Source organism: Ursus americanus, chromosome 17 (genome assembly GCF_024610735.1).
Source record: "Ursus americanus isolate L20-20 chromosome 17, mUrsAme1.1.p, whole genome shotgun sequence".
Lineage (NCBI taxonomy): Eukaryota > Metazoa > Chordata > Mammalia > Carnivora > Ursidae > Ursus > Ursus americanus.
The window spans coordinates 10238232-10511462 of record NC_142143.1 but is presented as its reverse complement, the minus strand read 5'-3'; the positions used below and the strand labels follow the sequence as shown (position 1 = coordinate 10511462).

The following is a 273231-nucleotide window of genomic DNA, read 5'->3' as shown; positions in this document are numbered from 1 at the left end:
ACGCATCTCAAGACATTTTACATCATGATCCAACCCCAGCTCCCCCAGATTGCCGAAGCAGACCACCAGCAGCTTGCACACTCCTGGTCCCCAGCGACCTCCCCGAACCTCAAGACAGGTGACCTGTTCCCCTCGCAGATGGCAAAACTCAGGCTAAGGGACAGGCTACGGTTGTGGAGTTGGCAACTGCTGAACTGGGATTTGGACCCTCAGGCCTCAGACCTCTCCTCGCCACCCCCCAGGCAGGTAGAGACCACTCAAGCCCTAGATAAATTGAACACAAACTGAATGAGAGACAAATGAGAGGCAGCTTGTGGCAAGACAGACCCACAGCGGGGAGACCCGTCTAACCCCCATTCCACACCATGCCCAGCACATGCGCCTTTCTCTGCCTGGACAGATCCTCTCGTCTGCCAAGCGCAGCAAGAGCTTCCTCTGACCCTTAGGTGGCCCTGCCCAAGGCCTGGACAATTTTGAATTCTTTCCAAGTGAGGACCAAGGAGAAAGCATCCCACCTGTTTAAAGGCCCTCACCGTCCCCATCCCTCACTCTGGCCACCCCGGGGCTGGCCCTGCCTCCTTCCAGACTCAGGGCCTCCAACCGCATGCCCCTCCCTGCTCAGCCACGAACTTCTCCCTGGTTTCCAGGAACCAGCCCTTCAGATCAGATCAGCCCCTGCTTTGAGCCTCAGTTTACCCGGCTGGAGAATGGGGAGTAGTGGTAGCTGTGACAGTCAAGTGAGATAATGTGAGAAAGAAGAATAAAGAGATGGCAGCGAAGTCAGGCTCTGCTTCTTATCTCAGGGGAAACTGAGGCACCGGAGGCCAGAAGCCAGGGTTGGGCACAGGAAGGGGCACGAGGGAATGACTTCTGTCTCCCCAGGGCCCATAACCATGGGCCTTCTGAGCCACTATCTTTCAATGGATTAGTGCAAGACCTTCAGATCTGTTTTCCTGCCAGGACCGGAATCAGATCAGACCCATACCCACCACCCCTCCCAGCACCTTCTGTGGCTCCCTACTGCCCTCGGGATAAAGGCCAGCCTCCTAAGTGTGGTCGTGAGGGGCCACCCAGCCCCTGTGCCTGATGCAGCCTATCTCACCACTTCCTGCCCCACCCCTTCTCTTAAAGCCAAAGGACTTTCAGTTCCCCAAATGTACCACACACATGCACACCCCTCTGAGCCTTTGCACACACTGTGCCCGTTTCTTGCCTCCTAACTCCTCGTTCAGTCATCACCTCCTCCAGGAAGCCTTCCCTGACACCCCTCCCATGTGCCCCTCAGCCACCTGTTCCTCCTGACGGTAACAGCAGCCCCTCAGTTACGAAAATCTATCCTTCGGTCTCTCCCACCGGACAGTGACATTGTGAAGGGCGCAGGCCTGCTCTGATTTACCTCCCTGTCCCAGCAGCTGCCTCACCTGCGAGAGGCTTGAGCACCACCCACCTTCTGAGCCCCCCTCCCTGGGGTGTGTCTCCCCCCTTCCGATTTAGCTAACACTGGAGGTCCCTGGATATGGCTTAGAAAGCGTGGGCGGCCCGACACTGGCCATCTTCTCGGTCTCACAGCTTTCAGCACCGTCAAGAAGCCATCAAACCCCACGGCAGCCACAACTTCTCCCCAGGGGGCCTAGCGGGTGCCTCAGACTCAGTGCCCCAGCTCCCCCCCCAGACCTGTGCTCCTCTGGGCGCTCCCCATCTTGCTGGGACCCAACACCTTGGGGTCACCATGCCTCCTCTCTTTCTTTCACACCCCACACCCACCCAACCTTCAAACCACTGAGGATGTGACCTCTTCACAGCAGCGTCCATGGCCACCGGTGGCCCAGCCCCTCCCTGGTCATCTCCTGCCGGCTTGGCTGTAGTCACCTTTGCCCTGGTCTCCCTGCGCTGTCCTGCCCCCACCCCAAGCCTGTTTTCAACACAGCTCCCAAGGAGCCAGGGAAATAAATCAGGCCTTTCTTGCCCTGCTCCCTGGCAAACGTTGGCCACCAAACAGCCACCAGAGAGTGGACCTCTCTGAAATTTGGAGCATGGGCCAAATGGGCCAGGGCATGTTTGCTGATGGAGGAATAAGCCCGAGTCAGTGGGGGAAGGGGGAAGAAGGGGGTCCCGCAGCAGGGCTGGGGGCTGGGCGGGGCACATGGGGCTGGTGTTCCCGTCCCTGGGAACCCTGAGATTGGCACAGAGCAGTGGGCAGAGTTTCCTCTGAGCCAAGGGTTGCATTTAATTTGTTTAAGGAGGAGACTCTGACAATGGTTAAAACCTCACAGGAGAACAAAAGGACGGGCAGCCCGCTGGGGTCAGGGGAGGGGGGCTGGGGCCCATCTGCTGAAGAGGAGGGAAGATGTGGGGCGGGTACTGCTGCCCCTACCCCCCACCCACCAACTTCGAGGGGCCTGTGGGGAAGGAAAAGCCTCCCCCACGGATCACAAAAATGGGCCTCCCCCAGCCCGCCCCCTCTGCCTGGGACAAAGGCCACGCGAGCCCCAGCCTGCCGCCACAAAGGCCCACCTGCCACCCGGCCGCCCTTAACCAGCTGGGGCGGGCGCCCAGCCCTGGAGTTAACCAGCTCAGGCCCGCTCCTGATGGCAGAGCTGAGAGAGGCTCCGAGAGCCTCCTGTCCTGTGCAGATGGGGAAACTGAGGGCTGAAAGGGGGAGGGCCTTGGCCAAGGTCACAGAGAGAGATGGGCCACAGGGTAGAGACTAAGGGGCCCCAGACGCAGTGTGGTAAGAATGTGTCTCCCTGCCTCCCCTCCTCTTCCTCAGTGTGAGCACCCTTCTTTTTCTCAACTGTGCAGTAAGGACCAGGCTTCTCGACTCCACCGCTCGTGCTGGGGGTGCAGGGGTGTTGCGCAATGGAGCGAATTCATCTCCTACGGCCGCTTCACGGAGCTCGGTTTCCGCGCCTGTAAAACAGGACTATCGCTACGTCCCACTGGGGGCTGTTGTGCGGGTTAAACGGAGTGAGGCATCCAATGGGCACCCCTGGGTGCTGGCAGCTGGCGGCTGCTCCCTCTGACTGCCTCGCTGGCCTGGGGGGCTGGGGGATTGGGCTCGAGGCACGGAGTGTGTGGCTGTTTCCTCTCCTTTGCTGACCTGGTCCTGCCAGGCCCACCCAGGCTGGAGGCCCGAAGACCCTCTCCTGTAGCCCAGCGACGAGGTAGCTCTGGGATCCTGGGTCTCGGCAGAGAAAGAAGGGCCCTAGCTGGGAGGAGGGGACTGGGTCCCACAGGGCTCTGCGCCCCAGGCCTTCGGGGTGCCGCTGACATGCACTTCCTCCCTCTGGCCTCAGTTTCCTCATCCGGGGCAAGGGCACCGCCACAGTGATCAAGACAAGGCAGGAAGGGGCCTCAGACCACGTGAGGCCAGCTCCCGGGTACAGACGCAGCACCATAAACAGGAAGGTCTGCGGGAAGGGCCAGGCTCGGCAGCTTCCGCAGGAGGAACCAAAATCTCCCCAAGAGGAGAAGCTAAGGGGGTGGCCCCAGGGAAGGACCTGGGTGCTGGGGTCCCCCTGGAGAAAGGGTTAAATAGGGTGCTAGGACCTCATGGTCAGGAAACCGGGGGCTGGGGGTGCCCTCTCTCCAGAAGGCCCTGGGCTCCTGCAGGCATCACCGCCCTGCTCTTCAGTCTCCCAGGAGCCCCCAACCCCCTCCAAAGGCTGTTACTTCCTCCCACTGAGCCAGTTGCCACAATAGGGAGTGTGTGTGTGTGTGTGTGTGTGTGTGTGTGTGTGTGTGTGTGTAAACTTGCCCCTTCACCTCCCCCAGAGATGGTTCCTAACACTCCGAAATCACTGACTTTGCTTGGGGAGGGCACTGGGTCTGGGGAGGGCAAGAACCAGAGGGACTCAGCTTGTCCCCAGAAAGACATAAGCCACACACCCCTGTCATGCACCCACCTCTTGTCATAGTCTGTCTAACACGGACATTTTGGCTCCATGCGGGCGCACCCACGTGTGCGCACACACACGCACACACGCACATACACACGATCCCACATGCTGGGCAGACCTCTACCCTAACCTCTCCCCGCCATCGTGCAGCCACCACCCTCACTGCCTTCCTCCCCCGCTCCGTCCCAAACTGCCCCACAGGAAAGGAGCACAGGAGATGAGGGGCCGCCGCCCTGGGCCTGCCCTGGGTTGCAGCCACACAGGGGCAGGGGCTGTCAGGAATTCTGAAAGGATGCCCCCTGCCCCACCCCCCTCCCCCAAACAGCCCCCCCCCAAGACCTTCCCGTCCTCAGCGGCTCAACCCGTGTTCTCCGCCCTCACAGCCAGGGCAGTGGGACAGTAGCCGGGGCCTGGGCTGGGGGCAGCCTGGCCTGAGCACACGTCCAAGTCAGGACCTCTCAGAGGCCTTCACCCCAGCTGCCCGGCATCCCCCCCCCCCCGAGTCCCCATGGCCAGGCTGGGCAAAAGTGGGCAGAAGCAAAGCCTGTGCTAGAACAGCCAGGGATGAGAGGAACCCCCAGAAGGGACTGGGAGCCTGGGGCAGGGGCTTGGCCTGGCCCCTGAAAGCCATGGAGCAGGGGGCCTGAGGAGCACCTGGCTGCGGGGCCAGTGAGGGGCTCAGGCAGGGCCGTAGGAGCCCCTGGTCCCGGGAGGAAGGAGGAGTGGGAAGACAAGCCCAGATTGGGCAGGTGGGCGGGCAGCTTCTCCCTGGAGGCCGCCAGGGACCCCTGCCCAACAGAAAGGCCTCTGTGAGTCCCTCAGGCCGGGGCCCACTCCTGGGGCCCACAGTTGCCCACTTGTCACCTGTTCCCTGGTCCTGGAGACCCACGTGTCGAGCAGCAGCTCCAGGCGGGAGCGGTGGAAGGCTCGGGTCGTCTTGACTGCAATGAAGACATCGTGCAGCCGCAGCTCAGGGGACAGAGGGCTTGCCGGGCTCAGCCCGGGGGTCTCCCGCACGCCCCGTGGGTACAGGCTCGAGTGGTACCGTAGGGAGAGGAGCCCCATGCACAGAAGGGTGAGGAGGGCTCCGGCCAGGCCCCGGAGGAGGCGGCACTGCATTGGCCCTGGGACCCCAGACAGCTCAGCCCCCGAAGCCCAGCCGGACAGGGAGGGGAGGCTGGTTCCGCGGGGGCCCTGGCCAAGGCACAAGTCTGGTAGGCATCGGGGGCAGGCGAGGAGGGGAGAGATGGGAGCTGGTGCTCAGGCCACGGAGGCCGAGCCCCAGCAGCCTCGCCGCCGCCAGCCCTCCACCTGCTCCCGCCGCGCTCGGCCGGGCTCTGGGGCGCCTGGCCCCGCCCCTGCCTCCAGCGCAGCCCAAGGGGCGGAGCCGGCCCCAGGGAGCCCCAGAGGTGGCTGGAACAGGCTCTGCTGAAGGGACAGCCCCTGCCCAGGCCGGCCAGCTGCTGCAGTGGGGGTGGGGACAACAACAAACCCTCCGTGCCCCATGGAAGGAAGGGGCCTTCCACCTCCCGACTCCCCAGAGACTGTCAGCTCAGCATTCAACACCCATTGTTTTATGGTGTCCTGCTCTCCAGCCTCCCAGCTTTTGCTCACGCTGTATGTCCTCCTGGATGCCCTCCCCCATCCTCCCCATCGGCACCCATGTTCCTTTCACCCAGCTTCATCCTACTTGGACGTTAGGCTCAGCTCAAGGGTTCCCCCCTCCAGAAAGCCTTTCCTGATGCCCCCTCCCAGCCTCCAGGGCGCCCACAATAGTTTGCCCAGCTCCTTGATGCTTCACAACAGCGCCAGGATTGCTAGTCGCAGTTGATAGCTGAGCATATAAGGCCTAGAACGATCGAAGATGACCCAGCAGCTCAGCCACAGAGCCAGAGGAACCCAGATCTCTGGGCCTCATCTGGCCCACAGGAGGCCCCAAAGAGCGCCTGTCCTGCTGTAGCCCACTGCACCCCGTCTCACTCAGCAGTCTTTATTGCTGCCTCTCTCCCAGCCAGGCCGGGGACAGGGGGCATTCTCCAGCCACTGCCTCCATCTGGTTGGACACAAGGTCACTCACATCTCATCCTTCCTCTGCTAGAACGCTGCATCTCCCATCTCCCTCCAAACAAAAGCCCAAGATCATAGAGCAACCAAGAGATCCTGTGTGAACTGGCTCCCCGTTCCCTCCAACCCCGCCTCCTACTACTCTCCCCTTGCTCCCTCCATTCCAGACCCACTGGGCTTCTGGCCAGTCCAGGCACACACCCACATCAGGACCTTTGCACATGCTGTTCCTGCCTGGGCCTTTCAAACCTCAAGGTCTACACGTCTCACTCCCTCAGCTCCTTCAGACCTACACAATTGTCATGTTCTCCACAAGGACTTCCCAGGCCACTTTTTAAAAGTTGCAGTATCTTCTCCCACCCCCTCCCTCCTAGCCACCCCAGGCCTGTCCTTTCCAGGCCCCTTTTTCCATTGTGTTCTCTCCATAGCACTTTTTATCTTCCAACACTCTGTATGTTTTATTTATCTATTGTCTGTCTTATATATCGGAGTAGGGAGTTCTTTTTTATTCACTGAATCCCCACTGCCTAGAACAGTGCCTGGCACATAGTAGGAGCTCAAGAAATATTCATTAAACGCAAGAAAGTAACAGATGACTGGGGGATTGAACTCAGCCTGCTGTGGCCCAAGACTGCACTAGGCCTGCAGAGGGAGAGGAAAGGAGAACCAACTCTTTTGAATCCCCCTCCTGTGGGCCAGCCCTGTGCCAAGCCCCTTCATGGCCCATCCTCTCAGAATGGCATCTCCAAGAGACGATCCCAGGCTTCATGCCATGAAGACCAGGGTTCAAATCCTGACTGGGCTACTTACTAGCTGTGTGGCTCTGGGCAAGTTACTTCACCTCTCTGAATTTTAATTTCATCGTTTGACAAATGGAGACAAAATTAAGACATGGTGAGGATTAAGGGGTTAGTGGGCTTCTCTGCCACAGTAAAAGGACAGCTAACATGGGACCAGATAAAGGCAGCTGCCTCACTGAGGTCCCGCAGTGTCACCCAGACTCATATGTACATAGACCAAGCACTGGGCCAGGCACGCAGCGAGAAAGTGGGGACGTTTGTTTACCCAAATGAGCATTAACACCTCCACACCCAGGGAGCCCACAGCCACCTTCAGAGACCCACCATCCTGCCACAAGGCAGCCCATGGCATGGCTGAGAAGTCCCAAGGCCTGGCAGAATCAAGCAGGCTTCCTGGAGATGGTGTCTCAGCCAGACCTCAAAAGACACTAAGATATACGCAGCCCCCACCCCTGAACTTGGGACTTCCCAGTCTCATTTCCTACCACTCCCCAGGTGGCCAAATTCAACCCATTTTCTGAGACTTCGCTCTGGGGATTCCCTCCACCTAGTAACCCACTCCCCCCAAACCTCCAGGGGCTGACCCAAGTTCATCACTGTGACAGAAGGCAGTCATAGGATGACCAAGGACAGCACTTAGGCACATAGGTCCAATAAATACTTCTTGAAGGCATCCCAGACCCTAAGCGGAAGCAGCAGCCCCTGTAGTAATCCCGCCCGGACCATCCTCTCACTGGTGGAACGGTCTCACACCCTGATTGTGCGCAGAGGGTTTGCTCTTGGTCTCCAGGACTCAGCAGCCGAGCTCCTTAAGCCAAGACCATACCCTGCTAGCCTCAGTGTCCCCTCTCCAGGGGACGCTCCTTTGAGGATCAGACGCAGGCAGGGCTGAGCGTGGAGGTGGCCTGTCTGTGGGGCCCTTTTTCGGTCATTGGGGGACAGGTAAGGTGATGCCAGCACAGATGGCCGGCGGCTCTGAGATGAGTCAGGAACGAAATCTGACCCTTCCCATGGGCAAGCAGGGGCCTGAGAGGTGGTATCAGCCTGATCTGGGGGTGGGGACAAGTGGGGGAAGTGGAGAGGGGGCCCCGGGCCAGGGAGGCCAGCAAGCAAAAGGCCACCAGCTTCTATGACAGTTTAATGTTCCATAATGTGCAGATTCTGAGTGAAAAAGGCCCGTTAAAAATCAACGAGCCATACATTCTGGTGACGGAGCAGCCGGCCTTCTCCCCGCTGTCCCTCTGAGAGGCGGGTCACTGCAGGGAGATGGCGCTGTGAGAACATGGTCCTCGGTGCGCTCCCGGCAACGAGTGTTAGAGCCCAAGTGTCAGGGGGCGGGGCATGACATTTACACAGGAGAGAACCACAGATACAGACGTGACGAGAAGACGCGAGGGGCACACTGGGCCAGGGAAGCCACGGTGCCCACACGGGAGGTATACACAAGAAATGTGAGCGGGCTGGGGGGGAGGGGCATGCGGGCCGGGCTCGGGGTTCCTTCAACAGAAGGGAATGAGAACCCAGGAGACCTCATGTGCCTGCCGTGAGAACCTGGGTGTGTAAACCAGAGCACAGAAGTGAGCGCTCAGATGCTCCTGGGGGGGCAAGAAGGACAAGGACACAGACATGTGTGTGAGGCCCGTGAGTGGAATCACGGAGACACTGGGGGGGGGGGGGCACAGAAGGCCCAGAGCAGCAAGTACAGGGGCGGTGGGAGCTCCGCCCCGAGGGCTCCCGGAAATTCGCTCCGGGGAGAGCCCAGAGCCGGGGGGGGGGGGGGGCACGTCTGGGAGTCCAAGGGTCTAGGAAGGCTCAGGATGGGGAGGACCCAGCTCCCCTGCAGACACCGGGGTCCCCGTCGGTGGCTTCGTAGGTGTGTGAGGAGGCCGCAGGCATCAGAGGGAGCCCTCAGGCCTCGCTGCTGCCACCGCCGCTCCCACCGCTACCGCGTTCCACCCACACGAGGCGGGCCTGCTCCTGCAGGATGCGGCCGCGCACCACCTTGGCCAGCTCCTCCGAGTGGCCCCACGCATGCGCCGGCACCTGCACCCAGGAGCAGGGCAGCCCCCAGAGCACCTGCTCCGAGCGGTGGCACTGCCGCAGCAGCTCCGAGTCCCGGCAGCCGGGCCGGCCCAGCAGACCCCTGCCGAGAGAGAGCGGGCGGGCAGTGGTCAGAGCAGGGGATGGGCACGGACAGGGACACAGAGACGCGCCAGGATACGGAGAGCCAGAGACAGGACACACAGACGCAGAGAGCCCAAAAGAGACAGATGACAAAGAGACAGAGACGTCCAAAGGGGAGGAAAGGCTGGTCCCACCCACCCCCGCCCTTCCTCACCTGACTTCCCGCACGTTCTTCTCTGTCACCTCCACGTGGATGACAATGGGGTAGATCTCGTTCTGGACCAGCTCCCGCACGCCCCGTGCGCCCAGCTCCAGCAGGCAGTGCTTCTTCTCAGGAGACCAAGGCTACATTTTACTCCGGCCCAGAGACATGAACCTCCCTGCCCCCCCACCGGGCCCCCTGGCACAGCCCCCCACAGGGGCTTGCATCCCCCTCCAGAAGGGCCTGGGCAACAAGGAAAGAGCCGCAAGGGAAGGCGGGAAGCCTGGGGAAGTAAGTCACATCCCCACTCTGGACCTGAGCCTCGTCATCAAGAGGATGGAGCAAACCCCTCCGCCACCGCTCCCGAGCCTGGCAGCCCCTAGCCAGCCCCCAGGGGAGCAGCGAATCTGAGACGCAAACCCCTCCAAGGTGACCCACGTTTGGCTGGCCCAGCCCTCCCATTTGCAGGTGCAGAAACAGGCCCGTGGAAGGGCAGGGACTTGCCCAGCGCCTTTGCACGTGAGCAGCACTGGCCTGCACTCAGACTCTAGCCCCCCGGCCCGGAGAGGCAGCCACCCCGCCCCCAGCACCTACCTTCCCGACAGACTCCTGGATGGCGCGGAGCCTCCTGCCCAGCCCAGGCGTGGCGGGCTGCGCCTTGGGGGCTCCGGGTGCTGAGGATGAGCACTGCTCCTCCCCAGACAGGCTTTCTGCAGGGCAGCGAGAAGCAGGGAGGAAGGGCCAGTGGGCCCGGCCGCCCCGGGATGCCCGGCAGCCCTCCGCACCCCCTCCCCCCGGGCTCAGGCTCACCCGCGGGGCACACTTGGAAGTCCAGCCGGGAGTTGGGCAGGTCGAGCAGGTCGCGGATGAGCCGGGGTGCCAGGCACTCGGGCAGGAGCACCACGGGCCGCAGGGCGGACACCAGCAGGGGCCGCACCAGGCTGTAGGGTTTGAGGCTTCGCTCGGGCTCTGCGGGCGGGTGGGGTACAGCGGAGATGAGGGTGCAGGCGGAGTCCCCAGCTCCTCCTTCTGAATGTGGCCAGCCGCCTCGATACTCAAAACCCCATCACCTCTTCTCAAGCCCCCGTCTCTTTTCCCTTCCTAAGTCCTGCTGTTGCTTCTCCTGTGTGTACACACAAACAAACACACACACACACACACACACACACACACACACACACACGGGGCTAAGCTGCCCTCTCCTGGCTGACACCACAACAGTAGCCTCGAGCCCCAAACCCCTCCTCACCCTTGCCTGCCCCAGACCATTCTCCTCTCAGCAGCCAGAGACAGGCTTTCAAATGAAAGTCAGATCGCGTAACTCCCCTGCTTTCAATCTGCCGGTGACTTCCCATGACCCTCGGGAAGAAGGCCACATCCTCCACACGGGTGGGTGACCCAGCCCCGCCAGAGCCTAGAGAGGCGGCGAGTCCCATGCCCCAACACGTGGATCAACTGTCTCCAATCACAGGGTCTCTGCACAACTTGGGGGGGGGCCAAGCCGCACCCCAGCATCTCCTGGCCCACAGAACCCCGACTCTCCCTTCGGAGCCCAGGTTATACCTTCCCTGCTCCCCAGCCGTGCAGAGCCTCCGGCATGAGCCCCAAGGCACCCGGGTCTCCTCTAGGACACATGCCGCACTTCATGATCACATTCACAGGAAGGATTAGCTGACCGGCAGGCAGCTGCACACACACCCCCCGCCCCCACTAGGCAGTACGCTCCAAGGGGAGGTGCCATGGTGGCCCCTGGACCAAGCACAGGTCATGACAGAGCTGGTGTCTGATACGCACTTGCTGTACTCAATGGCCTGCACACACATCACACGCAGCCAAACCTCAGTGCCTTTGCACGGCTGTGCCTTGTACCTGGAATAAACTCCTCTTCATCCCTGAAAACCCTACCTCAAACAATTCCCCTTCCAGGAAGCCTTCCCGAACCACCATCTTCTTGCCTCTCGGAATGGCTACTCCCTCATCTGGGCTCCCCCAAGCCCTTCTCCCTGATCTGACCCCAGGCCTGCCCTAGTGCCTTCAGAAACCCACTCTGGGGTCTTCGTGGCACCTGCCAGCACACACGTGTGAGACACACAGCTACACCCGCTCCGCGTGACAAGAACAGAGCTGTGCTCGTGTGTGCCCCAAAGTCATACAGACCCACAATCACACTTGCACACACGTGCCTCCTCCGACTGGCTCTCTTCACCCTGGTGGCCCACCTCCCCCCACGGGGAGCCTCTCAGGCCCCTGGACGCCCTGCTCCCCACTAGAGGAGTCAAAGGGACCACCCAGGCCCCAGGCTCCCCAGACATGCCACTCGCGGACACCGTGAGCTGCCAGGGGATGAGCCTCGGCCCCGGGGTGCCCACCTGAGCAGGGCTCCAGCAGCAGCTGCTCTGAAGAATCCCCCGCGGGGCTTCCCCCGTGTTTGGGCTTCACCAGCCGGAGTTGGTCCAGGGCTCGCTTCTTCAGCTGGGGAGGGGACAGAGAAAGAAGAGCCCCTGAGAGCCAGCTCCAGCCCACCCTCAGGGAGGAGAGGATGGACGGGACCCCCGGCAGAGGAGGCCGGGCTGCCCCTGCTGTTCAGGCTCTGTGGAAGGGCTTGGGGTCAGCAGGAGAGACCCTTCCCCACCAGGCCATCTCCTGCCCCCACCCAGCCCAGCCCAGCATAGGCAGGTGAGGGCAACCATCCCTATGGGCCCAGGGAAGCAAGCTTGTCAGGACCAGTTAGAGCTAGAGGCGCCTGAGGTCTACCCCCCGACTCTACAGATGGGGAAACCGAGGCCCAGGGACCCGAGGAAGCTAATGTCACATAAGAGACACACTTTGGGACCTCTTCCAATGAATTAGCAATGTGACGTTGTGTAAGAAGAAAAAGAACATCAGTAATGACAGCGCCAATCACACCAGAAGCCTCCAGATGTCAACTGGCTATAACGTGACAGACACTCGCTAAGCCCCAGATGTCATGAGCTCACTGAAGCCTGTGAGGCAGGCAACGTAGCTCCCTCCCTTTCACAGACAGGTGCTGGTCCAAGGGGACGCGGCTGGCATGTGGCAGAGCTGGGATTCGGCCCAGGCAAGCCGGCTCCAGAGCCTGAGTTCTCAGCCGCTCAAGCACTGTGGCCTCTTGAGTAATTTTTACTTCTCTGAGCCCCACTCCTCTGCCCGTGTGGATGCGGGGAGGCTCCCCCAGCCCGGCCCCATCCGGGGACTGGATACAGGGGTGTGCCGGCTTCTCTGTCAAGTGCTTCCGGTGGCCGGGCCGGCTTCTGAGCACCGGGCACCCGCTCCCTCCTTCAATCCTCTCACCACCGCCCCCCCACCCCCCCCACCCCCCCCACCCCCGCCAGTGAGCCCTGCAGTTGTTCCGTTTGCCCAGCGTGCAGCAGACCATCAACCACGTCCAGAGGAAGGAGCGAGGTGGGGGCCTCCCCGCCCACTGCAGGGCTGCCAGAGAATGGAAACCCGCCTCTCCCTCAGAGCCCACCCCTGGCAGCCCCTCGCCCCAGGCCCTTGCCAGCAGGCCCGGTACCGCTTACATTACTCCGGGACCCTCGGTGGCGGCTGGAGGGCAGGCCTTTCTCCTGAACTTCCAGGAGCTGCTGGGCTCTGTGGGGTAGAGGTGGGGGGCACAACGCATCATGCATGTGTAGGGAGAAAGGGAGCCCCTCCCCTCCAGCCCCCTCATCCCGTCCCAGAGGATTGCGGGGGGTTTGCAGGAAGAGGGAAAAAGTCTCCCAGCCCGGTCCTGGCTCCCTGTGGGACCTGTGCCCAGACTCCCAGGTCCACATCACCTCTGGTAATTGGGCACAGTGCCCCGGTCCAGGTCCCGCAGCGTCAGGGGGTCGACCCGGGTGCAGAACCACTCCTGCCGCCGCTTGTACGCCGGGTCCACCAGACGCAGGATCTCCTGGGCTTTCACACACAGGGCATGAGGGTCTGCTCGCTCGGGCAGGGTGAGGTTGGCTCGAATATAGAAGGGCTCGGTGCTCAGCCCCTTTGTCCAGGCATCTAGGGCCTCGTGGAAGGACTGAGAGGCTGAACGTGAGCAGGGCAGGGGCAGCAGGGAGGGCAAGAGGAGGATAAAGTCAGGGAACAGCCTCGGGCCACAGACACGCCCCTTTCAAGGCCTGAGCTGCCCAAACCCTACCTTCCCCTTCTTACAGTCAGAGTCTGAGGCCCAGAGAGGGCAAGGCCCTGCCCAAGGCCACCAAGCCCACTAGGAACAGAACCACGACTTGAACCCAGGTCTCTGGACTCCTGTCTAGTGCTCCTTTCACGGTAAGCTCCTTACTGAAGAGGAGATGGGCAACTAGCAAGGGGACAGCAGTGCGGAAGGGAAGGGCACTGCCAAGAGTCAGGTAGCAAAGTGACTCTCCCCCCACCCCTCGTGCCTTGGTTGTCCCACCTACATAATGGGCTGAACAAGCCCTCTCTTGGGCTCTCAGATCCATCCTTCTAGGACCCAGACTTTCCAGGTCCTCCCTGCCCCGGACCAGACTTACCCTTGAAGTCCATCAGGAAGGGGAGCGTGGACACCTGATTCCAGGGCAAGGTTCTCTGCTGGACCTCACCTTCCAGGCCTGCCCCCTCCAGGCCAGCAGCCTCAGCCCTTGGCTAGGGGAAAACCCGGGCATTCAGTGAAAGAAGTGAGCTTCCCAGAGTTCCCCGGGAGCTGCAGGAAGGCTGGGGTGGGGATGACATGTCCCATAATTCAGACGCCCCCACCTCCCAGGATGCCTAGCCAATCAGACCCTTCTCCCATCAACAGGACTCCCTACCCAGGCTGGCACATCCTGGTCTCTCGCCCATGTTTAAGGGTGGAGATCTGTCCAGGTGGGTCCGTTTGCCCCACCTCCTAGCCCCTGCCCAATCAGATTTAATTTACGGCTGGTTGAGGTAGGGCAACCCCCGTGTCATCTCTGAGCCTGCCTCTGCTTTGGTCAACCCCCAGAAACTCCGCCCAGTGACCCAGATCTACCAATCAGAGGGCTCCAGCCCCAGCTAACCCATTGGCTCCACCCCCAACTCAGAGGGGCAGGATCTCACCTCTCTGGACTCCACCCTGGCGGACCCTGGTCCAGAGAGCACCCTCCGCACGACAGCCCCGGACCAGCTGTCCCCAAGGAACGACAGGCCATCTGGGCCCTTGTCCTGGGACTCAGGGCCCCCTGGGGGGCTCCGGCAAGACACCCGGATGGCCAGGGACCTGAGAAGAGAAAAGGGAGAGGGGAATTAGAGTTCAGTATTTCCACTCAGTTCAACCTTCTTGGGAGAACCATCACAGCAATCCCCAAGTGTGCCATGACTCCCACCCCGGGGCCATTGCACCTGCCGCACCGCTGGAACGCCCTTCCCCCTCTTCTCTGCCTGGTAAATTCCATTCATCCTGCAAAGCTCAGTTCCTAAGCCACCTCTCCCTCCCAGACCCCTGCACATGGTGAGGCACAGCTTTTCCCGCAGGACCGCCACCATCTGCCCCTGGCCACGGAAACCCCCCTGGGAACCAGCCTGCTATCATGCTCAGCTCTGGGTCCCGAGCACCAAACACAGTGTCTGGCACACAGCAGATGACTAATAAAAGCTTGTTATGCTCACAGTTGAGGGAGGAAGGTCACCATTAGAACACAACACAGACCAGAGATGGTTACAGCCGGCCGTGGGAGCACAGAGGGGAGCAGCTTCCCAGAGGAAGAGGCCACGGGGCTACACCGTGCTGGAGAAGAGAGGCGCTTCGGGGATAGACAGAGAGGAGGTGGTGTTCCACGCTGAAGGGCTGGCAGGGGCAGAGGCGTGGAGGACAGAATACAGGATGTGGGGAAGGGTTCAGTAACAACAGTAATAATAGCAGTAGCGAACACTTACTGAGAGCTCCCCATGTGCCAGACGCCATGCTAAGCTCCCTGTCCTAATTAACTAATTTAACATCATGGGAAACGGCTCCCAGAAAAGGCTAGCTGGAGCCAGCCTGCGGAGGGCACAGAATGAAGGCGTCTGGCCTTCCCCCTGTGGGCAGTGGCAACCACTGACAGTTAAGACAAAGAGTCACCCAGATCCCCATCATAGCAGCACTCTTCCTGCCCCTGGAGAGAACTGGTAAGGCCCAGTGGCCAGCTCTGAGACAACTGCCTGGAATTCCCTTCCCTGACCCTCCTCCCCTTCCCCCACCCTGGCCAGAGTGTCCCCTGCCTCCCCATCCTCCCCCAAATGCAGCCCACGCAGCCACACTGCCCCCTGCTGCCAGCATGGGGTGAGCGAGGCTACAAGGACTTTAACCCAATCAGCACCCACGCAGAGCGGGGGAACTTTGACCCCCAGGGCCTTTTTCGGCTCCTACCCCCTTAGAGAGCCAAACCCGACGGGCTGTGGCTGGACACGGGGCCCAGAGGCATCGGCGGTGCCTTCATGGGCTCCTTCGGCCCCAGGACTGTCCTGGCTGCTGTTGATGTAGCCCAGCCAGAGATGGGAGGCCGGAGGCTGGGCCTGGCTAGGCTGCCCCACAGCTGGAGAAACACAGTCCCGCTCCACACCCAGCATTAACCGGGCCCCAGATCTGGACGAGTGAGCTGGCCGCTTGGTTCTGTCACCGCATCCATAAAGCCAGGCCAGTGATGGCACCGTCTCCCACCGCGGGTGTGACGGTCGGACAAATGTAAAGATAATGCGGGTAGAGTGGAAACCAGAGGGCTGCAGGGAACGTCCAGCTGCAGGCCCGGCCCCAAGAGGCTCGTGAAACTCACAAGGTCACGGCCAGCGCTGCTTCTGATGGGAATGGAATAGATGTAAGCCAGCCGCACTTCAGCTAATCCAGCGCCCGTCTCGCGATCCTTTTCGGGCGTGTGTACTGGGTGTCTGCCGCGGTGGGCTGCCATCAGGGGAGTCTGAGGAAAGTGGCAGCAGCAGGCACTCTGGGGCCAGACGGCCCGGCTGCGTAGCCTCTGGTCCTCAGCAACCCCAGCAGCATCCACCCACCTCCTCATGGGACTCAATGAATTAAACGTGGAGCGTTCTTAGAACGCGGCCGGGGAACACCGAGTGCCCGATAAAACTTGGACATCTGGGAGCCTGGCTGGCTCAGTTGGTTGAGCAGCTGCCTTCGGCTTAGGTCGTGACCCTGGAGTCCCAGGATAGAGTCCCTCATCGGGCTCCCTGCTCAGTGGGGACTCTGCCTCTCCCTCTGACCCTCCCCCATCTTGTGCTCTCTCTCTGTCTCTCTCAAATGAATGAATAAAATCTTTTTAAAAAGGGGGGGGCACCTGGGTGGCTCAGTCGTTAAGTGTCCGCCTTCGGCCCAGGGTGTGATCCCGGGATCCTGGGATTGAGGCCCGTATCGGGCTCCCTGCTCTGCTGGGAGCCTGCTTCTTCCTCTCCCACTCCCCCTGCTTGTGTTCCCTCTCTCGCTGGCTGTTTCTCTCTCTGTCAAATAAATAAATAAAACCTTTAAAAAAAAAAAAATCTTGGGCATCTGTTGTGGCCCCCGCTTTCCCCACCTGTTCCAGACCCACAGACAACCGAGTATCACGGCTTCTCCAGTCGAGAGCCCAGCCAGGAGCCTGCACTCAGCCCTTCCCGGTCCCACCTGCTCGCCCCCCACCTCCTGCCCAGGCAAACCACCCCCACCCCAAGCCTGCAATCCCTGAAACCCCAGGTTTTCACACTCTTCCCACCTCCTCAGGCTCAGGCACCGCCTCCTTCGGGACACCCTTGCCCAACTCCCTGAGGGACTGAGAGACTTCTCTGGGCCTCCATGGCCCCCCTGGGGAAGAGGGGAGAGTCCACTTGGGGGCTTCCTGGGGCCAGGTCCAATTGGGTCCCTCTCAGCACCAGGCCTCAGCAGACAAGTGCCTGGGGCGGGGGGCTGCCTGCTCCAACCTCTGGACTCCTGGGTCTCTAGCAACACAATCTGACTGACCCCAACCCTGCCTGTGAGTGGTGGGAAGGACGGGGTCCCCATCTCCCAGCCCCTTCCCCCAGTGTCCAGTCAGGAGTTGGGTCACAGGGGGAAACAGGGCCAATCTTTCATTCTGCCCACTCTGAGCAGCGATGGGCCGAGTCACCTGGATGAGTGCTCCCCCACCCCAGTGCACTGTGGGAAGACCGCTGGGCAGGGCACGCGACTGCTCTGCGCCAGGCCAGAGACCTATGAAGCTCAGACTCAAGCCTGTGACAAAAATTACCTCATTTAACCCTCCCGACAGCCCCATGGGAACCATCTGTTAGCCCCCATGTGAGAGAAGAGGGAAACTGAGGCACGGGGAAGTTATAACTTGACAAGGGTTGCCCAGCCAGTGGGTGGTGGAGTAGGGCAATAATCTCTCTTTAAAGGACAGACGGTGCCAGAGATTCAGTGTCCATATGACCAGTGTGGGTGGGGGCGGGGGGCTGCCAGGGAGACCCACCCTGACACCTGCCCAGCGACCCTCGCCCCACGCTCGCCCCCCTCAGCACCCCACTTACACTCTCTGGCTCTTCCTCCCTATCTCCTGCCTGGCTGTCCAACCAGCCTCCAGCCTGCCCCAGCACACCCACTGTCCAGCACCCCCCGCTCTGCCCCAAGGCCCTAGGAGCCCAGAAGGGCAGGGGAGACAGAGAGGCTGCAAAGGGCCAGCAGACAGTATGCACGGACGGACCGGACCGTGAGCATGAGGTGAAAGTAGCTTAGCCGGAAGGTACTACGGAATCCCCAACTCCACAACCAAGTGGCCTCGGGACAAATTCCTGACTCCCTGGGCCTCACTGCGTCATCTGTATAATGGGGCTAAACACACCAGCCCTGCAGGGCTCCTGTGCGAACTGAGCAGCCGCAGTCGTCACACTAGCAGAGAGCTACCATTACCGCTCTGAGCCAGACACTGTTCCAAACACTCTAATGTGTACCCTGGAACCCCATGACAACCCCATTTTACAGAGCCGGAAACCGAGGCCATGGGAAATTTCGTGACTTGCCCAATATCCCTCTGTAGCAGGAGACAGAGCTCCAATATCTGTTCTTCCCCACCGTGCTCCGTGTGCAGTTCCCCTGGCGGGGACGCACTCAGGGACGCACACAGCCAGCAACCCGCGCACCCGTCCAGGCTCCCCGCTCCCTCCCCACCATCCATGCACATCTTTCTCTCTCCGTCCACCATCCCTGCCACCGCCTCCCCCCCCAATCTCCCTCCTCCCCAGGAACTGCAGAGGTGGCCCCTGGGATCCTGAGGCCCAGCTGGGCGAGAACCTCCTGCCCTGGTGCCCCCTGGACAGCAGCCAGGACCCCTGCTGCAGGCGAGCTGGAGGAAGGGAGGCAGGCAGGAAGGGAGGCGCCTCCGCCCCTTCCCCCAGAAGCATGTCCTGCACAGGGAGAAACAATGTCGTACTGGGCCTGCTGCCGGAGGGCAAGAGTGGGGGCAGGGGCCTGGACGACAGCCTGGCCAAGCTGCCTCAGGGCCCTGATCCTACTCTGCCCCGATTTCTTGTGCGGCCTGTCCTCTGTATCCAGCATCCCCACAGTCCAGCTCTGCGGGTCCGTGCTTCTTACGCCCTTCCCCAAACCCAAATCTGATCAGGTCACTTGGGACCTTGGCCCTGGCGCTTTCCAGCTGTGTGACCTCAGGCAAGCAGCTTAACCTCTCTGAGCCTCAGTGTTCTCCTCTATAAAACAGGGATAATCATCACAACACCCACCTCCCCGAAGGGAGAGAACGCTGTGAGGCAGCCAGCAGTAAAAGCCGAACCTTGCCACGTTTCCCGGAGCATACAAGCCAAAGTCCACACTTTCCCGCCTGACTCACACAGGCAGCCTGACTCACCGTGCCTGCCCCTCCCCGTCCCCCTCCCGCTCCAGTCACAGCCAAGCTCCGGGCCCTCCCCGGGCCCTCCCCAACCAGACAGGACCGCCTCTGCCCGCTGCTCTCCTCCAGCTGCCCTCCCTACCTGAGTTTAAAGGCCACATTTTCAGCAAGGCCTCCTCTATGGCCCGCCCTCCTGAGACCCACCAGCGAGCCTGACCAGGGAGGTCACCCTTCAACCAGCACTGACAGAGCACTTCGCCTGCAATGCACGCTGAGCAGATCTGTTTTGTGACTCCTGTCACGGGTTGTGGCCAGCCCAGCTGCAGGGCTCCCGTGGTGGCCCCACCCCACCCACAGCACGAAGCTCTGCTGGGAGGCCCCGTCCTGCTGGGAGCTCAGAGCTGGGGGGGAATGAGTAACAATGACCATTTACCGAGCACCTACTAACACGCCTGGCAAAGCAGGGTGCTTTCCTGACATGGGTCCTAAACCCCAAAACACCCCCATGCAGAAGAGATCCCTGACCACCTTTGGCAGAGGAAACAGAGGCCCAGAGAGAGAAGTGACCAGCCCAAGTCACCTGGATCATGAGCCACGGTGACAGGATTAGAATCCCAGGTCTCTGTCTAAAAACCTGAATATTCTCCAGTTGCACAAGGCTAAGGCTTAGCTGCTGCTCCCCCCCCCCCCCGCCAACCCCTGCCCTGCTTCAGGAGCCTGACCCTCCCACCCCACCCCTGGCCTACCACTGAACCCCCACCCGACCCTGCCCCCCCCAGCCCAGCTCCACCACCCCAGGCAGCCACAGTACCTGTTAAGGAGATCCAGGCCACAGCCTCTGGCCAGGAGGCCATCAGGCTTCCCCAAAGGCCACACGCTGTCGGAGGATGAGGACGAGGAGAGGCCCGGAGACCAGGGTTTAAGCGTCACACTCCCTGGATGGGGAGGAGGAGTGAGGTTCTGGGGTGGCGGACCAAGAAACCGGGGCAAACCGGGGCCCGTGAGAAGGGGGTGAGCCAGCTCCTCAAGCCCAGAGACTACCCAGGACCTTGGCAGGTTTGAGGCCCCAGAAGCACACTGGACCTGCGGGGCTCAGGGCTGGGCCACAGCTGGCCAGGGTGACCCTTTGTTTCCCAGGAGAGGACGGAGGGACTGCTGGGACCAGGAGCCCATACAGCACAGCCAGGCATGGGAGAGAGGAGGAGGCCAGGGCTCAGGGGGAGTGGTGTGGCCCGACTCCCCAGGGTCCTCCCTGCCTGGCCAGGGCACAGTAGGGGCCTCAGGAAGGGGGGCCAAGGGCAGAGCCAGCAGTGCAGGCCTCAGGTGGGCTGGAAAGCCACCCCCCTCCAGATGAGCCCTCCCCACAGAGACCCCGAGGTTCATTACCTGTGATGTCGGACATGCTGCTGAAGGACCTAAGGGGGGGGGGCAGGAGCTGAGGCACAGGGGGCACCCTGCCCCACTCCCTCCTCCTGCACCCTGGCCACCAAGAGGTCCTGCAACCCCCAGGCACACGTAAACTACAGCCAAGGCGGGGGGGGGGGGGGGTCCCAAGCACAGCGCAGTTATGCCAACCAGCTCCCCTAAACTCACAGGGCGAGAAGCTAACATCCTAACCTCTGCCCCACAACCTTCCCCCTGGCCTGGCCTGGAATGCCACCCCCTCCTGGAAGCCCCCCCCCACCTCTCACCCACCCCCTCGCCTCACCCCTACTTTCTGCCTTTGTCATTCGTGACTCCCAGGTGCCTTCCTCATCACACACCCCAGTCTTGACGCATGCTTTCCTCCGATCAATCAAGCCCGTGTTGATCACAGCCTCCTGTGCCCAGCATCCATAAGGGAACAAATCCAGGGCAACTTCCCCGGAAAAAGCTGTGACGGGGGACATACTCCATCCCCTGACCTTGGTCTTGCCACCCGCAGACACGGCCTAGTTTTTCTGGACCCCGTTTGCTGCTCATGCCTGAACGTGGGGCACGTGGCTTTCTTGCCTGAGGCCCTTGACCCCTTGGAACACTCCCCATGCCCCCTAGTCCTGAACCACCGAGGCTTCCCCCGGGGTTTGGGGTCGCTGAGGCTTGCCCTCCACTGGCTCTCTTGCCAGGGTGCTCAGCAGGGGCGAAGCCCACTCCGTCCTTTGGCCTTGTCTTAGCCCCTGACCTGGGTCCCGGCTGTGACTCGTGGGACCTGAGTCCCCAGCACCCCAGCCACTGAAAAGCAGTCAAGGGAGGTGCCGGCCTGGCCCTGACAGTGGCGCTAGGGATTCTGGGAGATGGCTGTTTTGAGAAATAGCAGCAGCACCTCCCTGAGCCTCGACTGCTTTGTCCCCATCCTGTTTACCTCTTCGGGGGTGCAGGGTCCTCCTCACGCTGCCGGCGGAGGATGGAGCCAGCGCTTGGGGGAAAGGGCAGGATGGACAGCCGGTTGATCTCCTTCTCGCTGTCTGTGGCCTCCTCCTGCCAATGGCCACAACAGGGTCTGGGTCACCTCCACGCCGCCTCGCACACCTCAACGCGCCTACTTTCACAGGTGACAAGTAGGACCCAGGCGTGGGGTCCGCAGGAGTAGTGGTGGGGATCCCAAGTCTCCTGGCACCCAGGCCCAGCACCAAGCTGGCTCTGGGCAAGCTTAAATATGACACTTGGCCTTCAGGGGCCTCGACGTCCTCACATGTGAAATTCACATGTGAAATGGGACTGTCAGCAAACTGGACAGCAGTGCACGTGATAGTAATTCCGCAACACGAACACTATAGCATCTGCACCCCGCCCCCACCACACTCAGGGAAGGCAGGTGTCTTACCGAGGTGTGCTGCTCGGATCCCCCCATGCCAGCCGCCTCCCCAGCTGCTTCCGGGCCTCCCAGCAATGGGGGGAACTCACTGAGGCTCCAGGTGCTGCTGAGGTTGGAGCACAGGGAATGGGAGGAGGCACAAGCCTGGGAGAGGACAGGGGAGAGAGGAGGTGAGGGGGGCGGGGCAAGAGCCAGCCACGGTCATTTACTGAATGCCGGGAACAGGGACAGAGCAGAGAATGAGACAGCTGGATCCCTGCCCTCACGGAGCTCACAGCCTAGAGCAGACAGACTGTAAACAAGCAGGCTGATTAAGGAAATAACCCCAAACTGCCAAGAGAGCACTGAAGGAAGGTGCCCAAGGTAGGAAAGGCGCTCAAAGGGCCCACCCTACCTGGGGGCAACGGAGTGCTTTCCAGAGAAAGAGTGGTTTGAACTGAGGACTCAAGGGTAAGTAGGCGTTAAGCAGATAAAATTGGAGAGGATGGTCCAGGCAGCTGGAATGGTATGCGCAAAGGCCCTGGGGCAGGACTGTGACACAGTGCAGGAATTAAAAGATTGTGACCCAGAGAATAAGGTTAGAAGGAGGAAGGGGCCCACCTCTCAGGTCCCTAGGGCCTGATAAGGGGCTTTGTCTTTACCAGAAAAGCAAAAAATCCACGGAGGATTGTAGTGAGAAGGGAGATTCATGCTTCCTTTGTTCTATTCCTCCAGGCTCCATGCATCAAACACGGGCCCAGGGATCACCCTCAAGCAAACCCAAGATAGGAAAAGGCTGAGTTCCTGACAGAGGTCTAAGGACTGATATCTGGTTGAAAGGGGTGCTGGCTGGCTGTGTGACCTTGGGCAAGCCCCTGACACTCTCTGGGCCCTATACGATGAGGGAACTGGACCAGCTGGTCTCTGAGGGGCTTCCAGGCCCTCATGCAGCCAGACTTCTGCAAGTGTATGCAAAAACAAACTTCACTACTCCTAGTGCCCCGGGAGCAACCCCAGAGACTCGGGAGATGCACGTGCCCCTTTCCAGTCCCAATGCACCAACCCACGCCCACCCCAGCGGAAAGCTCCACCAGACCGGCATGTTCTCTGTCCTGCCCCAGAGCTGCCTCCCAGACGGGCAGGTTGTTGACCCCAGGGGAGGGCTCTGGCCAGGACCCACGGATTTCCTCCCGGAACCTGCATCTTCCTGAGCCCAGCCGAGGGTTCCCACCGGGTCCCGGGGAGTCCCACCCCCGGGGCTGAGGTCGCCCACCAAGTCCTGCATGTTCCCAACCCCGGCCAACAGCTCCTGCTGGGACCCCAGCATTCCCACCAGAACCCCGTACCCCTGACGCCGCTCACCTTGAGGCAGGGGCCGCCCTGGACCCGTTGCAGCTGTGCCTCCAACAGGGCCTTGGCACCCTCCAGGCTGGTAAGCGAGGTCAGCAGCTCGTCCCGCTCAGCCTCCAGGCCCCGCACCTGCTTGCGGTACTGGTCCTTCTCGATGAGGCTCTGGGAGTACTGCAGCTGGATCCGGTCACGGCTCTGGATGGCCTGGGGAGAGCAGGCAGGGAGGGTAAAGGGGCCACACTGGCCCAACCATCCTGCCCTCTACCGTCTCGGGTGGGGGGGATGGGAGCCGGGCAACAAGACCAGCAGCTAACACGTAGTAAGTCCTTCCTGGGTGCCCTGTGCTAAATATCGGCTTGTTTAGCCTTCACACAAACTTTCCAAAGTAGACATTCTCTTTATTCTCATTTTACAGACAGCCCTGCCAGCAGGGACAGAGCTGGGATTCAAACTCAGGAGGTAGGTGCCAGGCTCCTACTGTCTCCCAACAGCAATTCAAGCCTCTTCTGGGAAACCCACTGCGAGCCTCGGGCTTTACTCACAGCATTCTGGGCTAGTGGAGGAGCCGGGATTCAAACCCAGCACAGCGCACCCAAAGCACTTGTCCCCACCATGAAGACCAGGGCCCCCGGGAGCTGGACCATGGCCGGGACCTGCTCCCCCAGTGCCTCAGAGGGGTGGGGGCCAGAGGTGGTGCAAGGTCTTGGGCCCACCCCAGACCACCGGGTCACCTGTACTTTCACCACGCCCACCAGTGGGCCCTGAGGCTCATTCTAATGTGTAGACTTCAACTCCTCTAGTGGGATTCGAACCTGGTGCAAGGACAAAACCTCTCGCCTTGCCCCCTGCGTGGGGAGCCCTCCACAAGGAAGCGGGGGGACCAGGAGGAGACGGCTCACCATGTGGCCTCAGGAGATGAAGGCCATGGGACCCAGGGCCCGGGAGCCAGAACTCTAGCGAATTTCTTCACTGGCAAATATTTGCGAGCGCCACCCCGTGTCAGCCTCATCCTCGGTGTGAAGGGAACAGGGGATTCAGAAGTGACAGGTGCGGGGACCAGCTGTCCTGAACGGCAGCTCAGCTGAGGCACGTGTGTTCAGGGGGTGGGGACTGATGAATCTCTAAGCTCCGGAGTCTGTGCTCTGCGGGCCTCCTTGCCCCTCCCAGACCAGTCCAAGCGCCCGTAAAAGTCTCTGGCTACGATCCTAGTCCCGCTTTTCCCCATCTTCCCGCGTATGAGAACCAGCAGCCGGCCTCACCTGGTCCCTCTCCTTCTCGATCTCCTCCAGCTGGGCCAGGACCGTGGCCATGCGGTGCTTGTACAGGTCGCAGTCCTTCTGCAACGTGCGATGCTTCAGCCGCAGGTCCTCCATTTCCTGCAGATACTGAGGGCCGGGCGGGGCGGAGCGGGGCGGAGCGGGGTGGGACGCGCCCGGGTCAGACCACAGGGCCAGGGACCCGGCGGAGCTCCCCAGCAGGTACCCAGTGGGTCCAGGGAGAGAGGCCTGCGCCTCAAGCTCAAGGGCCCAACTCCCCAGTGGGGTGGCCTGGGCCACAGGCTGACTTCCCCTCCCTGGGCCTCAATGGCCTACTCTGTAAAATGGGGAGAATCATAATAATGACACCCTCCCAGGCACCCTTGGCCTCCCCATTTAAACTGGGGTCTGCCCCTGACCCTACTCTGCTCCTTGCGCAACACTTAGCCTCTGCTACTTGAAGTACCTGACTTGGGATTCTGTGCACAGAGTGCTGTTGGTCTCCCTGCTAGAATTTACCCTCTACAGAAACCTTTGTTTTGTTGGCTGCTGTACCTCAATATTCGAGAATAAATGAACGCACGCTTCTTAGCACGGTGCCTGGCACGCAGCAGACGCTCAGAGAAGGTGGGCTGCCGTACAGTGGTGATGCCCACCACCCTCCCCTCCCCAGGAGCCGGGTGGGCTGTTAGCGAGAAGGAACGCGGGCACAAGGCAGGGGGGTGGGGTGGGGTAGGGCGCGAGGGAGACACTACCTTGTCCCGCAGCTCCTCAGCCCACTGCAGCTCCCCCTGCACGGCGTGTAGCTTCTGGCACAGCTCCTGCCTACTGTCCTGAGCCTCCCGCCAGTCATGCTCCAGGATGTCCAGGAGGATGCGCTCTGAGCCCGGGGCCCCCAGCCTGCTCGCTTCCTGAGGGTCACAGTTCAGAGGCCGCCTCAGCCTCCGGCCCAGGGCCCACCGTGACCGTGGCCGGAGGGAGCGGGACACACAGCCCTCAGCCCCGCCCCACTCGTTCTGCCACCTTGGCCAAGGGCCTTGACCTCTCTGGACCTCCGTTTCCCCGTCTGCAGAGTGGGTGCGGCCCACAGTCCTGCACACCCTCCAGGGAGCATCTGGGGTGGAAATGAAGTAAGTGGCCGAGGGCGTGCTGACACAAGTTGGCCCGGAGTTTATTCCTAAACAAGAACCAGACCCGCTCCCTCTTGCTCCGGCCCCCACCCACCGCCCAGGGCGGCAGATGGGTGCTATTTCCAAAGCCTGGCCCCACCCCTCTGATGAGGGGTCTTCCCAGGAGCGGAGCCTGGCCCAGGTGGGTAGGCCACGGGCCTGAGATCCAGCCCACAGACCCACACCCCAGCTGGGCACCCCAACCCTATGAAATACAACGGAGCCCCAGCTCCCATCCCCCACTTCCTGTGCGGAGCACCAGCCAGGCGGCAGGCCCAAACTGTCACTGACCCGCCACCGACCTGCCACGGGACACGAAGCAAGCCCCAGGGCCACCCAGACCTCAGGGGTCTGAACCTTTCCAGGGTCATAGACTCCTCTACCAATCTCAGCAAAGCTGCGGGCCTCTCCCCGGAAAAATGCTCACACGCGACAACAGGTGCACCGTTTGGGGAAGTTCAGAGACTTCCTGGGGCCACCCTGAGGCCCCAGAGCAAACACCCAGGGAGAGTGGAGCGCTAAGGACCCTCCACTAGGGGCTTAAGACAAGACGCCCACCAGGATTCCGTCTCCAGCTCCAGAATCCTCAACCTCCGGGCCTCAGGAGGATGAATGAGCAGCCAGCAGTGTGACCCCCCCCCCAGGCTCCCCCCAGAGCCCCTCGCACCTGCTGCAGGCCTTCCTGAAGCTCCTGCAGGGACGCGGTCAGCCGCTGGTTCTCGGCGCGCAGCTCGGAGACCAGGTCCACGCTATCTGGCTCCTTGTCCTTCTCCTTGTCCTCGGCCGCAGGGAGCGGTCCCCTGGTCCTCCGCAGCAGGGTGCACTCCTCCTCCAGCCGGCTCACCTTGAGCTTCAGCTGGTCCACCTGGGGCCCAACACACGCATCAGCCCCAGGAGGGACTCAGGCCAGGGAGAGGCCACGGGCAGGGCCACGGGGAGAGGTTCCGGCCTTTCAACTCCCACTGCCTCCGGGGCTCCCTGAGAGGGAGAACTTCCCGGTCTGGTCTATGGAGAAAGGACAGGCTGGGCAGTCCCAGGGGACACAGCTTCAAGGACTTGGGGGCATGTGGACCGCATCCCCACAGGCTCGTCTGTCCCACAGCTCCAACACGGAGCGCGGGTGATCTGGCCCAGGGCCGGCGGGACACAGGAGCAGGGCTGCCCCAGGAACCGGGAGAGCCAGGGTCTGGGCCCAGCTCTGCCTCTAACTCAGCATGACCTTGGGCAAGTCATGGCCCCTCTCTGTGCCTCCATCTTCTCACCAGTAAGATGGGCCCCCCTTTCACCCCCTGCTCCACACCCTAGCTCCCAAAGCCACCGCGAGAATTCAACAACACAGTGGATGGGTAGAAGCCTTCAAACTGTCAGAGGCCGGCTTTTGGACTGCCAGGGGTGGGGGACGGTGGCTGTCTTCCCAGCCCTCACTAAAAATCCCAGAACCCCGACCTGTCCCCAGCTGCGTGTGTGCAGCTAGACGCTGGCCCAGGGGGATGGGTGGGCAGCTGCGTGGCGGCCTGGCCGGCGGCAACACACACGCGGGATCCGCTGGAGGATACGCACACCCGGCCGGAGTTATTTCCCATGTGGGCTCCGGGGCGGCTGGACAGTGACAAGAACAGCAGCAGGTGGCAGCCACAAAATGAAGTCACTGTTGGGATAAGGACACAATGACCTCTGGTGCTCTGCGCAGGCGTGCCACCGTCTGGTGTGCTGGGAGCGCCCTGGCCTTTCTTGGAAATGGCTGGTAGCCCTGCACCCCTCAGAGCCAGGCATGGCCCCCACCCCCCCACGCATGCACACACACACACACACACACACACACACACACACACACACACACACGGGTCTGGATGCTGGGTCAGGCAGCTCCACTCCTCCTCCACAAAGGACTCGGAAAGAAATTCATGACTCTCACATTCCTTTCCCCTCACAAAACACGCTTTGTGAACCGCCGGAGAAAGACAGCTCGTTACAAGGGCAAGTGTGGTCACACCCTCGCCAGCGAACTGCAACCACACACCGCGGCCTCCCGCCTGCCCCGCGGCCAGCAGGCGCCCCCGATGAGCTCAGAGGACAGGCCACTTGGGAGTCTCCCCCGAACACCAGGAAACGCGGATGCATTTAATCCTGGTGTACAAATTCACTGAGCACAAAATTACAGCATTAGGTCCTTCAGTTTATGTTGCTGCGAAATAAGAGCTCATTAAATTTGCACCTTATAAAACACAGTATTAAATCACAGCCGCCGCACACCTGCCCGTGGGGGGAGGGGACCCCAGCGGCCAAGACAGGCACCATCGGCTGTTCTGTTCCTTTCCACCTGCAACACCTCTGTTAATTTTATGGCAGAAATCTCCAGAAAGTTACGGCATATTTATGCTGGCTACGTTTAAAGAAAATCTTACCTACTGATTGAAGTTCATCCCTTGCCTTCTCTCCCTTAACCCGGGGAAAAGCAGTCACTCTCTGCCCAGGGGCAGATGACGTCACCCCGAGGCGGGCAAACGAGCACGCAGCTGCAGCTAATCGGCAGACACACAGAGGCACCTGCGACACCTCTTCTTCGTCCCCCTACCCCAGCCCAGGAGACCTCAGACGGCTGTGCACACACACACACACACACACACACACACATACACACACACGACATCACCCCAGGCACATACACACATCGGCCCCTTCAGGGGACCCAACTCGCAACTACACCCAACCCAAAGACGACAGCAGCCATACCCCTCCTGACACCCCAGGGGCTGGGGGCTGTCCTACTGTCCTGTCTGAGTAGCAGACCCCTTTCTTCCAGGAAACCCTCACAGCAAACCCCACTTCCGTTTCAGGAAAAGCAGACACAGTGAAGAGCGGGGGACCCTAGGCCGCCCCCGGCCGTGCTGACAGCAAAGTCAGAAATCGTTCACTCTTGGGATCCCGGCAAAGTGCGCTAACCAACCTCTCTGGGCCTGTTTCTTCATCCAGAAAGGGGGGTGCTCACAGTGCGCCCCCCACCCCCAGCCTGTCCCAAGGGAGCTGGTACAGGGGGAACACGGAGGACCGTGCCTGGAGATGGGACGTGTGGTACTGAGATTCCCGCAGGCATGAGAAGGCAACTGAGGCACAGGGAGGGAAGGCTCGCCAGGGCCACCCTTTGCTCAATCTGCCACCAGGCCGCAGGCCTCAGACAGCCCCATCGCATGGCGAACACTGAGCAGATGCTCAGATGACAGCCTCACGGTCCCCTCACACCCTCGCATCGGCCACCTACACGCCAGCACGCCTGGCAGCTCTTCAACCAGTGGCCTCAACGTCCCCGACCAGGACTCTCCTCCCCAAACATCAACCCGCCAGCACCTGCGGCCTCCTGCGTGCCACCCATCGTCCCCGAAAACCCACAGCACCCACCGCACCGCAGCTTCAAATCACACAGTCAGAACCCTCCCCCCGACGGACCTCGTACCATGTCGTCGGAGAGGGCCTCCTGGGTGCCGCTGGCACTGTTAAATCCTGAACAAGCATTTGCTCACTAAGCCCTTTGGACAAGTCCCTGCAGCGGTAAGACACCAGTTTTACCCCCATACTAAGTCCCCAGTAAAGGGGCCAAGAAGGCAAGGCTCAGCTTCTCAGCCTGGACAAGGCGCAGGCGCACTCAGCACAGGGAAGGACCAGGGGAGACGGCACCCAGATGGGAGCGGTGGGCAGGAGAGCATCCCGGGGCGGAGGCCGGCGCTGGTGCCGGGCAGACCCGGTGTGAAGCCAGGCTGTGCCGCTCCCCAGCATTGCGACCTTGAGCAAATGCCTCCGCCATCCCAGCCTCGGTGCCTAGGTTTCAAAATGAAATCTGGCTCTTGGTGCCTCAGCGGGATTACGCGACACGACGTGTCTAACCTGGGCGGTGGCGCATGGTCACACTTAACGACAGCAGCCGATGACAATACAGGTCTGTGCGCTACCGGCGCCGAGCGCTCATTATCTCAAACTCTGGGCCTTAAACTCCGGGCATCCTCACTCACCAGGGCTGCTTCGTCACCTCGGCACTTACCGACACCCTGGGCTAGGTCATTCTTGGCTGTGGGGGCTGTCCTGTGCACCGCAGGCGGCTCAAAACATCCCGAGGCTCTACCCGCTGGAGGCCGAGAGCACCCTCCTCGCTGTGACCACCAAACACGTTTCCAGACACAGCCAAATGTTTCCGGGGGTGGGCAAAGTCACCCCCAGTTGAAAACCACCATCGTAAGTCAACGAAATCAGTGCTACCAACATACCCACGTTACAGGTAAGGAAACTGAGGCACAGGACAGATAGGGACCTGCCCCACAGTCCGACAGCCGGCAGATGGTGGTCCGTTTTTGCAAAGGTTGCCCCTTCCCCCCCTCCCCACTCTACCCCGCCTCCCCTCCCCGGGGCTTACCGCCAGCTGCAGGTCCCGGCTGCGCAGCACAGCCGAGTTCTTCTCCTCGCTGAGCTGTGCCAGGCGCATGGCGATCATGTAGTTCTCGTCCTTGAGCCGCAGCAGCTCCAGGCTGCCCGCCTCCCAGTCCTCCCGCAGCCGCTGGCAGCGCTCCTGCGCCTGCTGCTGGTCCCGCAGCCGCTGCTCCAGTCTCGCCCGCTCCTCCTCCAGCTCCCGGCCCCGAGCCTGCAGTTGCTGCTCCCGCTGCAGCTGGCTCTTGCGAGCCTCCCGCAGCCGGCGCACCTCCGTCATCAGGAACTGGGTCAGGCCTTCCGGCCCCTCCTCATCTGCCAGGGACAGGGGAGAGAAACGTCAGGTCATGCAGCTAAAATCCAGGGGGACAGCAACCTGCACACAAAAACCCAGACCGTAAAAACACTAGATGGAAATTCTGGAATGTACTCTTATAATTGATTAGGCCTTCCTAATCAAGGTACAAAAATCTAGAACCTGTAAGAGAAAAAATGGACAAATCCATATAAAAAAAATTTTAACTTCTGAACAATGTAAGAAAAGATGTACCCAAAAAAGTTAAAAAAGATAAACAGAACAGGAGAAAGTATAACAAACATAACAGATGACTCAAAGCCATGATATATAAACAGCTCCTACAAATCAATAAGAGCTATAAGAGAAAAAATGGACAAATCCATACAAAAAATTTTTAAACTTCTAAACAATGAAAGCTACAACAAAAAAGTTCAAACGTAAGAAGCAGAGTAGGAGAAAATATAACAAATATAACAAAGGATTCGGAGCCACAATATACAAAGAGTTCTTATGAATCAATAAGAGGACAAACCAAAAAAACAGATGGGCAAAAACTACTAATAGGCAAGTTCCGAAACAAAACTGGTTAATAAACAAGGAAAAATATACTCCAGCTCACCAGCAATAATAATCATAATGATAAATAATAGTAGCCATGAGCATTTGGCTTCATTCTTTGTACTAAGTAAATTATTGTATTTGCATTTGCACACACACACTCACAACAACAGTATAAGGTAGGTACTGTTATTACAACCACTTGAAAGACAAAAAAACTGAAGCACAGAAAAGTCAAGTCATTGTCCAAGGTTTACTAACTAGTAAGCTGCAAACTACATCTCTCAATGAAGTACAAATTTAAAATACGATCTTACTGACGTATGAGACTGGCAAAAACATTTTTTTTAGATTTTATTTATTTATTCGACAGAGATAGAGACAGCCAGCGAGAGAGGGAACACAAGCAGGGGGAGTGGGAGAGGAAGAAGCAGGCTCATAGCAGAGGAGCCTGATGTGGGGCTCGATCCCATAACGCCGGGATCACGCCCTGAGCCGGAGGCAGACGCTTAAGCGCTGTGCCATCCAGGCACCCCTGGCAAAAACATTTTTAAATGATCCCCGGGATTCATGAGGGTACATGGGCACTCAGACCCTGCTGGTGGGATGAACATCGATTTAACACTTCAAATATGTATAGTCTTTGAGAAATTTTACTTCCCAGAACCTCTCCTCCTGAGACACCCGTGTGCACAGACACACACACACAAAGAAGTTCCCGCCATCACAAAACTAGCAACAACCTGAATGTGCATGAACAGGGGTCGGTTAAATGACTTATGGCACAACATCAGCAAGGAACATTTGCAGTCATTTCAGATAAATGCACCAGATGGCCAAGAATTACTAAACTCAGTTCTCAGGAAAAGTGAAAAACGGAGCAACTCACGTAGGATGGTCCCATGTGTGCGAGTGTATGTGTGTGTGTGTGCGCGCAAATGCAAAGAAAAAAGAGACTCACCAAACTGTCACCAGCAGAACAGAGCTGAAGGAAGAAGTAAAGACCTTTTCTTTTTATTCTGAAGTCACCCGGAGTGTCTGAATTATTTACACAGGAAGCTGTAAACGCATGTATGCCTGACACATACACGCCCGAAAACAATTTTAGGGGGGAAAGGCCATGTTAAGCGTGCAGGCTCTGAATTCAGACTAAATGGATCAGAACCCCAACTTGGGCAAACTGTTTCCGGTCGCTCCATGCCTCGGTTTCCCTATCTGTTCAATAGGGATAATGGAAGCACCTCCATGACAGGGATGGAATAAGGAACCTCGGCACAGGTGCCGGAGGCACCAGCACCTACTTCGGACTCACCAAGGATCATGGAGCAGCGCTGGGCAGGTTCCTGGCCCGTGAGCAGCGTGAAGTGCTCGGGGTAGTAGAACTCCAGCGATTCCAGGAAGGCCTCATAACCCCTCTTGCCACGGCAGCGCAAGATGTCCATCAGGCGCCCTGGGGAGTGGCATGGGGTACCCCAGGGTCAAGGTCAGGGCTTCCCCCAGGGCCTAGCCACTTCCTCCCCCTTTCCCTCCCCATGCTCCAGGGCCCACGTTGCCCAGACTTTTTATTTCCCCAGATTTTTGAGCCAGTGACACACACAGGGGCCTGTCTCAACACATCAGTGGGCAGAGCCTGTCTGGCCCAGCCAGGAAAGCCAGGACCCTCCTGCCACCCCACCTGTGCTTCAAGGGCTCTCAACCCCCAGCCTGCCCCCCCCAACACACACACACACACACACACACACACACACACACACACACACACAGATCTGGGGCCAGCAAATACTCCCTGACTTTTCAGGGGCACACAGAGGCCCCCTCTACCCCAAACGCAAAGTAAAATACTATGATTTCTCCCACCGGTCAATGCCTGAAATTCCACCATTAGACCCTCATTTCTTGGCTAGCTGGCGCTAGTTCAGACACACCCTGTGGGAGAGGGCACCCTCCCCAAGTGTGATGGCTCTTGAGCACTTAGGGAAAAACGGCTCTCCAAGGAACGTGTGGCACACCGAAGGAGCGGGCGGAGAGAACCCAGGAGATCAAAGGGCCCAGGAAAGATGCCCGGAGGTCCCAGATCTAAATTGCACTGGCGACCACATCCACTAGCCTGCTCTAAAGTGGGCCCAGGAAGTGGGAGAAACTCCAAGACAGATAAAACCCAGATGCCGGAGTGGGCACCACACCCCCGCTGGACCGTAAGGGTGGTTCAGCAGGAGCCAGGAGGGTGGGCACCAGAACCCCCGGCCTCGAGCGGCAAGGCTCCGTGCGCGGCGCTGGGGTGGGGGTGGGGGACGGTGAGCCCCGGGAAGGCCCGACCCCGCGCGCCCCCCGCGGCTCACCGGTGCGGTTGACACGGCACGGGAAGCGGTAGGTGCTCAGCACCTCCTCCTCGTCCTGCTCGTCGATGACCCGGCACTGGCGCAGATAGGGCGTCAGCTTGGCCGGGTTGAGGGCGCGAGTGAGCCGGTGCCGGACGCCCTCGATCCGCTCCCACAGAGCGTCCTCCTCCGCCTCGGACCCGGAGCCGGCCCCAGCCTCCTCCTCGGCCTCGCCAGCCTCGGCCCCGCCCGGCATGGCCGCGTCCTCGGGGTCTGCGGGCCAGAGGCGCGCGGGGGTCAGCCGGGTCGGGGGGCGCCGGCCGATTCCCCCCCACGGGACGTCGCCCGCGGGACCGGCCGCCCGTCGTTGCCGGAGCCCCCTCCCCGCGCCCCCGCCGGGCGCTCGCGCCCCGCGCCCCCGGGACTCACCCCGCACGCCGCAGCCGCTTCGGGCTCCCGGGTCCGCGCTCGGGCGGCGGCTCCGCCGGCGAAGGGGGGCGGTGTCCGCGGCGCCCCGGGCTCCGCCCCCGTCCCCGCCGCCGCCGGGGCTGCCCGGGCCCCCCCACATCGCCGCCCCGGCCTGGGCCGAGCGTCCGGCCCCGCCAGCCACCCGCACGTCCGCCCGCACGCCCTGCCTCCCGGCCCTCCGGCCGCGCGCCTCCCCCCGCTTCCTGTTTCCCGCCGGCGCTCCCGGCCCCGGCCCCGCGGGGTCCCGGCGGCCCGCCCACACCTGCCCGGCCTCCGGGCGGGGCGGGGGTGGGGGTGGGCCACGCGCGCTCACCCCCGCCCGCTCCGGGACACACCTTCCCCCGGGCCCGCGCCGCGCCCGCACGCAGCGAAGCCCGGCACGCGCGTCCCGCCAGCGCTCGGCGAACCCACACCGAGCTCCCACAGCACCGGGATCCCGCACGACCACATACGCAGAGCATGGGCTCTGTGCAGAGCCACACACGCAATCGCAGTCCGAGCTGCTCCGTGGCCAGTGAAGCGTGGGGCCAGGGCTCCGTGCTTACAGAACCCCAGAGGCCTCCCCCAGACGCCTCCCAGGTCTAAAGCACTTCCACCGCCCTGCTGGGCTGTGCGGGCCCCTGGCGCCCTCCGTGTGGGAGCACTGCCTGGGAGCACTTGAGCCTGATCCCAGCCGGGCCTCTGACCTGCGCCTGACCTGGGCAAGTGGGCAAGTGCTTGTCCTCTTGGGCCTCAGTGTCCCCAAATAGACTGCCAGCTCTTCCCTCAAGCTTCAGGGCAGCCCCTGGGTGGGCAACAAAGGATAGAGGTCACGGCCACCTTCTCAGAGATGGGACTATGAGCTCTAAGGCCACCACTACTAACTCTCATCCTATATGAAGTCTCATTGAAGAACATGGGGGCCAGGGGCCCCACGTTTCCCAAAGGGTGTTCCTCCAGAGGAGGGGCTGAATCCAGAAATGCCTGGGAGTAGTTCTGCGGTCAAAGTCAAGTAAGTTTGCGAAATGCTGCATCCATACCCCCCCTTCCCCCTTGGGAAACTCATGGTCACTTACCATGATAAAGTCTACACCCATATCTCCTGGCACATTCGATACTATCTCTCTGCGCATTAGAAATTGCCGGTAGTGCCTGTTGGGAGGGGGTGGTCAGGAAAGGCCAAATCCTAGCCCTGCCCCTTCAGTGAGGTCATCATGCTGGGCAGGACAGGAGTGGAGACAATAAACCCGTTAAATAGAGGGCTTTATGGAAAGTGCTTGGCACGAAGTTGGCGTTCAGTGACAACAATCGCAAACAGTTTTGAGCGGTTATTATGTATGCAACATATTATGTACAATCGTTTTCCAGAATATATAGTTCCTTAAATCAACAAACCCATTTGTTGGGGTTTGTGGAGCTTCTCCTATTAGCCCCATTTTCCAGATGAGGAAACAGCTGAAACACATGGAGCCACATGGGCAATATTGTTGGTGCTGTGCTATCCCTGGAGGGGTGGGGCTCTGCCCTGCCCTGTATGAGCCCCACCCCCACCCTGCCACCTGCCAGCACAGTTGCCTTCCCAGTCTCTTGGAGCAGCACTGTTTTGTGACGCGAACTAATCACCTTTGAGTAAATGGCTTGCAGCAGTAAGAGTAGGGAATCCTCAACTCGCCCAGGGGCGTTAAAAACTAAAACTCAGGAACAGGCAAGACAGGGAAGGGTGGTCCGGCCGAATGCACAGCAGTGCAAAGGCCCCGGGGGTGGGAAATCTCACTTTATGTTCCCAAAGGGCCCTTCATTCCTCTCGCTTGCTCAAACTTGCACCATTCCAAGCCATCAGTCCTGCTCACCAAAGTCCCCATGACTCAGAACCCCCAGGGGTAGAGATGAGGTGAGTGGGCGGTCCTGCCCAGAAGGCTGGTGAATAATCATCCCACTGGCTTTACAGAGGGAGGTCTGACCCTGTGCTGGATTCTGAACTCATTACATCTCACGCAAGCCCAGAGGGGAGGCCTGTCGCTCTCCAAGAACAAGTGAGAAAGCCAGAGCTCAGGTAAGGCTATGGGCAGACCTCCCAGTCCCAACCAGGAAACTGTTGACTTCAACACGCTCGTGCGAGAATGAGCAGTCTTGGTGTGGACAAGGAAACCAGGTTGAAATCCCTACTCTGCCCCTCGTTCGTTACTGGACTTTGGGGAGCTGGAACCTCCTTTCTTGACTTTCCCCCACCTGTGCAGTGGGGCGGGCCTGAACAAAATGAAACTGCGCGACGACACAGGCTCTGGAGCCAGACTGCCTGCATTCAAAGCCCTTTCCTGGTGCCTCAGTCTCCTTATCTGTAAAATGGGGAGGAAAATAGTACCAGTCGGATAGGGCGATGCTGAGGATGAAATGAGTTAGCACACACAGTGCCCTGCACGCACTAGGTTTTCACCGTAGTACTGGCTGTTGCAATCCACAAGGACTCTGTCTGCTGGGAAAGCCCACGACTAGCAGATTCTGCCCCCGTCCCGGCCACCCCACCTCCGCGTTCATCCTGGCTTCCGTGTTGGCACACTAGGACCCCAAAGAAAGCTCTGCCCTCGTCAGTCTGGATTCCTCCTCCCTCCCTTTTTCTCATAACTGGCTCCTCTACCCCCATCAGTTCTCTGCTCCCATGTTCCGTTCTCGGAGAGGTTTCCCTGTCTGCCCTACAGAAGGGAGATCCTCCGTTATTTCTCTGTCTCCCCCTCCTACTTTTGCCCTTCGGGACTCTCAGGAAAATCTGTCAACTCTTCAGCACATCTGTCCACATCCATCCCTAATAGAATGTAAGCCCCTCGGGGCAAATGTGCTCTCCGCCTCTTCTCCCTGCATCTTAGCGTCTCGCTTGGTGCTGGCCACACAGCTGGGAGAGCAGCAAAAGGGGAGAAGAAATGAAGGAGCGAGTGAATAAGACTTATTAGGGTTCCATGCATCTCACACGCTGGGTAAGCTCCCAGAGCTCAGAGATAACAGGACCCCAGGGCCTGGGGCAGTAACACTCACCAACGTTGTGGAACGTTTGTTGTGTGCTGGGGTCATTCCGAGGGCTTTCCACAGACTAATCCTCACAACAGACCTGGGACGTAGCTACTATTACCACCCCATCTCGTGGATGAGGAAACTGAGGTGCTGAGCTAAGTAACTTGCCCAAGGGCACCCTGCTGGGGAGTGGGAGATCTGGAAATTTAACGCAGACACAGTCTACTTTTGGAGTCAGCTTGCTTTTTTTTTTTTTAATAGACTTTATTTTTTTTAGAGCAGTTTTAGGCTCCCAGTGAAACTGACTGGACGGTACAGAGATTTCCCATATACCTTCTGCCTCCCCCATTATCACCATCAGCTAGCGTGTCCACACTGCCCAACGCTGCAGACAGGAAGGCTTCCTGGAGGAGGCAGGGCAGACGCTGAGCCTGGGAGAGTGGAAGCGATTTCTGCAGGCAGACAGGGGAGCTCGCTCCTGCAGGAAGGAACTGAGTGTATGTCTCAGCTGGCGTGAGTGGAGCAGAGAGCATCCAGAGGGAGCCTTGGGGAAAGGAAGTTACTAGGTGTTCTGGTTGCCGATTGGTGCCTATCAACCCGGCCCAAACACAGTAGCGTGAAACACAACCCCCAGTTTATTCGGCTTTGTGACTCTACAGGAGGGTAGCTGGTCTCTGTTCCCATGGCATCTGTTGGGACACGTGAAAGGGCGGTGCAGGCTGGACAGCCGGGGCTCCTCAGGCACCTCGATCTTTCTGTGGGCTCCCTCCACGGTCTGTCTCCAGCACATGGTGGCATCGGGACAGCCAGCTTCCTACACGGTGGTTTCAAAAGACACATGTCAAAAGAGAGTCAGGGGAAGCCATCCCACTTCATGACCTAGCCCTGGGAGTCAGCCAGGGTCACTTCTGTCACCCTCCACCGGTCAAAGCTGTCATAAGCTCGCCCAGGTTTGGGGGCTGGTGGGCGGGGACAGGGCACAGATGGCCCGTCTAGATGGAGGAGCGGCAAAGCTCTGCCAGACATCTGTGGGAAATTTGTTCTGCCACAGCCGATGACTTGGGCTGGATCAAGGTGTCAGCCCGGAAGCCCGTGCACCATAGATAAGATTCGGTCTCCGAGTCCTGCGTAGAGGTGACCTTCTGCCTCAAGCCCTTCTTTAAAGCTTGGCAAACATTTTTACTTAGGTATAAAGCACAGTAAGGTGCACAGATCTTAAGCGGGAGCTCAGTTGGTTTCTACTTCTGTGTACGCCCAGGCAACCCCCCCCAATCAAGGTACTGAGTGTTCTCCAAGCCCAGCCAGGACCCCCTCCAGAGGCAATTACCCTTCTGTCCTCTATCCCCACGGACTGAGTTTCCGCAATTTTGTTCTTCACATGAAGGGACTCACACAGCGCGCGGTCTTTTGTCTCTGGAATCTTTCATGCACCCTACATTAGTGAGAGTCTCTCCTGCCGGGGACGTGTGTTTGTACATGGTTCGTTCTCGGCCCTGAGTGGGGCTCTGTGATGGGACCCTACGGTGGGGTGGGCACCTGGGGAGCTCCTGTGGGGGTTCACTGCTGCTGTGAACATTCCGGAGCACTTCTGATAAACATAGCTAGACGTTTGTGTTGGATTCATCCTTGAGAGTGGGCTGGCCCGGTCGCAGGGGGGGCCTGGGTTGGGCCTCGGTGACCCACCAGGCAGTCAGCCCTCCCCACCCAGCACCTTCTTCCCCTCCCCCCAACGCCGTAGGTGTCCCACATCCTCAGCACCACATGCTGCGAGAAGTGTAATTTTAGCCAGCCTCTTGGAGGTGAAGTGGAAACCACGTTTTTGAGTGAGGTCTCCCTCCCGGCCGCCGTTTCTAAGACCAATGAAAGGAGACGCGAAGTGAAAGCGAACGCTATGGAAAGTGGTATCATTGCTGGTCCTGGTTTAGCTCTGTGTTACACGCTGCTACCTTTATTGGGGTGATTCTGTATGGTAAGGTGAAAAATAATAAACATAAGGCATGTCCAAACCCTTCCTGGGAAAGTTCTCGGTAAGGACAAGCAGCCACCTAGGAGACAACGCTAAGGGAATGATCTCAGAAATGGGGAAGCCGTGGGGACGGAGGCGAGCACGAAATCCACGTCACTGTAGAATGAAAACTAAACAAGGGAAGAAGTTAGGGTGGAAAAAAAAAAAAAACCACAAAATGTAAATGTTCTAAACTCCAACAAAGCAAAAATAATCTAAACAATAATATCAGAGAAGCGGAAAAGAGGGGAGGTGGGAGAAAGCAGAGAGGGAATCCAACTTCAAAGAGTCCATTCCTTCTGATTAAATTGAAATATGTAGTTTTCTTGATTTTACTCCAAATATTTCAAGTGAAAGATAAGATTGTGCAACTCGATACAAATAACCAGCCCAACTATGTGCTACTTACAAGAGACGTGATTTAAATATAAGAACACAGGTTGAAAAGGATAGAAAGACATACTACACAGGGTGCCTGGGTGGCTCAGTTGTTTGAGCGTCTGACTCTTGGTTTCGGCTCAGGTCATGATTTCAGAGTCAAGAAATCGAGCCCCCCTGGGGCGCCTGGGTGGCACAGCGGTTAAGCGTCTGCCTTCGGCTCAGGGCGTGATCCCAGCGTTATGGGATCGAGTCCCACATCAGGCTCCTCCGTTACGAGCCTGCTTCTTCCTCTCCCACTCCCCCTGCTTGTGTTCCCTCTCTCGCTGGCTGTCTCTGTCAAATAAATAAATAAAATCTTCAAAAAAAAAAAAAAAGAAAGAAATCGAGCCCCGCGTCAGGCTTCACGCTCAGCACAGAGTCGGCTTGAGTTTCTCTCTCTCCCTCTCCTTCTGCCCTTCCCCCTGCTCATGCACTCTCTCTCTGTCTCATAAATAAATCTTTTTTAAAAAGAAAGACATACCAGAGTAGACTTTAAGATAAGAAGCATTACTAGAAATAAAAGGGACATTTCAGTCAGGAAGATATCAATCATCCCAAATGTGTATGTGCCCACTGGTGGAACTTCAAAATACTAAGCAAAACTTAACGGAACTGGGGCGCCCAGTTGGCACAGTTGGAGAAACATGTGACTCTTGATCTTGGGGTTGTGAGTTCGAGCCCCACGCTGGGTGTAGCGATTACTTTAAAAAAAATAAGGAAACTTAAGAAGTAAAATTATTTTTTAAAAAAGATGCCCATCATATGTCATTAGGGAATCGCACATTAAAAGAATCATGAGAGGGGCGCCTGGGTAGCGCAGTCGTTAAGCGTCTGCCTTCGGCTCAGGGCGTGATCCCGGTGTTCTGGGATCGAGCCCCACATCGGGCTTCTCTGCTGGGAGCCTGCTTCTTCCTCTCCCACTCCCCTGCTGTGTTCCCTCTTTCGCTGGCTGTCTCTCTGTCACATAAATAAATAAAATCTTTAAAAAATAAAAAAATAAAAAATAAAAGAATCATGAGAGTGCACACCTATTAGGATGGCCGAAATCCGAAACACTGACAACACCAAATGCCGACGAGGCTGTGGGGCGACAGGAATGCTCATCCGTGGCTGGTGGGAATGCAAGATGGTACAGCCACTTCGGAAGACAGTTTGGCAGTCTCTAACAAAATTAAACATACTTTTACCATACGGTCAAGCTATCCCACTCCTGGGTCTTTACCCAGAGGAGTCCAAAACTTAAGGTCACACAAAAACCTACATGTGGATGTTTGTGACAGCTTCATTCACAATTGCCAAAACTTGGAAGCAACCAAAATGTCCTTCATCAGGTGAACAAATAAATGAACTGTCTGGCATATCCAGACAACGGAATATTCTTCAGCACCAAAAAGAAATGAGCTATCAAGCCATGAAAAACTTGGAAGAACCTCAAATGTATATTACTAAGTGAAAGAAACCAATATGGAAAGACTATATATAGTACGATTCGAACTCTGTGACTTTCTGGAAAAAAGCAAAACTATGGAGATGGCAAAAAGATCAGTGGTTTCCAGGGGTTGGGGGGCGAGGAAGGAGGGATGAATTGATGGAGCACAGAGGATTTTTAGGGTGGTGAGAATATTCTGTATGGTACTGTAATGGCAGATACGTGTCACTTCAAATTCATCCAAGCCCATAAAATGTACAACGCCAAGAGTGAACCCTAATACAAACGACGGACTTTAGGCAATAATGCGTCAATGTCGTTTCATCGATAAATAAAACAGGCTGTTGATAGTGGGGGGAGCTATGTGTGCCAGGGATATATAGAAACCCTCAACTTTCCACTCAGTTTTGCTGTGACCCTAAAACTGCTCGAAAAAATAAAATCTATGCTCTATTTTCAGGAGCATCAAAACCATCAACGTCCTAGGAATACAGGTTTCCCCCACTAGGCACAAGCAGAGGGTTACTATGAAAACTTTCGTAAGCTGAAATCCTGTAAAGTGAAGAACCGTTACCATTCATTTCTATGGAAACATGTTTGAGTGCTCCCAGACCCCCCAAAAATAATGACCTCTCTTAGGCTTTTCTGACACCTGAGGACACATCTTGCTAACAGATGCACGAAATAAATCTAGATAAAGCCCAGATGGGCAGAGTTCAAAGCTCTGGTGGCTGGACGCTGGGTGTAGTCCCAGGGAAGGAGCTTGGCGGGACGACTCTCGCCACTCGGGGCGCTGCTGCTGTAATGACTCCTTGCCAAACCCATGCTGAATGGTCTTATTGCTTTGGGCCTTTTTTGGTAAAACTGAGAATCTTCAGATTTCTTTTGGCTACTGAACACAGGTGCTAATGGAGGTCTTCTGTAAAAAATGAAGTGGGGAGACGGGAACTTTGGAAAATTGGGAGATCCCTGAAAATCAAACAGTGTGCAAGACCCTACCCTGAAAATACAAAATGTGATTGAGCATCAGGGAAATACGAATAGAAACTACAGTAAGATTCCATTTCACACCCACGAGGATAACTTAATCACAGTGACAAACAGGAACAAGTGTTGGCCAGGATGTGGAGAAATGAGAACCCTCTCCCATTACTGATAGGAATGCAAAAAAAAAAAAAAAAAGTGCAGCCACTTTGGAAAAGAGTTTAGCAGGTTTTCAAAAAATGAACCTTAGAGTTCCCGGATGAGCCAGCAATTTTCGCCCGTAGGTGTACAATACCCGAGAGAATTGAAAATATCTGTCCACACGATCACTCGCACTGATGGTCACCGCAGCATTATTCCTAAGAGCCCAAACAGGGAGACAACCTAAATGTCCATCAACTGATGCGTGAACAAATACAATGTGTATATTCCTGCAATTAAATAGTATCCAGCCACAGAAACGAACAAAGTCCTGACACCTGCTACAACCTGAATGGAACTTGGAGACATTTTGTGGAGTGAAAGAAACCAGACACCAAAGGCCATCTATCGTTTGATTCCATTTATTTTTTTAAGAGTTTATTTATTTAGAGAGAGAGAGTGGGGGCGGGGAGCGTGGGCGGGGAGCAGAGGGAGAGGGAGAAAGAACCTCAAGCAGATTCCACTCGCAGCGCAGATCCAGATGCGGGGCTCGATCTCAAGACCCTGCGATCATGACCTGAGCAGAAATCAAGAGCCAGATGCTTAACCGACTGAGCCACCTAGGTGCCCCTGTTTGATTCCATCTATATGAAGTGTCCAGCAGAGACAAATCCGTACAGAAAGAAGGTAATTAGTGGTTGTCAAATGCTGGGGGTGGGGACACTAAGGAATGACTACTACCGGGTATGGAGTTTCTTTGGGGAGTGATAATAACAAACGGGAATTAGATAGTGGTACTGATTCTACGACTTCGTAAATATACTAAAAAGCCACGAAATTGTACACTTTAAACTGGCAAATTTTATGGTATGTGAATTATATCTCAACTTCTATTTTTTTTTTAAGATTTTATTTATTTATTTGACAGAGAGACAGCCAGCGAGAGAGGGAACACAAGCAGGGGGAGTGGGAGAGGAAGAAGCAGGCTCATAGCGGAGGAGCCTGATGTGGGGCTCGATCCCAGAACGCCGGGATCACGCCCTGAGCCGAAGGCAGACGCTTAACCGCTGTGCCACCCAGGTGCCCTTCAACTTCTAATTTCTAATAACATTTTTGTGTTGTTACAATAAGATCTAAACAAACTGAAATTAAATAAGACCTAAATAAATCGAGGGACATATCATGTTTATGGACTAGAAGACTCAATATGGTAAACGTATCGATTCTTCTCTGATTACAGATTCGATGGAATCCCAATCAAAATCCCAGAAGTTTTTTTCCCTGAAATTAACAAGCTAATTCTCAAACTGACATGGAGATGCAAAGAAAACGCCACTTTTATAAAATACGAAAATAAAGAACAAAACTAGAGAACGTACTGTACCAGATATCGAGAACTATTTTAAGTATTGAAACTTAGACAGTGTGGTGTTGATACAAGAATAGACAAACAGACTAATGATACAGAATAGAGTCCAAAAACAGCACACACCTGACCTATGACAAAAGGACACTGCAGTGCAGTGCAGAAGGATAACCTTTTCAGTAAACAGTGCTGGGTCGACTGGGCCGAATTGGGGAAAACGTGTGTGCGTGCGTGTGTGTCTGTCTGTATGTGAAATCTCCCTCTGCCCTCCTCTTATAAGGATACGTGTCAGGGGCACCTGGGTGGCTCAGTAGGTTAAGTGTCTGCCTTCACTTCAGTTCATGATCCCAGGGTCCTGGGATCGAGCCCCATATCTGACTCCTTGCTCAGCAGGGAGTCTGCTTCTCCCTCTCCCTCTGCTGCTCCCCCTGCTTGTGCTCTCTCTCTCTCTGTGAAATAAATAAATAAAATCTTAAAAAAAAAAAAAAAAGGAGACATGTCGCTGGGGTGCCTGGGTGGCTTAATAGGTTAAGCGTCTGTCTTCAGCTTGGGTCGTGATCTCACGGTCCTGGGATCGAGTCCCACATCAGGCTCCCTGCTCAGAGGGGAACCTGCTTCTCCCTCTGCTGCCCCTATGCTCTCCCTCTCTCTCTCTCAAAAATAAATAAATAAAACTTAAAAAAAAAAAGGATACTTGTAGTTTTATTTAGGACCTGGATAATTTAGGAACTAGATAATCCAGGACAATCTCCCTATCTCAAAGCCCTTAACTTAATCACCTCTGCAAACACACTGCAAGGGTTGGGATGTACACATCTTTGGGAGCCCATTTTTCAGCCTACCACCTCACACCCCTACCTCACACCATAAACAGAAATAAATGCCATACCTAAATGTGACAGATTAAAACAATAAAGCCTTGGGGCGCCTGGGTGGCTCAGTCGTTAAGCATCTGCCTTCAGCTCAGGGCATGATCCCAGCATTCTGGGATCGAGCCCTGCATCAGGCTCCTCCACTGGGAGCCTGCTTCTTCCTCTCCCACTCCCCCTGCTTGTGTTCCCTCTCTCGCTGGCTCTCTCTCTCTCTGTCAAATCAATAAATAAAAATCTTAAAAAAAATAAATAAAAACCACAATAAAGCCTTAGAAGAAAATACAAGAGAACATCTTCATGACCTTGGAACAGGCAAAGTTTTCTTAAATCAAAAACAAAAGCAGTAACCATTTTTAAAAAGCATATATGTACATAAATGGACGATACTAAAATTAAGAAATATATTCAACAGGGACTCCTGGGTGGCTCAGTCGATGAAGCATCTGTCTTCAGTCAGGTCATGATCCCAGGGTCCTGGGATAGAGCCCCGAGTCAGGCTCCCTGCTCAGTGCGGAGTCTGCTTCTCCCTCTGCCTCTGCCCCTTCCCCCCCGCCTCCACTCGTGCTCTCTCTCTCCCTCTCTCAAATACATACAATCTTAAAAAAAAAAGAAAGAAAAGAAATACGTTCAACAAAAAGTACACTTTCGAAGAGTTCAAAGACAACCCACAAAGTGGGAGAAGATATTTGCAATACACCTATACAACAGAAAGTTTCTACTTTAGATATATACATATATATGGCTCCTACAAATCAATATGAAAAAGCCAGACGCCCCAATAGAAACGTGGGCAAAAGACTTAAACAGATAGAAGAGAATAGCCAGATGGCCGGTAAATGCATGAAAGGGGGCTCAACCTCATTAGTAATCAGGGAAATGCAAGCTGAAACCACAGTGCGACAGCGCCATACACGTACCAGAAGGGCCACAATGAAAAAGGTTGAAAACGCAACTCAGGGAGGATGTTGAGTAATCAGAACTGGTGGGAACGTAAATTGCTGGCTACCCTCACCTCAGAAATCTTTGGGGCAGCTGCTGCTAGAACAGAACATCTGCAGCCCTTTGACGTTGCAAGTCTATCCCTAGGTACACACCCCACGTGCTCACCAGAAGACACACACCACGCTAGAATGGTAACAGCAACACTACATGTAACAGGCGAAACCCGTAAGCCCCAAATGTCCATCAATAGTAGAGCCGATAATCTAGGGGCGCCTGGTGGCTCAGTCGGTTAAGCATCCGACTCTTGATCGCAGCTCAGGTCTTGATCTCAGGATCGTGAGTTCAGGCCCCACATTGGGCTCCACACTGGGTGTGGAACCTACTTAGAGAGAGGGAGAAAGTGGTAGAATAGGTGAAGTGTGGTATATTCGCGCACCGGAGGACCGCAGAGCAATGTGAGCAAATAACGTACAACACAGACGACCACACAGAGGGTCCCACGAGCATGATACTGAGCAAGAGAAGCTGAAGACAAAAGAGGATATGATTCTATTTACACAGAGAACAAAAATAGGTCAAAATTTAAGAGGTCAGGACAGTGGTTCCTTTTGTGGGGAGTGGGAAAAGGGCACAAAAAGGGTTCATGAGGGGCTGGGGGTGTTCAATGTCTTTTTTTAATTATTTTTTATTATTTTTTAAAGGTTTTATTTATTTGAGAAAGACAGAAAGAGCATAACTGGGGATAGGGGGGTGAGCAGAGGGAGAGGGAGAAGCAGGCTCCCCACCGAGCAGGGAGCCCGATGTGGGGCTTGATCCCAGGACCCTGGGAACATGACCTGAGCCAAAGGCAGATGCTTAACGACCTGAGCCACCCAGGCGCCTTTATTATTTTTAATTTTTTAAAAAGTAGGCTCCGGGGCGCCTGGGTGGTGCAGTCGTTAAGCGTCTGCCTTCGGCTCAGGGAGTTATCCTGGCGTTCTGGGATCGAGCCCCACATCAGGCTCCTCTCCTGGGAAGCCTGCTTCTTCCTCTCCCACTCCCCCTGCTTGTGTTCCCTCTCTCGCTGGCTGTCTCTATCCCTGTCAAATAAATAAATAAAATCTTTAAAAAAAAAAAAAAGTAGGCTCCATGCCTAACATGGGGCTTGAATTCACGACATCAAGATTCACATGTTTGGGGCGCCTGGGTGGCTCAGTCCATTAAGCGTCTGCCTTTGGCTCAGGTCATGTTCCCAGGGTCCTGGGATGGAACGCCACATCGGGCTCCCTGCTCAGTGGGGAGCCTGGTTCTCCCTCTCCTCCCTGCTCATGCTCTCTCTCACTTTGTCTGTCTCTCAAATAAATAAATAAAATCTTTAAAAAAAAAAGAAAATTGTACCCACAAAAGTAAATTATATGTACTAATATGGGCCAAATGTAAAATTGTAATTAAGTGACAAAAGTAAGTGCAGCATGTATTTTGCATGCCACCGTTTGTTTAAGAAAGGGGGGGTGTGAATATACACGCGTGGGTGTGTATGGAGTGTGTATATAGGCAGATATATGCATATGCATACATCACCCCTTGAAGAACGTGGAAGAAGTTGCCATCAGCTTGCTGTCTTTCCGAGGGGGACCTGGAGGCCTGCATGAAGTTTTATCCAGTAAGTATATTTTCAAAACTATTAAATAGTTCACACATATGAAAGTGTTTGCAGAAAGACAATAAACACCTAAAAAAAATGTTTAAAGGACCCATATTTGGGGGGCGCCTGGGTGGCACAGCGGTTAAAGCGTCTGCCTTCGGCTCAGGGCATGATCCCGGCGTTATGGGATCGAGCCCCACATCAGGCTCCTGCGATATGATCCTGCTTCTTCCTCTCCCACTCCACCTGCTTGTGTTCCCTCTCTTGCTGGCTGTCTCTATCTCTGTCGAATAAATAAATAAAATCTTAAAAAAAAAAAAAACCTATATTTGGAAAGCACTGCGAAGGTCCACTTGTTTTTTTGATTTTATTTATTTATTATTTGAGAGAGACAGAGAGCGCATGAGTGGAGAGAGGGAGAAGCAGACTTCCCGCTGAGCAGGGAGCCTGCCGTGGGGCTTGATCCCAAGACCCTGGGATCATGACCTGAAACGAAGGCAGCTGCTTAACCCACTGAGCCACCCAGGCGCCCCCTCATTTGGGTTTCTGTCCAGATCACAGAACTGCAAGGGGCCACGGGGTCGGGGTGGGGGTGGGGCGGCTCACGTGCACCCCCTTCCCTTTACAGACGAGGAACCCCGGAGGGAGATCAGCAGCCCAAGTCCGCCCGCCCAACTTGCCTCCGCCCCGGGTTTGACTCTGGCTTGTGGATAGTGCGTGGGGCTTTGGAGTCAGATGTGGGTGGAAGGTTGTGTGACCTCTGAACCGGGTTCCGCTAGTCTGAAAAGTGGGGACAAGAACCCCCCACTTCGTACTGGTGGCAGCAGAACCGATGTATGTGGGTGGAGTGGCAGGCGGGCAGCGGGAGCTCAGTAAGTGGCCACCAAGCGCCACCAGCAGAGAGGGGACGGGCGGGAGCCTCCGCGCGCGCTGCTCCAAAAGGGCCACATGGTGGCGCCCTCCCCCCGCGGGTCCCGCCACGTCCCAGCCTCGGAGGGCGTTGGCTCCTGGAGCGAGGGAGAGGTGGGGGGAAGCTGCGTGGGCACACACGAACTCAGGCTTCTGGGCCCTGGGCATGGAAGGGTGAAAGGCAGAGGGGCGTCCCTGCTCAAGGAGGGAACTGGGGGGGGCTGGCAGCCCAGGAAGGAGGGAGAAGGGGGAATAGGTTCCATCTGGCTGTTATTTAGGATCTTGTCGCGTGTGAGTGGTAGCCCCCTAAAAGATAGGTCCACCAGGAACCTGTGACTGTGACCTTATTTAGAAGAAAAGTCTTTACAGATGTCATGAAGATGACAGTCTAGAGATGAGATCATCTTGGGTTATCCAGGTGGGCCCTACCCGATGACAGGTGTCCTTGCGAGGGAAGCCGCTGACCCGGAGAAGGCCATGTGGGAGCAGCAAGGTTGGAGAGAGGCAGCCACAAGGCAAGGAAGCCACCAGAGCTGGAAGAAGCAAAAAGGACTCCCCCCCAGAGCCTTCCGAGGGAGCCCTGCCTGCCAACACCTTGATTTCAGACCTCTGGCCCCAGAACCACGAGGAAATAAATCTCTGTTCTAAGCCACCTCGTTTGTGGCATTCGTGATAATGGCCCCAGGAAACCAATACAGATGTTTAAATTCTCTTCCTGCTGCTCAGCCCGCTGACTCCCACCCCCAGTGGCCTACAGGATGGCACCCCCCAACTCCAGACCCCACTGTTTGCTCCCCAAATCCAAACTCCGCCATACCCACTGCTTTCCAAACACGGGCTCTTTTACACCTCTACACTTTTGCTTTCGGTGTCCCGCTGTCTGGGGTGCCCCTCCCTATGGGGCCCTGGACAACGCTATACACCCTTCAAAGCCCTCCCTAAACATCCTCTCCTAAGTACATTCATCTATTCTGGCTCCCAGCACAGCTGGACTCCTCCATTCCCCGCAGCCACTGCGTCTACTCACTCACGTATTATGACTGTCAAGTCAGCTGTGTGTCCCCCAGCGAGTCTTCAGCTCCCAGCCTCGCCACCCCTGCCCCCCTCCCCCCACACCTCCTGCCCTAGCTCAGGCCTCCCCATCTCTTCCCAGGACCTTTGTGCCACTCCTCACTGGTCTTCCGGCTCCAGGCGGGGCCTCCAGCCTATCAGCACTCTTGGTGCTCAGATCTATCTTGTCACTCCTCTGCTCAAAAGCCCTCCATAGCTCCCTCCTGCCCTAAGGATGATGCGCTAAGGGCATGAAGTACTTCAAAGGCCCCTTCCCACCTCTCACCGCACACCAGCGGTGTCTGACATACCCGTGTGCCGCATACCTCTGGGCCTTGGCATAGGCAGTGCCCTTCCCCGAGAACGCCCCCTCCCTGGTTCAGGCATGCTCCGACCCATGTCTCAGGCCGCCCCTCCTGCCGTACCCACCCCATGCTGCAGTGACAACAGCTACAACGTCTTCAGGCTGACCACACACCAGGTGCTGCTGTAAGTGCTTCGCACGTGTTCGCACCATGAGTTCTCGTAACGACGCCAGGAGAGCGGGGCGCCCGGGTGGCTCAGTCGGTTAAGTGTCTGCCTTCGGCTCAGGTCATGATCCCAGGGCCCTGGGACCGAGCCCTACATCGAGCTCTTGCTCAGCGGGGAGTCTGCTTCTCCCTCTTGCTCCCCCTGCTTGTGCGCTTGCGCTCTCTCTCTCTATGTCAAATAAATACATAAAATTTAAAAAACAAAAACACAACCCCAGGAGAAAGGCACCATTACTATGTCCAGGTCACAGGTGGGAAAACTGAGGCCCAGATGGAAGAAGAACCGTTCAGAAGTGGCAGAAGGATCTGAGCCCAGCCTGCACTGTCATTCCTCCCGCGGGGGCCTCAGGACTGTTGAACGAACTGTTGAAGCCTCCCCTTATCCGCACCGCAGCCCCCGGCCCCAAATTCATTGCTGGCTCCTCTGTGGATTCTGAACTTTGTCAACACACCCCTCACTGCCCTGAGCGGCAGTGACCCGATCACACGGTGGTTTCCCCACCAGGAAGCTCCTGAAACACTTCTCTTTACTTCCCTCGGTCCATGGGAACTGGCTCAGCGTAAGGGGTTCCATAAACCAGAATGAATGAGCGAACCATTCCGAATGATCGAATGGTTTCCAGGGATGTCAGGTCCTGGGAATGTCTCACCCTCCTCAAAGACAAGAATAAATTATGCAAATCTCTGGAGCCAGACTTTTTGCCTTCTCCCCTCCCCCCACTCTCCCTCTTCCTACCTCCCCCCCCCACACACACACACCAGGTTTCTGGGAGGACACTGGGCTCTCCAGAAAATGCCCCAGGCTCTCTAGTGGCCCGTTTCCTGATTACAGACGAAACTGGAGCTTAAAGCCGGTGAATCACTAGCAGTCACCAGCCAGGGCCTGTTGGGGTGTCAGGCTGGAAGGGAGAAACCAGGCTCCCCCATCCGCCTCCCCTACTCCTGCCACCCCCAGCCCTGCCATCACTACATAACCTCGCAAACCTCTAGCCTTGACCACACTAGGTGGAAAGGGCCTAGCCCTCGGTGCGGGTGACTTCGAGCAGCTCTGAGACTGTCCCCGCTCCCCACCCCCACTATGCCACACCCAGGTCCCGAAGAACCCACAGCCTGAACAGCTTGCAAACCCTCTTCCCGTCCCTGGCCTGGCGACTCATTGATGACATCCAGGTGCAGCACCCCCATTTTAGGGGTGGGGAAACCGGCTCAGGGAGTAGGAAAACTACTGAGACCATCATCAAGTGTTCCAGGGGCTTGAGGCAGAAGTGGGGGAACTATAACCCAGTACTTAAGAGCCCAAGTCCAGGTTCAAATTCTAAGTGAAATCTGGGAAGTCACAGGGTTCTTGCAACCTTGGGCAAGTTTCTTAGCTTCTATGGGCCTCAGTTTCCCCGTCAATAAAATGGGAGCCACTCTAAGTACCTACACGTCACAGGATTGTTGTAAGGATCCTATGAGTTGACACAGAAAGGGCTTCGAACTGGCAACACACAGTAGCTGTTCTTTGAAGGGTATTTTGAAGGAATCTTTTCCCAAGGACAAAGCGTTTGGAGTGAATCCTTGTCATCAGAGAGGAATGTTCCCCACACCTGTCTGGTAGAAAGCTCAGGCCTGGGGCCTCCTTATAAATCCTGAGGCCTGTCTCACCCCAGACCTGCCAGGTCAGAGTCTGGGGGTGGGAAGCTGATGTTTTTAATAAGAGGCCCCTGGGGTTCCTTGAATCAGGCAAGTCTGGGAATCTCAAAAGACTTGGAAATTCAAGTCTTCTTTTGAAGATTCTTCTGGTAACATACCTTCCACACACCTGTCAACTGGTCATTGGGGGAAAACCAACTTTCTTTTTCCCGATTAGTAACAGTACTTCTTGTAAACCGGTACAAGCACTCACTAGAGCCAGGCGCTTTGCTAAATTCAGTCCATCCACCAACAGCCCTCGGAGGCGGGTTCTCTCTTCAGCCCCATTTTACAGAGGCAGAAACTGAGGCCAGGGAAGTTAATAACTTGCCCAAGATCACATAGCTGGAACTTGGCCGAGCCAGGACTCTATTCGCCATCCCAGTGCGGCCTGTGCCAGCAGCCGCGTCTCCTCTGGGACGTGCCTAGATGGTCTGGGGCAGGTCTCTCAGGAGCCTGCAGTCTTCTCCAGGCAGCTTCACAGACCTAGAGGCCAAGGTCCCAGTCCCAGTCCCCAGGACCTCCACTATGGCCAAGGAGCCACACCAAATCCCACTGGTTCCTTTACTGGACTCCCCTCTGCCTCCTGGCCCAGGGCAAAAGAGGACGCTCCAGAGCCAAGGCAAGTCCAGGCTTGGGCCTCCCTCACCCCATCCTCTCTCCCCTCACTCCCTCACCTGCTCCTTTCTCTAGCCCCATCATGTGGCTAGCATTTTCTCTAGAAGTGTAGTGCCTTTGACCAGGCTGTTTCCCCGGGCCAAGACCCCCCTTCCCTGAGTATAAGCTTCCATGTTGAGAGGGCAGCCTCCTCCAGGAAGCCCTCCCTGACTGCCGCTCTGGGTTAGCTGGCTCCTCAGTGCCCCCACCGCCCTCTAAGGATCTATCTCTAGGTACTCGAAGCCGGGGGGGTGGGCAGAGACAGGGGACAGGTTTCATTCACCTCCTTCTAGGCCAGGTAGGGGAAGAGGGACAGGGCCAGTCTCCCTGCCCTGCCTCTTCCACTGGCCATGACCCTCAGGCCCTGGGTCAATACCTGTTGGGCAACCACAGCACAGATTGGCCGGGACTGACTGGAGGGGGCAGAGCGCAGAGCTGTTTGCTTCCTGAGGGGCAACTTTGCCAGCCCCACCAATCCGTCTGCACTCCCCCCACCCCACCCCCACCACCGTGCTTGGGCCTGGGGTTTGGAACACGGAGGGATTCCTTGAGGTGTGACATCTTGGTCCATGGTCTCTCCAGTGGTCCCGAGCCCCCAGGCAGCCCCTGCCCCATCCTCCCGAGACGGTGCAGGAACGAGGCTGACGGAGTTGCTGGCCCCTGGCCCTTGCCCACAGATGAGAGACTGTGGCTGCCAGAGCCCGGCCAAGCCAGAGCTGAAGTCCTGTGGCCCCAGCGGGGCAGGATGGGGTCTGGCCTCCTCTCTCCCAGCTCCCACAGCCCTCCCCTATCCAAGCAAGGGAGGGCCCTGGGGTGGGGGCAGAGAATGGGGCGGGGCGCCCAGACTGGTGGGGGCTGGGCCCTGGAGCCGGGGATGCTTCCTGCGGACATTCTGGACATTCGACTCCCACATTCCTGGCCGTTCCAAAGACTCCTCATTCCTCCTCCCTTCTGGTGGGGCCTCTCAGGGAGGGACTGAGGTCTGGACTAGAGGGGCTGCCCCAGAGTCCTGTCCAAGGCACCGCCCCAGGGGTCCTTGTGATTCTCATAAACAGGAAGTCCCCCCCACCGTGGCAGACAGGCCCCTGTGTGTGCAGACGCTGGGCTCTGGAGGCCTGGCGGCCCTTGACCTCTCCGGCTGCTTCCTGTTAGCTGGGCCAGAGGAGAGAGAGGGAGACAGAAATGGTCTGAGATGGCGAGAGGCCTGCGGGAGTGGGAGAGCAGAGGAGACAAGCACAGTGAGGCTGAGAGGGGAGAGGCCAGAGCAAGCCTGGCACATAGTAGGTGCTCAAGAAATAACGTGGCCTGCGGCTGGGTAGGGAGGAGAGGGGCCGCTCTGGGGCAAGTAGCAAGTTTGGGAAGACAGGGGCTGGGCCTCCCCACCCCGCTCTCACTGAAGCCTAGCACATAGTAGGTGCTCCGTAAGTATGTGAGACCTATGTTTATGATAGGCGAGGAGGGAGTGTTCTTGGGGGAGCAGACCTACTGGAGGGGCTGGGAGAAAGGGGCTCCCCTGGCCTGGCTGCTCCCTGTGGGTGGACGGCCCCCAAGACTCAGCATCCCATTGTCCCTGTCTGGCCCCCACCCCACCCCACGGCTGGCTGGGCCAGGCCACTGTCTCAAGGCCCTTTATTTTTAAAATCCCTGTGGTGTTCCCACCCCAAACCGAAGGAGCAGTGCCAGCCGCAGATCCGCCTGAGGCCTGGGCTCAGGGCCCAGAGGCACTGGGGGTGGGGCATCCGGCCACCCCGCAGCTGCTGGGACAATTCTGGGAGGACAGCGAGGCCAGCCAGCCCGCTGGGCAGGGTAAGGAGGCCCCTGGGATGCCCCCACACTGGGCCCGAGGTGTTAGCCCGGAGGGCCCCTAGGGCAGCCACTGGACGAGCATGTTAAATCCCATAGCGTATTCTGTACAGCAAACCTTTGTGTCCCCACATTCCACCAGCTACGTGCACAGCACCTACTGTGTGTAAGGAAGGACCAACAGGCTCGACCTTGGGGGGGTGACAGGTGGGGCCTCGCCAGGAAGCAGGTGGTACAGTTGCGAAGCAGCTCTGGAAAGGACCCCCAGCTCCTCCCAGGCCGTGTGGCCTTGGGCAAGTCATTTGGCCTCTCTGAGTCTCGGGCCCCTCCAGTAAGACAGGACAGTGCGAGCTACCACAGAAGGCTATGCTTCTCCACGCGCGGCAGTGACCAAGGCAGTGGTGGTGCCTGCCCTCATGGAGCGTAATGTCCTGCGGGGGGGGTCTGTATGAGCAAGGTCATGATCGTCTCTTAAGACATGGAGCAGAGGCATGGGAGGGAGAGCGACGGTGAGGCCAGGGGTGGAGCAGAAGTTCATTAAAATGGGTGGTCTAGTAGGCTTTAGAGGTGAATCGGGGCTCAGAAGGCCAACTTTCGCTCACCTTGGGGAAGAGCACTAGGGCAGAGGAAGAAGCGGTGAAAAGGCCCTGAGGCAGGGCTAGAGGGGAGAGCCTCAGATGCTTTGTGGGGAAGGACTTTGCTAGAGGGGAGAGCCTCAGATGCTTTGTGGGGAAGGACTTTGTAAACTCTTGGGGGCTGCGCCCTTGGCCTTCCAAGCTTTCTCGTTGTTGTCATTATGTCAAGTCAGGGGGGAGACGGGAATGTCCACCGCTGAGGGCGGTCCCTGCATCCCTTCCCCTTCATTTGCTCCACCTAGAGACGGCCAGGCTGCCCAGCCAGCCGATGCGCGTGGGCCCTTGGACTACAAAGGGTGTTCACTCTGGCCCAACCCGTTTTCTCCTTTGATCCTCCCAACAGCTATGAGGTAGGGCAGGCAGGGCTTATTATCGCTGGATCCATTTGATGGACAGGGAAACCGAGACCGGGGGTGGGCACGAGATGCTGGTGGTGGCTTGCTGAGATCACCTAGCTCATTAAGGGCAAAACGGAGCCATGTGCCCAAGTGGCCTGGTTCCCAGGCGAGTCCATTCACCCGGCAGTAGTCCCTTGGGACCTCCCCTGGAGCCCCCCCCCCCCACCGAAAGCATTTCCCTACCTTACCCCAGCATCTATGCTGGCACCCGCAAACCAGCACACAGACTCCACCAGGAGGTACCAGCCTCCCCCCAGGCTCTCGCCAGAGAAGAATGTGGCCTGACCCTCCCCGTGGGAGCTCTGGCCAGCAGGCTTTGGCAGAAGAGACGCTGGCTGAGTCAACAAGAGACTGGCAGGGGCTCAGGCTGCCCACCGAGGTGGAGTCAGAGACCTAGAGGGGGCTGCCCATACCCCACCCCTCACTCTCCGGGCCACCCACCCTCCTCCTGGTCTGGGCACCAGCCAACCCAGTTAACCCCTGCAGGTCTGACAGGAGGTGGCCTGGTGAGAATCACTTGGCCAGTTCCCCTGCAGACAGGTGCTGGGAGACTTCAGGTAGGTCGCTCCACCTCTCTGGGTCAGTTTTCTCAACCGGGAGACCCTCTACTTGCCCTTGAGGCTGTTGCTGGAGTCTTTGTCCATTAATAAAGGTTATTCTGCACAGAAACCTGCAAGCCACTGTGTCTCCCCTCTGCGAGCTGGAGGGGGCGCTCCTGAGTCCAAAGGCGAGAGCTGTGCCCTGTGGCCAGGGCCAAGTAGGTGCTTAATGAGCTCTTGCTGTGATGTGACAACAGAGTACGGGAAACAACGCAGAAAAGTACAAGAAGCCCGAATATCTGCAATCATCGTGACCCACACCCCCAGCCTGTGTGTGTGCAGAGCTCCCTTCCCAGGCATCTTTCTTGATCACAGGCATTATTATTCCCATTTTACAGAAGAGAAAACTGAGGCACTGCGAGGCGAAGGAACCGGCCCAAGATCCACAGCTGAGACTAATGGGAGCCATTTCTTCTGACTCCTGGGCAGACATTTGGAAAGGGGGAACCCCTGGGGGCCTCTGTGTGCAGCACCAGGAGGCGAAAGGAGGACCAGTGAGCAGGGGTAATGGGGAGTCGATTTTGGCTCCGTTTCAGGGAGAAATTCTTGACTGGCAGAGCTGTCCTTGCGGGGTGAACTCCCAGTCACCAAAAATGTAGAGGCCGCACCCCGCAGTCAGGGATGCTTCTGAGCGAGTCCAGCCCCAGAAGGATCCGTGTGTGGCATGTGAGTTTCCATCCCACACATGGAGACTGACAGAACAGGGTCCCTTGGTGGCCTCAGAGCCTTTGCCCTCAAGGCAGCAGGGCACCGGGGACGCCACAGGCCTGGGCTTGAATCCCGTGGGACCCCTTCGGAGCTGTGAGAGGTTGAGGGAGTAACTTTACCTCCTTGGCCTCAGTTTCCTCGTCTGTATAATGGCGATGTGAGGATTAGAGCAAACCCAAGTAAAACACCTGACCCTTGGGAGGTGCTTCATTAATGCCCCCCGGCTTTTGATACTCTTCCTCTTGTCAGCAGTCTAGGAGAGGGGGGAGGAAACCCGGAGCTGAGAAGCAGTGGCGGGGGGAGGGGGGGGAGGATCATTGGGCGAACCCAAGACTCGGAGCCGGGAACGCCGGGTTCGAGCCCCAGCTCCACCAGGAACAGGCAGGTGCCAGGGGAAAGTTGCTTTCCGTAGTCTGTAAGAGGCTATGTCTGTGAAAGCCCTTCATGGACCCAAGCTGGCCGGCTTTTGTTAGAAGAAAACAGATGGACCCATACATCCAGGAATGAGCATGTAGGATGAGAAAGGAGCCCCCAGTCCCATCTAGATGGGGCCACGTGAAGCCCCAAGGGCTGGGCGAGGTGGGGGGAGGGAGGTGATGCTGGAGATGGTCAGGCCAAGGCAGCGCTGGCCTCCAGCCCACGGGCCTATCTCTCAGGCCAGGCTGGACGGCAGAGAATAGGCCATTGTTTCTGCTCCTCAAATACTTTTCCTGTCCCCCTTGCCCCTCCTCTCTCCACATCCCCCCCCCACGTTGAGAACAAAGATCTCCTGGAGGACCCCTCCTCACTGCCCTTCCATCCAGGCTCCTGGACGCCTGGGCCAGCTCTGGAGAACCTGGCTCCATCATCCCTGGGACAACCGGGTCACCTGGTCCGGACCCTTCAGCTGCCCCTCCCCGCTTCCTGCAGCCACAGGCACCTCAGACCCCCACTCCCGCCTCCATCCATCCATCTGACTGTCCTCCTCAGGGGTGGGGCCGGAGGAACTGACCCTACATCCTTCCTAGCCCCCGTCCAACTTCTTGTCCTGTTCTCCAAGAGAAAGGGAGCCTGGCAGGGTCGGGCGGCGGGGGGCGGGGGGGGGCACGTTCCCCGCCCCCATTTCCCTGCAGAGCAGTGAACAAGGAATCAGAGCTGAGTTGGCCTGGAAGGGTCCAGCTGAGAAAACTCTTCCACATGGCCAGCCCTTTTCCCAGAGCCTGGAATTCCAGAGGCGTTTCCGGCCCTGACAGCTGCCTGCCTCCAGGAGCCCTGCTTTCCCTCTGGGCCTCGCGGCCACGCCCTCCAAAATACCCCTGGGATTAACTCCCATCCTGACCCCGCTGCTCCGAACAAGCCCCTCACACCCAGGCATCACCCCCAGAAAACAGCTGGGCAGGACAGCCAGGGACTAATCTGCCATCACCTGGCCCTGAGGCCCCCCGCCAGGCCCCGGCGGGGCCCTGATGTCCCTCATCACTCAGTTGTCACTCCAGCCAACTCCCCATGGGGCACACACTCGTGCCAGACACGCACACTTAGTGTACTCAGCCTGGCTTGCATGCCTTCTGCTTTGCACAGCTTCACACCTCCTCCAGGAAGCCTTCCTGGGACCCCTGCCAAGTCTGTGCTCTGTGCTCTGTCAGAGCCTTAACTGTCTGTGAGCCTGTCTGTTTCATCAAATTGGGCTGGGAGCTGGCACACAGTAGGCACTCAACAGACGCTTACCCACGCCAAAGGCAGCCATGGGAGTGTGGCTGCAGGGGACTCCCAGCTCTGCTGCGGACTGACTGTGCAGCCCTGACAAGGCCTGCCCTCTCTGGGCCTCAGTGCCTCCACGGCCCTCTGAGGCCCTGACACTCCACAACCAGTGTTGACTCTTGGGGCTCTGCTGTAAAGAGGAAGGAATGAGAGAGCTGAAGTGCCTTTCCAGAAGGGTCTCCATCCCTTGGCTCCCTCAGAGCACATTCCTGTCCTCAAAGTCAGCCAGGGGAGAAAAACTCGGGGCTACCTTGCTGTCTGGTCTATTAATGAGGAAACCCCAACCAGGATCCCAAAGCACCCCACTCCTTTTTTTTTTTTTTAAGATTTTATTTATTTATTTGACAGAGAGAGACAGCCATCGAGAGAGCACAGCAGGGGAAGTGGGAGAGGAAGAAGCAGGCTCCCAGCGGAGAAGCCCGATGTGGGACTCGATCCCGGAAAGCCGGGATCACGCCCTGAGCCGAAGGCAGACGCTTAACGACTGCGCTACCCAGGCACCCCCCAAAGCACCCCACTCCTGAGGGCAGCCACCACTGGGGGCAGAGCAGCGGCCCACAGAGGGCCTGGCACTCAAGGCCTCTCTCCCATCCTCCATACTAGACCCTTCCTAGCTCATCCTCTACCCTCCTGAGCTCTGTTCTCTCCCCAGCTCACCTATGGGCGATGATTCCCCAAGATACAAGGCCCAGCTCCAATACCACCTCCTCCAGGAAGCCTCCCTGGACCTCCTCAGTCAGTCCTCTGGCTCCCTGGCCCCTTCTACCACTGTTTGGACCCTTCATCCTCACCAGTATCTTGGCCTGTGTCTTCCCTACCAGACCAGAAGTCTCTGGAGAGTAGGAATGACACTCCTTACTCACTGCAGCCTCTTCACAGGGTACCCCAGCCCAGGGCCTGACCCGCAGCAGGAACTTACTTAAAATGTGTTAAATGAAATTGTCTTCCGGTGGCTGGGGGTGGGGGGATGAAAATGGTAACAATAGGAACAATCGTAGCTCTCCTTCCTCTACAGGTCAGGCAGTGAATGTTATGGTTCATCACAGACAACGCAGATAAGGCCCAGGCAAGAAAGTGGCTTGTCCAAGGTCACTCTGCTAGTGAGAGACAAAGCCGGGATTTGGATTCGGGTGTGTCTGACTTGCAAATACACGCTGGGCTGTATGGGTGAGAGCATGGGGGATGGCCCCCTTGTCCCCATTGCCCGTCTTCCCTAGCTGACTACCTAATCCACCCCAGAAACTTCCCCAGGAACCCAGTGCTGTCCCCTTCCCCCAACAAGGTAGGTCTGAGCCCCTGCCAGGAGTCTGGCCTGTGGGGACTCTCCCTGGAGTGGCCCAGGGGGAGAGCGCCTGCCCTTATGGTGGGGGCAGTCCAGTTCAAGGGACAAGGACCCCCTTCCTATGCTGGCTGTAGCCATGCATCCCCCAAATGTGCTGGGGGTACAGCCATCACCATATCCTGGGAGACCTCACAGGCTAACAGACGCCAATATGGAAGATGGACCAGGTACAGAGGAGAGGCCCGCTCTGAAGGAGGACCTCCAGGAGGAGGCGACATTTCAAAGCAGCCGTCAAGGATATTTTGCCCCGCGGTGACCCACTGATGAAGGTGAGCGAGGTCCACGAATGTGGGAAAAACGAAGACACGCTCAGAGACCCGTGCTGGTCAGCAGAGGCCAGGTGTGAGTTGAGGTAAGAGCTGCACAGGACGGACAGGGAAAAGAATGAGTGACTGCATGGAAGGGCAGGTGGGTGGGTAGATGGGTGTGGGTGTGGGTGTTGCATGGGCAGAACGGCTGGGCGGATATAAAGGTATATAAATGGATCGGGGTGGAAGGATGCACTGGTGAGTAGATGGGCAGATGGGTGGAAGGGTAGATGAATGAATGGACAGGGGTTTAGGCAGTGGGTCAACTGAGAGTGGGTAAGTGGTTAGGGGTGGATGGGTGTAGGGAGTAGGGCAACGGATGGGTAAGTAGGTGGGTCAATGGATGGAGGGGAAGTAGATGGATAGATAGGAGTGTGGGTAGAAAGTAGGAGGATGGAATGGTAGTTGCATCCGGAGGTGGATGGACCACTGGCCACTCAGGAGAGAGAGTACTGGGAAGATCAATCAACGGACCCGAAGCCCAGCCAGACTTTGGGATGGAAAGGGTCCATGCTATGCTCCTTAGGGAGAGGCTGGGATGAGGGCTGATAGATGCGGCCAAGCCAACTCGCTCCGCTCAGGGATCCCGCTCCAAACCTCACTGGAGCCGGGTGGGCAGCCACTGGCATTCTTGAGTCCTCAAGGGGGACGTGCCCCTCTCTAGCTGCGCCCCTGCTCTAGCTCCTTAGAGGGCTCCCTGCCCAGAAACTGCCCCCTTCCCATAAGCCCTAAGCCTCAGCCCACCCAGTCTGCAGGGGTGAGTTGAGGGGGCAGCTGAGCTCTGTGATTAGGCCCAAGTGCCCCAGCTCCCCCAGGACAGAGGAGGAGCTAGGAGCTCCTGCAATGTAGGCAGCCAGTCCCCCGTGTCCCCCCACCCCCAGCAGCTCCCGGTCCCTAGCTGGGAGGCATTTGTTCTGCACTCTACAGCTCCCTGGGGTTAACCCCTGCACTCCTGGACACAGACGGCCCCTCCACAGGGAAAGGAAAGGGACCGCGAGAAACTGGTGGAGGAAAAAAGCACAGGAAATGGGGACTGCCCATCCCTGCATCCTTCACAAGGGTGCCAAGACACCTCCATTCCACTCATTTTCCAGAGGGAAAAACTGAGTTGGATCCTTAAATCAGGAGTGGAGCAAGGAACAGGAACACAGCCTACATGGACAGGTACCTCTATCTGGACAGAGACTTTGAATGAAGGGAGAGAGCTGCTCTTAGCCTCAGTTTACCTATCTGTAAAATGGGGCAAAGAATTCCTGACTCACAGACTGCCTCGCCAGGAGCTCATGGAGACAAGGTGCCTGGCACACGGTAGGAAGGTTCTCAGCCACTGGTTCCCTGCCCTCAGCCCGGAGCTGGAGAGGATGGAGGGAGTGTGTGGCAGGCTGTAACCATCCCCATTAAGACTGCTTTTTCAGCGATCCCTGTGGCTGGCAACAAATAGCAAATATCCACCCTGGTATTACACCCATTTTATAGACAAGAACCTTGAGGCTCAGGGGAGCTAAGTGCCTTGGCCCCAGTCACATGATGTCTGGGAAGCCGATGGGCCAAGTTTTAGGTTCAGGGCCTTTGACAGCCAGCTGTTCTGCAGATCCTCTGGCTAGAGTGACAAATAATTTATTCTCTAACCAGGTCACCTTTGAGAGTGAAAGGAAGTGCTATTAATAATTACGCTGGGGGGCGCCTGGCTGGGTCAGTCGGTGGAGCGCGCAACTCCTGATCTCAAGGTTGTAAGTTTGAGCCCTATGTTCGCTGGGTATAGAGATCGCTTAAAAGTAACATCTTTTAAGTTACTGGGTGGCTCAGGTGGTTAAGTGTCCAACTCTTGATTTCAGCTCAGGTCACGGGATCAGGGTCCTGGGATCAGGCCCCGTGTCAGGCTCCATGCTCAGCATGGAGTCGGCTTGAGATTCTCTCTCTCCCTCTGCCCCCTCTCCACTCTCTCTCTGTTTCTCAAATAAATAAATAAATAAATAAATATTTTTAAAAAAATTTTAATAAAACCGTAAAAAAATAAAATAAAATGATTATGCTGGGACCATCCTGGGCAAACAGGGAAGTCTGGTCATCTGGCCAAAGCAGGAGTCTTTGGGCAAATCACTGCACGTCTCGGCAAAGCCGACGTGACAGCAGGGACAGCAGGACTGTCCCTATGGGGCTCTCGTGAGGATTGAGGATGGCTGTGCCTGTAAGAGGCTCTAGGGCCTGGTATGCATTTGATATTCAATAAATGCTGGTTATTACTACTGCTGTTAATGATAATAGCTACTAGTCCCTGCCTCCATCACTGTCCTTCCAGTCCATTCTGGGCTCAGAGTAAGAACTTCCAAACACACATCTGACTCACTCCGCCTGCTGGCTCCCCATCCCTGCCTGGGAGAGGCCGGCCCAAGGGTAAGCCCCCAAGACCTGGCCCAGTTCCCTCCCAGCCCTTGACTGCGCCCCCACCCCTATCCCTGCCTCTCAGGGGCAGTCTCCCTTCTTCCTCTTCCGTGCTCTTCAGCACCCCTGAGACTGTCCCCGGTTCTCCCCAGGACAAAGCACCTCCCAGCCCGACCCCGAGGAAAGGGCTCTGACTGACGGGAGTCTCAGTCCTACTGCTGTGCAGCTTGACCAAGTGCCGGAATTCTTTGTGCCTCAGTTTCCCCATCTGTCCCTCTGTCCAGCTGGGGAAATAACCCCCTCCTTGGTGGCCAGCGTGAGGATTCAGGGAGCCAATGCAGGAGGCTGAGCACGGTGTGAACAGCAAAACCTCGTCTCCTCCACCTGGGTGTAAGCAGGGCCCTCCTCCCCAGCCCGGACCAGGCTCAGATGATTTCCTCCAGCCACACCTCCCATGGTTCCTCCCATAGATCCTTACCTCCAAATCTTTGCTTGTGCTGTCTCCCTCCGGGCGTGTATGTGTATGTGTGTGTGTGTGTGTGTGTGTGTGTGTGTGTGTGTGTATGCGCGCGCGCGCGCACTTCCACGGCGTTCCCCCTGCCTACGTGTCCTTTACAACTTAAGACAGATACCACCTTCTCTGGGAAAACTTGCTGGGCCTAGAGGCTGTTAGGAGTCTCTGTGCAAAGACAGCCCCCAGGACTGTCTGCCTGTCCCCAGGGAGCTCAGAGCCCCAGAAGAGTATCAGAGGTGAGCAAAAAAACCGCACACACAAAAAAAACAGGAGGCAGGGAGCAGAACTCTATCTCTGCTTCTTCAGGATGACTCAGGGTCCTGTGCAGGATGGTTCCCTGCCCCTCCCGGGTGGGGTTGGGGGTGCTCAATGAAGCTTTCTAAACCCATCCATCTGAGGTGTGGTCTCGTACCTGTTCAGCAAGCCTCCTCGGTGCTGACAGAGCAGAGAACACCTAATAACATAACCTCCGATGCCTACTATTATCCCATTTTACAGATGGGAAACTGAGGCCCAGAAAGAATAAGCAGTGGCTAGGGCAGGAGAGGAAACCAGGCGGTTGGGTTCTAGGGCCCCCATCCTTGCCCACCACAGCACACACCATTCTGCAAGTTGCCTGCTGTGGTCTGCGCCCCAGTCTGGCTTAAGTCTGCGTCCCAGCCCCTCTGAGGCCTACACTGCATTGAAAGGAATCGGGGATTGGGAGAAAGGCAGTGGGCATCCCAACTTGTAGAACTCTGGGTCTATGCGGGTCTTTCCGGCTTTCAAGACCCCGAGACCCCGAAGGGAGCGGCCGGGGAGCCCAGCAGCCAGCGTCCTCAGGTCTGGGAACCCCCAGGCCCCCCGCGGGGAGCCGGTGGGGGAGGGGGCTGCCGACGACCCGCGTCGCCCCGCCCGGGCACCCGCACGTTCCCCGGGTCCCCCCGCGCTGCCCGAGGCGGCGGGCCAGAGCCCGGCCCGGCGCCCACGCGGCCCCCCTCCGGCTCTCCCGGGCGGCCCGACCGATGCCCCGGAGGGGGCCCGGCCCCGCCCGCGGGCGGGAGGAGCGAGGCGCGGGGAGGGAGCGCGCCCACACCCCGCCCCCGCCCCCGGAGCCAGCCCGCGGAGCCCGCGGCCAGGGCGGCGCAGACCGGCCCAGCCACTCGCCCGGGCTGCGCGCCGCGACCAGCTGCCGCCGCCCCTGCCGCCGCGTCCGCCCCTCGGCCCCCGGCCCCCGGGCCCCGGGGCTCGCGGAGCGAAGGTAACAGCGCCAGCCGGGTGGGCGTGGACGCCGGCGGGGGGACCCGGCACCCTCCTAGGCGCCCGGGGGCTGGGGCGGGGCGGGGGGGGGGAGGCCAGCTTGCCGAAGGCGCCCCCGGTGCCAACTGGAAGGCCCAGCCGCCGGCCGCAGCAGCGGCGCGGGGTCCCTCCAAGTTTGGGCGTTGTTTTGTACTGTCCCGGGGGAGCGGAGGGGCGCAGAGACTTGGGACGGGTGAGCGGTAAAGCGGGCTGCGGGAGGAGGGGGCGAGCAGAGGGCCGTCTACGCTCCTTCCTGCCCTGGGAAAGGAAGCGAAGGAACGGGGAGGGGGCGATGTGCCGGAATGTCGGGCCCCTTGGCGAGGCCGGCGAGGAGAGCGGGAAGTGGGGGGCGGGAGGGACCGCTGGGGAGATGGACCAGGCACCCTGCCCCCTCCCCAACCGCCGCATTCCAGGCGGAGCGGCGGATGAGGTCATCCTGTCCGGTTCCCCTCGGGCCACGGTAGCCGGCTGTCCCCTTCCCCCGCGGAGCGACCCTCCCCACTCTAACCGCCTGCCTCCCAGAGGGAATGTTTTATGGCCCAAGTCTTTCTGGGACTTCCTATCCCGACTGGCCTCGAGATTGTTCTGCCCTTGCCTCAACCAGGCAAGACCCGCGAATTCAGAAGCCCATTTTCTAGATGGGGAAACCGAGGCTTAGAGCGGCGGAGGGACCAGCCGGAGGCCGCGCCAAACGCGTTGCGGAGACTGGAACCCAGGACTAGGGGACACTTGGTCCGTGGCCACCCCCCTCTCCTTGTGGAGGGCTTCGGCCCTAACTGGGAGTTGTGGACCCAGAAGCGTCTCTCCCACTGTTTCCTCTCTTATTCCCCTATGGCCCCTGCTGCTCCCCCCTAACCCCTCAGAGTCCAGCAGCAGTGTCCCTCTGCAGCTGCAGACAACTTGCTGCCCTTTTCTGGCCTCGGTGTGCCGGTCTTTCCACCTTGGGGCGGGAGGCGGGGGTCTTCAAGGGATAGGAGAGGCCCCAGGGAGTAAAGCTTTTATCTAGGGCCAGAGCAGCCCTGACCCAGGCAGGGCCATGCTGTCCAGCAGTGCCGGTGGTGTTACCCAGCTGGACACTGGTGGGGAAGGGGCTGTGTGCATGTGCGTGGCCTCCCGGGTGACAGGTGGTGCGCTGGCAGGTACGAGGGTGACCCCCAGGTGAGCGCCCGGGTGCAGCAGCCCTGCCTCTGCCCTCCCCCAGTGTCAGACACCCCCTGCCTCGGTGCCACCGCGGTGCCTCCACAGCGGCCCCTGTCGGCCTCTCTGGAAGCATGGTCCCTGCCTTCCGCCTCAAACCTTGTCCTTGCGGTCATTACCACCATTGAGTAACCTCTTCCCAAGTGCCCCGGCCTCACTGTCCTCTGTAGGCCAAATATGAGGACCGCTAGGACCTTGAGGCTGCTCGGTGACCACTCTTGCCCGGGTCACCGGCCCTGAATCCACACAGCTGAGTCTCCCGCCTCCCAGGCCTGCCCTTCCAAAGCTCAGCCCCTTAAGGCATTGCCTCCTCCAGCAACTCTTCCCGGGCCCCTGTGGTCCTACCCCTCCCCTGGCATTTACTAGTGATGGTGACAGAACCCCGGCGAGGCTCCTGGCCATGCCGCTTGTTTTGCTCTGTGACTTGGGGCAAGTCAGTCCCTTTTCTGTGCCTCCTGTTGTTCACCTGTAAAATGGGTGTCGTGAGCGTTAACAGGTCGTAATCCTGGGCTGGTGAGGGGAGGTAAGCCTTGCACCAGGACACCTGGAGCCCTTCTTCCTCCAGGGCCAGGTGGGGCACACCTGATCACCAGCAGTAATACCCTGCAGTCAGCAGCTGCCGCCAAGGGGGCCCCGAATGAGAGATGTTAGTGCTAGCATGTGGGATTTGAACTGGGGCTGCCCTGCTCCAGAAACGGGGGCTCTTAGAACTCCTCTGGGAAAGGACCAGCTTTTGAAGCTGTTCTTGTTTTCCACGTGGGAAAATAGGTCCCGGAGAGCAATGCCTGCCCTTGGCCCCACAACCTCTCTATTGGCAGGATCTCTCTGTTGCAGTGTGCAAGGCAGAGGGGTAAGGAGAGACCTTTCGGAGGTGCCCAGAGGCGTCTGGGAGGCAGGAGCCTCCCAAGATTGCGGCGGAAGCTGGTCTCACAAGTCAAAGTGGCCATGGGGATTCGGTGGGGGCCAGAGTCCCTTTTGCTGAGAGAAGAGTGGCTACTTCGAGGTGGGGACTGGGAGAGAGGTGGGTGTAGCCACAAGGCAGACACAGGGACCCCTCACATGACATCTCAGGGTGACCCCTCCCCAGTTCCTTCCCCCGCTCGGAGAGTCACCCTCATTCTGCAGAGCTAGGAAACCTGGCCCCTGCCATGTACCTGCCAGGTGACCTTGGCCAAGTCCCTTCCCTCTGAACCTTAGCTCTCCCTGTAAAAATGGGCTAACCCCTCAGCTTTGCGCGGCTGTTGGAGTCAGATGACGTCATGTACTGGTTGGCCAACTGCAGAGTGCTCGGTAACTTCAGCAAACATTCCACGAGGACTTGGTGCCGGGGGTGCCAGGGAAAGGGATGATTCAGACCCCCCCCCCAGGGGGAGGAGTTAGGGTTGGGGGAGGATCAGATGGTGGGAAGGGAAGAGAATGTAGTCAGAGAACAAAGCAAGCTTTGTTTTATTGCTTGCTTTGTTTTTATCTTGTTATTTAACCTATTTTGAATTTCAAATAGCATTCAATGGGCAGTATTGACATTTTTCGGCTTGGAGGTGGCAGCGAAATGTAAAAAAAAAAAAAAAAAAGAGTGGAGGCACAGATCTAGGTGTTCTTGTTAAGGATTATTATCAGCTTTTATCAGCTGACGTCCCAGGCCCGTGGAGGTAGGTGACTTGCTCAAGGTCATGCGGTGAAGCTTTTCCCCACCCACCTGCCTACCCTCACTTGGAAGGTGGCGAGGGACGATCCTTCGGCAGGAAGGTCATGGTAGCGATCTCCTGCGATTGAACCCCTATTGATTTGGCACTTGCCACGTGCAGAGTCCAAGCTGGCTGCCAGGAGGGAGGAAGACAGGCTCATCTAGACAGCAGCCCCGCCGTCACGGTGTGTTGCCAATCCGGGGAAACAAGACTGGGCTCCAGGAGCCAAAGGCAATGTGAGTCAGAGGCTCTGAGTTCAAGTCTCGACTAGCTCTCTTGATGTGACCTTGAGCAAACTTGGACCCTCTCTGGGCCATAGGAAAACCGGAGGTCAGACCATAGGCTCATCGGCGTCCTCCAGACTGCACTTTCCATGATACTAGAAGGGATGGGGTTGGACCAGAAGAAGCTAGAGAAGGATGGGGCAAGGGAGGAGGCGGGAAGATGAGAAGGCCAGGGGGTGCGCAAGGACTAGCTTTTGGCACCAACTGAGCTTTTTCCAAAGCTTGTTCCCTGACAAGGCTCCTACCTCAATTTGAAAAACTATAGTAAAAGTTTTTTCCTGCGGGCCTTCTCAGAGCCTTGAATCTGCTCAGGCATGCCATACGCAGCTGGGAAAAGCCACTTTGACCACAGGATCCTTCTTCCAGGAAGCACCTTGAAGGCGGAGGGCTCTGAGGAACCTCTGTGCAGGCTGTTTACATAGCAGTTACCAAAGCCCAGGGCAGGGCACCTCCTCCCTCCTGGCCTCTCTGAGTGGAGGACAATTTAACCCACAGAGGAGGGAGGTGATTTGCTCAACCTGGCAGCAGAAGAGAATGTAGCTTGGGGCTCAAGGGCTCTGCGTTTGCGGTGGGGGGGCACTGTGCCTCACCATTTTGACTGTATAGCCTGAGCCAAGTCACTTCTTTGTGCCTCCATTTCTCTAAAATAGTGCCTCGCTCAGGGCTGTCGTGTGGGTTACATGAAGGACGGAGGTAATTTATCAGCGCTTCGCAGGTGCTTCGCGGCTGGTCTCGGCATAAGGACCATTCGCGCTTCTTACTGCCACACGTCTGCAGCGTACGGCTGGACGGATTGTTCTGTGCCCCCTCCCAGCAGCCCCCGCGCAGAGAGGCAACCACAATTCTGACTTTATCGCGGTCGTTTCCTTTGCCAGCTCTTAAATGTCGGGTGCCCAGAATGACACAGCGTGTCTTCCTCGTGCGCTTGCTCAGCGTTTGGTCGGTGGCCCCCATCTCTGTGGGTGGGTGTAGTCACCTGTTTTCTTTAGCTGTGATTTGGACCCAGGATCCCCCGGGCCCACCATCATTGTCTTTCTTTCTTCAGGTCTCTACCCCTGGGCAGAGAGGGGCTGTCCGCAGTCAAGGCACAACTCGTACCTTCCCTGTTCTTGGACAGAACACCTACAGCTGCTTCCACGGGGCCGGGAGCCAGGCCCCAGGGAGAGGACCAGCCATGGGCCTTCCACAGCCTCAGTGTTGGGGGCCGACACCTTAGGAGACAGGGGGGCGACCTCCGTCCAGCCACTTGCACGGGGAAGGAGGGAGCTGAGAAGTGGACCCTGAGCCCAGGCCCCAGTGGGGGGCATGGCCCAGCAGCTGTGAAGAGCCAGAGCCGATGCCAGGCCCCCAGGGGGCCGGAGGAGCCCCTGCCATGAGCCTGGGCAAGCTCTCGCCCGTGGGCTGGGTGTCCAGCTCGCAGGGGAAGAGGCGGCTGACGGCAGACATGATCAGCCCCCCGCTCGGGGACTTCCGCCACACCATGCACGTGGGCCGTGGTGGGGATGTCTTCGGCGACACGTCCTTTCTCAGCAACCACGGTGGCCGCTCTGGGAGCACTCACCGCTCACCCCGCAGCTTCCTGGCTAAGAAGCTACAGCTGGTGCGGAGGGTAGGGGCGCCGCCCCGGCGGATGGCTTCCCCGCCCGCACCCACCCCTGCTCCACCCGCGGTCTCCCCGATCATCAAGAACGCCATCTCCCTGCCCCAGCTCAACCAGGCCGCCTACGACAGCCTCGTGGTGGGCAAATTCACCTTTGACCGCAGCCCTGCCAGCTCCACGGACGGCCGCTCCAGTTACGGTGAGCGCCCGGGCTCACTGCTGAGTTTTTAGGTGCTGAGGTCCAAGAGGGTTTGATGGGTCAGCCAGGCCTCCGAGTGAAAGCTTTTCCCCACATTCGTTTGATCTCCCCATGGAGGTCAGGCCCAAACTCCAGACCGTGGAGGGGTGGGGGTCAAGGGGTACAAACCAGCTCACTCCCCAAAACACGCTGAGGTTGAGAGGTGAGGAGCTGGGGTTTGAGTCTAACCTGCCTCTAACTTGCCTCCCTGTGTCTGGGCCCCTGACTGAGCCAGCCCATCCCCCCGCATACATACCCCATCCCCTTCCACCAAAGCACCCCCTTAGGTCAGAATGACAGAGTGGAGAGACTGGGAGGCTGGGTTCTGGTTTAAAATCCTGGTTCTTCCTGATTTCCAGCAAACCGACTGACCTCTGTAAGGTTAAGTCCTGGCCTGTATAATGGGTCCATAGGGTCATTGCTGAGACTCAGAGATGTGATCCATGTATCACGTGTGGTCCAGAGTTGCACGTAGTAGGTGCTAAGGACATAGGAGCTGTTGCTGTGTTACTGTTACTTGAACAGAAGTTCCTGTAACTTGACCAGTTTGGAAGAACCACGCAGAGGGACAGAAGCCGGAGGCCCATCCTGCTGTGGTGGGGAGTGGCAGGTGCCACCTTGGCTCCGGTGGCACAGCTCACCTGGGAACCAGGGCCCCTGCTGCCACCTGGTGGCCATTCCCTGCCCTGTGGCTTTGCCCCACTGCCAGGGACTTCCTCCATTACCCCGGCTGGGCTGCACTGGCAGCGCTGCTCAGATGTCCACTGGGGGCTGGTCCACCGTAAGCACATGGGTCCTCAGGCGTGGCCGTCCTGGAGCGAGAGGGTGGGCCAGAGGTCCTTTGCAGGGCATCTGCCTGTCCTTTGAGTCTGTGATTTCTGTGCCGTCAGACCCGGGCTGCTGGTTCCACCCCTGTGCCCACAAACCAGCCCACGTGCTGTGGGCTCACTGGCAACCCTTGGCCCCTGTCATGGAAGGGGACCAGGGACCATGACCATAAGTTGGGACTGAGAGTCAGGAGGGTTGAGCTCCAGGCTTGGCTCCACCTCTTGAGACTCTGTGACCCCGAGCAAGCCTTTCCCCTTGTCCCACACTGAGTCTTTCTTCTGCAAAATGGCAATGAGGACTGTGTCCATTTTCCACTTCTAGGCTTGATAGGAAGATCCTAGGAGAGACTCCAGGGTTCACTGTATTGGAAAGAGGGAAGAAACTGAGGCCAGATGGGAGAGTGAGGTGCTAAAGGGCACATCGCAAGCTGGGGTTGGTCCTGGCTCACCCCTCCCCAATTCCTGGTTAGGGACCCCGGCTATGATCCTGCTCCCCATTTTTCTTCCAGGCGTGGACTCTGGGTTCTGCACTATCTCCCGCCTGCCTCGCCAGGAAAAGCCTCGTGACCGAGACCGTGATAGTACCTTCCCCTCCGAGTCTGAGCTTCGCCGCTCTGACTCCCTCCTGTCCTTGCACCTGGACCTCGACCTTGGGCCATCTCTCCTCAGTGAGCTGCTGGGGGTCATGAGCCTTTCAGAAGCCTCTGCAGCTGAGACCCCAGCCCCTGCCACAAGCCCCCCAGGCCCTGCTGCCAGTCCCCCGGCCCCTGCTGCCAGTTCCCTGGCCCCTGCCGCAAGTCCCCCAGCCAGTGCTGCCAGTCCCCCAGCCCCTGCTGCAAGACCCCCAGCCTCTGCCCCAAGCCCCCAACCCCGTGGACACTGCCCCAATGGGGTAACCGCTGGGTTGGGCCCAGTGGCTGAGGTGAGGGCCAGCCCAGTAGAAGAGTATCCCCGTGCACCTGCTGACGCGGCCCCTGGCAGGCCCTGGGGAGCAGGCTGGGGGGACAGACAGGGCAGCCTCCACTACACTGAGCTAGATGGCTTGCGGGAGCTAGGGGGGGTACTTCCCCAGGCTCGGGCTTCTTGGGAGAGCCTGGATGAAGAGTGGGGAGCACCCCAGGCAGGCAGCAGGGCCCCCGTGCCCAGCACAGTGCAAGCAAACACCTTCGAGTTTGCTGATGCTGAGGACGACGAAGTCAAGGTGTGAGTGGCTGGCCTTGGGCTCAGGACCCTGCCGGGGCTCCGGGCACGGCCCAGAAGCAGCCCAGGTACAGAGCCAGCACCTGATCACCAGGTCCTGCCCATGATCGATGGGAGAAGCCAGTTGCCCCCCAGCCCCTCCACGCCTCTGCAGGACAGACACGGGAGGGAGGCCAGAGGAGACCAAGCTTGCTCTGGGTCCTGCCCCCCAATCCCCCTGCCACTCTGGACCCACAGCCATTCCTTAGGCCCACCCCCACCCCTGTGCCACCCCCACTGGTTGGAGGGCCCAGCCCCACAGTGCAGGCTTTGTGCTGGAAAACTGTCCTTGCTGGGGGGGAGGAGGGGGAAGTGGGGTGCACCACACAGGGCCTTTGTCTCCTCTCCCAAAGGGATCGCCTGCCCCAGCTCATCGTAGAGCTGCCCCCAGCAGGGTCCCTGCTGCATCCCCGAGAGCCCCAGCCCTTGCTAAGGCTGCTTCCCCGACATTCCACCCTAACCCCTGACTTATCCCAGAAGTCTCAGAGAAAAGTCAGGTGTGACCTCACAGGGGAGGAATCCCACCTTCCTGTGCACCCCAGACCCGCTTCTGGGTCCTGATTAAAAAAGGCTTTTTGATAAAAGGTGTCCAGCAAGATGCTTGGGGACCTGGGAGAACAGGGTCAGCTCCACCTGCTTAAACAGCCTCCCATCGTGTTTGGAAAACCAAAGAATCGAGCCCCCCCGCCCCGCCTCACACCCTACACCCCCAGGGCCCCCAGTGAGGGGAGGGGCCAAGGCAGGGGGTAATGAGTAACCAGGCTGGAATGAATGTTCCAGCGATAAAGAGGCCCAGGTGGGAGCCTTATCTACAGTTCTGGAACAGCCCCTGGCCCAGGTGCCTGGAACCAGTACCCGCCCCCTAATCCCACAGCGCAGCTGGGCGCTTGCCCTGGTGACGGTCGCGGACAAGTAGGCAGTGGTGGGTTCCTGGAGGTGTTTGGGCGCACGTCCCAACCCCCACCTCGCAGTCCTGTGACCTCGTGCCTCAGTTTCCTTCTCTGCATCATGAGGATGCTGGGGGCATGACAGTGTATGGAAAACACCAGCCACAGAAAGACTGGATGAAGGCGGGTTCTTTTTGTTTGTTCCTAGCTTTAGGGGAGGAGGGGGGGATCCCAGGGGCGGGAACTGCTGCACGGCCAGCCGCTGGTCCTGTGTGACCCGGTAGAGAAGCCCTGGAGAGGGCGGCCGCTCCCGGGGTCTTCACTCCGGTGAGGTCCTTCACTCCCCGGCGATCTTGAAGGAAGAGACCTTCAGCCCGCCCTGCACGTTCAGGTAGCTGATGTGGCTGTGGCCCAGCCTGTTGGGAAAGGTCAGCTGGTGCCCGTCCGGCAGCTTCACTTCGAATCCGTCCTTCCCAAAGGTCACGGAGATCTGTGGGGGGAGGGAGGGTGTGGGGAGGCAGGAGGCCCCGGGAATGGGCCAGGGGGGCTCGCGGTGGCTCAGGCAGTGCCAACACGTGTCTAGGCCAGGGGGCCCTACCCTCTGGGCTCTCCCGCTGACGCCCTCCTCGGGCGCCTTCCCCCTTTGACCTCACCTTGACCTCTGACCCGGGGCTGAAGCACATGTGATTGTCCCGTTGCTCCTGCCCCCAGCCGCCATCCCGGGAGTTGCAGATGATGACGGAGTCCCGGATGCGTGGGTTGAAATGCAGGTTTAGCTTCTCTGACCCCTGGCCCAGATTAATCGCAAATCTGCCGGGAAAGGGGTAACAAGTCAGGATTGGGGGCCAGCCCCGGGGAAAACTGCTTGGGTTGACCACAGGCTGAAAGAATCACGAAAGAAAGGTGTTGACTGAGGCCTGTGCCTTAAGGCGAGGGAAGTGACAACCTGGTCAGACCTAGCACGGGAGTGCCCCGTTTCCATTTGGCACCTGGACCAAGGCCCTTGACAGGAGGGTCACTGAGAGGGACAATCTCAGGAATCGGGGAGGGAGAATTGCTGTCCTTAGGTATCTGGAGGCCTGCTGAGTTTGGCCATGAACAGTTAAGGTGGTGAGCTCCCTGTCATGACAGATATTCAATCAGGGGTTGTGTGACTTCTTGACAGGATCACTGCAGCCTGAGTTAGACTGTCAAGGTCCCTGAGAGTAGGACACGGAGTCATGAAGAGGGTGCCTTCAGTGGGAGGTCTCAGACTGGAGGGATCACAGATGTCTGTAAACTGGAGGAACCCAAGTAGGAGAAAGGGGTGACTTTGCTCTTGGCTCCTCCCGCCTACATCAGCCTGCCCCTCCCCAGCCAACAGTTGATGGAGATCAGCCCCGAGAAATTCTATAACCAGTCCGCCCACAGGTAGAGCCCAATGCCGCGGGTTCTAAAGGATAGGATGTAAATAAGACCCCTCCCTCTTGGCGCCCCCTGGTGGCTGTTTCCGGTGTAATGTGTGAAAGGCTGGCCTCCTGCCCATTTAGCTGGGTAAAAGGGCGGGGGGCATGGACTTTCATCAGAGACTCCTGACCTGCAGGGGGCTGGGCAGAGCTCCAGGGGCTTCTCCACCTGCCCCTTCGATGTCTTTGGGGGCCACGGAGTTGAGCATATAGCATGAGCTGTGAAATTCTCAGGGTCCCCAAACAGCTTCAGCAGCAAAGGCAGGCCCCTCACGGGAGGGGAGCCAGGGGGGGCGTGAGCAAGGATATAAAAAAGGCCCCTTTGGCCTGAGGTCGCTCTCCTCTGTGTCCGTCTCACTGGGCTGCCCTGCCTGCCCCCACCTTCCACGCCTGTCCCAGGCCTATGGACAGCTCCTCGGCCCCCTTCTGCCCCAACCCCCGCCTCTCCCCTTGCTCACCCATCAGCATCACTGGCAATCTTGCCCTTGATCTTCAGCGTTGTCCCCAACTTCATGTCCATGTTGGTCATCTCAAATTTTCCCTGTGCCAACAGAGAAGCATTCTGTAACAAGCCCGTCACACGAGTGCCCAGACCCCTTCTGCCGGTGGTGTCCACTCACAAGCACCATCTCACGGGGCCGCAGGTCACACTCACCCTCTGCACACTCGAGGGCACTGAGCCCCCCCATCATTAATATAAGAGATCTGGACTGGGTAGTCTCTGGAGAAGGAGGAGAGAGAGGGCAGGGACAGGATGACCGGAGAAGGGGACAGTGGGTTGGGAAGGTCTCTGGGCCACAGGGCTTCCCCCTGAGAGGCCGAGGGCAGGGTCAGTGTCATCCCTGCCATACTTGACCCCACCTGTGGCATTCACATCCTGCATCTTTTTTTTTTTTAAGATTTTATTTATTCATTTGACAGAGACAGAGATAGCCAGCGAGAGAGGGAACACAAGCAGGGGGAGTGGGAGAGGAAGAAGCTGGCTTCCAGCAGAGGAGGCTGATGTGGGGCTCGATCCCAGAACGTGAGGATCACGCCCTGAGCCGAAGGCAGACGCTTAACGACTGAGCCACCCAGGTGCCCCCACATCCTGCATCTTATCTCTACTGGCTTGAACGGTGTCTCCCAAAAAGTCATGGCCACCTGATACCCGTGGGTGTGACCTATCTGGAGACAGGGTCTTTGCAGATGTAACCAGGTTAAGATTTGTTTAGGGTGGACCTTAAATCCGATATGACTGACATCCTTATAAGCAAAGGGAAAGGGGTCCCAGAAACACAGACCCACAGAGGAGAAGGCACCATGAGGACAGAGGCAGAGATGGGAGCAGGACAGCCACAGCCCAGGACCCTGAGACCGGCTATGAGCAGCGAAGCTGCAGGAGACAAGAAAGGCTCCTCCCCCGGAGCCTTCAGCGGAGGCCGGGCCCTGCCGAGCCCCCGATTTCAGACTTCTCGCCTCTAAACCTCTGAGAGAATAAATGTGTTGCAGCAGCCACGGGAAACAGAGACCCCTTCTGATCCTCAGATGCCGTCTGTGATTGGTTCCGTAAATGCGGGACACTGAGGCTCAGAGAGGCGCAGTGACTTATCTGAAGCCACACAGCCAGCTATGACAGAGCCGGGTTTGGAATCAGAGAATCAGGGACCGCAAAGACGATCCACTCAAACTCCTGCACTTTACAGATTGTGACCTTGGCCGACTTCCTCCCCGAGCCTCAGTTTCTTCATCTTTATAAAGCTCAGTAGAGGGGCGCCTGGGTGGCTCAGTTGGTTGAGCTGCTGCCTTTGGCTCAGGTCATGATCCCAGGGTCCTGGGATCGAGCCCCAGCATCCGGGGAACCTATTTCTCCCGCTGTCCCTCCCCCTGCTCGTGCTCGGGCTCATGCTTGCTCTCTCAAATAAATACATAAAATCTTTTTTTAAAAAGCTCAGTAGGTGTTGGCAATTATTATTACTCCTAAAATTATTTTATTAAGGACGAGAAACTGAGTCTAGAGAGGGGAAGAGGTAGGTCCGGGCTCCCGCAGCAGGGTGGTGGTAGAGAGAGCAGAGAACATTCATGCTAAAGGGCGGTGGAGGCCGTCTGTCCCACTCGGTCACTAAACCGAGAGGGAAACCGAGGCCCAGAGAGGGGCAGTGACATTTTTCTCCAGCCACCCCCAAGGCACCCCCTCAGGCAAAGATGTGGGGAGTGGAGGAGGTGAGCGGCGGGGAAGCCGGCATTCTCACCGACATGCTGGCAGCTGCCGGCCGTAGCTCTCGGTGGCTCCCGGAGGCCTAGGCTCAGGATCGCGCCTCACGGCCCAGTTTATATTCTAGAGTATTACACATTAACTTCCTCGAGGCCATAAATGGGGACTTTGGCCCCTTCTGCCCGGGTGTCGCTCCCCTGGCATCTCCCGGTACCCAGAACAAATGGGTGGGAGGAGGCTCCTGGCCTGGGCGCACCCAGCCCAGCCCAGAGCATCCTCCTGACCTCCCCGCACCCAGCCTCCCATCCCCCGCCCAGCCCGGCCCCAGCTGGGTGTCTGAGCCAGCAGAATGCCATGTGAACCTGGCGAGCCACCCGAGGTCCTGAGGCCCGCTTCCTCATCCTCAAACACAGAGACTTGCTCCGTAAGAAACCTCGAAGCTTCTCGTTTTCTCTGATGTCAAGATTCGTTCCAAGAGCCTTTTGTTTTGTTTTCTCCCCTCACCCCATGATTTTTCTGATCGTACGTGTAAGTGTTAAAGGCAATACGTGCTGGATTCAAGGAAAGCATCTAGAAGTATCTATAACAAACTGTTAAAGTCAGAGAAGGGAGGGAAAGGGCTAAGGGAGCGGTACTGGGGATTTAAATGCTTCGCTCTTCTGTGATTTACGTCACTGACCACAGGCTCACGGGGCAGCTGGAGATACTAAGTATGAAAGAACTCAAACAGAGCGAGCGCCCATAAGCCTCCCACCAGAAGGAAACCTGCTCGCTCTCCTGGCACATTTCCCTCCTCACGGTTTTCTGTGGCTTTATATCCTCGACAGCCCTCTGTCTGTGCAGCTGTCTCTCCTGCTTCATTCAGTAACCATGAAAGCCCACAAATCTATATTCCACAACGGTAGTGTCATGGCAGTGAAATAGTCCCCCTTCAGTGACTGACTTTATACTGGATCAATTTCCTTCTGCTGAGCACTTAACATTAATTCGAAATGTTTGCTATTAAAAGTACGGCTGCATTAAATCTATTTGCATATAAACTTTGACTGCATCCTGACAATGTATTTAGGGTGGATTCCCAGAAGTGGGATTTTTCTAGAGCCCTGGTTGGGCAAGCCAGAGTGGTTTCTGCGAGAGCTGGCAGGGGCCGCTCTGCAAGGGGTCCTGGGAGGCCAGCCCTGCGGAGAGCCCTCTGGGACTGGGAGCTGACAGGCGGCTTGCTGCCCCGGGCTCACAGAGGACACCACCTCCAGGCCCCTGGCCGCCCGGAGAGGAGGGTGATTTCCTCGTTTAAAGCCACAAAGGAAATCCATCCCTTCTCGGCCTTCCTCCCAGGGCCGTGGTAAAGCCCAAGCGAGATAAGGAGTTTTCAAGTGCTTTCTACACGGAAACCCTCTAATCAACAGAAACTGCACCTTGTAAAGGTGTTATTTTTCTGATTATAGCAGTAATTCTAGCTCACTCTAGAAAGTTTCGATAAGCCCACAAAGTAGAAAGAACTTACAAGTTCACTGTTTTAGAAAAATCTTTAGAGATGGGAAGCCCATGTCCGCCTTCTGAATTGGACACTCTTCTGCATGGATGTGTGACATCAATGAAAGATTTTTTAAAACAAAGAAAGGAGGAAAGGAAGGGAAAAAGGAAGGCAGGGAGGAAAGAAAGAAAAAAAAATCTAAATCACCAACACCCTTATTTTCTTAATAACGCCTGACTTCTGGGGCGCCTGGGTGGCGTCTGCCTTGCGCTCAGGTCATGATCTCAGGATCCGGGGCTGGAACCCCCGTGTTGGTTCTCTGCCCAGTGGGGAGTCTGCTTCTCCCTCTCCCTCTGTGCTCTCTCTCTCACTCTCACTCTTTCTCAAGTAAATAAGTAAATACAATGAAGCCTGCCTCCTGAAGGGTACGCTACACTTTCCAAAGCACTTTATCGAGCCCTCATCACAGTAAACTCAGCAAACGTTCAAGGTGATCTTTACTGTGATCCCATTTTTCAGATGGGGAAGGAAGGGTCCCATGTAAGGAGTAAGTAGCAGAGCTTGCCTTGTCTACCAACGCATGGCTCACTGTTCTCACTTAGCAAAGGGAAGAGTTTTCCTCCAGAAGGATGTCCTTTGTGTGACACACAGCCTTGGCCATGATACCCAGTGATCCCCACCTCCTGGTACTCACCCCCTCGTGTACTGACTCCCCTTGAGCGTGGCTGGACCCAGAGGCTTGAGTCTAACCAAGAGAATACTAGAATAGGGCAAAAGTGACGGGGTGTCACTTCCAAAATTAGGTTATGAAAAGACTGATTACAAAAAGAAACATGAAAGGGGACAGTCCCCCCCCCCTTGCTGTGCCCTGACTCTGGGGATAGCAAACAAGCCATGTTATGAACAGTCCTACTAACACAGACACGGCCCATGTACCAAGGAACCAATGTCTCCAGCCCACTGCCAGGGAAGACCTGAGGCTCGCCAGATGAGTGAACCTGGCCGTGGATGGATCCCCCCTGACAACACCTTGACCGCAGCCTCGGGAGAGATCCAGCAAAGTCCTGACTGGATTCCTGAGCACAGAAGCTGTGAGAAACCTGTTTCTGGCTTTATGTTTCTACATTCTGGTGAATTTGTTACACAGCAGGGGATAACAAGTACACTTGGCCAAGCAATTGCTACCAACAGCTCGATGGGAGAAATAACATCCACGAAGGCCTCCAACGAAGGAATCTTCAGTCCGGGTGTGTCCCCAGACATTCTATGATACTGGGCTTTTTCAAGACCCAGCTCCTGGTTTCGTGTCCTTAATTCCTTCCTTTATGCCCTATTAGCTCTTTCTCTTGGTGTTTCCTCCATTTTATTGCTCTTTTCCTCGCTTCTCAAGTTGAATGTTTAGTTCATTCATTTTTCGTCTCATCTTTTTACTAACAATGCATTTGAGGCGATAAATTTTCCTCACTGCCTCCTTGGCCACTTCTCAGAAGGTTTGTTTTGTTTTAAGATTTTATTTATTTATTTGAGAGAGAGAGGAAGAGAGAATGAGCAAAGGGGAGGAGCAGACGGAGAGGGAGAAGCAGACCCCCCGCCAAGCAGGGAGCCCAACGCAGGGCTCGATCCCAGGACCCCGAGATCATGACCTGAGCCGAAGGCAGACGCTTAAGTGACTGAGCGCCCCAGGCGGCCTGCTTCTCAGAAGTTTAAAGATGTTCTGCTCATATTCCCCAAGTTACCTTGAACCAAAGCCAGACACTCAGAACATTGTTCTCCACACTCCGTACACGCTTAATGCCTATTTGGGGACTGACCTACGGAAGAGCAAAATCACCATCCCCATCATCACTGGGGAAGGGGTGGAAAATAGAATATCTCGAATACAGAGTTGGCTACGTTCAAGACGCTACACGAATAGAAATGAACCACCATACAGCCATCCAAGGTCACATTCTGGGGGGCGCTGCTCTAAGGGGCAACAGCGAGGAGTTGCCACAACAAAGCTGCCCACGTGCGCACCTCCAGGGTGCCAAGAAGGACATCACCGAGCTGGCCACACAGCTCTGCGTCCTGTGACATAAGCACCTACGACTTTATTCAAAACGCAGAGGATTGACGGCCTCCATAGAAGAAAAGTATAAAATACTGTCAGGCCTTAAAGACATCGGGCCTAAGCAGGGAGACAAGCTTGAGCACAGGAAACAACCAGAAAACAATTAATTACTCCCCGCCCCCAGTGGAAGGCTGCAGAAAGTTCCAGACTCCTGGGGCGGAAGGGGTCCTCGATGTCATTTGGAGTGCAAAGCATGGAGCTGGAATCTTGATTCTGCCACTTGCCAGCTATGTGACCTCGGGCCCAGTTACTTAACCTCTCAGATCGATCTCTTCCTCCGTAAAATGAGAACAAAAGTGTTAGAAGGATTAAGGCAGATAACGCCTGGAGTTTTGTTAATAGTTAACGATATTATTTGTTAATAAGACCAGGAGCCCAGTGCCCCACCTGTGCTGGCTGTAAGGAGGGCAGCTCTCCCCACACGCCGGGCAGCTGCGTGTGAACCCTGAGGCTCAACCCTCAAGCCTATAAGAATGTTCTTCTGGCAACTTCCCAGGGCCCCATGATGACTTTCGTGAGCCCAAGTTACTTCCACCTTTGTGGGCCCGTTCCTGCAGGAACTGCACCTGTTTTTATATAACACGTACGTAAACACACACACACACACACACACGTATCATTATAATTTACACTGCACAGAATGAGCATGTCAATGTTATATATTAATACACCCGGATTAATATAAAACTAATATAACACTGTATGTTAACTATACTGAATTTTTTTTTTAATGTTATCTATCAAGGGCGCCTGGGTGGCTCAGTGGGTTGAGCGTCTGACTCTTGATTTCAGCTCAGGTCATGATCCCAGGGTCGTGAGATTGAGCCCCGTGTGGGGTTCTGCGCTGAGCAGGGAGTCTGCTGGAGATTCTCTCTCCCTCAATCGCTCACACATGCGCTCTCTCTCTCTCAAAAAAAATTTTTTTTAACATTACATATGAAACATTTTCTCAGGGATGGGCGAAATGGATAAAGCGGTCAAAAGGTATCAACTTTCAGGGGCGCCTGGGTGGCACAGCGGTTAAGCGTCTGCCTTCGGCTCAGGGCGTGATCCTGGCGTTATGGGATCGAGCCCCACATCAGGCTCCTCCACTATGAGCCTGCTTCTTCCTCTCCCACTCCCCCTGCTTGTGTTCCCTCTCTCGCTGACTGTCTCTATCTCTGTCGAATAAATAAATAAAATCTTTAAAAAAAAAAGGTATCAACTTCAGTTATAAGATAAATAAGTCAGGGGAGGTAGAGCGTGGTGACCATGCTTAATTATACTCTTGAAATACTTGGAAATTGCTTACAGAATAGATCTTAGAAGTCCTCGTCATGAGAAAAAGGCAAGAAAAACAATTGGGCAACTCTGCGAGACGATGCATGGCCACTGGCTTTCCCGTGGTGGCCATTTCTCAACAGACAGAAATATCAAATCCTTCTCTTGTATAACTGAAACGAATATAATGCGATATGTCAACTATACCTCAATAAAAAACAAAACCCAAAACACCCCCACTTTTTTCTACCCAAAAGTTCATTTCCTTCCTATTTTATAAGAAATTAAAACCTTCCGATGAGCCTCTGAAGTGGGCTGTGCCCGGTGGAGGAGCCAGTCCGTGGCTTCTGGTGACTGTTGCCCACTGGCCTTCTGCTGTTGGGGGACTTTGCTCCCGAGGTCCGTGAGATGCCGGCCTAGCTCCTCTCCTGTCCCGCTCCTCCCCAAGAACAAACAGCCCAGTGCATCAGTGATATTACCCTGCTTCCCTTCCTGCTCGCCCCCCTCCCAACACCCTCCTTCAGATGGCAGGGTGGGCAGGGCGGGAGCACGGAAGCGCCGGGCTTTGGGCATCAAATGGGAAAATGTCAAGTCCTGGCTGTGCCACCTACGAGCTGAGGGGCCGTGGCAAGTCCCTTCGAGCCTCTGTTTCTTCATCTGTGAAAGGGAGCCAAGAGCGCCTTCTTCACAGGGTGATTGTGAGACTATTGTTTTAATTTAATTTAAGAACGTAACTTATGTAGCATGTGGGGCACTTCGGAGATGCTAAAAGGATACAGAAACAGAGATCCTCCTTTGGGAGAATTCCTAAATGGGTAACGGTTCCACCTGCGCCGAGGACCCCAGAGTCCAGGAGAGCAGACAGAGCGGAAGCTTGGGGGAATTTGCAGCGAGCAGCACTGGCCGCACGGACTGCGGCTGGCGAGCACCCTCCTTCCCCTGCCGTCGGGAAGACAGCTCTCCCTGGGAAGCCAGCGTCCATTCTGCTAGAGCGAGGCGATCCTGGGCAGGAGCCTGGGGCGGGAGAGGAAAGATACTGGTGACAGTCCGAGGTACCATCTCAAGGCCGCCAGATGCTCACAGCAGCCCGTGAGGGGCCCCATCTCCCAGACAGAGCTGGGGCTCATGATCTATGCTCTCCGATCTCCATGGAGATCAAAGCCCTTCTAGCTCAGTCTTTCTTCAGGTGTGCTAGCCTCAGGCACAGGGAGGCTTGGCTATAGCTGTGTGACCTTGGGCAAGTCACGCAACCTCTCCGGGCTTCAGTTTGTCCACCTGTAAAATGGGAACTGTCACACCTCCCGGGGTCACACCTCACAGGGTAGATGAACCTTAAGGAAGAATCTACGTGAAATGCTAAACCCAGGGCTGAGCCGTGGTCAGTGTCTTTCATTTGAAAGAGAGAGAGAGAGAGAACAGGGGGAGGGGCAGAGAGAGAGAGAGAGAGAGAGTCTCAAGCAGATTCCCCACTGAGCGTGGAGCACCACGCGGGGCTCGATCTCACGACCCTGAGATCATGACCTGAGCCGAAATCAGGAGTAGGACACCTAACTGACTGAGCCCCCCAGGAGCCCCTAGAAAGGCATTTTGAAGATTTCTACTTCACGGTATTGCCACAGGGCTATAAGAGAACACACATGATGGGCTTCACATAGAGTCTGGCACGTAGTAGGAGCCCCGCTACTCCTCTTCTGTCATCAAGAGCTAACGGCTGGTGTTACTGAGTGCTTCCCGCGCTCTGGGCCATGGTGAGGCCCCTCGCCTACATCATTAGATTTACTGTGAGGCACCCCGGGGCCTTCACAGAGCTGGCACTCAGTAGATAATCATTCTCTCGTCTGAACACAGGACAGCCCCTGCCCTCAGTCTCCCCAGCAGCAGCAAGCGGGGTTGGGAGCGATGACCTTCCAGCTTAAGGTCCAGGGGTCTCTCTGGGTGTTGGTCTCTCCCTCTGCCACTCCACCCTGCCCTGGCCACTCACGCTCAGTTAGAGGTCCCGGGGGCCTGCTTGCAGGCTCATGTGCCCTTCTCCCCTGCAGAATTCTAGAAGCCCCCAGCTCGTCCTTCCCTGGTCTTCGTGCCCTAAGTCATCCTCGGCCTCACCCCCAGGAGTTGATTTGCAAAGAGGCTAAGGGACCTCATCATCAGCTCACCAGGGTCCATTTCCCGGGAAGCATCAGACAACCGTTCAAGGTTTTGGGACACCTGGGTGGCTCAATTGGTTAAGCATCTGACTCTTGATCTCCGCTCAGGTCTTGATCTCAGGGTCGTGAGTTCAAGCCCTGCATGGGGCACCACACTGGGCATGGAGCCTACTTAAAAAAAAAAAAAATCAAGGTTTCCACCCTGATTCATTGCAGGTAGGAATGTAAAAGGGGGCAGCCCTTACAGAAAACAGTTTCACAGCTCCCCAAAAAGCTCAACGTAGGATTACCACGTGACCCAATAGTTTCACTCCTAGGTAGAGTCGAGAGGGATGGATGGCAAGGACTTGAACAGATCCGTGTACCCCAATGTTTACAGCAACATCGCTCACGACAGACAGAAGATGGAAACAGCCCAGGGCCCGTCAACGGGTGAGTGCACAAGCCAGATGCGCCACGCCCCCACGATGGAATAGTATTCAGCCTTAAAAGGGAATGAAGAGCCGATCTGTGCTGCCACGTGGGTGACACTTGAAAACCGTAGGCTCGGTGAAAGAAGGAAGACCCAAAAAGCCCCACGTTGCATGATTCCACTCGGACGGAATCTCTATAATAGATGAATCCATAGAGACAGAAAGTAAATTAGAGGTTACCAGGGGTGAGGGCTGGGGAGTTACTGTCTGATGAGTACAGAGTTTCTATCTGGGGTGATAAGAACGTTTTGGAAATAGAGGCTGCACAACATTGCAAAGGTGATAGCTGCCACTGAGTTACACGCTCAGAGTAGTTACAATGGAAATGTTTATGTTATGTCTATTTTGCTACAATTTTTTTTTTTTTGAGAGTGTGCATGTGCGCAAGCTGGTGGCGGGGCGGGGGGAGGGGATGGCAGAGGGAGAGAGAGAATTTTAAGCAGCCTCCACACCCAGCACAGAGCCCACAGGCTCCATCTCACAACCCCAAGACCATGATCTGAGCTTAAATCAAGAGTCAGACACTTAACCGACCGAAGCACCCAGGCGCCCCAATTTTGCTATAGTTTTTTAAAATTAATAATGCAATTTACCAAAAAAAATTGAACTGTACAGTTTCAATGGCTGAGTCATATGGTATGTGAATTATATATCAATAGAGCTATTTTTTTTAAGATTTTATTTTTATGTAACATCTACACCCGGCACGGGGCTTGAACTCATAACCCCAAGATCAAGTCTCACATTCCACCGACTGGGCCAGATGGGGGCCCCACAACAGAATTATTTTAAAATCAGGGCTTGCCTGGAGTTTGTAATGGCAACTTCTTTCACTTATTTTCCTCCTAAGGCCCCACCTGGAGTAGGTTACAGCCACAGGGTACAGGCACTATGTTTTTAGGAGTTTGTGGAAGGGGTAACCTCTCTCCAGGAGAGAGAAAGCATTTGCCTCCTCCTGCTGGCCACTAAGAGAACAATCTAGATTAGCAGAAAAAAAGAAAAAAAAAAAAGGTGGGGGGCTCCTGGGTGGCTCAGTGGGTTAAGCGTCTGCCTTTGGCTCGGGTCATGATCCCAGGGTCCTGGGACCGAGCCCCACATCAGGCTCCCGGCTCAGCAAGGAGCCTGCTTCTCCCTCGCCCTCTGCCCCTCCCCCCGCTCATGCTCTCTCTCAAATGCATAAGTAAAATCTTTTTTAAAAATGTACTACAATGGCATGTCAGGTAGTTAGGTAAAAACTTCTTATTGTTCTGATCTTACGAGTATGGTACTTGTCGGCTTTTTAAAGTTTGTAATCCATAGGAATTTATTTTCTCACTCTCAATGAATACCTAATTTCACATGTGTAATTTTATATTCTTTTATTTTAATGAGGTCTCCAAATTTTTATAAACTTCAGCCTCCATAAAACTCCTTATGTAAAACGCATTGCTTACATTGGGTATCTGTCAAAAAAAAAAGATTGAAAACCCCTGGATTAGATAAATGATCTCAGAGATTTCTTCCAGCTCCAGAATTCTCTCTGTGGGAAATGTGCCCTGCCCCCTCCTCCTATCAGCGTGACTCGGACAGAAAGACAAGGAAGTCCTGTCTTGGAGCTTATCCAAGTCTTTCCGGCTGTACTTGGCATCCTTTTCCGGCAGGGAGACAAAAGTATGGGTATGCAGAGCTCCGGAGGGAGAGGTGAAGACAGATACCTTGAAGGTATAAGCTTTGGGGGAAAGGGAAAACAAAGGGGTAGAACCCAAACCCAAAACTAGGGAATAGAATGGAGGGCAACTCCCACTATAACAGCACTAGTCACCATTCAGAGCCTTCTTTAATTTAGCATTTATTGAGTGCCTACTATATGCTAGGTGTGGTAACATGTTATCTCTAATCCCCCCGCCATCCAGGACTCACAGTCACGTATAGCTCTGCTCTCTTCTGCCCTGCACACCGTTCCCTCCGGCCAAGCCATACTTCCCACATACTGTCCCCTTCTCTTGGGGAGGGAATTCCTGCTCCTACTTTAGTTCCCTGCTCAAGGGCACCTCCTCTCTCTCACCGCTCAGTTCACCACCAGGATCATCAGTCTCAACACGCAACCCCCACCCCTGCAACGCTTAGAATATACCCCTACAGGACGTTGACTGTGCAGCCAGTTCAGAGCTCCCTGGTGCGTGGTTGTCCTGGCATCACCCCATTTGAAATTATATTGTTTGTTTATAGGTTTATCAGTTTTGTGGAATGTAAATCCCCCCAGGGCACAGGGTAAGCATCTGTCCATCAGCAATTAGAGAAGGGCCATGTTTGAATATTGCCTTCCAGTTGGTGAATTCTGGGCTTTCTTCTTTCCTTCCAGCCAGTGGGGTGAGGGTCATAGTGTGGCGTCTGTGGCCACAGCCCCCTGGTAAACCAGATCTCCCTACCCGCTGGAAAGGGGTGTAGGGGCAAGGGGGGATTTTCTTCCTCCCTACCACCTGGGTTGACATACAATCCAGTCCCCGGAAAGTGTGGACGTCATTTGGTATATCTGAGAACCAGAGCAGGGGAAGGGTGATGTTACAACGAGCTGGGGCAGAGGGAGGCCAGGAACCGGGGTCCCACTATGTTGGAGAGATCATCCATATGATCTCTGGCCGGACCTTCAGGGGTGAGTCTGCATAACACTAAATGTGCCCATCTCAGATCTAAGGTCCTTGAGGATCCAAAGTGGGCAGGTGCAGGGGCTCAGGGAGCAGGGGATGGTAAGGCTACCTTTGGACCTCGAATTCCCGGGCCACACCCCCAGCAAGTCCAAACTGAATAGGAGGTTGTCCAAGAGCCTGTGTCCAGGAACCTGTGTTCTTTAGTTCCCCAGGGGATTTTTTAAAAAGATTTTTTTAAAATTTATTTGTTTGACAGAGAGAGAGAGAGCCAGCGAGAGAGGGAACACAAGCAGGGGGAGTGGGAGAGGAAGAAGCAGGCTCCCAGCAGAGCAGGGAACCCGATGCGGGGCTCGATCCCAGGACCCTGGGATCATGCCCTGAGCTGAAGGCAGACGCTTAACAACTGAGCCACCCAGGTGCCCCTCCCCAGGGGATTCTGACAAAGGTAGTCACCTCGGAGAAAATCAGCAGAGTAGTCCCAGCGCAACCTCGGAAATCAAACAGAAATTGGCCCCCGCTCCCCACTAACTTGCAGCCTCCATCAAGATCTCCTTTAACCTCGCTGGACCTCAGTTTCCTCCTCTGTAAAATGGGGAGATTAATCCCCACCTCAAGGGTGTGATATATGTGCAAAAGTCATGGCACACTTGACTACTGAAGTCAAGTTGTTGGCACACACAGCAGGGGAGTCAGTAACTGGTAGCAAATTATCTTTGTCATGGAATCAAAGCAAAGACACTGAAATGAACTGTTACAGGAGAGACGCCCAACCCCCCAGGGTGTGGAAAAGTTCAATGAACAAGTTCATTTCTCTAGGGCCCTCAATCCTCCCTCCACATACAAGACATGATCCAGTGCCCTGTGAACCACGTCCTACGTTCACTGTCCCGTTATTTCAGGCAATCCAGATTTTCTGGGACAGTTTCCATCGTAAATAGCCAATTAGATCATTTTCTGTAATAGAGGCTTTAGATTTGCCCTGAATTTCTCTTTCCTTCCACCTCAAAGGTCAATCTTTTCAATAAAGATAATTTATGAAATGTACGGGGAACTAGGGCTGAATTTTAATGCTTTGTGAGACTTCTCATTTATGTCAATTAATAAATCAGGGCAATAATCTTCCCTATACCACGTGGCCTGGTTCTGATTTGGAAAACAGGAGCCCCTGTCCCTGTCCCTGTGCACATACGTAAGTGGTTGATACGTAAGCTGCGTGCACCCTCTCATCTCTCTGATGCCTGCTTTCCCAGCCAGCAGTAGAACCTGGGATCGTGTTTTCTGGAACCAAGCACAGACTTTGGGTGCAGAGACTCAAGCTTGAGCTCAAATTTGGACTGGGGTTTGCTGAGTCAGATGACCCCAAGACCTTTGCACTGGCTAGTGTCTTGGTTTGGACGCCCTTCCTACAGCTAGCGTCTTCTCAGCTACAGTGTGAACTCATCAGAAAGGTCTGCTTGGTCACCCTGCACCTGGCCTCCACCCCACGGCAGCCCATGGCAGTCCTTTTACAATGAGTTCAGCATATTTTGTTTGCTTTTGTATTTTCTGTCCTTTGAAGGCAAGGACTTGGGTCTTACGGTTCTTGCAATGGAGGCCGTGTGGCCACACTGGCCAACCACATCCATACACGGGGCCTCAGAACTCTCATCTGTAAAACAGAGAGAATAACACCCAGCTCTGAGGTCTGCGTGAGGATTACAGGACACAATGACACCCATATGATTATTTGTCCCCCTAGCCCCAGAGGGTGGCCTGGAAGGAAGATTCTGGCTGGGGTCACGGGGGCCGGAATTAAGGCCATGTCTCAGCTTGTTCGTGGGCCTTCTACACCTCCCCGCCCCCAGGAAAGGATTGACTGCTTTCCTACTTGCCCTCCAAGATCTCTCCCCCATTTCCTCTTTCCCCCTTCCCTACCCATCCTTGCCAGCCTTTCTAGGGCTGGAGGGGTTTTCCTGGGAAGGGTCTGGGACATAAAGCCCTTGGAGGTCAGCACGGTTCTTCAAGGACAGCTCAGCTTTCTTGTTGTCTCCCCACCCCAGGGTTCCCATGTCACTCAAAGCAAGACATTTGCAAACAGTAGAGACGGACACAGCTTTCAAAGGCCAAAGCACTGCATTTCCTGCTTCCTGTGCTCCTTCCTTCCACCAGCCTCAGGTTCCTCCTCCTGCACCTTCTCCAGTGACCCCCAGTCTGTACCAGGCCTGACCTGCCTGGCTACAGCTCCTGAGTCTCCCTCACCAAGCCCTATTCTCTGGGACTCACTGACACACAGCCCAGAGCCTTTCTTAAGAGCGCAGCCTGGCTCCCCCACACATATGTACACATTCACGTTGACATGTGGGGCACGTTCCTGCACCCCTCTCTCCATAAAATTTATGAAATAATAGTTTCTACTCGTTCATTTATTCAATGCAGATTTATCAAATACCTACCGTGTACCAGCAACTCTTTAAAGCTTTGGAGATACACGAGTGAACCAAACAAATGAAATTCCTTGCTCTCATGGAGATTATATTCCAGTGGGGAAGAGTGACCAGAAAACACAATGAAAAAAGAAAATAAGTAATGAAGGTAAGTACTGAGGAGAAAAGTTCGGCAAGGAAAGCAGGTAGGGAGCATGTGCTGGGGGGTTCACTTTGCAGACCCCATTGCTTTGGATTCTCGCAACCATGTTTCAGATGAGAAGCCTGAGATCTAGGGAGGCTAAGTGATTTGCGCAAGGTCATACATCTTGGAAAGCACTGAAGTCAGAATTTGAATCCAGGTCAAATCTATGCTACCTTTAAAAAGTGACTGCTGGGGCGCCTGGGTGGCTCAATTGTTAAGCGTCTGCCTTCGGCTCAGGCCCTGATCCCAGGGTCCTGGGATCAAGCCCCACATCAGGCTCCTCTGCTGGGAGCCTGCTTCTTCCTCTCCCACTCCCCCTGCTTGTGTTCTCTCTCTCGCTCGCTGGCTGTCTCTATCTCTATCAAATAAATAGATAAAAATCTTTATTAATAAATAAATAAATAAATAAATAAACAAACAAACAAATAAATAAATAAAAAGTGACTCCTGACAACCCCTACATCAGTGGGGTAAATACGGTTGCCTTCTATTTCTGGGATAATTCATTTCAGTAGTAAAAGAAACAGAAAGAGGTCTAAGTACACATTAGGTTATGGCTTTTATTGAGGAACGCAATACACATACGTATCCCTTTCCTACATAATTTCAATGGCCTGCGGAAGAGAATTTTAGAAAAGCATCGCAGTTGGCTGAATGGTGAGTTTCGGGGGGAAAAACTGACCCAGCACAACCCCCTCATCTCCCAGATGAGGTCACTGCGGTTCTGCAAGGTGACTCAGGTCGTTCACCAAGGCGCTCACCAAGCCGAACCGGCTTCACCAGATTTCCTAGTCTTTGCGGCTTTAACCCTGTCCCTGGGAATGGGTGGCTCCAGAGGGCACTATGGACTGGTTCCCCGGGGGGCCGCCAGGGGGCGATAGACTGCAACGGACTCGGGTGAGCCGGGGACCGGCTCCCCCCGGGCGTGACGTCACCTGGTGATCCGGCGCCGCGGGAGGGAAAGCCAGAGGAGGGAGACCTTTGATGGAGGCGGAAACGGCAGGAGAAAAGATACCGAGGCTAGGAAATCTGTCCATTCTGCCCTCCCTGATTTCACACTACCCCGCACCTGTTCCGTCTCCCCACTGTTGCCGCCTGGACCGCTCTAAAACAAAAGCCTAACTTCGTCGCCCCCCATGAAACTCTTTAACGACACCAACATAGCTTACAGAAAAAAAGCTAAGCACAGACCTGCAAGATCATGCCCTGGCCTAATTCCAGGCCAACATCCTCTGGGGCCCTATTGATATGCTTTCAATTTTCTAAATGCATCGTACTCTTTCTACCCTGCGAGCCCTGAAACGTTTGGTTCCCTCCACCTGAAATATCTTTTCGCACCAGGTTTACCCGGAGAAATCCGTCTGTCTTTCAGCTAAATGTCACCTCTGAAACAAACCTCCCCTGACAAGACCCCCTCCCTCATCCCTTCTAGCCCTCAACTCTAGTCGAGGCAAACTCCTGAGTTGCCACTACCCTATAGGCTTCCCCTACCACATTGTAATAAATATCCGGTCTTGCCTCTCTCCTCCAGTTCTCCTCCAGCGCCATCACAGAGCAAAGCAAATGCAGTTCATTAAAAGATCGCAGAACGAATGCAGAGATAGCACAGGGTTTAGGCTCTGCCACTTGTGTGACCTCAGACAAACTATCCGGCTCATGGGTTTGTTGTGGGGAGTGAATGCATTCACGCATAAAAAGTGCTTAGAACAACTCCTGGAACACTGTAAGCCCTCAACAAACTTCGACTTGTCATCTTCGCCGCGGCTAACGTACGTCATTGCCCTTTTAAGGAACCCTCCCACTTTCTCATCTAAGCGGAAGTATCCCCTCAGGGTTCCGGAAGTGATCTCAGAGCCCCTCAGAAACATGGCCGTGGAGCGTTTTTCCGGAAGCGGTCACGGGCATCTTCGTGACGCACAACGAGTTACAGCGTCCCGTGGGGTTTCCATGGTGCAGCTCTCGGTCCCCAGTCCCTCCGCTTCCTCTCCCGCCTGAGCGCCGTGAACGGGAAGGCAGGCGCCGGGTCCAGCCCGCGACGCAGACACCACCTGGGGGGAGGAGTTGGGAGAGCAGGTGACGCTCTAGGCGAGCTCGTTCGCGTCTCTATGGTGCCGAGCGCTCCTGTGCGCCGCTCCCGCGCGTCGGGGCGGACGTTGCCCCTTTAATCGGCGGAGGGCGGTGCCGAGGAGGTCCCGCGAGAGCAGCGGGGGGCGGGGGGCGGTGCCGAGGCTGGGGGCCCTTGGCGGATGGAGCCCGCGATGGAGCCGGAGACTCTGGAGGCGCGAATCAGTGAGTGTCCGGGAGGGGCGCGGGCCGGACCGGAACCGGAACCGGGGGCACGAGGCGGGCCCCTTCCCGGCGGGGGCGGGGTACGCGGCGCCCCCTCCCCACGCTCCGCCCCCGGCCCATGAGAGGCGGCGCCCGGAGCCGGTCCTTCCGACCCTAGGGTGAAGGAAGATCGCACCAGCCGCGCGGACCCACGGTGGGAGCGGGCACCGCCCACCCATCCGATCCTTGGGCCGCGACCCTCGGGGAGGAGTGAGCTGTGCCCAGAACCCCCAGGACCGAGACAGTAGTCTCCAAGCCCCTGAGGCCCAGACTTTTCCACTGAGGAGCTAACCCCCCACCCCAAGTCATTCCCTTGGGCCCGGGAGGGGGCAAGCCAGCGGCCCTAGCGCTGTACCCCAGACCCCAGAGGGAGGGACCCTACTGTCCTTGGGCCCCAAATCCTCCACTCTCTGGCCCTGCATGGCATGATTCCTTCTTGTGCGTTCCTTGAGCCTGCAGCTCCTCTCAGATCTGCGCGTTCCTCACCCAGGAGGGGAGGACTCACCGGCCCATCAGATCCTCCGAGCTCTGGCCACCCAGTGAGAAACCCTCAAACCGTACAGGCTCGGGAGGGTCCCATCTGAGACTCCAGAAGTAATGTCAAGTTCTCTATCACTGCCCTCAGCCCAGCCCCTCAGATTCTGTACCTCCACCCGAGGTCCCTTTCCCAGCCCTTGCTGAGCTTTCTCCAAAGCCCCTGAACCCCTTTTTCTCTGTGTCCTCAGGCACTGGTTCCTATTACTCAGGCTTCTGAGCCCTCACACCCTCCACCTGACCTCCGTATCCCATATTGCTGATGGAGTCCTTGGCTCTCACAGCCCCGGCACTGGACTCTCCCTGGGCTAATGACAGCTGCCTCCCAAGTCTCTTCTCCCCTTGGCCCACGTCTGTGCCAGGGCATCAGGAAGCCCTCGGTCTACCTTCAGCTCAGCTCCTTGGCCCCAGGCACACCAGGGAGCTGTGCAGGGTGATTTGCGGTCGTGGCCAGCCCTTTTTGAGCCAGTCTTTAGCAGAATTGAACCCTGAGATTGGCCCCAGAACCACAGCATTTCCAGGCATGTTTGGAGTCGGTCTAGCCAGTGGAGGGGGAGGGCATGGAAAGGAAGCACTAGGTGGCCATTGAGACTGTTCCAGAAGGCCACAAGTGTCCAGGTCCCAGCAGCAGCTTGGGAGGATGGGCAGGGCCCTGGCTAACAGGTCTGACAAACTTCAGGACTTGAGCTGAAGATGATACAAAACCTCTCCGGTTTAGCAACAGTGGGGATTTTCTGAGAGTCCAGAGCCTGATCTGAGAAACAGGAGTCAGGACACCTGGGTTTGGCAGTAGGCTGGACTCTAATAGATTGAGGGTACAGTTGTTTTCTCTTTTTTTTCCCCTTTGTGCCCTACCGAAATTATAAGCTCTTCCCTTGGCAGTGGTTTGGAGGTAAAGAGTAGCTACTGGTAGGTAAATGATGATATTGTCACCACCGTGGAGTGACAGGGTAGAGTCGTGCTCTATTGTGAAAGACTTCCCTCTTGCCCTCCCTGGGTGTTCTCCCTTGCTTCCTGCCAGGGAAAGTGCACCCCCCAGGGTAGAGGTAAGAGGGCTGGGGGTTGGGGGCCCCCGGCCAGAGAGGTTGGTCAGCCCTCCTTGGACCCAGTGGCTCTCACTCTGAGCCCAATGCAGGGGAGAAAGCTGACGTCTCATGATGCCACTGCTTCTTCCTCACTGGCTTCTGACTCAGGAGCAGTTTCTAGAACTAGCTTCTCTGTCCTCACTCAGACTCATGTGTCCGATACTTGTAAGGGACTTCCCGTTTTAGGGTCCCCCAGCCAGATGTCATTGAGAGGGCAAGACCCAGCTCCATTCTATCTTTCTAACTCCAGACTGGTGTTCCCCAGCCTCTGGCCATGTTGGGGGACTAGAAGGCAGAATAGATTGGCCTCACTTTCCCTTGTTGGGTGGGAATGATGCCTATTCCTGGGTCTCTGGGCGGTCAGCAGGGGCTTTCTTTCCCTGACGGACTAGATGGCTCTGCAGGGCTCCTGGAACAGAGATTTGTACCAGGAGAGAAAATGCTTCATTCAGATCTCTGCTCAGCTGCACCTCTGAGAGCTCTCCCAGAGAGAGCAGCAGCCACCCAACCCCCCGCAGTCAAAACACCTTCTATACGTTCTCGTTGCTTTGACTTTCTTTAAGGTACTTCACAACAGCATACGGCATTCTGTTTGTTTATCTGAGTAGTCGGTGTTTCTTTTGCTGGGCTGTGAGCTCCAGGAGGGCAGAGATTTTGTCTTGTTCACTTCTATGGCCCCAGCACTCAGAATATTTTTTGACTAAATATGAATGGGATAAATGGCTGCCAGGCACTGGGATCCCAGAGCTCTGGGCCTCCCACCACAGCATAGAACCCAACGGGGCAGGCGCCACATGCTGGACCCCCAGCCTCCTTCTGTCCTCAGATCCTTCTGTGTCCCACCTGCTGGGCTGTGTTCCCTCCATAGCCCTGCTCAATGTCAGGCTTGGGCAGAACAGGCCAGAATAGGGTGAAGCTTAGAGACAGGCTTCTGGGGAGGTGGCGAAGATCCAGCTCTGGCTGTCGCCATGGCCCCACCTGCGTCAAGTGTTTTGTCATCTAAATCAGTCCGCATTTCACTCCAACTTCACAAATGGGAAAACAGAGGTTCAGGGAGGTTACGTGAGCTACTTGATTGTTTTTTAACCCACGTTGGGTGTCAGGGAGAGGACTGTCTGGCCTGGTGCATCACCCCCTCCTTAGATCTGTGCCCTTTCCTGGCCACTACCCATTCCTGGGTTCAGCCTCCCCCAGAACCTACGCCCACCTGCCTGCAGCAGAGCCCTCCTTCATTCGTTCATTGGCCATGGGGACATGGGCATGTGCCCAGGAGGCTGGGATGCGGTGCAACAGCAGCCTTGGGCCCGCTGATGAAGGTCACAGCTGATCGGCAGGGCCAGCCCGGGCAGGAGCCAGGGTTAGGGAAGACTTCGTGGAGGAGGTGATGTCTGAGCCGCAGTCCTCACCAAGGTCCTTCTTGCTCTGCCCTGTGCTCAGTGATCCCATCTCTCCTTACTCACGGCTCTCATGCCATCCCCAGCCCGGTGAACTCCTGCTTGAGTGTTGCCTCTTCCAGGCAGCCTCCCTGGCCCGAGGCCCAGCTGAGTCCCCTGCTCATGGCCCCTTCGCCTCCCTTTGTCACACTGTATCGAGAACCTAGCTTCCCTTGGCCCACTTCCCAGCCACAGGCTTCTTGAGAGCAGAACTGTGCCTTTTTTTTTTTTTTTTTTTTCCTTACCGCTGGATCTGAGTGAGTAAATTCCTTGAGAATTGTGAGGACACTTTCAGGAGCAGAATCAGAGGCGGTACAGGCAGGCAGACAGGCGTGCAGCTGCGGAGATGGGAACCCTAGGGAGCGGGGGATCGGCTCCTGAGCACCATCTCTAAAAGTAGGGCTATGGGGGAGAGGCTGCAAGGGGAACCAGTGTACAGGAGCCCATCTGCCCATTGATGGGGCTGAAAGATAGCACTCAGCTCTTGGAGCTGTTGGGGCAGGAAATCAAGGGGAGTCTTTCTGTATGCTCAGTCCTACCCCCAGCCCCTACTGACCAGCCCTGCTGCCAGACTAGGGGGTGGGAGAGGCAGGGACCCCTTTCACCAGGCCACGCTGGCCCTCTCTCCTCCTGCAGACAGAGCCACAAACCCCCTGAACAAGGAGCTGAATTGGGCCAGCATCAACGGCTTCTGCGAACAGCTCAACGAGGACTTTGAGGGGTAGGTGGCCTCCTCTTTTGCTCACGTACGCAATGGAATCTTGCCGTGCCCGCTCCAGACCCTGGCCTCAGGCAGCGACATGAGTGGGTTGAGACTCCATTTTCATTCTAAATGTGCTCACAAACTAATGATGGCACCGCGACCATAATCTGTGCCACCCTGTAACTGGGCTTCACTGAACCCATTTTACAGGTGAAGAAGCTGAGGCCCAGGGGACTCAGGGGTTCCCCACAAAGAAAATGGTAGTCCTGGGCTTGATTAAGCCCAGGCCCACCTGAGTCCCAGCCAGTGCTTTGTTGGGACATGCTCCCCAGCTGGGAGGAGGCCCGCAGGCCCTTTGCTCAAGGAAGAGTGAGCAGCACCTGCATTAGAATTAGTGCTTATCAAAAATGCACATTTGGGGCCTGGTGCAGACAGGGACTAGAATGGCAGGGAGCTTGGGCTGGCCTTGCTAGCAGGCTCCCCACGTGGTGCTCAAGTTTGGGGAGCACAGCCAGAGGGCTTCATCTCCACTGCACCTCCGCCAGTGCCAGCGCTCTGCTCTGGGAGGCGGTGCGTACGCTGTGATGTGCACGACCCAGAGTCCAGCTGCTGGGGTGCAAATCCTGTCCCTCTGGCAGCTGAGTCAGCCGGGCAAGCCTCCCGTTTCTTCTGTAAAGTGGGGGCGAGAATGCTGTCGACTCTGGAGGCCCCCCTGGAGGCTGGGCAGGAAAAGGCACGTAAGGTGCCTCGTCCATTCTAAGTGCTCGGTCCATGTTCAATGTCACGGTCACTGGTGATGGGTCTTTTATGATCTCGTAGACGTGATTGCCACCTCCATGTGAAGCTGCTTTGCTTTCTTCCAGAAACATGTCCTGGGCCCCCTCAAATGCCCAGGGAGCTCTGTCTGCCTGTCCTTCATGGTCCATTGTCATGGTTACTCCCAAACCGGGCCCTTGAAGGCTGTGGCCCCCTCTCCAGCTCACAGTTCTCAGCAAAGCCAGCTGAGGGGCTGAGTTCACACCTTTCGAAGGTCCCTGGCTCCGCGTCCTTACTTGGCCCTGCCCTTTCGGGCCACTGTCTCCGGCCCCATCGATCAGAAAAGGAGCTGGGCCTTTGCATCTGCCCCCCTGAAGTGACCACGGGCTGCGGTTCCAGCAGGGGGTGTGGCAGCCCTTCCCTGGGGGCCTCAGGCTCCAGCTGTTTCGGATCTGTGCCATTCCTCTCACCCAGGCCTCCACTTGCCACCCGGCTGTTGGCTCATAAGATCCAGTCACCGCAGGAGTGGGAGGCGATCCAAGCCCTGACGGTGAGAAGGGGAGAGAGGGTGCCGTCTGTCCCCCGACCATGTGGGTGGCACCTGGGGAGGCCAAGATTGAGGTTTTTTGGGGGGGTCCCATCAGGCTCTTCTTTAGAGGCCAAAGGAGTGGTGCCAGAATGGCCTAGATCAGGAGTCTGGGCCACCTGCTGGGGGCCCATAGCCTCCTGCCCCAGCCCCTGCACAGTTAGGCCTCTTGTGGGGAGGACGCCCCCTAGGATCGTCTGGCCCAGGGGGTCCCTGCTCCAGCTGTGTGCCGGGTACATACTGAATGAGGGCTCTACCCCAGGCTCGCTGAACCCAAGCTCCTTCAGTATCTGCTCCCAGGAATCTGCGTGTTTATAAAGCTCCGGGGAGCAGTGTGGAGCCAGCTCAGCCCATCAGAGGTCTCCGGACCCAGGAGGGTGCCGTCCTTCCCATGGGGGTTCAAGTACTGGCACCGAGCTCAGGGCAGAGCTTTCCAAGCTGTGTCAGCAGAAGAGTAGAGGGGAGCACTATGTGTGTCCCCCGGGCACGGGCCACTTAGCAGCCCACTACAGAGCAAGGCTGACCTCAGGTGGTAAACAGTTTTTCTTTTCATAGTTATGTGTTTGTTTTGATGGGATAGGGTTTTCTCAAATATATGCTAGTCCTGTGAGTTCACAGATGTATAGGGTAAGGCAAAGTAGATGGTCCCCATTGAAGTTTAAAAAACCATCAAAGAAAAATAATAAGAAAATCATTTGCAAGTGGTGCTCAAACGTGGCCAGGCGTGGAGGGGCTCCCTTGGCACTGCCAGTTAGGCACTGCCAGCCCTCGAGGGTGCCCAGCCCACCTCGGGGTGGTGGTCAGGCTCAGGGGCCTTTGACCCTCAGAATTCTCTTGTCCTCAGGAGTCATTCCCCCCACCCTCCGAATGCCCATTCCTGGGCTTCTGGGCCCTGGCCAAGGTGTGGGGGGAGGCTGTCTCCTCTGACCCCCTCTCCCTGGGGTCCCCCCCCACACACTAGGTGCTAGAAACATGCATGAAGAGCTGCGGCAAAAGGTTCCATGACGAGGTGGGCAAGTTCCGCTTTCTCAACGAGCTCATCAAGGTCGTGTCTCCCAAGGTGGGTGTTCCCAGCCCCAGCTCAGGCCAGCACTGTCACTGGGGGGTTGGGGAAGGAGGACCCCCTGTGGGAGGTGCCTCGCACTGGGGTTCCCGCTTTTACTGCTCAGCTCCCTGTTAGAAGTCTGATTGGCACAAACAGAGCCTTTCTCACAGTCCTTCACAGCCGAGTCCGGGGCAGCAGGAGGTCCGGGAGGGGGTCTTCCAGGCCACCCAGTGGCTGGCGGCTCTGGAGCTGCTCACGGATGGGGCAGCTCAGGCTTAGTGAGGGGTGACCACGGGGCGTGCACGCAGCACGGCCACCCTGGCTGTGCTCTCTCCCTGCGGACCTGGCTGCAGCGCCCCACCTGGGGCACTAGTGGAGGGTCTCCCTGTCCGCACCTCACAAGAGTGGCCTTCTTGAGGCTTTGGATGCTGAGGCCCCAACCCTGAGTGGTGGAGCCTGCTGATGGGCTAAGCCCAAGCCTTGGCCTGAGGGGTCCTTCCATAGGGCCTACACCTGTTCGAGGCCCGTTGGGTGAGAGCCCACCCCCTTTGCCCCTCCTTCGCTCACACCCCTCTGTTGACCAGCGCAGCTGAATGTCCCAGCCGGCCCCCCATTCTCTTCCCAGGAGGCGACTGGTGTGAGAGCCAGTTCCCTCAGCCTGGTTTTTTGCTAAGAGACTATGAGTGGGACCCGGGGCCGAGCAGGGCCATACCCGCTTCTTCCCTGGCCAGCCCCAAGCCAGGTGGCTCCTCCTTCCCGAGGTCACGGAGTTAAGCCATAGATGAGCTGGCCGTGAGCAGGTGCGGGGCTCCGTGCCTTGCCTTCCCTGTGTCAGCTCGTCATCCTCGCCGTGGTGCCACTGCTGTCATCCCTGCTTCACAGGTGGGGCAGCAGAGCTAGGAGGCGAGCTCAGTCTGCACCAGACCGCTCGGCGGGGCAGGGGGTGGGGGGTTGCCAGGGCCCTGCAGGCTGAGGTTTCCAAGGGAGTCCTGGGGAGGCAGCCAGCTTGGGGCAGGGGTTGGGGCTGCAGCGAGGGGAGCTGGAGGATGGCAACGGCCTGCTCTCCCCTCGGTCTCTGAAGTACCTGGGCTCGCGGACGTCGGAGAAGGTGAAGAACAAGATCTCGGAGCTGCTCTACAGCTGGACAGTCGGCCTGCCCGAGGAGGTGAAAATCGCAGAGGCCTACCAGATGCTGAAGAAGCAGGGTGAGGCGTCGGAGGGTGGGCTGTGAGCAGCGCCTCCTCCCTCCCCTCCCCCTTGCCCCCCCACCCCGAGCTGGGGCTTCTAGCAGCTTCGGGGGCAGCTTCTGACAGCGAGGTCGTGGGGCTGCCCTTTAACTTTTCAAGAACTTACAGTTAGTGGGGCCTTTTTATGGCTCTGTCTGAAGCTCTGTTGGATGGAGAGGTGAGTTTGGGTCAAACTTCCACTCAGAGAGTGGCCCCCACAGAGTGGCCTCAAAAGATGGGTGCCTAAACTCCGCCACGCAATTCAACATTGTAGTTCAGGAGCCAGCCCCTGGCCCACCAGAGTCCAGAGTCAGCATGCTGGAGAAAGACTCTTCGACCCTCCTTCCTACCCTCGCCTGCCCCACCTCTCCCATCCCACCCCCTGGCCCTAGGCCCTGTTGACATGTTCCCACCACCGTCTACTCCAGGGATTGTGAAGTCTGACCCCAAGCTTCCAGATGATGCTACCTTTCCTCTTCCTCCTCCACGACCCAAGAATGTGATCTTTGAAGACGAGGAGAAATCCAAGGTGAGGCTCCAGGGATGGGTAGGAGGGGTACATGAGGACCTTCAGGGCCCCCCTGGTCTGAATTCCAGGCCCTGGCTGCCCTGCCCTGAACCAGAGCCCCACGCGGGGCACGGTCACCGTGGTGGGTGATAGGGGAGTTTACCGAGCACTTCTGTGTGCAGAGCACCTTACCTCCTGAGCCCCTGTGCTTAGTAGACATGAGAGCATGTCTCGTGTCCCTGGGATTAGTTTGAGGGCATCTCATCAGTTGAGCAGGAGTTTGCTTATTTTTGTCTTTGATCTTTCTGATGATAATTTTATCAACTTCGTGTTAAAGAAGCAAGTACTCACGGGGGGGGGGAGAAATTAAACACTATAGAGGAGGTGAGATAAAAGTAAATGTCTAGGGCATCTGGGTGGCTCCGTTGGTTAAGCGTCTGCCTTCAGCTCAGCTCATGATCCCAGAGTCTTGGGATCGAGTTCTGCATCAGGCTCCCTGCTCAGCGGGGAGTCTGCTTCTCCTTCTACTCTTCCCCACCTGCTCGTGATCTCTCTCTCTCTCTCTCAAATAAATAAAATCTTTAAAAAAAAAAAAAAGTAAATACCTGCCTAGTGCCAGCCCCAGAGGGTAAGCACTATTGAGTTCCTGGTACATCTTTCCAGAAAGATTCTCTGACAACAGTAACATAACATTCTGTACCGTTTGTCGAGGACTTCTTTGGGGAGCATTTACGTGCCGTGTTTCAGTTGTCCCGTGGCCCCCCGTTAGGTGTCGGCAGATGCTCACCATTTCACGGAGAGCTTACTAAGTACCCCACGCCCCGCAGCGAGGAAACAGCCAGAATAGGAGCCCCGGCCCAGTGCTGGTGTCACATCATGCCCCTCTGTCCCTGCAGATGCTGGCCCGCTTGCTGAAGAGCTCCCACCCCGAGGACCTCCGAGCAGCCAACAAACTCATCAAGGAGATGGTGCAGGAGGTGACTGCCAAGCCCACGGCACGGGGAGGAGGCAGAGTGGGGATTTGAGCTGGGCCGCCCAGGGGGGTTGTGTGCGTGCGAATGAGGAGCCCTGCAGTGGCCAGGTCAAGGGCTGTCATGGCCAAGAAAGAGCTGACTGATCAGGGGACCCCAGTGGGGAAAGCCAGGACCTGTGTGGAGGGAAGAATTTCCCAGCAGCTGCGCTAACCTGCTCTAGTTGGGCTTCTGTGAGGCAGAGGACCTCTTCCACGAGAGGTCGTGGAAAAAATAAATGAGGCCTCTCCATGTTTAAGGTGCTTCTATACGTATATTTGTCACAAGAGAGAAGCGCACATGTTTAACTTCCCAGTAAGTATACAGATGCTGTGGGTGCACACTGAAAGTTTCTATCGACGAGGGCAGGCCAGCAAAGCTTGCGGTCTGGAGACCTGCGGGGCAGAAGTCCCAGGTTGTCTTCCAGGGGCAAGCCGTGTGCTCTGACAGTGCAGAGGAAGGCCGGGGTGCCCCTCTCAAGGAGGGTGACTGCGTCTGATGGCACGGCACAAGCCCACCTTCTGTCCCGCAAGAGAGGAACATGTGTAGTGAGCACGGTGGGCGTGGGATGGGAGGGTCGCTGTCCTAGTTTCTGGCTGTACTGGGTGACCACGAAGGCTCCCTTACCTTCTCAGGTACGGACCCCTCCTTTCAAGGGACAAACGCAAGGAGGGTGAGGGTCGCGAAGAACCGCAGGTGTAGGTCTGCAGCTCTGGTCTTCCAGAAGCACTTGGCCCAGATTCCTAAGCCATCCCAGAGGTTGTGTCTGAGGGCCCCGGAGGTTCTGACAGGCTCGTGCAGAGGCCTGGGGCCAGGGGGCATCAGCAGGAGGAGAGCAAGCGAGCACAGGGTTGGCAGAGGCCTTCTTGAATGCCCAGTCCTGGCCACGAGCCCCGGGTAGCAGGGTCGCAGCAAGCCAGCGGAAACTCCAGAGTGCTGTGGACAGTGCCTGGCTCAGAGCCGCTGTGACCTGGGCTCTCTGGGGCGGCTGCCTCCCCAGGACCAGAAGCGGATGGAGAAGATCTCAAAGCGGGTGAGTGCCATCGAGGAGGTGAACAACAACGTGAAGCTGCTGACGGAGATGGTGATGAACCACAGCCAGGGCGGGGCCTCCGCCCACAGCAGCGAGGACCTCATGAAGGTGCGCTGGCCTCCTCTGCCCAGCCCCCACCCCGTCCTGGCCCCTGCCGGCCTGACCGCCCCCCCCCCCACCCTGCTGCCCCCAGGAGCTGTACCAGCGCTGTGAGCGGATGCGGCCGACGCTCTTCCGACTGGCCAGTGACACGGAGGACAATGATGAGGCCTTAGGTGAGCCCCTGGCAGTCAGTCCTGTCCCTCCCTCCGCCTCCTGTCTCCTCTCCTAGGCTTTGCTAAGTATCTGCAGTTGGCAGGAGCTGCCACCAGGGGGCCCTCTTTTCCAGCACCGACCCTGGGCTCAATCACAGGGAGGCAGAAGCAGAGAGCAGGGGCTGATGCGATTAGGAGATCCCATGGGCCAAGACCCTACTCAGGTGCTTCGTGTCCTGCCCCTGAGCTGAACAAGCTGACATGGGGAGAAGGGACCGGCCCTGGTCCCCGAGCATAACAGTGGCAGAGCCCGGGAAGTCCAGGGATCCTCTCCAGACACTGCCTCCCTGGTAAGGGCTAGAAACTGAGGACAAATACCCCAGGCCTGAACAGTTCCAGAGCTGAGCCCTGTGACTCCTGCCAGGGCCATGTATCAGGTTCTCGTCCTTATTCTCTGCTCCCGTGTCAGCCAGAGTCTCTGGGGTCGCAGTCTGGGTGCCATCTCCGCCCCTACTCAGTGGAAGCTCACTGAGGGCCTCCCCTGTGCCAAGTACCTTGCCTTGCCCGGGGGACTTGCTGCCTGGACCCCTGTAAGCCCCGGCCCCTAGGGGATAACCTTGCTAAGAGCCTAGTTTGTGCCAGGCACTGTTCTAGTCCCTGGGGGCCTGGTGTGCTTGAAGTCAACCAAAGCCACGTCCTCAGCGGAGCGTGTAGCCCGAGGAGAGGAGACAGACAAGAAACCAAGGCGCAGTGAGCAGTGACAGTTTTTCAGGTGGTCGTCAGTGACAGGGAGACCAGCAAGCAGGGAGGAGACTAGGTGGTGGGGTGAGGGAAGGCCCCCTGAGGGGACTTAGGGTGAAGACCTGAAGGCAGGAAGCCAGGCAGATATGCGGGGGGCATCCGGACAGCAGAGCCGGTGTAGAGGCCTGGAGGCCAGAGCGTGCCGCCGTGGTCAGGGTGACGGGGACACTGCACGAGGGCAGGTGGCAGAGGGCCCAAGCGAGTAGAGCAGATGGGATGCCCCCGGCCCCACCCCCTCACGCCGGGTTGGGATGGACGCAGGGTGCTCCTCTCCCCGCAGAGGCCCCCACCTTCCTTCAACCTAGTCTCTCCCCTCCTGCCTGTCCAGCCGAGATCCTGCAGGCCAACGACAACCTCACCCAGGTGATCAACCTGTACAAGCAGCTGGTGAGGGGCGAGGAGGTGAACGGCGATGCCGCAGCCGGCTCCATTCCTGGTGAGCAGGTGGCAGGCGGGAGGGGCCCACGAGGCTGGAGCAGCACAGAGTCTGGGGTGCGGGCGCTGGTTCCAGAGCTGGGGGCTGTGACTGCTGGGGTGACCCTGCCCCCTTAAGATGGGGAAGGGCCCTAGGGAGAGAGCTGGGGGGAAGTCTGTGCCAGGGCTGCAGCTGTGGGGGGAGGAAGTCTGGACATGGGGCGGAGGGGGAGGGAGCCAGGGTTTGGCAAGGACAGGCAGAAGAAGGAAGGCCTTTCTTTCACTTGATAAATCTGGCACCTGTTGTGCGGGGCTGGATGGTACCCTCCAGGCTTAGTCTACTTATCGGAAGGTGGGGGGGGGTTGACATATGAACATTGCAGGCTCAGCTCCAGTCAGGATGAAGCGACAGCCATAGGGGCCCACGGAGGTTAGAATAGGCCCTGTTTGGGGAGGGAGGGGTGCAGGGGTGGGCACTACACAGAAGCCGCAGAGTTTAAGCGAGGCCTCAGAGGATGGGAGGCAGTTGGCTAAGTAGAGAGATGGAGGAAATAGGTTCTGGACAGAAAGAACACCGTGGGCTAGACAGAGAGCCTAGTGACAGATTTGGGGGCCAGGACAATGTGGCCAAGAAGGGGGAAGGAAGCAGGAGGGCTGTGAGAGGTGGGGGGATAGCTTGCTGCGCCCCCCCCCCAGGCACCTTGGCCTCCAGGAGCCTGACTGTCCTCCACCCAGGGTGTGCCTGACTTTCCTTTCCCCCCAGGGAGCACGTCGGCCCTGCTGGACCTCTCCGGCCTGGATCTCCCCCCTGCAGGCACCGCCTATCCAGCCATGCCCACCCGCCCTGCTGACCCGGCCAGCCCCGAGCAGCCTAGCACCTCAGTTTCCTTGCTTGACGATGAGCTCATGTCTCTGGGTGAGGAGGGGGCGGGGCCCGGAGGAGGGCAGGGCGGCTGCAGGTCAGGGATGAGTCCTTGGGAGGATGGGGTGGGTGCTAGGCCCCTTTCACAACGGAGGAGCCTGAGGCTCCGGGAGGTGGAAGAGTTCATACAAGCTCTTACAGTCAGTGGTCGAGGCTGGCCAGCCTCTAAACCCACCTCTGGTAAGCCCACCACCACACCTAGGCTTCAGTAGCCGGACTTCCCTGCAGCAGGTCGGAGCCGAGAATGGGGAGCAGCTGGGCAGCGGGCCGTGGACAGGGAGGGAGGCAGAGGGGAGAGCCGCGGCCCTGTAGCACCAGCAGCTCCAGGGAAGCTGGCACCAGAGCCCCAGGCACCCCAGGCACCGCCAGGGGCAGGGCTCTGGAGCCCACGGGGAAGCAGGTGCTCTCAGGGGACGCCCGGCCAGCCGGGCAGCTGTCAGGAGTCCAGCTTTCTGGGGCAGCAGCCCCATCTGAGGGCTCAGAAGTGGGAGGCCGTGGTGACGGCCTCTTCGTCACGGCCCTGAAGTTGTTAAAAAGAAAAGAGAGAGAGAGAGAGAGCTTGAGCTTTGTCAAAAGAATCTGGAAGGTTTTGTTGGGGAGCTGACTCGGAAGGCAGGAGTCAGACTGTGTTCTCTTGAGCCAAACCTGAGGTAAAAACCCAACCTGATGGACCGGAAGGAGCTCTCGTGTGCCGGGGTCCCGCACTGTCGGATCCCAGACCACCCTCCAGCCACTGCAGGAGCGGGTGCCACCAACGTCCCCGCTTTACAGATGTGGAAGCCAGGCTTAGGAAGGGGGGGTGACTTGCCCAAAGGGCGCACTCCGATCCTGAGGCCCTTCTCTGAGCCTCTCTGCTGCTCTGACTCCGCTTCTGAGCCAGGAAAGGGACAGAAGGACTTGGCAGGGGGCATGAGGGATGCGGGGACAGTGGACCAGGATGAGCTGCCCTCCGGGCCCAGCTCCCTGAGAGGGTCAGACCACAGGGTGTCCGTGGGTCTGCTTCTGCTTCCCACCCACCACCCCCTTTCCATTCCAAGCTAGGGGCACCTCAGGACAGGGAACCCTGACCCTGTTTTACCGCGAGGGAGAGGATGGTCCAGGAGCAGAGCGCCCCTGGGCTCACTGGCCCCAGCAGAGCCGGCCCCCGGCGAGCGGCTGGGGCAAAGCCACCGTCTCGTGAGAAGCAAGGTGTGCTTGGTACTTCCTGCCCCTGAGCTGCTGCACCAGAGCCCTGAGCCTACGGCTTCCGTTGGTTTCTACTCAAAGGCAAAGAAAATGTGGGAACAGGAACCAGAAGTGCCAGGGCAGCACCCGCCCTGCTGCGGGGAATAGAGGAAGCCTTGGGACCACAGAGGGGGCTTGTCCTAAACGGTTCTTCGTGGCAGGAAGGGGGAAGGGTGGGGACAGGGTAAGCAACACGGACTTCCCGTCATCGCCGAGGGTGTCCCGGCACTTTCAGGCACTCCTCTGGTTGGCTGATCTGTCACGGTCCCCTCACACGGACGCTGCTGTTGGCTCGATTCTACAGATTAGCACAGGGAGTCTGTCCCCAGTCCGAGGTCACGCAGCCGAGTGGCAGGGCTGTGTTCAAACTCCAGTAATGAGGCCATGCTCCACCCCAGACGCTGCCACTTGGTGGCTGTGTGGCCTGGGGCAGATTCCTTAACCCCTCTTGGCATCATTTCCTCAGCCCTGAAGGAGGGATGACAGCCCTGTACCCACCTCCCGTGGTTGTGTGAGGAGTCAGTGAGGCCGCGTCAGGGGAGCCTGACACGTCAGGGGGGTGTAGGAAACCATAGCAGTCACCCCCCATCGGGGTCCCCAGAGGAGGAGACCCGGCAGTGGGAGCTGTCTGAGCCTTGCCCTTGCCCGCCAGCGCCCCACGCTGCAGCTCACTTACTCAGAATTTGCTAGAAACAGGATAACTTGTCTTCTCTAGGTAAAGCCTACGGTGAACTTGGCCTCGAGGGCACTTCAGGGCGGCCAGAGGTCAAACTGGTTGGTGACCTACTGCCTTCTGCTCATCGGCAGGCCAACGAGCAGAGCCGTGCAGAGGGCCCCCGGCTCTCTCTGGCCCCAGCCAGCCCGCCCTGTGGCTACGGGCCAGGGCAGAGAGGGCCTTTAGAGTGTGCCCCAGCTCCCGCCTGCCAGTGTGCACGGGGTGGGGTGCAGCAGACACCGCAGCCCAGCCAGGGGCCACTCGGAGTCCGGGGCACTGCCTGCCTCCCTGACATGAGACCACGGATGGGGGGTGGTCTGGGTGCAGGATGCCACCCCCCATCCGTGGATCCTCACCGGGTGTCTTCCACTCCGTGCTCCCTCCCCACCACCCCTGGGCTGCCGGCCTGCTGTGAAGCCAAGAGTCCTAATGTCCAGTGGCTGAGGTGGCTTTGGAGTGGCAGTAGCGGAAGCCCAGTGGGCGTGGGGAATGGGCCTTCGGGCTCTTTGGTTTCTGCTTCTGCTCTGCTGCTGGCGCCCTCTAAAAGTGGGTTTTCCCCTTGGAGCTAAGCCTCTTGGGGGGATGCAGGGAGAGGGCAGGAGCTAGTGACCCCCAGGCCAGCACGCATTCCCCCCCCCCCAGCCCCCATGCTTCCACTCAGGATTCAAGCTCCTTCACCTCAGTCTTGGTTCCCCTCAGGCCTCAGCGACCCCACACCCCCTCCGGGCCCAAGCTTGGATGGTGCTGGATGGAACAGCTTCCAGGTAGGAGGGCCAGGAACCAGCCTGACCTGTCCCGGGGGTAGGGTAGCTGGGCCGGCAGCCTGCCGGGGGCAGTGAGGAGGGAGGACCACGCAACGGGGGCCCTGTGGCCGAGGCACCCGTCCCCGGCTGGGGGAGGGCAGGCATTCTCTCCTCACCTCCACGCGCTCTCCCTGCCTCTCAGCATTGGGTTGAGATGGGGTTCCCCATTCTTTTTCTCTTGGGGGTGACTTTAAGGTCCCTGGGATGTGATGGTTTCTAGAGTAGAACCCCAGACGGCTGGCCCATGAGAGGAGTGCGGGCCGGCAGGAATTTGTCCCCTTCATGCTGCTGCTTCCCCAGATGTCACCTGCAAGGAAGGGAAGGGTCCCCAGAGCAGCGCCAGGTGACTCTGCCCCTTGTCTAGCACAGCCCTACCCATCTGCATGCTTTCTATGTGCCCCACAGTCCTCTGATGGTGCAGAACCCCCAGCCCTGCCTCGGGTCCCCAACACGGACAGCCAGCCCTCCGCGCAGACGTCCCTGCCAGCAAGCAGCGGTCTGGACGACCTGGACCTCCTGGGGAAGACCCTCCTGCAGCAGTCACTGCCCCCGGAGTCCCAACAAGTGCGGTGGTGAGGGCACCCCCTGGCTTGACGTGGGGTGGGGTGGGAGTTAGCCCCCCTCCCCCACCCGGCCCCACGGGCAGCAGCTTCGGGGCTGTCCCAGGCCCAACAGGGAGGGAGCCGGTGCCCGCGCGCCCCTGTGAGCAGCGGCTGCTAGAGGATTGCCATGTGCCAGGCTCTGCTAGGCTGGAGGGAGGCAGCAGTGCCCAAGGCAGGTGCAGGGCCCGTCCCGTGGAGCACAGAGGTTATGAGTGCCCTACAGGGCAGGGGTGGCGGGCAGGGGAGCAAGTCTGCCTGTTCCAAGGTGAGGAGACCGAGGCCAGAGAGACAGGGAGGTGTCTGAGCTGGCCATTAGGGACAGCCAGGAAGCCCAGCCTTTCCTGTGCCCCTGATCTCTCGGCCCCCAAAGATTCACCCCCCCAATGCCACGTCCCCCAACAAGGGAGAAGCAGCAGCCGGCCCCCCGGCTCACACTTCGGGACCTGCAAAATAAAGGCAGCTGCAGCTCGCCTAGCTCCGGTGCCACCGGCCTCCTCCCCGCCGCGTCCCCCGAGCCGCCCGGGCCTCTGCAGCCACCCACGGTGACAGAGCTCTCACTGGCCAGCATGACTGTACCCCTGGAGTCCATCAAACCCAGTGAGTGGGCCGGGGGTGCAGGCGGGTACGGGCTGGGCCGGGATCCCCTCACTGTCCTTCCTGGTGGGAGCTCTGACCCAGGAGGGAGCTCTCTCTGGGCGAGGCCCTTGCTCTTCCCAGGACCCTGCTTTCTCATCTGTCCCAGAGCCAGAGCAGAGCGCTCCATAGAGTCCAGGCTTCCGCAGGCAAGAGGACTTCTTATGCTGGCCGCTGGGTGCGCCCTCCCCAGAAAGGCAGGGCCGGGACGTAGAGGTTCGGGGTCTCTCCGAGATCGTGAAACCAAACCAGGATCCAGCTGTAGCTCCAAGCCTGAGCTGCTCCTGCCCGGGAGCCACAGGGAGGCCACTCCCAGCCCAGGCCGTGCACAGACCGATGAAGCCGGGCTGGTCTTCTCGGCCTTGTCCATCTCGTGACTGCGCTGTGACCGAGGGCATCACCCCTCAGTGGCCCCAAGAAGTGGGTAGTGGTGCCCCTCTTTTAGCAGTAGGGAGGACCCTGAACAATAGAGTGACTGTACCAGGGTCGCAGGTGAGAAGTGACCCTGGCTCACCCCTCGGCTTTCACTCCAGCACTCCAGCAAGCAGCGCCAGGGGAACCCCAGCTCTGACCCCGTCTGGGGTGGGTGTCCCGCCTCCACCAACACAGTAGAAGTGTGCCTGCCCCATGTGGGTGCCAGTCTGCACCCTTGGCCGCCCTGCTGCCCAGGGTCAAGGCGATGACCTGAGTCTGTGGACTCATCCGCTCCTTCCCACCAGCGCGGCGAGTGCCTGATGGGAGCTGGGTTGGGGGAGCGGGTTGGACATGCTTGGGCTCGGGCCTGGCACCACCCGTCACCCTCTCCCCTTCCCCCTGCCAGGCAGCATCTTGCCAGTGACGGTGTATGACCAGCATGGCTTCCGGGTCCTCTTCCACTTTGCCCGAGACCCGCTGCCCGGGCGCTCCGATGTGCTGGTGGTGGTGGTTTCCATGCTGAGCACCGCCCCCCAGCCCATTCGCAACATCGTTTTCCAGTCAGCTGTCCCCAAGGTGACACGTGCATGCCTCGCTCCTTTTGAGGCAGGGTGGCTTGGGGCCGGAGGAGAGCCAGCTGGCGGGGGGTAGGGGGCAGGGTCCCTCTGGGGATTAGACGATAGAAGGGAACCAAAGGACAGAGCCCCAGGACCCTCACAGGAGGAGCTGGCAGGCGGACTGGGCCAGGTCCCTCAGAGGACAGGGCCAGGAAGCCAGGGCTAGCTGGGCCCCGTCCTGCCCTACTGTCCGCAGGTCATGAAAGTGAAGCTGCAGCCGCCCTCAGGCACGGAGCTGCCAGCGTTTAATCCCATCGTCCACCCCTCAGCCATCACCCAGGTCCTGCTGCTCGCCAACCCCCAGAAGGTGAGAGGCCCAGCCATGACAGTGCGCCGCTGTGGGGTGGGGGCGGCCTCTTCTGTCCCTCTGACTCTGCCTTCACCATCTCTGCCCCAGGAGAAAGTTCGCCTCCGCTACAAGCTTCTCTTCACCATGGGCGACCAGACCTACAATGAGATGGGGGATGTGGACCAGTTCCCCCCACCCGAGACCTGGGGGAGCCTCTAGAACAGGGAGGGGCTGGGGAGAGGAGGGGGCAACAGGACTGGGCACCGTCTAGCCTGGGTGGGAGGCTGTGGTGGCCTAGGACACCCTTTGTTCCCATGGTGACATCCCCTGGGCCTGGTGCTTCTCCCCTCACCCCTGTAGCCTCCTCCTTCCTTGCCCCCTCCCCTGCAGAGCTGAACCCAGCAGGAGGCTGGGCCTGGGTTTGCACTGCTGGGGACCCTCACCACAGGGGGGAGCCTGGAGCCAGGAACAGCTGCGTGGCCCTGGAAGGACTTGGGGTCATGGGGGAGAAGCGTGGCTGTTGGGCAGGGGCCAGGACCTCAGGCCCAGCCCCGACCCCAGCCTGGGGTGGGGTCATCCCCACCTGTCTCTTATGCCTTATGGGAAGGCCCAGCCATAACTCGGGGGGCCATGCTGGCGCAGGAACCAGCTCAGGCCTCCTCCATAGGAACCGGGTGACTGGGGGGGTGACGCCTGCACCCCCAGCTCTTTGCACTCTCTGGTGTGTGGTTTGACTCTGCTTTTCTTTCTCAGTGGCCCTGTGGTCACCATCTCAGGAGGCCCAGTTGGGGGAGCCCCACCTGTCCCCCACTCCTTGTGAGGGTTTCACTCCCCCCTCCTTCCCTCTTTGCCATCAGGCCTTCCGAGGGGCTCTGGGGGCTGTGACTGCTGGCCCAGAGGTCGTGGCAGACTCGGGTGCCCCAGCTGGGGGCTCCAGGGCCCCTGGCCAGGGGAGGTCGTGCATTGGAGTTTTCAGTGCATCTCCCTCAGTCATTGGCCTCTGCCGGGGCCTCGTGGGGTCGGGGTGTGAGTGAGAGCAGGAGTATTTATGGAAATAAAACGTCCTTTTTCCTGGACCAGCTGCCCTCCTGGCCCTTCTGAGGTGGAGGGAGACGGGGGTCCAGGAGCGGGAGGGCCCTGGGGCTGCCCCGCGGCCTCTCTAGCTGGGTCTTTGGAGATCCAGCCACGGTTCCCCTCCCCATCACCCCTGAGCCCTTCACCGGAAGAGGCCCTGCTTGGGGGCCTGTGGCGGTGCTGAGTCACCAGAGAGGGCCCAGGGCTGTGGCGGGCCCAGAGCCGTCCCAGCTGGAAGTGAGTGGCCGCTCGGGCCTGCCAGGAGCCCCAGCTGCCGCAGACGCTGAGTGGGCGGCCCCCCGGTTGCTCACAACTTCCTCCTGCTGCTCTCAGGCCTCCGAACCCAACTCCGGGCCTCCCCACAGGGCCCTGCCTTGCCTTCTCTTCTCACTTTCCGCCGAGGCTGCTCCCAGGAAGCAGGGTGCTAATTGCAGCTTGTTTCTCGAGAGGCCTGGGGATGCTGCCCTGGGCCCCCTGCCAGTCCCAGCTGCTGGCTCACTCACCCCCTGGTGTTCCCAGAGTTCTCTCTTCCCTGGGAGGCTCCTGTCCAGTCCCCGGGGAATGGCTTAGCCTCGCAGCTGAGAGAGCGAGCCAGCGCGGAGCCGAGCTAGGGGCAGTCCATCCAGGGAATGGCCGAGCGGTGTGGAGCCAGCCCTACACGCTGCTCGGCGGGAGAGATGCCCCTTGACATACGCCTGGGCAGGGCTGCCCGCCATTTCTCTTCCCTCGCAGATGATGGGGAGCCCTGTCAGTTTCACTCTGCCTAACCTAGTGCTTCCCAGGCTGAACCCCTCCCCTCAGATACTACTGGGACGGCTTCCCAGAGCCCAGCATGCTCACTCCCCAGCCTGGGCACTCTTCCATCCAGCAAATGAGGCCTGCTGCTCTCTGGGCCAGGTCTCACTGGATGCGCATGTGAGAGCTTACAGCAGCGCAGGCCCCCTCCTCAGATAGCCCTCGTGCGGTGGGGCTTCCAAGGCCCCCCGACCCCTGCGCACCCCCAGCCCATGGCCCGGTTCCTGTCCCTTCCCCACCGGGCCAGACTGCGCGGACACTTGGGATGTCTCTGACAGTCAGTGGTAGGAAGGTTCTTCTAAATGAGCAGGAGCCCTCCTCCTGGTGCCCGTGCCCCGGAGTGCCAGGAGCACCGACCGGACAGAGTAGGATCTCATGTGAACTGTGCAAGGGCTGCGGGGGGGGGACCTGTGTGCAGCTTCAGGCTGGGAGTCTCTGCCTTCCCCCAGCGGGTCCCTGGAGCTCTGTGTGACTTTGAGGGAGATCCTTCTTTCTCTGGCCTTTCGGTTCCTTTTTGATAGTGGGGAGGAACCCAGAGAGCTGTGAGGCCTTCCGAAGAGTCTTGGAGCGAACTGGTTCCCCAAGGTGTGGGCTCGGAGTGACCCAGACGTGACAGGGACAGGCGTATCCCTTTCATCTTCCTGACCTCCCACCTTCCCCTTTTCCTAGTCAGTCGGGCCAACTGTCTGCCATCCTCCAGGTGCCTCTGAGCAGCCCCCCCAGGAGGCACGGCCCGGGGTCAGCCCAGAGGCTGGCATGGAACCTGTGAGCCAGGAGCTCAGCATGTCACACGGAGAGCTGGGAGGGAGGGGGACCTGAGGGGCCCGCCATGGGAGCCCCGCATCTGTCCGAGGGGCTGGGGGTGGGATCTGATGATGGGAGGTATCCTCAGCCTCCACTCCCCAGAGTCGTCTTTCCCCAAATAATGTGTTTCGGTTCAGCCAGAGGTAGGTCCGGTGCACCGAGCACCGCACCCAGAGCCTCTGGGGCCCTCGGGCTGGACCAGGGAAGGCAAGGTCCCTTGTCTCTCGAACAGCGACCCCAACCCCCACCCCAGGAGCAGCGGGACTTCCCAGACCCTGAAGCCACACTTCCACTTTGCGGCTGGAGGCAGCCGCTCGCTGGGGTTTCTTTTTTGGCAACCGCAGCACACTGCTCATCTGTTTGTGGCAGCCACCCGCCCGAGAGGCTGTCACCGCTGCCCTCCTGCTGCCCCTGCCCCCAGCATCCGTACAGGCGGAGAACACAGGAACCGGCCCTCGGCCTGGCCTGGCTGTGTGGCAGTCCCACTGCTTGCGTCCTCCGCCTCAGCCAGGAGCTTGTCAGGTGCCTGAGGTCACACGTTAGGGCTGAGGTCAACCAGCAGTCCCATGAGGTACCCCTCTGGCGGCACGTTGCCCTCCATCTCCCCAGCCCTCCGTGGCTGCTGTCCTCTGGAGCCGGGGTCAAGGGCGCAGGCTCTCGAGGGCCGCCAGGACTGGGAAGTCCTCAGGGCTCGGCCCCACCCAAGGTTTCCTTCTGGGAAAGTCCTTTTGTCATGAGGAGGAGGCAGGCAAGTTGTCAGAGCCCCAGAAATCACACTGCACGCCTGCTCTGGGCAGCAGCCTCCACTCAGCCCACACCGAGAGGACCCCAAACAAGCCATTTGCCCAGGCATCTCCAGTGCGACATGCTTGCTCAGTCCCGCGGCCCCGCAGCTGACCCCTGCTCCCACCACCTCCGCGCCAGCCCCTGGCCTCCCCGCGCACGTCCTTAAACCAGCAAGGGACCTGGTGTTTGGAGCCTTGATCTACTCACCTGTAAAACGGGGCCAACGACACCAGCCTCACTGGGGGATGTGCTAAGAGTAGGTGACAAAGCGTGCTATTGTCCCAAGAAGGCAGCAGGACACAGGGAGGGGGCAGTTAGGCAGGAATGGGGGCAAGGGTCTTTTCATGCCAAGCGGTGCAGACTGGATAAGAAGAACCAGGGCTTGTTCTAAGCATTTCACATAGGAGCTCATTTAGTCCTCAAAGCAACCTGTCCGGTACCTGCTTTCATTCTCATTTTACCCAGGACAGTGAGGCTCAGCCAGGTGACCTCCCTTGCCCAAGGTCACCCCGCCAGTTAGAGGCTGAGCCCAGCTGGCCGGCGGCATCCACACACACTCGAGCTCTGTTCTGGCCGTCTCCGGGGTGGGACTAAGTGTCCATTGATGCACCGCCCTCACTTGCATTCAAGTCAGCCCTGTCTCTCGAGTGCCTGTGACCATGGCTCGTTGCTAGACCGTGCAGGACTCGGCATGAGCAGGGGAGAGCCAGCCAAGCCAACGTGCCCTCACAATGCATTGTGGAAAGGTCTTGTGATCAGAGACAGCGTTGGCCGGTGACCTCTGAAGTCCCCCTCCTGCATCTGCAGTTCTAAAACGACGATCTCGGCATTCCCTGATAAAACCTCAGAGTCCAAAAGTCTGATTACAACATCCTTCGAAGGAACAGTCTAGGAGGAGCCAACCTTTGGGGCTTCCAACGCTTTATGATTCAGGACCCAAGTGCGCTCGAGCTGAAATATACCCTAAAACCTACCGCTCACCCTGCCAAGAGGCACAGCAGCCCCTCCCAGGCCAGACAGACAAGGGTCTTGGGTCATACTACAGGGGAGCCTGGCGCCTGGGTGAGAGGCCCGGAGCTCCACAGGGCTGATGAGATGGCCCCGGTGGTTTCCAGCTGCCGCTGCTACAGCCCAGGTGTCCTGACCCCTCTGCAGACCTGAGCTAGGGCTCAGGCCTGGGCAAGCCTGGGGGGACAAAGGTAGGAGGCAGACCTTGCCCTCAGGGACCTTCAGAGCAGCTGGGGAAGTGGACAAGCCCAGGCCCAGTGTGTTCCAGGCTGGAGGCAGGGCTGAAACAGGGTGGGGACACCATGTAACCCAGATTTCCCAAACGGCAAGACAGGGGCACCTGGTGTCAAGTTGCTGGCTTAGGAGTCTTCCGCTTCCTAACTGTGCACACAGGAGGCTGTGCCCATTGCAGAGATGGGGGGAAACTGGAGCCACCATGATGTTCTGGGATCTGGCCAGTGAGGAAAGGGGAAAGGCCAGGACTGGCACCCAGAGCTTGCAAACCCCAGCCCCACATTTTAAGAAGCTAGGCCTACCCTGGACTCTGATTCCTCTTCCATGAAGGCATCCTTCAAGCTCTGCCCATTTTCCAGAATCCCCTCCGGGGGCCTTCCAGTTGGGAAAAGGGAGGTGGGCTAGGAAACCTTGTGTGGGGTCTCCTTATGCCAGCTAGAGCCTTCAATCCAGTGGATTGCACACTCAGGTGGCCTCCCAGCCGGGAGGCTCTGACTCAGCGGCAGCAGCTGGAGGTTCCCTTCTCAGCCCCTCCCCACTGCACTGGGCCTGTCTGGCTCTCCCTTCCAGGGAGTGGAGGAGCAGCCCGCATCTGGGGAGGGCTCACTGGCAGATCCCTTGTCTGAGGCCAAGGTCCTGCCCTCATGAAGTGCTCAGTCCGCCCACCCACACACAGTAGGCGATCAAGTAATCCTCAAACTGAGTGAAAATTCCCTACAAAGCCAAGGGTAAGGGGCGTGGCAGAACAGACTGTCCTGATGCCACTCCTTCTCCACCCCACCCCTGGGGCCCCTGATGCCTGGGGGTCACAGGGGTTCAGAGTAAGGAGAGCCTACTCTGTGATCCCTCATCTGTAGTAACTAACAGTTATGGAGCACCTACTGTATGCCCAACTGTGTTTCGGGTGGAGGGCCAAAGAAATAAACTGAGTTTGGGGGATCAGAGCAGCACCCACATCACTGCCTCACAAGAGGAAGGGCCAGGACTCCGCAAGTTTGCTGCAAGGACGGGCTTTACCAATGGGTGGAGGGAACTGTGTTGGGGCTTGGAAGGTGCCCGGTGTCAGGGAGCTGCTCCGGAGGGTGGGGCACCCCCCCTTAAAGGGACAACCAGAATAGTCAGGGCTATCCTGTCCACTCTCCAGGATGGGCAACTCTCCTGGCCCATCAGACTATTAAAGACAGCAAGACGAGAGTTCCAGGGACTTGTCCAAGGGCACAAGGCTGCAAGGTAGCCCCAGGAAGCCAAAGTCCCCAGCCAGTCTCCAGCAGGGGAGCAGGCAGGGTTAATCTTCCGCTCAAGGTGGCCAGGAGGTCCTTTGGAGAAGGGAGTCTGGGATAGCATCCTTCGGCAGGCCCAGATGGGCCAGTACCGGCTGGAGAGGCCTGTCCTTGGCCTCTGCCTCCCAAGCATGGAACCCTCTTTGCCCTTAAGAGGGGTGCAGAAGTTACTGAAACCCAGGGCCCACGGGCCGGCGGGTAGGGCGGAGCCCAGAGTCCGGCCGCGCGGTGGCAGGAGCCGGCTTACCTGCTTCCCGCCACCGGGCTGGGGCGGGGCCGGGGGCGGGGCCGCCACACAACCTGTGGACGGCCAGGCGGCCGCCCGCCCGACCTTCGCGGGGACCGGCCGGGGGCCTGCGGGGGGCCCGGAAGCCGGGTGCGAGCGAGAAAGCAAACTTGGAGAGAGGAGTGACCTGGGGGCCGGGGGCGGAGTCGCGCGCGGAGGAGGAGGGAGCGAGCGGCCGCCGGAGCGCGGCTGGCCCAGGAAGCGGAGAGCGCCGCCCACCCATCCGGGGCGAGAGCGGCGCAGCGGGCGCAGGCAGGCTGGGCCGGGGGCTGCCGGGCCCTCGCCCCCCACCGTGACCCCGCAGCCCCCAGCCCGCGCCCAAGATGATGAAGAGGCAGCTGCATCGCATGCGGCAGCTGGCCCAGACGGGCAGCTTGGGACGGTGAGTGTCAGCCCGCGCCCTCCCAGCCCCGCGCTCACCCGCGTCGGACCCTAGGGGACGTGGAGGGGTGGAGGAGGCTGGGGACGGCTGGACAGCCACCCTCTGACTGGCCAGAGGCCTGCCCTCTTTCCTCCGCCTCTGAATGCCACCCCCACCTCCCGGCCAGAGCAGGAGGGGCAAGGCCCTTTGGGGAAGGGGGAAGGGCCCCCACCCCTCTGCCTGCAGGGAGGATCAAAGATGCTGGGTCTTCTCGGCCTCCATGAACCCCTTGAGCGAACGGCCCTCCCTGGCCTCACTTGTCCCCTCTGTACAATGGGGACAGCTAACATCTCTGGTTGTCTGGTGTGAGGGACTATCAGGGCCCCAGACCTTGGGGGAGGAGAGGAGACTAAGTCCCGGTGTGGTGGGAGGAGGGGCCTGCCTTGTCCTGCATTGTGCCTCTCCCCCCACCCCACCCCCAGCCCGGAGGCCTCCAGCTTCTCTATCTTGCTTCTGCTTTTCCCAGCCTCAGGTGGAAACATCCCCTGGTCTCTCCGTTCTCACCCCCCGGGCCCCAAAGCCGATGTAGTGGAGGCCAGAAGTTTGGGGAGCTCCTAGGGCCTATCTTCTCTCCTCTTCCCCCTGTGTTGGGAGTTTCCCATTCTCTGGCCCCGGGGGAGGGGACAAGCTCACATAGGCGTCCATGCAGTGGGAGACCAGAGCCAGGGCAGTCAGGCCCCCTTGCTCTGAGCCTCAGTGTCCCCATGTGTCCCTGAGCAGGGGTCCAGGGCCTGCACAGCACGCCAGTCCAGAGTTCTGTGTGACTGATGGCCCAGGAGTCTGAGCTCGCACACTTCCCATTCTTGGGGCCGGCCGGGCCTCCTCTCCCCAGGGTCAGCACAAGAGAGGCTGGGGTGGCTTCCCAGCCCCACCGCCTTGGGTTTCATCCACCGTCTCTCGGGACACAGCCCTGGGTGGAGGAGGAAGAAGCCATGTATTCTATTCCCGCCCCCACGGAATGTGCTCCGACTGGGATGAGGCAGGCAGGCCACCCAGGGTGGGCCCCAGCGAGGAGGGGCACTGGAATCCACTGGGGTCCAGGTGCCCTATTGAGGGGGCAAGGGGAGGCAGGGGGTTTCCTAACCAGGGCTGCCTCAGCAGAAGCTCCTCCCTCCCTCACAGCACCCCGGAGACTGCCGAGTTCCTGGGGGAGGACCTGCAGCAGGTACGTGCCTGGGCCGGCCTCGGGTGGCAAGGCAGGCCCGTGCAGGCTGTCAGCAGAGGCCCGGGCCAGGACGCCATCTGGGGGGCCGGGTTGAGTCATGCCCCAAGCTGTTGGCCGTGGGGTCTCCAGGAGGAGGGAAGAGAAAGGTGGTTCCTGCTCTGGGAAAGAAGGGGGCAGTGGGGGGTGGGGGACAACAATCTCCCATGATCCCTAAACTCTGAGCCCCACCCCCCACTCCCAGGTGGAGCAGCGGCTGGAGCCGGCCAAGCGGGCAGCCCACAATGTCCACAAACGGCTGCAGGCCTGTCTGCAGGGCCAGAGCGGGGCGGACATGGACAAGCGGGTGGTGAGTGGGGGTCCCAGGGAGTTGGGGCCCGGACAGGCCACCTCTGCCCGGTGGGGGAGTGAGGTCAGGGCTGGGGTCTCCCTGCTAGTCTGATCCTCTGGCACACCAAGGGGGTGGAGCCTGCACCATCGCAAGCGCCCCTCTGGTACCCCACTGATGAGGCTCTTCCCCATCCCATTCTTGACCCTGGCCCCCTCTGCACTGATCCCCTGAGCCAAGGCCAGGCCTCTGACCGCGCCTGAACTTCTTTGTCCGGTCAGCCCCCAGAGCAGAGCAGAGCAGGCTCTGAACTAAGGCAGTGCTTGAGGGCTTCCAGAAGGAAGTGGCATTTGAGCTGATATTAATACTCACTGGTATTAATCAACAGCGAGCCTTTGTAACTGATGACTGCTAGTCTGTTGTTAAGCTCTGTTAGCACGTTGCCTCACTTCACGCTGACGACACCCCTGGGAAGAGGCTGCCTTTATTAGCACTTTGTACAGATGAGGAAATGGACACAGAGAGGTAGAGTCTTAAGGTCACACAGCGAGTCAGTGGCAGAACTGCGATTTGATCCCTGCTCTTTCTGACTCAAGCTGGTGCTCTTGGTAACTCTAGGTGGGAGGGTTTTGAGCTCAGCAGTGACCGATCTGTGCCACCCATGCCCTGGGGCAGGGGAAGAGCCCCACTCCCAGGGTGCTCTAGAGCCTCCTTTCTCCTTCCAACTGTGTGACCTTGGGCCAGCTCCATGCCCCCTGTTAGTTTTCTGGTGTGAGAGTACTTGGTCATTCCTTGAGGCCCAGTTGATTGGTTTCTGGGAGGGGAAAAGGGCACCTCAGATGGGGTGGGGTGGGGGGACATGGTCACAGGGAGGTGCCCCTCTGCCATGACCGGTCATCCTTCTGTCTCCACTCCCACCTAAGACTCTGGCCCTCCTGGCTTCCCTCCTCCCCTGTCCATACCCAGTGCCTCAGTGGGGTGCCGTGTGCTTGGGTGGGGTGGAGGGAGGCTCCGCAGGTCGGCACATGCTCAAAGCCAGACCCTGCCCTTCCTGCAGAAGAAGCTTCCTCTCATGGCTCTGTCCACCACGATGGCCGAGAGCTTCAAGGAGCTGGACCCTGATTCCAGCATGGGGTGAGCACAGACAGGGCCCCAGCCCTCACCCAAAGATGCCAAGGGGGGGGGGGAATCTGGGCTGGGAGGGGGTTCAGGTGAGGAAGGGCATCCCCGTGGAAGGATAACCAGGCTGAGGGTAGTGACTGCACTGGGGGACAGTGTCCAGATCAGTGAGGGTGGCCAGGCCTCGGAGGGTGTTTGGCTGAGAGAAGATGAAGGAGAGCTAGAAGGGGCAGGGGGTGATGGGGAGGAAGGAGGCCCCACCAAGTGCTTCCAGATGGGGGTGAGGAGCTGTGGGGGCTGGACCCACCGGTGCTGTGTCCACAGGAAGGCCTTAGAGATGAGCTGTGCCATTCAGAACCAGCTGGCCCGCATCCTGGCAGAGTTTGAGATGGCTCTGGAGAGGGACGTCCTGCAGCCCCTCAGCAGGCTGAGTGAGGTGACCCTCCGCACTCCCCCCAGCCCTGCCCCCCCCAGCATCCCCAGCCCACTGACCCCACCTCCCTCCCCGTGCCTACCCCCAGGAGGAGCTTCCAGCCATCCTCAAGCACAAGAAAAGCCTGCAGAAGCTGGTATCCGACTGGAACACCCTCAAGAGCAGGTGGGAGCCAGAGCCCCTGGGTGGGGTGCACACCTAGGCCAGCCCACAGATGTGGCCGCAGAACCCACACTCAGAGGACATGGCAGGGCCCACTGGGTACAGTGTGTGCACACGTGTACACATCTAGTCTCTGTGAACATGTGTGTGCACGTGCTCATGCCAGCTGAGGGTGACCCCAAATCCTAGGAGAGCCAGAAATGATCCTCCAAGATCCCGGGACAGCAGGAGGGCACCCACCCTACGCTCCGCCCCCGCACTGTGCTGCTGGCTGGCTGTGATGACCAAGCCCACCACCAGGGGGAGGCCCTGAGCACTCATGCCCGGCCCCGCCCCCCACCCGTGGGGCCTGGCTGAGACTCCGGGCAAGTGGTGCTCTGAGATGTTCATCCATAAATCCCAGAATCCTGGGTGGTCAGGCATACGGAGGGGACACATGGCTCTGGACAGGCAGTGGGGGGAGACACTGACCACCCCACCTTGATGTCGTCGCCAGGCTCACTCAGGCAGCTAAGAATTCAGGCGGCGGTCAGGGCCTGGGGGGTGGCGCCAGCGGTTACAGCCACACCGCCACGGCCACCAAGGTGGAGACGCTGAAGGAGGAGGAGGAGGAGCTGAAGAGGAAGGTGGAGCAGTGCAAGGTTAGGGGGCGCTGCTGCTGTTCCCCGGATGTGAGCCTGGGGGCAAGGGCGGGTCCCGTTCCACAGAAGAGGAAGCTGAAGCACAGAGAGGTGGTGTGCCTCACCCAAGGCCACACAGCGGGGAAGCGGGAGAGGCAGGATTTGAATCCAGGCAGTCAGCCTCTGGGCTCGTAGCCTCTTTTGTCTACGCCACACACGTGACTCCTGGAAGGCAGGGACCCGGGCTTGTCACCCCGGTCTTGGCAGGGTTGGCAGGGTTTGCCGAGTGAGCGGAGGAATGAATGGTAAATGACCTAAGCCACCGTGCTAAGGGCGTGAGGCGCAGAGATGAGGCTAGAAGCTGTGAGAAGGCCCTCAAGAGTTCCAGAGAGAGAACTGACCGGGGCCCTCCACGTAGAGCTTGGACAAGTCGCTAACCCCAGTGGGTCTCAGCTTCCCCTCCGGTCCCCAGCCTCACCGGTGTGAGCCCTCCCCTTTCTGTCTCCAAGGACGAGTACTTGGCCGACCTGTACCACTTCGCCACCAAGGAGGACACATACGCCAACTACTTCATCCACGTGAGTCCCAAGACGGGGCTGCAGCTGCTGGAACTCAGGCGTGGACACCAGGGGCCACTGGGACGCCCTTCCAGATGGGGGAGGGAGAGGTGTGTTCTTATGGACTCCGGGGAGGCCCAGCTTCGCTCACTCCCCCTGGGGGTGCCCCCTTGTCTCCACAGCTCATGGAGATCCAGGCTGACTACCACCGCAAGTCTCTGAGCTCACTGGACACAGCCCTGGCTGAGCTGAGGGAGAACCACAGCCAAACAGGTGGGGACAGAGGCAGGGCCTGGCCCCACCTCCCCGACCCCAGCCCTGCTTCGGGCATGTGAAGAAGCTTCCACTCCATCCTGAAAGGCCGTAAGGAGCCATGGATGATTTCTGAGCGGATGAGTTCTGATTAGATTGTGACAGAGAGGACATCTGCGTAGAGGATGGAGTGAAGAGGGCAGGACTGGAGTCAGGAGACCTTTAGGAAGCAGAAGGGAGGGGACGGTGGCCTGGACTGGGGTGGAAACGGTGGAGGTGGGTGGATTCGGGAGAGATGTTGGATGATTTCAGGGTGTGTGGCATGGATGACTGGGTGGGAGGTGGTACCATTGGACAAAGCAGTAGCCCTCGCGGATGTCTGGGGGCACCCTGGCTGCCCTGGCCTGGCTGCCAGGAATGGGAGGACCCTGGGCCGCTGATCTGTCTCGTCCCTGCAGACCCCTCCCCCTCGATGACGGCCACCCCCTTCTTCAGGGTGTATGGGGTGTCACTGGGAACCCACCTGCAAGATCTGGGTCGGGACATCGCCCTGCCCATTGAGGCCTGCGTCATGATGCTGCTTTCTGAGGGCATGAAGGAAGAGGTGGGGCCCACGGGAGCAGGTCGGGCAGGAGCCCTGGGGCCCTCCCTCTGTCCACAGCTCCCACAGGCTGCCCCATGCTGGTGCTGTAATCCCACCATTAGAGCCCAGGTCCCCAGGAGGCCATGGCCTCCTGTTGCCAAACTGATACCACCTCCCAATTAGGGGTGCTCGTGAGGCAGCCATTCTGCTGTAAAGCCTTTACGTACTTGCTCCATTTAGTTATCCCAAAAGCCCTTGCACGGAGCCTTCACTGGCTCCCTTTTACAAGGAGGGAGACGGAGGCCATGAGGAAAATGTGCCCAGCGGCACACGAGAGGATGGCAGTGAAGCCTGGGACCCCGGTGCGGTCCCCGCTGCGGGCGGCCCACACCCATTCTGTGCATCAGGCAGTCTCTAGATCCTCAGCTCCTTTCCTGAGGACACACCCTGAGGACCTACTCAAAGACCAGCTGAGGCTTCTTGACAGCGCTGCTGGGCCTCCTCTCTCCCCCTCCCACTCCCAACCAGACAGCTGTCTCCCCACCACTTTCCCAGCTCCTCCCAGACGTCCCACTTGGTGCCAAATCCTAGGCCTTGAGAGTGAGGGCAGCCGTGCACCCCACGGCCCCCGCGCTGCCCCCCAGAGTGGCGTTAACACGGGCCCTGTGAGGGCCGGGCGCCGACCCCGAGCGAGCCAGGGCCTCCCAGCCGGGGCTTCCTCCCCTGCCCACCCCTCCGTGACCCCCCTGCCCATCTCCTCTCGTACCCCAGGGCCTCTTCCGTCTGGCCGCGGGAGCCTCGGTGCTGAAGCGCCTCAAGCAGACCATGGCCTCGGACCCCCGCAGCCTGCAGGAGTTCTGCTCCGACCCCCACGCCGTGGCAGGTGCCGGCTCCCAGGAGCCCCGGGAGGAGGGCCTTCCCCCCGCCACCCCCCGGAATCCCTTCCCTGCAGCTGCCTGGAATGCTCCCATGATAGTTTGGCTGAAGGCCTGGTAATCGACACCTCAGGGGACATAGGGGTCCGTAAAGGGGGGTCCATGATGAACCCCCTGTGGTGAACGTATGACTTCCTGGGAACAAGTCCGCTAGACTTCATCATTTTCTCAGGCCCAGGGCCAAAGAAATGATCAGACCGGGACATGTTAGTGTGAATGAGGGCCTCTCGTTCCTAACAGACGGAGAGCTCTGGGCACCGGGGTGGAGATGGGGGCTTCCAGGACTGTGTCTGAGATACTCCCCCCACCCCCCACCACCACTGCAGGTGCCCTCAAGTCCTATCTGCGGGAGCTGCCAGAGCCCCTTATGACCTTTGACCTCTATGATGACTGGATGAGGGCAGCCAGGTAAGGTGGGGGGGGCTGCTGGGAGGGCAGGACTGCAGGGGTGGGGCCCTGGGGTCCTGGACTGGCTCACCAGGTCTCTCCCCCTGTCCAGCCTGAAGGAGCCAGGGGCCCGGCTGGAGGCCCTCCAACAGGTGTGCAGCCGCCTGCCCCAGGAAAACCTGGACAACCTCAGGTGAGCCTGAGCCCGCCCCCTCGTCCTAGGTGAGATTGTCGAAAACACAGCTAAGATGTACTAGTCATCTTTTTCATACTAGACACTGAGCTAAACACACACCTAGAACGTTCGAAGCCACACCACCTGGCTTGAAATTCCCGCCTCTGCCGCTGTGTGGCCCTGGGCAGGTGATTTGACCTCTCTGTGCCTCAGTGCCCTCACGGGGAAAACACAGAGCGAGGCAGTCCCTACCCCGCAGGGCAGGGAGGGAGATTCTCAGCTTAGCTCAGTGCCTGACCCCTGCGTGGCACTCGGGCAGGTCAGCTAATGTAACTGTTTAAATTTTTAGGGGTGTCTGAGTGACTCAGTCAGTTAAGCATCTGCCTTTGGCTCAGGTCATGATCCCAGGGTTCTGGGATCGAGTCCCGCATTGGGCTCCTTGCTCAGCAGGGAGCCTGCTTCTCCCTCTGCCTCTACCGCTCCCCCTGCTTGTGGCTCTCTCTTTCTCTCTCTCTCTCTGACAAATAAATAAATAAAATCTTCTTAAAAAAAATTTTTTTTTTATTCATCCTGAGGGGGACCTTTGCCACTCTTTGGAAACCCCAGGCTGAGAAATTCTCAGGCCTCAGGGGCTTCAGTGGGCGTTCGCGGCCCTGCCCCTGACCAAGGCCACCTTCTGCCCCCCCAGGTACCTGATGAAGTTCCTGGCGCGCCTGGCCGAGGAGCAGGAGGTGAATAAGATGACACCCAGTAACATCGCCATCGTCCTGGGGCCCAACCTGCTGTGGCCGCCCGAGAAGGAAGGGTGAGGGGCTGCACGCTGGGGGAAGGGGGCGGTGCCCACCCCCACCGTCTGCTGCTTATTTTTCCCCTGGGCCTCAGCTTCCCCATCCTTGCAGTGGGTTGAGCCGCTCCTAATCTCAAGGCTGCCGTGAGGAGGAGCCCAGAGGGAACACGTTCCCCACAGGGCTTTGGAGCTGGGCGTCCTGGACGATGGTGGTAGTGGGGTGCTTGGAGGGCCGGGAGCCCAGAGATCTGGTTCTAGCTCCACCCCCTCGGCCTTCCAGAAATGCCTTCGCGAGTCACTCTCTGGACCTCCATTTCTTCGTCTGTAAATTGGAGAGAAATGATACAAACTTGGAGGATTTTTGCTTTGGGAGTGAGATGAGATAATGAATGGAGAGATGGATTATAAGCCGTGAAGTGCCATGTGTGTGTGTGGTGTGGGAGGGGCCGTTATAATGCACCTGGCCACAGGTGCAGGAAGATTTCATTCATTTGCTGAGGACGATTGCTCGTCGAGGCTCCCTAGATCCAAGAGCTGTGAGGGAAAGGGAGCCATCCTGCCGGGTGCCCCGTTGTGGGTGAAGCAGGGGAGCGTTGGGCGTGTGAGTGACACGTTGGCCACCCACTGGTAGTCTGTGAGCTGCCTTTCATTTTAAAGATCTTATTTATTTATTTGAGAGAGAGCATGTGTGAGAGACAGAGAGAGAGAGCATGAGCGGTGGGGAGGGGGAGCGGGAGCAGCAGAGGGAGAGGGAGAAGCAGACTCCCCCCGAGCAGGGATCCTGACCCGGGCTGAAGGCAGACACTTCGCCGACTGAGCCACCCAGGCGCCCTTCTGTGAGCCTTCCGAGAATAGGCACTTGATGTGTTTGGGCCAGAGAGAGTTGGGTCACAAATGACGAAATGGACAGCTCATTACTGTTGCCTTTTTTCCTAGGGACCAGGCCCAGCTGGATGCGGCCTCCGTGTCCTCCATCCAGGTGGTGGGCGTGGTGGAGGCCCTGATACAGAATGCCGACACCCTCTTTCCTGGAGGTAGAGCTCCCGCCTTGGTGTTTTAAGATTTTATTTATTTATCTAAGGGAGAGAGCAGAGTAGGATGTAGGGGCAGAGGGAGACGGGGATGCAGCTCCCTGCTGAGCACGGAGCCCGATGCAGGACTCGATCCCGGGACCCTGAGATCATGGCCTAAGCCAAAGGCAAACACTTCACTAACTGACCCACTCAGGCTCCCCGAAGGGCCTGCCTTTGTGAAGGTGCCTCTTTGGCCCTCACCTGCCCAGCTCGGTGCACTCCGGACTCAGCTTCGGTCCCTGGCAGCCCCACAAACTCACTACGAGACCTGGAGCAAATTGCTTCTCTAAGCCTCAGTGTCTCATCTGTAAAATGGGGATGATCCTGCCTGCCTTGCGGAATTGTTGTGAGGCCCCCGTGGGAGCGGGAAGGTGAAACGTGGTCCACATAACGTAGGGGAAAGGCAAAGGGGTCCTGACCCTGGATGAGGATCTGGGATTTAAGACCTGCTTCCTTCTGTCTGCAGATGTCAACTTCAACGTGTCAGGCCTGTTCTCAGCCCCTGGCCCCCAGGACAAGGTCAGCAACAGGCCAGCTGCTGAGGAACTTCCAGCAGTTACTGTGGCCGCCTCAGCTCCGGCCCCAGCGCCGGCCCAGGCTCCAGCGCCAGCCCAGGCTCCAGCACCAGCCCAGATCCCAGCCTCGGCCTCAGCAGCTACCAAGGAAAGGTAAGGACTGACAGATATGAATGACCCCCATCTTTGCGCCAAAACATCTGGCCTGAGGAACCATCTCAGGGCTTCCAGCGGCATTTTAGGAAATGGGATTATTGTATTTTCATCCCAAATACCAGGTTTCCCCATTTGGAGGGGGTGAGGCGGAGACTCAGCAGCCAGATTTCTCAGGCGTGGGGGATGGGTGGTCCTAAAAAGGAAGTAAACCACTGAAGGTGTTACCGATAGAGATGTTAAAGGATTTAAGTCCCCCAGTTAGCTCTCTCTAAAAGACCAACCCTAAAGGCCTTGTTGGCAACCCTTGGGACCCCTCTTACTCTTGAGAGCTTTTTCTGTATCTTCACTTAATAAACTTCTATCACTTTACTCACAGAATAAAAAAAAGAAAGCAAAAAGAAAGAAGGGATATTCCTGTGAGCCTCCGATGCGTTCCCTCGTTCGGTGTATGGCTGTTTGCTGAGCACCTGCTGTGTGCCGGGCACTGTTTCAGGCCCTGGGGACTTAGGGAACAAGGGAGCTGGTCAGCTGGAATTTGTAAATACCTTCCAGTCTTCTCTTTGATCCTTTACATCTGGAAGGGCTCCGTGGCACCAGGGAGGTACCATGGCTCCATACCAAGCAGACCCTGCTTGTTATCACACCACCGGGGCCCAAACCGTGACTTTCCACGGACGAGCAAGACAGACAAACGCGGCCCTTAGCGCTTGCTTTCCTGGGGCGGGGGAGAGAGAGTCACCAAGCATACCGCCAGATGGATACTGTCAGGCCGGGCAGTGACACGTGCCCTCGTAGGAGAGGAGAGCAGGTTAGGGGGCCGGACTGGGCGGCTGCCAGAGCGTGGGGATCCCTAAGGAGGAGCCAACTGAGCAGAGAGCTGGAGGAAGCCAGGAGTGAGCCACGGCCTCCCCTTCTGCTTCTCATCCGCTGTCTGGCTTCTAGTGGCTAGAACATCAAGTGAAGATCAGATGGAGGTTAAAAGCCCAGGCCCTGCTTTCTACCTGCCCTCGTGGCCCATGGAAATCCGCAGACACTGTCGCAGTATCACACAGAAGCCAGGGGGTTCAGTGGACACAAACCCTGGCCAGTGCCAGAAGCATCTCCTGGGGAGATGGGGGCAGCCTGGGGATAGATCCCAGGCCCAGCCTCAAGGTGGCGGGAGGACAAGTCCTGGGAGAACCCCAACCTGGCCTGTTGGCTGGGAGTCTCTCCAGGATGCCAGGAGACTTCGTGGGAGGTGGCCAAGCCTGACCCTGACCCTCTCCTCCCTTCACAGGACAGAGTCCGAGGCGCCCCCCAGACCAGCCTCCCCCAAGGTCAGCAGGAGTCCCTCGGAGGCAGCCACTCCAGCGGAGGACGTGACTCGGAGGAGTAAGTTGGCAGGGGGAGGGAGAAGGGGGAAGAAGGTGGGCAGGGAGAGGGCCCGTGTTTTCAGACAACTGGCGAGGTCAGGAATCCAGGTGGCCAAGAGCCCAGGTTTGCTGCCTCGCACTCTGGGTTCACATTCCAGCTCTGTGACCTTGGGCAGGTGACTTCAGCATGTCTGCCCCTCTCCTCTGCATGATAGAACGACAACCACACCTGCTCTGTAGGGCTGTTTGTTAGACGGTGCTGCCTGACTCATACCTGGCACACAGAAAATGCTCCGTGAAGCTTAGCCGTCACGCGGGGTGGGGGCTGTGGAGTCCAGTCCCTCAAGAAGAGGGGAGGGGAGTAAAGAGGAGGGGAGGTGGTGGTGGTGTTGAGAAGAAAGTCGGGGCTCCTCTGTGCCCCTTTGGTGCACGCATCTGTTGACTTGACCTAAAGCCAAGCAGATGAGGAAGCCCAGGGGTTCAGATGGGGAGTCACTGCCAGGGACCAGGACACTTGGGAGGGTCCAGCCAGCCCATGAGGCACTGGCGTTTTCTACCTGGGGTACAGTGTAGAGCCAGGAGCCTCTGGACCAGCAGGAGCTGACGAGTCACAGAGGGACCATCCTGCAGGATGGGGCGTGTGCCTCGTGTCAGCCCTGGGAGGTCTGGGCTTTCATCCCATCTCACCAATGAGGAAACTGAGGCCCCAGGGGGCATGTGATTTGCCCAAAACCCACAGTGGGTGGAGGCAAGGCTAGAACCAGAGTCCAGGCCCCTCAGCCACCTCTTGAGGTTGGAACTGTGCAGTGGGATCTCTGAAAACTAGGGTGGGGGGCTTCTGGTGGGTTCCTGAGAGGTGAGCAAGACCCGAGAGTCAGGGGGGACAGCTAGCATTTCTTCGTTCAACAAATACGCATTGAACCCCCACTCCGTGCCCCCAACACTGTGCTAGCCAAGCCCACATAGGATGGCCTCACGTCGTTTACCTTCGTGTCAGGGAGTCAAGCAAAATAAAAACGGACATGCTCATTTCAGAGGGCAGCAAGTCCTATGAAGAAGATACAACAGGAGAGTATGACAGTACCTAGAACAGGGCAGGGGAAGGGGTTCTCTAGCTGGGGGGGTGAGGCCCATGGAGAGAGGCCTAAGTGATGAAGAGCCAACCGTGAAACAATGTTCCTGGCAGAAGCAATGGCAGATGCAAAGGTCTTGTGGTGGCGTGGAGCCTGGTCGGTTTGCCACAGGCAATGTGGGTGCCTAACTGCCCCTGTCCTTCCTCCACAGCCAAGCGCCCAGCGCCAGCCCGGCCCACCATGCCGCCCCCCCAGGTCTCCAGCATGCGCTCCTCCCCTCCGGCCCCACTCCCGCCCCCTGGCTCTAGCAGCCCTGCGACCCCCCAGGCTCTACCCCGCCGTCTGGTTGGCAGCAACCTCCGGGCCCCCACGGTGCCACCCCCATTGCCCCCCAATCCTCCCCAGCCCGCCCGGCGCCAGAGCCGGCGTTCACCAGCATCCCCCAGCCCGGCCTCCCCGGGGCCGGCCTCCCCCAGCCCGGTGGCTCTGAGCATTCCTGCGCAGGTGGACCTGGGAGCAGCCACAGAGGAGGGAGGGGCCCCTGAGGCTGTGGGCAGGGCCTCCACTCCCCCAGCCATCCCCCCTCAACCCCGGCCCAGGAGCCTTGCCTCAGAGACCGACTGAGCGGGCCTGCTCCTCGGCAACCACCCCTCAGCATCTCCTCCCTCCCACCTGTCCGCCCAGGACACGGCCCTCACCCTTCCCCGGGGTGGGGGCCTCCAGCCTTTGCCTACAAGTGCCTCGGTGCCCGCTGGGTCGGCCCCCACGGCAAGGAGGACTCGGGACAGTCCTCCACTTCCAGACCTTTTTCTTCTGCAGCCACCCTGGGCTTGGGGGCCCCTCACCCCACTCCCAGCTCTCTGGCAGGGTCCCCAGGGAGCCGCCGGAAGGAAGGAGGGGCTTGCCTGCTCCTACAGGACTGTTATTTTTCTCTTGCCAATGTATTGTTTTGTAAGGCTGGTAAATAAATTATTTTGGACAAAACTGGAGCCGCTGGCCCAATGATAGCTGTTTTTTTCTTTCTGCCCTCGAAATAAAGAAGCCACTTGTATGAAGGGGACGATCTCCCTCTTTGCCTCCTTTCTTTCTTCCTGTCTGAAGTAAAAAGAGCCAGCATTTTTAGCGCTTACTCTGTTCTATTCAATGTGCTTTTTCATAGAATCCTCTCCTGGGGAAGTAAATCCCATTACCTTTGACTGGTTGAGGGGACACTGAGGCTCAGAAAGCGACAGTGAGGCATGGACTTGGAATCGGGACCCAGGTCTCACTGATTCCAGAGCCTGGGCCTGTCCCTCACAGCCTGAGCAATTCACTTCTTACTGTTCCAGTTTCCTCATCCGGGACATGGTACAGCTGTCTCCACCCCAGAAGTGTTCTGAGGATTACGGGAGACATTCCTGTGAAGACCAAAGCACCACTCTCGCACACAGAAGTGCCCTCTGAGCGCTGGCCGCTGTGGATGTCAGGTCCGCCAACTCCTGGTGTCCTCAGAGCAGGCAGGAGAGGCTCCCTCAAGGGGCAGGGCTGGATCTGTCTGCCAAACCACGGCAGCTGCTCCATGCTGGACCCTGGGCCAGGCCCTCAGCTCGGCCCTACACACCCAGGGAGCTCCTGGGAAAAGACAGGCAGGAGAGCTGACAACAGAATCAAGCATAATGGTACTGGGAGCCCATATCAAACCAGTTAGGGGCTGACCGGCTAACCCAGACTGTGTGGAGAGCACAGGAAGTCTTCGTGGAGGAGGTGATTCAAAGAGGAGTCTTTTAGGAGTTGACCAGGTGAAAAAGGGAAGAAGGAAGAACATTCCAAGCTAAGGAGACCACCTGAGACAGAAGCAGAAGGCCAGGGTGTTGGGGAGCAGAAAGTATGTGAGCCTCAGAGAGGGGGACAGGGTGGCTTTTCCCAGGTCTTTAGCACCTTCCCAGCGGTCAGCAGACAACTTGGAATTGTGACACTTGCCTCCCCAGGTAGGGACCGAGGCAGCCAAGTCACCCCATTGCTGCCCTGGGCAACTGGCTACTGCTGCTCGGGCTCCTTCCGTCCCCAGGGTGCTTAGTTCACTGGCTGCCTCCAGCAGCCTGGTGACCCAGTGCCTCTCCACCTGGCTTTGGGTAATTAAAAAACAAAACCCCCAAATATCTCAGCCCCACCCCAAACAATTAGAATCTCTGGGGTGCAGCCACACTTCGGTATTTTTAAACAGCATTTGTCAAAGTCATCGAGCGGTACGTGTAAGATCTGCGCATCTTGTATGTAAATTAAATCTCAAAATATAAGTTCCCCAGGGGCCTCTACCAGCCAGCGTGGAGAACGACGGGTCCAGGCCAGGGGCCCCAGCGCTCGAGAAGACACTAGGTGCCTCTCTCCTATCCTACCGACGCGCTTCTTCGGACTTCGCTCAGAACTGGGGCGTCCATGGTTCAGAGGGCAATGAGATTTGACCCAAAGGCAACCTCTCCCTTAGCATCTGTTTTCCTCCTAGCAACCAGCTCTCCTAAGCTTCTGATTGGCTGGGGAACGCAAGGGCGGCTAATCGCTCCACATTTTCTATTCGTAACTCCTTATTGGCCAAGAAGAACGTCAGTCCATCCTTTAATTGGCTAGTCGGGGTTGAAACTCGGCGGCGACTGGCCTAGCAGAGCTAACGGACGGGGCGAAGGCTAGGTCTTCATTGGTCCCCTCCCCTCGGCCTCAGCCGCGATTTACCTTTTTCTCCAGGCTCGGTTAGGTCGAGGCCTCACGCCTCTCCGAGGTTCTTGCCCCCATTGGCCCGGGGGCCAGGCCGTGACCCCGCCCCCTGGCCCTTCCGGCGCGCCGATTGGTCGCTGCGGTGAACGGGGCGGGCTGCGGGCAAGCTCGCCGTGCCAGCAGAGGGAGAGCGGCGCGGCGCGGGCGTGCAGGCGGCCAGCCGGCTGCATGGCGCGCTGCGAGCGGCTGCGCGGCGCGGCCCTGCGCGACGTGCTGGGCCGGACGCAGGGGGTCCTGTTCGACTGCGACGGGGTGCTGTGGAACGGCGAGCGCGCCGTGCCGGGCGCCCCGGAGCTGCTGGAGCGGCTGGCGCGGGCCGGCAAGGCGGCGCTGTTCGTGAGCAACAACAGCCGGCGCGCGCGGCCCGAGCTGGCTCTCCGCTTCGCGCGCCTCGGCTTCCGGGGGCTGCGCGCCGAGCAGGTCTTCAGCTCCGCGCTGTGCGCCGCGCGCTTGCTGCGCCAGCGCCTGCTCGGGCCGCGGGCCGCGCCGGGCACTGTGTTCGTGCTGGGCGGCGAGGGGCTCCGCGCCGAGCTGCGGGCCGCGGGGCTGCGCCTGGCGGGGGACCCCGGCGAGGACCCGGGCGCGGCCCCGCGCGTGCGCGCCGTGCTCGTGGGCTACGACGAGCACTTCTCCTTCGCCAAGCTGAGCGAGGCGTGCGCGCACCTGCGCGACCCCGACTGCCTGCTCGTGGCCACCGACCGCGACCCGTGGCACCCGCTCAGCGATGGCAGCCGGACCCCCGGTGAGCGCGCGGCTGGCGGGGAAACTGAGGTGGGGCGGCGACCTGCGCTGTTCCCTCCACGCCAGGGGCGAGGAAGGGGTGTCTCCAGGTGACAGGTGGGGACCCGGAGGGATGCGAGGGCGGTTCCCACCCAGCAGGAGCCCAGGCGAGCTTTGTCACGGCCACGTCTGGTAATTCTTGAAACTGCCACCACTTGAGGGGTGCAGTTTCAAGTAGGGCCCCCGTTTGACAGATGAGGAAACTGAGGCCAGTTGTGGTTCAGGGGGTTGCTGGCGGACTCCCAGCCCTGGCCTTCCTGCACCCGCCTCAGGGACCCCTGTCATTTTGTCCCCCCTGTGGAGCTGTTGGAACAGCATTGGCAGCCACCGATTGTTGGCGGGTGTGCGAGGAGCATAGGAGGTGGATGGAGTTTGACCTCGGTTCCAGCTCCAGGGCTCAGTAATTTTAAGTTACATAACCTCGGAGCATCGCTCTCCTGGGTGTAAAGTAGGAAGGCTCACCATGCCGGTTTCCTCCCCAGCGAGAGTGATCAGAGTGACTGCCGGGCACATAGTAGGTGTGGGTTGTATCCGGAGCCCTCTCGTGTTATTACGGAGCTTTTTGAAGTACCTTGCTGTTTGTTCTTAACTTAGTTTCTGAATTACTCTGGAGATGTCCCATTTCTCAGTTAAAGAAACTGAGGCTGAGAGAGCGGAATCGAGCTGCCCAAGAGCAGGAGGACCTGAACTTGGCTCTTGTGGCCACACACACCCCCACCCCCACCCCAATCCAAGGCACCGTTTACTGCTGTCGTCTAGGTATTCAGGCCTTCAGAGGAGGCAGGAACAGGCGGAGGCTCCTGCATCTCGGAGGGTTTGAGTTAGTCGAGAGCAGATGGTAGCGGGAGCGAACCGCTGGTGGTGGTGAGTGTGTGTGGACAAGTCAGTACCCCAGTCATTAGGCTGAGGGTGGGGCCAGATCTCCATCACTCCCTTCTTGCTGGCCACTGATTTAGACTGTCATTGGTACCAAATCCTGGGGGAGTGAGGGTGATCTTGATTGAGGAATAGACGCAGTATTGTGATGGGGTGGCAGGAGGGCCTAGAGCTGAGGGAATCTGGGAAGGCTTCCTGGAGGAGGCATCCTGCAGGACAGCGCAGTAGGGGATGAAACATGGAGCAGGGCTTAGGCCATGGCAGAACCGATTCCAGGCTGGGAATCTATAATTTTAGGCTAGTTCTGTCCTCGCTTTGTTGCAGACCAATTTGCTATGTGTTCAGTTTCCCCATAAATCCAAGCTGAGGGCTCTGGTCTGGGCTTTGGGCTGTATCAGCTCCTGCCTGTCCTGGGCCGTGCTATGAAAAGTGAGTTTCTCCCTGGGGGCTTCAAAGTTCAGGTTAAGGCTGTGGGTTAAGAGGCCCCCTAGGACTCAGGAAGGGTGGGGTGGAGGAGCTGGGGACAGGCCAGGCCCTGCCCGTTGTGCCTGTGCCCCTGTCATCTTGGTCCCCACCTGCCTGTGTCGCAGGCCCTGTTGATCTTTCTCACGACCTGGAGGGGGAGGCAGAGGCTGAGCTACAGCGCGGCCGTCGTGTTCGTACACAGCTGAATGATGTGGTTTTGAAACAGTGGTATAAAATATTAATAAGGGCCCCGATATGCATAAAATCTGAAAGAATGCAAGTCTCTCACCCCAATTCCTCCTTCCCCTTACCCGATGGGTCTCCTAAATTGTGTGTTTACCTTCTTGGCACATGGCAGCCACTCGAACTGGCAAATAGAAATGCCTGCTGTCTTAGGAATATGTCACCACCAAAACATGTGTCAGCCTTGGATTACAGGATTTTTGGGGTTTTTTTAAGATTTTATTTAAGACAGAGAGCGTGTAAAAGCAGGGAATGGGGCAGAGGGGGAGGAGCAGAAGGAGAGGGAAAGGAAGAGAATCCCCAGCAGACGGAGCTGGACGTGGGGCTCGATCTCACAACCCTGAGACCATGACCTGAGCTGAAACCAAGAGTCAGACACTTTACTGAGCCATGCAGGCGGCCCAGATTATAGGATGTTAAATGAAGTGGCATAAGGGTGGTCTGAGGACAGAGCTAAGTTCCTAGACACCCCTGCCAGTGTGCTCACTCCCTTCGGTTAGGGATCCCTGCTGCCCAGTGCCTAGCAGAGTGCCTGGCGTATGGTTGGGCCTCAGTAAGTCATAGCTGAGTGGATAAAGTGGGACATGGGGGGCCAAGGGTGATCAGCTCTGTCCTGGTGGGAGAGGAAATTGCTGATGCGGCTGAGACCGTTCTGGAGGTGAGAAAAACACTTTGGGGTGACTCAGTTGAGCCCTTCCCATCCTGGAAGGAATTTCTAACCAACGGGGCAAATGGCTTTTCTTCCCTACCCAGTTCATCGAGAAAACAAGCAAGCAAGTTCTAGGTCAGATGTCAGAGAGAACCTCCCACTGGTGTTGCTCCGGGTCAGCTCTGCCCTTATCCTGTGACCCTAGGGAAATTGCTTCTCCTCGCCCGGGGGCTGGCCAGGCTGAGGCTTCTTGCCGTTTGTGTCTGCCCTTCCGTTCTGTAACTTCAACTCAACTCGGAATGTCCTCCACTGTGAAGGGAGACGAGGCCCAGAGTGTTTGGGGTCTGCCCAGTGGTGTACTGACGAACGTTTAATAACGGGGAGGGGAGGAGGGGGGCTTGATCTATACAATTTCCTAATCTCTGTGGTGTAAATACTCCCACCATAGCCCGTTTCAAGCTACCAACATTAGGTCACTGAATATGGAGCTGGGAAGATCTGTACACACCATTGTACGGTATTTCCATCGTTGCAGATGTAATAATCTCCAGAGCAAAGATAATGGGCAAATAATTAGGAAGTAATGAGTTTTGAGAATTTATTACCTTTGTTTTAAATATCATTAGACCGTAAGCTTATATAAGTGGACTTTTCATAGTGGCTTTTAACAGCGAGCTCACAAAATTCCTGAAAAGGAAACATTCAGCAGTCCCAAGCCAGTACCAGCGGGCCGGGTACACGACCGGGTCGGACCCACGTGAACACGTAGCCTGTGTCTGCCATTGTTTGGCTGTGCGACCCTGGATAAATCACTTCATGGCGCTGAGCGTCAGCTTTCTCATCTGTAAAATGGGCTGCCGTGAGCAGCCCGCACAGCCCCTGGCACTTTAGAATGTGCTTAGTAAATCGTGATCATCGTCGTTTTTGTGGGGACATGAATGTGAAGGCCGAACCTTGTAGCACAAAGACGTGCCTGTGGGACGGACACAGTGGACTCCTTGTGTGGGGCAGGACGCTCCTTTTCTAAACAGTCTTCCTATTGTTAACTACTTGGGCGTGTCCATAATTTTGCTCCTTATAGTTCCTGCAGCCACAGACATCTTCAAGCGGGTAGCTTTTTTTGTCTCCAGCTTGAATTCTCTCCCTATGATCACTTTCCTGGCCGCCGAGGCTGACTGGGGCCAAGGCGAGAACATTTCTGTGCCCTGCCGCGTTCTAGAAGGGCCGTGCCCGTTTCTGCTGCCAGGAGCCCCCATTCCTGCAGCAGTAACCACGGCTTTTATCTGTTAAGCGCTTTTCTGTTTCCCAGGCACTTGCCCCAGCAATGCCCACAGCACCTCTTTGAAGGTAGGCATAACTTGGATCCCCCCGTTCCAAGGACTGACTGAGCCAGGCCCGGTTACGCGCAGTGTGGCTCATTCGGCCACAGTGCCATATTAGAGAGGGGGAAACTGAGGCACGGGGAGGCAAAATGGCCTGCCTGAGAAGGGTAGAGATGGTGGAGTCTGGAATGAGGCATCTGGTTGCAGAGTCTGTACCCGTAACCACGACACTAAGACTTGGAAGACTTTTGACTCCTTTCCGTGCCTAATCCAACCCCCATGCCAGGCGGCCTCCCTGGAAGCGCAGTGTCCGAGCCTGGATGCCCTCCCTGCTGCCGCTCGGCACTGACCGCGTCTCCATCTCCCTGCAGGCACCGGGAGCCTGGCTGCGGCAGTGGAGACGGCGTCGGGCCGCCAGGCCCTGGTGGTGGGCAAGCCCAGCCCTTACATGTTCGAGTGCATCACCGAGCACTTCAGCGTGGACCCCGCCCGCACGCTCATGGTGGGCGACCGCCTGGAGACCGACATCCTCTTCGGCCACCGCTGTGGCATGACCACCCTGCTCACGCTCACAGGCGTCTCCCGCCTGGAGGAGGCCCAGGCCTACCTGGCGTCTGGCCAGCACGACCTTGTGCCCCATTACTATGTGGAGAGCGTCGCAGACTTGATGGAGGGGTTGGAGGACTGAGCCCACGGGACCGGCACTGCAGCCCCATCCCTCCTCCACTCTGATCCCGTGGATGGAGGCAATGGGCCAAGAGCTGCCGGCTCCCGGGCCCCAGTTTCTGCAGCCTGGTGGGGTTGGGACCCAGGGAAGGTTTTAGGGCCCTCACATCCCCTCCCAGTGGTGGCTGGTCACTCTTTGCTGTTCCAGAAGCTGTCCCCCTTCCCCCACCAGTTCGTTTGGGCCTGACCCAGCCAGGTGGCCTTATTTCCTCCCCCGTGGCCTCCCCTCTTTGAAATCTGGGCCTTGATGCCCACTTAAGATTCCCCCCAACCCTGAACACTTAATCCCCTACCCCCTTCTGGGGGTGGGGGAGCGGAGGGCCTCTAGAGCTCGACCTGCCCCTCCAGCCCTGGCCTTGGGTTCCTGTCGACCAGTCAGAGGCCTAGGTAACCACCAACCCTCCTGAGCCCTGAATGGACCAATCAGAAGGCTAAGTGAGAATGACTCATTGATGGGTCTGTCCTGAGGGGTTTCATTGGGAACCTAAAGTGACCATGGCCCTTTGATGTTCTGGACCCACAGTGGACCAATCAGAAGGCTAAGTGGCAATGACCTGTTCATGTCCTCGATCCTGAGTTAGACTAATCAGAGCACCAGGTAATAATGACCCATTTGGTCTCTTAGATCCTGAAGAGAACAATCCAGAAGTCTGAGAGACAGTGGCCCCTTGACAATCTGGATCTGGCTGGACCGGCTAGGGGTCCAGATGTCTGTCAATAAGTAAGGGTCCAAGTGCTGAAGACATCCCTCCTCCCCGAAGATTGTGATCCAGGGGCCACACGCAGTGGCTCTGGGGGCTTCTGTAGTGGAGCTCCCAACCCTTCCCTGATGACGGTACCAGGGCAGCGTTGATGGTGGCCACAGCTCCGGAGGGCGGGCTGTCGTGTCCCTCCCTGTGCTGTCCGTGTTTGCTGTGCCACCTCTCCCGCCATGCCCACCCCGAGCTGTTTATTTATTTATTTGTTTATTATTGTGTGCCAGTGTTGGCGGGGGTGGGGGCTGGGCCTTCCCACCACCTCCACGGCGTTTGTAACCAGTCCTCCCGTACTTAATAAAGTGCGAGTGGAGTGTCTGTGTGGGCTCAAGTCTGTGCGGGCCTCGGGGCGGGAGGAGGACCTACGCCAGGTGTCCACCGAACTGGCCCAGGACAACCTTCCCCTGCGTGAAATGACCCACCGTGGGTCCAGAGCATTTTCTGCGTGTACAGCCTACTACCTGCTACCCTAACCTGACAGCTCTCTGTGCCTCGAGGGGGCTCTGGAGTCCAGTCTGTTTCAGGCCTTTGGAAGGCTCAGCAGGCTTGGATCACTCAGCCGGGTTTACCACTTGGGGAACGAGGATCAGAAATGCGGCGTTAGGGGGCACCTGGGTGGCTCAGTCAGTTAAGCCGTTGCCACTTGATCTCGGCTCCGGTCTCGATCTCAGGGTGGTGAGTTCAAGACCCACTACTTCACACACAAAAAAAAAACTCCAGCAATGTGGGGTTAACTTACACAGTGGCACACATCTAGAAAGCGCGATCTTCTGAGGCAGGATTTGAACTGGAGTCCCTCTCTGTGTTGCTTCAGGCACCCCTCCCACTGGGGATGCCCTGCTGTGAGCAGGCTGAGGGCAGCCTCGGGAGAGGCCCCTGCTGTTCCAGGCCTGACCAAGCCTCGACTGGACGGGAGTTTGCACAAGGCCTTCCTGCTCAGCGTGTTTCCCAGCCGCACCGCGAGGGATGGAGAGGGATGGACTGCGAGGTCTGGGAGATGCGCTGCGGTGTGCCTCGTCCTGCGAGGAGGGAGGGAGTGCGTGATGGAGCCTGGCTGCATCACGAAGTCCTCTTTTCACTCTTGGAGACTTCTGGCTGTGACAGGAAGTCCGCTCAGCCCAGCCCCTGGAGGTGGTCCAGCCCCTCCAAGTGTATCCGTCTTAGCCGTCTTAGCCGTGCTCCCTCACCCGACCTACCTCCCAGGGCTGACTCTCTCGTGGCCTGGCTTAGGTCACACACCCGTCTTAGAACCTGTGCCCAAAGGGATGGAGTAGAGAGCTCTTGGCCAGCCTGGGTCATGTGCCCCCCCCGCCGGAAAGTGAGTGCCCGCCTCCCTGGCCCCACCCTGGTCCTAGCATCCACTCCCCACCTTCCTTGTGGACAGAAACCTCATTTCCTTGAGGGAAGCCCATGGTGCTCTGTGAAGCAGAAGCGGGAGGCATCTCAATCCCAGGGAGGGACTTTTTTTTTTTTTAAGATTTTATTTGTCAGAGAGAGAGCACAAGCAGGGGGAGCTGTAGGTAGAGGGAAAAGCAGGCTCCCTGCTGAGCAAGGAGCCTGATGAGGAACTCGATTCCAGGACTCTGGAATCATGACCCAAGCCAAAGGTCGATGCTTAATCGACTGAGCTACCAAAGTGTCCCAAGGGAGGCACTCTTGATTGGTTTAAAGCTTGAGTCTTAACCAAATCATGGTTATTTGATCCCTCCCCCATCCCGTGATTGGTTTAACCATGGGCTTATGATACACTTGTGACCAATAAGACATGAGGGGAGGTCTGTGGAGAGATTCTGGAAATGCTTGCCTCACTTTTAAAGGCCTTGGAGGGAGGAGGGAAGCACTCTTTTGGGCTCTGGGTGTGGAAGCTGTTGCAGCCTTTCTGTGGTCATGAGGCCAACCCAACATACTTCTCCCCTCATGACTCTGCTTCAAGTGGCAGAGCAGGAAGATGGGCAGAACTCGTTGGGGCTGTTTCCCCAAACTTTTTAATTTTTTAAAAAGATTTTTTTTATTTTTATGGAATCTCTGTGCTCAATGTGGGGCTCGAACTCACAACCCCAAGGTCAAGAGTCGCATGCTCTACCAACTGAGCCAGTTAGCGCCCCTTCCCCAACTTTTGATTCAGAAAAGTTTAAAAGGGATAGAAAAAGTGCAAGAACAGCACAATCAACACCCACGTGCCCTTCCCCTGGATTCCCAGTTAATATTTCGGGAAGCTGACGACACCAGTCCACAAAATGAAACAATGCCTTCCCACTACACTCCCTGGTTTCAGTAGTTTCCTGGTTTTGCCTTCCCCTATTGACTCCTCTCTTGGTGACCAGAAGTCTTAGAGGGAATTTCTATTGACTGCAAAATTTTTTTCCTATGGAGGTGGCTTTGAGGCGAGGGGCTGAAGCTCAGACTCATTGAAATCTGAGCTTGGTCTAGCATCGACATCCCATACCCAGTACTCTCTTGATTTCATTTTAGCTATAACAGACAACCATAACCAGGGGATGGTATATGTGGTTTTGTTTTGTTTTTTCTTCCACATTTCCTTATGTGTCCAGTAAACCAAGTCCCCAGGAGTTGGAGCCGTCTCTAAATTCCATCGGTAACTTTCACCATTAGTAACTGAATACAGCACAGTTGCCACGTGGCTATGTGGCCATCGGGGAATCAAAGGTTCCTCTTCCTTGCCCTTCCTTTCTCTTCCCAAACCACATGTTTCCATGAGCCTGGGCGGTTCTAGCAAATCCCGCTTCCCTGACACCAACTAAAAGGGAAAACTGTTTCCTCTACCCACAGAACACTCCTGACACCAAACGTGTGGGTTTTCTGCACCGAGCAAGTCTGTAGTTTCAGGCAGACACCAAGTGAGTGTCCTAGAATTCCATTCGTTTCTGGCACCACCTAGAGTCCGTGCAGGCCCCCCAGGTTTAGGGTTCAGCCCCAGAAGACTCCCTGCCCACCCTGCTTCAGATGCCACTCCCAAGTCCCAAGGTGTCACCTGTGCTTCTGACCCACTGGCTATAAATTGGAGGCTCCCAAAGCCCCCTTCTCAGATTCACTAATTTGCTGTCACGGCTCACGAAACTCGGGGAAACATTTATGTTTACTGGTTTATTATATAACAAACGGTGTGCAAGGCTATAGATGAACAGCTGAATGAAGAGACACATAGGGCAAGGTCCAGAAGGGTCCCGAGTGCAGAAGCTTCTGTCCCCATGGAGTTAGGCAGTGTCGCCTGCCCTCCCGGCATGTAGATGTGTTCACCAACCCAGAAGCTCCAAACCCTATAGTTTAGGGATTTTTTTTATGGAGACTTCATCACATAGACATGATCGATCATAACTCAATTTTCAGCCCCTGTTCCTTCATCGGAGCCACTGAATTAACGGCCACGGAAAGCTCCTCATTCCAAACTTGTTATATGAAAGTTTCCCTTAATTTTAAAGTGATTTCCTTTGAGTTTTCTGTTACTCACTGCCAAAAACTCTCCTGATAGACAAGCCCCGGGCACCTTATAGAAAACATTAAAATGCTCCCACTTCCTGGAAGTCCCACATTAAATATATGGGCTTTTTTGCTATACATTTTCAAAGTATTTTTATACATTTGTTTTATTTATTTATTTTTAAGTAGGAGGGGGGCCATGCCCAGCGAGGAGCCCAACACGGGGCTTGAACTCATGACCCTGAGATCAAGACCTGAGCTGAGATCAAGAGTCACACGCTTAACTGACTGAGCCAGCCAGGAGCCCCTATGTGTTCATTTTAGACATTATGTGACTATGGGGATCTCAGGTAGGATTGGCCAACCTCTAGGAAGACTGGACACACTTTGGAAGAAGATTCAACTCTCGAAAATTGTTCTCAAATGTTTCCACTTTTATGACTACCAGGTTTTAAGTGTGAGCTCCGTCAATGCTGATTGACTTCAGCTTGGCAGTTTTAGTATTTTGGAGCCCATACAGTTTTTTCTCCAGGTCTCAAATATTTTATAAGCTCTTAAAAAGGTTTCAGCTTCCTGGGTGTCTATAATTATGCCAAAAGAAAAACATGAAAAAAAATTAAAAGACTCGTGCCCCAGCCCTAGTGGGCTCATGAATGGCAGGGTCTGGACCCCACCCAGACATCCTATGAGAGAAGGGGTAGCTTCCCAAAGACGAGTGAGGGCCTGTAATCAGAAGGGGGACAGACACCAGGTGAGAAGGCAAAAGTGACAGAAGGCCACCGTGTTTGGGCAGGAGACTGTCTGGGCAGGTGGAAGAGCACAGCCAAGGCAGGGAGGTAAAAACAGATGCTCTAAGGTAACTGGGGGTTGGAAGAGTGCCTGAGGTTGGGGGAGCATCTCCCCCTCCCCCGTTCTTTCTATGCTTCATGGAGCAACAGGAAAATATTTTTTTTTTTTTTTTTTTTTTTGAGGTCCAGGTATCCCAGGACCACGGTGTTCTTCTTTGCTTGGCTCAGCAGAGGGAAGGCAGGTCAGCCCTAGCTCCCTGGGTGACCTTGGCCAAGTGGCCAGCCTCTTTGGGTGGTTTCTGCATCATTAACTGAGGGAGCAGGTCAGGTGCAGAACTCTGGGGTCCCTTCCCACTCTGACTTGTAGGACTCTGGAGCTGGCTCTGATCACCGCCACCAACCCGGGCTGGGCCAGCCAGGTTGGCTAAGGGGCGTGGATGGTGTTTCAATGGGCCCGGCAGCCCTCCCAGCCCCTGCCAGCTGCAGGAGGCACAGCCTGCCCGTGGGCAGGGCAGGAGCGGGCAGGGCAGGGCAGGAGTGGGCAGGCTGAGAAGGGCTGCACTGGCCTGGGTCCCCTGTCCAGGGGTGCTGAGCTCATTTCTCACTGCAGCGGCCAAGGTCCAGCCTGTAGGATGGAGGAATTCCAGAGAGCTCGCTGCCTCTGCTGTAGGGTGGTGAGGGAGGGAGTCCAAGGGTAAGGGGACTTGGCCTTGGGGGTGCATGAGAGAGAACGAATGTTGAGTCCCCCATCCATCACCTCTGTAATCCTCCAACCAACTGTCAGTGAATGGTAATGTTCCCAGTTTCCAGGCCTGGAAGCAGGTTCAAAGAGTTCAAGGACTCTGGCCACAGTCCCAGCCAGGCAGCCCCCAAATTAGGACTTGCCTTCCCTTCTGGTTCTAACGTCAGGTTCATTTCAGGGCCCAGAGCAGCTTCTCTGTGCAGTGCATTCCAGCTGACAGGCATGAGGCCGGGGGCGGGGGGTGGGGAGACATAGATGGAACGAGATAATGTTTGAAAGCAAGGAGCTGGGCACAGGGCCTGGCAGATAAGTGGGCACCACCCCTACGAGGCCCTGAGGACTGGGTGGGGGTGGGGTGCACACAGGGCACCTTGTCACCCAGGAAAACCGTGGTCCCTGTTACAGGGGGACACGGGAAGCCAGAGAGACTCCCTGCCCCAGCGTAGGCAAGAGGGGACTGTCAGGGATGAGGTAGGGAGGGGTGAGAGGGAGACCTCCAGCAGTGTGGACCCCAGGAAGGTCAGTTCAGCCTAGGAAAAGAGATAAGAGGGAAGCCAACCCCTTCCGAGACTGTGAGAAAAGTAATCATCTATTTAGTACATCAGGCATGAACTCCACCCTGGGCTAGCCTTGTGTAGGAGAGCGGGGTTTCACCTCCCCAGTTTCCAGACGGGGAGGCCAACTTTGGGGATGGCGTGGCAGGATAAGGACCAGAATCCAACTCTTGGGACTCCCGAAGGGGCCTTTCTGGAGGCCTATTCATGCCACGGCACCCCTCTCCCGGCCCTCGGCGGGCCAGACCCTGGGGAATAAAGCAGCCCCTTGTCCAACAGCACATACTTCGTGAGCTGGGCCTGAACTCCAGGTTGGGGGAAGTATGGGAGCAGCTCTCGAGGCGCTGAGCTCAATGACCGGGAACAGGCAGCCAGCCCCATGTAACGGCAGCCAGGAAAGGACTGTGCCCGCGTCACCTCTGCTCCTTGGTCGGGACTCCTCAAATACCCCCATTCCTTGATTCAGGCAGAGGGTGTCTATGGCGCTTGCAGGGGAAGCACGAAGGAAAGTCAGCAGAGCAGCTCCACCCCCCCCCCCCATGCTGAGGTTTAGGGAGGCCCTGGAGGAAAAAATGAAAGAGCTGTGCTTGGTTTCTGAGGCTTGGTCTTGGAGGAGGGATGAGGGGCTCAGAGAGGGGGCAGCCCAGCCTCCTTGCTGGGCCTGCCTCCAGGCCCAATGTGCTCCCACGCCACTCCTCCTGTGCCAGGGTGGGCTTCAGTCATCTGCGGGGCTGGGGGGAGTGGAGGACCTGGCTTCCAGATGTGAGTCACTCCTGGTCCACATCTTCCTCCCTCTTCAGTGCTGGCAATTTCAGAAGGGAGGCAGCAATGTGGAGAAGAAGGTCCCAGTGACGATTCTCCTAGTAAGCACCCCACCTTGCCCAGTGCTCCCCACACCCTTCTCTCCTCCTAGGTCCTGGGCATGAAGTGAGCACCCCTCCAACCCACCCACCCTCAACTTTGTTATGGTGATCTTCCCTATAGCCCATGTCTGCCCTCAATACTCACCTTCCCTATAACCTTCTATGGCTCCCCAGCACCCTCAGTTAAAACAATGGCCAAGCCCCTTTAATGAGGCCCTTCCTGATCCAGAGACTGTTGGCCTCCCAGTCTCATGCCCCATCTTTCCCCAGCATACCCGAAACTCCAGCCGTGCCCAGATGCTCACCATTCCCCAGACCTGTGCTTTCTCACATCGGAGTCTTTGCTCGTGCTGGAATGCCAGGCCCTCCTTCTTCACCCATCCTTCAAGACCCACCTTCCGGGGCATCTACATGGCTCAGTTGGTTGAGTTTCTGACTTCAGCTCTGGTCATGATCCCAGGGTCCTGGGACCAAGCCCCATGTCCATGTCAGGCTCCCTGCTTCTCCCTCTCCCTCTGCCCCTCCCTCCACTCATCCCCACCCCCAAATAAATAAATTTTAAAAATCGTAAAAAACAAAAACAAAGGCCCACGGTCTGGACAGTCTCCATTTCACCACAGTGCTCGTTCACGACTTCCCTTGGGACCAGCGTCATGCTATTTAATCAGCTGGATCTCGCCCCACCAGGGGCTTGATGGGGTTCTGCTCTGAATCCTTACAGGCTAGCTCTGGGCAGGCACATAATAGATGCTCAGGAAAATGCCTGTGAAATGAACAGGGGAAGGAAAGGCCGTGCCTCGCCTTGGAGAGAGTGGAGGGGAGGGGCACCGAGCAGGAACTCCAACCTCTCCGGGCCTGGCCCACCCTGGGCCCCTCTCAGGCCTGACTCAGGCCAGAGGCTGTCAGGCAGGAGCTCTTGGAGGACCCCCAGCAGGCCGCTCAGGAGGGCTGAGGCCTGAAGCCTGAGGCCTGAGCCCCAGTGGCAGCCTGAGGCCTGGCACCAGGCCCAGCCTTTCTTTAGCGCTAGTGAGGAGCGAGCTGCAGCCACAATCCCTGCTTCCGGGGAGGCCCGGGTGGGGCCAGGGCCTTGTGGTTAATGGTCCTGGGCCCTCTGCAGAGGCCTGCAGCGCAGGCCACGCCCTAGTCCCTGCAGGGAGCGGCAAGATGAATCCCAGCTCTGATCCCCTGAAGGACCCTGTATCACCTCAGCCGTCTTCTCTGGATACCCCCTGAGCTCGGCCCGCTGGCCCCAGGCCCCCTTCCCGCCAACTCTGGTGCCTAACTCATCCTCAAACTATTTTCCACTGCCTCCCCCCAGTCCCTGCCACCGCACAATTTTTTTGGTGGGGGTGGGGAAGGATGAAGGGGAATGGGAGGTGGAGTCTGGACCCTGGGGGTGTGGTTAAAGAAGAGGGGGGTTTGTCACTCTGATTGGTCACCTCTGCTCCAGAACGGCTTCAAAATTCCATTGACTCCGCCTCCAGCGGGGCCCCCATTCCTGTCCTGGCTTACAATTGGCTGGGCTTCCAGGGGGCGGGACTCACCGGAGCCTGGTCCCGTTAAAAGGGTGGGAGCGGCGCGGGGGGCCCATCGCTCCCGTAGAGTCTTGAGGCAGCTGGTGTGGCAGTCTGCGGGAACATCGTCCGGTACTCAGTCATGGCTTGTGTGAGTGTGGGGACCCCGCCCCAAGGCCCAGGGATGGTGTGGAGGCGGACAGCAGGGGGGAGAGTGGGGGGATGTGAGGATCTGGGTTCTAGTCCCTGGGGTGTGGCTTCGAACAAGTGCCTTCTCTTTCCTGTGCCTCAGTGGCCGCGTCTGTAAAATGGGGTGGGCGCCATGGTCCGCAGAGGCCCTCTCTGGCTTACGAATTATCTGAGTTCCTCCAGGGTCTGACAGCACAGTTATTTCCGCCAAGGTTTGACATTTTGCAGCTCTCCGATAACCGGGAGAGAGAAGGGTGTGGCATACTGGTGGGGTGGGGAAGCACTTTGATGACACCCAGGCCGTTGTCCCTTCCCCCCTCCTTCACCCCAGAGAGCCTCCTGTCCCTTCCCCCCCCGCAGCTGTCCCCAGTCACTGGGCCAGGGCAGAGTCATCCTCTGCTCTAGAGAGCTCTGAAAAGTCGCCAGGATTTGAGACGGGCTGCCCGGGAGGGCGCATGCCTGTGTTAGTGGGTGGAGGGTGGTTCTGTCCAGGCTAGTCAGGTGGGGGCTGAGTAATTCACCCCCCCTCCGTCCACAGATTCCTCCATTGGGAGATGGGGGTGCTAAGGGGGAGAGAAGAAGGCAAGAATCTTCTGCAGGCCCCGAGGGAAGGGGTTCAAGTTTCTGGCAGAAGGAACCACTCACACCAGTTACGCTATGCGCTCAATCTTGCTATTGCTGAGCCAGCCAGGCTGCTGACTCTAGCCCTTGGCCGCTCACTTCTTCCTTCTGCACAGGGGCCTGGCGGCGCCCCTTAAGGGTCTCCTCTCCAGCCCCTGCGCGTCTCCGTATGGAGGGATTTGAAGGGGGGTGGTGCGGAATCTCCCAGCCCCGGGGTCAAGGCAGACCCTTCCATGCACCCTTCTTTGCCACCAAGTCGCAGTGTCACTCAATCCGAGTCGTTTTCTGTCTATTAAATGTAGGGACGGAGCATAGCACCCCACCTCCCAAGCCGCTCTGAATCCCAAATCCCCAAGCTGGATCGCAAAAAGTGCTAGATCTTGCCTAGTACAACCTCGGTAGTGATGATAGACAGGAAACGGATCCGTTTGGGAGCAGGAACTTGGCCTGGGAGCACACGGAGAAAGAGAGTCTAGACCTTGGCACCGGATTCCTCAGGCGTGCCGCGGGCAGGGGCAGAGGATCCGGGTGGGGACGACCCCACCCCCTCACCCCGGGCGCTGCGTCCTCTAACCCCGCTGGCTGTGGTCTCTCTCTGCAGAGTCTGGTCGCCAGCAACCTGAATCTCAAACCTGGGAAGTGCCTCAGAGTGCAGGGCGAGGTGGCCCCCGAAGCCAAGAGGTGAGGGGTGAAGGTGGGGGTGGCGGACGGGCGGCAGGGGCCGGGGTTTCGAGCCCCGGGGGGCCCCGCCCGGCTCTGGCAGGGGCGTGGCCGGCCAGGCCCCGCCCCTCCCTCCGGCGGCGAGGGGGTTAACGGCGGCGGCGTCTTCTGGGTGAGTCACTTCCTCCACGGGATCTGGACGCCCCCACTAGAGTCGCCCCCATCCCTCCCTGCTGGAGCCTCCGAAACTGGTCCAGCTGCGGCCTCGTCATCTGCCTTGCCTGGCCCCGCCCCCATTGTGCGCGAGAGCCCAGGCCGCTGGGGGGGTGGGCCGGGAGAGGGAATGAGGGCGCCTCCCCTAGCTGAGGGCCCTCGGAGGTCCCTCGGCCTCGCGCTCTTCACTCACTCAAACCTTTCTTTCCTTCGGTCCTCCTTCCTTCACTCACACTCAGCAGGCTGCCTAGTCACTCAGCAGCCATGTGACCTTGGACCAGTCCACCAACCGCCCCGAGAACTTCAGTCTGTTGTCAGTTCGTCGAGGGGGGAGGTGGTTGTGTGGAGGAAGTGAGATGCTGGATCTCTCAGTGACCATGATGATGACCAGCTGACATTAGAAAGAGCTGCACGCTCGCGTGCCCTACCCTTTCCATGCTTACCAAAGCCTCCGAGGTAGGTACTGCTCTGCTCTCCGCTCAGCAGATGCATTTCCCCTGGTGATGATGCGTTTATTAGCCCCGCCGCTCCTGAGCACCATCGGTCATGCTGGGCACCAGAAGTACAGAGAGATTCAAGGCAGGCAGGACGCTTGCCCTCCCGGAGGTCACCATGTGGAGGGAGTCTCTCCGTCCTTGACCAAAGGGACACAGACTAACGTCTGAGAGAGTCTTGGCTGTCAGCACAGCAAGACCGTGAGAGATCCCTCTTGCGCAGCCCCCCTGGTGCAGATGAGACGGAGGCTCAGAGAAGGGCAGGGACTTGCTCAAGGTCACACAGCAAGGAGGCGGCAGGGCGAGAGGTAGAGCCTCCCCGCTCAGTGAGTCCCCCAGCTGGTGCATTCACAGTGCACCGAGGGCCCCGACCGGGCGGCCTGAGGGGGCTGACACTGGCTGAGAAGGCCTCAGTGCCCCCTGCTCCCCCCAGCTTCGTGCTGAATCTGGGCAAAGACAGCGACAACCTGTGCCTGCACTTCAACCCTCGCTTCGAAGCGCATGGGGACGTCAACACCATCGTGTGTAACAGCAAGGACGGCGGGGCCTGGGGCGAGGAGCATCGCGAGTCTACCTTCCCCTTCCTGCCCGGGAGTGTCATGGAGGTGGGCTGGGGCCTGGGGCCGGGTGGGCGGGGGGGGGGGGGGGTGGAGCCGGCTTTAGCGGCTAGAGACCTAAGTCCCACCCTGCCTGCCTTGCCCTTCACCTGTGCCCTGCCTCCCCTCCCCTGCTGTGTCCAGCCAGTGCGCACCAGCCCCCCTCCCAGCCTCAGCAGCCTGGGCCCTGAAGCAGGGCTGTTGTCAAGGGCTCTGGGAGGGCCGTGAGCTGCAGGCCAGCTCAGACTTAAGAACCCAGGCTCCTGTTTCAGGGTCCCTTCTCCACACCCCCCCTAGGTGTGCATCTCCTTCGACCAGGCCGACCTGACCATCAAGCTGCCAGATGGATACTCATTCAAGTTCCCCAACCGCCTTAACCTGGAGGCCATCAACTACCTGGCAGCTGATGGCGACATGACAATCAAGTGTCTGGCCTTTGACTGAAGGCAGCCGGCCCGTGGCCCCTAATAAAGGCAACTGCCTCTGCTCCCCCTGGCCCAGCGTCCTGTGTGTGTGTGTGTGTGTGTGTGTGTGTGTGTGTGTAAGAGGAGGCTGCCACCAACTTCCCCCAGGCCCCCCCCTTCCTTCACTTCCATTCACTTGCTCAGTGCACATCTCCTAAGTGCCCGGGCCAAACGGGGAGCTCAGTACACAGTAGGGGGCTGGTGACCGATGCAAGAAACCCAGTCACAGCCCTCCAGCAGCTCCCAACCCAGCTAGCCCCAGCACATAGTAGGTGCTCAAAAGATGATGAATCAGTGAAACTGGGGGGAAAGAGGCAAGGAGGGGACTGATCGATGCCCTGGTATCCGGTGGCACGGAAGACGGTGTAGGGAAGAATTCCTGGCTCCTCATTGGCTTTCCTGATCTAGAAAGAGATCTGGTTCAGAGCTGTGTGGCCTTGTGCGTGTTAACTGACCTCTCCGAGCTTTGGTTTATGTACCCATACGAGGAGGGGGATGAGAGCACGTAGCCTATCAGGAGGGTTGTCGTGAAGATCACCTGAGATGGGGGAAGCAGGACAAGTTAAATGCCTGGGATGTAGCAGCTGTGCGGTGGGGGTGGCTTGTTAATCCTTCTGCACTGCGGTGTGAGACGTTATCGATGTGGTTCTGGAATACAGGTGAGGGTTGGTGGGGTGGGGTCTAGAGCCTGCAGCCGAGAAAGAATTCCTGAGATGGCTTTGGTGCAGAAAGTTTTTTTGAAAGCACAGGGACGTTCCCCGGAGGCAGAAAGAGCTGCTGCCCCGGGGTCCTGAATTGCAGGTGGAGAGTTGGGGGCAGTAAGGAAAAGGGAGGTTTCGAAAGAACTTTCATATGCTAAAGATAAGGTGGTTTTCCCCTGTGGCAAGGGATTATCAAGATGGGAGATTCCTTGAGGAACGTCATTGTGTCCCACCCAGTGGGGGTGGGGGGAAGCTGCGGGTTGTCAGTTTAGGCTTGTCTTAAGCCAGCCTTGAAGGGGAGGGGAACAGGCAGGATGACTTGACTCCCAGGTTTGCAGCGGGGCGCGCTGAGCCCAGCTTTGTGGGTCCTGCCCGCATACCACCGTGCTGGAGGGTAAGTGCAACCGGGAATCCAGTCTGGAAGCTGCTGGTTCTGTGACCCTCCTCCCAACACGGGGGAGAGGGGCTCAGGCAATGGTCTTGGCACAACTGCTGGCCTGTTTCTTCCCCCCCCCCCCATCAAGTTTGTTGGCTTATTTATAATCGCTACACCCAATTTGGGGCTTGAATTTAAGACCCCAAGATCAAGAGTCACGTGCTCTGTGGACTAAGCCTGCGGGTGCCCCTGCTGGCCCGCCTCTATACAGGAGGAACCGAGGTGTGGGGTGTGGGGGGGGACATGCCAGCCCCCCCCTCAGGGAACTGAGTAGAGGCAGGCAGCCTCCTGGCTCCCAGAGGCCTCCTGCTGCACACTGCCTCTCTTCCTACAGAGCAGAGAAGTTCTGGAAACTCAGTTGGCCTGAGATGAGGTCTCTGTGAGCCCCTCCTCTCTTGGTTTCCAAAGAGGACGTGCCTTCCAAGACCCGCCAGGCTCTCAGAGGGCAGTGTTTAACCCAGCCCATCGTACTCGTCATAAGTGGTGGGACCTGAGCTGATGGCCGGGCATCCCCGCAGACGGACCATTCCCTGGCACCTTTTGCTTCCTGCTCCCGCTGCAGGGCCCCTACCTTCCTGGAAAGCAGCCCCTAGAACTGAGCCAATGTTCAGGATGACTTAGAACCTCAATGGGCTCCCCCCCCAAACCCTAGGGCACTGTCTCCTGAGTGTGGTGGGGGGTGGGAGTCCGGCCAATTTCACTCTCCAGGCGAAGCAGCACTAGTTGTGGGACCCAGGGTGACCCTCTTCCACCCCCCCCAGACTTAGTTTCCTCTTCCGTAAGATGGGGGTCATTATTTGCACCTGGACCCTTTGGGGTGGATGATTCCCATCTCAGGGGGTCCCCTGGGGGGCGCAGCTCTACAAGAGGGCCCAGGAGGATGCAGTGTGCATGCTGGGGGTTGCCAAGAGCCACACCCAATCTCCAGGCTCTCCTGGGGCACCCAAGTGGCCGCCCAGAGAGAAACAGCTTTGGAGGTCCGGCTGTGGCGGAGCGCCCTCTGCTGGACATCGGAGAAAATGTCTCTTGGACCGCCTTTCTCTGGTCCTCAGGGTTCAGAAGCCACACAGATTGTGGCTAGACCCGCTGAACACCCACAATATCCCAGGACTGGGAGGGACTACAACGGGGCAGAGGAAAGTCCTGGGGCAGATAGGGAATGAGACCACTGGGTCTGCGGGAAAGAAAATGGGCTCGGAATCAAATAGACTGTGTTCAAACCCTCATCCTACCACTGTGTGCCCCTGGACCAGTTACTAGATCTCTCTGAACCTCAGTTGCTTCCTCATCAAATTGTAGTAATACTCGTTATCTACCCCGTGCGGTTGTTGGCAAGATTAGCTGAGATAAAGTAGAGAAATGCCTGGTTCCTGGCACACAGTAGTGATGTATGAAAGACGTCAGGGTTTGAAACCAATGGCTGAGAAAGAATTTTTGAGACATCTTTGGTGCAAAAAGGTGGTTTTATTAAAGCACAGGGACAGGACAGGGGTGCGCAGAAAGAGCTGCACAGGGTCGTGAGGATTGGCCCATTATATACTTTCAAGGTGTGGGGGGGTTAGGGATAGCGTTAAGTCTCTAAGGAATTTTGGAAGCAAGGTTTCCAGGACCTTGAGGGGGCTAGCTATTGTTGGGAAAAGGTCATTCATTACCGTCTAATAAAACCTTAGTCATGAGACCCTTCAGATGTTTATTGGTGGGCCATATGCTTGGGGATGATTCCCAACATGTGTCTTGGGGATTTAGAGATAAAGGAAATTTCTAAAGGAAGTTTTGTATGTTAAAGTAGACTTACAGGATGGGGGGTGGGGTCGGGCTAGGATTGACTGCCTTTGGCCCTTAGCAAAGTATTAACATCGAGGCAGTTGAGTCCCTAGAGGGATGTCACTCTGCCTGTTTCAAGGACTTGTCAAGGCGCTGCAGGTAGTCAGGAAATTTAGTAGTTTTTTCTTCTCCCTTTGTTTTCCACATCAGGTAGGTGCTCAATAAACATAAAAGTGCTTTCAAGGTGAAACCAAGCCAAAGAATGGTGGGTGTGTTATTTATTTATTTTTAAGATTTTATTTATTTATTTGACAGAGATAGAGACAGCCAGAGAGAGAGGGAACACAAGCAGGGGGAGTGGGAGAGGAAGAAGCAGGCTCCCAGTGGAGAAGTCTGATGTGGGGCTCGATCCCAGGACCCCGGGATCATGCCCTGAGCTGAAGGCAGATGCTTAATGACTGAGCCACCCAGGCGCCCCCAAAGAGTGGTGGGTGTTTCAGACCATAAGCTGCAGTGAAGTGTTGGAGTCTGCCCACCCGCCATGGGCAGGCAGGCAGCGAGGGCTGCGTGGGCTGCAAGGGCCAACTGCCCAGAGCTCCCTGCACAGGGTCCTACGGGCGCAGCTGTCCCCTTACTCGGTCCCTGTCTCTGCACCAGCCTGGACGCTCGGCGAGGGCAACAGTCAGGGAATGGCTCCATACACCAGTTACTGGCTGGGCGACTTCCTCTGTCTCAGCCTCGGTTTCCTTACCTGTATAATAGGGATGAAAGCAGCACCAACAGGGGCACCTGGCTGGCTCAGCGCAGCATTCGACTCTCGATCTTGGGGTTGTAAGTTTGAGCCCCATGCTGGGTGTAGAGATTACTTTAAAAAATTAAATCTTTAAAAAGAAAGAAAGCGGGGTGCCTGGGTGGCTCAGTGCCTGGGTGGCTCTGCCTTTGGCTCAGGTCATGCACGATCCCAGGGTCCTGGCAGGCTCCCTGCTCAGTGTGGAGCCTGCTTCTCCCTTCCCCCTCCCCAGGCTCATGCATGTGCCGGTGTGCTCTCTGGCTCTCTCACTCTCAAATAAATAAATAAACAAATAACCTTTTAAAAAAATAAGGAGAGAGAGAGGAAGGGAGGTAGGGAAGGAAGGAGCGAGCACCAACCTCACAGGGCCATTGTGAGGATCCACTGAAATAATCCACGGGAGACCCTGAGAACATTCCTCAGCACAGGGGGAGACAGAATGAATAGACCGCAGAGAAGGAAGGAGCCCAGGGAGGTTTAAAATCATAAATCATATCATGTCCAGCGGCCGACCCTTCACTTTTCATCTACAGCTAGTCTGCTCTGGGGTGGGGGTGGGGAGCCCGGCACTCAGGAGGCAGCCAGCTGCAGAAGGGGCTCACGGGGGGCATCACTGCACCCAGTGTAATGCTTCTACCCAGAGGGAGGATGCCAAGGGTGGCATCCGGGTGCAGCCACTAAGGGGCAAAAGGTCAGAAGGGCAGTTGTTCATCACCCCGATATCCTCTGATATCCCCACTCTCAGCCAGTTCTGGGGTCACCTCCTCTGGGAAGCCCTCTGCCCTGCAGGGGCCAGCACAGAGCTCCTGCAGCCTCCTGGGTACTGTCCCCTGCACTGTAATGATCACCCTTCAAAGTAAGGCAGCGGCTTGTCTGCAGTGCCCCAGCAGGGGTGAACTGAGAGTGGGGATTCAGGCATAGGATCCCAGTTACTGAAATTCCCCTTCAGGCCGTATTTCACTGAATACCTTCACGTGCCCGCCCTCATCTTCAGTAAAGGATGTGTTATTATTACATCCCCATGCCACACCTGGGGAAACGGAGGCACAGAGAGGGGGCCATGGCTTGTGTAGCAAACACAAGTGTGGCAATATATTACTTACACGTGATGTTACATAACTCACTTTTCCTAACTCACTTTTCCTCCTCATGGTTCTTAAACCACCAGTATCAGCATCCCCCGAGAATTTGTTAGAATTGCAGATTATGGGGCTCACTCGAGACCCACTGAATCAGAAACTCTGGGGTGGGGCCAAGAGATCTGGGTTTCAGCAAGCCCTCCAAAGGATTCTGATAAAGGCCAAAGTTTGAAAACCACTGCCTTGCACAACCCTACAAAGTCACTGTAATTATCCCCATTTTACAAATAGGGTAATTGCGGCGAAGCGAAGGCAATCGGTCCAGAACCACAGCTGTAATTGGGGGTACCGGGATTCTAATCCAGGGAGTGTGGCGCCAGAGATGCGTTCTTGGAGACCACTAACGAGTTGACATCAGAATCGAAAGTAGGATCAGCAATATTTGGCCATTTACTAATAACTCCGTATTGAGCGGCTACTTGCGTGTCCAGACACCGTGCTAAACTCTGGGGACTCTCTTTCACCGGCGCTAATCTAAGAGGGGGATTGGGGTTAGGAATCACCGGGGGAGCGGGGGGGGGGGGGCGGCAGGTATCTGAGGGTTGCACTCAGAAGGCAGGGGTGGGGAGGCGGGCTCCGCGGCCCCTTTAAAAGGCGGGACCTGAGCAACGGAACTGAGGAACCTAAGTGCGAGGCGCGCCCGAGAGGCCAAAAACGATACACCCGGAAGTGTCTTAGGCGTGCGGGAGCCGCGCCGCCGGAGGCCTCACCACTATGGGCCGCAACAAGAAGAAGAAGCGAGATGGCGACGACCGCCGGCCGCGGCTCGTTCTCAGCTTCGACGAAGAGAAGCGGCGGTGAGTGCCAAGGCTGGAGCGGATCTCCTTGGGGCCGCCGGCCAGAGCCGGGGCCGGGGCGAGCCCGGGCGGCTTACGCTCACGCAGAGGTCCCTTCCGGCCCCGCCCTCTCGGCGTGGCCCGAGGCTCCCCCTCGACATCCCCCTCCCCTGCGGAATGGAAGCGGCCGCGGTCGGCCCCCACGCCTGGGGAATGGAATCGCCCGCCCCGCCCTCCTGTCGTTCGGTCTGCGCCCCAGCTGGCCCCGCTCCTGCGGTGTGGGCGGCCAAAGGGCCGGGGTTGGGGACCCGGAGCTAAGGCTTCGACCTCCCGGGCTGGGGCGGCTCCACACGCGGTGGACTCAGCTGTTGTTGATGAATGAGGAGTGAATGAGATGAGCGTGGCTGAAGTTCATTTATGCCGTCATCAGACGTGTCCTGAGCTCTTTTGGTGTGGGGGTGCCAGATCTCGGGACCTCTGAGCTGGACCCTTAAGCCTCAGCGTCCGGTCCATCAGATGTTTCCCGCTCAGAGCGCCCCTTTGCCATAGTGTAGTGGGTCAGCGAAAAGTCTCGTGTTAGGCCCCCGGAACATTTGGGAATGGTGCAGCCAGCGCTAGAGAGATGAGGAGCCAAGATCAGATAGGGGAGGGGAATGCAGGGTGGCATTCACGGGCCTTACGGATGGGTCCCGGGGCAGGTGTTCTGGGGAAATGGGGTGCCAGTCCAGTGGAAAGTTTGTGGATGTCTGGGTGAGGGTGGCCTTGAAAGCCCTGCTAGAAGGGGCTTAATGCACTGGGTCATGGAATCTGGCCCCGGCCTGTCCTAGGTGCATAGACCCACCTTCCTGGCCCTATTGCTTGCGGCTGAGAACCCTGGAGGGGGGGGTGGGTGGAAAGAGGCAACATCTCCCTCTTTCTCCTGACCTTACACTCTCTATGACCTTTGGCAAGTAGCCCAGCCTCTCTGTGCTTCAGTGTCCCCGTCTGTAAAATAGGGATTGGTTCCTATCATACAGCTTATTCTGAGGAATACGTGAGGTACCACATGTACTTTTTTTTTTAAGATTTTTTTTTTAAAGATTTTATTTATTTATGTGACAGAGAGACAGCCAGTGAGAGAGGGAACACAGCAGAGGAGTGGGAGAGGAAGAAGCAGGCTCCCAGCAGAGAAGCCTGATGTGGGACTCGATCCCGGAACGCTGGGATCACGCCCTGAGCCGAAGGCAGACGCATAACGACTGAGCTACCCAGGCGCCCCAAGATTTTTTATTTATTTGAGAGAGAGAGAGAGCGAGCACACATGAGCGGTGGGGGTGAGAGGGAGCGGAGGGAGAGAGAGAAGCAGACTCCTCCCTGAGCAGGGAGCCCGATGTAGGACTCAATCCCAGGACCCTGGGATCATTACCTGAGCCAAAGGCAGACGCTTAACCGACTGAGCCACCCAGGCGCCCATGTGTGCATTTTAGTAGCGGTATAGCATTAGTGGTTTTTCTCTTCCTGGAGTGAGCCTTTCCTTCCTGTATCTCCTCCTGACTCTCCCTTGCCTCTTTTCTGTAGGGAGTACCTCACTGGCTTCCATAAGAGGAAGGTAGAGCGGAAGAAGGCAGCCATTGAGGAGATCAAGCATCGGCTCAAGGAGGAGCAGAAGAAACTCCGGGAGGAGGTGCAAAGGGGGAGGATAGGGAGGTGAAGGGGGGGGAGGGAGGGCGAGAAAGAGAGAGAGAGAGAGAGAGAGAGAGAGTGTGTGTGTGTGTGAATTAAATCTGACTCCCAAGGGCTTTACATCCTTGGATGGCCTTAATAGGGGCATCTGCAGGAATGAGGGAAGGGTGTGGGCAGGCCTGGGGAGCAGTTTGTACAGGTAGAATCATGGTGGGCCCTGGTCTGGGGAAGGTTTAGGATGGAATCTCCTGTTTCACTAGGAGGATTCATGGTCTCACTCACCCTGGAGATGAGCAATGCTCCTGCCTGGGGTTGGCTGGAGAGGCCACACTCACTGTGTTCCCTTCCCTTTGGGTTTCAGCGCCATCAGGAATACTTGAAGATGCTGGCAGAGAGAGAGGAGGCTCTGGGTAAGTCCCATCTTTGCCCTGACCTGGAGAATAGCCAACAGGCCTAGGCTTATTTATCCCTTGGTGGGTGGAAGGGGAGAGGTGTGGGGGCTAACTTCCCTAGCTCTAGGGGTCTTGGTGGTGATGTAAGGGCCAGGGGTGGTCTTCAGTAACCTCTAAATATGAGTGGATCAGACACAGGGAGGACCAACCTCTCGGTGAAGCGATCGTGAGCAGAAAGCCCAGGTCCCGAGGCCTGGAGGGACTAGGGTTAGAGGGCAGTGGGCAGCCTCAGCTGCTGGGGTCACACCGGGTTTGTCCTAGATGAGAACCAGATGGTCTGAGGTCTCCCCGGAGCATCAAGGGAGGCGTTGAATCGCTTACATTTGTGTGCAGGCCAGGCTCTGGAGCCGGTGACTTGCTGGATACTCTCCCACAGAGTAGAGGGGGCCATTGTCCTCCAGGGCTGGGCAGGGGGCGAGAGTCTGGTCACTTGCGCTCTGAGGCTGAGACCGGGTTCTGTGGCCACCTTGCACAGAGGAGGCAGATGAACTGGACAGGCTGGTGACAGCAAAGACAGAGTCGGTGCAGTATGACCACCCCAACCACACAGTCACCGTGACCACCATCAGCGACCTGGACCTCTCGGGGGCCCGGCTGCTGGGACTGCCTCCGCCCGAGGTGGGTGTAACTTCCAGCCCGAGGGAAGATGGGCCCCGGGTGCAGACTGGCTTGTCGAGGGGTGCTGAGTGCCAGTCCTGTTATGGGGATTCCAGTGCAAGGGGCTCTTTCCCTCCTGGGTACTCTTCCGGGCCTGGACAAAGTCCCTGAGCCTGGGGCTTCCAGAAGCCAGTTCCATGACTCAGAGGCTGTGGGAACGTGGGCAAGTGTCTTCGCCGGTAAGTTGGGGGAGGGGGGTCACTGCTGATAGCACCGGTCCCATGGGATTGCTGTGAGTGTAAAAGCGGTTCATCCAAGAGACGCACCTAGGGTCGCGGTGTGTGGTGGTCACTCCAGCGCGTGGGAACAGCAGTAAGACGGCCTGGCCACGTGCACTAACGGTGAGTTTGCAAACTGTGAGTGGGGAGGTACTCGCACATTACAACCCACATTAAAAAAAAAAAAAAAAAGAAGGATCCCCCTTTTCAAAGCACTCCGTGGGCCCTGACCCGGGAGCCACGGAGCCTTCTGGAAAGGGCAGGGGAAAAGCGCTGCTTACGGGAGAAGCAGCAGCATGTTGTGGTGTTTTGCCTAGTTGGGGTGACGCGGTGTTGCACCTCAGTGCTCTGAGGCTGAGACCCGGGGACTCGGTGCGGGGACTGCCTGCTGGGGAGTACGGGCGAGGGAGAGGCTCCGGAAGTGACGGGGAGACGGTACGTGGGCAGCACTGCCTAAGAAGCTCTCAAAAAAAAAACAACAAAGAAAACCAAAAAATTAAAAAATTATTAAAATTAAAAGAGAAAAAAGGAAAGAAATAGAACAGAATGTCATCGAAAGTGTCACAAAGCCTCACAGTGAAGTACCACGTCACGAAGCGTTTGTTTCTGTCAAAGTTGCGTCCGTCTGGGAGGGGCGGGCATTTCGGTACCTGTCTGTCCACAGTTACAAGGCAAAGCACGTTTCCTGTCACGGCGACGGCGTCCTTAAGCCCTGAGCCGGCGCTTTATCGCGTCCTTACTGAGCTCACGCTCCTCTTCTCTCTCGTGCTCGTTCTTCTGTAAGTCCTGCCGGCCTCGGCTTGCAGCCGACGTGCAGACACTCAGAGCTGGAAGACAAGGGGGACAAGGCTGTGAAACTCGGCTCTTCCCTGCGTGATCCCTGCTTCGTGGCCTGTCCGCCCATGGCCTTGTCCGAGCCCTGAGCCAGGCCTCGAGGCAGCAGGCCGTGCCCCTCCCTGCCAGAGCCGTGACTGCTGGCGTCAGGCCTCCCGATCTGCCGCTCTGCGTGACAGTCCTTGTCCTGTGCTGCTTTAGCAAGGGGCTGGGCACGGGTCCGAGGAAGAGGCGTCCTCCGTGGAGAAGCCGACCAGAGCCTTACCCAGGAAGTCCAGGGACCCCCTCCTGTCCCAGCGGTGAGCCCTGGCCTGTCCTCCCCAGGATACTGTGGCTGACTGGTGACGGGGCCTGTGGAGCCGCCTCTTGCTGGCCTGTGGCGGGTGGCATGGGGCAGGTGTGGGGCTCTCCTCTGCCTATCGAGTGTCCCTCCCCCCTGTTCCCCACCCCCACTCCTCAACAGTGGCCAGCCCTGGGTGCCCTTAGTGCCTGGGGTGAGGGCCTTTTTATGAGTTGAGGGACTGGCAGGTGCTCTGGGGTCAGAGCAGGCTGCCTTCGGCGTGGATTTGGTGCTCCCAGCATTCCAGGCCTGTACTGACTTCCTCTGTGAGCCAGGCAGTCAGTCACCCCCAAATCCAACCTTCCAGCCAGGCCCTGCTCCCCAGAGTAAGTGTGGCCCCAGCCTGACCAGCCTTCCCCCCTCCTCCAGGATCTCTGCTCTCACAGCTTCACTGCACGCACACAGTCGCAAAAAGACCAAGAGGAAACATCCCCGACGGGCCCAAGACTCCACCAAGAAGCCCCCGAGTGCCACCCGTACGAGCAAGGGCCAGCGCCGCCGGCTGACGGGCAAAGCCCGGCACAACGGAGAGTGAGCCCGAGAACCAGGTCATGCCCCAGCCTGGGCCGTAAGATCCTGTCCTGTCTCAGCTTGCCTGTCCCAGTAACCCAGCACCGAGGTGGTGACTCTGTGGCCCAAGGCTGGGAGGCTAGCACCTCTCTGGCCTAGCGCTTAGACCCTGGAAGGGGCAGGCAGCTGAGAGGTGGCTCCCCCCGGGATGAGCCTTCAGAGCCAAATCTGGGGCATCTTCCCAAATGTCTCCCCCCACTGAGCCCTCATCAGATTTGTGAACCTGAGTGCACTTGTGGTCTGTTTGTCCCTGACCCTGATGCCATGTGCCAAGGGTAGGCTTCCGGGGTGGTGGAAGCTGTCAGGCGAGCGGGCCCATCCTCACTGTCCAGCAGTTTTCCGTGTGGGTGTGAAAGGGTAGTGTTAGGTCTGGGCCCCTAACCCGGGTTACAGACCAGCATAACACTGGTAGAGTCTAGAGTCATCCGGCTGCTCTGAAAAGCAGACTGCTGAGCCAGGTGGGCGAGTGGTGTCAGACTCCACCCTTTACTGGCCGAGTCCGTGGGTCTGTCCCCTTCTTGGCCTCATTGGTCTCAGCTGAAACTGAAGTGGTAGAAGCAGATGAGTTCTAGAGCATTCCCCACCCACTCAGGACCAGTGAGCGATGGACAAGGTGACGGGAGCGCAAAGTCCCGCCTGGCCCTGGGGTCTGGGAGGGGCTGGCAGGAGGGGGAGCTGAAGTCCCAAGCAGGTCTTCCTTCTGCTCAGCCCATGGAGGGCTGCTCAGGAACAGGGGCGCTGTTAGGCTGTGTCTGTGGGGACTGGCGCTCTCCGTGTCACCATCCAGACCCACCATCTGGTGCCTGGCTGAGGGCCACATCTGGACATGGGAACTTGAAGCTCAGGGCTCATGGGTGGGAAGCGCTGTGACCTGGCTCTTCAGCTCCTTCCACCTGCCTCCCTGTGCTTGGGGTGGGGTGACTCGCTCTGCTGGGCTGCTTCCTGGGCGGAGGGTGGGGCCCGCCAGCAAGCTCTGCACGTGGTTCTAGTGCCCAACCCAGGGCGGTGAGTGTGAGCCTTGCCCTCGCAGGCCACCCGAGCAGAACACATCCTGGGCCCGAGGGATTAGTGCACACGGCAGGGCTTGGGTTTGAACCCTGGCTCAGCCGCTCGGCCTCCGTGTGAGCGCTTTGCGGCGCTGACCTCTCTGGGTGTCTCCCCATATATAAGATGTCAAGACACCCACCTCCTCGGGCTGCCTTGAGGCTGACGTGAGCCTCACGCACGAACCACGACCACCTCCCGCAACCCCTGGCATTGCGCAGGTGCGCCTGCAGTGTGCGCTCCTGGCCACTGTGAGCTGCGACCACGGCTCTTCTCCGGTCCCCAGTGCCTCGGGGTCATTTACCACTTCCATCTGCAAGTTGTGGTGTTTTCAAGTATTAAATTCTCATCGGCTCTCTTCCATGTGTGCCATCAGTTCTTACAGAAGACCAAGGCGGTCGAGTTAGTGATTTTGCCAGTCTTGGGATCGGAAGTGGTAGAATGAGAACCCCTCTCTCCGTGCCCCACACCTGGATTCTTTCCTCTTGCTGCTCTCCATCAGGTGGGCCTCCTGGGCTTGGGGCTTCTAGAAGCTTTATAAAGAAGGATTAGGTTTAGCTGCATATAATAGAAAACGAAATTTAAAAACAACCGGCTTTTGTAAGAGGAGGTTAACAGATAACTAGCCTGGAGCTAAGAGGAGGTTAACAGATAACTAGCCTGGAGCGGCTGGGGGGTACGGGAGGCCTTTAGCTTTTTGTTTTGTGCCATTTTCAACACATGGTTTCCACCTCATGGTCCAAGATGGCTGCTTGAGCTTCAGCCTTCATACTTGCCTTTCAGCCAGCACGAAGGAGGAAGGGTTGAAGAACATGGCCCTCCCTCCTTTTAAGAACATTTGATACTTGTCATGTGCCATTGGTTGGGCAGAAGGCAAAGATGTGGGGCAGGAGGAAGAGGGAATTCCTGGCTGTAGGGAAGGCGGGGTCCTGTGGTTCATTCTGGAGAACCATGTGCCCAAATAAGAATTGAGGATTGTGCAGGGTTCCTGGGTGGCTCGGGTCATGATGCCCTGAGTCCTGGGATGGAGCCCTGGGGAGTCGGCTTCCTCCTCTCCCTCTACCCCTTCCCTGCTGCTCCTGCTCTCGCTGGCTCTCTCTCTCTCTCTCTCCCAAATAAAAATCTTGGGTACAAGCAGCAGCGTCTCCCACAGAAACCAGATGTATAAGGAAAGGGCTGTCAGGATCCAAGTGTATGGAACTTAAGCCACAGCAGACGCTTGCTCTTCTGTTCCTTGGTTACTGAGTGAGCCTCCCGGATGCTAGCAGAAGGAGCGAGGCCTCTCAGCCCAGTAGAGGAAAGACTCTCCCGGTAGGCTGTGTTTTGGGGTGGCTGCGCCCTCCCCAGGGGGACGAGTGCGCAGGCCTGCTGGAGCTGCCCACCCAGGGCGGAAGCAGTAGAGGAGAGGGTTCTGTGCCAGGGAAGCTTTCATCCTCTCCAAAGTCCCCGGGACCTCAGAGGCTTGGAGCCCCCAGGTTTGAACTGTTGACCTCAGTGGCTCTGGCCGGGGGTTCCCAGTTCGTCCAGAGCTGGAGACCTTACTGCCTCTTCGTTGTGTGCGTGTCCGGCATGACAAAAGTCCTCCGGGCTTCGAGCTGACATATCCCAGATGTTGGAGGCGCCCTTTAAATGCTCACAGGCTGCTCACGGCCTTTCTCACTCTGTCTTTGAGCCACCTCCTCAAAGAAGCGCTCCCTGACCCCTCCTCCATCCCTGGGAATTGATCCTTCCCCTCCACCCCTCGCCACGTGGGCCCCGATGACACTTTGTGTTTCCTTCTTGTAAACACTGAACACATGGTAACCCATTTATGTCTGTCCACACTAGCAGACCGTGAGCCTTCCGAGTGACATGTGTCAGTAATTGCTGTGTTTCTGCCCCTGGCACAGGGTCCGTCTCACCATATGTCCTGAGCCAGTTCTGGCTGAATTACGTGGGACCCCATCCCCCTCCTCACAGGTGCTTCCAGTGACCCTTGAAATAATTTGTTCTAGAATTTTCTTGGTTCTAGTGCCATGCTTGCCTGTCTGCAAGTTTTTGAATCTGGTTTTTTTTTTTTTTTCCTCCTTCCCATCACCACATCCGTAATGTCTCCTGGGCCTCCACTGAAACCTTTCCTGTCCAGTGAACTTCGCCCTCTCTCCCTTGCACCCTGGTCAGCAGGATTGTCAAATAACAACCAAAAGAAAGCAGATGGGAAAGTAATTTTTTGAGCACTTCTCATGTGCCAGTCACATTATTAACTCACAGCAGCATGGCGAAGTGGGAATTAGCTCCATTTGACAGGTTAGAAAACTGAGTCTCCAGTTACATAATGTCAGAAGCTACCTGTCCCAGGTAATAAGGCATTGTCCTTGCATCCCACGGAGAGGGCAGAGGTCCCTCTGGAGGTCAGGGGTTCAACAAAGTGTTAGAGGGCAGACATCCTTACAGGCCCAGAGAGCAGAGAGAAGCCAAGAAGGCTTCTGAGAGGAGGTGATCCTTGGTGTGAATCTTGAGAGATGACTTGGGTTGGCCAGGCGGCTGGGGGAGGGGATGGGTGGCCAGACAGTGGGCCCTGGTGAATAAAGGTGGGGAATGGCCAGAGGGGAAGCAGCTGCAGAGGCCCACGGGCCCAGACCCTGAAGGGCCTCAAATTCTGAGCTAAGGACCTGGACCCTTATCCTGTGGGCATTGGGAGTCCCTGTGGTGGGGCTGGGGAGTTGCCAGGGGCAAGTCAGGGTGAGTGATGTTGAGGAGAGATCCCTGGTGGTAGTGTGGAGGCTGCACGGAGACTCCTGGAGGCTCCAAGACCCTGTTGTAGTTATTCTGGGAGAGGCAGGGAGGCCTTCCTCTCATGCAGGCACCCATTCACTCTCTGGCCAAGCATTTATTGAGCACCTATGAAGTCCCAGTCACTGGGGATACATTGGTGAGCAAGAGAGGGTGGTGGTCCCTGCCTTCCAGTGACTTAGATTTCATGACCTGTAGCTGTAGGGACTGAGCGGAGGAGAGATGATAATAGTAGCATTTATTGAGCACTTACTGTATACCAGCCACTCTTTACATGGTTTAACTCACCTAGTTCTCACAGTAACCCCACAGTCTAGGCAATAACATTAAGCCCATTTTGCAGTGGATGTACATTGAGGTGGCCCCCTCAGGAAGCAAGTCACTCCCTAGATACATTAATACTGCCTGTGGCTGGACAAGCCGAGTGTTGTCTTCAAGGGGCACACTCACAAGGTCCATAATGTGAAAGACACCCCAGGAGCCGTGTGAGGCTGGCACAGGATCTCAGCTCAGCACAGTGAGCCCTTACTTAAGGCTGGGGAAGCCAGGAAGGGCTTCCTGGAGGGGGTGCCATTTAAGGTATCACTAAGAGAATGGAAAATCTGTGATTTACATTTCAGAGACACTGCATAGGATAGAAGGCCTGCACATCAGCTTGGTTTGACTCACAGAGTATTTAATTTTTTTTTTTTTTTTTTTTAATGTGACAGAGAGATAGCCAGCGAGAGAGGGAACACAGCAGGGGGAGTGGGAGAGGAAGAAGCAGGCTCCCAGCGGAGGAGCCTGATGTGGGACTCGATCCCGGAATGCCAGGATCACGCCCTGAGCCAAAGGCAGACACTTAACGACTGCGCTACTCAGGCGCCCCTCACAGAGTATTTAAAAGCAGTTTGACCAGAGGCGCCTGCGTCTGCGTGGCTCAGTTGGTTTGAGCAACCGACTCTTGATTGACTCTTGATTTCGGCTCAGGCCATGACCTCAGGATGGTGGGATTGAGCCCCGAGGGCGGAGAGTCTGCTTGAGATTCTCTCTCTCTCTCTCTCTCTCCCTCTGCCCCTCCCCCCACCTAAAATAAATCTTTAAAACAAAACCCCAACCCCACCAACAATTTGAGTAAAATAAACAAATAATTTGACTTATACTCTGGTTTTCCTTCAGATCGTTCTTTTGCCCTTTACTAGAGAATCCCGTGGAGAGGAACAATTCTGAGTGTTTACCCAATTCTTGGAGGCAAAAACCGAACCAAAACCAAAACAAAAATCAGTTGACTTAGGCATATTTTAAGATGTTGCGATTTCATGCAGAAGTTCAGGTTTCTGGCTTCTTCGGTGAAAGTAAGCCTGGCTGCACCCGGTCACCACTTCCCAGGGTCGCCATGGGCCAGAGTCAGCCCTGATGACCCCTTGAGAGACTCGGGCCTTCCTGCTTCTGCTCCGTGGGGCCAGCGCCCCCTGCATGTCTAACCTTGCCTGCCCACAGCATGGGATCCTCCAACAGGCCTGTGGGTGGGGTGGGCTGGGAGGGCAGGAGGAAACTGAGGTCAGAGGGGTGGAGTGGGTCTAGAAGTGCCAGTGCTGGTTCAGCTACCCCAGACCTAAGGAGAGCGTATCCCTGCCACAGGGAACAGCATGAGCAAAGGTGGAGGTGAGCGGGTGCAGACTCTGCAGGGAACAGAAAGGGAGGCGTGAGGCTGAGAATGAACAGTGACCAGGGTGGCTCACGCTGCCTTAGCTACCATTGTGCCCTTAACCCTGAGTGATCTGAGCCATCCCGCGCAGGACTCTGGGCGTGTGTTTTTCAGACCAGGCTCTGTCATCAAGTAACTGAGTGGCTTTGGGCAACTTGCTTCAGCCTTGAGTTTCACTTCTATACAATGCGGATGGTGATGGCTACCCTCTTGTCTCAGGGAGGTGTTGGGAGAAACCCCACTGTGTATGCAGAGAGGAGACCAGCTTTGCCCCCTCGGGAAAAGGAGGGACTGTTATTACTTAGATGACTGAAGACCCCTCTTTGGGCCTCAACCACTCTTAGAGCCACTGCCCCCCCCCAAGAGGGGGGCCTCTTCCAATAGTCCCCGGAGCTCCCCGGCCCCCTCCCCTTGCCTCCTACCAGTCATCTCTCCTTCAGCACACTGGCTGCTGCCTACCTGCCTACCATCCTCTCCTGCCCTCCGGGGGCCCAGCCAGGCAGCTCTAGAGCTAGGAGAGCGCTCAGGACAACCCCTGGGCCTGCCCTGGGACTCTTCCCCTCCTCCCTCCCTTGCTTCCAGCCTCACTACTCTGTCCCCTCCAGCAGACTGTTCCTACCTGGGGCCTGCAGCCTCACTTCCCTCTCCTCCAGGGCTTTGCTAGGATGTCACCATCTCAGCGAGGCCTTCCCTGCCCACCTTATTTCAAATGTATCGCCCTCCCCATATGAGCCACTTCCACCCCCGTTCCTGGCTTCCTTGTTCTCCTTGGCACCTCTCCCCAGCCTACATACTCCATATCTTGCTTATTTATCTTGTTTGGCATTGGGGCGCCTGGGTGGCTCAGTCGGTTGGGCATCTGACTCTTGATCTCGGCTCAGGTCATGATCTCAGGGTCGTGGGATCGAGCCCCCATCGTCCTGGGCTCCCTGCTCAGTGGGGAGTCTGCTGGGATTCTCTCTCTCCCTCAGCCCCTCCTCTCCCTCCCTCTCTCTAATAAATAAATACATCTTTATCTTGTTTGGGGTCTGTTTGTCTCCACTAGAATGTAAGCACCAAGTAATCAGGAAGGAAGTTCAATCTTTTGTTCGCTGAGTATCCTCAGCACACACAACTGACTAAGCAGGGGCTCCATAAGTATTTAATGAATCGAATTGTCAGGAGCGCCACCCTGAGTTAGCTCCAGATTTTACTGATTGGTGGGGATGGGGGGATGGGGCTAAAGGTCCCCAGCCTTGTCCTGACCCTCACACTCAAACCAGATGTCTAACCCACACCAGGCTCAGAGAGGTCAAGTAACTTTCTCAAGATCACACAGCCAAGAGGTGCCGAGCCAGATATTGAACCTCCGTCACACTACTTCCTGTTTTGCTCACAGTAGCTAGGATCAAGTCGAAAGCTCATTATCCTTGTGACCAAACTGGGTCTTCACCGGTTCCATCCTGGGCCAGGATGACCTGTGCAGGGGCTATCTCTTCCACTGGTCAATGGGCTTCTCATCTCAGAAGGAGACACATTTTATTCATGTCACCACCCCCCAGTGCCCGGCACAGATACTTGTGAATGTCTGCGTGAATTAGTGAATGCAGATGGTCTGCGGTGCTAGTGGAATCAGACACACCAGGGGTTCAGTCTTGGCTCTGCCTCTTACTAGCTGTGTGACCCTGGCAAGTGAATTGTCCTTAGTTGCTGTGAAATTAGGATCTTGGTGCTTAACCTTTTGGGTTACTGTATCCTAACGAATGTAAAGGATTTTGGAATAGGAGCTGGTATATAGTGCAGAATAAATGTTAGCTTTAAAAAGGGGGCAGATTAAACAAAATAAAAAGGAGACTGTACATTTTATGAGTGAGTTCTACGTCAGCGGAGGCGAGCAAATGGAGGCTGAAAACCCCTGGGCATTTCATATCATCCCCACAGGTACTACTACTCTTCCCATTTTACAGATAAGAAAACTGAGGACAGAGACTTTAAGTGTCTAGCCTGACATGTGGATTAAGGCCAGCCTAGGGAACCGTGGCGAGTATGCACTGGCGGGAAAGAGATCAGAGGGAGCCAGGCCCGTCAGTGCCAGCCCTCTAAAGGGCCCCCTGGGAGCTCAGACCCAGCCGCCGCTCAGGCTAAACGTGCCGCGGGTCCCGCGCTCAGAGGCATCAGGGCGCCGCCCGCCTCCGCCCCGCCCCTCGCGCTCGGGTTGTCCAATCCCACAGCCTTTATGTAAATGAAGCGCCTAGATCGAGCCTATGCAAGAGCGGCAGGGGAGTGGTCTTCGTCCACCTCCGGGGTAACGTTCTGATTCATTGTTAAAATAGAAGCTGTGACCCCGGCATCCCACCCCGGCACCCCCTGTGCGTGGAAACCCGAGCCCAGGTCAGTAGTACTGTGCAGCGGAAAAGGGGGACGCGGGCGGGGAGAGGACGCTAGTGGGTTAAGGTAGAGGGGCGAGGCATACGGAGAGGCACTGGCTGACCCGCTGGAGAGGTCCAGGAGTCCATTCTCCGGGTGGGGCATGAGTGTCTTCCGAAGGTTTTTCATTGTTACAGCCACACCTAATGCGCAATTTTAGAGGATTCTGCCAACTGAGTGGGGATAGGGAGGAGGAGGCAGTGGGAGCAGTGAGGGGCACGTGGAATAGAGCCCCCAACCGCCCCCAGGGAAATGAGCCGCCTTCTCAGTGTCAGGCGATGCTCCTTTATGTGGCCAGACCTGGAAAGAACCGCCCAACCTGGGCGGGACCGCTGCGCGCCCCCTCCACGCCTGGGGCAGGGGACCTCGCGGGGAAATGATGGCCCAGGGAGGCTCAAGGGGCCAGTGGGTACCCCCCTCACACACACACCGGCTCCTGCCACCTCCCCAGGTCTGATGGTGGAGGAGCCGGGAAGCTTCACCCTGGCTGCCCCAGGGGAGGATGTGAGATTCTCCAGGTCTCAGCTGAGATTGGCCACAAAGGCCTTATGTCCTGGTATGCTTTGGAGGAAACTGGCCAGGTGAGGACCCGAATATGGGCAGGTGACCTGGGGGCACCGCAAGGTGCATGGGGTTTGGGGATATGGGTTCTCCTTCTGTGCCACTCTCCTCCCGGAGCTCTCTCTGTGAGCAGGAAGGCATCTTCAAGTCACTCTTTTTGGGGGGCCTCCCCCCTCTCCGCTGTCCCAGGGCATGGCACCGGAGCCGTCGGTGGCCCCACCCAGATGGGACGGCCCTGTTCTCAAGGCCGAGCGCCGGGGCTGCTTTTTGGCTAAACCGCGCTGCATCCTTGCCGTGTGATCTGAGGTTGTTCACTTCTGTCCATGACTTTGTCCTCAACTCTGAAAATACCTGCGGGCCTTTGCTTCACTCCCAGCGTTGCCCAAGGAACCTGTGTGAACTGGCAGTGTGACCCAGTGCCCCTCACTTCCACCTCCGAGAGGGCGGGGAGGGACACAGACCTGGGTTGGAATCCAGTTCAGCCCCTGGGACGTAGAGCAAGGTGTGGGCCCTTGGTGGGCCTTTGCCTCATCTGAAATTGGCACTGACTTTATCTACAATGTGGGGTAACTGTGAGGCCGGGGTACTTAAACTTTGGGGTGCATTGTGTCACCCAGGAAACTTGTTGAAAATGCACAACCCCAGGCCTCACCTCCAGGAGATTCTCACTGGGTGGATCTGGGGAGGGAACTGGGAATGTGTGTTTTGTTTTTGTTTTTGTTTTTTTAAGTAATCTCTATGTCCAACGTGGGGCTTAAACTCACAACCCCAAGATCAAGAGTCGCGTGCTCCACCGACTGAGCCCCCAAGTGCTCTAGGAACATGCATTTTAGGGGCAGCTCGGCTGAGTCTAATGCAGCGTCCTCGGAACACACTTTGAGCAACACTGCAGTGATGACTAGAAATCACATGGCTAATGCTCGGCAGAGTGCCTGGTGCGTAGTAGGTGCAAAAGGGGTGTTGACCGAGTGAATAAATGAACAGCTACAAGAATGAATGGATGACCTTATTTCCTGAGTCCTTATCTGTCTAGGGGCAGGCTCCGAGTGGGCTGCCAGCCAATTACCTGGTCCTTACCCACCCCCATTCTTCCCAGGCCCCACCATCGAATCGCAGGAGCTACTCTGGCCAGACTCGACCAATATGGAGGAAGTGGCTGGGAATGCCCCGTGTGAACACTTTGAGGCCAATGTGCTGGCCCAGAGCTGCTGTCAAAACTGCTTCCACCCTGAGGAGGCCCACAGACCAAGGCACCAGGTAGGCCAGCTTTGCTGAGGGGTTGTGGTGGTTTGGGATGGGGGGGGGTGTTCATGACGGGCGGCGCCTGGCTGGGCCACTAACTTGTGGCCGAACCCAGACACTGGCCTTCCTCCTGGGCAGAACGTGGTTCTGCCATCAGTACAATGAGCTGGTGGGACCACATTATGTTTTCCAAATGCGAGTCATTCTCCTCCTGCTTTTATGATTTTTTGCCATAGCCTCATGTAATGTATTCTTTTTTTATTATTATTCTTTAAATAAACACCCTTTTAAAAATTTATGCTAAAGCAAAATTTTATATCATCACCACAAATAGGAAACTAGGATCATATCCTTTATATAGAAAGAAGGTTAAGAAGGAAGAAAGAAAAAGAAGAAAATCAGAAATGTCATTAAATTCTAACTGGAGAATGTTGTTGGCTGAAGGTTCTGAGTCTGAGTCTTGCGTCTCTCTTTAAAAAGAGAGATTGGCGGGTGTTAGGGAGGCATTAAAAGTACCCCAGCACCTACTGGAGACTTTCTCCCTAGAGGTATTGAAGGAGCCAAAGGGGAGGTGTTTTCTCACTTTGCAATCCTCGTGGTCTTAGGCCAAGCCCCGCTAAGCGTAGACCAGAGCTCCTGGTACAGAAGCTATGAGAAGCACGGGACTATGAATCTGCATGGACCCCTCCAGCCCTGACCCGCCCACCCCCGCCCCCGCCCATGGCTCCGTCATTCCTAGCGGGTCCTGAGGCCCCTCCTGAGCCTGGCAGCCAGCTCCGCACAGGGTATCAGGCGCCACGAGGTGGCCTTCATAAGGGAGTTACCGTTCAGCTTCGGAGCCAAGCAAGCCAGAGTCCCAGTCCTAGGCTTGCCATTTACCTGCCATGTGAGCTGGGGTCAGACCCTCTCTGGCTTCACTCTCCTAATGGGAAAAGTGAGGCAACAGGGCCTTCTCACTCAGGGCATCTGGCACCGTTCAGCCCAAGGCACATGCGGCTAATTCAATACATGTTAGTTTCCTCTCTTCCTCCTTCCCGACCCGAAAAGTAAACCTGGGAGAGAATTTTCTACATGTCTTTTTTTTTTTTTTTCAAGATTTTATTTATTTATGTGACAGAGAGAGACAGCGAGAGAGGGAACACAAGCAGGGGGAGTGGGGGAGGAAGAAGCAGGCTCCCCACTGAGCAGGGAGCCCAATGCAGGCCCCCATCCCAGGACCCTGGGATCATGACCTGAGCCGAAAGCAGATGCTTAACGACTGAGCCACCCAGGCGCCCCTCTACATGTCTTGGTACCTCCAATAATAGCTCCCCACTCTCAGCCCCACGTTCAGAGAACATGCCGAAGCCCCTCGAGTCCGTCTCTGATGCCCATGGACTTCCCAGTGAGGGGGGGAGGGGCATGGCAAGTGTGGAATGGGAGGAGAAACTTGGATTCAGACAGGTCTGAGTTCCGGTGTCAGTCCAGCCACTTCTGGGCTAAGACCTTGGGCCAACTCATGTGTTCACATATAAGGACCAGATGCCTAAAATGTGCTGGGCATTATGCCACCCAGGGATATGTAGACGGGGCCCTAGGTCCTAGGGCAACCCTCTCCTTGAAGCTCACTCTAGCTCCCCTAGGAGCCTGGGTGCTGGATACATCCCTGCTCTGCTCTCAGCTGAGCCTCCCCCAGGCCGGCAGGAGGCTGGTTATCCCTGGAAATCAGGAGGTCTGGACCAGGTCACGGCCAGGATTTGCAGGGAGGGTCCTGCTGTCTGCCAGGCACCACACATCCCTTTCAATGTATTTATTCTTTTTTTTTTTTTTAAAGATTAATTTATTAGGGGCGCCTGGGTGGCACAGCGGTTAAGCGTCTGCCTTCGGCTCAGGGCGTGATCCCGGCGTTATGGGATCGAGCCCCACATCAGGCTCTTCTGCTATGAGCCTGCTTCTTCCTCTCCCACTCCCCTGCTGTGTTCCCTCTCTCGCTGGCTGTCTCTATCTCTGTCGAATAAATAAATAAAATATTTAATAATAAAAAAAGATTAATTTATTAATTTGAGAGAGAGCACACAAGCTGGGGGAGCGGCAGAGGGAGAGGGGAGAGACAGAATCCCAAGCAGACTCTCCACTGATGCGTGGGTGGGGGGGCTTGTTGCAGGGTTCTTCCGGGGATTTGATCCCAGGACCCTGAGATCATGACCTGAGCTGAAACCAAGAGTCGGACGCTCAACGGACTGAACCACCCAGGCGCCCTTTCGATGTCTTTATTCTTAAATGTATTTAACATTCTATTGATTTAGCACTAATAAAATTCTATTTAATGTTTTTACATTATTTATCATCTTGAAGATGTGAGGCCAGGCACTGTTTTAAGTCCTTTACAAATACTGACCCATTTAATTCTCCTAACATCCCTAGGAGGTGCGTGTTCTTATCATCCCTGTTTTGTAGATGAGAAAACCAGGCACAGAGAGGGATGCCACCGAGCTGAGGTCACCCAGCTGGGAAGTGGAGGTGCCAGGATTGGGTCTGATGTCTGTCTGAGGCCAGAGCCCGTGCTGACCCGCCAGATGGGAAATCAGAGCCAGGGACTGGCTACTGGGCCTGCTCAGGCGGCCGTGGGTAGTGATGAGGGCTGCGGGTGCAAGTGGGGAGGAGGTGCCATGACAGGCTGGGGGTCCTGTTTGGGCCCCGCTGGGCTGGACCCCTTGGTGGTACCCAACGCACTGTACCCTCCTCATTCACGTGGCAAGGTCCCCAGGGCGGCCAAGGCGCCGGGCTGGGCTGTGGATCTGACACCTCTCGCTGCCGAGTTCTGATCAGAATCTGGCTCCGGGGCAGGGGGCGAAACTGAACCCACACGGGCCTCCTTCAGCTTGGATGCCACTACGGACACCCCGGCCCCGCTCCTTGGCGCTGCCCAGGGCCCACTTGCCGTGGCTTTCCTGGAATCTGGGGCTGCCCGCGCCCACCCTGCCCCGTGGCCGGGCTATGGCCTCGGCCCTGGGCGCTGAGCTCCGGGGTCCCCGGGGAGCCCGCGCCCAGGCCCCCGCGCTGTGAGGCTCTCAGGTGAGCAGCACGGATCAGGTTCCCTCGGTTTCGTGTCCCGCATTGTTCTTGGCTGGGCCCCGGCTTATGAAAGAGTAATGAGGGGCCCCTGCTCGCAGCCGGCCCCTCTAAGGTTTCCGCTGCCTCGGCCGCCGCCACCACGGCCCAGAGTCGGGGCCTGGGAGGGCGGCAGCGTGGGGGCCCCGAGCCGGAGCCCCCCGGGGACGAGGGTGCTGACAGCCGCCAGGCCGCCACCGGCCGGAGCCCGCCGCCCAGGTAACCTGAGAGGAGGCGGGGTGCAGGGTGCCTCGGCCGCCGGCTCCCACCACCAGGGAGGGCCCGCCGCCCCGGGGAGGTGGGGAGGAATGGGGGGGCCTTCCCGGAGGAGGTGAGCCGCCGTTCCCCCCGGGTGAGCCCGGCACCAACCTTAGCAGGTGTGGCCTGGCCGCGGACGGGCGGGGGAGAGAAGGGCTGCGGGCTCAGGGCCCCACCCCCACCCCACCCCTGGGCCTGGACCCTCCTGACCCTGAGCCCCTGCGCCCCCTGCGCCCCCTGCACCCCCTGCAGTAGGGAAATCTCCCCTTGCTCCTAACCCCCTCAGACTTCCTCTTCCTCCCTCAGACCATTTCCTTCCCTCTCTAGGTGGGCTTCCTCCCTCCTCCTCACCCTCCGCCCTCAGCCTTGTTTTCCAGCTGCAGAAGACCCGTTTGGGCCCTTTTGTTTCCTTGGCATCCTGCAGCACACACATGCACACGCGCCAACACACATGTAGAAATAAGCTCTCGTGCACTGACGCAAACAGATGCATTAGTACCTCCCTCCACCCCGCCTTGCAGACACACGCACGTGTGCACCCTTGCGCACACACAGGCCTTTATACACACACAGACTATGCACACACGTGTGCACGCACACGCCCTGTACCTCAGCCAGAGGCGCTGCCAGCCTGATGGACAGCCCGCCTTGAGAAGCCTGAGATCCCAGGAGGAGATGCCTGGACTCTCTTCTTCACCGCCTGGTGGGGGGAGGGGCTGCACAGGGGGAGGGGAGCCCCCACGTGGGCCAGGAGCTGCCTCCTCTCTCCAACTCTGCTCCAGGAGCCGGGGAGCCCTCCGAGTGCTGGGGTGCCTTACTGCGACCTGCCACGCCGCCCGCCTGCCTCTGAGGACCCTCCCCGTTCCTCGACCTCCGGCTGCCAGTTCGTGGTGCGCGCAGGCCTTGCGCCAGGACCCGAGAGGTGGGTAGAGCCCCAGGGTTTGGGGAGGGGCTCCCTAGGGGAGGATGCCCTCACCCACCCCACCCTACACCCCTTCACGATGGCAGGATCTGTCTGTGCTGGCTGCGGGCATGGGTCACATGGGCAGGTCAACAGCCCGGGCATAGGCCGGCAGTGGGCATGTTCCTCAGTCCCTAGCTTGGTTTGCTCCGGGGTATGGAGCAGCCATGCACCCACCCTGCAGGGGGCATGGCCCCCAGCCCACTCACATTTCCTGGTTCCCTTGGCACAGCTTTTAAAGATTAAACAGTCTGGGCACCCAGGGGCCCCTGTGACCACCCACCTACCTGACCGTGTGTGGCTCCAGGCTCTGGGATTCCCTCCATCCCCAGGCCCGAGCTGAACTGAAGTCCCTCTTTGAGGCCATGGTGCCTTGGGAGGGCATGGCTGAGGGCCCAGAAACCTGGGTTCCAGCCTCAGCGCCATCCCAGATGGGCTAAGGGAACGAGTCATTCCCTCCTTTATGCCTCAGTTTCCCTGTTTAAAAAATAAGAGGAATTGAATCAAATCAGCTTTGCTTTGGGACCATGTATGCCTCCCAGGTAGGTATTGCTTTAAAAAAACGAAACCAGCTCTGCCATCAAATCTGTTTCAGAAAGTCCGGGATAAACAGATTGGAATATCTGTCTTGCAAGACTTGTCAGACCCTTCAGTTTGCTAGCAGGCCTTGTGCTTTTGGGTAGGGAGGTAGAAGCGTGTGGTACGTCCCTAACTCATTTGACCACAGACACGTTTTTCAGGGCTGTCATCCCTTTCCACCTTGTAGGTCAATCTGTGGGTCACTCCTTGGGGACACTGTCATCTCTAAGCCTACTTGGGCCTGTGTCTATCTTGACTGGCTTCCCTAAAGCGGGGCTTTCTCTGCTACTCCCTGGCTTGGCATCCAGGCTGGTGACCCTGTCACTACCCCTGGAACTCTGGTACCTCTTGAAGCACCCCCTTCAGCCCAGTACAACTGTCATCACATTTTTACTGAGCTTTGGGGGTCCCACTCCTGCTCCAGTGACAGAGTATTGGCACTGGGGCCACAGGCATGGTTCATAATGCAGCTGTCCCCCTTCCTAGCTCTGTGACCTTGGCCAGTCCCTTGAGCTCTCTGAGCCTCAGTGTCTTCATCTGTAAAATGGGAATCATGACACCCATTTCAAAGGGAGACTGTTGTAGCTGAATGAGGCAGTCCATGCGAAGAGCCCAGCACAGGGAGGCCTGGGTGCGCTCCCTCCTTTGCTCTAATGTGAGGTGTGTGTGCACCTGGGTGGGGGTATCACTCCCTAATTCTCATGACTTTTTGGGGGAGAAGTCATAGGTCTGTCTCTTCTCCCAGGGGCCGGTCAGCAGGGTCCTCCGCAGAGGTCCCCACAGCCGCCCCTGGGAGCAGGAGCCAGGAACCGGAGACAGTGGCCTATCTGGAGGGTCTGGCCTCCTCCCTGGGTGGCAGCTTTGACGAAGGCCTTGACTCTGGCACCAGCTCCAGCCCTGACTGCGACACTCCTGATGATACCAGCGACTCGTCCTCCGTGGTGAGCTGGGGAGGGAAGGCCGGGGGGCAAGATCACCCCTCCGTGCCAGCCCTGGGGTCCCACCCAAACCTCCAGACAAGGGTTGAGCCCCTTGGGCCCTCTGGCGACTTAGTCGGCACCTTGGGCCTCCCGGACCAACCGCCTGGGAGGGGCAGAGGTCTCTTCCGTGAAAAGACGGAGGGAGTTCCAATTGACAGGCAATTCCAGGTGAATCACCAATGGGGTCAGGCTGCCAAATATTCTCGGGTCACAGAGGGCCGGGGTGTTAGGCATGCTGTCCGGGGCAAGGATGGGACTGGTCCTGGGCCCTGTCTTGCTCACACACGTCTGAGCTCCATGACTCAGCCCTGGCATAGATCTCTCGGGGACAGAGGAGAGCAAGCAGGCCGTGGAGCCCAGGCAAGGGCTGGGAGCCATTTGGCTGGAAGAAGAGAAGACTCGGGAACTTCTGGGGTATTCACCCGTCAAAGGGCTATCACAGGGCAGGAGAGGCAGGCTTTCTGTGAGACCTCCAAGGGAAAGTGATGGCATGACTGGCGTGGGCTTCAGAAGGCTCACCACCCCTTCTGAGGTAGAGATTTTTATGGCACCATTCTAGGGCAAATAACTGAGGCTCAGAGAAGGGAGCAACTTACCGAGGCCATCATGTATCTGGGAAGCGGAGGGGCAAGGCTTTGAACCCATTCCTCTCTGGACCCCGGGGGGTGTCCCTGGGGACCGGGGACTGCTATGCCAGGGCCTTTCTACCACACGGAGTCCAAATGCCCTGGGTTCAAGTCCCCTCCCACCTAAACCATTTCTCAGCTGTGTGACTTTGGGCAAGTTCTCAGCTCTGACGAACACGCCTGCCTCAAGTGTTGATTGAAGATTAGCTAAGTCGATGTCTGCGAAGGGTCCGGTGCAGTGTTGAGTATACAGCAGGTGCTCTTCAATGTCAGAGCCTTTCCCTTTCTCTAACTATCTCATGTTGGGAGCACAGACCCTAGAGGCTCCAAATGTGCTTTCTCCTTGCTTCCCTGGCAGGACTGGGACACTGTTGAAAGGCAGGAGGAGGCCCCCAGCTGGGACGAGCTCACCGTGATGATCCCGAGGAAACCCCAGGAAGGGCCAAGAGCTGACAGTGCCCGAAGGGCCCCATCTCTCCTCATCCGGCCCCCTGTGGGAGGGGATACTGCAGGCCGGAGAAAGGAAGGTGAGTCCTGCTAGGCCAGGTTGGTCGCTGTGACCATGGGTGTGGTGATGGCCCGGGGCCTGGCCAGATCTCACTGGCCATCTGGGTCCCCCGGGACATCTTAATTTGGTGACCTGAGTAATAATAGTACAGTCCCATATAATTATGGAGCGGCCACAGTGTGCCACGCGACCTGCTTGAAATACATCAGCTCACAACTGGGTGGTTAGGATCAGGATGCAATTGACAGAAACTGACCGAACATAAAGGAAATGACCCACGTAAGTAAAACGTTTAGGGGGCTGTGACTTCAGGTATGGCTGGATCCAGATGTTCAAATGGTATCAGGAATCTGCTCTCTGCTGTGTTTTCTTCTGTGTTGGCTTCATTCTCAGCCAGACCTTCCCCGGTCGTGGCGTGACGACCAGCAGCACCAGGCTGTGCCCTACCTGCATATCAGCTCCCAGGAAAGGGGGCACGATCTTCCCAATAGGGTCTTCCCTGGGACCCATTGGGGGTCATGTGCCCAACCTGGTGATCAGGGATGGGGTCAGGCCCCTGGGCACACCTCCTGGCCTGAGAGTAGGGGTGGAGGGAAATCAGGGGGATTGTTTGCAGAGAAAGGGAAAAGGCCACTGGGTAGGCCAAGCCCCCAGTTAGCACCTCGCTAATGCGAGCCTAGTATGGGTGATGGGAGCACATGGAGCATGGGAGTTGGGGGGAGAGAGGAGGCTGATGTGGGGGGCCACCCACATCCTGACCCTCCCTCTGAACCTATTTTTCTGGCAATCTGTTCCATGTCACTACCATTCTGACGACTCAGGCCCCCAAACTTGTGTTTTCCCAATTTCTCTATTTTTTCCCCTTTGTATTCGATCAGCAATTCTGGTTAGTACCACCTGCAAAACACACCTCAAATCTGTCCCCTTCTTGCCATCTGTATAAGTACTCCCTGGCCAAGCCACCACTGCCCCCTGCGGGGATTGTCGCCAGAGTCCCCTCCAAGCCTCCAGGTTCTGCCCGGCCCTCTCAGTCCTTTGAGAGCTGAGCCACCTTTAAAAACACGAGGGGCACCTGGGTGGCTCAGTTGGTTATGCCTCTGACTTTTGATTTCAGCTCAGGTCATGATCTCAGGGTCGTGAGATCGAGCTCTGCTTGGGCTCTGCGCTGAGCGTGGAGCCTGCTTGCGATTCTCTCTTCCTCTGCCCCTCCCCCTGCTTGTGCACACACGTGTGCTCCCTCTCTCTCTCTAAAAAAAACAAACAAACAAAAACCTGAATCAGATCTTATCACTGCCCCACCCCACTGCCTTGCCCTATCCGGCCCTGGGGAGAGGGTGCGTGGGAAGAAGTAATATCACAGAGGAAGCAGGGAGCCCAGTGCCTCCCCGGCATGCGAGTGGCTTAATAGGCAGGTAGGATTTTGTACTAAAAACCTGCTTTCTTACTTCTAACACGGGGCAGTGGAGTGGGGGAACCTCACTCTGTGACCTGCTTGATTGAAGGCAGTCACTGCTGTCCACCTGGTGGCAGGCTCCCGCATTACAGACAGGGGAGCTAAGGCCCCTGAGGAATTAGCCAACTCCCAGATGAGATGCTAGGAACTCCTTGCTATCCCTCTCTGGGCACCTCCTAGTTTGCAAAGCACACTCCTAGGGGCAGGCTGCACAGAGCCCAGCGGGCCGAGGGACCGGACACAGTGCTCTAGGACATCTGTATAGCCTGCCCTGGGTATGCATTAGGTGGGCTGCAGGAGAGAAGTCAGATCCTGGGGGGGGGGCAGGCCGAAAGGGATGCTCGAGATGGGTGGGCAAGGAAGAAGCCTGGGCGCTGACCCAGCCAGGAGGCAGCAGGAGTGGTGGCGAACGCCATCTCAGCCAGGACGCGTCCCGTGCTCAAAGGGCGAGGCAGAGCTCAGAGCTGGCCGCCAGCCGCACAGTAGGGTTGAGCCCTTCCGGTGTGCTTAGCACTTTCCCCGCGGGGAGATGCAGTGGAAAACTAGAAGGTGGGGCCCCTCCCCTGATGGAGCGGGGAGGCCGGTGGGGGTGGCCAGAGCCTCACCAGCCATGGGAAATCCCTGGATTTTTTTCCAGATGCAGTTGGGAGCCCCTGATGTTTTTGCTGTCTTTTATTTTGAAATAATTTGAGATTTATAGCAGAGTTGCAAAGAATCCAGAGAGTTTCCATTATACCCTTTGCCTGGTTCGCCTCATGTTGCCATCTTACAAAACCGAAGTGTAGCTCTCAAAATTAAGAAATTAACATTGGTTTAGCATTGCTGTCTACACTATAGACTTTATTTGGGCTCACCTGTTTTCCCCACTGATGTCCCTCTGTGGTCCTGTGCTCCCATCCAGGACCCACACTGCATGGAGATACCGTGTCTCCCAGTCTCCTCCAGTCTGATAGTTTTTTTTGGTCCCTCCTTGTAAGCAGGGGTGATCTAGCCAGGTTTGCTTTTGGAAAGGATCTCCTTAAATGGGACGATGACCTAGGGCCCACAGCATGCACACTGGGGGCTTTCGGAACCATCCAGGTGAAGGATGTGGGTGGCTGACTGGGTGGGGGGGTGGGAGGAGGGGGATGAGAGAAGCCGGCCGATTCAGAATACCATGGGCCATCAGTTCATTGGGCAACGACAATAAAAAAATTTAAGTGCTGCTATGTGCTTGGTTCCAGTCCCTTGCTAGGTGCTGGAAATTCAGACTTCAGGGATGGCAGCTCAGAAAGTTTGGAGGAGGCACAGCTTTCCAAGCAGGAGGAGAGGGCATCTTAAGCATGGCCTTATTTTATTTTATTTTATTTTATTTTATTTTATTTTATTTTATTTTATTTTATTTTATTTTTTAAGATTTTATCTATTTATTTGAGAGAGAGAGAGAGCATGTGAGAGAGCTAGCATAAACCAGGGCGGGGGTAGAGGGAAAGGGAGAGGCAGACTCCCCACTGAGCAGGGAGCCCAACACGGGGCTTGATTCCAGGACCCCGAGATCATGACCTGAGCTGAAGGCAGATACTTAACAGATTAAGCCATCCGGGGACCCCTTAAGCATGGCCTTTAATGAAAGCAGTCGTGGCTCCTTCCAGAGGGGGCCACCATACCCTTTACTCCTCTCCTGAAGCTGTGGCCCAGGGACACGCACATAGCTGGGGGCCACCACATACTAGGTGACCAAGGGCTGGGGGGGGGCTGGAGGGTGACACTGAGGTCATGGTGATCCCTTGCCAGGGGATGGGAGTTGTGAAGGGGGTGAAGGGGTCCCTGTTTAGGGCAGTTACATTAATCTCTCAGACCAGGGCTGCTTAGACTGTAATGTGCATGCAAGTCACGTGGGAATCTTATTAAAATATAGATTTGATGTACCATGCCCAGGGCGGGGCCCTGAGGGTCGGCATTTCTAGCAAACTCCCAGGTGAGGCCCAGGCTGGAGGTTCACAGAGAAGCCCATCCCAGGCTCCTGGCAGCCCTGAGAGCATCTCTGGGTATAAGGAATGGGAGCTTTCTAGAGCGCTCACACATGAAGGAGCCTCATTAGAAGAGATGGGGGGAGTTCTCAGAACCCATCCGCAGCAAGTAGAACAGGGAAAGGGAAGTTGCTAGTAGCTGCCTCCAGACCCACCTCTCCCTCTCTCCGGTCACATGGGCTATTGTCAGAACCGCTCTCTACGCATTTGTGCAGCCCCCCCACCCCGCCCCGTCTTTGTGCTCTTCCAGCTCTGCAGCCTCCTGCCCAGTGACTGAGTCGGGTGGGGTTCAATGTCAAATTCCCAGGCTCAGCTTGAGACAGGCCTTTAAGCCTCCTCTGATCTAAGTCGCTCCAAGAGGTGGAGTCAGTTGGTCTGGACAGTGGGTCCTCTAAGAAGGGCTGTGGGCTCTGCCTTGATCATCTGTCCCAGGGGACAAGGAAAGGTCGAGCGTGAGACCCCTCCCCTTACCTTGAACCAGCCTCTCCTCTCTCCAGACACCTGCAGTGGGAGCCGAAGTGCCGGACAGCACTGGGCGAAGCTCCGGGGAGAAAGTGGGTACTTCTTGGAGCGGCACCAGTCGGCGCTAACCCAGGCTTCCTGTGCGACACCGCAGGGCGGACCTCGCAGTGCCACCCCCCAAGCTTCCTCTTTTCATCGTTCTGCCCAGAGGGACGTTGCCCAGACTGCTTACACACAGTTCAATACCCCCCGAGCCTCCTCTCCCGCACAAATTGCCCCACGGGACAACCTGAGAATCTCGTCCACCCAACAGGACATCCCCAGGACCTCTTTCACACAGCACAACACCCCCAGAGCATCCTCTCCCTCAAGAATTGCCCAACGGGATAACCCCAGAACCTCCTCTGTCCAACGAAACAATCCTCAAGTTTCCTCTCCCACCAGAGCCACCGGACAAGACAACTCTAGAACCTCTTCTGTCCAACAGGACAACCCTCAGACTTCTTTTCCCACTTGTACTCCCCAGAGGGACAACCCCAGAGGCCCCTCTCCCAAAAGAACCACCCAACAGGACAACCCCAGATCATCCTGTGCCCAGCGGGACAACCCCCGAGGCTCCTCTCCCAACAGAACCACCCAACGGGACAACCCCAGAGGCTCCGCTCCCAACAGAACCACCCAACGGGACAACCTCAGAGCATCCTGTCCCCAGGAGGACAACCCCCGAGGCTCCTCTCCCAACAGAACCACCCAACGGGACAACCCCAGATCATCCTGTGCCCAGCGGGACAACCCCCGAGGCTCCTCTCCCAACAGAACCACCCAACGGGACAACCCCAGAGGCTCCGCTCCCAACAGAACCACCCAACGGGACAACCTCAGAGCATCCTGTCCCCAGGAGGACAACCCCCGAGGCTCCTCTCCCAACAGAACCACCCAACGGGACAACCCCAGATCATCCTGTGCCCAGCGGGACAACCCCCGAGGCTCCTCTCCCAACAGAACCACCCAACGGGACAACCCCAGATCATCCTGTGCCCAGCAGGACAGCCCCAGAGTCCCCTCTCCCAACAGAACCAGCCTGCAGGACAACCCCAGAGGCTCCGCTCCCAACAGAACCACCCAACGGGACAACCTCAGAGCATCCTGTCCCCAGCAGGACAACCCCAGAGTCCCCTCTCCCAACAGAACCACCCAACGGGACAACCTCAGAGCATCCTGTGCCCAGCAGGACAACCCCCGAGGCTCCTCTCCCAACAGAACCACCCAACGGGACAACCTCAGAGCATCCTGTGCCCAGCAGGACAACCCCAGAGGGTCCTCTCCCAACAGAACCACCCAAAAGGATAACCCCAGATCATCTTGTGCCCAGTGGGACAACCCCAGAGTCCCCTCTCCCAACAGAACCGTCCAGCGGGACAACCCCAGAGCTTCTTGTATTCAACAGAACATCCCCAGAACCTCTTCTACCCAACGGGACAACCCTAAGACCTCTTGTACACAATGGAATAATCCTAGAACCTCTTATACTCAACGAGACAACCCACAGTCTTCCGCTCGGCGGGACAGCCCTGGAACTTCCTCCCCTCGATGCTGCACACAACGGGACAATCCTGGACCATCATCTCCTCATCGCTCCACTCCACGGAACAATCCCAGGAATTCTTCTCCCCATCGTACTAACAAAGACATTCCCTGGGCCTCCTTTCCCCTCCGCCCAACCCAGAGTGAAGGCCCGCGAACCTCGTCCCCATCTCGCTCCAAGCAAAGTGAGGTTCCCTGGGCCTCCATTGCCCTTCGGCCAACCCAAGGGGACAGGCCCCCTCAGACCTCATCTCCCACTAGGCCAACTCAGCGTGACCCACCTCTGTCCTCCTCCGGATCTACCCAGCACAACTCACTGTCTCGGGCCGCTTCTTCCTCCCATAACCCGGGCCCCCACAGTGCCTCCCGGACTTCTTCACCTCTGTACCCTGCTATCCGTGGGGCACCCCAGACCTCTTCTGAGCCCTCCCAGCCTCCATGTTCTGTGTGTATTGGGCATCGGGATGCCCCTCGAGCTTCTTCACCTCCTCGCTATTTGCAACATGACCCCTTCCCCTTCTTCCCAGACCCCCATGCATCTGAGAGTGAGCCTCCCCACCACAATCCCCCCTATATACCTCCAGCTGTGTGCATTGGACACCGGGATGCCCCCCGGGCTTCTTCACCTCCTCGCTATTTGCAGCATGACCCCTTCCCCTTCCTCCCAGACACATCAGATGCTGAGACCCAGTCCCCCCAGCATGACCCTCCTCAGTTCCCCCCACCTGTGTGTATTGGGTACCGTGACGCACCCCGGGCCTCCTCCCCACCGCGGCAGCCCCCAGAGCCCTCCCTGTTATTCCAGGATCTCCCCAGGGCCAGCACTGAGAGCCTTGTCCCCTCCACAGACTCTCTGCATGAGCCCCCCCACATGCCCACCCCCGTGTGCATTGGGCACCGGGATGCACCCTCCTTCTCGTCCCCACCACGCCAGGCCCCCGAGCCCTCCCTCTTCTTTCAGGATCCCCCAGGGACTAGTATGGAGAGCCTGGCCCCCTCCACTGACTCTCTGCATGGTTCTCCAGTGTTGCCCCCCCAAGTGTGCATTGGGCACCGGGATGCACCTCGAGCCTCCTCCCCACCCCGCCATCCCCCCAGTGACCTAGGTCTCCTGGCACCCTCACCTCCGCCAGGCAGCTCGGGGGGCTCCCGGGGCTCAGCCGCCCCTGGGGAGACCAGGCACAACTTGGAGAGGGAGGAGTACACCGTGCTGGCCGACCTGCCCCCGCCCAGGAGGCTGGCGCAGAGGGAGCCAGGGCCCCAGGGCAGCAACGGGGGCCGCACCCGCAGCCCTGGCCGCGCAGAGGTGGAGCGCCTCTTCGGGCAAGAGCGCAGGTGAGCTCAGGGCGGGGCCAGCCAGGTGGGCTGGGGAGGAGGCTCGGCCGCAGGATAGGGCAAGGTTCACAGGCTTAGGCTGGCAGATGGAAAGGGTTCAGACCCCCACCCTGCCACTTACTGGCTGTGTGACCTTGGGCAAGTCACTTCACCTCTGTTTCCACATTTTAGGAGGGTTTTTTTTTTCTGACAACCGAGTGACACTTTATGTAGCCTGGTGGTTAAGAGGAAAGACCAGGGTCAGGTGGGCTGGGTTCAAATCCTGGGTCAAATCCACTCCCAAATTATGTGATCTGGTAAAGTGATTTAACCCACCTGAGCCTCAGTTTCCTCATCTGTAAAATGGGGAGAATGTTAGTACATTGATTTAAATAAGGTTAAACTCTCAAACCCTTTGTTTGATCCAGAATCGCAAGTTTATTTTTTCCCCCTTCTTACATGATGGAAAAGAAAGTACCTATGATTCTTTTCTGCTTTTAAAAAATTTTTTTTAAATTATTTTTTTTTCTTTTCTACTTTAACCAAGAAAACTCATGGGTCCCCTTGAATTTCAGAAAACAGAGATGTCAGTTTAAAATGAATGGCCAAAGCCACATGTTTTAAATAAGAGAACTCACAGAATTACAAATTTTGTAGAAGTTAAAAGCCACCTTCCTGGGGCATGGCGACAGTGCCTGAAGTCCAGTCCAAGTGTCCCGCAAGTCTCCTTGGACAGCAGGGCCCCACAGGTGGTTTACGACCCAGAGTGTCTGCTTTGGTACAGGGCGGGGAGGGAAAACATTTCCTCCCGATCTGGCTAAGATTTCTTTCTCGGGCATTTCCAGCCTCAGAGTTTTCAAGGACTGGGGCTGGAATTCCATTAGTTAAGGTTAAGAGAACCCAAAAAAGTAGGTCTGGAAGTCTCAAAACTCACAGTGTGTAATTCAGTGCCGCACAGTGTATTTACTGACCCAGAGTCGTATGGCCACCCGCGACCTAATTTGAGAACTTTTCCGTCACCCCAGGAGCGGGTAATGGTTTGCATTCCAGAATTCTTCTTTGTTTCCCTTGGGGCAATATTTTCTCTTCGATTTGAATCTACTTGAGAAACCTTATCTCTTATTCTTCAAATTTCCTTCTCCAGTAAGTTACATCCATTTACTACCCAGGTGACAACCTCTGGGGTCTCCATCATCAGTGTAATTCTCTCTCTGGCCTTTAAAAAACAAACAAACAAACAAAAACAAACAAATGAAACCACATTTTAATTTTTTAAGAGCAGTTTTAGGTTCATAGCAAAATGGAGTGGAAAGTACGGAGATTTCCCATTCGGTCCCTGTCCCCCCTACACACACAGCCTCCCTCCCTGCACCAGCCCCCACCAGAGTGGAGCCTCTGTTACAAACGGTGAACCTACACGACACGCCGTTATTACCCACAGTCCGTCGTTGACGGTAGGGCTCCCTTCTGCTGGCGTACATTCTGTGGGTTTGGACAAATGTATGATGGCATGTGTCCACTGTTATGCAATCATGCAGAGTATTTAGCTGCCCTAAAACCCCCCTTGTCTTTGGCCTTTTTATTTTATTTTTTTATATTTTAAAGATTGTATTTATTTAGATGACACAGAGAGACAGCAAGAGAGAGAACACAAGCAAGGGGAGTGGGAGAGGGAGAAGCAGGCTTCCCGCCAAGCAGGGAGCCTGATGCGGGGCTCGATCCCAGGACCCTGGGATCATGACCTGAGCCGAAGGCAGACGCTTAATGCCTGAGCCGCCCAGGTGCCCGTCTTTGGCCTTTTTATATTACTATTTTTGGTCCAGTATCAATTTGCACACCTTTGATTTTATCTGATAACTCAGCAGAGACACTAAAGATCTTTAAACCAGAGTTCTATTTTCTTCATCTTTTTTTTCCCCCTTAGGGGATAACTTTGAGAGAGATAAAGGGTTTATAATAGAAGTCAAGAATATGTTTATACTCTTGTTAACCATTTAATTACTTTTCCATAGATACTTCTATTCGTTTTACTTTACTCTCTTTGAAGTTGTTTACCTTTTAAAAGCTTTACTGCAATATAATCGATAGACAAAAAATTGCATATATTTAACGTATACATTTTGGTGAAGTAGACTATTTACTTTTTAATCAAGATTTTATAACTCTACTGAGTACTTTAGTTATTTTCTCTTGCATGACATTTTTTCCAAATAGAAAAACCATCCGTCGTCTGGAGATGAAATTTTAAAACCTGCTTCAATATCTGTAAGGGACAGACTGAAAGTTATGAGTGGGTGACTAGAGGGCCATGCTTTTATTTTCTCCCGTATGTTCATTCAACATGTGTTTATTGAGCACCTACTCTGTCCAAGCATTGTCTAACTGAGCCTGGAAAATTTCTCTTAAAGCGCTCTCACATTAAAGCACTAGGCATTTTGGCTTGATAGCTTCATTTTTCTCCCCTAGATACCTTTGGAATTCCTTATCTTCGCATCATATAAATATTTTATAATCTCTTGAATTTAAAACAGAGCCTTCATGGAATTTGCTAGACTTGATGCCTTTTGTCCTTTAATACCCTCCGGAAGTAGAGTAGAGCCCATCCAGGCTTCCAAAGGAAACAGGCTTCCTTTGTCTCCCTCGGTGCAGCCACGCCAGCACTGAGGAGCTGGCGGCCCGAGGGGACGCTGTTGCTTCAACGCCACCAAGCCTGGGTCTCCGTGGCTTCTCAGAATCTTCTTGAGTTTTTTCCTCCTCTCTCTCGATTCCACATGGGGGCAGCTTCTCAGAAGGGATGATCGCTGGGCAAGCTGGAGTTTATACAGAAAGCGCACCCACTGAAAAGAGCACCCATTCTCCTGTCCACCCTGCACCGAGTAGTTTTCTCTGTTACCCTCCCCAACCTAGTCACGTTTGGGGCTTTCGCTTCGTGGAGCCTCCAACACCTGGTTCTGGGGCAAACTCACTCTGAGGCCTCAGAGCTCACAGAGCAAGGACACCCCCCCACCCCACCCCCACCCCCGGTCTCAGATAGATTAGAAACGGAAGCTGATCAGGCAGGGCTCAAACTCAGAAACACTAACTCTGGGGTAGAGAACTTTGGTTTCCTGTGAGTCTATTGCTCAGAACTGCTAAAAACAAAAACTCGACTTACTTTATGGGTCTGATTTTTTTTTGAAGATTGTATTTATTTATTTATTTGAGACAGAGAGCAAGCATGAGCAGGGGCAGAGGGAGAGGGAGAAACAGACTCCCTGCTGAGCACGGAGCTGGACATGGGGCTCGATCCCAGGACCCCGAGATCATAACCTGAGCCGAAGTCAGACGCTTAACCAACTGAGCCATCCAGGCGCCCCTAGGGGCCTGATTGATTCTAATGACATTGGCAAAAGCCATAGACAACAGCCCCAAGGCCCAAGCTCATAATTCTTTTTTTTTTTTTTAAGATTTTATTTATTTGACAGAGAGACAGCCAGGTAGAGAGAGAACACAAGCAGGGGAAGTGGGAGAGGAAGAAGCAGGCTTCCAGCGGAGGACCCTGATGTGGGGCTCGATCCCAGAACGCTGGGATCATGCCCTGAGCCGAAGGCAGATGCTTAACCACTGCGCTACCCAGGTGCCCCCCAAGCTCATAATTCTTTTATTCTCCAAAGCCTCTGAGGAGTTTCAGCGTAGTTCCCAAGTGGGAGGCAGGCTGAAGGCAGAGCACAGGTCTGGTGAGCAGAGAACCCTCTTCCTTTCCTTTTGGCTAGCTCAGTTGGGGCTCAGCACCTGGTCATCTCTTTCAGGCTTCCCTCGGTTTAGTTCCGTCATTAGAGACCCAGCTCCCTTTGTCCATTTAGATGAAGTCAGTCCTGTTGAAATAAACATCCAGGGGAGCTGTGGGGTCTTGGGTTTTGATGCCCTTACATACGGGAGGGGAGAGGTGTGCCCAGATTCCGTCTGGTTGCTACCTTTCAACAGAGGTGTCATGTTAAATCCTAACAACTACGGCTACCCATTATTAAGCAGGACAATGAACCGGAACTAGGGACTTTCACAGCTTAGAGGTTATCTTTGTTGAATGTGGCAGCAATGCCTGAAGTCTGGGCGTCTTAGAAGCGACATTTGTGTGGACGTTTACATTGGCCTTTCTGGAATTGTAGAGGATATTTCTTCCTTCTGATCTTGCTAAGAGCTCTTTTACTGACAGCTAGGATGGCCTAGAGCGTTCAAGGCTAAGTGCTGGAACCCTCTTCGCTACAGAGGGGGAGGAACAACGGGCCTGGGAAATCCCAAACTCACCATGTGGACAGGAAAAGGGCAGAAGGAATGGGATATGGGGGCACATAACACTCTGCATCTCCCCTCCCCACTTCGTGGGGTGCGTGAGACAAAGTGGGATGGTCAGGTGCTTGGCATCTGGAACACAGGAAGTGCTCGATAAATGTTTGCTGTTATGATCACGTGTGCACAGTGCCTGGTATACAGTAGGTGCTCAATAAATCTTAATTCCCACAAGGACCAGTCTAACATTTGTCTAGGGGTGAGTGGTGGGCTGCCCGTGGTCAGAAACAGGAAGTACTGAGTGAGACAGGAGGCAGTCAAGGCCAAGGCTAAGCCCTCCACCCGTGCTTACCCTTTTCCTCACTGCATCACCCCTTAAGGCAGATCGATTAGAGCGGTCGACCATCCTCATTTTTCAGAAGGGGAAACTGAGAACCTGAAAGGGTCATCCCTTACTTAGGGATGACGAGCTCATGGCGGGCCCCCCAATCCCCCACATCTCCCGTTGAGGGCGGGAGCAGAGGACTGGGATGCTGGGAGTGGGACAGCCCCAAGGGCCCTCAGAGGGGCGGCTGCATTTGCTCATAGGAAGTCCGAGGCACTGGGGGCCTTCCAGGCCCGGGACGAGGGGCGGTCGCAGCGGCCCAGCCAAGGTCAGAACCAACTTCTCCGAAGACAGTCCAGCCCTGCCCTCAGCAGGGAGGTGAGCACCGCCAGTCTGCCCCGGGCCCCTGCAGCCCCGAGAGGTGGGCCACTGCTTCTCTCCTCCCCCAGGTGCCAGGCAGGGGTGTTGGGAAGGGAGGTCCTTTATGAAAGGGCCAGAGTCCCTAATCATGGGCATCCAGCTTCCCCTTCTCCCAAAGAGCCAGCAGGTCTTGACACAATTGAGAAGGACCCCACATTAGTCCTTTGAAGATGGCCCCTCCATGCTGTTGCCACGCCGTCTTGAAAAGTTTGCAGGGAAAGCCCCGGATGCATCATTCTGGCTTTAAGGCCTATCTCTCCCAGGGTGGGGATTTGTATTTTTAAAGAAACTCTTAGAAAGCAAGGCCCGACCCAGAGGAGTGGGGTGTTGGTGGAAATTCCAGCACCTGATAGCATAGCTTGGAATCAATATCTTGGCGGCGGGGGGGGGGGGGGCAGGAAAGTAAGCAGCGTTTTAAAGATGTCTTTCTGAAAGTGAGGAGACTGGGTGAAAGAGAAGAGCTGACACCGCCCCCCCCCCAGGAGGGACATCAGGGAGCCTAGGTACTTTGTGACCTGCTATAATCCAAGCTGCTGTGAAGACACAGCCTGCCTCTCCCCAGGCCTGGTGAAGACCAGTCTGTCCTATAGTGAGACCACCCAGTCAGGGTCCTGGAACCTCATGCAGCCCCCCCACCTCATCCTCAGGTAACCAGGCCCCTTGTGAAGCAGGCAGAAGCGGCCCGGCGGAGCCAAGCAGAGCCCCCTCATCCCAGGAGCCCTGAGAGGCGGCCTGAAGGGGACCGGCGGCTCCAGGGGTCCTCGCTGCCCCCAAGGACATCAGCCAGGACCCCTGAGAGGGAGCGGCGGACAGAGAGACCACTGGAAAGTGGCCGGGTGGGCCCAAGACAGCCTCTGGGGGGGTGGCAGAGTCAGGAGGGGGCTCCAGGAACCCAGGGCCCTCACGGACATCTGGAGAGAGGGTACAGCAGCCGGCAGGAAGGCCCAAGCCTGGGGGAGCCCAGATGGGGGGTTGCCAGAGCCCCAGAGGGAACTTCGAGGGGCCCTCTCAGGGAGTCCGAGGAGAGCTGGGGGCAGCTGGGTGGCCCCACCGGCCACAGGGGGCAGGCAGAGGCCTGGGAGGAGCCCCCCAGTGATGGGTTGCGGGAGTCCCCTGACAGGCCAGCTCAGCGAGGCTGGGGAAGCCTGCAGGAGGTTCCCTGTGCTCACCGGCCGAAGAGCCCCCCAGAGAACTCCAGGGTAGGCCCAGCAGAGTTCTTGAAATCCCAGAGGCCTGAAACACCCACCGCCAGGAGCTGGGAGGCTGAGGGAACGTGTCCACACCTGCACAGCCCTGAGAGGCGACCCGAACTCGACTGGAGAGACCTCATGGGCCTTCTCGGGGCGCCCAGAGAGGGGGCCTGGGCCCGCACGGAGGAGTCGACGCTCACCTCCCACCTTCCCAGGTTGGACTGGGAAGGCCTCCTTGAGCTCCTGCAGGCCCAGCTGCCCCGCAGAGACCCAGCTGGACACTGGGGTACCCCGGCCCCGGCTTCAGGGCCAGAGGTGGGTTCCCCAGGCACAAACGGGGCCCCGGAGCTTGAGCGACAGGGCCAGCCTGCCAGCTGGGAGGAGTCCACCCCGGTCAATGGACAGAGCCCTGGACAGTGGCCCCAGAGCTCCGCCCAGCCACCCAGCCCTGCCTGCACCTCCACCCAGTGGCCAAAGACCAAAGTGACGAGTGGACCAGAGACCTCAGCTATGGCTGGTCTGGAGGAGATGGGTCAGCTGGGGGGCAGGAGCCCTGCAGAGGATCCCAGCTTGCCAGAGTGGGAGGTAAGTCCGTCTCACGTGCAAGGGGCAGCCTGAAAATCTGCCCCACCCAGACCAGTATCCTTAGAAAAGGCCTCCCTACGGCTCCTGCACACCTTCCAAGGCTCAGCCCCAATCCTCCCTTCTGACCGACACTTTCGCAACCACCAACCTGGACAGCAGTGATAACGACCCACACTTTTTGATGACCAGCGTTTACTACCAGCTAAGCACTGGTCTGAATGTTTTCTGGTATTTTCCTCATTTAACCTCCGTAGCAACCTGATGAGAAAGGCACCGTGTATTTGCAGATCAGGAAACTGAGGCACAGAGAGGTTAAGCTACTTGAGATCACACAGCTAGTGAGGGCTGGGGCAGGGGGGGGCCCCGGGACGGCTCAGCGCAGACCACCCCAGGGCTTCAAGCAAGGTGCTCTGCCCAGGGCCCTCCCCCTTCCCGGCTGCACAGGTCCTGCTTCCTGTGGCCTCTGGTGGCTCCTACCTGACCCTGGCTGGGACTGCAACCAGTGTGGTCAGGTCCCCTCCCCCCTGCCCTATTCGAAGTTCCTCAAAGTCCAGGCAGCTTCACTTACCCCTTTCTGGCCCCTCCAGCTCCTCTTAGGCACAGAGAAGAGGTTGCAACAGGGCCCGTTGGGTTGAGCGGGCTGCTAAGCCAGGCTGTTTAAAGGAGGGCCCGTGGACAAGGTAGGCCCAGGGCCTGGCACGGAGGAGGAGTTCACCAGGTCTCTTCCCTGCCTCCTTCGCCCCAGGGCCACAGTCATGGAGTCAGGGGTCCTTGAGTGCTGCCTGGAGCCTCTGCCTGAAGATGGTGGCTGGGGAGGGTTCTGGAGGCTAGAGAGGGGCCAGCTGGCCTCAGCTCACTGGGAACAAGGCATGCGCTTCGGGGCACGCAGCCTCTCTTGCCCTGTAAAATGGGACCAGCTGCTTCCCTCATAGGCTCCGCTGGGGTGACATGGAGACTCCGGCTCGTTCATCCAAACGCCCTCACTTCTTTGCTGTCCAGCCCAATGCCGTCTCCCTCCTGGACCACAGGGGAGCGTTTACGCTGTACTTGGTTTGCCATGCATGCCTTAGCCTGATGGAAGGCTCAGCCTCGTCGGCATTTGCCGGGGGTCACACAAGCGTAAGTTGTGAGAAATCAGATCAAAGCTTCAACTCCAAAGCCCCAGCTTTTAACTGCCATGTCGAGCCCAGGGCTGACTGGGGAGCCCCTTCCCCTGTATTTCCCTGAGGCTTTTACTACTTACTCTCCAATCGACTCAATGCACAGACACCAGAGATGCAGGGGTGAACCAGCTTGGTCCTGCCCTCCTGGCCAAAGGGGGATTGAGGAATTTGGAGCCCCACATAAAAGGCTATCAGGCTTGTCAGGGAGACAGATGGACCACAGGCAGCTCAAGGAGGAGGGGTGCTAGGTCCCGGTGGATGCTGGGACATGGCCGCCTGGCCTGGTCTACCAGAAAGATTCTTCACCTACACTTACTCCGTGGTGACAGTCCGGAGTCCCTGGAAAGTTAGCCATGGGCGCCAGGGAGGGGCGAGAGCTCCAGGAGCTTCAGGGCATTTCACGAATGACACCGCAGAGGCATTTACCAGGTTGCGGGGGCGCCAGTGGGTCACCCTCTATGCAAATCCTTGGCATGGCTTCCCCCTGGCCTTCCTGCCACTTCAAATTTGCTCTCTACCTTGCAGAGCTGGCTGCAGAGCTCCATGGGCGCATCTCCCTACCTTTGCACGTGCCTTTGCACGTGCCTTTCCCATTGCTTAGGATGCTCTTCCCTCCCCTCTTCCCTCACCAAACACTTATTCATCATTCAAGTCTTCAACCAGGTGCCCTGTTCTGAGATACCTTCCCTGAATACTCACTCCACCCCTAGGTTGGTCATGTTTCTCTTCTAGGCTCGGTGGTTCTGCTACCCTCCATCTGGCCACACTCAGTTGTCATTTGCCCCATAAGAAAGAGGAGCTCCCTGGGGGCGGGAACTGCACCTACTTTATCTCTGCACTTCTGGCCCCTGGTCCAGGACATGACACAAAGGAGGAGCTCAGTTCGATGGATGATTGATCAGTGAATCCATGAATGCTTGAATGCATGAATGCATGCAAGAAACAAATGGAAGATGGGTGGGTCAGTGGGTAGATGATGGATGAATGATGGACAAAGGATGTGTAAATGGGTGATGGACAGATAAATAGGTAAACATGATAAATGATAAGAAGATGTTGGGTGGAAAGTTAGAGGGGTGATGGTGGAACAGATAACGGGTGTTGGAGGGATGATGTTGCTTAGATGACAGATAAGGTGATGAACTGATGGATGGATGAGTAGAATATGGACGGATGGATGGTGTGTGGAAGGGTAAATGTGGAATATGGATGATGGGTGGTGAATGAATGTTGGATGAGTAGACGGATGATGGATGGATGGATGGATGGATGGATGGATGGATGGATGGATGGATGATGGATGGATGGATGGATGTTGGATGGGTTGAGAAAGGCTACATGGCTGTAGGATGGATGGATAGATGATGGGTAGAGGATGGATGCATGAGTGGGATAATGGATGTTGAATAGGTTAGTGAGTAGATAATGTAGGGGAGACATTGGTTGGTTAGATGGATAGTACGTGGATCTATTGATGTTGGATGCTAGATGGATGTTGGATGGATGGATAATGAATGGATGGATAAGAAGGTGGATGCCTGAATGGAACCTGGGATAACCTGGGCTAAGCTGTGTTCTTTCTTATCTCTAGTTCCAATCAGAGGAGCCTGAGGAGTCAGAACCAAGCAAAGGCCAAGACTCACTGACCAACCAGAAGCAGGCAGACTCGGTAGTTGGGTCACGGGTGTGGGCATATAGGGAGGTGAAGGGAAGGGAAATCAGGTGGGAGGTGGGCTGAGGTCTTCTGATGAGCTCTAGCGTCATCCAGCCCAGGGTTGGCTCTGTCATGGGGTCATCTGCGTGCATGGGACGGCCTCAAGAGGAGGGGCTCCAGAGGAGCTGGACAGCAGAGCCACCTTCTGGCTTGGGGACCTGAGCAGGTAAATGAGCCCAGGGTCAGAAGCCCACGGCTCTGCTTTTGACTTGCCAGGATGCCCTGAAAAGTTACTCCCCTTTTCTGGGCAAATGGCAGTTTGACCCCGATGGTGTCTGAAGGCAAGGGCCTTCTGGTTCTGGAGGGCTGGCCAGGTGGGGGGAAGGGGTAGGGATTCCAAGAGCTTGAGCCAGAGAACCACTGAAGAGGGACGAGGAGGTGCTGCCGTCTGCTGAGCCTGGATGGTCTCCAGGGTCCGGGGCGGGAGAGATGTGTGCAGGGGGTGGGACCCAGTGAGGCTGCTGGGAGGCCTGGCTGCAGCTGGAGCGCAGCGCTGCGCCCCGCCCCTCCCCGCAACCTGCCAAACAGACTGTTCTCATCACCCTCAGCCTCCAGAGAGGTGAGGTCAGAGCTGACAGCCTGGGGCAGCGGGAGGCAGGGAGAAGGAGATGGGCTGCTCGGGGCTGTGCTTTCCTCATCCTGCTCTCGTTCTGCTGTTTCCCTGCTGCCGCCTGAGAAGCCAATTGGTGGTGGTGGGGGGGAATGCATCCGTCTGGCAGCCTGGAACCCCCAGTCTGGCCCTGCCGCTAATCAGAGCGGGGGTGGGGGGATTCTGCCTTTCACTGTGCACATGAGGAAACAAGTCATCCCAGGTCGCACAGCTAGGCAGCGGCTGACCTCCAGCTAGAACCTGGGGCTCGGGATCCCCCTCCCGCAGTCCCTCTGCCACCTGAACATTGCTTCCTGGCTCTGTCTGATTTCCTGCGTGGCCTCGCACAGTGGCATCAGGATTCTCATTGCTTGGTGGCCAGTCTTCCCGTCTATGACATGGGAGGGGACAGAGGACAGGTCACTAAAGGCGCTGCCAGCTCTCACAGGAGCTCTGGCGACTTTGCTCTTCCTCTTTCTGGGTTATTTCTTCATACTTCCTGGGGCCAGAGTTTTGTGAACAAAGAAGATATAGCCATGTAGGGGTCCCTCTCTAATCACCACCAACATGGAAACCTCTCAATCCGGCCCCAGGCAACCTGGATTGAACAGAGCTAATGACTGTCTCGTTCGCTCATTCATTCACTCATTCATTCACTCACGTACATTTAGCCAGCACCTTCTGCATGCCTGGGTGTGGGTCAGAAGTATGTTGGAGTGCATGGAGTTCCTGGTCCAGTGGCCAGGTCCATGCTGGGGGGATGCGGTGGCAAGGTGGGGAGCAGTCCTTCCCCCAAAGCCTTCCTGGGCCGGTGCTTTGATGCTTTATGTCCCACTGCCAGAGGATCTCTGGACTCTGAAGAGTAGGGACACCTGGACTCTGTCTTACCTCTCTGCCAGTAAGCTGCTAAGGGACTTTGGGCAAATGCCTCTGCTCTGCCGGGGCCTGTCTCCCCAACAAGGATGACTGCAAAGGGGACACATTTGGAGGCTCTGCCTGGGGCGGCTGTAGAACTCCGTGATTCATTCCTTTCATAAAACGGGGAGAGTAAGGCGGATGGGGGCACTTGTGTGACCGTTGGTGCCAGACGGTTGTTGCCATGGGGAGGATGGACCCAGAGTTTCCACATCTGTAGGTGTTTCAAGAGAAACTGGAAATATGTGGTTATATGTTAATCTCTTGATTCTTTAACACCGGAACCTAACTCACAATGCAGGCTGAATACACATTTGGGGGCTGCACGTGCCCTCCCACTGGCCGCCTGTGGTTTGACTTTAGGGTGGTGAAGTGCACGTCTCCAAAGGTGCTGAGCCCCGGGAGCCCTACCAGCCAAACACCCCATAGTGTGAATGAGTTAACAAGCTCTTTTCTTGGCAGCTCTGTGAGACTAGATGTGAACCCTGGGCCTTTAAGGTGGGCACGGCAGAATAGGCAGGGAAGACTGTAGTCAGGGACCCCCCCATCCCACCAAAAGGGACCTGGGGGCCAACACTGGACCCTGTTTGACAGGCAGACAAGAGGCCAGCGGAGGGCAAGGCGGGGAGCCCACTCAAGGGCCGACTGGTGACCTCATGGCGGATGCCCGGGGACCGTCCCACGCTGTTCAATCCGTTCCTGCTGTCTCTGGGGGTCCTCAGGTGGCAAAGGGTAGGCTGGCTCCAGTGGGGTGGGAGGGATGAGGGTGGGAGAGAGGGGGAGGGGACGTTGAGGACGTTGGCGTTAGTCAAAGGAGAGAGAGTGGGGGCTGGGGGGGATTTGGGGCTCCCCCATGAGAAAGGAGAGAGAGAAGCACGGTCCTAAGGCCCCGTGGTCTCTGCAAGTGAGTGGGATTTCTCACCTCCAGGACAGGGCCGAGGCTGTTTTCAGTTTTTGGGGTGAGGCAGGGATTGAATAATTTACAAGGCTAAGAGCTCCTAATCAGCAGCTGGGCCAAGGGCAACCAGGCTGGGGGGGAGGGAGAGAGGGATGGCCTGCGGGGGCGGGGGGCTCTGGGATTGCAAAGTGTGTCTCAGACCTGGGCCTGAGCCAGTTTCACAAACATCTGGCATTACGTAACCTACCCCCCTGCCCTGAGAGGGCTGTAAACACTCAGGTCTCTGGTTCAGGGTTTCCTCAAGGGCAGGGAGGGGAGGCAGCTGTGACTTGCTCCCTCCTGCCCCCTTCACAGCAGAGACAAGCGAGCCTGGCCTCTCCAGGGGCCATTGGCTGGCTCGAGGGCTCTCTTCTCTTAGTGACAGGCTGACTCTTGTACTCTCTTTGGCTCTGGGTCCAGCACTAGGCGGGGCACGTTAGGGACACTACACCCGTTTTGCAGATGAGAGAAGGGAGGCTCGCGGAGGCGAGCTGACTTGCTTGCGTTGCACAGCTAGGGTTTAGAGGAGCCAGCCTCTTGCTGATTTTCCTCATTCCTAGATGCGAGGATGGCTGCAGCTAACCACCCCCAAGCCTCGGTGGCCACATCTGCGTAATGGGGAGAAGTCTATAGCAACACTCAGGGCTGCAGAGAGAGCTCAGGGAGATGAGGATGAACAGAGGTGTGATGGTGAGGGGTGGGCGGCGTCCAAACACTACCTTTCCTGGCCATGTCATGATTTCCTCTCTGCTGCTTTTGGGGGATAAGGCACTGGGGTGATCGGACAAACATGGTTATCTGGGGAGGTGGTACCTTTAAGCCCTGGGCGGGATTTACCTTATCGCACTAACTAAAGGTCGCCCACATGAAGCGCGTCTGGCAGGAGGGAGCAGGTAAGTCCCTGGCGGAGAGGAGGGCAGAGAAATGGGCAGAAGGACTCTGGGGTAGCGGTGCTTCTGCGGCTAACAGGCGTGTACCGGCATCTCCCTGGTGCTCAGCTCTGTGTTCCATGCGTGACATCGAACCTGATCGCATTTAATCCTCACCACCAGGCATACTAAGTACGGTGCATACTGTCCATTTTACAAATGAGGAAATGAAGCTCGGGGAGGAGAGAAACCACTTGTTCTAGGTCACCCAGGGGGCAGAGCTGAGATTTGAACCCTGCTCAGGCCAAGCGCAGAGCCCTCCCGTCTGTCTGCATCCTGATCTCCAAGCCCTGCTTGTGGCCCCGAGCATCTCCACTGATTTTGCCCATTAGACAGATGTGGCCGTGGAGGCTCTGAGCCGGCAGCTGTTTTCTCATGTGGGAGGGAGGAAAATCAGGAGCTATGGGATGGACCTGCCGGCGGGGCTCCCAGACAGTTACTTAGAGCAGCTTCTAACATCTCTTGGGTTGGAGAGTGAAATCTGTCCAAGGTCAAGAGCCAGGAAGCCTGGGCTTGAGTTCTGTTTCTGTCACTAACGTGTATGGCTTTGGGCCATCATCACCCTCTCTGAGCCTCATGGTGCTATCCTTAATAGAGTAACGCTTTGAGATGGATAACCCCGGAGTTTGGCGGCCCTGGGTCCCCGGGTCTGTGCCATCTCTGTCCTGACCAGGACACTTTGTGGTAAGGGAGTCATTCCTTCGTTTGTGCATGCATTCATCAGACCGAGGTTTACTGAGGACCTACTGTGGGCTGAGGCCCTGGACTGGCCTCCAAGATATAGACAAAAACACTCTGTCTCTGCCCACAAGAAGTTCAGTGTGGTGAGGACACTGACATGTAACTGGTAAGAACACAGTGCGGTCATCACTTTAGTGGCTGAATGTACAGATGCAGGGAGCCCTGGACCAGGAGGTTCTTTCTCTGTGCTGGGGGCATTTTGGCTTCCATTGGACTGAGACCTACCTAGAGGGTGAGAAGGAATTTTCCAGGCAAACAAACATTTGGAGAGAGGGGAGGGAGGGGCGGGAGAGAGAGGGAGAGTGTATGTGTGTGTTGGGGCACCGAGGACAGGAAGAGAAGTGTTCCAGACCCAGCAGGGAACACATTGTGCAGTCCCATCTGAGGTGCACAGGACCTGGCTTATTCTGAGCATTCCCAGTGGCTCAGTGTTCTGTACCCCTAGCATGTAGAATGTGTGTGTACAACGATGGGGGACAACAGGCAGGGGTCAGATTATGATGGCCGCTGTCTGCCTGGCACAAGAACGCAGAGCTGCTCTTCTGGCACTGGGGAGGTGTTGAACTTTGAGCAGGGAAGTGATCTGATCGCTGGCTTGAGGGTACTACAAGAGGAGTCCCAGAGGCCAGGAAAGCAGCAAGGAGGCTGGTGCTCTCAGGGGCCACTGGGCCAGGGCACCGGGGGCAGGGGAGGTCTTCTGTTTATTCACTCACTCTACCAAGGACCAAGTGCCTGAGTGAGGTACGGGGGTACAGTGGGAAAACTCAGCACCTGGAAGCAGGAAGGCCACTGTCTAAAGGAAGATAGGCTGGGTTTTGGCCTCATTCCTCAGGGTGGAGGAGAGGCACCCAGTGGGAAATGTGGGGAAAGAACTTCAGCTCCCTGGGCCTCTTTTTCTTTATCTGTGAAATGGGGAGAGTAATTATAGTTATGACAGCAATAATTTTTGAACTCCAAACTGAGATGGCAGAAAATGGAAATGGTAATTACGCCAAGCTCCCCGGCACCACCCTCCCCAACATTAGCTAACTAGGGATAAACGGGTTGTTCTAGGTGCATTACTTAAATGAACACTTAATCCTTACAGGAACATCACGAGATAAGAGCATTATCCCCTTTTACAGAGGGTGAAGTTGAGGCCCAGAAAGGTTGAGTACTGTGCTTAAGGTAACACAGGGTTTGAATCACAATGCCACACAAGCTACCACGGCATCTTCAACAAATTCCACAAGGTTCTTCAACAAATTCCACAAGGTCCGCCCTCTGCTGCAAGGCTCAGATGAGCTCCTGCAGGGGAAAGGCCTCTTAAAAACTGCCAGGTGCTGGGAATGGTAGAAACGGGTGTACGCCTACATCCAAGAACCCAGAATGGGGTTCTTAAGCCGAGAAAGACCCACTTGTGAGGAGGGGTCATTTGGGGAATGCCCTACCATTCCAGAACTCACTTTGCTCTTAGATTAGGTGCTAGGAATCCCGTCTCTTCTTACTGTGACTTTGGGCAAGTCGGCTCACCTCTCCGAGACTCTGTTTTCTCATTGGTAAAATGGGGACAGGGACACCTCCCTGTCGGGTCTGTGGTGAGGCCGAAAACAGGCTACACAGGTAAGGAGCGGGGCTTGGCGAGTGGCAGCCGCTGAGTTGTTAGTACTGGGGGCATTGCCCACGACTCCGTCACACCCAGGCGCCGAGCCCTCAGTGGACCCATCGCTCCGTCCGGCGGCTCGCGGGAGCCACAGCAGGGCGACTGGGTGCCACACCCGGCTGCCCCTGCCCTGCACTCCCGCGCCGGGGCCGGAGCGAGTCACCTGCACGCTGGGTCCTTCCTTCCTCCAAGCGCCGGCGGCCGGAGCCCGGCCCTCGGCTCCCTCCGCCCCCATCCGCCGGCCCCGACCGCCCTCGCGCGCCCGTCCCGTCGCGGCAGGCCCCGCCCCCGGCCCGGCCCGCGCTCCCATTGGTCCGTCCGCGGCCCCCGCCGCTGTTTGTCCCGGCTTCCCCGCCGCCCATTGGCCCTCCCGGGTCCTCCCAGGAAGTTTGAAAAAAAAAAAAAGTTTTATGGGCGGATGGAAGGGGCCGGGGCAGCGCCGGGGAAGGGAAGGGCCGGAGGAGCGGCGGCGGGCGGCCGAGAGGGGCGGCGGCGGCGGCGGCGGCGGGATTCCCGCGCTGCTGGGCCCGGCCCGAGAGCCCTTTCCACCTTCCTGCCTCCTGCTCCCGCCGCCCCGGGGCGCCGCCATGACGGTGAGTGCCTCCCCGGGGCAGCCCTTCTGCGCCCCAGGCCGGGAGGAGAGCGACGGCCCGAGCCAGAGCCGAGCCGCTCCCCTCCTGGACACCCCCTTCACTTCCCGGAGGCGAGAGGAGGTCTCGGCCGGAAGACAGGGCGACCCCGGCGGCACAGGCCGGCCAGACGGCCTCAGCTTACCCCAGCCCCCTCACCTTCCCGGGGCCAGGAGCCGGGGCGACCCCGAGAAAATGGGAACTCCCTGTCCTGGGCAGCCCCTTCCCCCCACCACCCGCAACTTTTGCGGGACTAGTCACGGACAATTTCGGATGGCCCTTTCCCACCTCCCCTCCAGCCCCCCTGGTAATTCTCCCAAACTGCCAGACCTGTAGGGACTCCGAGGCCCCGGGCAGTGGGAGGAACGAAGATGGGCCTGGTCTGGGTCTGGGGTCTCGCCCAGGGCTGGAGAGAGGCGCTCCCCGGCTCGAATGGGTCGCGCAGACCCAGTCCTGGGAGGACTGCCTACCCGCGTGGGCGCGGGCCCGAGGTTGGGTGGGTGAGAAGGGGCCGCCCCGTCTCACCCTTTCCCGGAGCCCGTCCTGGGATTTTTGAAGCGGCGCGATGCCGTATTCTGCCCGGCTTGCCGCCTCACAGTGGCGTGGGGCCTTGGGTGGGGCCAGCCTACAAGTGAGGTGGGGGACACGATGGCAGAGATTGGTCTTTCTCATGGGGATGAACACTACCCAAGTCACATCGATACCTGTGCCTTAATGATCATATTGGGTCCCACAGCTGAGTTCACCATTATTCCCATTTCACAGTTGGATAAACTGTGGCATGGGGAGGGGGTTGTGGTGAGTTGCCCTAGGTTACCCTGAGCGTAAAGGAAGGAGTAACCTCTTTCCAGGTCGGTCTGGCCCCTTGACCGTGATGTTCTGGAAGGGAGGGGCGGGGCTGCTTTTGGTTTCTGGCTAGCGCCTTAGGGAGGCTCTGACAGCCTAGGGGGGGGTGGGGTGATGGAGTTGAGCAGGGTGTGTTTGCGCATGCGCACGTCCCCTTTCCCCAGCTAGTGGAGACCCTGACAAGTGGGCTGGGCTGCTGGGGCTTGGCCCTAAGGGCCCCTGCCCCCGTGAGCATGATGACCTAGCCGCTGCTTGGACTTCCTCGGCCTCCGCACATCCTGCCACCTCCCTGCTGGCTCTTCCTGTCGTCAGCAGCCTCCCTTTGGTCAGTGAGCTGAGAGGGATGTAGGGGGAGGAGCTGAGTCAGTGTCCTAGCCATCCACCCCCAGGCCCCCAGGCCCCCAGGCTTGGCGAGGGTGGTTGCATTGCCTACTGGGTGCCTGCCAGATCCTGAACTAGGTGCTTTCACGTTACCAGAGTTGATCCTTTAAGATTGATTATAACTTTCCATCTAACAGATGAGAACACTGAGGTGTAGAGAGGGGAAGTAACATGCCCCAGGTGACATAGTTGGACCCTGGCAGAGCCAGCATTTGTAGCTAGATCTGCCCCAGTTTTTTCTCTGGGGCTGGGTAAGAAAGGTACACTGTTGCCTCTGTTGAGGAAGCGCATGGTGAAGAAGGGTGAGGCTGCGCCCAGCAGCCTGTGGGGGCACTTGGATATCCCTGTGGTGGGAGGGGGCTTCCAAAGGTAGGTGCCCTCCTGTGATTGTAGGACTTCGTCAGGTGGAAATGGACTAGGGGGAGGGAACAGTATAGACAACACACCCTGGTCATGTTTGGGGAAAGGTGAGAAGATAGAAAAGGGGCCTGGAAAGGAGGGCCTCGAAGGCCAGGAGAAGCAGTTTGGGCTTTCTTTGGGCACTGGGGAGCCAAGAACGGTCTTGGAGAAGAGAAGGGGCTCATGGTCACCACTAACTGTGTTTGCTGGGTTCATCGTGGCTGCCTTCATGCCTGAGCCTGCCCCAGCCTGGTGTCCCTCCTATGTCTTCACACCCTTTTCCTCTCTCCTGACCCCCAGCCCTGAGCTCAGAGATCTGTAGGGAGCGAGTGGTAAAGTTGCTATGAGTGGGTGAATGCTTAAAGGCTTCAGGAACCCAGGCCTGGGGTTCAGATCTGCTCCACCTCTTTTAGCCTTAGCCCCGTGCAGCCCTGCCCTTGGAGCCTCCTGCCCTAGCCGCTGCCAGGCATCAAATTATATACCTGTCCACTTGTTTATTGTCTGTCTGTTTCCTGAGTTCCACCAGGGCAGGGGCCACATCTTCCCTTCGCAGCTGATTTCCTGGCCTAAAACAGTGCCTGGTGCTTTAAAAAAAAAAAAAAAATTGTTTTTCAACAAACATTCCCTTAGCCCCTTGGTCCTGGAGGGAGAACAGCGCATGTTCCTAACGGTGAGTTGCTTCTACTCTGGCCTGAGAGGGACAAGTGATTGGCTTCAAGATCGTCACAAATGCAGCAGAGGGTGTGGGAGGGCAGCTGGCATGGTGTGTGGTGTGTACTGGGAAAGGAGCCTTCTAGGTGGCAATTAAGCTGGTCTTAAGGCATGAGTAGGGGTTTGCCTGGTCCCCGGAGGAGGAGGAAGCCTGGTATTTATGCAGAGGACATGGGCTGCTGTAGAGGGCCTAGAGTCCTGATGTGCTGAGGATCAGAGAGCATATGTTGTGATGATATAAAAATGGGGCTCCCTACGCAAGGCTTTTGTGCCATCAGGCAGCTGGACCTTGTTTTGAAGCCCCCTGGAGCCGTCCCTGGAGGTTTGAGGCAGACTTTTGACACTAGGCCTTTTTGAGGGGGTCTGCCTGCCAAGAATGTGCTTAGAGGGGGGCCGTGTCAATGGTCCAGGCAGGTGGGAGGCAGTGCTGACCTGGGGCCGTGGCCATGACCAAAAGGAGGAGAGAGCTGGTCGGTCCTCCTGGAGGGACTAAGGGCGGGTGAGCTTCCTCAGGTGGAAGAAGGGTGCTGGGGCCGGAGGGGCCATGTGGGAAGGTACAGCCTGAGAGGTGTAGGCTAGCAGACCTTTTGACCCTGGACAGGGGTTCCCAGGTTACTGCAGGACCTTCCCTGCCAGCGGATTTAAAAATGTCACATTGGCAGCCTCCTCCCCCCAAGATCAGTGTGCCGTCTGGCACCAACATGGCGTGCAGTGTGTTGTACCCGCTTCTGGAGGGTCTCTAAGCTTCTACTTAGCTCATCCAGTCCTCTCACAAAGCTTGGGGGAGGGCAGGACCTGTCCCCCCATCCTTTGCCACGTTAGGCAGCCAGAGCTCAGGAAGGGGATGTGATGTCCTCCCCCCGCACTACCTTCCCCCAGCCCTCTGCTTTCCAGGCAGCCCTTGGAGTCCCAGCCTGCCGTTCTAGCTGGGAGCCCTTGCTCAGCCCTGGAAGCCTATGGCTCATCTCCCCGCCCTGACCCAGTCTGATGGGCTGGGTCGTCAGCTCGTACCTTCCCAGGAGCTTTCCCTTGGACCAGCACAGTGATGCCAGCTTTGCGGCATCCCAGATAGCCTGGCTTCTCAGGGCCAGGGGGTGGGGGTGGAGACTGCCCCAAGACCAGGAGAGTGGTATTTATTCAGCGGGTTTTTGCTGAGGCCTAGTCACAGCGTGCCAGGCCTTGGGGTCCCTGGAGGTCCCAGTATGAATGGAGGTCACCCAGGTGATTTGGTGGCCCTGCGTGTAGCTGCCAGTCTTCGCTTAGCTTGGCACTACCCTGAGTCCTCCTCTGGCACTTGCGGGGAGCAGGGTAAGGACGAATGGAGAGAGACAGGGCAAACACAGCCCTAGGGTTTCCCAGCTCTTGAGCAGAGCCTGGGTCCCCTCCCTTAGACAGGTGTGCAGGGAGGGGCCGCCATGCAGGGGTGGGGCTACTGGCCTGCTGAGATCCAGGGGCTCTGGCCCCACAGCTGGGGCTCTGGATGTCCAGGCTGCTGGCCCAAGCCCCTCTTAGGCCACTTCCTCCACCTGAGGAAGAGGAGAATGGGGAGGAAGGTGGGTCAGGGGAGGTGGCCAGGTCAGGTGGCTCTGGTTTCCAGCTGCCATCTCTGCTGCCCACCCCACTGAGCCATGCTGCAGGCTCCTTCCACGCAACCAGACACCTTGGCCTGGTGAGGCTGTGATGCCGGTGCCGATAGGTGGGCTCAGAGCCATGGCAACAGGTGGCGGCCTCCTCCCTGCCCGCAGCCTGGCCCGCCCCACTCTCCTCCCTGCCCGTGGGCAGAAGCTGACACTCTGCCGAGGGGACCAGGACTTAGATGAGAGAGAAGTCTGCCAGTGGGCCGGGAGGGTCTAGTGGCTGGAGTCCACCAGACAGGCATGGCCAGAAAAAATGCCCAGATGAGTAGCTGCTTCATCTAGGTCGGGGGGAGGGGGGTACCTAGCTCACAGGCCTCTCTGGAACATGCTGCAGCTGGGAGCCCCCAGAGCCCGGGCCCGTGCCCCCCTGAGCAGCACCTGGCAGGTAGGGCTTGCCAGGACTGAGGTGCCGTCTTCCTGGCCCTTCCAGAGATCGGGAGAGCACCAGAGGCTCTCTGACCCCAGCCTGGGCCTGGCTCCATCTTTTAGGGTCTCCAGGAGGCACAGAAAGGGCAGGGCTGTTAGAACACGGGAGGATCAGTGAGTGGGGCATCCCCCACTTAATGTAGGGGCATAAGGCGTTTTCCTGGTGGGCCTTCTGGCCTCAGCCGTGAGAGGAACTGGATAGTTTGCTCAGCCCTGCTGGTCCAGGCTGTTCTCAGCTCTGTGGGGTCTCTGTAGGCAGAGTTCTTCTGGCCCTTCTCTCCCAATCTTCGGTGAGAAGGGAGGCTGGGGGGGAGGGGAGCCTGGACATCTACAGTGGATGTGTCAGCCTCCCTGCCTACCGTCTTGGCTCTCAGAAATTGTTGGAGAAAGGGTCCAAGGCTGCCCCAGTGGCTGGGGAACCTGCCTGGATTTGGGGGTTACCTGGGCCCTCAGCCCCCCTTGCCTGGCTTCGCAAGACCTCAGTCGCACAGGACTCGGGGCAGGATGGGTGCAACACCACCCCCCCAGCCCCGGTTGGCTCTCCACTGGGCCTAAATCACCTGCCTCCTCATCTTCCCACAGCCCGATCTGCTCAACTTCAAGAAGGGATGGATGTCGATCTTGGACGAGCCTGGAGAGGTAGGAGGGCTGCAACGAGAGGGGAGAGGTTGGCCTGGGCAGCTTCAGAGCCCCAGCAGGTCCCTGGGGGCAGCCCAGCAGGCTGAGCTGCTCCCACGGCTTGTCTAGGCTTCTGGAGAGCCTGGCCTCTGAGTGGAGAGGGCCCAGAGTAGGGACCCTGAGGGCCGGCATTTCTTGTGCAGTCACAGAGGGCCTTGGGCTGTGGGGGTGGACAGGCAGAGGCTATGTCATCTTAGCCTTCTAGAACAATCTGCAGGCATACAGGGCAGCAGGCGTAGAGCCCTCCTAGCCCCTCATGCCCTACACCCCATCCCCTCGTGTCACCAAGAGCCCCTCGGCCCTCTCACCTCTTGATGACACTGGCTGGGTCTGAGGGTCTGGTGTGGAAGGATTCAGAGAGATCAGTTGGCCTGAGACATTACACATTCCCAAAGATTCAGCCATGCAGGAACTGCTCCCTCCCCCCAGAAGTGGGCCTCAGAGCATAGGCTTTGAAGTCTCACCAGCCTGGGGCTCCGCCGGTTGAGCCACAGCTTCCCCTGGCCTCAGGAACCACATCTATGGAATGGGCATGATGGGTGATGATGATTCTTTCCAGGGTGGACAACAGGGCTGGAGAGCTCGAGCCGGGTAGGGTCCCTGCCAGAGCTCAGCTAATAACCCTTCCCTTTCTCTAACGTGTCCATCCTTGGAACCAGGAGGGACAGTGGCCTCTCGGTGGCTCTGCCCTTTCAGCTGCCAGGCTGGATGGAGTCTGGGAGCTGGAGCTGGCTTCCTGCCCACTCAGCCTGGGAGGGGACGGCTCCCCGCCCCTGTCCTGCATGCGCCCGTGGCTCGGGTCTGTGTGCAGCCCGCATGCCGGGGAGGGCCCAGAGCCAAAGGGAATCTCATTGTGTTTCCTACCCACATGTTTTATTCCCTCCAGCCCACAGCCTTCCGTTCCTGCTGCCTGCTCGCCTGTCCTCTGGTGGCTGCGCTCCAGGCTCACACAAGGCCTGGCAGCCTGCCAGTGACCCTTCCCAGCCTCCCCACCCAGGGTCTCTGAAGGGCAGAGATGATGAGCCCCACCCAGAACTGGCTGCTACTCATCTTCTTTCGCAGGGTTTTGGAATGTCCAGGCTGGAAGGGCTCTGGGAGTTGAGCCAGCCCAGCCCCTTGGTACACAGACAAGGGACAGGCCCACAGAGCTTCCTTCTCTTCCCGGCCTAGTAGCCCCTTCGGGAGACCCAGGCCTGGAACTCGGGCTGCCTAAGGCCGTGGAACTCCACCTGGCTCCTATGTCAGCACCATAGATGAGGCTGCAAGGGCCGAAGAGCCCATTTGGCACAGAAGCCCTGCCTTGTATTGTAGAGGGACGGTTGAGGTCCTGCGTGGCAACTCGGGCCACTCTTAGGACAATCCCCAGTAACCTAGTGCTTGACCGTCTGCTAAGTGCCACGAGAGACATATGAGGGAGGGGTAGCTGCTTCTAACCTCACAAGAAGGCTTAGGGATTTCTTATTAGCCCTACTTGACAAGTCAGAAGAATGAAGCTCAGAGAGGTCGAGGTACCTGAACAAAGACACACAGCCAGCAAGGGATAAAATTATAACCTAGGTCTCTTGGGTACTAAACCCTATTTCTTGGGGGAGGCTGTGTGGAAAGAAGTCGAAAGTGTCATTCTGGCACATCCTTGAAGGCTTGCCATTTTCTTGAGGAAAGAAAACTAAGTATTTAGAATAATGTGGATAGACTTTGGTGATGTGGGGGAGCCCCAGGAGGGCCGAGGACTGGGTGGCATGTGCTGACCCTGCGAGTGGGTGGACCTCGACTGGCGTTCCAGTGAATGGCCAGAAGCCCAGAGGGGGGCTGAACTTGGCATATTTCATATCAAGCTGTCTGGCGCCCTTCCTCTCCCCTCCCCTCTGCGGCCTGCTGACCTAACCCCAGCTGGAGCAGAGAGGCACTGCAGAAAGGGGCCCAGATCATAAATGCACAGATAACATCCTTGACAAGCTGAACACGTGTGTAACCAGCACCCAGCTCAAGGAACAGAATAGGACCAGCACTCAGACGCCTCCCCCCAGGCCACCTCCCAGTCCCACTCTGGGACCCTTGTCCTTGGCTACTGAGGTGATCCAGAGGGGTCTGGGGGAAAAGATGTGCAGAGTTCTGCTTCCTGACTTGCTAGACAAATTACCTTACACAGGCCACGACCCCTTCCCGGTCTGCACTGGAAGCGGTTGCTCGTAGGAGCCTTGGTGATCTCGATGGAGAGGGTCAGGAGGGCTACGGGACTGTCAGCACATCAGAGAAGGGCTCCCAGAAGGCAAGGGAAGGTGTAGGCACTGAGGAAAAAGCCAACCCATTTCCCAGATGCTGCCCCTGGAGGGCCAGGCTCAGATCTAGAGTTTCTGCCTCTGCTCTGTCCCCTGCCCCCATGGGCCATCCGCAGGGTGGAAGAGGGTGCCATTGACCCAGCAGCCCCCAGGACGGCTGCGGAACGGTGCCCACCCCCTGCTTGCGTTCCGCCCTCCCCGCAGCCCCCCTCCCCTCGCTCACTGCCACCTCTCCTTCGCAGTGGAAGAAGCACTGGTTCGTGCTGACAGATTCAAGCCTGAAGTACTACAGGGATTCCACCGCTGAGGAGGTGAGACCATGTGGGAAGGCTCCCTGCCCCCATCAAGCGCTGGGGGGCCCTGGAAGGGGATTGGGGGGCCTGGGCGGGGGGAGTGGAAGGCATGGACCATTGTGGGCCTCCCCGCCGCAGGCCGATGAGCTGGATGGCGAGATCGACCTGCGCTCTTGCACGGACGTCACCGAGTATGCGGTGCAGCGTAACTACGGCTTCCAGATCCATGTGAGCTGCCGTGCCGCTGGGGTGCCATGGGCGGGGTGACGGGCTTCACGCTTGCCTCCTGTCACTCACTGACCTAGAGACCCTGGCCTCAGAGCCAGTCGGAAGCGCTGCTGCCGACACCGGGCATATCTGGGGAGGCCCCAGATGTCATTGGTGGGAGAGGGAGGGTGGAATGTTCGGGAGATCTTGGAGCCAGCTAGTGGAGGGGAGCTTGGGCACCCTCCCCTCATCCCTAGGTGTGGGACCTTAGGTTCCTTTCTGGGGGGAAAGGGCCAGCCTCCCCGGGGTGCACAGTGGCGAGGGAGCAGAGTGGGGGTGGGGCGGGCCACGTGGCAACCTGCCCGTGGGGTGGACTTGCAGACCAAGGACGCTGTCTACACGTTGTCGGCCATGACCTCGGGGATCCGGCGAAACTGGATTGAGGCTCTGAGGAAGACCGTGCGACCCACCTCTGCCCCAGATGTCACCAAGTACGTGCCGAGCTGGCCTGGGACCTTGAGGGAGGCACCTAGCCCTGCATCCCTGAGGGGACGGCACACAGCGGAGGGCCCGGCTGTAGCTCCGGGGCCTCCGTTTCTCCGTCAACAAAATGGGGAGGGGGCAAGGAGCATTCTTGGCGCTCACCCAAAAATACTTGGAGGATTTGAGGTTTGACTGCCATCCCTTTATAGTCCCCCGCATCCTGAAAGGGGAGGAGGGGCCTTGACTGTCCGGAGAACATGCCAGTGAGTCAGAGGCCACCGCTAGGTGGCTGATTGTCTGAGAGCCATGGGAGCTGTGTCTAAGCCTGTGCTAGGGACAGGGTGTGGTTAGGTGGTCCAGATGCGGCGCTCACCCCGCTGGAGGTCGCCTTGCCTGGAGGGTAGGAGGACTGAGTGAGTGGCTGGCAGAGCCCCCTCCCACCCCCCCACGGTATAAACCCTCGCTGCCTCCGGGGGGGGGGCTGGGAATCGCAGCTGCTAGACAGCAGGAATGGTGCGTGGTACTGGGGGGCCCAAGCATGAGCCCCCCAGCTTGGCCGTTCCTTGGCTGTTCAACCCCAGGCCAGTGACTTTCTTGTCTGAGCGTCCGATGCCTCATCTGTCACGCCGAGCGTGTGACGCCTGCCTCGGGAGGGATGTGCTCGGAAGCCCTCTGTGGACTCTCGAGCGCGATGCGGCTGGACTCAGAGTTAGTCTGTAGGCTCAGCTGCTGTAACAAAGAAGCCCCAAACACAGTGGCATAAGTAAGGGAGAGCTTTCTTTCTCTCTCCAGAACAATCTAGAAGTGTGTGATCCAGACTTGTAGGGGCAGCTCTGTGGCCCACAGCTCACACCTCTGTGTGTGGCTCGGTTCTCACGGAGTCCCAGCCAGGAGCCCGGCCAGGGCATGGGGCTTGAAAGGGGGCCACCTCTCACAGCACTGGGCGGAATGTAGTCACATGGCCATGTGGCTGCAAGGGGTGCTGGGGGGGTGTCGTTTTTGGCCGGCCGACTATGTACCCAGCTATTACTAATGGAGGAGGGGGAGGACTGCCACAGTTGGTGCTCTGTGCACCCAGAGGTCACTGCCCACCTCATCAACACTGTTGACCTCATCTTCCCTGTTCCACTGTGAGCCCCTTGGGCCCAGGACCTTGCCTTACACCACACTTATGGTCATAATTCTCTGATCACCGTTGGCGAAGGGCTTCTGGTTGCTTTACACACTTTCACTCACCTGGTCCTCGCATCCATCCCGTGAGAGGCATGTTGGCCTGTGTTACAGAGGAGGTCGCTGGGGGCCAAAGAGGGAACCCCCCTGTCCTGCCTCTGCTGCTAAGCGCTGGCCCTGGGATGCTTCCCAGGGTCTGTTAATGATAACGCTCTAGTCCTAAGCTCTAGATGGGGGTCTGGCCCCGGCCCCCGGGTGGCACTCCAGAAGTGCTTGTTTGGGGACCGACCGGACAAGGGCCCGTCTGACGAGGCTCTGCTGGCATCCTAGGCTCTCGGACTGCAATAAGGAGAACACGCTCCACGGCTACAGCACCCAGAAGGGCTCCCTGAAGGCAGGGGAGCAGCGGGGGGGCTCTGAGGTCATCGGTCGGGGCAGCCTGCGGAAGGCGGACGGGCAGCGGCAGTCCCTGGACTACGTGGAGCTCTCCCCGCTGACTCAGGGCCCCCCGCAGCGGGCCCGCACCCCGGCCCGCACTCTCGACCGCCCGGCCAAGCAGGAGGAGCTGGAGCGGGACCTGGCCCAGCGCTCCGAGGAGCGGCGCAAGTGGTTTGAGGCCACGGACAGCCGGCCCCCGGAGACCGCTGGTGGCGAGGGGCCGCGCCGGGGCCTGGGTGCCCCCCTGACTGAGGACCAGCAGAGCCGGCTCAGTGAGGAGATTGAGAAGAAGTGGCAGGAGCTGGAGAAGCTGCCCTTGCGGGAGAACAGGCGGGTGCCTCTCACCGCCCTGCTCAACCAAAGCCGTGGGGAGCGCCGGGGCCCTCCAGGTGACAGCCACGAGGCCCTGGAGAAGGAGGTAGGCGTCATCACTGGCCTCCGGGAGCCCCCTCACCCCACCAGTGCCCCTCCTATGCCTGCAGTCACAGTGTGGCATTTGCCTCGCGTACCTAAAGTGATGGGGAGCTCACCCCCGATTCACTGATACCTCAGACTCTTATGAACTGGAATCTTCTTTCCTGGGCCTTGGTGTTTCTTGTTTTGGGGCATTTTTTTCCTTCTTAGTTTTGTCCTCAGCAACCACAGAGAAGGGAAAAGGAGGGAGAGACCACTTTTTAAGCATCTTCTGTATACATCATCCTAGGCCTTCTTTACCTCTATTGGTTCACGTAATCCTCTGAGCTGTCTCATGGTCCCAGAGGGTAGACCAGGTTACAGTTGTACTAATGGGAAACTGAGGCTCAGAGACCACCTACGTAATGTGATCAGTGTCTGTGGCCACAGTGTCCTGCTCCCAACCCTGTTTAGTCTTCTCTGGGACAAAGTTCTCCTGGGTCACTGACCTGGCCATCCAGGAAACAGCTGGAATGTCCCCTTTGCCTGCATTCCCGCCACGGGCTGCTTCCCCTGCTCAAACCTAAAGCTCCTCATTGCCTCCCAGCACCCCCTTCCCGGCTTCCAGGTTCCCACTGACCACCCCCCCCCCAATCCCCTTGTAGGTCCGGTCTCTTCGCGCCCAGCTGGAGGCATGGCGTCTTCAGGGAGAGGTTCCTCAGGGTGCACCCAGGTCCCAGGAGGACAGCCACATCCCCCCGGGCTACATCTCGCAGGTGAGGCCAAGGGGCTGTTTGGTGGGGGCTGTGGGCAGGCTTCTGGTTGCCGAGGTTTCGGAGAACAGCCGATGTTCTGGAAGTGTCGCAGAACCCGTGTGAGGCATTTGATCTGTATCGTCTCGTTGAATGTACCCCGCAGGTAGACATGATCACTGTGCCCATTTTACAGACAAGCCACTGAGCTCTGAGAGGTTATGGGACTTGCCCGAGGTCACCTGAGCTGCAGATGTCAGAGGTGGGATTTGAGTTCGGTTCCAGCTGACTGCAGGGGCTGTGTGTGAGCCCCCCCGTGACACTCTGCACTTGGACCCCTTCTCCCACGCCATCCAGGGAGGAGAGCCAGTGGACAGTGGGATCCCCAGCGGCAGGCCCCCAGGTCACTGCTGAGGCAGTGAAAATGGGCAGGAAATCCCGCCCGTGCCTGCCAGGCCAAGACCCTGCAGCAGGTGGCTTGCGAGATGTGGGACCCTCCAGCGGCCCCCAGGGGACGCTCGGTCTGCGTTCTCAGCTAAGGCTGATTTGTTCCTCTGGGGACATTTGGCCGTGGCTTACTATCAATTTTACTCGTATAAAAGATGTTTAGGACACAGCGTACAAATAGAAAAGATATCGCTTTTCTTGGGAGCTCCATATATAGCTCATTGACATTTCTCCGAATACTTTCACGGGTTTTCCCAAATGCTTGTAGCCTCAGCTAACTGGCAAATGAGGAGTGTTCTAACATGAATGTTGGTTGACAGTTTGGTTCATGTTAATGAGTAAAACGAGAAGACGTATGTCAGAATTTTACTTGGTCGGCATCACGAGTCACTTCTTGGCCGAATTGGAAAATAGTTTTCTTTTGAGAATATTCTATTTAGAGTATTTTCTCAGGTCTGTGTTCTAGTTACAGTGTGATGGTTATAAATCTGGCAGACTTGGAAGTTTAATCTGCCTTACTAGCATTTTCTCAGCCCTTGCTTAAGTCCAGACAATCAGCAAAACCATAAACCAAGCCCTGATTTGTAATGTTTACCAATTTCCGCGGTGTAAATACTCCCACTATGGCTGATGTCCCTGAACACCGAATTGGGAAGATATATGTGGACAGAGTTATAGAGCGTTGCCACCAGACAAGATACGGAAGACGTAAATAAACTCAAGAGCACAGGGGCGCCCGGCGGGCGCAGTCGGTGGAGCGAGCGACTCTTGATCTCGGGTCGTGAGTTCCAGCCCCACGTTGGGTGTAGAGATGGCTTAAAAATAAAATCTTTAAAAAAAAACCCCAAACTCAAGAGCTTAGACAATAATAAAATGCAGTGAAATAATTAGAAAGTGATGAATTTTGAGTATCACCTTTGTTTTCACTGTAGTTAATTTTAAGTTTATATAATTTAACTTTTTAAATGGCTGCGCTTCACACCCATGTCACAAAATCGTGAAAAATACGACGATCCGTTGCCTCCAGTTGGCACGCCATTGCCTGAAGTAGAAGAGACTGCCGGGATCCTAGGCGGGGCAGGGGGGCCTTCTAGCGGGGCAGGGGGGCCTTCTAGAAGTTCCGGGTTGGAGGTGGCTGTGCGGGGCACCCAGGAAGGCACTGGTTTTGGGGTGGGGGCACGGGCTGGGGCGGGAGGTGGGGGGCTGGTAGGTGTCTACAGTGGAGACCTCCGGCAGCCAAGGAGTTGGGATCTCATTCCGCAGACCTGAGGGGGCTTGGGGGTCTGACAATGACATCAGGAAGGTGGTGTGGGGGTGGAGGGGGACCTGGGAGGGGGCAAGGGTGGTGTCAGGAGCTAGGACAGGGGCTGGAGGAGCGAGGGCTGCAGGAGGGTGTGTGCAGGGAGGAGAGGTGAGGACTGGGTGACTGGGCCCAAGGAAGTGAGAGGGGAGCCCCCAGGGGCCTTGAGGCTGGGCCACCATCCAAGGCCAGGAGCCCTCTGGGGTAGAGCATTTAGCTGAAGGGAGACCAGGGCACAGGGGAGTTGGGACCTGCGGGGGTGGGGTGGGGTGGGGCTAGCTTTGGGGTCACCTGGTGTGGGGAGGGGAGTGGAGCAGGGGAGGGGGGAGGGACCAGTGTTGTCAAAGGCACCCTTGAGGCCAGAGGAAGGAGTGGGTGGGACATCTTCAGGCTGGGTGAGGCCCCACACCAGGGCCTGAGGCAGCTGGGACACCCCTCAGAGACCCCCAACCAGAGGGCTTCAAAGTGTACTCAGAGCCCTTGGACACCCCAGGGGCTGCCTTTCTGGGTGGTTCCATTCACAGCCATCGGTATCTGGTATCCGAGCAGCCTCATCTGTCTGTTTTACTGTTAGAACCTGCATTAGATTTCTTTTGGGAAAAGATTTGTCACTAAAATGAAGGTTGGAAAGCACTGCTCTGATTGCTCAGCGTACGGGTGGGGAAACAGGCATGGAGAGGTGGTGAGACCTTCCTGCGTCTGCAGTCCAGGCTTCCTGGTCCCCATGGGGCCACTGGGCACACAAAGGGCTGTCAGCCATTTCATCCAGTTAGGTTGGGATGGGCAGGGGTGCAAATAGAATTGGGGGGGCGGAGGTGAGAAGGGAATGATAAGGAAACAGAGCCGAAGACGGGTGGAGGAGGGGCCCTAGAGGTGGAGGGCGCCAGAGAAGAGAAGCTGAGCCATCTGGCTTAGGAGGAGGTGGCTGGGGATTCAGCGGGCCCTGGAGAGTGACGGCTGGGGAGGGATTCCCCAGCCTGATACCTTCGTCCGCATGGGCGCCCCCCTTTCAGCTTGTGGGGCTTGCCACATAGGACAGAGCAACTAGGGGGTCTGGGGCTTCACCCGCCGGGCCTCCAGAACGTTCTCTGGCCTCCTTCCCACTTATTGCGGGAGTAATGGGCATTTCTTGATCTACTTTGATCCATGTCAGAGGCGGCCGTTCGACACCGTGGGCCTCCCAAAGATACAGCAGAGAGAGCGGTGTTTGGCCTTCTAGGAGCCCCTTCTTCCTCTTGGGCTGGTTCCTGCCTCTGGACCCCCTAGTAGCTGCCAGGTCTGCCTGCCCCATCTGGCCCTGTAAGGACAGCTGTCCCCACCCCCTATGTTGCTCCCATTTCTATAGGTGGGCTTATCTTAGGGACCCCCATGAGTTGGTCTTATGGGCCTGTCTTATGAGGCTCAGAGTGGGGAAGAGGCTCATTCGAGTTCCCTCTGGTACAGGGAGGGTCAGGACCCACTGTGTGGAATTCCAAAGCAATGTCATTGTGACTGGAAGGACACAGGACAGATGCAGAGGGAGAGACGTTACCTACCCCCCACTCAGAACAGCTGGCCCTTCCCCCAGACTGGTCCTTGTAGCCCCCTGGTGCACCTGCTGGAGAGGTGGGAGTCAGTCCCCCCACACCATGAGGGGCCCTATGGCATGGGGGGGATATACTCTCTTATCTGACCCTCGGCTTCAATTTCTTCCAGGGCTCTTCCCCTTTCCTTTCCTGTGATCTTAAATTTAATTACATAATATGTTAACATTTTCAAAAATAATTCAGTCTAATCAAAAGGTTAGAAATAAACACGTGAGCTCTGCCTCCCCTGCCCCCCACCTCCCACCCCCACCCCCACCCAGGGGTTACCTTGGTCACCATCCCTAGAGTTTCCTGTTGCTGTTGGAACAAATCACTACAACCTTAAATAACACGAGTGTATTATCTCACGGATTTGAAAGGGAGCAGCCTAACCGGGGTCTCTCTGGGCTCAAATCCTTTCCGTGGGCTTCGCATGGGACCCATTTCGTCGCCCTTTCCGGTGGCCTGTGGCCACCAGCCTTCCTGGGCTTCTGGCCCCGTCCTTCGTCTGCAAAGCCTGCAGTGGAGAGTCTGGCCCCTTCACTTCCTGTCACTGACCTTTTGTGGTCACTTCTCCCTCTCTGCCCTCCTGCCTCCACTTCCACATCCCAGGACCCCGTGACTCCATCCGGCCCAGGGGATAATCCAGGATAGTCTCCCTATTTTAGGGTCAACTGATTAGCAACTTCAGTGCCCCACGGCCACGTAAGGTAACATATTCAGAGGTTCTAGAGAGTAGGCCGTGGGCTTCTCTGGGCGCCGCTACTCTGCCCCCCCCCCACGGCATCCTCCCATACCCTTCACTGTGTTTGACACTCGTGGACTTGGATGCGTGGCCCTGTGTTGTTCCTGTGAGTGGGATCGCACAATACATGTTGGCAGAGACCAGCTTGAGTCCCCTAACTTTCGGGACGCCTTTCCACGGTCGTCCGCGTGGGCAGCTCTGTCCTTCACCATCTGCCCCGGGGGCCTTTGTAAGGCTCGGTCCCATCATTTAGTTAAGGGCTCCCCTGTTAGGTGTTGTTTCCGGTTTTCATCTCTTACCGGCCTTACCATAGGGAATACCCCTGTCCGAGAGTCTTTGCCCACATGTGACTTTCTGTGGGGTCAACAGGGGGTTACTAAAAATGTGATGATGCCACGAGCTACCCCCCCCGCCCACCTGTCGCAGGCAGCTCCCAAGCAGCGCGTATTACCAGTCCTGTAAACACTTGCCAGTCTTGTCTACAGGCCCTATTTTGTGATGTCATCAATTTCAGCTCACTTACTCAGCACCTGCCACGTGTTAGGCTCTGGTCCGGACCCCGGGGGGCTCCGAGCCGGATCAGGTCTTCCCTGTCTGGCAGAGGCAGAGCCTTCAGAGGCAGGGGAGAGGCTGTTCAGAGATAGAGCAGGGAGGACATTAAGCTGGACTGCAGGCCAAGTTCATTATTCTGGAAGAGAAAGTTGCAGAAGAACATTCCAGGCAGAGGGCTTAGCCTTAGCTAAAGCTCAGAGCTCTGACCATGCCATGAATTATTTCGCCTATCTGGAGTTCCTTGGTGGGGAAAGGCCCAGCCTGAGGCCACGAGGGTCAGACACGGGAGCAGGGACTTGACCCCGCGGGATAGGACCCTCCGAAGGGACGGAAGCAGGAGAGTGGCAGGCTGAGGTTTGTGGATCGGGGGAGCAGGGGCAGGTGTGGTTGGTGGTGCGGGGCTCCAGGGAGGAGAGGTGGACGCAGCCGGTGCGGGGGCTGGCCTGCCCTTGACGCCCAACGCCTGGGGCGGGGGAAGGGCCACCATCCGGGCCTGGGGGCGGCCCGGGACCCAGCTGGCCTCCCGCCCGCAGGAAGCGTGTGAGCGCAGCCTGGCGGCGATGGAGTCCTCGCACCAGCAGGTGATGGAGGAGCTGCAGCGGCACCACGAGCGCGAGCTGCAGCGGCTGCAGCAGGAGAAGGAGTGGCTGCTGGCTGAGGAGACGGCGGCCACGGCCTCAGGTGAGGACCCCGGGCCCCGCGAGCCTCCCGCTGCGGCTCCTCGGCTGATGTTGGGGAGGACTTTAAATAAGAGGTGGGGGTCTCAGTGCCAGACTTGGGAAAAGGGACCAGGAGGGGGGTGGAGCCCCCAGAACTGGCCTCTGCTCCTAATTGAGAAGGGGAAACTGAGGCAGTAAAAGCCCCCACCCCCACCCGCATGTCCTTCTGGGTTGGGACTCCTGTCCCTCAGGGGCGCGCAGCCACTGGGGATCTCACCCCAGCCCGCACGCACACACTGAGCTCCAGCTCCATGCGCAGGTGTGCGCCGTTCGCTAGGGTAGAGACTGGTCAGCGGCGGACCAGGTTGGGGGGGGCGGGGGAGAGGACCAGGCCCTGGGGAGGGCAGGAGCAAAGCTGTGAGCTGTTGCTGAGCCCTGTTCCCCACGCGAGCACCCTTAGCTCTTTGCAGTGCCTGACGGACGGACCCTATTTCACAGATGAGGAAACTGGGGCTCAGAAAGGTTAATGACTCGTCCCAGATGGCACGGCTTGGGGATGGCAGACCCGGAGTTGGGGCTCAGAGCACCCTGTCTGCGGAGTGGGGCCCTGAACCCCACCCTCTGCTCTCCCAAGCCAGAAACAGGAGTGCCCACGATGTTGGACATCTCCCTCCCTCACCGTGTTCCCTGCGCACCTCCCGTGTGTGCCCGGCACATCCGTAGGCACTCCCACGGGGTGTGCAGAGTCATAACAGTGATGAGAGAAGTCACTTGATCTAGAACTTCCCGCCTCCCAGCGCCGTGTCCCGTGCTTCACGCACTCACGCCGACGGCCCCTCATCCCAAACCCCGGAGCCAGCGTGTCCTGCATTTTAAGAAGATAACCTAGTGCGCCGGTTAGATACCCTTCCCAGCAGAGTCAGGGCTCTTCCCTGAAATCTAGTGCTATGGTTTTCACGGTGGAACTTCTCAGAGTTATGCTTAAGTGGGCTACGGATGCAGGTAGCCTTGCGTCTGTTCAGGTCAGGGATTGCCACCGAAAGAGTTATGAAAAACTTCCAGTGTTCTGAGCCTTTGGATTTTAGAATTATGGATAAGATTATGGACGAGGGCTTGTTTAATCCTCCCAACCACCCTGTGTGAGTGTGAAAGCACTTAGTCCTTGGTTGCTCACAGTCTGAAAAACAAGCCAGCACGAGCTCTCTCTGTATCTGCTCTGGGCCGGGCGTGGCTCTGAATGCTCTACACACATATTCCAGTAACCCACGAGAGAAGGTGCTGTTGTTCTCCCTGTTTTCCAGCAAGGGACCCGAGGCACAGGAGGGTTAAGTCCCCTGCGAAAAGTTGCACAGACTTGTGCCAGCTGCAGTCCCTGCACTGGGTATGATCAGTGGGCTGGGCAAGGGAGCCCAGCCTTGTGAAAGAACCCTCCAGGCCCTGCAGGGGTGGTGGGCTGTGTGGGATCCCACCCGGACGTCACTGACAAGAGGTACCAGTGGTCAGATACTGATGTCTCCCCAGCACTGTCCCACCGCAGCAGACAGGGATTGGTATCCTCCCTTGATAGACAGGCTCAGAGAGGTCGAGCAACTTACCCAAAGCCACTCCGTTCCTGATATGCGCTGGTTCAGTGCTCTTTGCTGCCGTCTGCATGGTGCACGTGGGGCCTTGGAGGAGGTGGAGCTTGCTGCTGCTGGCCCCTCGCCAAGCTCCCCTCATGCCTCTGCCCTGCTTGCAGCCATCGAGGCCATGAAGAAGGCCTACCAGGAGGAGCTGAGCCGGGAACTGAGCAAGACGCGGAGCCTCCAGCAGGGCCCGGATGGCCTTCGCAAGCAGCACCAGTAAGATGGCACCCGGACTCTGGGGTCTATGGGCTGGGCCTCATTCTGAGCTAGGGGCTGCCCACCCTGGTGTTTATAAGGTGGGAACCCCATGCCAGTTGACATAGATAGTTCCTTAGGCCCCTTCTTATCCAGCTGGTCTCAGCCTCCACCTCCTCTTCTGGTTAGTGTCCCCTAGAGCTGGGCTGCAGTACTACCCTTGGCCAGTAGGTGTCCCTCCCCACCGCAGAGGACCTTTCTGGAGTGTTAGGGCTGTAGAGGCCTTTGAGGCTTAACCCACCCACCTCCTTACTGAGGAGGCACCTGCAGCCCAAAGAGGCGGTCGCCAGTTCACAGCCCGCAGTGGGCTGAAGGCAGAGCCAGAGCAGGAACCTGGAGTCCTGAGCTGCTTTGAGTCTGTCTTGAGCCGCGTCCCACGCCGTCGCTGCCCTCCTCTGCCCCGGGCAGGTCAGACGTGGCGGCGCTGAAGCGGGAGCTGCAGGTGCTGTCGGAGCAGTACTCGCAGAAGTGTCTGGAGATCGGGGCCCTGACGCGGCAGGCCGAGGAACGGGAGCACACGCTGCGGCGCTGCCAGCAGGAGGGCCAGGAGCTGCTGCGTCACAACCAGGTGAGCCTGGCCCAGTCTCGGGGGTCGGGGGCGCGGCGGTCTGGCGTCCCCACATCCCCGCGCTGACCGTCCCGTGCCTCCCAGGAGCTGCACGCCCGCCTTTCAGAGGAGATCGACCGGCTGCGTGGCTTCATTGCCTCCCAGGGCACGGGGGACGGCTGTGGGCGCGGCAGCGAGCGGAGCTCCTGTGAGCTGGAGGTGAGCTGGGACGGGCACCTGTGACAAAGCCACCGCCAGCGTCCAGCCCTCCTGTGGGGGGCCTACCACCTAGCTGCTGGGTGACCATGGCAAGTCACCCCACCATGCTGAGCCCCAGGAGCGCATCTGTGAAAGGAGGCTAGCGTCCCCCTTACTGGGACAAGTTGGAGTGAGAACATGTGTGTGATCCCAGGATCCCCTAATGTTTTATTTTTTATTATTATTTTATTTTATTTTACAAACATTTATACATGGCTTTACTGTGTGTCTGGAACGTCGGTAAGTCCTTCATATCTGTTAACTCACTGAATCTTCATAACAGTTCTACGAGGTAGATATCGTTACTGTCCCAGTTTACAGATGAGGACACTGAGACGCAGGGAGGTCAGGGACCTTGCCCGAGGTCTCGCGGCCAGTCAGCGCAGGAGTCGGGGCTGGAACCTGGCAGTCTGGCTCCAGGGTCGAAGCTCTTAAGCCTCCCCAGTTCTGGCCGAACTTGTCTCCGATTTGGTCAAGTCAGAATAGCAAACCCTGTCCCTCAGGGTTTGGGGAGGGGTTCTTGAGGTATTTCACAGGGAGGCCTGCCCTCTCTGGCTCCCTTTGTCATCTGTTTGCCCTCAAGTTGAGGGCCGGGTGCTGTGTTGGGACCACAGCCGAGGTGATCATGAGACACCCACTCACTGGTATGGACAGAGGTGAGAGCGCAAGGAGAAATCAGGGAGGGCTTCCCGGAGGAGCCTGGCCCTGGGGTGTGGTGGGACTTGGTGCGGGTTGGGAGTTGCGTTCTAAGGGCCCGAGGCAGAGAGAAGCCAGGCTGCAGGGTGCTGTGGCCCTGGGTCAGCCCGGCACCCGTGACCCTAGGTGTTGCTGCGAGTGAAGGAGAACGAGCTCCAGTACCTGAAGAAGGAGGTGCAGTGTCTCCGGGATGAGCTGCAGATGCTGCAGAAGGTAGGGTCCGACTCGGCGCTGGTGGGCGGGGGGCCCCTGGACCCGCCTGCGTGCCCCGTCCTGTGAGCACCCGCTCCGTGCCAGCCGCTCTGCTCACCGCCTCATCCGTGGCTCTCGTTGTGCCTCTCCAAAGACACTGAGGCTAAGGGGGGGAGGGACTTGCCCACGGCCACACTTGCTTTATTGAGTCAGCAGATACGTCCTGAGCACCTGCTGCGTGCCGGGCACTGTGCTTGGCGCTGGGGGGGCAGCCGTGCGGGGGCGCTCTCGTTCCAGTGGGGAGTGGGCTGTGTGGCCGGCAGTGGGGAGGGCAGGATTTGGGCCCAGGGATGTGAGTCTGCGGCCTGCCCGGTGCCGTGTCCCTGTATCTTTGACCCCCGCCCCCGCCGTGTGTTGGTGGCTCCGTGAGGATGTGTGGGTCAGACTCGCAGATGGGCCCCAAGCCCCGAGCCAGGCTGCCCTGGTTCACACCCTGGCTGCTCACTGCCAGGTGGGTTTAGACAAGCCTTCCGCTCCCTGAGCCTCAGCTCCCATCTCCAGGGAAGAAAATGACGCTGGAAGCCGTCACTGGGCCCTGCCGGGAGGGGGCACCCAGGCCCCGGGGCTGCCGAGGGCACACCTGGAGGGACCAGGCCAGGGGGCTGTGGAGGGGCCTGGCGGCTTTGTGCTGGCGGCAGGGAGCATGGTGGGCGTGGGCCGAGGAGGCAGGGCCAGGAAGGGGGGTCGCCGTGCCCTCACGGCCTCTTCTGCGCCCTCGCAGGACAAGCGCTTCACCTCGGGGAAGTACCAGGATGTGTACGTGGAGCTGAACCACATCAAGACCCGGTCGGAGCGGGAGATCGAGCAGCTGAAGGAGCACCTGCGCCTCGCTATGGCCGCCCTGCAGGAGAAGGAGTCCCTGCGCAACAGCCTGGCTGAGTAGAGGTGAGGGCCGAGGGGCAGGCAGGGTCGAGCAGGGGTGAGGCCTAGTGGGGCACCGGGCCCAGCTCCTGGTGCCACCTCGCCCGGGACGCTCCTTTCTCGTGGCCTCTGTTTCCCTTTCTGTACATAAATGGGGACGGTGGCACTAGCCACGTGGGCTTGTGGGGGCTGTCGGTGGGTCAGTCGGACTCAGCCAGAGGCTGCTCTGTAAACCGAGCGAGTTTCTGCAGAGGTGGGGAGGCGTGTTCAGGGCCCGATGATTGCCACAGGCCCCCAAGTGACAGCAGGTGCCTCTTAATGCTGTGCCCCACCCGCAGCCCGGGGAGCCCACAGCCCTCATCCGGGCCCCCAGCGCCCCTGGGTGTCTGCGCAAATCCAGCGCTGGCGGCATGGCACGCATCATGGATCGGTGACGGCATTCCTGCCACCGCGTTCCCCACCTCTGACACCACCCACGGAGCTTGGCCCCTGACGTAGTCTCACGCTGTCTTTGATTTCCCAGGCTTCAGAGCGTTCTGTTGCTGCCTCTTCTAGCGCCCCATCCGCGGGGGGCTGCCTACCTCCGCCCGGCCCTCGCGGGCTTCCTGAGGCGGTTGGGAGACCCACGGCGGGGCCAGGCTAGGTGCGGAGAAGCCCCGGGAGCAGCAGCGGGTCTGGCCCCGCCTTCCGGGCCGCCCCTGCCTGGCGACGCCTGCAGCTCCCCGACTCTTGTCTTCCAGGTCCTGGTGGCCCCGCCCCGCGGCAGACCCTCCCCTGGCCTGAGGGGACCAGTCAGTCGCCCTCCTTCCTGCTGGATGGACGTCAGAAGCCAAGCTTTGTCCCCACCCTCTGTGGGCCGCACATGCACTCATACCCACACACACCCACACACACACAGACATACACACCCACACACATGTGCACACACACACACACACACTCTGCGTATCTGAGCGCGCCCCTCGCACTGGGTCTTACCTTGCACCTTCTTTGGGATTTTATATGTGAAGAGATTTTTATATAGATTTTTCCCTTTTTTTTTTTTTTTTCCAAAACACTTTATACTTTGAAAAAAGCAATTCCTCGTGGCCCTGTGCCTCCATGGCTGGCTCCCCTTCTGGCTCTGGCCGCCTGCTCGGGCTTCTGGGCCCATGGCCCTGCCCCGGGGGTCTCACGGAGGCCGGGCAGCGGCCGTGGCAGGGTGGGCTCTGGTGGCAGAGGCAGGGAGCCGGCCACCCTCTTCCTACCCTACCTCCCACTAACTACTTCCTGCCCTGAGGGGACCCACGTGGACCTTGGGACTCTGGACAGAGGGCCAGATGGGCAGAGGGAGCCGGCAGCTGTCCCTGAGGCCTCACCACCTCCTCCGAGGGGTGCTGGCCGGGGAACGGCTGGAGCTGCCCCACGAAGGCTTCTCTCCTGCCCCATGAGCCTTCTTAACTTAATAAAATGTTCCCGCGGCTCTGGTGTCCAGGATGGCTGGGGCAGGCCGGGTCCTAAAGGCTGGGGCTTCACCACCCACGCCCCCCACACCCCACCCTTCCTGAAGGGAGGCGTGTGAGCTCTGAGGGCGGAGGCGAGAATCGAGTTCGTCTGTCGGGCGACAGCTTTGTACACCACGTGGGGTTTGCAGACCGGCCGCTGCGGCCGTGTCACCAGGGAGCTGCTTAGACATACAAGTCCAGGCCCCACCCCGACCCGCTGAGTCAGAATCTGCCCTATGACACGGACCCCCCCAGTGATTCATGTGCATCTCCGAGTCTGCAAAGGCCTAGAGTGGGCGCTGGGCCTGGGCCTCGGAGACAGGACAGGAGCTGAGGCTCTGCCCCTGATGACCTTAGGCAAGCCACGCCCCCTCTCAAAGGCTTCATTTGCTTCTCCATCTAATGGGTGCCTTTCGGCCCTAGTCCTGTATTGAGGCTGTGCCCAGAGGTCATGTCCAGCTTTGGACAAGGTTGGGGGGGGTGGACGTGGCCACCCCAGGCTCACCAGGCTGGAGGCCTCATTCCCCAGTGGGCCGGCTGTGCTGCTGCTGAACCTCGGTCCCGGTTGTGGGCCACTGCAAGCCCAGCGCCGGCCGGCCGGTCTGCAGGGCTGTGGGCGAGATGGGATGACGAGGGGGCCGGTCTCGCCCCCCACAGCCTTTCCCATCAGTCCGGCCTGGGTACTGGGGGAGTTGTTCAAGGACTGGCCCTGCTCCCGAGGCCACAAAAACAGGGGGGGTCCCAGAGGCTGTAGGCACCCAGAGGAGACCCCGACCCAACCTTCGGGGTAGAAGAGGGCTTTTGGAGGTGACTTTGAAATAGATCTTTTCGAGACAGCAAAATCAGGAAGGACCTTTCCAGTGAGGGAACAGCATGAGTACTTGCCCTATGAGCGTCCCCGGTGTGTTCAGGGAAAGACCGCAGGGGAGCAGCCTTGTAGGCTGTGGGGAAAATGTACCTGTTCCCCGGCCAGCGAAGGGTTTAGGAATGGGCCTGGAAGCAGTTCCAGTCAGTGAGGTCCCGGGGGAAGTCTCGAGTGGGGCTGGAGGGGGGCATCTGGGAGGAGTTCCTTTTTTTTTTTTTTTTTTTTAAAGATTTTATTTATTTATTCGACAGAGATAGAGACAGCCAGCAAGAGAGGGAACACAAGCAGGGGGAGTGGGAGAGGAAGAAGCAGGCTCATAGCAGAGGAGCCTGATGTGGGGCTCGAACCCAGAATGCTGGGATCACGCCCTGAGCCGAAGGCAGACGCTTAACCGCTGTGCCACCCAGGCGCCCCAGGAGTTCCTTGCTCTTAAAAAGGGGGTACAAGAAAGGGAGTCCTCTCCCGGCCTTGGGACGGTGTTGGGTGAAGTTCCCACGCTGCCACCATTTTGCCTTGTCAATATACCAAAAATGGCCAAGTAGAGGGGCCTCTGGGGGGGCTCGGTCAGTTAGGCATCTGACTCTTGATTTCGGCTCATGACCAGAGCCCAGTTGGGCTCTGCACTCAGCAGGGAGTCTGCTTAATGCTCCCTCTCCCTGCTGGCCAGTGCTCTCTTTCTCTCTCTCAAATAAATCTTTAAAAAAAAAAAATGGCCAAGGGGCACCTGAGTGGTTCAGTCGGTTAAGTGTCTGCCTTCAGCTCAGGTCATGATCTCATGGTCCAGGGATTGAGCCCCACATTGAGCTCCCTGCTCAGCTGGGAGGCTGCTTCTCCTCCTTCTGCCTTCCACTCCCCCTGCTTATGCTCTCTCTCTGTCAAATAAATAAATAAAATCTTCAAAAAAAAAAAAAAGGGCCAAGTAGAAAGAAGGAAGAACCAGGACCCCAAACCTTCCGATCACCCAGGCTTGGCGCTGCCCTGGTTCGGGCGTTCTTGTCTCAATGAGATAAGGAGCATCCCTGAGCCACTCAGAGAGGGGACATCTGCTGCTGGCCGCCCCAGGATCCAGACAGTTGGCACCAGAGCCCTGCCCGTGCTTGCCATGCTCTGTTGCCTCCCAGCAGCCCTCCTGACATCCTTCCATCCCATCCTCTGCCTCCACCCTACTCGGGGAGGCCCCCCATCTGGTATCGGGGCTGCGGCCACATCCCCCTCGGTGACTGCCTCCCACCCATCCCCTCCTCAGCAGCCGGGACAAACTAAAACATCAGGCAGCGTGGGGAAGGGTGCTCGCCCTCAGTCATCTAAAAACAGGGGCCTCGCCCTCCCCTCTACGAGAAGAACTCCAGTTCAAGGGCCGACGATGCCGAGTGTCCGCGGGGACGTGGAGAACCGGGATTTTCACGCACTGCCCGCGAGAGCGGTCTAACCGCTGTGGGAGCCCGGCGGTCTCTTCATGAAGTGTGACCAGCTCTTCCGCTCCTGCGGATACACCCGAGGGAAATGAGCGCTCGAGTCTGCGGAATGACCGGTACAGGAACGTTCCTGCCGACTTCGCCATAGCCCAGATCGGAAAACCGTGCAAACGTCCGAATGAATGAGTAGACGGTGGGGTGTTCATACCTCGGGATACTACACGGTCATAGAAAAGAATGACTGCTCTGCACACAAAAAAACCATGGACGAATCTTCCAGATAATGTTGAGTAAAAGAAGCCAGACCCCATAGAGCACATGCTGTACGATTGCGTTTATGTGAAGTTCAAGGACTGGCAAATCTGTCGCTGTGGGGATGGGCATCGGAATGGTGGGGTCCTCTGGGCCGAGGCAGGGGGCGGACACGGGCTGGCAGTGAGCACAAGGGAAGTTTCTGGGGTGCCAGGAATGTTCTAGATCTTGGTCTGGGTGGTGGTCACAGGGTGTATATGCTGTACATTTCCAATGATGTGTGCATTTGACTACGTGAGCCCTGTCTCAGTGGGAAAGCTGGGGTTCCAGTGGGTGCCCAGGTGAGCTGCCCTGGGGAAAATTCAGTGACCTGTCACACAGGGAATTTGGGCTAAACCATGTGACGGGGCTGCAGGTGTGATCTCAGGCAGCCAGGCACGTGCTGCGGAAAGAGCAGAGGCTGAGGTACCAGACAAACCCTCCCGGGTTCAAACCCCAGCTGCTGCCTCCAGCTGGCTACACGAACCTCACTGAGTCACATCCCTCTCTGGGCTTTATTTCCCCACCTGTTAAATGGGGCAATAATGTCTACCCCGGAGTGCTGGTCAGGTGCTAAATTGCCAACTGTTTCAACGATCTGTTGTGGTTTAACCAATTACCACAGACTTCATGGCTTAGAACAAGCTTTTTTATGATCACTTGTGGTCCTGTGGATGGACTGGGCTCAACTGGGCAGTTGTCATGGTGTCTTTTTTTGCAGCTGCTGTCAAATGGTGGCTGGGCTGGAGTCATTTGAAGGCTCCATTGGGTTGGACATCCAAGATGGCTTCTTCACTCATCAGTCTGCAGCCTCAGCTGGGTGGCCGTGATAGCTGGCAGGGCGGCGGGGGGGGGACACCGGACAGCTCTCTCCCTTTCTCCACGTGGCCACTTCACGTGCCTAGCTTGGGCTTCCTCACAGCATGGCGGCCTTGGTGCAGTCTGTAGTCTGACTTCTTCCATGGTAGTTGACTTCCTTGAGAGAGTTTCAAGAGACCCAGGTGCAATCTACAAACTTCCTATGACTGAGGCTTGGAAGTGCTGCGGTATCACCTCTACCACAGTAGCCAAAAACAAGTCACGGAGAGGCGCCTGGGTGGCTCAGTCGGTTAAGCGTCTGCCTTCGGCTCAGGTCATGATCCTAGGGTACTGGGATCGAGTGCCACATCGGGCTCCCTGCTCAGTGGGGAGTCTGCTTCTCCTTCTCCCTCTGCCGCTCCCCCTGCATGTGCCCTCTCCCTCTGTCTGTTGAATAAATAAAATCTAAAAAAAAAAAAAAATCACAGGGCCAGCCCAGATTCAAGGGGAGAGGACAGCACCAGGGCACGAATGCTGGAAGTGGTTCATTGGGCGCCATCTTTCTTCCCCACTCCTGCTTCTCCCCCTCCCTCTCCAGCTCCTACTTCCCGGTCTCCTTTGTAGCGTTCTGTTCTTCCACGCAGCCCTATAATTTTGGAGTTCCCAGGGGTCTGTTCCCCAGTTCTCCTGCTGCCTTCTACCTGTTCTCCCGTGACAACCTGGACCACTCATCCTTGGCTTTTGCCTGTGTCTAGCCCAGATTTTTCTCAGGAACTCCAGCCCTGAGCAGCCTCCATCTCAAGGCCACGGTCAAGGCTTTGTCTTCCCTCCAACCTGCTGCTCTTTGGTTAGTTACAAGGAGCCACGACCAGCACAGAGGATGCAGCAGACTGGGCCTGAGAGATCAGGGGAAGCTTCTTGGAGGAGGGGGTGCTGGAGCTGAGCAGGAGCCAGCTAGGCCAGGAGGACAGAGAGCGTATTCCAGGTCGGTGAACATCACGTGCAAAGGCACTTAGGAAAGTAAAACCCATTCCGGGGCAGGGCAGGTGGGTTTGGCTAGAAGGATGCATAGACGGATCTGAGACGAACCCAGAGGGGCAGGCCAGAGCTAGAATCGGATCTGTAAGGACAGTAGGAACAATGGGTCCAAGCTCTAACTTCATTCTTAACCCAGTGGGGCGTCACAGGGGAGTTTTAGGTGGGCGGTGCCCTGGCTCAGGACAGAGGTCTGGGTGAAGATGGGGGTGGGGGTGCCCTCTGCATGTGGACCGTAGTGAAGGCTGCGGGCTGGCCGAGGGGGTGGTATGTAGCACAGGGCGGAGCTGAGGACAGGACCCCCAGGAGCAGCAGAAGGCAGGTCCACAGCAGCCAGAGAACGCGAAAGCTTCCAGAAGGGAGTGGCCAACAGGGGCTGGAAGTAAAGGCCCACAAAGAGGCCACTGAATTTTGTCAGGCCACAGAAGGTAGGAAGCCGTGGGGGTACAGGGTGCTGTTGGAGAGGACAGTTTTGTCACTTCTTGACGCCAACGAGTGAGACTCTGCCTCCCTTTATGAGCTCCATTCACCCACCCCCCGCACCATTCGGGGCCCCGAGACCCCCACCCACGTTCAGCCCCAAGGACCTGCTGCTGCTGGGGGGGGGACAATGTCACCCCACAGTGGCCCCCTCAGGAAGCGCTGTGCGGCCGCCCCTCCCCCCCACCCCTTGCAGCCTCCCTCTTCTCCTAGCTGCCCCTGCTCCCAGCCTGGACGCCCCTTCCTCAGCCAGCGCACACCTGCGGGAGGGAGGCAGGAGTGAGATCTCGGTCCGGGGCCCCAACCATCAGCAGCCAGACTCCATCGCCTCCTCACCCCTAGCGCTGCCACGTCTGGCAAGTTCTATAACTTTCCTGTGCTGCAGTATCCTCACCTGCAAGTTGGGGATAATAGTGCACACCTGCAGGACTGCGCGGAGATCCGAAATGAGCTAATACATACGAAAGGCTGAGCGGGGACAGGGCCTCGCAGCCCGACACAAACATTGCCCCCCGCTCTCACCGTGCTGGCTACCGTTACGGGGGGTTATGAGGATTCACCAAAACAGCAGGAAAATGCGGGGCCGGAATACAGTATTTCAAAACCAGCAGCTATAATTTTACGGTTACTGGTCAGAAGTCAGCTGGACGCCGCCCCCCTCCCCAGGAGGTCTGGCTAAACTCGGTCCAAGCCCCAATTCCACAGCCTGTGAGAGTCCAGACCTCTTCCTTCTGTTTCGGCCGGTTCCCACCTGTTGCTTTTCAGGGTTTTGGTGGGCTTCCTAAGACACAGAGCTGGCTGGCTGGCTGTCGTTGCCCTTCACGAAGGCCTCCCCAGTGCCCTCAAGCCTTGGCACAGGAGCCCCTCAGCCTGCCCCAGCGCCTTTCTCTGTCCCCTCTGGGCTGCAGGCTTCCCCATGAAGGGTCCCCGGCCACGCACTCGATGACTGATCTGAGTCCTGACTCTACCAGGGGAGGGTCAGGGCATGGGCAGGTATGTGTGGAGAAGCGCACTGAGAACAGCGGAGTGCATGGCTGGCACCTCCAGGAAGCCCTCCCAGATACTCCAGAGAGAGAGTCAGCCAGCAAGAGAGGGCACACAAGCAGGGGGAGTAGGAGAGGGAGAAGCAGGCTCCCAGCGGAGGAGCCTGATGTGGGGCTCGATCCCAGGACTCCGGGATCACGCCCTGAGCTGAAGGCAGACGCGTAACGACTGCGCCACCCAGGCGCCCTCCCAGATACTCCAGATGGGGCTGGACGACTGCCCTGGCTTCCCCAGCTCCTTCACTTGACATGTTCTTTCCGTAGGGCTCTCCCAGACTGCGAGAGCCCTGAGGCCAGGGACCAGCTCTGATTCTCTTCAGAGAATTTGGGTCTCAGCCAGATGTGTGTGTTGACTGACTGACTGACCGACTGACCAGAAGCAAGTGGCTACCCAGCCGGGCGCCCTCTAGACAGGGCCCAGCCACAGCCTCAGCCTCCCCAAGCACACCAGGTGGCGATGGGCTGGGTCTCCTCATAAACCAACTGGGAAGCCTGGCAGGCAGCCCGAGGGGCTGGGAGCTGATGGCTTCTGCCACCTCAAAGGGCCGGGGCGGAAGCCTGAGTCATCCCTGTCATCCCAGCGTCCCATCTGGACTTTACGAGGGCCATGCAGGCGCGGAGGCCCAGGCAGGGAGGGGCCGGCTTTGACGGAGCTCCTGCCTGAGCAAGCGCTCTGGGCAGCCTCCCTGTTCACGCTCCCAAGAACTCTTGGAAGTACGTGCTGCCACCCCATTTACGGAGGAAACTGAGGCTCGGAAAGGGGCCGTGACTCACCAAGGTCAATAATTCCGTGGCTCACCTCTGGGCACATCTGTCTCCAGCACCCGAATCTCCTGCCTCAGCCGCCTCCCCTAACAGTGGTGACATGTGTGCCCGGCTCTGCAGCAAACATTTGCTTTCATGATCTTTTTGTCTCCAGAACAGCCCAGCCAGGGAGCTGCGCGACCGTCCCCCTTTACAGTGGAGGGGGCCGCGACTCAGAGCCGCAAAACGTGTCACCCCGTCACAGAGCTGGTCGGGTCTGTGGGTCTTGATGCACTGGCAGTGGGGGAGCTTCCTGAGCTGACCAAGGCCTTCTCGTTGGAGACCGCTGGTACACCGGGGGCTCTGGGTCCCCTACATGGGTGTAGGTGTGAGGACAGGTCTGGGCGCGCCTCTGCTGGGCGCCTTGGATGACTTCCCCAGTAGAACAGAGCGAGAGCTTCGTCCCATGGGGGCCAGGAAGGCTGGGGGCCCCCTGAGATGGCAGGGGGGTGTTCCAATGGTGCCCATGTCATTGGCTGGCCTGCATGCCCTCGTCACCCTGCAGCTCCGGACTCACCCCGCGTGCCGTGGGGGGTGCCAAAGCTCCTGCCGTGTTGCCCCCCATCTAGACCTCCCTCCCCCATCCCTCCACTCCCACGCCAGGCCCGCCCAGCTTGGGACACCCCTAGATGCAGCCGGTTGTCTTCTCCGAGCTCCCTTGCCGGTGGCCAGCTCTGGGGCTCCAGCCCCTCTACCAGCGCAAGGGGGGAGCCTGCCTCCCAGAGATGGTGAGGACACTCTCTGGGTGCTGACTGGGAGAGAGCTCCGAGACGAACTGCGAAGGGAGCAAAGCCGGGCACCCCGCCGGCTGTGGGGTGCAGTACTATTCGTGTAAGAAGGGAAATACAGAGGCACGGATTGGCATATGTGTTTATATACGTTTAAAACCTCTGGCGGGGGGGTTATACACACACAGGGTGAGCAAACCCATTGGAAAGGGGGCCCCAGACATACAAGAAATGGGCACAGTGATTGCTTCAGGGAGGGGACGGGAAGGTGGGGGGACAAAGTGGAGGGACACTTATTTTGAGATTCTATGCGTTCATAGATCCTGAATTGTTTCTCAGGGGCACGTGATATCTACTCCGAAATCAGTTAAAGTTGGGGCGTCTGGGCGGCGCAGTCGGTTAAGCATCTGGCTCTTGGTTTCAGCTCAGGTCATGATCTCAGGGCTGTGGGATCGAGCCCAACGTGGGGCTCCGTGCTCAGCAGGGGGTCTGCTGGAGATCCGTGCTCTCCCTCTGCCCCGCCCCCTGCTCGTTCTCTTTCTCTCTCAAATAGATAAATCTTTAAAAAAATAAGTAAAAGTTAAAAAAAATAATGAAACAGCCCCAGAGGGAGCATGGTATGGGGAAGACAGAGCTGGAGCCTGGTTCCGCGGGTCCCTGCTCCCCTCACTGAGCCTTGAGGCCTCGTGTCCTGCGCACATGAGATGAGATTGATAAATGGGATTCAGCGGGGTCGGGAGGGCGCCGCTTCTGCGCATGCGTGCGGCAGCAACCAGAGTGCCAGCTGTTGTCATTACTGTGAACGTCCTGGTCGGGCCTGTTTCCAGCGCCCGGGTGACACAGACGTGAAGGAACACACCCTCACCCTGCCGAGGACAACAGCGCTGGGGAGGGCTGATGACGCACCTGACCCAGCTGGAGGAGCCAGCGCAGGACGCCGTCAGAGCTGACGCCTGCGCCGGGTCTGCAGAGATAAGTAGGCGCGATCAGGGGCCAGAGGGGAGGAAGGGCGTTCCAGGCTGGGGGGCGCGGGGGGCAGGCTGGACACACCTGTAGCCTCACCACACAAACAGAATGCTAGACACGCGGTCGTGAGCACGTGTGTGCACGCCCAGCCCGTCCCACACGTGCTCCCCCGCCCACCCACGCGGCCCTCGCACCTGCCATCCGGGGCTCCAGGTGCTCGGACTCGGGCTGTGTGTGCAGGGCGGGGCGGCACGGGGGTCCAGGTGTGGGCTACGGACAGACTGCGGACTGCCTGTGTGACCCCAAGCAGGTCACCTAACCTCTCTGTGCCTCAGTTCCCTCCCCTCTAACCTGGGGATCCTAACAGTGGGGGGGACGTCATGAGGTCTGCAGGAGGCCGTTCCCCTACGGTTCACAGGAGACTGCTCAGCAGCTGTTCACTCGTCTGATTTCTAAGGCTCCTATTAATACATTTAAAATACTTAATAATATCCTCGGATATTGTGCATTCATGTTTCATAGTATATGTTCGTGTTCTCCTACATGCACGCCTCGTGTGCATGTATGTATTAGCTATCCGCACAGAAGCCTACATGCACCCTTCATGCATCTCACGCACACCCACACGCATGTGTGTGTACACGGGCACACTCACTCCAGCACACCCATGCTTTCAGGCGCACACACGCACCCTGTCTACATGCTCATGTGGACTCCGCCCTCTCCTCCCGAGCTGAATGTCCACACAGGGCAGTAAGACAGGTGGTCCCCAGTGTTTCCCCAGGCTGAGCCCGGCCAGTCCCCCAGGCTCCAGGCTGCCTTCCCAGACCCGCTGAGAAGGGCGGACCCAGACTGATGCCAGGAACCACGTTCTAGAGCCGCTGGATCAGAGGCTGCTGCTTTGGATGGAGAGAAGGCTCCAGGATCAGAGTGTGTGTTCTTAGCCAGGGAGCCCCTCGAGGGCCAGCACAGGTGTCCCTGCACCCAGCACAGTGCCTGGTGCTGAGCAGAAGGCCCAGCTCATGGGATTATCCATTTCATCTTCATCTCCCCTCTGAGCTGTGAGTTTTGTGAAGATGGGCTCATGAGTGACTTGTCTTTGTCCCCAGAACCAGCTTCTGGCAAAAAGTGGTCATCGGTGAGTGGATTAGCTAGGATATATTTGATTGTGAGAGGCAATGACTATAAAAAAGGACATTTATTTATTTTATGCAGAGAAGTCTGAAGGGAGGGATCCCAGGCTGAGCCATAGTGTCTGGGATCCAGGCTCCTTATATATTTACATCTAGGACCTAGACTCCATCATGCACAGCCTCCATTCACAAATGCACCTCATGGTCCAAGATGGCTGCTCTGGTTCCGCTCAACACATCTGCATCCCAGCCAGCAGGTAGGAGAAGTGAAATGAAGGAGGGACAAAGGGCTTAAGCTGGCTTTCTCTTAAGGAAGCTCTAGCACAACGCTTCCACTTACATTCCTTTGGCCAGAACTTGGGCACATGGCCACGTCTAGCTGCAAAGACGCCGGGAAAGGCAGTCTCACTTTAGGTGGCCGCATGTTGAGCCAAACATCAGAGGCTGTATCGCTGTGCTCCAAGGGGGACACGGATACTGGCGCCACCATGATCAGGATTTGTGAACTCAGCTAAGATGCAGAGGGCATCTGGGGAATTCTTTATCAACTGCAGTCAGAGAAGGAGGGAGCCCAGGGGTAGCCCAGCCTATGCCTCCTGCGCACAGAGGGCCGGCAGGAACTCTTGCTGCCCAGAGCTCAGAGGATGAGTGAGAAGGGCTAGGAAAAGGCTACAGGTACGCTCTTTAGGCTCCAACCTGTGTTGCTCCTGACCTCAGCACCTCTCACCTGTGTGACCTTGGCCGCACCCCTTCCCTTCCCCGAGCCTCCTCCGCTACCTCATTGATAAGATGGGAAGAACTGCCCCCGCCTCAAAGGAAGATGCTGAAGACGCAGTGGTGTCATAAACACAAGGCTCTTAGGCCCCGAGGGGACCCTCAGAAGACCACCTTTGGGGGGAGCGGGATGGGGCTCCCTGATCCGGCAAGTCTTGGGGAACCGGGGTGGGGCCCGGGCTCAGCCACCAAGGGACCTGGCGTTCTCAGAGTACAGCAGATGCCAGCTTTTTTGCCACTTCTAGTATATTCCCTCTAAGTTTAAACGACTTATTTACTACACACGTGAGCTACGTGAATTTTTGAAAGTAAGGACGAGCAAAGGAGCTAAAAGAAAAAAGAATCATCAAAAACCCCACCACCCGGAGCTAACCGTTCTTCGTTTGTCAAATACCTTGTCCGCCTGTTCCGTGTCCTGTGCACACACATGACTGTGCACGCTTCGCTACTTCTTTCCACGTAAAATGTATACTTTTTATGGGACCGCACTACACACAGGCTACTTCAAAACCTCAAAATGATGGGGCTCCTGGGGGGCTCCGTCAGTGAAGTGTCTGCCTTCGGCTCAAGGCATGATCCCAGAGTCCCAGGATCGAGCCCGACCACCAGCTCCCTGCTGCGGGCCGTCTGCTTCTCCCTCTCCCTCTGCCCCGCACCTCCCACTTGGTCTCTCACTCAAATAAATAGATAAAATCTTGAAAGGAAAACAATGCAATGCTGGATATCCTTGTACCCAAATACTCTTCTGGTCATTTCCTTAGGCTAGGTTCCTGTACAAGGGCCTCGTCTATGTTGTGAAAGTTTTGCTCTCTCGTGCAAACTACATTCAGAAACAAGAAATTCCTACATTTACAAAAATTAAGCAGAGCCATATGGAACTGCCAGTCAGAGCGTTGGACCGGCAGGAGAAAGCTCCCACGCTGAATTGACATAAATCTTAGCCAAAACGAAAGACACTCAATACGTTTGTGAGTCTCTACAGCCTTCTAGTGGGTAAACACATCATTTCTGCCCAGGAGTCTGCAATACCAACAGTGAGGACAACAGCTCACACTTAAACCACGCTGATCACGTGTCAGCCACTCTTCTGAGTGATATACACACGACACGCATCATATGCTAATATCATGCATTATGTATCTATTATAGACACGTGTGTACACATTTGGTCTTCAGGAAAAGTCTGTCAGGTAAGTGCCATTATTCTCCCCAGTTTACAGGGAAAGAAAATGAGGCACGGAAGGGTCCGCTTGCCAAAAGCCTTGTACCCGTAAGTGGTAGAGCTGGGATTTGAACCCAGACAACATGGACCTCACCGCTATGCTAGACTCTGTGGACTTTTTGTGGGTGGATGAGGTCCATTCTAACCCTGAGTTGTTTCTTTATTTTTTAAAGATGTATTTATTTATTTATGTAAGAGAGAGCGTGCGCTCACACATGCGTGCAAGTGGGGGGAGGGGCAGAGGGAGAGATTCTCAAGCGGACTCCCTGCTGATCGAGGGGCCCACACGGGGCTCAGTCTCACCACCCTGAGATCATCACCTTAGCCAAAACCAGGAGTCACACGCTTAACCAACTGAGCCGCCCAGGCGCCCTGCAAACCCCGAGTTTTTAAGAGAGCACTCAGGCCCAGAGAGGGTTAGAAAACGACTTTGGGTCACACAGCAGATCTGGGTGCTTTGCCCACCCCAGTTGCCTTCCGCAGTGCTTGAACCCCCTCAGTGCCCATGGGAAACGGACCTATACCTTTCCAAAGAACAGCGGTGACCCAGAGCTCACGCCCACTCCTCCCGGGGAGCAGTGCTTTGCTTTCGACAAACCAGCTACGTCCAGGCCCTGGGTGGGCATGGCCCTTGCCAGCTAGCAGCCAGGCCTGGCGTGTGGGCCTCCCTCCATCCAGGGCAGCCCCATCTCGGCTCCAGGTCCCTTTGGCCACTGGTGATGGTCAGGGCACCAGTTTGTGTATCTGAGTGTGGTGCACGGAGTGGAAAAATAGTATTTGCCTATCTGCCTAGCCACTTTCCGTCTGTAAGACACGGTGGTTCTAGTATTTTACATTTTAGAATTCTAATATTAAGTGCGAATTCTAACATAAGGGAGTACAGAATTCTCAGCTTCCATAATTTGATTATTGGGCATTCTTGGATTCTAGGAGTCTTTGTCTTTCATTCCAAAAGCTGGGGCGAAGGCAGGCCACGGCTCCTTCCTCTGGGCAGTCAGGAAGTGAGCTGCCCGGAGGACACCAAAACGGTGGGAGGCAGCGGGCCTGGGCCTCTCCGAGGAAAGGGACTGTGACCTGTGTAGTTTGCCATCTTGTCCTGGAACCTCCGCTCTTGTCTTGTGTGTTGCTTTGGGATGCCCGAGGCCCCCACCCAGGGACCCCTCCTTATCTCCTCCTCCAGGCGGGCTCTTGCTCAAGCTCAGCTGACCGCTTTGATAGCAGAGCACGGGTCCTGAGGTTATGAAAACAGCTGGTGCTGATGTTGGGGGGAAAAAAAGAAAAAAAGAAACACGAATGGCCCCTCCATGTGCCCCGGGCTTCCTCAGCCAGCCCCGCACACTGAGTGACCGAAGCAGGGCCTCAGGCTCAGGACAGGGTGCTCCAGGGCCTCTTCCGGGACACCCACACCTCCAGAGCCTTCCATGACCTTCCTGGCTGTGACTGCCTGGCCAGGGCTTGCCCATGGCTGGAAGGACACGCCCCCTGAGCCCTAGGGAAGATGGGTGGGCAAGTCCAGCGAGGCGATGGCCCCAGAGTGGGGCTAAGGTGGCGGGGGGGGATCTCAGGCAGCACTACAATGAGACCCACCGTCCTTGATACAAGCCAGGTGTGAGTGCCGAGCTTGGGGACAGGGTTGCAGTTTGGCCTCATCGTGAGCCTGATGTGGGACAAGGGGTGGTTAGAAAGGACTGGCCCAGGAACTTGGAATGGGGCCCGGGGTGGGAAGGTGGCTCATGGCACGAGCCCCCAGAGAGGCCACCAAAGGGTCTCCAGCCCAGACGTGCTGAGGGATGGGGCTCTAAGGACTGGTGGGGGGGGGGAGCAGGAGCGGGGACGGGCGGTGGCATCTGGCTGGCACCCCGCCTCTCTCGCTCAGGTGTGGGGCTGAGAACAGGCGTTGCTGCCGGCCGCGGCCTTGAACGCGGGCCCTCCAACTTACTCTACATTTTCACACTACAGATGAGCTGCAAGAAGAGGGCAACCAAGAGTCCCCCCGCTGAGCCTGGGCTCGCGAGCTGCTGCAACTCTGTCCCCTGTACTTTCTCTCTTGTGGTTCTCCGTCGACACCTGCGCCTGTACGCATACACGTCTACCAGGCTACGCACACGCCTAACTGCACAGTTTGCTGAATGACCTGAGCTGCAGACGTCGTGACCCTCTCCCTCGATCCTTCCGAGGGCACCTCTGAAGGGAACAGCGCTGGCCTGCTTCATCGGAGCCCGTCAGAGGCGCGCTCAGCATATGGAACCCAGGTACCACAGGGTCTCATACACACCCCGCACTCAAATTTCCCCACCTGTTTTTTGATGTCGCTTCGAATTTGTTCTTTTTAAAATGCAAGCTCCAGGGGCTCCTGGGTGACTCAGTCGGTTAATTGTCTGCTTCCGGCTCAGGTAGTGATCGTGGGGTCCTGGGATTGGGGTTCTGGGATCAGGGTCCTGGGACTGGGGTTCTGGGATCAGGGTTCTGGGACTGGGGTTCTGGGATCAGGGTTCTGGGATTGGGGCTCTGAGATCGAGCCCCACGGCAGGCTCCTTGTCTCTCCCTCTCCCCCTGCTGCTCCCCCTGCTTGTGCTTGCTCTCTCTCCCTCTCTGTCAAATAAATAATCTTTTTTTTTTTTAAATGCAGCTCCAATCAAGTATCACGGGTTGTATTTAGTCGGCAGATTTCTTTTGTCTCCTTTAATCTGGAATATGCCTCCTGCCTTTTACAGTCTTTCATGACTTAACATTTTTGGAGGGTCCTGGCCTGTCTTGGAAAATGTCCCTCGGTTTGGGTTTGTCCAGATCTTTTCTCATGATGAGATGCAGGCTGAGTTTGAATAGGGTAAGGCCCCCAAGTCCTCGTGCGAAGCTGTCATGCAGACGTGTTGACTTAACGTCCATGCCTGTGACCTGGGGGCGAGGGTGGGGGGGGTGTAGGGGTGGGGTCCCACCCTACTCCAACACTGTCATCATTTCTAAAATTCTTAGTTAATCTGAAAGGTGACAAAGGTGACACTGCTGTCGTTTACAGGTTCACATCTCTGCTTACTCATGGCGTCAAGGAGACGCTGGTATTTACTGGTCTGTAAATGATCTGTTTATGTCCTCTTTCCCACTGGGGTGTTATGTTCTCCTCGTAAGGATTTGTAAGCACCTTCTGTATACTACAGATGTTTACCATTCGTCATATTTCCTCTGAAGGGCTTTTTCTATATTATTTTTTGTCTTTTCATCATGTGTATGTTTCTGGACATTATGAAGGGTCTGTTTTCATTACAAAATATGTGCTTATTGTTTACCAAATGAAAACAGTATAGAACGATTTTAGATTACAAGTTTAACAAAACAGAACTGTATAAAGTAAAAAATGAGAGCCCGCCATGACCCAGGTCCCCTTGTCAGAGGAAGCAGTCAGTGATAACGTGAGGGTAAGTGTGCACACATCCATGGCCCACTTGCCCAGCTTGGAACACCACTGGTCCCAGTGCCATGCGGCGGTTTTTTTAATCAATCTCTCACGCACCAGCACGCATATTTTGGTAAGAAGCCCAGTGTCTCCCTTTTGAGGTTTCTTCCAGAGTAGTCTGAGACTCCCAGGGGATCACTCAGTCCAGAGGAGGCCAGTCTCACGTCCACAGTGCCCAGTCCTGCCGGCCCGTGGGCCCCAAGGTTACAGCCCTCTCGTTTACACCAGCGTCCGTCCTCGCTCCCTGAAGTGGGAACGACGCCAGAATGGGTGGGTCGGGCATGGCTTCTAGCCCACGCCACACAGGGCGTCTGCCCCCCGTGAGGCATTGTGCAATGCCCGGCCTCTGGCCCCGGGCTTGGGTCACCTGTCCACACCCCTTTTCCCACGGAGTGAATTTCCTCTTTCGACACATAGGTGTCCTCTTTGCCAGCTGCCCTTGGTCAGGACTGTCCCAATTCCGATGGCAGCTCATCTGACCCACTGACCTGCCCGAGGGAGAGCTTGGGGACCAGAGCTCATCCCTCCTGGGACTCCCCCAGGCCAGCTACAAACTCGCCCACCTTGTTCCCAGATTAAAGGAGGGTCAGCTTTGATGGTTAGTTAAGAGCAAGGGGCCAGACCCACTTCCGGCAAGTGCTTCCCCATCTGTCCGAGGAAGTTACAACAACAGCCCCAGATCCAGTGGACCAGGACCGGCGGAGAGAGCCCTAAGCCCAGCGCCGGGCTCACAGAAACGGCTCAATGAGCGCGAACTGTTCCTTTATGCCTCATATATACGGGGACTTTCCAATTTCCCTATTTTATGGAAACGAGATCCCCCCCCACACCTTTTTCTTAGCTTGCTTTTCTCAAGTAGCGCTCCATAGTCACTCCCCGTGTCCGCACGGGCAGCCTCTACACCCCCCCCCCCCCCCCCGTCCAAAGGATGGCGTCCACGCAGCAGATTAAACCATCTCTGTGAGGTCAAAAGCCTTAGTCTTTTCCTTGGTGATGTCGCCCATTGCATTAAATCTTAGGAAGTTAGTGAAAGTTTGACTATGAAGCTGTTACCTGCATTTTTTTTTCTTTTTTAAGGCGGCTCCATGCCCAGTGTGGGCTTTGAACTCACCACGCTGAGATTAAGAGTCACACGTTTTGCGGCCCTGCGTGGCTCAGTCGGTTAAGAGTCTGACTCTTGATTTCGGCTCAGGTCACAATCTCAGGTCACGATCTCAGGATCATGAGATCGAGCCCCGAGTTGGAGCTCTGCACTCAGCGTGAGTCTGCTTAAGATTCTCTCCCTCTGCCCCCACCTTCCCCCCCCAAAAAAAAGGAAGGAAGAGGGGAAGGGAAGGGGAGGGGAGGGGGGAGGAGAGGGGAGGGGAGGGAGGGGAGGGGAGGGAAGGGAAGGGGAGTTGCATGCTCTACCGACTGAGCCAGCAGGAATCCCATCGCCTTCATTTTTGTTCCTTTGTCCCAGGAGTTTGTCTTTCTCTCCATCCTTTGGCTCTCAGTCGCTGTGGGATTGCTACCGTTCTCCTACTTTGGGAGAGGCCGGTGAGAGGTCCGCTTCCACAGCATGAGGAGGGACCAGGAGGGCTGTCAGTTAGGGCAGGAAAGGGGAAGGCTGGCCAAGCAAGGGTCCTGGTGTCGGAATCCCTGGCCACCACCATCTCAGGACCCACCCCATCCTTGCTTCCGCTCCAGGAACCTGGGAGTCTTTCTGGTTCTCCCCCCCCCCCGCCCCCGCCCACCCCTAACAACAACCCCTTTAGCAAGCCCTGTGGACTCATTCTCCTAAATACGTCTCACACTCACCGCTTCTCTCCACTTCCAGGCCCAGCTCTTCAGTTCAGTACCCGCACAGCTGAGATGGCCCCGCAGGGCCGGCCACCCGCGTTCTGCCCTTCCCTCACCACCCTCCGTACTGGAGCCTGTGGGAAGCAGCTGGACGGGCTGCTAGAGCTGAAGCTACTGGAGGTCAGAAGTCCAGAGTGGGTCGCATTGGGCTTCAAGTCACGGTGTCAGCTGGCGTCCGTTCCTTGGAGGCTCTAGGGGAGGATCTCGTGGTTGCCTTTTCCGGCTTCCGGAGGCCTTCTGGAACCCAGTGCTCCAAGAGGGGCAGCTTGGGGGGCCCGCGGCTCACAGACAGCCTGTGTTCTATCAGGATTGGACATTTTGAAGATGCGACAGGTGTGGGGGGTGGACAGACCAGAGTTCCTACCTGAACTTCTCCTTTTATAAGCTAGTAATACCCATTATATAGGTTTTTGTGTGAGAGTTAAATGTGAGAGCACATGTAAGCACCCAGAAGTTCACAGATGTTCATCTCTGGAAAAGAAAGAGCAAAGATGGAAGGGAGGGGGGGGAGGGAGGGAGGGAGGGAGGAAGGAAGGAAGGAAGGAAGGAAGGAAGGAAGGAAGGAAGGAAGGAAGGAAGGAAGGAAAAAAAATTGTTCCAAACTCAGAGGCTTGTGGGCTCTTTCCATCTTAAAAGCTAGCAATGATGCATAATCCAGGCTAATTTCCATCTCAAGATCAGCATTAACTCCACCCGCAACCTGATTTCCTCCTTGCTATGTAACAGAACACATACATGTGGTCCAGGGATGGGGACACGGACGTCTTCAGGAATATTCTATCAGCGGGAGAACAGAGACAAACTGTGGCCTTTTCCTCCAGTGGAACAGACCACAGTCTGGGACGGATTCCCTGGGCAGTTGACCTCACCGAAGGCTTAGGGTCCCTTCCTTGCCAAAACCCCTGGTGAGGCCCTGTGAGGAGTCCCCAAGTCCCTTGTGAGGCCTGAGAGGGACACCAGCAGTGTGGCTCAGATGGTTAATTAGTAAAAAAAAAAATACATTTCTGGAGTGTATGATGCTTGTGCTATTTATCAGCTTTAAAAACAAAATCTGTCATTGTCATGAATTCCTTTCTCATTCTAAATCTAAATTAGTTTTTACCTAATATTGTATTCTCATTTTACATATCTTTAAAAGGACCTCCCAGATGCTATAAACTTCAAGCCCTACCGACCAGAATGTGCTCTGGCCGGAGGAGCAAAAATGAATGAACCACAGCTACGGGCACCAACGTGACTGACTCTCCGGAATATCCCGAGTGACAGAAGCAGGTGACAGAAAAGAGCGCCGCGGCCTGACGTCATTTGTCTGTGGCCCCCAACCAGGCACAGGTAAGCTCTACAGCGTATGGGATGTGCACCTACACGGGCAAACTATAGAGAAGAAACGGGAGAATTCTTTCTGTGATTCAGGACAGAGGTCACGGAGATGTGACTGGGGGGGGGACACAGGGGGCTTCGGAGGGACTGGTAGGGTGGTGTGCGTGAGCCTGAGTGATGACACAGATGTGTGTTCCCATATTACCTTTAGAATCGTGTGCGGATGTCGCGTACTCTCTTGCACGAATGATGTTTGCTATAACCTACATTTTTGTTTTAAAATAACTGGATTGGGGGCACCCGGGTGGCTCACTCTGTTGGGTGTCTGCCTTCGGCTCAGGTCATGATCCCGGGGTCCTGGGATCGAGCCCCGCATTGGACTCTCTGCTCAGTGAGGAGCCTGCTTCTCCCTCTGCCTCTCCCTGCTTCTCCCCCTGCTTATGCTCTCTCTCGTTCTCTCAAGTAAATAAAATCTTAATAAAATAACTGGATTAACTCTTTAAAGAAACTTAAAATGTTAAGCTTAATGAGAGACTATGGACTCCGAGAAACAAACTGAGGGCCTCAGAGTGGGGGGGAATGGGATAGACCGGTGATGGGTAGTAAGGAGGGCACGTATTGCATGGTGCACTGGGTGTTATACGCAACGAATGAATCATCGAACTTTACATCAGAAACCAGGGATGTACTGTACGGTGACTAACATAATATAATAAAAACCATTAAAAAAAAATCTTAAGCTTGAAATTCTGCAGTGGCTTCTCAGTGCACTTAGAACCAAATCCACGCCCCTTGCTGTGGCCCCAAACCCCATGCGCTCCAGGCGGCTCACCTCTCTGACAGCATCTCACGCCACACCCCCCGGGCACAGTCTCTATCCAGCCACAGGACCTTCCTGGCACCTGCTCTGCGTCAGCCCCCCGGGCACCCGCTTTCACAGCCCCTGCTGCTTTCCTGCTTGGAGCTCGGCACAATCCCAATCTGCAGTGTTATCTCTGCTGCCTCCCCCTCCCCCTTCCGGAACTTGGAGCCTCAGAGGCCAAGCCCCGGGCCTCCTCTGAAGGGCTTTAATTTGGACGGGCTGCCAAGAGGTTCACGCTTTGAGGCAGAAGAGGCAGACGGGAGAACGAAGTCTCCAGAAGAAAAGAAAACAAGACCAGGAGATGGAGGGAAGTGGCGGGGTGGGGGGAGAAGAAGGGGCCAGCGGACGGCAGTCCCCTCAGTCAGGAGGGCTGGCTGCTACACCCTGGAGGGCTGGGTCCCCTCCTGTCCACAAGGTTCTGGGGTAACTCTTTGTCTGGGGACCTGCCAGAAATAGGAGCTGCCCCTCACCCCACCTGGGCTAGGTGTCGCTTAGACTTTGTAAGTTGAAAACCAACTGACTTTTGGGGGCACCAGAAATCTAACAGGGTCCAGCTGATGGATTTTTACAAATGTCCCCTCCTTCCCTACAGGTCTCACTGCTGTGAGATGACCGGAGAGTAGCCACCCTGCCTCTAGCTCTCTGCCCACATGAGATTTCTTGGAACACGAAACAGCCCTGGCCGGGAGCTGGGCCGCACCGGCTGCCGCGGCAGTTGGGGAGCAATGTCGCCCCGCCCCCCATCCCCTGCACCCCTTCGGCATGTGGGTAACTGTGTGTGAGAGGACTAACGGCTCCCCAAAGATGTCCAAGGCCTTCTCCCCCCGACCGGCGATGCCATCGGGGGACTTCAACTGATCTTGAGATGAGCCTGGATTATCCGGCTGGTCCGAGGTCATCGCAGGGGTCCTTGAATGCGGGAAGAGGGAGGGGGAAGAGTCAGAACCAGAGAGATGGCATCACGAAGGAGACTTGACCCGCCGTTGCTGGCTTTCAAGGTGGAAAGGGCCCACGAGCCAAAGAATGCGGGCAGCGTCTGGAAGCCAGAAAAGACAAAAACCGGATGCTGCCCGACAGCCTCCGGAAGGAACACATCTCCCGCCTCCTTTGTGTTGTTTCTTTGGGGCCATTGGCTACAGTAGCAGCAGGAGTTTATACCCTGGGTGACTTATTCTTTTCCTCCCTCTCCCCAGGGTAGAAGTGAGGCAGCCACGCATAACTCTCGGACCTCATCTGGGGCCTGCGGGGCAAAATCTTCTCTGCTCTTCAAAGAAGCGTGGATACACCCGTATTCAGAGCGGCGTTATTCGCAATAGTCTAGAGGTGGAAGCAGCCCAAGAGCGCATCAGTGGACGAATGAATAAACAAAATGTGATACGTACATACAATGGAATATTGTCCGGCCATCCAGGATGATTATTATTCAAAGGAAGGAAATTCTGACACACGCTACACTATGGATAAACCTTGAGGACGTGGTGCTGAGTGAAGTCCGTCACGGAAAACAAAATGCTGTATGATTCCATTCACACGCGGTACCCGAAGGAGTCAAGTTCATAGAGACAGAAAGTAACATGGGGGTGGCCAGGGGCTGGGGGAGGGGGGACAGGCTACCGAACACTCAAAAATGATTAAGATGGAAGCTTTATGTTGGGTGTATTTTACCACGATTAAAAAAATAAAAGCAAGAGCAACGTGGAAAGTAGCGAGCGTCACCTTAAATAGAGAAGGATTTCTCACCAGGGAGAAAAACCTGCAGACATTTCTCGCCCCGTGTAATATGGATAATCTGTTTAAAAGGAAGGGACACATCGTTTGTTCAATGAAATTAAGTAAGGGGGCTCCCTGACTTAAGGACAACGGCGATAATCTACTCATTGGTGAATTTCCCAGAGAAGGAAGGATGGCGACCGGTGATGGGACTGGCCCCTGTCCCCTGAGCCATCAGCCTGGCCCGAGGACCTCACCCACTGCTCATTTCCTTCCGCGTGTGCTCTTTAAAAAGAAGCAGCTGAGCCGAGTGCTAGGTACTAGGTGTCAGACATGCCTCTGTTTGAAGTCAGCTCTGCCACTTACTGGCTGTGTGACTTTGGCCACGTGACTTCACCTCTCTGTTTCAGTTTTCCCATCTGTAAACTGGGGACAATAACAATCTACCCCTCAGCATGGCTAGAAAGATTCAACAAGTCTTCGGTTAGGCCAGTGCTTGGCACACGGTGACACGTGCTGGCCACCCCAGGGCAGGATTCCTCCGAGCTCTCAGTGTGTCAGTTAATATCCTCTGGGCGGCTCTGATAGGAAAACTCCTATATTCAGCCTGGAGACCGACAGGACAAGTGAGGCAGGATCCCCCCCCCCCCCACACACACACAGGGAACTCCCGACCTTGCAGGTTTTCTCTGACTATATCACAGTTTGTCCACCTTGGTCCTCTGGACATCTGGGGACAATTCTTTGGTGGGGGCGCAGGGTGGGCTGCTGGGCTGTGCCTTGAAGGGCGCTAAAGCACCAGGCGTCCCTGGCCTCTATCCACTAGTTGCCAAAAGCAACCCCCCACCGGGACCATCAAAACTGTGTCCAGCATTGCCAAATGTCCTTGGGGACACAAGATTGCCTCCGTTTGAGAAGCACTGTGCTACCCAGCAAGACGGGGGAGGCTGGGAGGTCCGCACACAGCCTCAGCGAGGAGACCCACCAGGGGCTGAGCCTTGAGTTTGGCTAAGATTTCCAGAGGAGTGGGGGTCTTCATCCTGCCCTGTCTCTCACCCCAGGACTCTGGGATCAAGCCCTGAGCCGAAGGCAGATGCTTAACGACTGAGCCACCCAGGCGCCCCTGGCTGGGTCCCCTTCTGCCCCCTGATCTTGGCCTGCCAGGATCTCAGGGGCCGTGGACGGCTCTCTCCACACTTTCCATGAGAATGGCTGCACTTTGCCACAAACGCTTCCCATCCCCCGTCTCCAGCTCCCATCTCTCTCCTGAGTTCCTGACTCCGTCCAGCTGCCTCCAGATACCTCCACCTGGAGCCCTCCAGGCTCTGTAAGCCCAATGTGGCCAGAGTTGCCCTCTTCCCTACCCATCACAGCCCATACGCCGACGCCCCTTCAGCTTGTTCGCCCTCGTCCCTCTCTCCCAGGGACTCGTTGGGTTGACCTCTTAAATGTCACTAAAATCCAGCCCCTCCTCTCCGTCCCCACAGCTGGTGTTGCGGCCCCACACCTGTCTAAAATGCCAACCTTGGGGGTGCCTGGCTGGCTCAGCGGTAGAGCCTGCGACTCCTGGTCTCAAGGTCACGAGTTCAAGTCCCACGCTGGGTGCAGAGCTTGCTTACTCATGTACATACATAACATAAATGCCAACGCGATCGCGTCACACACACTCCTTCCCTTGCACAAAAACGTTCCATGCCCCCTCTGCCCAGCTGTGAGGCCTGGGTCCCACTCCTGCTGGATCTCCAGCCGCCCTGTCACCCCCGGCCACGCCCCCACCCCTGCTGCTCCAGCCCCTTGTGGTGCCACCTGCCCCCACTACCTGGGGAAATCCCACTCCGCCTTCAAAGCCCAGCTCCTCTGGGTCCTCTTCTGGGAAATCTGCCCTCATCCCCGGCCTCCTGCCAACGTTCTTCTTTCCTCTTGTCCCTGAAGCAAAGATGTTTAAAAGCTGGGGGCCGAACCTGTGGCCCCGCCCCCGCTGCCCCCCCAGCCCTGCCTGAGTCCCAGAGAGCTGGAAGGGCTCTGAGAGACCCTCTGGTCAACCACCTTCAGATGAGGGCAAACCCCACCCCACCCCACCCCCGTTCCATGAGTGCAGATGATGGCCTTTGCTGTCCTGGCCGGTGGCATTGGACAGGTTGGCCTCTCCCTCCCCACCTTGATACATTCTCCTTCCTCCCTGACCTTCAGGACACCCCTCCTCCCCCGGGTTGCCTTTCAACTCTGGGGCAGCTCCTTCTAGGTCCCCTCTGCTGGTGCCTCTTCCTCACTCCCACCTCCTCATGTGTCAGGGTCCCCAGGCCCCGCCCTTTGTCCTCTCCTACCTGCTCTCCCTCTGATCACATCCTTTAAATGCCAGCTGTCTGCTGACAGCTCCCACATGTGCATCTGAGACCTCAGACTCTCCCCTGGACTGCGCACTTACGACCCTGCTAGTCACCTGCCTTTCCGGCATCTCCATTCACCCATCTGGGAGACGTCTCCAACCTAACCCAGCCAGACCCCTCCGCCCTGCTCTGCCTTCAGTCTTCCCTGCCTCAGTTCCCGACAGCTCTGTCTCCCAGTGTTCAAGCCAATGTCCTTGGAGTGCCCCTGGGACCTGACCACTTCCCATCCCGTCCACTGCTGCCATCTGGGCCAAATTACCCCTATCTCTCACCTGGATTATCACAACCATCTCCTCACCCTGCTTCTGTCCTTGCCCTCTGCAGCCTCTTCTCCACACAGAAACCAGAGTTCACCGGGGTTGACTATGGTCTGTGGGTCCCATCATGTCCTCCTCTGCTCAAAACTCCCATGGCTCCCAGCTCGTTCAAATAAGAGCCAAAGTCCCCCCAAACCCCATCTGACCTGTGCCTCCTTTACTCTTACCTTTTTAAAATTCATCTCCTCCTGCTCTCCTCCTTCATCCAGCCACCTTGTACGCTCCTGCCACAGGGCCTTTGCACCAGCTGTTCCCTTTGCTTGGAAGATTTTTTTCCTCCAAGAATAAGAATGGCTCCTTCCCTCCCTTCCCTTGAATCTTTGCTCCCATGTCAGCTTCTTAATGAGGGCTTCTCTGACCACCCCCGTTGAAAATTGCAAAATACTTCCTCTTAGCACTGCCCATCACCTTCCCCTTATCCTGCTCTAATTTTGTCTTTGCAATTATGGCCTTCTAACACACTCTATAATTGACTTCTGTATCTGGTCTATTGCTTATCTATCTTTTCGACTAGAATGTCAGCCCCACAAGGGCAGGAATCTCTTATCTCTTGCTCACAGCCTAGCCCAGTGTCAGGCATTTATCAAGTGAATACCCTAAGGTTCCGAAGCCTGGAACGACTGCTTGTCTGGCAAGGTCTCACGAGACCACAGGTGGTGCAGTGGGAGTCATTGGCTTGGGAGTGTCACTCTGCCACCCACCCGCAGGCTGACCCACCTTGGGCAAGTCATTCAGTCATTCTAGACCTCCTCTCTGAAAAATGAAGATGTCATGTGTGTACCAAGGGCTTAATAAAGGGTGGTACATGCGAACATTTGACCATTAGAAAAACTTGACCCCGGCATTCTCATGCAATTTAGACTTTTCCATACAGGTTTTCATTCCACCCTGACAACAACCCCAGAGTGAAGTAGGACAGATGATGGCCTTTCACCTTTTTACAGGTGGAAACGCTGAAGCCTTTTTTTGACACATGGAAAAACACCGGGGAGGCCTGGGCCCCTCCCCGCGTGACTGGACAGACGATGTGTGACCCCCCCTCCCCACGCCGGGGGCGGACCCGCGGTTCCGAGGCTCGAGAGGGTCCGGGGCGGGAGGGGATGGGGGAACAGTGCGGGAACTACATTTCCCAGGAGGAGTTGCCCGCAGCTCTGTGGCTCCCGGGTTTTTAAAGGGCTCGCGTAAAAAGGGGTGGTGGGGGGGAACTTTCGCAGGCTGCCCGCCGGAAAATGGCTCGGCGCTCGGTGCGGACCCGAGAGCGGGCTGCGGGGGTGCCCGGCCCGAGGCAAGAAGCCCCCAGGCCCTGCAGTGTCAGCCAGGCGAGGTGAGGCCAGGCAATCTGGAGGCAGCCTTTCCTCATCTTGTCCCCCTTGGCCTCAGACTCTGCGCCCAACTACTGGCCCCCTCCTTTCTCCTCCAATTCTAACTGGGGCGGGGGGTTGGGGCGGTGAATCCCGCCGCCCGGCAGGACCTGGGCTGTCTGCCGGCGGGAAGCCCCCGCGACTCCGAGGCGACCCCTTCCTCCATTTCTGGCTTCAGTTCCGGGAGAGAATTTACAGGTCTCTCCGATGGCCAGGGGTATGGGATGTGAGAGCTACAAAACGAAGGGAAGACCTGGGGGCGCCGGGAGCTGAGCCTCACGGTGCGCCCCCATATCCATCCTTCCGAATCCCGAGGCCTCCACGGTAAAATGGGGATAATCGGGGGAGTGATCACGTTGGCTGCCTCCCTAGGCTGGAGGAGCAAAGAATCAAGAAACGAGTGGAGAGCAAGCACTTTGCAAACTGTAAGGCGCTGTGTAAATAAAATTGTTTCATCATCGTGTCAAAGGATTAATCTAGTCCTTATTTTAAGACACCCAGGGCCGTGGCGTGGGGGGTGGGGGTGCGGGTGTGTGTACACATCTTGGACGGGGGGGTGGGTGGGTGGGTGGCTATTTGGATTGCCTATTTCCCCCTCCAGATCTTAGCGGGGAACCAAAATTGCCTTTGTAAATAACTTAAACAAATCCACCAGAATGTTATGTTTTCAAATCAGGAAACTTCGGGGTAATTGACATCATCCAAATAAGAACCTTGACCTTTTGAACTAACCTGGCCCTTCGTGGCTTCCCTTGCCTGCCTGTGCCGCCAAGATAAGCCGGTGAGAGGCATCTGATAGCGAGTCTCAGGCCTCCCTCTCCCGCCTCCCAATCATTTGGATTAATCCATCCCTTGGTGTTCGTGGGGGAAACCTATTAATTTCCCTGGCCTCAGAGACTCCCCAAGTCCAGTAGGAGCCCTTCCCCCCAACCGCAGCTAGGACCCCTCCATCCCCCACCTAAACCCTCCAACCATCCCCCTCTCCCCTCCCCAACAGCCAGTGTCTGCAAACAGCTCCCGCACCATTCCAGAGACACGTTCATCATTTTGACCAGCTATAAACCCCCACTCCCAGGGTATTGTTTAAATGAAGAGTGCTCTGCCTCTTGGCTTAGGGAATAAAAGCGGGTTTGTTGTGGGAGGGGGCTTAGGGAGGGAGCATTCCAGAATCTCAACCCAGGGTCCCTGCCAAGCGGGCCCTGCATGTGATTAGGATGTGTTTCATAGACAAGGGGTCCCAGGAACTGTGGGGTCTCTTCTGATGGCCTCTGGGCCCCTAAAGTCCCTCGGAGCCCCTCAAGACTCCCTTCAGACGGTGACGCCCCTTGTTCACCTCATCTATACCTGCCAAGCAGCACGGAAAAGATGTATACATTTTAACAAAGACATCGCATCCTCCCAGCAAAATGGCGGTGGTCCCGGCCACCGCTCCCTGAACAACTGCACAATTTCCGAGGATTAGTCAGGACCCAAGGAACGCGACCCCCCTCCTCCACCTCTCCCCCAGCGCCCTGTTTTCCCAAGTTCCCAAAGTACTCAGGGCCTCTCTTTATCCCAGGGGCCCCCAGGACAAGTCTCTTGTTGGAGACTTTGGGACAGCTCCTCCATTGCAGACCGCCCCCCCCACTGCCTTCAAGGGACCTTGGGAGGGGGACTTGACCCCCAAGCTGTGCCTCAGGGGTGGAGACAGCAAGGTTCTGCCTCTGAGACCCCGAAACTCCTAGGCTGAGAGAGGCATATGAATGAATTCCCGATTAGGCTATATGGGCGATGTGGGGGTCTTCGAGCAGAGGAGAGGACTCGGGAGACCTCTCCTCATTCCCTCGGGGGTCCCAGGCAGTAGTGGGGGTTCGGCCTCAGGAGAGAACCTCCACGCAGACGTCAGGGGGCACGCTGGGGGGACAGCCGGCAGCGAAGGGGGAAGGGACAAAGTTTGAAAGTGCCCTTCCAACTCTTCCAGGGAAAGTTTGCTTAGGGGCCCCAAGGGCAGAGAAGAGGGAGAGGTGCGGGGGGCCCAGTGGCGGGATGACCCCCGAGAGGTGACCGGACCCCGGGGGAGCGACCCCTCCCCCCTGTCCCGGCTCGGCCCGGCTGGGAGTCGCCCGGCTCGGGGCAGCGTGTGTTAGTTGGGGCCGCTTTCCAGCCGCTCCGCGGGGCTGGGGGGTCCCGCCGCGGGCCGGGAGCGGGCTCTCCGGTAGCCCCAGGGGGGAGCTTTGCTACGGGGGGTTTCCCGCACTGAGGCTCCCCGGGCCCTCAGAGCCAGCCCCCCGCAAAGGGGAAATGTGCAGGCGCATCAGCGGTCCTCGGCGCCGTTTGGGGCGCGTGGCGGGCGCGGGGGGCGGCGGCCGGGCCGGCGGGATGCCCGGCGGGGGAGCCCAGGGAGCCAGGCAGCGGCCCCGGGCGGCGGCGGGAAGCGGGAAGGCCCGGGCCGGGGGGAAAGGTCGGATTTGCTCGGCGGAAGAAACACAGATGGCGGCGGCGCGGCGCCATTCCGGGCCGGGAGCAGGCAGCCAGCAGCCCTGTCCTCACCGCGGTCCGCCCGCCGCCGCTAAATACCCGGATGCGCCGCCCGAGCGCCAGACGCGGAGCTGGGAAAAGGGAGGCAGAGGAGGCGGAGGCGGAGGCAGAGCCCGAGCCGGAGCCGGGCGCCGAGACCGACCGACAGACCGGCGGGGCTGGGCCACGCAAGAGCCGGCCCGGCGAGTCCTCCCGCGACCCGAGCCAGGTCCCCGAGAGCCGGGCCCCGGACTGGCCCGGGAGTCAGGAGGAGCGCCAGAGCCCATCCCGAGTAAGGCTCTCCTCGGCCTCCGACGAGGGCTGGCCCTTTTGAAGGCGCCTCCTTCAACAGCAGGACCAGACAGGCCACCATGACCGAGAACTCCACGTCCACCCCTGCGGCCAAGCCCAAGCGGGCCAAGGCCTCCAAGAAGTCCACAGACCACCCCAAGTATTCAGACATGATCGTGGCTGCTATCCAGGCGGAGAAGAACCGCGCTGGCTCCTCGCGTCAGTCCATCCAGAAGTTCATCAAGAGCCACTACAAGGTGGGTGAGAACGCCGACTCGCAGGTCAAGTTGTCCATCAAGCGCCTGGTCACCACTGGGGTCCTCAAGCAGACCAAGGGGGTGGGTGCCTCGGGGTCCTTCCGGCTGGCCAAAAGCGACGAGCCCAAGAGGTCGGTGGCCTTCAAGAAGACGAAGAAGGAAGTCAAGAAGGTGGCCACGCCAAAGAAGGCAGCCAAGCCCAAGAAGGCTGCCTCCAAAACCCCAAGCAAGAAGCCCAAAGCCACCCCAGTCAAGAAGGCCAAGAAGAAGCCGGCTGCCACGCCCAAGAAAACCAAAAAACCCAAGACTGTCAAGGCCAAGCCAGTCAAGGCATCCAAGCCTAAGAAGGCCAAATCAGTGAAGCCCAAAGCCAAGTCCAGTGCCAAGAGAGCCGGCAAGAAGAAGTGACAAGGGGGCTTTTCTTGTGGACACTCCTGCCTGTCTATTTTCTGTAAATACTTTTCTCTTTCCTTCTCTCTTGATCTTCGTCTGCAGTCCTTTGCCCCTTTCTATTCTGACTTCATAAGAGACAGAATTTGGATTCCTCAGAAATTAGGGAATAATTCATTTTTCCTTAACAGTCGTGCAAGGACAGCAACCACAAATCTCATCTCTAATGATGAGAATGTACTTACATTTAGTTTCGTTGACTTGTTATTAATCTACTTAATGGGTTTAGGGACTTGGGTGGGTCTGTGTGTTTTGTTTGATTGGATGGTTGTTCACTCTGAAGGTAAAGGGGTGGGAGAGAATGGGCAAGGCCACTCGTTCAGACTAGATGAGGGGGAGCCCGGAAATGGGAAGGTTTGTAGGGGTAAGTTTAAGGTGAGCCGGCCTCCTCTAGGTTGCACACCCCTTGTGAGAGTTTCAGAACCTTGGTGGGGAGAAGGAAGGGGTGGTAGCAGCTGGATGGCAAAGGAGGAAGGTGGGGAAAAAACCCTCTCCGGGCTGACTTCCACCTTCCAATAGTGAGCATTGGGGGGGGGGGGGGTCCAAATCCAGTTTCCTTCTCACTGTTAGTGTGCCCCTGTGGCCTCTCCTATTGTCCTAGGGAAGGGGGGGGGGTGTCAAAGTGACAGCTGGTCTGAGAAGCTGGGGCTTCTCACAGTCAGCGGGAATCTAGTCATTGGCGGGGGGGGGGGGGGTCTTTGTGGCTTCAGAAAGTCTCATGTTAAACGGGAGTGGCAACTTTGGGGGAAGGGTGGGGACTCAGACAGCCAAGTGCCTCAGTGTGCCCTGTTAAAACTTGGGTTTTTTCCACACAATTGGGTTGTATCATAGGAGGACTTTTTCCCCCTTTTTCCCCTGGTTTTTGGTTCCCCCTGTATAAGAAAAGAGGTGGTTTTACTTGGTGGCCTGGAGGGGCTCCAGCCCTGCCACCCGCCACTTAAAAACGTCCCCACCTCTTTACTTTCGAGTCTTTTATAAAAGTAGTTGTAGATGGGGGAGGGTGAGTGGGCGGGGAGTGGACGGTAAGACATACTGCGGTCGATTTTGAATTGCTAAGTAGTTGCACAGAGCTAGGTCTGTGTGTCTCTGTGTATATGTGTATATATACATATCTAGGGCTAGTACTTAACGTTTCACACCCGGGAGCTGGGAGAAAAAAACCTGTACAGTCGTCTTTTATTTTTAATAATATAAGAAAATGCGCACTTGCGCGTGGTCCACACCCCCCCCCCTTTTTTTTTAAACAAGTGTTATTTGTGCCGGGAAGAATTTGCTGTCTTTGTAATTTTAAAACTTTAAAATAAAATTGAAAAATGAAAAAAACCTGAGCGGTGCATTTTTCCTCACTTTTAAGGCTGGAGACGAATGCGGAGCAATCAGGCAGGCGAGCCTGGGATGAAATCCTGGGGGCGTTTGCACCTGCGAACGGGGGACTGTTTCAAGAGTTCCACAGGAACCGGGAAAGAGTACCGAGCGTGCCTCAGCCTGCTTCTAGGGTCTTGCCTTTGGGGTCCAGGGTGCATCCCCCTTCCTTCTGAGAGCTGGGTGTGGAGGCAGGGGATGGGAATGGGGGGGCTGGGGGGCTGGGCCCTGGGACGCACCACCCTCCGCCGTGTCGCCTCCCCTGCCCCCTACACGGAGCGCTCCAGTCTTCACTTACACATCAATCCACTTTCATCCGCTGCGGGTCCCGCCGGGCCCCGCCCCCCCACGCCTGGGGCCGCCTCCCCGCCCCTTTCACAGCTCTCTCGCTCCGATTGGCTGCCGTGGCCCGGCCCCCCCGGCCACGGGACCAGGCGGCGGCCGCGGTGCGCACAGCCCTTGGGCGCCGGGAGTGCTCGGGTGAAGGTGGGCACCATGTGGGCCGGTCGCGTGCTCCACGCTGCTCTCTCCGCAGCCCCCCGCAGTCGCCGCGCGCAGTCGGCTCTGAGCCAGCTGCGTGGCGTCCTGGAGGAGGAGCTGGAAGCGATCCGCGGGGCTGGCACCTGGAAGAGCGAGCGGGTCATTACGTCCCGTCAGGGGCCGCGCATCCACGTGGACGGCGTCTCCGGAGGTAACTGGCCCCTCTTGGGAGTCGTCGGACCTGGCGGTGTGTTCTAAGACCCTTGTTCCAGGCCTGCGCTGGAATGGGCAGGGGGCGGGTGGGAGTACCTGCACCACGTAGCCGCTGGCACCTTCCCCAGTCTATCAGGCTGACTTTATGGCTTCCCAGGGTTAGCTGTAATCTAGTGAAACCTGTTCCACGGCGGGAGGTGATTTGCTGTTGAGCACCTTCTCGACTCAGACGGTAGGGCTGGAGGGAGACCCAGTCCTGTGAGAACGTGAGAGAAAAAGAGAGGCACCCAGTTGGCCCCCACCTGGCTGCTTCAAGGAAGGGTGGTGGGAAGGCGGCGGCGAGCAGCCCTGCATTTCTCCAGCTGCTGCTTTGTGCGGGTCCCCACCACCTGCGGCACGTGGGCTCCTGCAAACCTCGGAGCACGGGAGTAACCAATCCCATTGTGCAGACAAAGAAACTGAGGCTCAGAGATGTGAACTGCCTTGCCCGAAAGCCCCTGCTAGCGGCCGGCAGAGCTGGGCTTTGGTCCAGATTCTCCCGTATATTGGAGCTGGAAGGTCAGCTAGTGGGTCAGAGTCACAGCCAGCAAGAGGCCCCACGCTGCTGCAGGAGGCACACCGTGAATTAGCCCACTGGGTCTGTCTAACCAGTGGTCACCACCTGCCTTGTCTGTGCCGGGCCCCAGGTGGTGCTGGTTATATATAGACTCCCAAACCAGCCTTCTGTTCAGGAAAGAGGCCTGGGATTCCTGGTGCTGTTGTATTCAGTTGTAAACGGAGGTTCCAAAAAAATCTCTGCCTCCCTCCACACCCCCACACCCACCCCCGCCTGGGGGAAGCTTGGAGCAGGTCAAAAGATGGGAAATGAGGAGACACAGATTCTCATCTTGCTTTTGACCTTTACAGGCCTCAGTTCCCCCCTCAGGTCAGCTGTGTTCACTCTGGGCTTTATAAGTCAGGAGTTGAGGTCTCAGAGAAACCCCCACATCCACACACTTGAGGCACCACCTGATTCCGTACCAGGCAGCAAAGTCAGCTGTGTGGAGTCAGGGCCACGGCGGGCCCCTGAGCCAGCTCTCTTCTACCCGCAAGGGAACCAAGGCCCCCGTGAGGGCTGCTGGTAGTCTTCAGGGACAGGGGCAGCCTGTAAGGTAGGGCTCCGTTCCTCATTGGGTGGAATGTGATTTCACAGCCAGAGTCTAAACTTCCACCCTGAGGGGCCTTTCCTGACCCTCCCTCACCTGTAGCTGTTGCATTCTGTACCTCCCAGGGGCCCCTCGTTCCCCATCCTGGCCTCTGCCCCCGAGTGGATTGTACTGTGTGGTTGTTGCCTTCTCAAGGGTGAATCCTGGTTCGTTTCCTCTCGGAGTCCCCAGGGCCCGGCACTGACGCTTTTCCAGGCCCTTTCTGGCCCTGAGCTGCTGTGTCCATACTGTCCTCACCTCAGGAATCCTTAACTTCTGCGCCAACAATTACCTGGGCCTGAGCAGTCACCCCGAGGTGATCCAGGCGGGTCTGCAGGCCCTGGAGGAGTTTGGAGCCGGCCTTAGCTCTACCCGCTTCATCTGCGGGACCCAGGTACACAGTGGCTGTTGTGGGGGTTGGGGGGGGGTGCCTTGTCCCCAGCGTGGGGCACTGACCCCAATTGCCTGCTTCCACAGTCAGCAGGGCTGGTTTAGCCAGCTCAGCTCACCCCAGGGCCCGCGCGCTCTCAGCCTACAGCTATACACCAGAAAGGCGAGTCAGGCTTCTGTGCGTTGCAAAAGAAACTCCCTCTCTGCGCCTCCCTTTCCCCACCTGCATGCAAAAATGCTTCCAACAGAGCCTGGTACATAGTCTTGTTCAATAAATGTTGATTATTTTATTGTGTAAATGTTACAAAATAAACATATAAGTGTGAAACTTACAGTGCTTACTATGTACCAGGTATTGTATTAAGAACATTACAAATATTAACTCATTAATGTTCCTAACAGTCATAAGTGATAGGTGATATTCTTGTCTCTGTTACAGAGATGAGGCTGCTGAAGCCCAGAGAATTCGAGTGACTTGCTCTAGGGCACACAGCCTGTTATGATAGAAGTTTAACCCAGGCGGCTTGGCTTCTGACTACTTGTGATTATTATTACCCATCTTCTCAGAAACGGGACAGTGAAATGAGTGTCAGAAGCAGGACTCCTGACTCCCAGCCAGGGCACTTTCCAAAAAAACCCTCACCCTGACCGGACGGCTTTCAAATTTAAGAATTTGAGGCCCAAATGAACCTACATAATCCTTTTCTTTGCCATTAAGCAATCAAAAAAAGGACTTAGGTTGATGTCAGGAAGACATCTTCCCTTGCCATCATCACCCATAATTCCTCATTAGGTCCCCATTACAAACGAAGGTCCAACAGGAAGGGATACCTAGCGAGCCCCTGATTCCTCAGGGAGAAGCATCTGCCAGGTTCCTGTCGGCTCTGGGGGAACCCTGGTGGTGGAGAAAGAAGGGAGAGACCAAGGCTGTAGGCCTTCTGTGCCGAGCCTGTGACCCTCTAAGCCTCTGTCCCCAGGGCTTGTTTCATGTGACCCCGAAGGCATTGTCACCTGTTTCCCTCTGTTTCTTTAGAGCATCCACAAGGATCTAGAAGCAAAGATAGCCTGCTTCCACCAGCGGGAGGATGCCATCCTGTATCCTAGCTGTTTTGATGCCAATGCTGGCCTCTTTGAGGTGTGTGTTGGGGGAAGGGCACAGGTGGGAGTTGGTGAGGACAGCCAGGCTGTGGAGGAAGGCTGGGGGTGAGCAGTGAGGAGAATGTGGCAGAATGCCACTGCCATGCCTAGAGGCTCCACTGCCTTTTTCTTATGGAGGCTAAGGTTGGGCCATGTAGGTGCTCCCAGAGGAATCCTGGGACCTGCAGTGGACCAGCTTCCAGGGCACTGGGGAGATAACCTACACCAGCAGCAGGAAAGCCGGAGATAGCTGGGACCAGATACTCGCCAAACATGTTCTCACCTGCTCTCACAGGAGCTGGTCCCTGGTCCAGCCCAGGCCCTGGGGCCCTGGTGACCCAGATAGAGGCAGATAGAGGCTCCGGGTCTCCCTGCCCAGAGGAATGTCCTGGATGGCAGTGAAATTTTGACTCACATAGACATGGGGAGGGAGAACTCCCTAGGTGGTTGGGCAGTAGCTCTACTCCAACTGTCTTCTTCCAGGCCCTGCTGGCCCCACAGGACGCAGTCTTGTCGGACGAGCTGAACCATGCCTCCATCATCGATGGCATCCGTCTGTGCAAGGCCCATAAGTACCGTTACCGCCACCTAGACATGGCTGACTTGGAGGCCAAGCTGCAGGAGGCCCAGGTGGGGTGAGGCCCAGGTGGGGCAAGAGCTGGGCTTGTCCTCAGCCTCACCACTGGTGAATGCACTGAGGCTTGGAGGGACCAACTTTGCTCTCACAGAACATGAAAGTTTGAAACAGCTGAGATCTGAACCCAGATCCCTCTGCCCCAAGGCTTTATTCCGTTGTACCATGCCACCTTGACTTCTAGCAATCACCGTATGTGTGGCAGGGCCTGCTGGGCACAAGGGTGGGATGAGCTCCGGGATAGAAGTGGCCCCAACCCACCCTCCCTCTCCCAGGGGAGACTGAGCTCTTCTCACTGGTCAGGACTGCCGTGAAAGAGGTGGGCAAGGCTCAGGGAGGCACAGATGAGGGGCAGGCTGTGCCAGCCCCAACACAGTAATGCTTATGTGCCCACCTCTGTGCCAGACCCTGGGCAAGGTGACCTCACAGAGTCCCAAGCAGCACAGAGAAAGGGAGGATTGGCCCAGCTTGGGATACCAGCCATCCCCTGTCCATGGCTTCCCTGCAGAAGCATCGACTGCGCCTGGTGGCCACTGATGGGGCCTTTTCCATGGACGGTGACATCGCCCCCCTGCGGGAGATCTGCCACCTTGCCTCTCGATATGGTGCCCTGGTCTTTGTGGATGAATGCCATGCTACTGGCTTCCTGGGGGCCACAGGACGGTGGGAGCACGCTTCACCCACGGCGTTGGGTCGGGTTTCTGAGGGTGGGTGGGAAACCAGGAAGCAGGCCCCTCACCTAACCCATGATCCCTGGGTACTCAGGCAGCCAGTGGTGACAGTGGTAGCTTCCCTTGCAGGGGCACGGATGAGCTGCTGGGTGTGATGGATCAGGTCACCATCATCAACTCCACACTGGGGAAGGCACTGGGTGGAGCCTCAGGTACCGATGGGGTCGTGCCCTGGGGTCCCCTTATCCACATGCAGGGCCCTGGCGGGGTGGGGGGGTGTCTCAGGGTAGGTGGGGGGGGGGGAGAACTGGGACCATACAGAAGAGGGCAGCATGGACTGTCCTCTCCGGGGGGGCACGGGGTAGGCTCTGGCACCTGGCCTCTGACTCCCACCCTCACCTCTGCCCTTGTCCTCAGGGGGATACACAACAGGGCCCGGGCCCCTGGTGTCCCTGCTACGGCAGCGCTCCCGGCCCTACCTCTTCTCCAACAGCCTGCCACCTGCTGTCGCTGGCTGTGCCTCCAAGGCCCTGGACCTGCTCATGGAGAGCAACGCCATTGTCCAGTCTATGGCAGCCAAGACCCAGCGGTGCGGTCCCTGGCAGGGGTGGGGCAGGCCGGGGGTGGGGGGGAGCTGTAAGGGCCTGCCCCCGTGTGCCCGCCCAGGCCTACAGGTTCTGCCTCTGCCCACACACATGTCCCCAGCAGATCGCACTGGGACTCAGCCCTTTTAACCCTCTTCTCTGTCTCTTCCTCTTCCTGCCATTTCCTGGTACATTTCTCTGTCGATGACCCTGTGTCTCCCCATCTTGTATTATCCTGTCTTTTCACTCTCTGTTTTGGTCTGCCCGTTCCTCTGCCCGGCTCCCCATCTGCCTCCCTTGGTCCATCCTGCAGACTTGGGCACGTGGCCATCAGGGGTGGGTATGAACACTCCACAGCCCCCTGGCCACCAGTGACACCCAGCTTGTGCCCACAGTTTCCGCAGTAAGATGGAGGCTGCCGGCTTCACCGTTTTGGGAGCCAGTCACCCCATCTGCCCTGTGATGCTGGGTGATGCTCGGCTGGCTTCTTGCATGGCAGATGACATGCTAAAGAGAGGTGAGGAAGCTGGAACAAGGGGACTGGTTATGGGTCCTCAGAGAAAAGAGGAGGGAACCCCTATACTGTGAATGCTCCCCCATACCCTCCCCCTACTAGCCCTTTTAGAGCCTCTGTCTGTCCAAGCTGAAAATCCCAGGCCATGACTCAGTCGCATGTCTGTGAGACCTTGGGCACCTGCCTTGCCCTCTATGACCCTTAGGGGAGTAGGAACCATGTATCATGTCTCCCAAAGCCTGTGTGGCTCTGGTGAGCCCCAGGTTGACCCTTTCCACCTTACCAGGCATCTTCGTCATCGGCTTCAGCTATCCAGTGGTCCCCAAGGACAAGGCCCGGATCCGGGTGCAGATCTCAGCAGTGCACAGCGAGGAGGACATCGACCGCTGTGTGGAGGCCTTCGTGGAGGTGGGGCGGCTGCATGGGGCACTACCCTGACCTGGCTGGTGCCAAGCAGAGCCAGAGTCCCCCTCCTTCCACATTGACGAAAGGGCCCTTTGGTCAGCCCAGGCCAGAGGCTCTGAGCCCTGCCGCAGTCCTGGGGCTGGGCTGGGGCAAGGCCTGTGCTTGTGGTCGAGAGTGTCAAACAACAGTGTGGAAATGGGCTGATATGTTGGTGTGCTTTATTCTCTCTGGGCAGGCCCAGCCTTGGGACCAGTGGAAGAATCAGGCAGGAGCTGGGGCTGAGGGCAGGCTCTTCCTGGGTCTCCTAGTAGATCTCAGAGCTGACCACCTACCCCAGGTTTAGATGAGGCCCAGGCAGTGGGGAGAATGTAGGCAGGGGCCCCCCAGGTGGCATAATTGGATTCTGTGCTGCTGTAGAGGACGGCCGCGCACCAACCCTGCGGGCCCTTTCCCAACCCCCCCACCCCCCTTCTCTTCGGCCCCCGGGGAACGCCTTGTGTTCTGCTCCCCATCCAAAGGATGGCTTACAGCTGTCCAGTTAAGAAGGGCCCGTGCACCCAAACCTATGTGTGGAAAGAGAGGCAGAGGATTCAGGCCCCCAAGGAAAGAATGTGGGTCACTTTTGGAAAGACCTCTGATAGTCTGGAACCATGTATTCTAGCCCACTTTGTCCCTGACTCTGTGGCCTTGGGAAAGCCCCTTCACCTATTTGTGCCTCAGTTTCCCTTACTGTACCAAGAGTGGATGTTAATTGATAACTGGGGTCCTTCCATCCCGCTCATTCCAAGGTTTGCTGATCAGCCACCAGGGGGCGCAGCGAGCTCAGGCTCTGGCTGCCATCGCCGCGTCGGCCCCAGATTCCAGGCCTTGGACTCAAACAAACTGGCAGCCTGGCAGGCAAGGCTCTCGGGAGAGCGATTTGCTGCTGCCAAGGCCCCATCCACACTTGTCCCCAACAAAGGGCTCGCTGCTCCCCTAGTGGACATGATGACAACCCCCTTCCCACAGTCGCTGTCCCTGGTCCTTGTCTCTTCACTGCCCTCCCCACTCAGCTTTACAGGCACGGGGTGGGGGGCCAGGCGGGATCGGTTCGGATTCACCGCAGCTCCAGCCTCAGCGTGGTGTGGCCTTGGGGAGCTCGTACCTCGCTGGAGATAGGGCAGGGAGGATGCAAAGGCCCTTCTTCGTTCACGGCAGGGAACGAGGACCCCCTCTCTTCATGCCCTTGAACCCCCAGCCCTGCCCTTAGCCTGGATGTCAGGATGGATGGTCTGGGCGAGCTGCAGGTATCCTAACTCTGGGATTCTGGGAGTCCTAGCTTGTGGTTCTGGAGGAGCTTGAGGCTGGGGTCCAGGAGCTCCAGGTGCTGGGAGATGGCAGCCCAAGGGACGAGGACTGCTGTGGCCACGGCAGTAGCCGGAATACTCGGCGAGCCTCTGCCACCGGGTAGTGTACCTGGCGCAGGCGCACTGCTGCGGCAGCAAGTGCACGCGGCCTGGCACCAGCCCCGGGCCCAGCCAGCAGTGTCAAAACGGCAGCTTGCTGTGCGCGATCCTACGATCCGCGTAGGCCGGCGGGTTACGCGTGGTGGCCACAAGCAGCCACCGGGCAACGCGTTCCAGCAGTAGGTGTGGCGTATCCAGCGGGGCCAGAAAGGCAGACCCAGGTCCACCCGCCAGCGCCTCAGCACGCGCCGGCTCTTCCTGTGGCTCCCGGGCGCCACGGCTGGCGTTGCGCCCCCCGGCGGCCGGCGTAGGCAGCTGCATTGCCGCGGTAGCGCGCCACGCCGTCGGTCAGCTAGCGGCTCAGCTTGCGGAGCTGCGCCGGCTCCATCCACCACCATCCAGGAGGGCCGGTAGGAAGCACCAACAGGTGCCGCAGCGGCTCCGGGCAGACGTGCTGCGGGTTGGACTGGCGGTGGCCCGACGCCCGCGACAGCTTTAGAGCCGCGCAGGGCGGGAGGGCCGGCCGCGGATCAGCCGCACCTCCGCCTCCAGAGACCGCGCCCATGGCGCGCTGTCCACGTCTTCTGCGTCGGGCTCGGGGTTCAAGGCTGCGGCCTCCTGGTGCAAGAGGAGGAGGTGGCGCCAGGAATGCGCTGGGGCTCGGGCCTTGGCCTTGACAACGCGTCCTTCCTGCCTGTCCCACGCTGGCCCTCCCTTCTTACCTTTATCAGCCGCTCAGCCTCGCCCTAGCCCTGTAGCAGCCCATCCAGAGCCCTGCCCCGGGCCAGACGGAGCCTTTCGGGCTGGAAGAGCCCAAAAGGAAGGAGGATAGTGTGTCAGGGATCTCGGGGACTTTCAGAATCAGGGTGGTTGTAGACCTCTGACAGTCAAGGGTTCTAAAACCCCAGGACACTGGGGCTAGAATCCTACAATTCTGCACTTCAGTGATCGGTTGTAACCTTCTACCATTCTAATGCCTTGAATCGATTCTGATAGCTCTGAATTCAGGACAGCCTAGGTATGATTCCTAATATCTTCTGTTTAGTGAATATTTCTAAAAATTCGGAGATGCTCTGCGTGTGGGGCGAGTGGCATCAGGCTTTCAAGAAACACCTCTGAGCACTCAGGAAAATTCTGGGAGGAGCTAGTCCTGAAGAGTCTCTTCCCCAGCTCCTAGGGCCTTGAATGCAAGTCCCAGCTCCATCAGTGTCCCCTCAAACTATTTTCTCTCCCCTTTCACAGACTTCCTATTAACCTTCCCCCAGCCTCCCAGCTTCTAGAAAGACCACACGCAGTCCCTACCACCTCTTCTCTCCCTAAGCTCATTGCAGACTCTTGCCCCCACTACACTTGTCCAGTTTACAAACAACCTCACTGTTATGAAATCCAGGGTACCTTGTTTCCCCGCCCCCATCCCAACTAGTCTAACTCTCTAACCCATTTGGCCACGTGGCCTACTTCTCCAAGAGTTCCAGGCCAGAACCCCATTCACCAAGATGGATGAACCTCTGGCTTTTTCCTGGACAAGAGGGTCCTAAAGTTGTGAAGTTGTTCCCCTTCTGTCCATCCTTTTCACCCCAGGCCAAAATAAACCAAACTAAATGGACAGACGGTGTTCCTGCCCTAAAACTTTCACTGGTTCCCCATTGCCCTCAGGCTAAAGCCAAAGTCTTTGGATGGGCACAAACCCCTCCATCTCCAGCCAGACTGAACCTCGAACAAGCTTAGGAAAGTTGATGGGCCCCAGGACTCTCAGGGACTGGGGGAGGAGTCCTGTCTGGTCTCCAGAAAAGACTCCTGTTCTGCTTTCCTAGCCTAGGACACCCCATTCAAGATGAGGAATCCTTTCTGAGCTTGGATTAGAGCCCTACTTGGAGCAGAGAGAGGGAAGACGGGGAGTGAATCATTAGGCTGGAGGTGGGAGTGCCAGGAATGGGCTGGGCCCTGGCCACAGAGGGGTTAACTCCAAAGCGAATCTCAGAGAGCGAGATCAATGGGTTACTCACTGCAGAAAGAGGCAGAAGCAACGCAGGGAGGCAGAAAAGAGCCAGGCAGAAGAGCGTTGCAACCCGGGGGAAATCAGGGACCGAGGAGGAGGTGGCCGTGGCTACTCCGGAGGGAGTGCCCAAGTCTGGCTCAGCAGAGGAGGTGCCTTAAAGGAGAAGAGGGAGAAGCGGGAGGCAGACCCGCACCTGCAGGAAGGCGCCAAGGGGGCAGCCACTGAGCCAAGAGGCAGCCTCAGTCTGGCCGATTCACCCAGGACCAAGCCGGGCCCGGTGCCCAGAGTTGAGGTGGGTGTTGTCCATCCCGAGCTTCAGGGGGCTTGCTGCATGCTGGGGGCTGGGGCGCACATATTGCCTTTCTTCCCTCCCCCCTGCCTGCCCTCCCCCCCATGCCCTTAATTTGTCCCACCAACCCAGGGGTCCCAGCCGTGCAGGTGGATCCACAGGTAATAGCTGATACAGGCCGGGCCGAGGGGTGGAGCAAGGGTGAGAGCGGGCACAGCGCGCGTAAATGCACACACACGTACTTGCACGGGGTCAGAGGCACCACCTGTTACACGCTGCCAGTCGAGCGCTCCAGCCTGGGAGTCAGGGTACCAGGGTGGCAAGAGCCCCAGGTCTGCCACTCAAAGTGTGATATTCACCTCCCATGTCCCCTCTCTGAGCCTCAGTGTCCTCTTGTGCAAAGACGGGACAGTGACCTATATGGTTTTCCCAGCTGTGCCACTGTGGGGCTTTCACGAAACCGGACTTTACCATGACTCAGGGATATCACCCGTGTTTCACTGACTTTGACCCATGTCTCAGACTCTTCCCCGAGCTTCAAGCCCCCATGGAGAAGTAAGGTAGATCTATCAGCCCCTTGGGTTGGGCTTGCCCCTCCCCCATCTGCCATGTGCTCAGCCCATTCTGCCGGGAGGTGTCCATCCCCTAATCTTCCATGGGGGTGTTCCCTGGGGAACTGAGAAACCCGCCTCACACACGTATGCCATTGTGCCAGGCTTGCACAAGTGGGTCTCAGGGATGACTTTTGGCTGTCTCCCCACTCCCGCCTCCATCCCCCATGAGCTCCCCGCGCAGGAGACCTGGCCAGGCCCAGGCCAGGGTCCCGCACTGAGACCCCCTGGTCAAGTGACCAGAGCCCGGGGCTCCTGTCTGAGGACTCCAGCTTCTTTTCCTCAGGTGCCCACCGGCTGGGGAGATGGCAGATGCCCAGAACATTTCGCTAGACAGCCCGGGGAGCATGGGGGCTGTGGCAGTGCCTGTGGTGTTCGCCCTCATCTTCCTGCTGGGCACAGTGGGCAACGGGCTAGTGCTGGCCGTGCTGTTGCAGCCGAGCCCCAGTGCCTGGCAGGAGCCCGGCAGCACTACGGATCTGTTCATCCTCAACCTAGCGGTGGCCGACCTCTGCTTCATCCTGTGCTGCGTGCCCTTCCAGGCCGCCATCTACACCCTGGACGCCTGGCTCTTTGGGGCCCTCGTTTGTAAGGCTGTGCACCTGCTCATCTACCTCACCATGTATGCCAGCAGCTTCACGCTGGCCGCCGTCTCGGTGGACAGGTGCGCTGTGCCTGGGACCTGGCGGGGACTGGGCTGGGGAGGGACGACCTGGCCAGATTCCTTAGGAAGGAAAGCACTGGGGACCAAGAAGGGAGATGGGAGGGAGAGAAAGAACAGCTCTCCCGCCCCCACCAACCAGTCTCTGGGCGCCTGCCTAGCGTGCTCGAGGGGACCATCCTGCCCTCCCCCCAACTCCATCGTGAGCTTGCAGAGGACAGCTCTGTGTCTTAAGTGCCGGCACAGAGGCTGGCACGTACTAGGCGCTCGTAAGTGTACACGAATGGCAAAGAGAACACGTGAACGAATCCATCAGTTATTTTATTACCGCCCACCACACCTAGGCATACCTGCCTTGGTCGTTCTAAACGTGGGGTCCAATCCAGGCTCACTCTCTAGCTGATGACCTTAGGCAAGTCCCTTCTCTCCGAGCCTCTCATCCAGCCTTGCTAGGTGCCAGGCACTGCGCTCAGCGCTTGGCGCGTTACTGCCCTTGACCCTCGCGGCCACCCCGCGAGGCAGGTCGCCAGACGCGGAAAGCCAGGCCGCCGGCCCGCCGGTGCAGGGGGGCGAGGGAGCGCGGGGGGGGGGGCGGGGGGGCGGGCGATCGCCCTTCCGCCTGTCGCGCTGACCTGGCGCCCGCCCGCAGGTACCTGGCCGTGCGGCACCCGCTGCGCTCGCGGGCCCTGCGCACACCGCGCAACGCGCGCGCCGCCGTGGGCCTCGTCTGGCTGCTGGCGGCGCTCTTCTCGGCGCCCTACCTCAGCTACTACGGCACTGTGCGCTACGGCGCGCTCGAGCTCTGCGTGCCCGCCTGGGAGGACGCGCGCCGGCGAGCCCTCGACGTGGCCACCTTCGCCGCCGGCTACCTGCTGCCCGTGGCCGTGGTGAGCCTGGCCTACGCGCGCACGTTGCGCTTCCTGTGGGCGGCCGTGGGCCCCGCGGGCGCGGCGGCGGCCGAGGCCCGGCGCAGAGCCACGGGCCGCGCGGGGCGCGCCATGCTGGCGGTGGCCGCGCTCTACGCCCTCTGCTGGGGCCCGCACCACGCGCTCATCCTCTGCTTCTGGTTCGGCCGCTTCGCCTTCAGCCCGACCACCTACGCCTGCCGCCTGGCCTCGCACTGCCTCGCCTACGCCAACTCCTGCCTCAACCCGCTCGTCTACGCGCTCGCCTCGCGCCACTTCCGCGCGCGCTTCCGCCGCCTGTGGCCCTGCGGCCGCCGCCGCCGCCACCGCCGCGCCCGCTGTCCCCCGGGCGTCCGCCGCCGCGTCCGGCCCGCCACCGCGGGCCCTGCCGGCTGCCCCGGGGACGCTGGGCCCCGCGGAAGGCTGCCGGCGGGCGGCGGCCCGGGCGGGCGTCCGGGGGAAGAGCCCGGCCGCGGCGGCGAGGCTGGACGAGCCCCGCCTGCCCCAGGACCGGAATGAACCTCGTCCGCCTCCCCTCGGCCCGGTGACTGTCTGTCTGTCATTCCGCCACCCCCAGGGCATGACGCTACCCGGGGATGGCTCCAGGCCCGAGTCCTCCGGAGGCGCGCGGGCTCAGCTGGGGCTCCAGCCCGGTGGACGCCCCTGGGCGGTGAAATTGGGTCAACCCAGCTAAGCGCACACCCCCGCCCCGCCCCGGCCAGGCAGCCCCCAGATTCTGGCCACACAGCCAGTCTGGCGCGAGGGCAGTTCATCTGCCCACCCCTCCAACTCGGTCAGCACCTCCTAGGCCCTGCTTCCCTCTACCACCCTTCACTAAGCCCCTTCCCCCTTCCACGCCGTGCTCTGGGTAATTGAACACTAGCAGCTAATTTAGCGAATAGTTATGTAGCATTGACTGTATCTTACGCGGTGCTACATTCTTCAATCTAATTATCAAAGCAGTTTTGCAAGGTAGATCTAATTAGTTCCCTTTCTACAGATGTAGAAATCAAGAATCAGAAAGGTTTAGTGATTTGGGGCACCTGGGTGGCTTAGTCAATGGAGTGTGTGATGCTTGATCTCGGGGTTGTGGGTTCAAGCCCGCTGGGTGTAGAGATTATTTAAAAATAAAATCTTAAAAAGAAAAAAAGTTTAGTGATTTGCCCAAGGTCACATAGCTAGTGTCTGGCAGAAGTTGGATTCAAACCCACTGCCATTTAACTTTTTCTGCTCACTGGAACCACCTTCTCCACCTGGGGGGCCTCTGTTCTCAGTTTCCATGGTTCCCAAGGTTTTCCTTGGTTCTTCCTGATTCTGCATCAGCCCTCTTCCCTAAACCGGCAGCTCCTCCCCACTTGACTGGATGCTCTGGAAACCTCAAAGAGCTCCCAGTCCCCTTCCTTAGGATAGTTCTGTTCAGCTACTCAGGCCAGCAAGTCCTGATGGGCTGCCCCAGCCACCCAGCCCTAGGTCCATTGCCTGACCCAAACCCCTTGCGTTATTCCTTCAGCCACTTGGTGCTCCTGGCTCAGGTGAGACCCTGAGCCACACTCAGGTCCCAGCTGGCAGCCCTGGCTGCCCCCGGCCCCCTCCCTGTCCATGCACACAGCAGGGTAGTCCGTGGCTGTGGCAACCTCCTAATTAACCAATAAATCAGTCTCAATGGTTGCAGAGCTACCCACTTCCCTCCCCCCCCCCCCCACATGCCAATAATATTTATTAGCTCAGGCTGAGGCCTGAGACCTTGCGGCCTCCTTGTCTGCCTGGCACACCTCCCGGCTGCCGGGCCCCCTGGGAAGGCCCCTCCCCGACAGTCCGCAGCTGCTGAGTCCTGCTCACTGCCCGCCACCTGCTGCAGACCCAGGGGTCAGGGTGTCAGTCACCCTTCACAGGGGGAGGCTGAGACCTGCTGGGAAGTGATTGCTTTGAGAGCCCAGCACAGGGGCCTGACCCCAGGTCCAGTGTTCTCTTAACGGCGTCTCTGCCAAGGTTCCCGCGGCTGGCTCAGGCCACGGCCGTGGGATGGCAGGGGTGTGAGGGTGCCCGCTGCTGCAGCCACCCGTGCGGCCTATACCTCCCCGTGGCCATCACTCACACTTCCACCGGCTCCTCTGACTCGCAGACAAAAGCTACTACCACCATCGTCAGAAGTGGAAACTGAGGCTCCAGGAGATGGGGTAGCTCGCCCAGAGCTGGGATCCTACCTGGGCCCAACAGACGGCTCTCATGGCAGGCCAGGCAGCACGGGAAAACATCGAAGACCACCTGATGAAGTTCGCCACATGACACTGGTGAGTGTCTGCAAAGTAGAACGGGGACCACCATCTCTGGGGCTTTGCTTATGCGGTGTTCGGGCCAGCCGCTCAGCCGGGCTGCCGCTGCTCTGGGACCAGGGACACGTGCCTGACTGGGGACAGCCTCCAGCTGGGACAGGCAAGAGACAAGCTCACCGAGCCAGGCAGAGCCAGTTCGAACCTGCCTGCAACCCCAGGCCTGGGGAAGGGGGGGTGGGTCGGGGGGAGCCCTCCACAGTGGCCTGGGTCTCTGCTCAACTGGCAGAGGGACAGTGGTACAGCCCCGGCCCCTGGCTGGACTCCAGGGCCTCGGGCTTCTGAAGGGAGTCTCCCTGGCCCACTGGAGGCTCTGGCTAATGGACGACAGTACAGCCTGGACCAGAGTTGGCACACAACAAGTATTTGGTCCACGACGATGGAGACGACCCTTTCCTTCCTTCTTTCCTTTACCCCCCAGGCATTTGGGTGCCTCCCTTAAGCTCTGCGGTGAGGGGAACACAGAGAGGGCCTGAGTCTGACCTGGCCCCTGTCTTCCAGGAGCTCCTCAGTCTAGCTGGACAGCCAAACACCAAAAGAAGGAAAGACAGCACCGTGGGCTGGGGCCAGAATAGGAGAACACACAGTCCTGAAAGGGCACAGAGGAGGAAACTCCTGCCTTCCTGGCCAATCCAAGCAGGAGTCCCAGAGGAGGTGACAGTGAATATGCATTTTCCTGAAAAGGGTGAAAAGGGCCTGCCACGTGGAGCAGCAGCCTGTGCCAAGGCGGGGTACAGGCAGGAGCAACAAGGGCCTTGTGCAGTCAAAGCAAGCCAGGAAGGGGGGGGTAGCCTGAGGAGGCCAGGAAGGTGGGTGCAGTGAGATCACGTGGCCTCCCGGGCCAGCTGGGGAGCTGGTGGTGATGCCACTGAGGGTTTTCAGGATGGGCCCCATCAAACGTGTGGCTAGGAAGCCCCCCATGGCTTTGTAGAGGCTGGGTTGGAGATGCCAGGCTGGCAGCGAGCAGCCTGATCCAGGCCGCTCTGTGAGCCTTGGGCCACAAATCCGCCACCAAGGGCCTGGCCCAGGGCTGGGAAACTGTTTTGCCATGGATTTAGCAGGAAGATTGATGACCTGCTGCTGGGCTTGGGCTCGGCCTCGGAGGCCCCTGGGTCTGCTTCAGGGGGCTAATGAAATGCTTGGAAGAGCAGATGGTCGTAGTACTTTGGTTGGAGAGAGCTGCGAGTCCTGTAGGGCCACAGGCAGGCACTGGCGGCTGGAGGAGAGGCGGAATGAGCTCCAGCCATTCTCCGAGGCCCAGGAGAATCCACCCAACCTGAGCCCCCTGCAGGATCTCAGGCTGGGCCTGGGGCAGCCTGGGGGTCCCGGCAGGAGTTGAGTTGGAAGGTCTGAATTCTGCAGGTCTCTCATCCTCCTGTTTGTGCAAACCTCTTAGGAAGGGCCCTGCATCGCTCACACCTGAGCACTTAAGAGGCACGGCGTTCTTTTGCAGGAAGAAAAGGCAGAAGCATGTGGGGTTGGAGGAGCCCAGAAGGCCCTAACCCAGCTTGGGCAGGCAGGGAAGACTTCCTGGAGGAGCTGGTGCCCAAGCCAAGGCCTGGAGTGGGAGTTAATCAGGGCAGATGGGGAAGGGAGCGATGGCAGAACATGGGTACCGGCCACCTGAAGTCAGGCACAGCATGGTGGGGCCCCAGCAGGAAGTGAGGTGGGAGTGGTGGGGACAGTCGCAAAGGGTTCTGTAAATCCTCTCTGAAACTGAGGCTAGACTTCATCCTGAGGGCAATGGGGAGCCACTGAAAGGTTGTAAACAAAAGAGTAAACTTACCAGATTTCCTCTATAGGGAACTTTCTGGCGGCAAGGCAGGCTTTCCTGAGGCGGAGGGCAGAATGAGATGGGGGTGGGGCAGGGACGCCACTTAGGAGGCTGGTGGGAGAATCTGGAGAGAGGAAGGTCTCAAGACGCTGATAGTGGGTGGGGATGTTTGGACAGACGGAACAACCACTTACAAGGTACAGTCCTTGGGACTTGGTGACTAAATGTTGGGGGGTGTCCCAGCTGACATCCCAGACTTCTGGCTTGGGCTACTGGCAGTTCTGGCGGGGAGATAATGGGGGAACAGGTTTGGGGGGAAACATGCTGAGACTGAAGGGCCTGGGGGGCACGGTGGGGGGTGTCCATGGGGGACCTGCTACACTCAGGCCTTGTGCTTGACCCTGGAATGTGTCTCATCTGCTTTAGAGCTTGGAGATGGAGAAACTGAGGCTCCGAGAGATTAAGTAACATGCCCAAGATCACAGAGCTAGCCCAAAACAGAGCTGGCTCGACCTCGGGTCTGTCTGAGCTCAGTTCCACGGTCTTTAGGGAGCAGAGGCAGGAAGAAGTTGGCTGCAGCAAGGGAAGCTGAACGTGCAAAGGTGACCCCCCCCTACTCCACCCTCCCCCCTGCCCCCGCAGTGTAACAACGGTAGCCGGGGCTGACACTCAGTCCCGGGCAGGGTGAGCGAGGGGAAGGCCCTGGCACAGCTGCTCCGCCACTCACCCTGCTTCAGGCTGGCAGGAACGGCATCATCCATCAAGTTCGAGGTGTGCACCTGGGGACATAAATACCAATTAACCACCCCGAGACTTCCTGTTAATGAACACCAGTTCCTCTGCCCTGACGCGGGGCTCATTTGTGAGCCGCGGGCGGGACCCAAAAAGGCACGAGGCCAGAGAAAAGCTGTGCAGCGGGGGGAATGGTTTCTGGCTGAAGTGGACAAGACTGATTTATTGAGGCATCTGCTTGATGCCACGTGGCGGCTCAGGCTCTGCGTAGGGGTGCTACGGAAGCAGGAGGAGGGCTGGTGCCGAGGGCTCGAAGGGCAAGGGCACCAGCTCAGGGGACCTGGGCTGCTGGGGAGGGGGCCGGCCGGAGCATCTGATGGTCGTGCCGGCTGGACCCGGAGCGGTGGCAGCGTGCAGAGGTCAGGGCACGGACTTTGAGCTCCAGCGTCAGGTCTGAACCCTGGCTCCCGCACCTCACGGCCCTGAGCTGTCTGGGGCTCTACGGGCTTGCAGAACTGAGCTCTGTCAGCGCCAGGCCCCGTTCGTTTAAGGCAAACCACCCTGGGTGGCTCACCGGCTGTTGCCAACTGTATGTGACGCTGTCAGTGCCACCTGGGGCAGATCCTGGTCCCCAGCAAACCCCTCGAGATCCAGCTGAAGAGGCGTGACTTCCCCACTTCTGCCCCTCAGGTCGAGCCGACCACCGAGTACGGCTGTGACTCGTGCCACCCTCCCAGGCTTTCGAAGTGGGAAAAGTCACCAGGCTGGCCTGGACCAGTCATGGGGACAAGAGAACACTCTGGTCCCTTGGCGGGGGCTTTGGGAAAGACTCCTGCTTCCCTGAGCCTGGTTCCTTATGTGGAGATCATATCTCCCTGACGCACTGAGGCCTCCATGTTGTCGTGAGAGCCAGCATCAGGGGGCTGGGGCTGTGGTTCCCTTTGGGACCCGTAACTGGGGGGAGCCAGGGACTTTGTTGGGATCACCCGGGGAATCAGACCAGCTTCCCGACCTCCTGAGCTTGCCTTGGGCTCAGCATCTGAAGCGGTCTGGGAAGCAGGCAGTGCTGGTCGGGATAGTGGCTTCTCCCAGAGGGGTTTTCCCTGGAGCTCAGGGTGCCTGCTTTGGGTAAGAATGCACTTGACCTCTAGGTTGGAGGTGACAGCCAGCCTCACGTGATTTCTGCCACCAGGCACAGCTTCAGACCTGGACCTCTGCAGCCTCGTCCCACCTCCCTCTCTGGCCAGCCTCTCACCCTCCTGGGCCCAGCACTTTCCACAGTCTCCTGGTCCCACTGCCTGTCCTCCTGCCTGTCCTCCAGCCTCCAGGCCTGCCTCACGCTGTTCCCTCCACCTGCCCAGCTCTCCCACCACCCCGGGAGGCTTGTGATAGTGGAGGCAACTGCCCAAGATCAACAAGGGTCACGCCAGGCTCACCAGCTCGGACCGTCCTTTCTCTGACCTCTAGTGACCAGGCGCCTGCTTGTCCAAGCCTACTGTGTCACGTGCTCGGCAAGAAAAGGGCCAGACCCTCCCCGCACCTGAGACTGCTTGTGGACACGCGATATTCGCTCGGTAAGGTCCAGCACTTCCTACCGACTGTGTCCCAGGGGACCCTGGTGGCCATTGGCACTTTGGAAACCTGGGCAGAGATTAAATCAGCCCTGGGCTGGGCCCCACACACCGGCTCTCTGACCTCAAGCAAGTTACTTTCTCTCTCTGAGCCTCAATTTTCTGCATCCATTAAACAGCAGCAGCGGTATGCTGGCTACCTAACATTTTATCCCGAGCGCTAAAGCAAGGGACTTGCATAAAGGGCCTGCCGGCCCCTAGCAGGAACTCAGCAAATGGCCCCCTCAGTTTTAGGAAACTCTGCTGAGAAGACTCTAATTCCAGGCACGGTGGGAACAGCACGAGCTTTGGGGGTGATCCAGGTTCTAGCCTAGCTGCCCAGTTGGGTCACCCCAGCAAACCTGTATTTTCTCTACTATCAAAAGCAGCAGTGAGGCTAGTTTTCTGGAAGGATGGTTGTGAGAACCTTGAATGTTCTTTTCTAAGCACTCACCACTGTTTGCCAGGGAGTCTGTTAAGATTTTATTTATTTATTTGACAGAGAGAGACAGCCGGTGAGAGAGGGAACACAAGCAGGGGGAGTGGGAGAGGAAGAAGCAGGCTCCTAGCGGAGGAGCCTGATGTGGGGCTCGATCCCATAACGCCGGGATCACGCCCTGAGCCGAAGGCAGACACTTAACGACTGCGCCACCCAGGCGCCCCAGGGAGTCTGTCCTTCTGTTCATGGCCCTGCGCCCACCCAGAGCACAGCCAGTGTTCAATAAGGGGAATGAAATCTGAGGTCAAAAGCAAGGATCCTATCCGGAAGGTAAAATCCATGGAGGTGGATTTCTTCTTCTTCGTGTCAGCCCCACATCCTCCCCTCCTCCTGCTCCCTCCACCCACCGACTCAGTGACTCCCAGAGCAGCTAGGAACAGAATTAAGTCCTGCGCGGGTGACCTTGTGGAGTTCTCCATCCTGCCCCCTGCCCAGCTCCGCCGGCTCAGGGCCCACTTGTGTACTTTCTGACTCACTCCAATGTCTGGGGCAGACTCGCAGGCTGGCTCTCCAGACAGATTTGGGGTGGCAGACATCTCCTGGCTGGAAATGGGGTAAGGCAGATTGGCTGGCTGCCTGGCTGTCTGGCAAGCGTTTGATGACCGGCCTCTATGGCTGGGGAGGGAGTGGACAGTAACCACTTTGCTTGTCCCAATGGCCCATTCTCACGGCCTTGTGGTTACAGGGCCAGGAGTGGGTGGGCGGGGCACCACGGGGATGGAGGGTGCTGCAGGGATATGTCCTGCTTTCTGGGTGGGGCTGGCTTGGTCCAGGCCACAGACTTGTTAGGAGTTAGCCAGTGAGTGTCTCTGTCAGACTGTTCTAGAAACAGCTGAAGTCATCTCAGGGCAATTTCACTAAGTCCCGGCACCCCCCACCCTCTTGGCTCTGCCAATGCAAAGCAGCCTGCCCTACTAGGGGATAATCGGTCTCAGAAGTACCCAAGCAGTCCCCAGGGTGCCCTTGGCACGCCCCTTACCTATCTGCCCCAACGTTCTGTAGCAAGAGTTCCTAACTTTTTCTGATCGTGGACCCTGCTGAGAATGAAAGCTATGGTCGCTTTTGTCAGAAACACACGTCTTGCACGGTTTCAGGCGGTTCATACCTCCCTGAGGGCCCGTCCATTGAACCCCTTAGACCTGAGGCTGAGAAACTGCTTCAGCTCTCTCCAGGGCGCTCAGGCCCAGGGGTATGGTTATGGGAGGCGCAGAGAAGCAGGTCCCAAGAGAAGGGGCCCACCGACTTTGAGGTCCATTCCCTCCCACCCGTACCTCCCCTTTGCCCTGACTCTCCCTGCCCAGCCCCACCCCCAGGGCCAGGGGCCAAGGGGCCTGTGTGCAGGCACGAGCACCTGCAAAGCCCTGGAAGGCAAGCTCACACGTGCTCCTGGACCCTAGCCAGCAGGCTCCCTCATAGAAAGGCCGCCGCCCCTGCACTTCTCCCTCTCACTCCTCCCCTTACTCCGCCCCTCCCTCACAAGGAGCTCCTCCCTCACGGGGCTCCTCCCCTCAGTACGCCCCTCCTTCACGGGGACCTCCTCCCCCCGCCCCTCCCCCACGGGGTCCCTTCCTCGCAGTGCTCCTCCTCTCACTCCTCCACGTGGAGACGCAGCCACTTCACTCAGCAGCAGCGGCTTGGGCTCCGTGGAAACCTGACTGCTTCCTCTGCTGCTCTCTTCCCGCAGTCTTGGGGCTAGCACCACACTTTCCCTCCCCCAACCCTGCCCCCCAACCCCTGGTGGAGTTTCTCCTCTCACAGGATCCTGAAGGCAGCTCCCAGCCTGTGTCTCATACCCACAGAGACCCTTTTCTCTTCTGGGTCTGGGGAGCAGCTGGGGGCCCTGGGTTCAATTCCCATCTGAACAGGCTGGGCTTTGGGGGACAGCTCCCCTCTGAAAAGCAGCCAGGATTCCAGCGTACTCAGAGGGCACGTGGGGCAGGGCCAGGGTGGGTGTGGACAGTGACCTGGGGAGTCTGTCTTTACTCTGTAGTCAGTGTCCCCCTCCACTCCCCTCCTGTGGCAGACCCCTGCCAAGAAACCCGCGGGTGCGTTGCCCACAAGGGACGGGTCTGCTCCCCGGGGCCGAGCGGGGTACCTCCTGTACAGTGAGTTCTGTGCCTCCACGACTAGGTCAGTTTCCCGTCACTGCTGAAACAAATGTCCACGGACGTCGTGGCTTAAAACAACACGTACTTTATTCTCTTACGATTCCGGCGGTCAGAATTCCAAGGACAGTCTCCCGGGGCTAAAGTCAAAGTGTCAGCAGGGCCCTGGTTCCCTCGGGAAGCTCTGAAGGGAGATTCCATTTCCTTGCCTTTTCTAGCTTCTGTGGGTGCCTGCCTTCCTCAGCTCTGACCCCTTCCCGCTGTATCTCCCACTTCCTCTCTGACCTCCTGCGATCCTTGTGACTACATGAAGCCCACCGGGCTAACCCGGGAGGGTCGCCTGGTCCACAGATCATCCATGTAATGACATCTACAAAGTCCCTTTGCCCGATAAAGTAATGTCCACAGGCTCCTGGGATAAGAACGCGGACATCTCGGGGGGCCACCATTCAGCCTACTACAACCGGGCTGCAGAATGGACCACCTCCCCCTCCCAATGTTTTGACGACTGGGAGAAAAGGCTGGGGCTTTTCTGCTTTGGGTTCCACAGGGTCCTTCCTAACCTTGTATTTTTAGGGTCTAGGCTTCACCGACCCTCCCTTCCAACCAGAGAGATGCACTGCAATGGCTCCTTGAAAGTCAGGCGACAAGTCTAAATCTAAATGCTGGTGAGGGGTGTGGGCCAGCCAAGAAGCCCCCCAAGGGTTCTTAAGCCCGCACCCTGCTGGCTGCAATAAGCCCCTGGCCGGGAAGGGACACAGAGAAGGGTCTGGGGCCTGCCGAGGGTGCCGGGGAGGCCACGAGACAAGTGAGGCTGGCTAGGACGGTGCACGTCGGCCAGAGCTGAGGTGTGGCTGCAGTGCTGTGGGAGCAGAGGGAGAAGCTGGGGGCTGTGGTCCCGGCCCCCAGAGATGGTACAGGCCGTGGCTGGGAGCGGCTCTGAAGTTGGTGAGAGAGATCTCTGCCCCGCAGCATCTGGGGGCAAGGGCCTCACCAGATTACGTGCAGCTCCAAGTCCCAGGCATTGGGCTTTTTCTTGGTACTGAGAGAGCGGTGGGGGCAGGGGCGGGGCAGCGGCAGAGCGGAAGCCGGGGAGCCTCTCTTGCTACCTCTTCTCCATGTTCTGCATCTGCAAGCTGAGGGACGTGAAGCTGGCCAGGAGGTCGGTCACTTCATCCACCTGTGGGACAAAACCAAGGCTCTGTCACAGGTGCCATGACAGGCCCAGGTGTCTCGGCCCCCAGATCTCCACCCCAGGCCATAGACATGGAGGGTAGGCATGGTCTGTCCTCCCAGGGCACGGGGCGGCTTCCCGTGCTGACTACGGAGCAGCTGTCCGATCGGTAGTCCTTGACTCCAGGTACTGTCAGACTGCCCCGGAGACGAGAGCCACGAGTAGCTTCAAAGGAAGTCGACAGACGCTTGGAGGTCCACAGTGGGCTGCAACTCCACAGCCGTGGCCCTGCTCCACATGAGTGGCTGGCTGTGTCGCACCAGAGAGGGACTGGCGCCGAGGCTCCTGCCAGGCGCCGGGCCTGGCCCTGCAGCTGCCGCTCACCTGCTCTTTGGTGCTCGTCATCTGGAGGCGGGTGCAGAGGTCGTCCAGCCGCTCCCGCTGCTCGTGCCGCCCCAGGTGCTCCAGGTACTCCCTCAGCATCTGGATGATCTGGAACAAGGGGCTGGGCTGAGCTGCTCGGTTCTACCTAGGCGGCCCAGAGAGAGCTGCCGGTGGAGCAGATGCCAAACGGGGTCAGTGTGAAGCCCCCAGGAGCCCTCGTGCTGGCGGCAGGCGTGTCTGTGGTTAGGGCAGCGCCTGCCCAGGGCTTGTCTGCTGCCGGTGGCTCAGCACAAGGGGCACTCACCTGCTTCACCTCCAGCCGCACAGCCTCCAGGCACTGGGAGTGGCCTTCCTGTAGGATGTTCAGCTTCGACTTGGCCAGGTGCAGGGGCGTGCGGCCAGCTCGGTCCAGGGCATCCACGCGGGACCCTGCACGAGCAGGCCGAGGTAAGCCCACGGGGCGTGAGGGCAAGAGAGGAGGGCAAAGGGGAAGGAAGCACATACCTCCTCGTAGCAGGGTAGTGATGACAGGGACGTGGTTGGTGCAGGCCGCTGAGGAAGGAGAACAGAGACTTGAGAGTCCAGGCCACCAGGACTTGTCCCTGCCTGCCCGCGGAGGGAGCAGGACTGTGACTCTCAAGTGTGCCCGCTCCAGGTCCCACCTCCAGAGACTGCATCACCAAGGCAGCCATGGGGTGGGTCCAACTCCCTCCCTGTACAGCTGGGGAGACTGAGGCTGCGAGATGGGACCTGCCTCACCGTGAGCCATGGTGTGGAGCAGCCACAGGCTGCAGGTCTCACCTTCCCTAGCAGAGCCCTGCTGAGCCACTGAGGTTGCTAAAGCAGCTATGCTCGGGGCATGGCCACCTGGTAACCAAAGGCAAAGGCCAGGGGACACAGCCTGGGGCGAGTGCAGCCCCCGGGGGCTTGGGTTCTCCCCAGATGCTAGGAAATCCTGCTGGGAGTTTGCAGGGCCCCGGGCTCTCCATCAGAGAGCCCAGCCGTGCGGCAAAGCAGCGGGCACTGGTGGCTTCTCAGGCACTTACCCAGGTGCAGTGGCGTGTTCCCCAGCCCATCTCGCTGGTTGGGATCAGCCCCGTGGTCCAGGAGTAGCTGCACTGGAAACAGGAAAACCCACGAGGAGTTGTTGGAGGGCTTCTACGGACTGGATCCTAACCCCCACCTGTAAGCTAGCTAAAGAGGCTTCCGCAAAGTGTGGGACACTGAAAGCAACATGGTTCTCCATGTTGTTTTGTTCATTCATTCGTTCGTTCGTTTATTCATTCACTTACTCCCTCACTCACAGGGTTCATGTGTAGGACTCTGAGGGCCAGGGACCGAGGATTCCGGGAGGGCCTTCTGACCTACGCAGGACTATGAAAGGACAGAGATTCTAAGGGTTAAAGTAAGTTCTTTCAACAGCGGTGGCTGCTAGTAAAGGCTCTCAAGGACACTTTCTGCTCTTTCCACAGCCAAGTGCCATAGTGGAAATTAGGCCAATAGCTGATGCTGACCATCCCCCTCCCTGAGTGTCTATGCCACCTCCGGGGTGGGCTGCAGTGACCCAGAGAGATGTGCAGGCAGACTAACACATATGACGAGGCCGGGCTAAGAAGCACACTCTGTACAGAAACGAATGAGAGACGTCTCATAGACCTACATGTGAAAGCTCTAAGTCCGGCTTGTAGAAGAAAACCTTGTGATAGGGAAAGATTTCTTAAATAGGTCACAGAAATGCTACCCATAAAAAAGAGAAAAGATGGATACACTGGATTCATTAAAAATAAGAGCTTGGGTTGATCAAAAGACACCACTCAGAGAACAAGAAGGAAGATCAGAAAAGTTAAGTCATTTATATTTGATAAGTGATTTGTATCCAGAATATGTAAAGAATTTCTACAAATCAATAATAATAATAAAAAAACCAACCAGGCAGCTTGTTTTAAAACGCGGACAAAAGACTTGAACAGGAACTTCACAAAAGAGGATAAAAAAATGGCCAATATGTACAAAACAGGCTACAAAAATGGTCAATATATACATGCTCAACATTCATGGCCACCAGAGAAACGCAAATGAAAGAATGGCTAGAATGCCAGAATGGCTAAAATTAAAAAGAGACAACACCAAGCATCAGCAAGGCTGTGGAGAAATGTGGAACTCCTACACCGCTGGTGGGAGTGTATATTGGGACAGCCGCCGGGGGCGACAGTGTGGAAGTACGTACTAAAGCTCATGTACGTGTCCCCTGGTGAGCCAGCAACTCCTTGCCTGCGACAATATCTAACACAGTTAAATGCTTATATCCAAGTCACAGGTACAAGAATGTTCCCAACAGCTGTAGTCATAAGAGCCCAAACCTGGAAACAACACAAACGTCCATCAACAGTAGAACAGGTGAACTGTGGGACAGCACACAATGAAATACCATCCAGCTTAATAAGAAAGAAGAAACTCCTGATACTGACAACATTCAGGGATGAATCTCAGGGATGTAAGTTTGAGTGAAAGAGAATACAAAAGTGCATACTCTTTGCTTGCAATTATGTGAAATTCAAAACCAGGAAAACTACTGTATGGTGAACAAGGTCTACACGGGAGTAAGGACTAGAAGGGGCATCAGGTAGGCTGCTGAGGGGCTGAAACTACTTCTTTCTTTCTTTCTCCTTTTTTTTTTTAAGTAGGCCCTACACCCAACATGGGGCTTGAACTCATGACCTTGGGATCAAGAGTCACATGCTCTACTGACTGAGCCAGCCGGGTGCTCCTGACCGATCTGGGTGGTGGTAAGGACAGTGCATACATATAGAAAGTTCACTGTGTATAAGTTATACCACACGCAAAAAGGACTTTCGAAAGGGGGAGGGAGGTCTGTCCTGCTGGTGCCCTTGGCACTGAGTAAATGTTGCCAGAATGTCTTGAAGGACTGGCCCCACCCCTGGCTGTGCAGACAGCAGATCTTCCCCCTGCGCCTCTGGAGAGATGCTCCTCAGCCTGCCCCGTTCCCTCCCGCCTGCCCAGGACTCACCGATCTGGTCGTTGCCATTGCAGGAGGCGAAGTGCAGAGCGGTGCGGCCCTTGTCATCAGCTGCACAGGGATCCGCACCATCTTCCAGAAGCTGCTGCACTGACACCACCAAGACAGAGGGGAAGGGGGACAGAGAGGCGGTGTTAGTTAAGCAGCAGCTCCTAGGGCATGAAGAGGGAAGCTCAGGGTGCTTCCAGGCAAGGCACTGATAAGGCAGGCGAGAGCTCATCCCGCCTGGATGCTGGCCTCACAGGGGACACGAAGACAAGGGCCTTGCTCTCCTGAAGGCATGTCTGAGGACCACAGATTCTGGCTGCTCAAACTCTGTGTCTAGGCATAGATCATCACAGAAGGATCTTGGCCCTCAGGGTCAGGAACTCTAGAGTCACAGAAACCCCGAGCACAGCCTTTGGCCTCACATCCATTCCAGTCGGACACAGCCGCCTGAGCTGTTGGGCAATGCTTCCTTTGCTCCTGAGGGGGGGCCCTTTGGAGTGGCCAGAGCACAGACATG

General features: G+C 57.6%; 14 protein-coding genes, 1 long non-coding RNA gene and 1 pseudogene across 22 annotated transcripts in view; 11 read left to right on the top strand and 5 right to left on the bottom strand.

Annotated features, from left to right (window-relative positions):
* Positions 1 to 5248, bottom strand: part of MFNG (MFNG O-fucosylpeptide 3-beta-N-acetylglucosaminyltransferase) — a 15824-nt gene extending 10576 nt beyond the window's left edge. Inside the window, exon 1 of the mRNA XM_045779872.2 lies at positions 4764 to 5248. Within this exon, the coding sequence (XP_045635828.1) occupies positions 4764 to 5018 (255 nt within the window). The 5' untranslated portion in view covers positions 5019 to 5248. The remainder of the gene's footprint in view (positions 1 to 4763) is intronic.
* Positions 5249 to 7886: 2638 nt separating this feature from the next.
* CARD10 (caspase recruitment domain family member 10) lies at positions 7887 to 33625 on the bottom strand. 2 transcript variants are annotated; one of them, XM_087868715.1, is made up of 21 exons: positions 33427 to 33625; positions 33019 to 33270; positions 31992 to 32129; positions 29813 to 30138; positions 26078 to 26275; positions 24997 to 25152; positions 24245 to 24370; positions 22998 to 23189; positions 21666 to 21800; positions 21204 to 21319; positions 20249 to 20277; positions 19674 to 19797; positions 14142 to 14301; positions 13598 to 13709; positions 12887 to 13130; positions 12632 to 12701; positions 11459 to 11561; positions 9900 to 10058; positions 9684 to 9799; positions 9102 to 9217; positions 7887 to 8906 (listed from the first exon to the last, which is right to left on the bottom strand). In XM_087868715.1, exons 1-21 carry the CDS (start codon positions 33563 to 33565, stop codon positions 8672 to 8674), a joined length of 3246 nt encoding a protein of 1081 aa, XP_087724841.1. In that variant the 5' UTR covers positions 33566 to 33625; the 3' UTR covers positions 7887 to 8671. The 2 variants fall into 2 exon arrangements, with proteins under 2 accessions (XP_087724841.1, XP_045635797.2); XM_045779841.2 differs by having other exon boundaries at positions 9102 to 9214; positions 33427 to 33624.
* A 28960-nt stretch (positions 33626 to 62585) lies between these two features.
* CDC42EP1 (CDC42 effector protein 1) lies at positions 62586 to 70411 on the top strand. Its single transcript, XM_045779802.2, has 3 exons — positions 62586 to 62719; positions 66969 to 67722; positions 69098 to 70411. The coding sequence occupies exons 2-3, from the start codon at positions 67260 to 67262 to the stop codon at positions 69793 to 69795; spliced, it is 1161 nt and encodes a 386-aa protein (XP_045635758.2). The 5' UTR covers positions 62586 to 62719; positions 66969 to 67259; the 3' UTR covers positions 69796 to 70411.
* A 474-nt stretch (positions 70412 to 70885) lies between these two features.
* LGALS2 (galectin 2) lies at positions 70886 to 74489 on the bottom strand. Its single transcript, XM_045779803.2, has 4 exons — positions 74391 to 74489; positions 72618 to 72700; positions 71368 to 71524; positions 70886 to 71204 (listed from the first exon to the last, which is right to left on the bottom strand). Exons 1-4 carry the CDS (start codon positions 74394 to 74396, stop codon positions 71052 to 71054), a joined length of 399 nt encoding a protein of 132 aa, XP_045635759.1. The 5' UTR covers positions 74397 to 74489; the 3' UTR covers positions 70886 to 71051.
* A 14428-nt stretch (positions 74490 to 88917) lies between these two features.
* On the top strand, positions 88918 to 108059 carry GGA1 (golgi associated, gamma adaptin ear containing, ARF binding protein 1). Of its 2 annotated transcripts, none has more exons than XM_045779789.2 (17): positions 88918 to 89337; positions 93065 to 93149; positions 94362 to 94437; positions 95435 to 95533; positions 96600 to 96723; positions 97173 to 97273; positions 98149 to 98229; positions 99263 to 99403; positions 99489 to 99570; positions 100679 to 100786; positions 101528 to 101680; positions 104325 to 104389; positions 104834 to 105000; positions 105434 to 105627; positions 106484 to 106653; positions 106891 to 107001; positions 107092 to 108059. In XM_045779789.2, the coding sequence occupies exons 1-17, from the start codon at positions 89295 to 89297 to the stop codon at positions 107200 to 107202; spliced, it is 1911 nt and encodes a 636-aa protein (XP_045635745.1). In that variant the 5' UTR covers positions 88918 to 89294; the 3' UTR covers positions 107203 to 108059. The 2 variants fall into 2 exon arrangements, with proteins under 2 accessions (XP_045635745.1, XP_045635746.1); XM_045779790.2 differs by lacking the exon at positions 88918 to 89337 and adding an exon at positions 89416 to 89530.
* Positions 108060 to 113269: 5210 nt separating this feature from the next.
* On the top strand, positions 113270 to 126400 carry SH3BP1 (SH3 domain binding protein 1). 2 transcript variants are annotated; one of them, XM_045779927.2, is made up of 19 exons: positions 113271 to 113632; positions 114794 to 114836; positions 115078 to 115182; positions 116219 to 116295; positions 116605 to 116716; positions 116802 to 116878; positions 117372 to 117516; positions 118005 to 118073; positions 118235 to 118325; positions 118763 to 118908; positions 119659 to 119770; positions 120149 to 120230; positions 120322 to 120402; positions 121073 to 121189; positions 122108 to 122205; positions 122711 to 122912; positions 124192 to 124286; positions 125133 to 125140; positions 126217 to 126400. In XM_045779927.2, the coding sequence occupies exons 1-19, from the start codon at positions 113574 to 113576 to the stop codon at positions 126343 to 126345; spliced, it is 1848 nt and encodes a 615-aa protein (XP_045635883.1). In that variant the 5' UTR covers positions 113271 to 113573; the 3' UTR covers positions 126346 to 126400. The 2 variants fall into 2 exon arrangements, with proteins under 2 accessions (XP_045635882.1, XP_045635883.1); XM_045779926.2 differs by lacking the exons at positions 125133 to 125140; positions 126217 to 126400 and adding an exon at positions 125552 to 126110 and having other exon boundaries at positions 113270 to 113632.
* A 1799-nt stretch (positions 126401 to 128199) lies between these two features.
* Positions 128200 to 134222, top strand: PDXP (pyridoxal phosphatase). The gene is made up of 2 exons (XM_045779920.2): positions 128200 to 128830; positions 132795 to 134222. The coding sequence occupies exons 1-2, from the start codon at positions 128257 to 128259 to the stop codon at positions 133109 to 133111; spliced, it is 891 nt and encodes a 296-aa protein (XP_045635876.1). The 5' UTR covers positions 128200 to 128256; the 3' UTR covers positions 133112 to 134222.
* Positions 134223 to 141794: 7572 nt separating this feature from the next.
* Positions 141795 to 145071, top strand: LGALS1 (galectin 1). Its single transcript, XM_045780045.2, has 4 exons — positions 141795 to 141954; positions 143215 to 143294; positions 144414 to 144585; positions 144874 to 145071. The coding sequence occupies exons 1-4, from the start codon at positions 141946 to 141948 to the stop codon at positions 145018 to 145020; spliced, it is 408 nt and encodes a 135-aa protein (XP_045636001.1). The 5' UTR covers positions 141795 to 141945; the 3' UTR covers positions 145021 to 145071.
* Positions 145072 to 150511: 5440 nt separating this feature from the next.
* Positions 150512 to 156784, top strand: NOL12 (nucleolar protein 12). 2 transcript variants are annotated; one of them, XM_045779839.2, is made up of 6 exons: positions 150512 to 150667; positions 152204 to 152309; positions 152670 to 152718; positions 153236 to 153378; positions 154671 to 154768; positions 155179 to 156784. In XM_045779839.2, exons 1-6 carry the CDS (start codon positions 150585 to 150587, stop codon positions 155342 to 155344), a joined length of 645 nt encoding a protein of 214 aa, XP_045635795.1. In that variant the 5' UTR covers positions 150512 to 150584; the 3' UTR covers positions 155345 to 156784. The 2 variants fall into 2 exon arrangements, with proteins under 2 accessions (XP_045635795.1, XP_087724840.1); XM_087868714.1 differs by lacking the exon at positions 154671 to 154768.
* A 3549-nt stretch (positions 156785 to 160333) lies between these two features.
* Positions 160334 to 160434, top strand: LOC123780954 (U5 spliceosomal RNA; annotated as a pseudogene).
* Positions 160435 to 164941: 4507 nt separating this feature from the next.
* TRIOBP (TRIO and F-actin binding protein) lies at positions 164942 to 216870 on the top strand. 2 transcript variants are annotated; one of them, XM_087868713.1, is made up of 22 exons: positions 164942 to 165106; positions 169222 to 169361; positions 170725 to 170920; positions 171944 to 172112; positions 176053 to 178936; positions 183770 to 183884; positions 184574 to 185701; positions 188456 to 188533; positions 190677 to 190814; positions 199943 to 199999; positions 202560 to 202628; positions 202749 to 202838; positions 203199 to 203308; positions 204801 to 205326; positions 205967 to 206077; positions 211196 to 211343; positions 213060 to 213162; positions 213610 to 213769; positions 213854 to 213967; positions 214829 to 214915; positions 215676 to 215839; positions 216556 to 216870. In XM_087868713.1, exons 1-21 carry the CDS (start codon positions 164993 to 164995, stop codon positions 215835 to 215837), a joined length of 6699 nt encoding a protein of 2232 aa, XP_087724839.1. In that variant the 5' UTR covers positions 164942 to 164992; the 3' UTR covers positions 215838 to 215839; positions 216556 to 216870. The 2 variants fall into 2 exon arrangements, with proteins under 2 accessions (XP_087724839.1, XP_087724838.1); XM_087868712.1 differs by lacking the exons at positions 164942 to 165106; positions 169222 to 169361; positions 170725 to 170920; ... (4 more) ...; positions 188456 to 188533; positions 190677 to 190814 and adding an exon at positions 194742 to 194924.
* An 18935-nt stretch (positions 216871 to 235805) lies between these two features.
* Positions 235806 to 241237, bottom strand: LOC123780728 (uncharacterized). The gene is made up of 3 exons (XR_015727089.1): positions 240910 to 241237; positions 239858 to 239964; positions 235806 to 237237 (listed from the first exon to the last, which is right to left on the bottom strand). It is a non-coding gene; the product is annotated as an uncharacterized LOC123780728 (long non-coding RNA).
* A 3427-nt stretch (positions 241238 to 244664) lies between these two features.
* Positions 244665 to 245783, top strand: H1-0 (H1.0 linker histone). The gene has a single exon (XM_045779903.2). The coding sequence runs from the start codon at positions 244971 to 244973 to the stop codon at positions 245553 to 245555; it is 585 nt and encodes a 194-aa protein (XP_045635859.2). The 5' UTR covers positions 244665 to 244970; the 3' UTR covers positions 245556 to 245783.
* Positions 245784 to 246018: 235 nt separating this feature from the next.
* Positions 246019 to 253377, top strand: GCAT (glycine C-acetyltransferase). Its single transcript, XM_087868711.1, has 9 exons — positions 246019 to 247650; positions 249100 to 249230; positions 250260 to 250361; positions 250847 to 250993; positions 251506 to 251660; positions 251798 to 251880; positions 252086 to 252257; positions 252648 to 252769; positions 253053 to 253377. The coding sequence occupies exons 1-9, from the start codon at positions 246963 to 246965 to the stop codon at positions 253202 to 253204; spliced, it is 1752 nt and encodes a 583-aa protein (XP_087724837.1). The 5' UTR covers positions 246019 to 246962; the 3' UTR covers positions 253205 to 253377.
* Positions 253378 to 257817: 4440 nt separating this feature from the next.
* On the top strand, positions 257818 to 263479 carry GALR3 (galanin receptor 3). Its single transcript, XM_045779551.2, has 2 exons — positions 257818 to 258179; positions 258826 to 263479. The coding sequence occupies exons 1-2, from the start codon at positions 257821 to 257823 to the stop codon at positions 259598 to 259600; spliced, it is 1134 nt and encodes a 377-aa protein (XP_045635507.1). The 5' UTR covers positions 257818 to 257820; the 3' UTR covers positions 259601 to 263479.
* A 4724-nt stretch (positions 263480 to 268203) lies between these two features.
* ANKRD54 (ankyrin repeat domain 54) overlaps positions 268204 to 273231 on the bottom strand; it is a 10983-nt gene continuing 5955 nt past the window's right edge. Inside the window, exons 3-8 of one of the 3 annotated variants that reach the window (XM_045779842.2) lie at positions 272718 to 272816; positions 270736 to 270807; positions 270194 to 270241; positions 269994 to 270118; positions 269690 to 269797; positions 268204 to 269311 (exon numbers count right to left, since the gene is read on the bottom strand). In XM_045779842.2, the coding sequence (XP_045635798.1) occupies positions 269237 to 269311; positions 269690 to 269797; positions 269994 to 270118; positions 270194 to 270241; positions 270736 to 270807; positions 272718 to 272816 (527 nt within the window). In that variant the 3' untranslated portion in view covers positions 268204 to 269236. Of the gene's footprint in view, positions 269312 to 269689; positions 269798 to 269993; positions 270242 to 270735; positions 270808 to 272717; positions 272817 to 273231 lie in introns of all 3 variants that reach the window. The other 2 variants (XM_045779843.2, XM_087868710.1) reach the window with 2 other exon arrangements.

Coding starts and splice junctions, on each gene's coding strand:
- CARD10 (XM_087868715.1), bottom strand. CDS start 33,565: ATGTGGGGGGGCCCGGGCAGCCCCGGCGGCGGCGGGGACGGGGGCGGA. Junction 33,271..33,426: donor AAGCGGCTGCGGCGTGCGGG/GTGAGTCCCGGG, acceptor TCTGGCCCGCAG/ACCCCGAGGACGCGGCCATG. Junction 23,190..24,244: donor TCGAGAAGGAGAGGGACCAG/GTGAGGCCGGCT, acceptor TGCTCTCCCCAG/GCCATCCAGAGCCGTGACCG.
- CDC42EP1 (XM_045779802.2), top strand. CDS start 67,260: ATGCCAGGCCCCCAGGGGGCCGGAGGAGCCCCTGCCATGAGCCTGGGC. Junction 67,723..69,097: donor GGACGGCCGCTCCAGTTACG/GTGAGCGCCCGG, acceptor TTTTTCTTCCAG/GCGTGGACTCTGGGTTCTGC.
- LGALS2 (XM_045779803.2), bottom strand. Junction 71,525..72,617: donor ATTGCCAGTGATGCTGATGG/GTGAGCAAGGGG, acceptor CTTTCCCGGCAG/ATTTGCGATTAATCTGGGCC. Junction 71,205..71,367: donor GCCCCGGGTCAGAGGTCAAG/GTGAGGTCAAAG, acceptor CTCCCCCCACAG/ATCTCCGTGACCTTTGGGAA.
- GGA1 (XM_045779789.2), top strand. CDS start 89,295: ATGGAGCCCGCGATGGAGCCGGAGACTCTGGAGGCGCGAATCA. Junction 94,438..95,434: donor AGGCGATCCAAGCCCTGACG/GTGAGAAGGGGA, acceptor CCCACACACTAG/GTGCTAGAAACATGCATGAA. Junction 106,654..106,890: donor TCCAGTCAGCTGTCCCCAAG/GTGACACGTGCA, acceptor TACTGTCCGCAG/GTCATGAAAGTGAAGCTGCA.
- SH3BP1 (XM_045779926.2), top strand. CDS start 113,574: ATGATGAAGAGGCAGCTGCATCGCATGCGGCAGCTGGCCCAGACGGGC. Junction 116,879..117,371: donor TGGAACACCCTCAAGAGCAG/GTGGGAGCCAGA, acceptor TGTCGTCGCCAG/GCTCACTCAGGCAGCTAAGA. Junction 124,287..125,551: donor GGAGGACGTGACTCGGAGGA/GTAAGTTGGCAG, acceptor CTTCCTCCACAG/CCAAGCGCCCAGCGCCAGCC.
- PDXP (XM_045779920.2), top strand. CDS start 128,257: ATGGCGCGCTGCGAGCGGCTGCGCGGCGCGGCCCTGCGCGACGTGCTG. Junction 128,831..132,794: donor CGATGGCAGCCGGACCCCCG/GTGAGCGCGCGG, acceptor ATCTCCCTGCAG/GCACCGGGAGCCTGGCTGCG.
- LGALS1 (XM_045780045.2), top strand. Junction 143,295..144,413: donor GTGGCCCCCGAAGCCAAGAG/GTGAGGGGTGAA, acceptor TGCTCCCCCCAG/CTTCGTGCTGAATCTGGGCA. Junction 144,586..144,873: donor TGCCCGGGAGTGTCATGGAG/GTGGGCTGGGGC, acceptor CACCCCCCCTAG/GTGTGCATCTCCTTCGACCA.
- NOL12 (XM_087868714.1), top strand. CDS start 150,585: ATGGGCCGCAACAAGAAGAAGAAGCGAGATGGCGACGACCGCCGGCCG. Junction 152,310..152,669: donor AGAAGAAACTCCGGGAGGAG/GTGCAAAGGGGG, acceptor TTTGGGTTTCAG/CGCCATCAGGAATACTTGAA. Junction 152,719..153,235: donor AGAGAGAGAGGAGGCTCTGG/GTAAGTCCCATC, acceptor CACCTTGCACAG/AGGAGGCAGATGAACTGGAC.
- TRIOBP (XM_087868713.1), top strand. CDS start 164,993: ATGGAGGAAGTGGCTGGGAATGCCCCGTGTGAACACTTTGAGGCCAAT. Junction 165,107..169,221: donor CCCACAGACCAAGGCACCAG/GTAGGCCAGCTT, acceptor ACTCTGCTCCAG/GAGCCGGGGAGCCCTCCGAG. Junction 214,916..215,675: donor AGCTGCAGATGCTGCAGAAG/GTAGGGTCCGAC, acceptor GCGCCCTCGCAG/GACAAGCGCTTCACCTCGGG.
- H1-0 (XM_045779903.2), top strand. CDS start 244,971: ATGACCGAGAACTCCACGTCCACCCCTGCGGCCAAGCCCAAGCGGGCC.
- GCAT (XM_087868711.1), top strand. CDS start 246,963: ATGCGGAGCAATCAGGCAGGCGAGCCTGGGATGAAATCCTGGGGGCGT. Junction 247,651..249,099: donor CGTGGACGGCGTCTCCGGAG/GTAACTGGCCCC, acceptor TCCTCACCTCAG/GAATCCTTAACTTCTGCGCC. Junction 252,258..252,647: donor ATGGCAGCCAAGACCCAGCG/GTGCGGTCCCTG, acceptor TTGTGCCCACAG/TTTCCGCAGTAAGATGGAGG.
- GALR3 (XM_045779551.2), top strand. CDS start 257,821: ATGGCAGATGCCCAGAACATTTCGCTAGACAGCCCGGGGAGCATGGGG. Junction 258,180..258,825: donor GCCGCCGTCTCGGTGGACAG/GTGCGCTGTGCC, acceptor GCCCGCCCGCAG/GTACCTGGCCGTGCGGCACC.